The sequence below is a fragment of the Lissotriton helveticus genome, chromosome 2_1, assembly GCF_964261635.1.
Source record: "Lissotriton helveticus chromosome 2_1, aLisHel1.1, whole genome shotgun sequence".
Lineage (NCBI taxonomy): Eukaryota > Metazoa > Chordata > Amphibia > Caudata > Salamandridae > Lissotriton > Lissotriton helveticus.
The window spans coordinates 1,525,980,977-1,526,217,449 of NC_136059.1; the positions used below are offsets into that span (position 1 = coordinate 1,525,980,977).

General features: G+C 46.1%; 1 protein-coding gene across 3 annotated transcripts; it reads left to right on the forward strand.

Moving 5' to 3' along the window:
• Positions 1-53,058: 53,058 nt before the first annotated feature.
• LOC144818761 (uncharacterized) lies at positions 53,059-224,806 on the forward strand. Of its 3 annotated transcripts, none has more exons than XM_078676486.1 (8): positions 53,059-53,225; positions 92,100-92,226; positions 107,338-107,448; positions 118,370-118,480; positions 123,130-123,255; positions 174,257-174,364; positions 190,439-190,549; positions 223,952-224,806. In XM_078676486.1, exons 1-8 carry the CDS (start codon positions 53,202-53,204, stop codon positions 224,677-224,679), a joined length of 1,446 nt encoding a protein of 481 aa, XP_078532612.1. In that variant the 5' UTR covers positions 53,059-53,201; the 3' UTR covers positions 224,680-224,806. The 3 variants fall into 3 exon arrangements, with proteins under 3 accessions (XP_078532612.1, XP_078532613.1, XP_078532614.1); XM_078676487.1 differs by having other exon boundaries at positions 53,073-53,225; positions 223,955-224,806; XM_078676488.1 differs by having other exon boundaries at positions 53,073-53,225; positions 174,260-174,364.
• Positions 224,807-236,473: the final 11,667 nt, after the last annotated feature.

A 236,473-nucleotide genomic window follows, 5' to 3' on the forward strand; every position in this document is an offset into this window, starting at 1 on the left:
TCTGACCCCCTGGGAAGATTTGTTATTGTATGGGGGAGAATGGGTAGGGACTCTGTGACCATCGCAAATTGCTATGCCCCTAATGTGGACACACCAGAATTCTTTATGACAGTGTGGGGTAAAATATTGGATATAGGGTCTATGCACACTATCTGGGGTGGTGATTTTAATGTAGCAATGGTCCCTGCTCAGGATAGGGCTGATGGTGTAGCACATTATCTTAACAAATCTCACGACATGTTGAGGGGCATAGTGGAGGAAGGGGACCTAGAAGCTAGCTGGAGAAGATTGCATCCTACACGAAGGGAAGGAGCTCATTTCACATCACATACTGGCACATGGGCACGACTAGATTATTGTCTAATCTCTAGAGGGTTGAGTGTAGGCCTCTGCGCGGCTATACATTTAGCTAGGACGTACTCAGATCACTGTCCTGTTAAGGTCACATTTAATATGCCTGGATTTGATAGGCCTAGGCCGCCATGGCGCTTGCAACCGACTACTTTATTAGACACGGTTTTTAAGACTGAGCTTGGGGATGAAATTGCCGATTTTTTCTCACGCAACAAGGGGTCAGTGGATAGCGTAGAGGTAATATGGGAGGCTTTTAAGGTCACAATACGAGGATATTGTCTGTCTAAAAGCTTCGGAGTGTTGAAAGACATACAGCGTATGCTGCGGACCTTAGAGCACGATCTGAGGAGGTTGGAGGACTTAATGGTGCGGGCGGACACAGTTCAAACACACAAAGACTTCAGGGTCAAACTTTCCGAATATGAGGAAGAGGCTGCCAGGGAAGTAAAATTTCGGGGGCAATACTGGGTGGCGCGCAGATACGGAGAGGGGGAGCGGCCGGGGAAAGTCTTATCCGAAATTACGCGATGTCCACGATTTAACACCAGTGTGTTGGAGATTTGTAGGCTGGATGGGGAGACATGTCGGGACACCACAGGGATAATGGACATTTTCACATCACATTATGGTGGCTTATACACCACACAGACTAATGATGAGTTAGATCTCGAAGGATTTATGGGTGATATTGCATTATGTTGGCTTAGTGATATACACAGGGAGTTCCTTAGTGCCCCAATAGAGATAGACCAGATAAGAGGGGCTATTATGTCACTGAAGAATGGCAAGGCACCTGGCCTCAATGGCTTGCCTGCTGAGTTCTACAAATGCTATATCGACATCATGGTGCCAGTGCAGCGGAAGGTGTTAGAAGAATCCCTTGAAGTAGGGGTACTTCCACAGTCAATGCGCGAGGTGGTCATTATGTCTCTATTGAAACCTGGTAAACCCCCCACGGCCTGTGATTCTTATCGCCCGTTGTCCCTTATTAACAGCGACACAAAAATATTAGCTAAAGTATTGGGGAATCGGTTGTCCCTCCTGATGACTAAGATCATACTCCCAGATCAATCTGGTTTTGTCCCGGGTAGGGCCACTAATCACAATCTGCACACATTGTTCTCTTTAATACAGACTGTGGCGCCGGAATTCCCAGTAGCGGCAGTGTTTCTTGATGCCTCGAAGGCATTCAATTCTGTGAAATGGAACTATTTATTTGCAGTTCTACAGAGAATGGGATTTCCCAAGATATTCATTTCATGGATACAACTGTTGTACCACCAGCCTACTGCTAAGGTACTGATCAATGGACATCTGTCCTCATCCCTTTCCATATCGCGGAGTACTCGGCAGGGATGCCCGCTATCCCCGCTACTTTTTGCCATAGCGATAGAGCCATTGGCGTGTAGATTGCGGCAACTTCATAAAGACCGAGCATTCCAGTGCTTTTAGTGCCAGGTCCTAATATCTTTATATGCTGACGATGTTACGCTTTATGTTATAGACCCACAGCAGAACATAAATCCCCTGCTGCGAGAATTCTTGGTGTTTGGCAGGCTTTCGGGGGTCCATATAAATTGGAGCAAATCACAATTCTTCCAGCTTACGCCTGCGGTCCCTAACTTTCCATTGGATTTTCCTCTCGAATGGTGTCATGCTGACCTTCGGTACCTGGGGATACAGGTCTCTAGAGACAGGGAAGAAACACTTAGACTACATTACGGCACAGCAATCACGAAACTGACAGCCAACGTCACGCGCTGGATTTCACTGCCGTTATCTATGGCAGGCAGGGCCTCGCTTATAAAAATGGTAGTTCTCCCCCAATTCTTATATTTATTTCTTAATATTCCCTATTACCCCAGTACATTTTTTTTCAAAACTCTACGGACGGAACTTATTCGACTTCTGTGGGGTGGTAAGCAGCCACGATTGAAATGGTCGGTCATTACACAACCCTATGATAGGGGCGGGTTTGATGTTCCTGATTTTGAGATTTATTATATTAGCGCCCAAGCTCATTTTGCACACCACTGGATGATGCCTGTGCCTTAGACAGCAACTGATGACTGGCTGGCCCACCCCTTCCCCTAAATGGTCTTATACACGGACCTGCTGGAGTGCTGGAGACACCGCCCACTACGGTAATATGTACGGTTGATGCTTGGCAGCACATGGCGAAAGTCCTACAGGTTCCACTTTTATATTCTCCACGGCTCTCACTCACCTATCACCCGAAATTGGTCTTATTGCAGGAAAGGGGGTCTCAGGTGCTGTGCATAAGGCTTAATGTCACCACATGGGGTGATCTATTCACGGGGGGACTTTTTCGGTCCATGGACCTATTTTTTAGGGACACGCGTCCCACGCCGCTGGAGGTTTTTTTATATGTGCGGTTGAGACAGGGGATGAGGGGGTCCTGCCTGACTTCCCTCGAAAACCAGACACGCTGGCTCCACTGCAACTTATGCTAAGCTCCACAGACGGAAACCATCTGGTGTCTGGTGTATACAGCAGTATCTGGGCACATCAGTGGGGTTTGCAAGTTCGGCTCGTCTACACTGGAGCGAGGATATGGGATGAGAAATATCTGATGATCAATGGTTATACTGTTGTAGGATCACGGGACATATGTCAGCTAGTTGTAGGTTCAAAATAATTCATTTCAACTTTTACAACGGCTGTACTACACCCCGCCAAAAAGTATAGCTTTAAGTTATCAGACAATGACCGCTGCGAAAGATGTAGAAGCGCTGGGGCGGGATTCATGCACCTGGCTTGGGAGTGCACTGGTATATAGGAGTATTGGTCACAAATACATGAGGCCCTTGAGAGCATGCTAGAAATCACATTGGATAGAGACCCAATGGTTATGCTGCTGAGATACACTGCACAGATACCTAAACATTGTAGGAAGTTTTTAGATACTACTCTACTGTTAGCTAAACGCAGACTGGCCTGTCGCTGGGGTAGGGGAAGGGCTCCGAAGTTTAAGGCATGGCTACGAGATGTTCTATATTGTCAAGAGCAAAATGCTATTCACGCAGAAACACAGCCAATGGCCTCTAGACCTAGAGATATATGGGGGCCACTACAAGCATATCTTTTATGAAATGCAGACAGGGAATAGGAGACGTCCTCACAGGGGATTATTCATGTGTTGGATGCTGGGGAGGGTTCGGAGTGACATTTCTTGTTATAGACTCTCTGGAAAAGACACTGATACTGCTAGAAGGGCCCAGGGCCGAGATGCATAACTAATTGTACTGCTTTCTGATACATAATGGATTGCTAAGATATACATGTTCTGATATGAAATGCCATGTGATGTCACTGCCTGTTTATGCCTGTCACCGTGTACTGCATTATTGATTTGTATAGAGCGTACTGCTGATGATGTATACAATCGAGACGGACGAGCAATGTAACCTGCAATCGTCGTAAGGATGAAAAATGGACATAAAATTAGGGCCTAATGTTATCACTGTTATACTTAATGCACTATGAAAATAACTGTGATTCTCCATATCTCAAAAAAGTTATAAATAAAGATAAAAAAAAAAAAGTTTTCCACCTGTTGCCAAAGAGGATCCTTGTGGTTTGTTGCTTTGGTTGAGTCTCCAACAGTGTGCCTCACTCCTTTTTAGGTTGAGTATGTGAAACCTCTTGTATATACGTTTTGGGTCGAGCATTCAAGACCTCTTGTATATACTTTAGAATATACTTCTCTTGTTAATTAAATCCATCCACTTGCTTTTCATTTGTTTGTTTCAGTGTCCTTTAAAAATCCTTGCTTGCTAGCTGTCAGTCCGGCCTCTTTGTCCCTCCTTTTTTCTCTTTGTTCCTCCTACGGAGCAGGGACTAAGTACTGTATCATTACGCTATGGTTGTTTATCTGTTCTTTGAGGGACTATTTTTTTCTTGGTTTCCTGGTCCTTTTACTATTTGCCTGTGTTCAGCACGGGTCCCCTAGCTGCTTTTTTTTGATGCAGCATTTGTCCCTCCCACCTCCATCCATGGCGGTGCATGCCCCTCCCACTTCCCCATGTGCCTGGTGCCCCCGTCCATTCCGTCCCATCCCCCATCCCCCACCCCTCCCACCACGTTACTTGTTTAATTTGACGGTCCATTGGTGCTAAAGTACACCACCCCCTTTTGTACCGCTTTTGGCCGCCATAAGTGTGGCAGGGTATGCTCAGACGTGAGTTCCTTGCTCACTTTGCCACTGGATTCATGAACTGGGGTGGCAGAGTGGGCTAAAGAACGGTGATGGATTAAACCCAGATCTTTTGACTGGGCGTGAGTGTTTGATTGGTTCGGATGCTCCGTCCATCACCACCCCCTTTTGTACCGAAAGTACAACGGAAGGCATGCCTCCTGATCCTTCTTCTGAGTCTAGTTTCGATCTGACTAGACGCAGAGGAAGGATGACACTTTACGTCATCGTTGGGGGACTTCTCTGAAGTAGTGGGCTAGGCTGTGGATGGCTCCAACGTTGGATTTGAACAATGCAAGTGTGATATTACTTATGTATATTTGTGCCTGTATCTTTAATGTGCTGGAACCTCTCATGCTTGTATTCTGGAATACATGAGAGTTCCAGCTGTCAGTTTACGATCTTCTCCTGTGGCTGAGGTTTAATTAAAGTACCTCCTTAGCTCAACATATATGCTTCTGCGTATTAATTCTTTTATGAAGACACTACATTATTATGGCGACGATCGGGTGAACCCATAACTTCACCTCAACACAGGAAGGAAAAGAAAAACGACTCGTTTACTCCTCCAGCGGCAGAAAAGGCAGAGAAAGGAAGCGGTGTCTTCCCAGCGGCTGCATAAATATATAAAGAAATATACGGTGAGGAGTAAGGTGGGCGGATTGAAAAAATATAAATAAAAAGTTAAGATATGTGAGCAGGAAACATCGTGTGAGATAACGGATGCCTCTCGCGCTCTATCTCGAGAAGAGACGTGACATTCCATCTCTCGCGCTGAGGCTTGGCGTGCGCATACTTTGATAAAGACGCGCGAGCTTATGACAAGTAATTACGTACAAAGCGAATACATCCTTTGCGCAAGCCTGACATTGAACGTTCTTTAAATAACAATCAGCTGGAATAAAGGTCCGCTGAGAGTAAAAGAATGTTTTGAAGACAATCACATGGAATAGAAATACGCTAAGAGTGAAAGAACGCTTTTGAAGGAAAAGAATTCTTAGAAGTTCTCATGCTCAATCTGAAAATTCCAATTAACATCATAAAGGAAAATAAAGAAGAAATTACATCACAATAAAATCAAGGGAATAATACCTTCTACTCTACTGAATGGAATATAATTATAATCTTTATTTAACAAAACAAAAAAGGAAAAGATTTATTCTTTAAAAGAGAATTAAAAGGAAAAGTAATAAAATATTTTAAAGGAAATCAAAATAATTAAAATAAAATGCAGAATGTAACTCAGCCTGCTTTCTTTTTGAATACTCCAGGAGAACCAAACATAAAATGGAAGAAATGGAAAAAGATTTTTGCCAACTATGCAAGAGTATGCGGAACTAATTTAAGTGCCGAAAGGAAGCTTGCTCTTCTTCTTCATTGTTTAGGAGGAGAAGGACAGGATGTGCTGGAACATCTTCCTGATTTATCTCCTGGAGAGCAACGTAATCTAAATGAATACGAAATTGCAATTGCTCAACTAGACAAACATTATCTCCCAAGAGTTAGTACCATTATGGAGCGTTATCATTTTGGTTTAAGGGAACAGAAAAGAGATGAGACTGTGGAAGAATATGTGTCTTCACTAAGAAAGTTAGCATCCTCATGTAATTTTGGATTGACTCTTGATGAAAGAATTAGAGATCAGTTTGTGCTTAGGTGTGCACATGATGAAATAAGAAAGGAACTTTGGCTGAAAGACGAACCACCACTTGAAGAGGTCTTGGCTATAGCAAAACAGGTTGAACATATGACGAAGTGTGTTGGCGAATTAAAAAAAGAAAAAGAGAAAGGATCCACAATTGAAAAGAAAGATGAAACAAAAGTTGAAGAAATAGTTTGTCAAGTGAAGAAGCATGAAAAAAATGAAACACAAAGTGATTCAGGAAAAGAAAATTTGGGGTCAAACTCTATGTCTCAAAACAATTTCATGGGACAGAGTAACAAATTTGCATGTTTTAGATGTGGACAAATGGGTCATTTAGCTAAATCTCCAATTTGTCCAGCTTTAAGAATTTCATGCAATGTTTGTGGTAAGAAAGGTCATTATGGAAAATATTGTAGAACAAAAGTGTTCAGACCGGAAATGTCAAGGAAACGTTGGAGTCAGTCTCAACCACAAGTTAGAACTATTACCTTTGAAATAAAAAGTGATGTGTCTGATCATCCAAAACATGATGTAAAAGTAGGAAATGTGATAATTAACTTCAAAATTGATTCATGCTCTCGCATTACTTTAATTGATGAAGATCTTTTTGACAAACACTTTTCAGGAAAAGTAAGGATGATGAAATCAGATGTAAGACCTCTTGGGTATTCAGATAAACCGATTAAAATGGTTGGTTGTTTTATGGCTGAGATAGAACTAGGGAGCAGAAAAATTGTAGGCAAAATCTATGTCGCAAAGAAAGGGGATACACTATTAGGATGGGTACACCAGGGACAACTTGGAATAACTTTGAATCCAAATGCTAATCCCCAGGTACAGATCCAACAAATAGACACTGTTGACATGAATGAAATAGAAAACAAATTGTGTGAAGATTTAGTTAATAAGTTTCCCAAAGTATTCAGAGAAGGTTTAGGCTGCTTGAAAGGTTATAAACATCACATCAGGTTAAGGGAGTGTGCAACACCCATAGTAGCAAAAGTGAGAAGGATACCTTTGATGGAACAAGAGAAAGTGAAAGAAGAGATAGATAAGTTGTTAAAGAATGATGTGATTGAACAGGTAGAAGCTACTGAATGGTTGGCCCCAGTAGTTATAGTTAAGAAATCAACTGGAGAAATAAGACTCTGTGTTGATCTCCGAGCATTAAATAAGGAAGTGGTTGTAGACAGATTTCCTCTTCCAAATATTGATGAGATGGTAAGCACATTGGAAGGAGCAAAGTTTTTCACCACATTAGATCTCGCTTCAGCCTACCATCAGGTTGTATTAGATGATCATTCTCAAGATTTGACAGCATTTATCACCCCTATGGGCACATACAGATATAAAAGAATGCCGTTCGGTCTTGTCTCCGCAGCTTCAGTCTTCCAAAGAATTATGACAAGGATTTTAAGAGGGTTACCTGGTGTGAGATGCTATCAGGATGATTTACTTATTTATGGAAATAGTATGAATGAACATTATAATCGTGTTTGTACCGTACTTAAACGCTTGGAGGATGCAGGTATGACACTTAAGAAAAATAAGTGTCAATTTGGTGTGAAGGAAGTAAATTACTTGGGCCATAGAATAACTGATCAAGGTATTTTCCCGAAGAAGGAATTGGTGGACACCATCAACAAGGTAAAAGTGCCAGAGAATAAGGATGAACTAATTTCCTTTCTTGGCATGGTGGAGTTTTATGGTAAATTTATTTGTAGCTTTGCGGACAAAACCCAGTCTTTGAGGAAGTTAACAGCAAGAAATGTAGAGTATGTCCGGTCGGATGAATGTAAGAGAGAGTTTGATGGTATAAAATCTGAATTGAACAAGGCTCCCTCTCTCCAGGCATTCGTGTCAGGGCTACCTACTATATTGTTTACTGATGCAAGTGAGAAAGGTCTGGGTGCTGTTTTGGTACAAAAAAGAGATGGAAAAGATTATTTAATTTGTTGTTCCTCAAGGTGTCTAAGAGGTTCGGAATTGAACTATTCCGTAATAGAAAAAGAGTCTCTTGCGATCTATTGGGCCCTGAGAAAATTGAAAAATCTAATTTGGGGGACAAAATTACTTGTTCTCTCTGATCATAAACCCTTGAAAGAAGTTTTTGATAAGAAGGGGTTGGATGCGATTTCATCAAGAATTAGGAAATGGATTGTTTCTTTACAAGAGTTTGACTTCTCTGTAGATTATATTCCAGGTGTATCAAATAAATCTGCTGATTGTCTCTCGAGAATGGTAGGAAAAGAAAATTTTGATGAAGAAGATGTTTGTGGTTTTTCTGATGATTCTATAAATGTATGTGAAATAACAGAAGGTGCAATTGAAGAGAAAGAATGGAGAGATGAACTTGAGAAAGATGAAGAGATAAAAAGTGTGATGCTTTCTTTGAGTAATAACTCACGATTAGAGAAACCCTGGACATTAGTTTCTGATGAACTTTCCATAAATTCTGGATTTTTAACTCGGGGTACGAAAATGGTACCACCTCTGGGAATTAGGAAGAAACTTTTGTCCCATGCTCACTCTGGACATCTTGGTATTGTTAAGACTAAGGAAATTTTACGCAAGCAATTTTGGTGGCCAGGGATGGACTTAGAAATTGAAAGACTTGTGAGAGATTGTCCAGAGTGCTGTGCTAGTGATAAAATACTTAAGACAAAGCAGATGCCCATGGTCAAGAGATCTCTACCAAATCATCCCTGGGATGAATTAGCAATAGATATAGTTGGTCCCTTGTCAGGTGTAAGTGATACACCTTATCTTTTGGTTTTAATGGATTTGTACTCTAGGTGGATTGAGGTGAGTGCTGTGAGAGATATAACTTCAGAAGAAGTGGTTAAGTTTCTTGATGCCATTTTTAAAAAAGAGAGCTTTCCTAATAGTCTTCTTTCTGATAACGGGCCTCAATTTTGCTCAAGAATTTTTGAAGAATTCTTGAAGAAATCTGGTATTATACATAAAAAATGTTCATTGTATCATCCGGAAACTAACGGTGCAGTAGAGAGGGTTAACAAAACATTGAAGGAGGCTATACAGTTAGCAAGATCATCTGGTCTAAATTGGAAATCTGTCCTTCAAGAAAGAATAAGTGCCTATCGTTTTGCTCCTCATTCAACCACTGGGAGATCCCCATTTGTTTTGTTCAAAGGGAGGGCTCCAAACACTTGGTTGTGTCCTGGTTGGATGAATCTCAACAAGGGTCTGATTGATAATGGAGTTGGTGAGTGGCGTAAGAAGGAAGAAAGAAAACAGGATGAAAGGAAGTCTTATTTTGACAAAAGAAATTGTGTGAATGTACAAAAGATCTTGGTTGGTGATCTTGTTCGTATTAAAGCTCCAATTGGTTGCAGATCCTGGTCTAAGTACACTGATGTGAGAGCTGTAGTGAAAGTATTCAAGAATGCCATCAAAACAGAGGATGGAAGAATTTGGAATAGGAGTAGAGTGGTTGTGGTTAAGTCAAGAATTCCTGTCCGTGATTTCCCTTATGGAAGACAAGGTTTTCATCTTTCAACTTCTAATTTTGCCAATGGTTTAAATTCTTCTTCTTCTTCTCCTAAATGTCAAAGAGTACGTAGACTACCCTCTTATTTAAGAGATTATTCATTATAGATTTGTTCTCTTCATTTTTATGTATTTACAATTTTTTCCTTGTTATAACTTGTTGCTTTTACTTCTCTTTGGGAGGGAGATGTGTGATATTACTTATGTATATTTGTGCCTGTATCTTTAATGTGCTGGAACCTCTCATGCTTGTATTCTGGAATACATGAGAGTTCCAGCTGTCAGTTTACGATCTTCTCCTGTGGCTGAGGTTTAATTAAAGTACCTCCTTAGCTCAACATATATGCTTCTGCGTATTAATTCTTTTATGAAGACACTACAGCAAGCACTTGAGCCAGGACAATGATTGCACTCACACTGAAACTTTTCTCCAAAGTAAGCTGAAGGAGCCTGCTGCTGTTTGAGCGCCAGCTTCTCAGCCCTGGATTCTGCCAGCCAACAGAATCGGATGGCCACCCTCCCACCGCTTTGCTTGAAAAAAAGCATAAGCCTCTATTTTCTAGTGTTTCAGTCTGGAACACTCATTTCCACAGATTTGCAAGGAGACAAGCCCAGCTGTTAAGGCAGACGCAGGGACACATTCTTATTTTCTATTTTGAATAATATATGAGGTTCATTATTGTGGCGGGATCAACGGAAACGCAAACTCAGACGGTCTGGGTAAAGCAGGTTTTATTGTTTTTCTCAATACACGCTTTCTTTGAGGTGGATTTCTGTAATATGGAAGGGGCGGTTCTGCTCCTCGTCGTGCCGGGGAGCTCCGATCTTTCCGATGATCTCCTCCCGGTTTTCCTCCCTCCAGCTGGCTTCTGGGAGATGTAGGCGCGTCCGTGGTGTCCGCCGGTCGAGGGATGCATGTAATGAAAAGAAAACGGTCTCAGCAGGGTGTTCTGCTTTCTCTGCGTGTTCAAGGGAAGGGAGTGTGGGGAGCTACACACGTGCATACAGATTACAACGCCGTGTCGAGAGTGAAAAGGGGAGGGATTCGTGAAGGGAAACGATAGCGGGTGCTCTAAGGAGGTTTAAGACCTCTCCTCCCCGCCCAGCCCACGATACAATCCCGTACCTGGGTTAGTCACACTTCCCTTGAAGTGTGGCTGGGCGAAGCGCCTTGTCGTTGGCCTCCTGGCTCTGTACCCGCTGGGCTCTCTTCCTCCGTCTCTCCGTCCTCCGGCTCGTTCTCGTCCTCGATTCCGCTTTCTCGACCTCTCAACGCCTTGACTCCTCCGGGTGATGAACACCCCGACCGTTCTGTGTCGTCGTCTTTTGTTTCCGGTTTCTCCGCTGACCTGGGGGCGTGGTCTCTCTCCAACTCCGCCCAATTAAAGTAACAGCTCTCACCCTCGTCTCTGGAGTCGACTGCCTGCCAGGGTGTTAGTCCGGCCCCGGAGATAGGCTGCTGTAAGGATGACAAAGAGGAGTTTGAGGTAAGAGGGGCGGTGGGCGCCGCCCCCCCGTCACAATTATTTACTGGGGCAGAGCTCGACAGTGGCGGACCCATGATATCGAAGCGTGCTCTATGATGTATGAAGGCTCTCCATTAACATACATCATGTTGGCTGTGTCTGGTTTCCATTCAAGTGCCTAATTGTACAGGATTAGTTGAATACAATGTATCTGGCACATGGACAGCCTAATTAGGAAGTTCAGCAGCATTCAACTCACAGGCGTTGGCAGGAAATGTTATTGTGTGTGCAGTTCGAGACAGAGAGACTCAACCAGGTCTCTCTACATTGTTTACTTTAGACTTGAAAGTTGCTTTCCTCAGCAGCATTCTGCTATCTTTTCCACGCTTAAAATTGCCTAAAAGGCATACCTCCTTTCACAGGCCTGGATGTGTTGTGTGACTTTAGTCAGCAGACACAGCTGAGAAGAAGTAATTTGTTTCAGGGACGTTATAGTTAGTTGGACAATTCACTCGTGCAAAACCATAGAAATTCCCTAGTTATAGTTAGTTCAGCTAACTATAACGCGCGCCCCCGCAATGCGCTGCTGATGACGTCACATATTACATCATTCATGACATGGTCAGTGACATCACTGATGAGATCGCTGATTGTATTTGCCATGAGTTAGTGCCTGTGCTGGAGTGATTGCATAAGTACACACGTCACATCAGGCCCACCCCCTCCCATCACCTCTGTGCAAACGCGCCCCCTGGCGGGTTTTAAGTTGGAGGACTAATTCCCCTTGAATCCTGAGGGTCCCTGGGGGCCAACTAGCCCACCAGATACCTCCAGTAAGCGCCACAGAGCTGCGTTGCAGAGAGGTGTAAAAAGGGGCGTGGCCTCGGAGCACCTCTCTGCAACGCAGCTCCCAGGCACATTCTGGAGGTAACTGGTGGGGTAGTTGGGCCCCAGGGACCCAATCAGTATGGTCATTAGTTAAATATTACATTTTTAAATCCCATATATAAAGAACTCTGTTTCCTGGCATGCCGCGACAAGTAGGTGTCAGCGCAGTGCTTAATTTGTAAAATATTAAGTGCAGGTGCTCAAATATTTTTAGGAGGCCACAACCACTTTACTGGCTCCACCCACTTGTGCCAGAGGCTCCACCCACTTCCTTTATCGGTTCCAACCTCATCCACAAGCCTCAACACACCATAGCCACCTCCTCACATCTTGAGTTCCGCAAAAAGCTGAAGACCTGGCTCTTCACATAAGCACCTCGGGGACCTCACACCTGCCCAAGTGCCTGGAGACCCTCTTGGGTTATTTGTTTTTCTAGAACTCAAATATAACTTCACATCATGTAACCTATGGGAAGTCTATGACAACAACTTAGAATTGAACTCAAATTGGAAAATGTGTGTAAATCTCAAAATGCAGCTTCAGGAACGGTCATTACAGGACTTAGAGGTACCTTTACAAATTAAAGAGAATGTGCTTCTACAATGCTGTTTAAAAGGAAGGAAGGATGAAGGAAGGAATACATTAAAGAAGGCAGCAACAAATGCAGGCGGGAAGGGGAGTAATGGAGTGATGATATATATGAGCAATGGATGAAAGAAGGAGGGAATAAGAAAAGAATGTGAAAGGAGGAAATGAAGGAATAGAGGGAGAAAGGAAGTGAATTATGTGTGATGGATGAAAAGAAAGAAGAAAGATAAGGAGCAAGATAAGCATAAGGAATGGTTGGGAAAGGAAGAAATTAAAGAAGAGGCTAAGGAAGGAGCAGGAAAAAGAATAAGGAAAGAATGGAGGAAGAAGGATTAAATGCACACAGGGAGGAAGTATGGGGAATGAATGAGGGTGTAAGGAAGTAAGAATGGAAGAGGTTGTAAGGAAGCAAGAATGGAATAAGGTTTAAGGAAGCAAGAATGGAATGAGGGTGTTAGGAAGCAAGAGCAAGAGGGTATAGAGGGCATGGCTGGAGGTGCTGAGGAAGAAAAAAAGGGAAAAGAAAAAGATGAGACAAAGGAAAGAAAGGAGGTCAGGGGAATGAATATGAGTATGAAAGGCACTGGAGAGAGGATAATGACTGAGTAATATTGCATAGAAATTGAAATACAAAAGATTGAAATACATTTGTGTCCTTAACATACCATGTATGTTTGTAAAGCACATATTCACCAAAAAGTTCTTAACACTGAATTTAAAATGTTGTTATCCAGCTCAATGGCACACATTTTATTGACCTCAGATATATGAAAGACTGAGTTGCTGTACCAATATTTAAATTTATGACCCTGAGAACAAACACAGATTCCTAGAGTGGATATAAAGAAATGAGCAAGAAGGAAAAACATAAAAGGGAGAATGACGACAGAGGAGAGGTCTGAAGGCAAAGATAGATACGATAGACAAAGAATGTGAAGAGAAGTGAGGAAAGCAGAGATAGGGAGTGCAAAGAATGAGTGGAACATGATGAAAATGAAAAAGGAAAGAAGAAAAAGGGAAGAAGAGCAGACAGCGGGGAGTGTGTGAAAAGAAAGTGGAAGGGAAAGATGAGAAGGTGAAAAATGAATAGCAGTTAATGAGGCGAGGTGGCGATTAAGAGGAAACGTGTACGTAGGGCAGAAAGTGAAAGAAGAATGGAGAGAAGGGAAGGGGTAAGGTGTGAAGGGGAGGAAGATACTGTGGAAGAGCAAGAAAAGAGTACACCACTGCTTTATTAAATATAGAATAATTAAATATGTATAGCTGAGGGTTGACAAGGCTGAATCATTCTTGGCTTGTCTCACCAATGCACAGCTGTGCTGTCCAAGACACCCTTTCATTGTCCCCCTCAAGAACGTGTTCATACTCATCCAAAATGTGCCTGTAAAAACATATTTAGAAACCTTCCCAAAGAGTGCTGTCCTTCTATCGTCTACATCCATGTTCGCATGCACCCTGACTGAGTACTTGGGCAGTGAGATCACATCCATTGTGTTCACAATCAACTGATTAAAAACTGACTCTATAGTAATAACAGACATAGCCACAACCCAAATGAACTGAGCTTTCTTGTGTACCTGCATTCTCCATTTCATAGTGCATTAACTCCAACCGCTTTCCACATCTTCTGCGTGAAAGTGCTCAATGTGCATCTATCATGTGATACTCCCCCTTGTAGCTCACTCAGCATGACCACACCCTGCTATTAGCCTGCTGATTAACCAAATGCTTCTTCCTGCCCGTTCAGGTCCACGTGCTCGCAAGAAAAATACAACTCCCATAAACCACTACGTCCTACCCCTCTGTGAACCTAAATCACAATAAAGGAGGAGCGCGATAATACAAAACAAATCATTATGGTTAAAGTATCACATTTGTATTTATATAATCAGTTTATAATCAGTTCCAAAAACAATCTTCCAGGCGAATGTTGTATGATTAGGTTTCTTTATTCAAGCCATATGTTGTTGTCAGTCAGCTCTATGTTAGTTTTAATACAAAGTTAACAGCCAACGCGTTTCGTCCCCATCTGGGACATCATCAGGGCTGTAAACAAGGAAATCCTTTGTAGATTTATTTTGCCTTTGTGAAGTTAAGAAAGAGCGCGTAGCATGCAATTCTATCATCACTGACCTAGAACTGTCTGTAATGGTGCATTCGAAGTGCTCATGGCTCACCACTAACCATGGTGTGCAAGTCAGTTTTTGTTGGTGGATGCTAAAATGTTTTTTTTGGGTGGCTTTCAAATGTTGAAAGCTTATTTCTATGCCTTTAGGCTATGTTTATCCAAACAAAGATGATCGAAAGCACACCATTGTAATTCCTTTATTCTATGTTGTTTGAAACTAATTTGACTCTTGCGTGCAACCTGGGCTTGCGTGCTCTGCCCCTGTAACAGGCATGTATGATATCAACAAAACTGGAATGTTTGTATAGTGTAATTATAGCTGCCTCGTCGATCGTTTGCACCCAGGAAAGTTTGAGCAGAATAAACAACATGATGTTGCTTTTAAAGTGATTTGGTAACAACACTTCCACAAGCGGTAATTCACGTTTAGAGTTATGGACTAACAGACTGTCATTACAGATCATCATTGCATGTATAAAATGCTTTTTCATCCACAACTGATCAGTGCTATGTAGAACATTTACATTGAAAAAATATTATGTTGTATAACAAAAAATTTGAAAATGGTAGCTATTAGAAAGTTGTTGGAAGGGTGGGCCATAGGATTTGATGGGGCTGGCATTTTTTAATACACAAGTTCTTGAATGTGTAGTTAGAAGCCAGGGGTTAATTAGCAGGTGTAGGTAGGATCACAGAGGGCTTAACGATGTTGGGTTTACTGCTTTGTGCACTGGGGAGCTATTAAACAAAATCTCATACCATATAATTCAGGCTGGAAAGTCACGCTCAACTTCCTAGAGGGGCATCGTCAATAACCCCTGTAACTACTACATAAATCACAATAAAGGATAAGCGCGATAATACAAAACAAATTATTATGGTTCAAGTATCACATTTGTATTCATACAATAAGTTCCAAAAACAATCTTCCAGGTGAATGTTGTATGATTTATTTTCTTTATTCAAGCCATATGTTGTTGTTAGTCAGCTCTATGTTATTTTTAATACAAAGTTAACAGCCGATGCGTTTCGTCCCCATCTGGGACATCACCAGGGCTGTAAACAAGGAAAAGAACATCCGATCACCATATAGTAGTACATTGTAGTACAATCATAACTCTTCATTTGACTGAAAGCCAATGTAACATGCATTCATGTTGGTGATATTTAAAAAAATATATATATAAATAATGTGACACGGATACCACTCTGCCTATTGAACAATCTAACAAACAATATCAGGATACCACGATACATCCTTGAATACATTAATCATGATATTGCGTGGAGAAATTAGACAAATTAAAAGGACAGCCAAAAATAAACCATCAATCATACAGTAGTTCACTATCAATTGTTTCGAATCCCATGCTCCTTCGTCATCCTGTAACAATTACTGCTAAGATCCATTTAAGAAGTATTAATGACCTGCCACCTATCAAGAAGAAGGTACCAAAATCCGTAGCTCAACTTCAAAAACAACAAAATATTATCTTCCCCGTAATTCGAAATGTCAAAGCAATCCTCCAATATCCACGAGATCCTTCTCGGATGACCCAAACAGTAGATCGCCTTAATCATGTACGTACCCCAAATTCTATAAGAAAAAGGTGTAGAATTTAATAGGAGCTCCCAATTCTAAAGGTTTCCAGAAATTTACTAACGCTCAGTGGAAGTAACATATTTGTTGGGCAAAGACCATTCCCTAGCCCGTGGTGCTAGACTGATCCCCCAATAGGCATATATTTCAATAAGCTCAGTCTTCTCAAACCCTAGTTATTTGTCTAGATCTCATTCAAAAGTCAGGTGCTCTTTGAAAGTCCCTGGGTTTTCTCCCTATTTGAAAAGAAACCTGAAAAAGGATTGGCAACCTTACTCACCTATTTCAATCTACTGTTAGTAACCTTCCATAGTACAACCACAACGGTTTTCATTAATTCTCAAATTATTCCAATTCCTTTTATCCAGACAATACCCCAACTGGAAGAGAAAAATAGTGAAAACATATTTTAAAATAAAAGGGTATACCATGGTTACTATGATCCACTACAAAGGTCCCCCGATCACCAAGGCATAGTCTCTCTTACCAATAAAGATATCCATTCCAATGATTTATTTACACGTGTCTCCCTTGCGGTTGATTCCAACCTGTAACCCCCGCAGTATTCCACAATCGTTCAAAAAAGCTCCAAGTCCTTATACTCCAACAATATCTGACTGTAACAAAAAGTGAAAAAATGCTTTCAATCCCCTATTCTCAAGTCTCGCTCGATCCAAAACAGAGTATCCCCATCTGTTCTACTTCCATCTCTTACAGAATCAAAGTATTCGAAATCCACGACATGCTCCTCGCTCCCTGCCCAATAATTCCGGAATGCGAGGATGATTCATCTACCTATCCTTTTAAAGTTACTGTTCACCAATCATAAGGGTCGAGGCCTCCCTTCCGCCAATCTACACTCACGCCCGCTTCGTACACCCATCGAGCTTCCCATCTCATCCGTCACCTATACAGCATCCGGCTGGTGACGTGACTTCCTGTTTATGAACTTCAAACCACAGTTCCCTCTCTGTTCCGCACATAATGTTTGTACCATATTGGTGTACATAGCACCTCCGCAACATATTAAAGAGTTTTATTATATACTCTATGACCGCGTACAATTTATGTAAACCAAATCACGTTTGAATTGTAACCCTGCAAACCCCGTTCAGAATTGTGCCCAATCACAACGTATTTTAACACTTTGGAAACGAAAGAAGTCCATTCAACATGAACAGCCCAAAATGGGCGTTTTCTACTATGCATTCAACCTTTCATGCGCGAGTACATCGCCCACATTAAGTTTTCCTTCCCACGCAATACTTAACTAACCTCACACTTCCTCGTAATGATCTAATGCGCTCAAAAATTCTCGCAACCTGCAGTGTATTGGCCTCTCGGTCCCCAAGTTACAGTCGTGAGCGTAGAGTAGTCCCACTCCCAAGTAACGGTAAATCCCAAATCCCACCGTAATTCACTTTTTGGAACTCTCCCTAATGCTTGGTTGCTGATTCAAACGACCAACCCCCTTTTTCGGTCTCAATTGCTCCTCATTTTATACTCATTCAACTGCATTTGACACCTGAATACACACCCAATTCACATATCAGACGACCAACCAACACCAAATACAATATAATTGTTTCTTACACTCAGAGATTCAATGTAATGCACTCGTCTATGTCATACAACTACATTAGCACCTAAATACAAACCAGATCCATAAGCCTGACGACCACCCAGCACCCAACACAATCTCATTGCCTCAATCACTCATCAGAAAAATGTAAAGCACTTGTCTATGTCAATGTAACCCATCAACCATTTTAAATAAACTGTAAAAAGGAGTGAAATACTGAAATCCCTGTGTGACTATCCAAACAGAATTGATTATACCAAAAAATAATGCAATTCCGAATCAATGTTCAAGCCCTTTGTCACCGTCCTACATTTACAAATCTACCTGGCCTCTGCTTGTCTAATCCTGAGATCCCAATCTCCACCTCTGATATTTTGGTTCACCTTCTGGATACCGTGGAATCTAAACTCTTTAAGTGTACTGTGATGTGCCTCCATATGTACAAATAATGATGACCTAATGTCTTGATTGGCTACAGCTCGTCTATGCTCCTGAATCCTAGTTTTCAGGCTCCTCTTTGGGCTACCAATATATACCTTAGCACATCCACAAATAATCACATAAATGACTCCCACACTGTTACAGTTCATGAATTAATTTGGTGGTAACCAATTCAGAGTTGCTGGACTATATGGATGAACATAGTTCCTTGAAACTTTCTCTTAAATTGTCGCACTCCTTTTATAAGTCACTACTAGTTTATCGCCTACCAGCTCCAGCAAACCAGGAACCCCCTTTAGTAAACTCCAATTTTTACTTAGTGCTTTCATGATTTGATCTTTCTGGGCACAATAAGTAGTAACAAATGTTATCCTTCTGCCTGATGCTGGTCTAGTCTTTTGAACGAAAGTTGACTTTCTCTTGATTTGCAAAGCCCTCTCCCTGGCTTTCACAAGATTACCAATCCTATATCCCCTCCTGTTCAATCTATTCTGTAGGTTATCGAGTTCATCACTAAAATCACAATCACGGCTGCAGTTTCTACGTACCCGGACCATCTCACCATATGGAATTCCTGAAATCACAGCTAGGGGGTGGAAACTGTCAGGCCGTAGTATTGAATTAGTGGCCGTGCTTTTCCTAAATAGTTTACTGATGATCCTATCACCTTCAACAACTAGTTCCACATTCAAGTATTTAATTTGTTTGGCACTATAGTTAATGGTGAATCTTACATTGAAATCATTCAAATTTAGAAAATTGAAATACTCCAATAATTCTGTCACTGAGCCGCTCCAAACCATTAAAATATCATCAATAAACCTAGCCCAAAATAGGACCAGATCCGTCCAACCTGCAGCTCCCCGGCCCCAGGCATGCTCCCTCTCGAACCAACCCATAAACAGGTTGGCATAAGAGGGAGCAAACCTGGAGCCCATCGCAGTGCCCCTAACCTGGTGGTACCAATCATCAAATAGAAAGTAATTATTGGTCAAAATTAAATTACTCATATCAAGTAGCATTTTCGAGTGATGCCGCAAACTTGCACCCCGACTGCTTAAAAAGTGATTCAATGCTTCTTCACCCCTGTTGTTATTAATACAAGTACATAATCCCACCACATCTAGAGAGACCAATAACATCCCTTCTTCCCATTTGAAGTCCTGGAGTTTGTTCAAAACTTCCATAGTGTCACGGACATAAGACGGAATATTCACCACAAGTGGTTTTAAAAAGCCGTCCAAAAATTCCGACAAATGTTTACATAAATTGTACGCGGCCAAAGAGTATATAATAAAACTCTTTAATATGTTGCGGAGGTGCTATGTACACCAATATGGTACAAACATTATGTGCGGAACAGAGAGGGAACTGTGGTTTGAAGTTCATAAACAGGAAGTCACGTCACCAGCCGGATGCTGTATAGGTGACGGACGTGATGGGAAGCTCGATGGGTGTACGGAGTGGGCGTGCGTGTAGATTGGCGGAAGGGAGGCCTCGACCCTTATGATTGGTGAACGGTAACTTTAAAAGGATAGGTAGACAAATTATCCTCGCATTCCGGAATTATCGGTCCGGGAGCGAGAAGCACGTCGTGGATTTCGAATACTTTGATTTGGTAAGAGATGGAAGGAGTACAGATGGGGATACTCTGTTTTGGATCGAGCGAGACTTGAGAATATGGGATTGAAAGCATTTTTTCACTTTTTGTTACATTCAGATATTGTTGGAGTATAAGGACTAGGAGCTTTTTGGAACGGTTGTGGAATACTGCAGGGGTTACAGGTTGGAATCAACCGCAAGGGAGACGCGTGTAAAGAAATTGTTGGAATGGATATCTTTATTGGTAAGAGAGAATATGCCTGGTGATCGGGGGACCTTTGTAGTGGATCATAGTAACCATGGTATACCCTTTTATTTTAAAATATTTTTTCACTAATTGTGTCTTCCAGTTGGGGTATAGTCTGGATAAAAGGAATTGAAATAATTTGAGAATTAATGGAAACCGTTGTGGTTGTACTATGGAAGGTTACTACCAGTTGATTGAAATAGGTGAGTAAGGTTGCCAATCCTTTTTCAGGTTTCTTTTCAAATAGGGAGAAAACTCCAGGACTTTCAAAGAGCACCTGACTTTTTGAATGAGATCTAGACAAATAACTAGGGTTTGAGAAGACTGAGCTTATTGAAATATATGCCTATTGGGGGGGATCAGTCTAGCACCACGGGCTAGGGAATGGTCTTTGCCCAACAGATATGTCACTTCCACTGAGCGTTAGAACATTTCTGGAAACCTTTAGAATTGGGAGCTCATATTAAATTCTACACCTTTTTCTTATAGAATTTGGGGTACGTACATGATTAAGGTGATCTACTGTTTGGGTCATCCGAGAAGGATCTCGTGGATATTGGAGGATTGCTTTGACATTTCGAAGTACGGGGAAGATAATATTTTGTTGTTTTTGAAGGTGAGCTACGGATTTTGGTACCTTCTTCTTGATAAGTGGCAGGTCATTAATACTTCTTAAATGGATCTCAGCAGGAATTGTTACAGGATGACGACGGAGCATGGGATTCGATACAATTAATATTGAACTACTGTACGATTGACTGTTTATTTTTGACTGTCCTTTTAATTTGTCTAATTTTTCCACGCAATATCATGATTAATGTATTCAAGGATGTATCGTGGTATCCTGATATTGTTTGTTAGATTGCTCAATAGGCAGAGTGGTATCCGTGTCACATTATTTATATATTTTTTGTTTAAAATATCACCAACGTGATTGCATGTTACATTGACTTTCTGTCAAATTAAGAGTTATGATTGTACTAAAATGTACTACTATATGGTGATCGGATGTTCTTTCTACAGCCCGGATGATGTCCCAGATGGGGACGAACCGCATCGGCTGTTAACTTTGTATTAAAACTAACATAGAGCTGACTGACAACAACATATGGCTTGAATAAAGAAAACAAATCATACAACATTCGCCTGGAAGATTGTTTTTGGAACTTATTGTATAAATACAAATGTGATACTTGAACCATAATAATTTGTTTTGTATTATCGCGCTTATCCTTTATTGTGATTTATGTAGTAGTTACAGGGGTTATTGACGATGCCCCTCTAGGAAGTTGAGCGTGACGTTTCAGCCTGAATTATTTGGTATGAGATTTTGTTTAATAGCTCCCCAGTGCACAAAGCAGTAAACCCCACATCCTCAAGCCCTCTGTGAACCTACCTACACCTGCTAATTAACCCCTGGCTTCTAACTACACATTCAAGAACTTGTGTATTAAAAAATGCCAGCCCCATCAAATCCTTTGGCCCACCCTTCCAACAACTTTCTAATAGCTACCATTTCCAAATCTTTTGTTATACAACATAACATTTATTCAATGTAGATGTTCTACATAGCACTGATCAATTGTGGATGAAAAAGCATTTTATACAGGCAATGATGATCTGTAATGACAGTCTGTTAGTTTATAACTCTAAACGTGAATTATCGCTTGTGGAAGTGTTGTTACCAAATCACCTTACAAGCAACATCATGGTATTTATTCTGCTCAAACTTTCCTGGGTGCAAACGATTGACGAGGTAGCTATAATTAAACTATACAAACATTCCAGTTTTGTTGATATCATACATGCGTGTTGCAGGGGCAGAGCATGCAAGCCCAAGCTGCACGCAAGAGTCAAATTAGTTTCAAGCAACGTAGAATAAAGGAATTACAATGGTGTGCATTTGATCATCTTTGTTCGGATAAACATAGCCTAAAGGCATAAAAATAAGCTTTCAACATTTGAAAGCCACCCAAAAAAAACATTTTAGGCATCAACCAACAAAAGCTTACTTCAACTAATGAATGCAGAGCAGCAAGTGCACACCATAGTTAGTGGTGAGCCATGAGCACTTCAGATGCACCATTACAGACAGCTCTAAATCAGTGGTGATAGAATTGCATGCTACGCGCTCTTTCTTAACTTCACAAAGGCAAAATACATCTAGGATGGATTTCCTTTTCAAGGAATCCTGCTAAATGCTAGCAAATCCAAACTAAAACGAAACTCAATTAAAGCAGCCTCTGGCAACCATCGTCCGGATTTTACAAGGCCATAAATCTGAAGCGCAGGCCCTCAGTCAGCATGGTAGTCAGCCAGGAGAGTAAAAGAACGTGCCTTAATGCTGGATATTTATTTTTGGAGTGGCACTTGTCATTTTTTGAAGCAAGTAAAATCTATAAATGAAATGATACCTGTATCGATAGCAGGCCCTCATACATATTTACTGCTGTTGGACTTTGAAATAAAGTAACACGTTTATTGGCAGTCCTGCACACTTCCAGCCTGCCTTGCTGCCCCCAGCTCAGCCAACAGCCTCCCCTCAGCCACTCTCCAACGTTCGGAAATAAACCAATGTGTTCCGTGAAAATGAAATCAGGAGCGACGTGACATCACTAACGTGATGCTGACGCTCCTTCGGTATGCCTGGACAAGGGTGGGACTTCTGAGCCGAGGACATACCAGGCAGCCACTTAAGGTGAGCAGGAATTTATTATTAATAATTACCGGGCCAGGACTCAGAGAAAAATGGTAAAATAAGTGCCAGTGCTGAGCACCGGAAAGCACCGGCACAAATTAAGCACTGATTTGCACATAACCCACAGTGATACTGTGTACGCACTACAAAAGGACACCACACCAGTTTAGAAAAATATCCAGTATTTTTATATAATTAAACAAGACCAAAAACAACAAAAATCCACAATACTATATGTAAAAGAAGTCTGTAGTTATCAAAAATAAGTTTAAAACAAAGTTCCTCGATGTTGGTAGCTCCGTCCGGGGCTACCATGGCGTCATGAACAACAAATACAACAGTTCTGGCTGGTCGCGGGGTTCGCGGGCCAGCTACGGTGCTGGGAAGACCCGCAAACAGTACATGTGAGAAATGCAGGGCATTGAGGTCCTTAAAGTCACCCGCGTTGCAGGTTGAGCACCTCTCTGATGCTCAATGGCGGCATCAACAGGCGTCGTCGGTGAGACCAAGGTCGTGGTGCGGCGTTGCGGCGGTGCTCTCTGCGGTGACAAAGCTTTGGCGTGAAGTGAGGTGGTGCGGAGTGCGGTGCCCACAGGTCGCAGTGCAAGTAGTGGTGGCGGCATCAACAGGCGGCGGCGTTGAGACCAAGGTTGTGGTGCGGCATTGCGGCGTTGCCCTCTGCGGTGCCTTCAGGACACGGAGTCGGCAGCAGCATCGTAGACGTCGTTGAGCTGCTTTTCCTCTGGTACAGCACAAAACACACAGTCCCCAGTGCTGCGAGCAGAAGTGTTTGCTGTTCTTGAGACTTCGTGAACAGGGGGCAAGCTCTATCTCAAACCCTTGGAGAGACTCACAAATTAGGTTGCAGAAAGCCCAGTACAGGCTTTTCACTGCCCAAGACAGAAGCAGCCACTGCAGGTCAGCCCAGTAAAGCACACACCAAAGTGGTAGTTCCTCCTCACAGCTTCTCCAGCTCTTCTTCTTGGCAGTCTTCTTGATCCAAAAGAGTTCTAAAGTTCAGGGGTCTGGGCCCGAGTATTTGTACACAAAAAACCTTTGATCTTGCAGGCAGAAGATGTCTGTGCCGGCCAGAACCAGTTATACCTTTTCTGATTTGATTTCCTGGCAGGAGGTGGAGACGGCATTGTCAGAGGCAGACCAGGCCCTTTGAGGCGCAAGGAAATCGCCTCCCCTTCCCCCATTGCAGCCAGGTCTATTCAGCTCTTTCCTGACCTACCTAGACTATCTGGAGCCCCTCTGGCTCCCCAGGCTTCTGTCATCCAAAACCCAGACAGGCAATCCACATTCCAGCAGAGGCACACGGGATGACTGAGCAAGAAAATACCTACTTTCTAAAAGTGGCATTTTCAAACACAGAGTGTAAAAATCACCATCACTAAAAGATCCATCTTTAGATTCTGAGTTCAGGCAAACCATACTTCATTTTCCTACCTAATTTCCTGGGCCAGTTACATTTATAAGATGTTATAAACAAACCTCCCATTCTCTCCTATAGGGAACCGGTAGCCTTGCAATAGTGAAAAACGAAATTGGCAGTAATTCACTATCGGGACATGCCACAAACACCCGGGCATGTCCCCCCTTTCACTTACACTGCACCCTGCCCACAGGGGTACCTTGGGCCTACCTTAGGGGTGCATGACATGTAAGAAAAGGGAAGGTTAGGGACTGGCAAGTGTGTGCACTGGCCAAGTCGACATGGCAGTTACAAACTGCACGCAGACTGCAATGGCAGGTCTGAGGTACCTTTTCAGGGCTACTCACGTGGGTGGCACCACAATCAATGCTGCAGGCCCACGAGTAGCATCTGATTCACAGGCCCTGGTACACTCAGTGCACTTTACTAGGGACTAACAAGTAAATCAAATATCTAATCGAGGAAACACCAATCCATAACACAATTGACACAGAGAGCGCCTGCACTTTATCACTGATCAGCAGTGTGAAAAGTGAGCAGAAACGTTACGCCAGCAAAAACAGAGTCAAAACCGGGAGGTCAGAATGCAAAAACTCAGGGGAAACACGCCAAAAGATGCCAAGTCTAACAACAACTCTGTGTTAAAATTGTCATTAAAAATGTATGTTTCTGGATATACAGTTAATCAGGTTGGATCGTAATTGAAACCCACTTATGGGGTTAGGTTGATCCTAATGTTAACTACTCGATAAATAGACCATGGTAGGTCATTTCCTTTTGAAATAAATGCTGACAACCTTTCTTCCATCATATCTTACATTGCTACCATAGTTTATCTTTCCTTTTCTATCCTTTTAGTTATTTATGAAGTATGGACGATGACATGCTTTACGACCTGAATTTGATGTACCTACCTATTTATCGGAACAATAGATGCCTTAAACACAACCATGGTTACAATACATATATTCAATGTACCAAGCCTTCACTCTAATTGTTTTCTCAATGGGTATAAAGATGCTTCAACAGGACCTTAGGCACAATAAATGTTGTCAATGTATCAAGGTATCAACCGAATGGACGTCTTACTGTGTACTAAAATGCTTTCAATGTCATGGTGTCAATTACCTGTATGCATGCTATGTAGTACGCAACAAGACGCCTTAAACACAAACATAGACACAAGTTATGCGATCAATGTATCAAGGTATGAATCGACTTGATGTTTAAAAATGTATCAGGATGATGTCAAAGCCATTATGTCAAATAGCTTTTTGGGGCCTACAACGACCGGAGTATTAAGTATACCACCTCAGGTGCCTCCGACTCCCTTTACTTTAATCTTATACACCCCATTAGAAACATGTATTTGACCGGAACTATGTTTACTTTCCTTCTGTTGTAATTTTACACTTTGTTTTACTTTCTGTGTACTTTGCTGTTTATTTGTTGATATAATAATAATAATGATAATACAGAATTTTCTAGAGCGCGAACAGCTACCTCACAAGGAGGTGTCCCGGCGCTGAACAAACAGGTTTTGACCGCGAGGGCTGGGTGTTTGCGCCTAGCGCGGTTGGGTAAAAAGCCAGGTTTTTAGCATCCGCTTGAAGCAAAGCTCGGAGGGTGCCTGCTGAAGAGCTGGGGGCAAGTTGTTCCAAAGTGCCGCCACATTGGCCGAGAAAGTACGACCTCCCAACCGAGCCCTTTTTACTCGAGGTACTGCAAGCAGAACGCGACCGTTGGATCGGAGAGAGCGCGCTTGGGCGTATCTTGGCAACCGGGTTTTCAGATAGTTAGGGCAGGTGCCATACAAAGATCTGAAGGCCAGTGTGAGTGCCTTAAATTTGATTCTGCTAGCTACTGGTAACCAATGAAGTGAGAAAAGGTGCGGAGATACCGAATGCTTGAAAGGAATCCGCATTAATAGTCTTGCAGCCGCGTTTTGGACCAGTTGCAGCCGCTGTATAAGGTACTTTGGTAATCCCAGATACAGGCCGTTTGCGTAATCCAGCCTGGATATCACTGTGGCATGGATTACCGTTTTTCGGCAACTTTCTGGTAAAAGTCGCAGAATTTTACGGAGATTCCTCAACTTACACAGACAGCAGCCAACTACTTGCTGGATGTGCGGGGCAAAGGTCAAACTGTCATCCCACCGCACCCCCAGATTTTTTGCTGTATGGCTAGGCGAGGGAGCCTGTCCCATCTCCGCCGGCCACCAGAGATCAGAGGGAGGAGTGGGGCCTTTGCCAAAAAAGATCACTTCCGTCTTATTAGCGTTGAGTTTTAATTTATTTGTATTCATCCAGCATGCCACATCTTGGAGACAGCCCTTGAAGTTCGAAAAGGACGCCTCTGATACTTCAGAATACGGAAACACCAGTTGGGTGTCGGCGTATGAGATTGCCTTAACCCCCCAATTGGCAATCAGCGTGAAGAGTGGAGCCAGGTAGATATTAAACAATAATGGGCTGAGTGCCGATCCCTGAGGGACGCCGCAGCTGAGGGCCTTAGGTGTTGAGGAAACGGTCCCCAGCGCCACCTTCTGAGTTCTCTGCATCAGATACGACTGTATCCACCCCAGTGCCTGGTCCTGGATGCCTATCTCAGCCAGTCGCGACAGCAGTCTAACGTGGTCGACCGTATCAATAAAAATTATTTGAAATTAAAAAAAATGTATGTTTCTATTAATGATGAATTTTGGTAAACTTTGAGTTGCAATAGTCTACTTTATTGAGCTCTAAAATGTTTCTTCCCCAAAAACGCCTTCCTTCTGTATTTTGTTTTTTTAGGGTGGCGGTGGGTGGCTGACAGTGCTAAATACCACGTGCAAAACCATTGTACTTTTAACCAGCCCTGCTCAGGATTGCCAAAAACCTGTAAGCATGTACTTACATTCTTGTACTAAAAACCAAGCTTCTTAGATTTCCCAAAGCACCCCTATCAGGATTGTATCACGTCCTGAGACATGCAGTGTCTTCTTACAAGACATCTGAACCCTAACCTGCCTTGTGTACTGGCAGTCTAGACCTGATGCATCTGCTGATCAAATTACCTGTCTTGAAATCTAGTGCAGTTATGTTTCTGTAGGGATGCATTTCTAAAATTCCAGGAGGACTCCCCTTAAGTTTGTGTTACTATGAAGGAGTTTGTCTCGGGCAAACATTCACTCATATGCATCATGACATTATGAATCACTGTTGATAAACTGGAACTGGATAGCATAATTATTTTTTTGTTGCCAACCTTGAAGTAATACAGGGACTATATTTCTATTCTGTCTGTATGCCTCAAACATTTACGTCAAACTGCAGCAGTAACACACCACAAACCAGCTACCACTCCAATCAAAAGGTGTTATGGCTCTGTATAGACAATATACTGAACTCTGCCGCCTCTCACTTAGGTTAATATATAAATACCATGGGCCTCATTTATGAAAAGTGACGCATCGCTGCGTGAAAACAGCGATGCGTCACTTTTCACTGCGCCCTCCTTGCGAGACCAATGATGCGTCATATTTACAGTATGACGCATCATGGCGCAAGGAGTTACAGATACTTCGGTATTTCTGACGTATCTGTATGGCGCAAAAGTGACGCATTGCTGGAGTGTGTCACAAAAGTGACGCAACTCCAGCAATGTGTCCTTTCACATGGGGCAAGCCCATGTGAAAGGACCTGCGTCAGGGCAGGCGTAAGAAATTGACTCATTTGTGTCCTAGAAGTGGCGCAGTGAAATCTTATAGATTTCACTGCGTCACTTCTATGACCCTGTCTTGCATCAGAACGCCCCCCCTGCATACATTATACCTGGCGTAGGTATAATGTAGCGCAGGGACGCATCTATCTAGATGCGCCACTTTGTAAATATGGTGCAACAAGGCACATTTTTTACGCTGCTGGTGCATCCCAAAAAGTGACGCACCGGCGGCGTAAAAGTGACGCGCGGCCTCATAAATGAGGCCCCATTAACAAACACCTTCCGTACTTAATAGAGGCTAACATAAGATCCCCTCTCCTACTGAAAGAACCAAGCCTTTGTGTTCTGCGCTAAGATGGCTTCATCAAATCATGTACTGTAGCTCGCTGAACACAGGCCAAAGGGAGCTCTATGTAATCTGCAGTATTGGTTTCCAATAGCATAGAGGTAGTGCAGGGCTTTAATGTTTGATCTGGCTAGCATTGATAAAACCAATTGCAAGCCAATAGGTCTACAGTGGCAGCCAAAAGGCGCGACCTATTGGCTTTGCTAAAGCTTGTTCTGTTTGCTGTGTTTTTTATTGTGAGCGGCGCAGTTTCTTTTGTATGCATGTCCAGTGTTCCGTACAAATTGTATTTATTTAGCACTTAATACCTTACTTTGAGGAATCAAAGCACGTTTTGGGATGGATGAACGGTTTCCCTATGGGAGATTGCTTTGTTGGTCTTGTATTTAGTAAGTAAGTAAGTAAAACTTTACTGCATGATCAATAAAAACCTTTGTGCTGAAATACATGGTAAAACACGTATACAAACCGCATAAAACGACCCATTTCACAACAATAAGGTCAGGTAAAATCCATTTCAAATTGCAAGTACTTATGTTGCTTTGAGGGAGTAAAATGTAAAGTCTAAAATGCAGTACGGCCATTAATGTGCAATGAGAAACAGTGCGAGGTATCAATCTGTACAATCCATATTTCTAGAAGTTGATAGACAAATGCTAATATCAATGCGCTGGACGTAGAAGCTGTGACCACACTGGTAGAGGAGTCCAGGGTGGTCATCATGGTGCGGTTCAGAATTAAGCTACGTATGATCCCTCCCTCGAAAAGTGGGGTTTAGATATAATTGCGGGCAATTGCGAGAGTTTTAAGGATACAAATGCTCATGTGATAACTTCTCAGATAGTTCCCACCTCTCCGCTAGCGGCTAAGTCCTTACTTACAGTATTCTTTTCAATTCTCTGAAGAAATTTGATCATTGCGCAGTTCAGACTGATCTCCGTAGGATCAAAACAAGCCCGCACTGCAACCCTACATGACCTTATGCCCCGGTTTCTCCACTTCCTACACAAGAGCTCATGTCGATCCCCCATGTTGGAACGGCACAGACATGAGATGTTCTCCGGCTCTTGCATGCATAACCAACAAACGTCATCCCTGGTCTTCTTCTCCATGGGGGAAAATATTTTAATAGAGGTAATAGTCTCAGCCTATACTTCAAAAAATGCACCTTGGCCCGGTTGCTGTAGGTTTGCATAGGTAGCCCTGTGGGTTTAGGCTGGTGTCGTTTTGAAGTGTTATCCACCCATTACTGCGCTTAGACAATTTATCTTTGTGCACTAAATTTCGTTTTTTGTGCTCCCGGTGGTATAGAGATTTGTTAGGGTGAGTGAGATCAAAGCTTGGTTTAGATAGACACATGACGGGGAGCTCGGCCTGAGTTCCAGTTCCTGCCAAAGAGGAGAGCCCAAGGAACCCTCCGGTGCTGTCCTAAGCCTATGACAAGAGGACACGAAGGCCGCCATCCGAGCCAGAGACTGTTTGAATACCAAATTTCAGCCTTATTTGTGCAGGCGATGTATTCAGAGGTAGTTGGGAGACTGACCTGTATATTTTAAGAACCATTCTATCCAGGGTGGCGCAGTCCCTACCCCTGTGTGCCTAGCTCTCATATGTCAGAGTGGGGAGGATCTTAGCTTGTGCTACCTGCAAGATTGGCACGAGCATGGGGCTTTACGTTTTTTACATAGAGACCTCAAGCCAAAAGCCAAAGCCTTGCCCTTCTTCCTGGTTTCCTCCAGCAGGTCACAATATCCTCCATTCCCATTGAAATAAACTCCAAAATACTTGAAGCTTTTTACTGATTCAATTCTTTCATTTTTTTAAATATATTTTTATTGATTTTCCACTTCAAACATAGCATTCACGTTTGTCTTACATCTTTATCAATAAGCACATTTCTTGATACATGCACATTTTCCTTTTCCCGTTATCTAGACTACATTATATTCCTTGATATTCCTTGACCTGTTTCTTTGGTGCTAGCTGTTATCGGATTGCGTTGATTCAATTCTTTCATCCCACAGAAGCCAGGTATGCTTCTGTGCCTTTTTTCCTTGCACTATTAATATTTGTTTTTTTCTGTTAATGGTTAAAGGAGTAAGGTCTGCAAGGAACAAGTTGGTCTTGTGTTTAGAATTAGGCTACCTTGGAAAGCAGTGTAGTGCATGTTTACAAGTTGCAAGGAACAATTTAGTCTGGTGTTTAGAATGCGGCTAACTTGGAAAGCAGTGTAAATGTAAATGTAAATGTAAATGTACAGGAATTTATATAGCGCAAATCACCAAGCGGTTTCTAAGCGCTTGCTTAGGGAACCCGTCCTGGTATTCCCCTGTGAGATAGCAGGGTATCCACAAGGTGAAAGTCAGGCATCCCGCCGCGAGGGGCCATTGTGGAGATTAAGCAAGCTATTGCCCAGAGTCGCAGAGTGTGAACCCGTGAGTCGAGGAGGCACCAGGGCGAGAATTATCGAGTCCATGGAATTTTTAGCCCAAGACCCGCCGAGGCGGGGAATTGAACCCTGGTCCAGGACCGATCTCAGCTTCCGGGTCTGCTGCCTCTAACCCCTGAGCCACACTTCTCCACAGCTCAGTAAAATAGGTCAGAAATCGGACTGCAACGATCAGGGGAGAGTGAACTCAACCATCTCTGGGAAAGGCTAATTTTGTAGGGTAAAATACAATAAGAGTTAAAGACTTTAGCGTGAACATGCAAAGGACCATAGACCCCCACCAAATTGTGTTAAAGAAAGAATGATACAGTTTAAAATCACACTGGGCAATGCTCTCATACAAATACATCTAATGCAGTTCCTATTTCCAGTACTCCTGAAACACTGTATAGTTAGTACAACTTTTGTTACAGTCATGGTCAGTTTCTCATGAGAATCACATCACAGTCCCAAAAGGTGAGGCTTTGAGAAGCATTCACTTTGCTAACACAACAAGAAACAAAGCTTGAGAACAAAGCATTGCGCTATGCATGAGATCATTTATTTTATTTTACGCCGTACTGGAAGGTGAGGGGGCAAACAGAGCCGTCATAGTTTAATAAGGGATCGGGTGGTATTACCCCTGGCTATAAGAATGGGGCATTTGATCTAGAACTGCCTACTTACTAATATCGTCCATTAACATAGCGTATATCCATGGCAATAGACTTTGTTATCAAATTGCCGTATAGAGAAAGGAATGGGGAAAGCAATAATGATGGTCTTTATTCTTAGGACTTGGAGTCACCGGACCTTTCTGAGCAGTTGACGGGGAGTGAAGTATAGATTTACCCCAAGAGAAGGCACGTTTCGAAGCAAGCGGGGCATTTTAACTACTCACAACTACTCAAGGAGTTCTCCAACCCCAGCACCGGCACCAACGACATCACTCCGTCACAAGACCTCTGCGACTCCCTCGCCTCGTTCTTCCACCGCAAGATCGCCGACATCCACAACAGCTTTGGCGCCCCACCCACGCACCCAACCGTCGAACCAACGCCCCCCACCGCCACCCTTCGCACCTGGATCACGGTGACCACCGAAGACACAGCCCGCACGATGAACACCATCCACTCCGGATCACCGACCGACCCCTGATCACACCACGTCTTCAACAAGGCCGACTCCACCATCGCACCCCAACTCCGGAACATCATCAACGCCTCCTTCAACACCGCCACCTTCCCGGAGAGCTGGAAGCACGCCGAGATCAGCGCCCTCCTGAAGAAACCTATAGCGGACCCCACCGATCTCAAAAACTTCCGCCCCATCTCGCTCCTCCCTTTTCCTGCTAAAGTCATCGAGAAGATCGTCAACAGACAGCTGACCGCCTTCCTCGAGACGAACGGATCCCTCGACCCCTCGCAGTCCGGCTTCAGAGCCAACCACAGAACCGAGACCGCCCTCATCGCAGCCACCGACGACATCCGGACCCTGCTCGACAAGGGGGAAACAGTGGCCCTCATCCTCCTGGACCTCTCCGCTGCGATCGACACGGTCTGCCACCACACCCTAGTCCAGCGCCTCAGCAACATCGGTATCCAAGAGAAGGCACTGGAGTGGATCATCTCGTTCCTCGCCGGAAGAACACAAAGAGTCCGCCTCCCCCCGTTTCGCTCCGAGGCCACCGAAGTCATCTGCGGCGTCCCGCAAGGATCTTCACTCAGCCCCACCCTCTTCAACATCTACATGAAACCTCTCGCAGCCATCGCACGCCAGCACAACCTCAACATCATCTCTTACGCCGACGACACCCAGCTGATCCTCTCCCTCACCAGAGACCCCGACACCGCCAGAACCTGCCTACACGAAGGGATGAAAGACGTCGCCGAGTGGATGAAGGACAGCCGCCTGAAACTGAACTCGGACAAGACGGAAGTCCTCATCATGGAATCTTCGCCCTCTGCCTGGGACGACTCCTGGTGGCCCCCAGCCCTGGGCACCGCACCCAAGCCAACCGACCACGCACGCAACCTGGGCTTCATCCTGGACCCCTCCCTCTCGATGACCAGACAAGTCAACGCCGTCTCCTCATCGTGCTTCAACACCCTGCGTATGCTTCGCAGGATCTCCCGCTGGATCCCGACCAAGACCAGGAAGACTGTCACCCAGGCACTCGTCACCAGCCGACTGGACTACGGAAACGCCCTCTACGCCGGAACCACAGCCAAGCTACAGAAAAGACTCCAGCGCATCCAGAACGCCTCCGCCCGACTCATCCTGGATGTCCCCCTACGCAGCCACATCTCCAGCCACCTGAGGAACCTGCACTGGCTCCCCGTCGACAAGAGGATCACGTTCCGGCTCCTCACCCACGCACACAAGTCTCTCCACGACCTGGGCCCCAAGTACCTCAACGACCGCCTGACCTTCTACACGCCCACCCGCCAGCTACGGTCCACCAGCCTCGCCCTCGCAGCCGTACCACGCATCCGAAGAGCCACCGCCGGAGGAAGATCCTTCTCTTACCTGGCTGCCAAGACTTGGAACTCCCTCCCCATCCACCTTCGGCTGACCCAGGACCATCTCGCCTTCAGGAAACAACTCAAGACCTGGCTGTTCGAGCAGTAGCATACCCCTCCCCCCAAGCGCCTTGAGACCCTCCCGGGTGAGTAGTGCGCTATACAAATGGCATGATTGATTGATTGATTGATTGGGAGGTAAGAATCTCCATGGGGTAAGGGGCCAATTCAAAATATTTTTAAATAGCAGTATTAGAACCGATCTGGTGCCTTTCTACTTTTATTTTTAGAAAAAGTTGACAGATCGTCATTTGACTCTCCGGGAGGAGAACGGCAGGGTAGAATCTGCCTTAAAAAATGGTTTTATTAAAAAAGAAGCTCGGCCCGAACGGATTACAGAATTAGCAGTCCGAGAGGAATGGAATTATTCATCTAAGATATACAATTTCTCGTTCTTGGGAAGTAAGATCCTTTCCACCAATGAAAGGGAGGGCTATATAAAATATAAAATCAAGAATGGAGATTAAAATTAGAATTATTTTTCTTTAATTTCAAGAAATTGTTTTCCCGCAACAATCTGGCCAATTTATAAAGGCAATTCTATAATAGAGATCATTGAAAAGCCGTAAATGTTGATGAGTAACATACTACACGCAACACGGTGAGTGAGATGTGTGTGGTATTTGAAACCCAGTGAGAATGTGATGTGAATGTGACCTGTGGGCCTTTTCTTAGTAATGAATTGGGGAGGTACCAACTTACAGCAAATAGTGATGTATCGTGAAATAATTATCTATTAGTAATAAAAAATAGATTGATGTCAATGGAAGGTATGAGATCAAGATATGTAAAAAATCAGGGTGAGGAACAGGATATGGGTATAAGATTAAAAAGAGAAAAACAATTTTTAAGAAAGAATTTCTGTGTTTATATGTTTCTTTTCCTGTGTAGATAACTAAAATTTGCAATATTACTCGGACGAGGAATACATCCCTGATTTAGAGTCCTGAAGAAGGTGGTCTTTTAAACCACCGAAATGCGTCGACGCCAGTGTTTTGAATCCACTCCTAAGAATTTCTGGGAAGGAATAGAGTGTTATTCTACCAGTTCTTATATTTTTATTATTTATTTTGGATTATTGATTTTGGATTAATTTATGCAACAGCCAATGTAGGATTGTGCAAAAAGGGTCTCTTAGTGTTTTCTTTCGTATTGTATTGGGCATATTTTGACTTAGTATTTCTGTGAATTTTACATTATTGTGCATTACAGTGGTGTTCCATCGTATGCAATTAATTAATTTTATCAAGTTTTGTACAGATCTTGTATTTTATTTTAATTCCATGTTTTTAAGAATTTGTATTAAATAATAAATCCTTTATTAACGCTACATCTCGATTTGGGGTATATATTCGCCAACAACTTTAAATGGTATTGACTGTATATTTGGAGTGAGTACAAGTGTGAATGGTATGTAAATCGTTTAAATTCGGGTATTTTTGGATTAATCCAAGGGAAGCCTTACCTTACTATACATGCTTGAGATAATGACATTGTATTTCAAAGCATTATTTACAAGTTAACAATCGTGTGCTGAGTGCATGGATGAGTAAAAGGGCAGAAAAATGACTGCACAAGAGTAAGAGGGCAGCTGACTGCAAAACCCATTTCGAAATGGAGGCCTACATTATCAATGTTAAAAAAAACAAAGTTTGTCAGCAAAATATCTCAAATTCATTCTGTTAACACCATGCGTGCGGCGCATTTTCCCGCTGTGCGCTGAAGTTTTTAAAAACCCGCGGTTCAAGACGAGCTCAGCTCGTCATGAGCGTACGAGAGGTGTACCTCATGACGAGCTGAGCTCGTCATGAGCGTCGAAGGGGTTAATTACACTGTGTTCATACAAGTACGCATTTTCATTAAAACCACTCCACTAACATGTATTCATTTTCTCGATGCCAATCCTACCCTTTAAAATCTCTTCAAATTTAACTTCAGTATGTTAATTTTCTTAGTCACTAGCTCTCTGGGGCGAGGCTGCTATTCTATGACTAAAACAGTGGTAACAGTGGGTGTAACAGTAACATCAATAGATGCGCCTGAGACAACAGGAGGTACCTCTACTTCAGGTGCACTGAGTACAATGGATGCATCTGCACCCTTAATCACAATAGCTCCAGGTATTTCTGTCCCTGCCAACCGTGGTATTGATGCCACAGGAGGGGGCACCACCTGATATGGAGGAGGTTTTGAATTAAGTAAATCCTCTAGGAACCCCTCTCTTACATCATAATCCAACCCTATGTCTCTCACTCTCTTTGCTGATCTTTAACCTGACTCTCTTTCTTATCTGTCGCTCCTCATCCTCTCTCACGATGGAAGGGTAAACACGCATACCTACAGTCATACTTTCACGCCATGCTCCCTGTTTCAAATTCAATTTTGCATCCAACCAATTACTAACAGTGTCTAATCTGAGTCTTCATTTTCTTGCTTTCCTTCTCGTGTTCAACATGCTCCCATGCATTCAGTGCTTAAACTGAGCAGGTCTGGTGTTTCATATCATACATATTCCAAAACTTCCTCACATTAAAGGTATCGGTCAGAGAAAATTGCAGGTTCTTGTGATCAGAAGTGAACCTGTTCCCTTCTCTAACTACAAACTAGCATGTAAATCCTTGTTGAGTGCCATGTCATAAGCAGGTGCGCCTTAAAGAGGCAATTCTATGTCAGGACCGGAGGCTCCGATTATGCTTCTCATTTTCTTTACTGAAAATTCTCAGCAGCCAATCAGATAAAGTAAAACAAAAATACACACTACAATACCCATAAACACTACTGAGTATCACATGATAACTATAGAGTCTACCCCTATATAAGGAGCACAAGAGAATACCACATCCTCTTTCTTTGCTGCTCCGCAGCCAGTTAAGTGCATTAACTTTTCCTTGTTTCCATTTGCTAGCTTTGTGGTTACTTAAGCTTTATGTCTAGGTGTTTTGTGCACTTAATAGCTGTTATCTTGCCTGCTTTATTGTCCACAGATTCGTGTCTGTTGCCTGTTTCGGTGCACGCTGCGGCTGGTTTATTGTGCGCACTTCAGGTGCTGCCTATTTATTGAGCCTCTAGCGTGTTGTGCTGCTAGCGCGTTTCTGGTCAATTACTTTCAGCCTTTCAAGCGCTGATCACGCTGTGCTTACTTGCCGGTTCAGACTCTGCCGGCTGTCCTCCTTGTGCGCGTGGTTTTGGGAGCGCTTATTGCCTCCCAGGACCGGGCGCTGTGTGCCCATGTTTGATTGCTGTGGAACAGGAGACAAGGGGGGAGGACGTGCGCCGCTCCGACGCACAGTCCTCTTTCTGGGTTTACAGGCAGGTCGTTCCGCGCATGCGCGACGGCCATTTCTCCCGATTTTCGTCCGTTATCGGGTTGAGAGAGCACGGGAGCAGCGCAACTCTTTGCTCAATACCCACCAGCCTGTTCCAGCCCCCCAGCGACGCTCATTTCAAGTGATTTGGGCTGTATACTAAAGTATAGGCATTGCCTAGAGTGGTATTTCTAGGCAAGCCCTCCCTCCACATTCTACTATTGTTTGCACACATTGGGTCTTGCGGCCTTGTGTTGCATTGGCTTGCCTGGGGTTCACCCCTTCCCCTTATTGTATCACTGTCATTCCTTCAGGTGTTTATAGTGTTTTTATAGGGTAGACAGTGCATATTGGCTCCAACTTTCCTCTTGTGGGTGTACCTGGCACTTCTTAGTGTCGCTATGTCTGAATACTATTATGATGAGGAATATTTTGAGGAGGGCCCCTCTGGGTGGTTGGAGCAGGAGCTTGTCGAGGCTCTTGATGTGGGAGTCCAGCACTCCATTAATAAGGCCATTGTCAAGGCTATTGAACCCTTGAAACGCCATTTGTGTAATTATGCCCTGCAGCAGGGATGGCTTGTGGGCTCTAAGTCCCGTTCTACCTCTGGCGGTAAGGGTTCTAAGACTCCGCATTCTTCAGACTTTGCCAAACTAGCAAAGACTTTATCCTCTGAACATTCTTACGGTTTTTCAACCAAGGAAGCTCCTTCGAGTTCGCCTCTAAGGGATGATACCACTACCTCCTCTGATACAGCGCCTGAGCCAGAGGCTTCTCCTCAAAGAGCGTTTTGTTGATGCTCCATCCCATCCAAATTTACTTAATTTTGACCCAGCCAAAATTTTCCACCTTAACTCCTCCTCATGGCTTCCCTCTATTGAGGTTGCTGACTATGTGCAGTCACACCTGCGTCAGGCCTTTGATAAGGATGATAGAGCGCGTTTGCGCTCGGAATATTTAAGACCGGATTTAGCAGACAATTTGGCAGACACCCCGGAAGTGGATCCCTCCATACTCACCTATCTGAAGAAATACACGAAAGATCCTAAAAAAAGGAATCGATTGTGCATGGAGATCATGTCAGGATAGATTACTTGATTTGACCGGTCCCCTAACCAAAATTTTAGACTTGGGTTTCAAAGCAGATTATAAATCCTGATGATCTGATCAGATGGGCTCAGCGAGCCATCTGTCAATTGGGCAATGCCAATTGTGCCATGTCCTGTGAGCGCTGCCACTCTATTCCTTTCAGTGGCCTTGACATGGTGCAGGGTTCCTTAAAGCGGGCTTTTCGTCCGGTTTTTCTCTGGGCCGGACAACATTGGGGGTGGTCGTTCGGCCACGGTTACCAGCAAGGCGCCCAGCGGGGTTATAATTCCCAACGTGGAAAGTATCAGGACTCCAACTCCTCCGCCTCCTTCTATACAACACGTGGATCCCGCAATAACTACAAGAAAGGCTGTTATGGAGGTAACCAAGGAGGTCAACGTGATGCCGCAACTTCAGGTGAGCCTGATTCCCTTTTCAGATGTTCAATTGGGGGGCCGAATCCAGTATTTTATCAACAATTGGCAAAAGATCTCGCAAGATGCGTGGATCCTGGATTCGGTGCAAGGTTACAAAATAGAGTTTTTTCATTTCCCCTCTCAGACTCTCCCTCCTCGTCTGATGCTTTTTTCCCTTCAAGATCAAGTGTTAATTTCCAGCGAGATCGAGTCTCTGCTTCAAAAAGGGACCATAGTGCGGACGTCTCGTCATCCTCAGGGCTTTGTCGGCAACGTCTTCCTAGTTCAGAAGAAGGGGGGTGGATCCAGGCTTGTTTTAAATCTCAAGGAGTTCAATGGATGGGTTGAATATCATCACTTCAAGATGGAGGGGATCCATCTTCTTCGCGATCTTCTTCAGGAAGGGGACTGGATGGTCTGCCTAGATCTGAAAGATGCCTATCTGTCAGTGCCCATTTACAGACCTCATTGTCGTTTTCTTCAATTCCAATGGCAGGAAATCTGGTATGAGTACAAAGTCCTTCCTTTCGGCCTCTCGTCAGCACCTTGGTGCTTCACGAAACTTCTGAGGCCTGTGGTCGAACTTCTAAGAGCCCGAGGCATTCGCCTCATAATTTATCTGGATGATTTATCAGTGTTGATTCCGTCTCAGTCTGTCGAGTTCCCGGGTTTTCTAGTCAACTCCCTCACTTGTCAACTCCTCTTGCCCAACCAGAAAAACAGATCTATCAAGAGAGAGTTGAGATTGATTTTGCACAAGCAGATTGTGTCCTTGAGGTCTGTAGCCCGGATCGTCGGTTTGTTAGCTTCATCTATCCAAGCGATCTTCCCGGGTCCCCTTCATTACCGAGCACTTCAACGGCTCAAGATACGCCATCTCCAGAAAGGCCTCAAGTATTCCGATCAGATTCCTCTCACAAAGGAGGCGTGGTGGGAGATGTTGTGGTGGCTAGAGCATATGGAGTCGTGGAACGGTCGAGCCCTATTCAGCACCACTCCGGAGGTGGTGATCGAATCTGATGCAAGTCGGTGGGGTTGGGGAGCCCGTTGCGGTCAGGTGTCCACAGGCGGCCGTTGGTCCCCAGAGGAATTGAATCTCCACATCAATTGCCTGGAGCTTCTGGCGGGTTCCTTTGCGATCTGCTGCCTCTCGCCCTGTCGGATGAATTGTTGCATTCTTCTCCGCATGGACAACGTGTCAGCGGTTCGTTATGTGACAAAGTTGGGCGGGACACGGTCCCGACTTATAGTGGAGATTGCCAAAGATTTTTGGCACTTTTGCCTTCAAAACAAACTGTTTGTAGTGGCGGAGTATCTTCCGGGGTGCAGCAACCAGGTTGCCGATTGGAATTCCCAACATCTTCGGGATTTCAGCGATTGGAGGTTTCACCCTCGAGTGTTCCGGTTGTTGAACGAGACATGGAGCCCTTGTCAGATCGATCTGTTTGCCTCCCGACTCAACAAACAGATTCCAGTATTCTGCAGCTGGCGTCCAGATTCGGAGGCTCTAGTCGCGGATGCTTTTCTGCAGGTGTGGCCTCCAGCTCTATGTTATGCGTTCCCTCCATTTGTAATAATTCCCAGGGGGCCTGGCCCAGACCAAATGTTATCAGTCGGAATTGATTCTGATCACTCCTCTTTGGAGGGCTCAAGCATGGTTCCCAGTACTTCTGGAAATGTTATGTGCGGTTCCGATCCTTCTTCCCCAGTGGTGGAATCTGTTGCTAGACCCTCTCAAATCCCTGCATCCATTGATAGCATCAGGCCAACACATGCTGGTTGCTTGGCGAAATTCTGGGATCACTGGAAAATCCCAGGCCTTTCGCGATACGCTGCCAGATTTATCAGTGAGGCTTGGTCGCCCAACACACACAAGCATTATGTCGCAGCCTGGAAACAATGGTGTGATTGGTGGTTTCAACGAGAGGTGGATCCCACTACAGCGGATGTCTCCTTGGTAGTGAATTTTCTTGCTTCAATATTGCCTATCGCACTGTCAATAATTTCCGGTCAGCCATCTCCGCTGGTCATGTGGCGATTGATGGTAAACCAATTGGTGAACATCCTTTATTGTGTAAATTACTCAGAGGTATTTGGTTGGTAAAACCACCTTGTTCTAAGTAATCTGAGCTTTGGGATGTCTCCACTGTATTACATTTCTTAGACGCTTGGCCGGCTAATCAATTGCTGTCTCGTAAACAACTTTCTGCTAAGCTAGCTATGCTGCTTTGTCTTGTGTCCTGCAAGCGAGTTTCCGATATCAGAGCTCTGGATCTCGCGGGTCGTAGGTTTTTCCCAGAGGGTGTTACTTTTTTGGTCCCCAGACGCACTAAATGTAACACCTCTTCTGTCACTTATCCGGTGTTTCCTGATAATCCTAAACTATGTGTGGTACAATGTATCCGGGATTATGAGGTAAATATTGCAGGCTTTCGCTAGGATATGGGGGGTCAGTTGTTGATTGCTCTGCAGAAACCGTTTCGCCCAGTGACCCCAGCTACCTTAGCAAGATGGGTGCGTTGGCTCATGGGCGAAGCTGGTATTGATGTTTCACGATTTGGTGCTCATTCTGCTCGTGGTGCTATGGCATCCAAAGCCTTATCTGTAGATGTCAGTTTATTGGACATTATTAAAGCAGCTGACTGGTCCTCTGACTCTACATTTAAAACTTTTTATTATAAACCTATTGTAAATATTACATCTGTTGTGGTGGCGCAGCTTTAAACAAGCATAATCGGAGCCTCCAGTCCTGATAAAGAATTCAAAATTTGCGAACATAAGTGACAAGAATTTTCAATTCTATTAAGGACACGGAGGCGAGGATTATCCCACCCAAAATTCAGTATTGTGATTTCTGTTTTGCATTGTATACTGCACTGTGTGCTCATGCTGTTTTTGCTCTTCCCCTTTTGATATACGTCTCTCTTGCTGGGAATGTGGTATTACGGCTCTGTCTTTCAATTTCAGGTTCTGATCTCAAGTAAAGTTTGCTGATTCTCACCTTTGGAGGTGTTTTTAAGATCTCTCCATGAGGAAGCTGTCCTGTGGAAGTTGACTTCCAGTCTATCGTTGCTGCCCGTTGGCCTGCGGATTTCATTCCGAAGAATTGGTTCTTCGTTCGAGCTGTTTCCAGATGTCGGACTATGTTTATTCTTGGACTTAACTGTTTATTTTCACACAAAGAAAGAGGATGTGGTATTCTCTTGTGCTCCTTATATAGAGGTCTACTCTATGGTTATTGTGGGGAACAGCCTTTACGACGCGGCTGTTACACCGCGTGCCGTTACAACGCGTTTTTTTCAACGCAAGTCGTTACCACGACTTGCGCTGGAGGGCGCTGCAGGACAAGGAATTTTTCAATTTACTATCCAACACCTTCCCTACTGTACGTAGGCTGGTGTTAGAATAGTAAATTAAAAAATTCCTAAGTCCGCACCCTTCCAACGCAAGTCATGGTAACGACTTGCGTTGAAAAAAACGCGTTGTAACGACACGCGGTGTAAAAGCACGCGTTGTAAAGCCGTACGACCGTTATCATGTGATACCCAGTAGTGTTTATTATGGGTATTGTAGTGTGTATTTTTGTTTTACTTTATCTGATTGGCTGCTGAGAGTTTTCAGTAAAGAAAATGAGAAGCATAATCCTCGCCTCCGTGTCCTTAATAGAATTGAAAATTCTTGTCACGTATGTTCGCAAATTTTGAATTCCTCTCCCTTATAAATTGGAGCAACGGGTTTCTTAAACATAATTCTCATTGATCTGTACTGAACTCGCTCTGTTCAATCACATGTTACAACAGCAATCCACCAATCTCAAACAGCCCTCAGCGATAGCTAACCAATCCTAATGCTGCACTAAATGAGGTAGTCAGCCAACCACAATGCGACTCATAGTACAATCACCCAGTTGCAGCACATCCAGTTCAAAAGTTAACCAACCACAGCGCATCTTTACGGGTCACCTTACAACAACTAGCAAGTTACAGTATGGCTCGCCATGATGTAAAAATCTGAATTCAACATTACTAAAATTATTAAAATTGCCTACTTTACCTTAAGGTACGAGAAAAATCAGATCTCTTCTAAAAGAAATCACACAGACAGGGAAAGCAAGCTCTCGGCCAAGGGTAACCTACTCTTTGATTAGCATGTTTACATCTGTGCAACAAAAAATTAACAGTCCCCAATCTAGCTTAATAGGCACTCACAACTGGACCTTCAAGTAAATTCCTAACAGGGGGGTCAATTAGGATGGCGGACGGATCGCCACCGCCATGCAGGCGGTGGCGATCCGTCCGCCATACCTTGCCAGTCCGGTACCTATTTCCCCCCGCCATATTACAATGGCGGGGTGGACCGTGGCGGACGGGAAGATCGTCTGCCGCTTTTCCACCGCGGTCGCCTAGCGACCGCGCGGAAAAGCTCTAATATGGTGGCGGTGTCTATCAGACACCGCCAGCCATATTAGGATGTGCTGGGTGCTATGCCTTTCCGTGGCGGCAATGCCGCCACGAAAAGGCATACGGTCCTTGCTTTGGGGGCCCGTTGCGGGCCCCCAGGGTGAAGGAGGGTGTGGGGTGCACATGGGGGGTACATATGGTACCCCCTGCGTTTCAAAATACAACATGGCAGGCACCGCGCGGTGCCTGTCATGTTGTGCTTTGAAATGCACAACATGCATTTTTAACACTGCAGCGGGCGGTGCTTTCAGCACCGCCCGCCGTAATGTTAAAAATGCGGGATGCACCCGCCACTGTGGCGAGTGCATCCTAATTCCCCTGTGGCGGCCGGTCCCGTGCTTAGACAGAATCCGTCCGCCATCCTAATTGACCCCCTGGTGTGGATGTGGCTCCTCACAACACACACCTCACCTTTAGCAGACAAGTTCCAAAAACAAGTTTATATTTCGGCATCCTGGAGTCATGTAAAAATTCGACACCTGAACCATAAACCTTAAATAAATAAATGCTATTAGAATAAGCCCATTCATTAAATATAAAGGAACATCTACAATTCCAGAGCACATAATTAGTCCTCTTGGACTCAATTAGTGGGCACAACTCAAGACAAGACAAAATACCCAAAACCCATACTATTCCGCAAATCAAAGCTGTACAACCAAAGTGCTCAGAACCCGCATCCCTTTCTCATGGCAGTAGAAATTCAAACTACAAATCCCACAACACACTGTTCAACATTCAATACTATGTTTTCAATGACACAATCTACCACAACGCATCACCCCCACTTATGGTAATTTCTCCTTGGTTATCAGATCCACTTCAGGAACGCCAGAACACTGCCATGAATCGACGTTGGATCATTGGGATTCTTGAGTACAGAGCAAATCAGGGCAATTTAGTATCTAGACCTAATTAGCTGTAGAATCAGGATCCAGTTCAGACTCTTCAGATCCAGTCTCAAATCATGCTCTGCTACCAGATGTTAGATGGTACTAAACTTAGGTATGTCATTTGAAAGTGATATTGCCAGACGGGGGTGACGGGGCAGTTGTCAATCCCCTAAAAAATTTGCGGCTCTTCTTGCCACCAGATTAAATTCAATGTCCAATAATAATTCAGAATTAAATGTAAGGCGCATTTGTTTTACAATGAAGACTGACATGTTATACTCAAACCATAATGGTTTATTACAGAAGCAACATATATAGTCAGTTAAATAATAAATAGCATGACGCTCAGAATAAAATACAATTATCATAAAAGAATATAGTTCAGCTTAAATAAAATAAGTCAGAAATCAGAGGTCAGACAGACGTGAAGTCACCTCTTAAAGGTCAAGAGATAGTAAACCCAACACCCTCAGAAATAGACTTCTTTTAAAATGCAAAGTTAAAACATGAATACAATTCAAACAGATTAAACCAATCGGATTAAAAGAAGAACAATACAGTTTCTGAAGCCATATTTGTCAGCACTATCCCACAAATTCACATAATGCAGTTCCCATCCCTAGTACTCTTCAAGCACCTTAATAGTAGGTACAAATATTGCTACATGTTATACAAGGACAAGTTCTCATAAGAATCAAATTGTGGTCTCAATAGGTGAGGCCTTTGTAACATTCACTCTCTGTCTCTCTGAAACAAGCCAATGCAAAAGCCTGGAGTCCTTCAACTGGGCCTTGGGGGGCAGAGAGTGAGGAACAGCAGACTAACACTAATGACAGTGCCATACCCTAAGTTATTCACTGAGGAACAGAGATGGGGCACAGGCTGTGCAGGACTAGCTTACTCTGAGACCTTCACTGAGGTAGAGAGTAAGCAGCAGAAAATGAGGCCCAACACCAGTCTCAGCCCAACAACAGAACTCCATGACAGGACATAGGAACCTGTCACACAGAGCAGGGCTGTATTGCATCAGTAGCCCAGCTAATTGCCATGCATCCTGGGTTAATTTACCGCATTTCAGTGCTTGTCTCCACATGACCACATTGAAATTCAATGCCACGCTTTACAAGCTCCTCTCTTGTTCTGCATTCTTATTTCCAGTTTTTTTTTTAATATAGCAAATTCGACCGGAAGGTATTGGAGTGCTTACATGAGCACTAGTTACAGCAGACTCGAGAAGATTAAGTGATTTGCCCAGCATCACAGGAAGTTGAACAGATGCCAAGACTTGAACCTGGTTCACCGTTCCAAAGTCAGCAGCTCTGGCCTTCTTTGCTGGGAGTGCTGGATAGCATGGTAGTTTGCACAGACTGTAAACTGCCATGCTGTCTAGCATTGAATGCAGAACCCAAGAGGTGATAGAAATGCATGACATTGCATTTCAGTGCAGTCATGCGAAGACAGACAGACACTGAAATGCGGTAGACCAATCTATACATGCCAATATACAAGATTCAAGAGACTCCTGATTTTTAAACCAAAAATTGCTTTCTTTTGACTGTCTCCTGTCTGAAATAGCCTCTGTTTCAACAGAAGTCAATGGGAGAAATACAATCTCCCGATTTTTTTTTTTAATCTCACACTTTCCTCTTCTAAAATGTAGGCCTGTATGTACCCGTGAAGCATGGCACTTACAGGGTTTTGTGTCGCCATGCCTGGCCTGACTGCATCCCAAGGTCAGGCATGGTAGGAAAGGGAAGAGGAGGAGCCTGGGGGGGAGAATTCAGTTAGCTCCTGTACACAGTGTAATAAAGACGTGTGAAAAGGCAGCCGGTGTCCCGTGTGTTTTTGGGGCAGGGAACACAAATTCTGGCGACGAGGGTGGGATGCGAAGTCACCCCCCTCTACCTCCGCAGTGTAAAGGATTAACGGACAAAGCGCACGCTCCCGCGAATGAAGAGTGGAGAGTCTATGCTGCCGGAGAGAGCGCGAGTGACAGCCCAACACGCTATTGCGGCCCACGACCAGGAGACACACCTGAGAACCCAAACTGAGGGATAAAGCTGCAGCCCACACGAAGGGACATCACACGAAGCCAGGGGTAAGCCACAATAAAATTCACCTTTGAAGAGAGCATGCAGGAGTCATATCAGTGGCCATTTTGGAGTCAGGCATGCTGCATTGATTAACCCTTTGACCGCGGTGGGAATTCCACTGCGGTGCAGGTGATTTATGACTGGGCGTGGTTAGGACGGCCCCCGGCTGTCCTCAGCACACGCCCACTGTGACGTTGGACGGCCGGGTGCCGTCCGACACACGCAAAGGGTTAAGCTTGGTCCCAACGCGGCGGCTATCTTAGAGTCGGGGGACATATACAAAAATCCCTGGAGCCCGCCGAAAGCGATATCAAGACCCATAGACGTCACTGAGGCCTGCCGGAGCCACATTTCCACCCGACCATGTCAGACCCCGACTCCTCGCAACAGGCAGTGCCTGGCCCTGCACAAGGTGCCTCACAGCCCGGACCTGTACTCATGGGGTATCGTACCTGCATACTCCCGAGCCCTTAACACTGACATCTGGAAACAGTATGGGCCCCAGCTGGAAGAGCTGGCTTGAGGATTTTGAAGACTTCATGAAGGGGTCACAAGTCCATGACTCTAACCAACAACTCATACCCCTACAAAATCTAGTAGGCAAAGACGTTGGACAAATTATTAAAGAATTACCCCCAGCCAATGCTGCGTCTTATGAGGATGTGAGAGAAGCTCTAAATAAGAACTTCCTTCACAAGTGGAACTTAGATTACGGGCGTTACACATTCAACCTCGCGTCTCAGGAGCGAGATGAGCCCATGGGCGATTTTATGTCCCGTCCCAAGCTTTTAGCTCGCTAATGCGAGTTTGACAACTTCAACACAGAAGACGCACTTCGCCTACGTATTATTGAAGGGTGTCAATCCAAATCACTAGGCCGTTGACTGCTAAAGAAGCATTACTCCCTCGATGAAATAGAGAAACTCACCCGTTTCATGACCAAGCAGAAGAGCACGCAAAAAAGATGGAGGCCAGCAAAACTGAGAAAAGAGAACAAGCTCTCCGTGTACAATCTCACACAAAACCGAGGCGCCGTCCGGACCGCCACAAGTCGGAAAGATTTACAAGGCCACCTCGCACCAAGTCACCCCGCAGCGGGTCCAAGAGCAGTCACTCTCAGAGACAACCACCACAGTGTTACCGGTGTGGTCAAGATTACCCTCTCACGGGTCAGTGTCCAGCCATTGGTCAACAATGCCACCGATGTGGGAAAGACAACCATTTTGAAGCCGCCTGCCAAACCCGTCGCACGGAAATGAGACAGACCAAGCAAAGTACAGGGTCACATCATCACGTGAGGGCTGTACAAGGACAAAGAGTCCACTCAACAAGCTTGTCTATGTATAGTACTCAGTCACACAGCTCATACCGATCCCAGCGGTCAACGTCCAGAGAGTAATCCTCCCTCACTCCTATATCAAAAGACAGTGATGAATATGTGTGCATGGTGACAGACCCGGACAGACTGAAGAAGTACCCGCGGCTACACATCCGAATGGGAAGCCATTCCGACAAGTTTGTTCTAGATACAGGCGTATCACTCAACTACATTTGCACCACCGAGTACCAGAGTATTAATCGAAAACCAAAACTGGAGCCAGCCGCAGTACGAGTCTACACATGGATGTCCAATGAACCATTGCCATGTCTGGGACTATTTGGTACAACGCTGACATACAAAGACAGGAAAATACAAGCACAAATCCATGTCATTGAAGGCCCTGTAGCAGCAGACTGCCTTTTCAGTTTACCAACAGCAGAAGGCCTGAAGCTAGTCGAGATCCTGTACAAAGTGGACGACTCGCCAGACATTGGCAACAAATTCCTGAAGCTGTTCAGTGGCCTAGGGAAGCTACCTCACTTCAAGGTCAAGCTGCATATCAACGAGCAAGTGACACTAGTGGCACAGCACACAGGAAGGTGGCATTCCACTTACAGCAAGCGGTAGATGACGAACTCCAAGACCTACTAAAGGCGGACATCATAGAAAGATCAACCGGTCCCACTCCATGGGTGTTGCCTGTAGTAGTCGTGCCCAAGAGAGGTCAGGACAACAAGGTATGCCTCTGTGTGTGCATGCGAGCTCCGAACACAGCCATCGAAAGGGAGCGGCACCCAGGACCCCACATCAGCGACATGATCACTAGCCTAAATGGAGCAACGGTCTTCTTGAAATTGGACCTCAACAAGGGACACCACCAACTTGAGCTACATAAAAAATCGACATACATCACCACATTCACCACACGCCAAGGACTGTTCAGATACAAGCGCCTCAACTTCGGGATCTCGTCAGCCGCCGAGATTTTTCAGGAAGCCATCTGGCGGGTAATACAAGACATCCCTAAAGCATTCAACTACAGTGATGACATCATGGTGTTTGGAGAGACCCAGAAAGATCACGACAAAGTGCTGGACCGGGTGTGTCATGCCCTCCTCAACACCAATCTCACACTTAATCAAGACAAATGTGAGTTTCACAAGTCGACTCTCAAATTCTACAGCCACATCTTTTCAAAAGAGGGCATGAGACCTGACCCCGAGAAAGTATCAGCACTATCGGACACTCCACAGCCACATGATGTCATTGACGTCCAATCATTCTTGGGTATGGCTAGCTACTGCGCCCGTTACATTAAAGACTATGCAACCATCAGCTACGAGAACTGACTTGACAAGGGCAAAGCTTCCAGTGGTCAGCCACGTGTGAACAAGCTTTCAACAAGATCAAGACAGCTGTGAGTTCAGCCATCAATTTAGCATATTTCAACCCCAAACGGAAGACAGAAATCACGGTAGATGCCAGTCCTGTTGGGCTAGGTGCGATTCTGACGCAATACGATGACGAAGATGACCAACGCCACATCGTTGCATACGCTAGTCGCAGCCTCACTGACAAGAGAGCCTGGCGGTCGTGCGGGCATGCAAGCACTTTCACCTCTTCGTATATGGCAAGCACTTCACACTCATCACTGATCACCAAGCTCTGATAACCATCTTTGGAAACCCCCGGGCGAAGATGCCTCTGCGGATCGAATGGTGGGGAATCCGTTTGCAAGATTACACATATACCATCATCCACAAACCGGGGAAGGCGGAGAATCCGGCAGATTACATATTGCGGCATCCACAAACTCTAACGCGAGTGCGACACTGTAGCCGAATAATATCTCCATTTCGTCATTGACCAAGCCTGCTCACCTGCCGTTATTACAAGCCATCATTGAAGCTTCTGCTAAAGACGCCACACTCCAAAATATCATGCATCGTGTCCGCACCGATTTGTGGAGACACCTGGAAGAGCCATCAACATTCAGGAACTCATGGCATTTAAGCACGTCAAGGATGAACTCTCCATCAGTGCCAAAGGCTTGCTGCTAAGAGATCAGAGGATTGTCATCCCTCACCAATTGAGAGAAGTAACCGTCAACCTGGCACACGAAGGACACCGAGGAGTAGTAGCCACGAAGAAAGCGCTGCGAGAGCACGTCTGGTTCCCTTCCCTCGACCAGATGGTAGAGACCACACTCCAAGACTGCCCACACTGTCAATTGGTAGGGCGAGAAGAATCAGATGCCCCCTTGCAGATGTCGAATCTCCCAGACAGTGTATGGCAACAAGTAGCCGTCGACTTTTTTGGCCTGCTGAAATCAGGAAAGTACATCATTGTCATCATGGACGAATACTCCCGATTCTCCATTGCTCACCAAATCTCCTCTACCACAGCGACTACTGTCATAACTGTCATTGACGAAGCATTTGCTGCATGGGGAATCCCCACGGTGGTGAAGACTGATAACGGACCACCTTTTAATGGACAGGAATTTGCAGAATTTGCGAGACACTTGAATTTCAAGCACCAAAAGATTACTCCCCTGTGGCCCCAGGCCAGCAGGATGGTAGAACGGTTATGGCCACCATAAAAAAGACAATGCAACAAGCTGAACTAGTTCATCGTGACATTCAGCCAGCGCTAAATGAAGTATTATGGGCATACAGGACCACGCCACACAGCACTACGAATCAATGTCCCGCCACTCTGATGCTCGGGCAAATTCCACGCACCCGGATACCGACCGCAGACGCTGTCCCACAATCCGGAAGCAAAAATGAAAGAATATGCTGACCACTGAAGACATGCTAAGACGTCTGACATCTACGAAGGAGACTGGGTGCTGGTGAGACAAGAAAGGAAAACCAAAGCGCTCAGTCGCTACTATGCCCATCTGTCATCTGTTACAAGTAACAAGAAGGAAAGGGACCATGATAACAGCTGAGTCCGGAGTCAAGAGAACAACCAGAAACGTGTCACATTTAAAAAAGAGTGACCCGACGACATACGCTCATGCCCGAAAACCTGACTGGGACACAGACAGGTCAAGTCAAGAAGAGAGCAGCCAAGAAGAACCCAGATGAGTGTTTGAGGCCTGCGACTCGAGAGAGGGGCGCCTCTCTAGCCGACCACTAACCAGCCGGCCACAAAGAACCATTAAAAAACCCACCAGACTCATGGAAGAACTGTGAGAAAAACATTGAACGTTCAAAATACAAAAGGGGGAGATGTTGTGCTTACATGCCTGTCCTGACTGCACCCCATGGTCAGGCATGGCAGGAAAGGGAAGAGAAGGAGCCTGGGGGGAGAATTCAGTTTGTGCCTGTACAATAAAGTCTTGTGAAAAGGCAGCCGGTGTCCCATGTATTTTTGGGGCAGGAAACACAAAACAGGGGTGCTCAGTAAAAGCAGTATGTGACTGAGCCCTAGGAAAAAACATTCTATACCTGGGAAAGTGACATTGCATTTCATTGTTTATGAGGCCTTTCATGTACAAAGCAGCTGGGTTCAAGGTAAAACAGAAAGAAATGACTATGCTTAAAGACGGCTGCAAGCAGGGTTTTCTATTTTGAATAAAAGTCTACATTTACTAATATTAGCATGCGCACAGTTCTCTCAACATAAAGTTTTCAATCCAACATGCTAATAACATTATGTCAATACAGTTATGCATTCTGTTAAAAACCTGTCATCTTTGTGATGATGAGTGGACAAGCATGGCTGCCCTGAGCTTCAGCCCTGTGGAAACCCTGCGCACAACATCCTAACGCGGCCCTTCAAGCCCCACTAAATTATCTGTAAAGGCCAAATGCCAAAGTCGGACGATCTGGAGCGTCTGCCGCTGGGGCCGCCGATACTTCCAGTGGCTGCTCTGCCGTGATATCGGCAATATCCAGCGCTGGCGATAACACCTCAAGATGGCGCCCGAGGTGAAACGGAGGTAGAAGTGGGGGGGCCGCGGTGAAATGGACCCACGTTATGAGGTAACAATGCGGGGGGGCGCGACATCAGGAGCGGGCCCCCTGCTGCCCTTTCATCTTCCCAGGCGGGTGCCCGCAGCTGGTGCAGCCCGTGATCGCCGGATCTGCAGCCTCCATCCGCCTGTGTGGCCTGACCGCAGTGTATGGATGGGGGCCCATGGCCACAGCGGATGGGCGGGACAGGTTACATGACCAGGAGAGGATTTTAATTACAGTGCTCACCCCCTACATATGACGACGACGCTAACGCCCCCCTGGGAGAGCCAAGATAGACATCAGGGGGGGGCAGTAGCAGCACCCCCCCCCCACCCCTAGCGCCTTGAGACCCTCCGGGTAAGTAGAGCGCTCTATAAATGTCTATGATTGATTGATTGATCAGCTTTTTGTCGATCATGAAAGCTGGGTGGAGACCTGGGGATTTGTTTTAACACCCCTCCAGCTAATGACACGGGTGGACTGTGGTGCCAGTACAGGAGCATGGGAGCAGTTAGACCAGGGATCATGTGTGTGCAGCAGTGGTGATAGGAGGTGCAAATACTGAAGATGCTCCTCCTTTTGACTGTCTGGCTCCTTTTCCCCTCTTGTTCTTCCTCTGTTGGGTCGGCTCCCTGTTCTTCTTTGGACTTGGCCCTCGTAACTTTTGGACTGGAACTTGTGTGCGACCCGCCATTTTGGGACCCTCTTCTGTTATCGCTCTTGTCCTGTGTTGTGCCCTGAAGGTGGCACTAGGACCCTGCAAGGCAAGGGTCGGGGACAAGGGACACCGGACACCACATCCGGCCAGGGGAGGGATCAGGGGGACACTTTGGGTCAGGACCTCGAGGCGAGAGGTCGCAGGATAAGGGGCACTGTATGACCTACGATAATATCTACAAATAAAGGTACCTGTATATCACCACGACGTCTGGCGTGTGTTCTGTGGGTTTGGGAACACGACATCCTGGGTGCATCTTGCCATGTTGAGATGGTTTACATCAATGCCCACGACCCGGGTCCGGCATTTTGTTGATTCTTGTCCTTTCCTTTGGTCCCTTGGATTCCATCCTGCTGACCTTCAGACATTTCACTTACGCTGGAGTGCCTTATCTCTTTCTCCCCCTCAGATCCCCCTCTCTCCTCCCACCAATCTCAGCCTCCAACTCTTCTCCCCCACATACCGCTCTCTACCCCTTTTTATTTTTTATTTTTTTTATTTCTCTTTTCACTCTGTAAATATGTGATATATATGATATATACTTGTCCAAGCCAAATCGCTGGTAAAATGGAATCCTGAGAAAATCTACTATTTGTATATATATATGAATATAGAGATAAATCTAACCACTAATATATGTAGTAGACCTTTGTACTCACTACCATTCCTATGTGATTCTTAGAGTTTATCCATTTGTATCTCTTTCTTGAGTGACTTTACAACTTGTACATTTGCATTTTTTTCTATTTGTATCTTTTCCCTGTGTGACTTTACAATTTGTACATTTGCAATTTTTTTCCTGTTTGTATCTTTTATGTAACTCGGGTAATGGTCGCGCTATAGAAAATCGCATTAAATAAATAAATACGTGTTAGCCTTACCCTTCACAATGTGAAACTTGGCAGGGCCAGAAATGTCAAACAAGTGCATACTGAAAACTTGGTAGCGTTGAGAACATTTGCATGATCGTGAATACATTATTATTTACAATACCAACGATTAATATTGCGGTCCAATATAACAATTATGTTGTAATGGCTTTATCATATGTTAAAACACAGTTTCAAGGTTATAAGCAATTGATATGTACCCCAATTCTTTTTTTCATGATTGCATTCTTGCTATTACAATGAATTTCCAGTGCCTGTGAGGAACGATATACTTATAAAATCTTGAAAAAGGCATTTAGTCTTTTTTTCCATTTAGTCTTTCTTTTGTTTTGACAGGAAATGGGTATACGTAGCTCTCTTTCAGAGAGGCTTGTGCAGCTACGTGTACGCATGTTCAAGTGAATAGTACTCACTGTTCTGAGCAAGTTCGGTAGACCGCTCACTGCCTACAGCCCCTTTAACTACATCCTTGTTCGGTCTGATCGCAAAAACGGAAGCTCTGTGCCCACGACCTTACGTGCAACACCCACACTCCCCTGGCTTCCCACCTAGAACGTATAATATTGATAAAGCCGGTGGGGAAAATGTCCTGTCCGGCGTCCGATAAGGTCAGTAATAGTTTGTAAAACACGATATCTTAAATAGGTAGATCAGTATGTGGGCTAAATGTAGGTATGTAAATGTAACACCAACTAAGTTCAGTTTGCCCGGGCCATTTCCAGATTTGTGAGCATGCACGTTTATTTAATTTCTCATTAGTGACACTTATCGTTAGCTGTTTCGCTTGCTTATGTCTTTTTCATGCGCTGAGGCTACTCGGCAGTGTCCCTCGAGGGTTCCTGTCGCTTACCACCAGCCAAAGATCCAGGTACTAATGCATTTAGGGCCGTATGTACGAATACGTTTCCCCATAGACACAGAATGGGTAAAAGTTAGATACTTCTGGCCCTTAGTTGGATAACCAGTTTATCCCTTTTGCGTAATTGGCTCTCCGAGGACAGTTAGGTCAAGCAGTCAAAGTTGACTAATTTAGGGATTGAAGGTAAGATCTGAATACTTACTTCCGGATGGTTCAGAATCCAATTAGAGGTGTTCACGGATGGAAAAGATTAGTGCTCTGATTTTTTAAACAATATGATACCCACATGCAGGGCCAAGTCCTAATAAAATAAGTGGGTGACTAACCAAGTTAAGCAGTATGCAAGTGACATCAAGGTGCGTGACATCGCATTACAGGAAGTGACATCACAAGAAGTGACATTAGATATTAAGACCTCACACATATGTTTATCAAGAGTACTTAAGCGCACTACGAGACTTAACAAATTAGACTTTGCTTTGGGGTTGTGCCAATAAAGTGTTGCAACCCCAAGACAAATTCTGGACCTCGGGTAATAAATGTTCTTTCTAAACCCTGCCACAAAGAAATTTTAAAGCCTAGTAATAGATCTGTTCTGCTTAATTGGTTGCAAAGCCTGCATTTTAAAACTATTGTGATGTCTTGCCACAGGTATTATTATGTCAGCTGGTTCTGATGCGGAATCTTGGGGTATATGATTGCAGTTTAGCAGTTGGAAATAGGCTGCCAAGTGGCACTGTTTAGTTAGTGCCCAGATGCTGTGTCAGGGTTTCGGTGACATAAAGTATACAGCTAAAGGAAACTGATGTCATCAATTTCCTTACAAAGATGGCGACGAGGTGCATTGTCTCCCACTCTCTTGGACCTATTGCGGCGGCGGAGCTTCTTCAATTCCCGATGAAAGTACATCTACACTAAGCGGGCGGGAACCCACACCAATGAATACACTTCTAAAGCTGACAATTGAAAATCTGGCTTTTTACGGAAGCCACCTACATATTGAGAATAAAACACGCTCTCCTTTTGATGGTACCTCTACACCTTAATTGACTTGTGATTTGGACCCCACATCTCATATTCAAAATGACTGTCAGTCTCCTCTCCCTCACATTGAGTGCCCGGCTGGGCCTCGTGAGTAAACCCCACCCCTCCTACTCCCCTCATTTTACACTTTGTCCTGAACCACATAATTACTGGTGTGCACTCCCCACCCTAACAGCCAATAGCTTTCGCTTCAGGTGTCTGGGATTGATAGGTCCTGATGAGACCCCTCACCTGCTTTTGGGGTCGAAACGCCATTGATACGCAAATTAAACAAATCACTTCCCAGCCATTATTATTGTGTTAAGAGGCTGTTGATATTCTGTTTATATGTCACTGTAGTTGTTTTTTGTATAAACTGAAAACCTATTGTATTTCACCAATTTTCACTTTGCCCTTCCCCTCCTTTTTAGGTCTCGCTAGAGCCAGCGCATGCGCTGCTCTGGCAAGAAATTTAGTAGCTGGTTTAAAAGTGCTACCCAGGCCGGCCACCAGCTTGCTATTACGTGCACAAGCGCGCGCGCGACGTGCACAGCTGCCATGTGGCTTCTTTCAGCACGCGCGTGAATGCCCTTCCCTACTCCCTCCCTTCTCCCACTCCCTCCTCGGCAGCTTCATGCTAATTGCGGCACCCGCGCTTTACTTTTAACATTAAAAGCAAAGCGCAGGTGCCGCAATTATAGCAAAAGTAAAGAAATAGAAAAAAACTTCTATTTTTTTTACTTTTGCTATAATCGCGGCACCCGCGCTTTACTTTTAATGTTAAAAGTAAAGCGCTTTGCCGCGATTATAGCAAAAGTAACGAAATAGAAGTTTTTTTCTATTTCTTTACTTTTGCTATAATCACGGCACCCGTGCTTCACTTTTAATGTTAAATGTAAAGAGCGGATACTGCGATTATAGCAAAAGTAAAGAAATAGAAGTTTTTTTTCTATTTCTTTACTTTTGCTATAATCGCGGCTCTGGCACTTTACTTTTAACATTAAAAGTAAAGTGCGGGTGCCGCGATTATAGCAAAAGTAAAGAAATAGAAAATGGGGGCGTGGCCAAGCCACCGAAAATGGCGGAACGCTTTTCCTGAGGCTCCCGCTGCCGGCCCACTCCTGAGGCCTGACTCGAGAATCCCTGTACAGCCACGCAAACAATGTGACCAGTTCTAGTCATTGGAACCCCTTGGGACGGCTCAACCGCCCTCAAATCCTGGCATGCTGACTCACATCACGCCCTCCGAGCCGCGGAGCGCCCGCCGGGCATACGCGACCAAAATTGCGGGCAGACAGTGAATTCGGAGCCGCGGCAGGCCGGAGCCGCTGGGAGACCGCCTGATTCAATTATCCAGGAGCCGGGGGCCGCACCGCAACACTAGAGAGGCGCCAACGAACGACACCGCGTATTGGCGGTGAATGGGTGAGGCGCCGCTGCGTCTAGCGCGGGAGGCGAGGGGGGCCGGAACGCGATCCAGACCTGCCCGGCGAGCCCCCCCACTGGCAAGACACCCCGCGGCAAGGTCTCTGCCCACCCGTAGCGCTGCCGACACTGTGAGCGGAGGGGCCGAAGTGCGACCCTGCTCTACCCTACGAGCCTCACCTCCGGCGGGACTTCCCACAGGACTGCCGCCGGGAGGAGCGCGAACCGCCCGCTCCGGTGGAGGCCCGCATCTGACACTGCGCTCTGCGGCACGAGCGGAGGTCTCAGGTGACAATCTGCTCTAGGGCACTTGCGGAGCACATCTCACCTCCGAAACGGGAGCGGAGGCGAGCGCCCTCCATACTGCGGCGGGGGAGGTGAGGAGACCACCACCTGCCCCAGTGCCTGCTGAAGCCTGCGGAGCCTCGAGGACCCACATAGCTGGGGCAGGCCCACCCCGCCTCTGCAGCCGCAGACGCTGGGACGAATCTCCACCTGGCAGGCCCTTCATCTGTATCGTGGGGGCCTCCCCAAACCACTGTGAGGGGTACGGAGGACGTCCACATCGTGGCCCCCCCGGAGAGCTGAGAGGAAGGGGGGAGAAGCGATAGAGGACAACGTCCACCACCTAGCACTGCCCCCATACGACCACCTGCTGGGACGCCGGTACAGACTCGCCAGACCTCTGTCCCCAGATTCACTGGATACCCAAGCCGCCGGGAGGTCCTCCCCATCCGTCTCCCGAGAGATCAGGTCCGATTGCGACCGGGAACAGCCCACATCACCGGCGTAACCCACTCGGACCCGAACGCTCCACGTGCAAAACAGAGTCCCACCACCCTGGGAGAACTGGAACTATTGAAACCCCCACGCCTCCCGTGATGGGTCACCGGACAATACCACCCACACATGGCGCTGACTCCCAGAAGCCACTAACTCAAACGCAGCCACAGACTTCGCAACAGGACGCCCAGGACAAGATGGATACTACATTCAGGAAATTGGATCAAGTGTTGGCGGCAATAGAACACTCAAGAGTAATGATGGAACAGAAATTTGATTAATTAGCGACAGACCTTAATCTTCTCCGTGATGATCATAACAAATTATCGGACAAAGTGTCCCAGGAGGAACAAACCCTACAGACGCTCCAACCACAAGTCCAACAACATCATCGTGACATTGCGGACCTCCAATCTAGGCTCAAAGCCCTGGAGTACAAGGCGGACGACTTGGAGGGACGCTCCCGGAGGAGTAACATCCACGTCATGAATCTGCCGGAGGGAGCGGAGGGGGCGGACCCTGTACAATACATCACCGACTGGATTGCATCCTTCACACCATCCACGGATCTCACCCCCTTCTTCTCGGTGGAGAGGGCACACCGGATTCCAGCATGCAAGCCGAAGCCGGGCCTGCCCCCCAGACCGTTCCTCCTGAAACTCCTTCACTTCAGAGACAGAGACGCAATCCTTCGAGCGGCCAGGACACACGGACGACTGCAGGTAGAGGACAAGCAAGTCATGCTCTTCCCCGACTACTCCTGGGCGGTGCAGCAACAAAGAGCCACCTTTCAAGCGATGAAGCGGACACTCCGGCAAAAGAACATTCAATATGCCCTATTGTTCCCAGCCAAGCTCAAGGTGATGCATGAGGGCTCCACACACTTCTTCACCGACCCAAAAGACGCGGACACTTGGGCGGAACAACGCACGCCGCGCACCAAGGCGCCAGCGAGCTCGCAAAATCACCAAACTGGGCAACGACGACGTGGCCGCGGCCGCAAAATCACCCTAACTCAACTCAGTGCCCACTCCACCCAGCAGGGGAAGGGCTCCCCTGACCTCTCCCAGATCATAGCAGAACACAGAAAGGCCATCCAAGCCGCCGCCGCATTGGGCCCACTGGAAGGAACCTCGGACCTCGAAAATGGACCGCACCTGTTCAGCTCAGAAGAAGACGTTAGCGAAGTTCAAGTTCAAGTTCAGGAATTTGTATAGCGCACTACTCACCCAGAGGGTCTCAAGGCGCTTGGGGAGGGGGTGCATTATTTATCGAATAGCCAGGTTTTAAGTTCCTTTCTGAAGGAAATGTGGTTCTGTGTAAGGCGGAGGTGAGTGGGGAGAGAATTCCAGGTTTTGGCCGCCAAGTAAGAGAAGGATCTTCCTCCCATGGTGGATCTGTGGATGCGCGGAACTGCGGCGAGGGCTTGATTGGAGGATCTTAGTTGGCGGGTGGGTGTGTAGAAGGACAGTTGTGTGTTGAGACATTCAGGTCCTATTTTGTAGAGGGCTTTGTGTGCGTGGGTGAGGAGACGGAACGTTATTCTCTTGTTGACGGGAAGCCAGTGGAGGTCTTTTAGGTGACCGGTGATGTGGGCTTGGCGTGGGATGTCTAATATGAGTCTGGCTGAGGCGTTTTGGAGGCGTTGGAGTTTTTTCTGTAGTTTGGCTGTGGTTCCGGCGTAGAGGGTGTTTCCATAGTCCAGTCGGCTAGTGACCAGTGCGTGGGTGACAGTCTTTCTTGTTTCGGTGGGGATCCAGCGAAAGATTTTTTTGAGCATACGAAGTACGTTGAAGCAAGAGGAAGAGACGGCGTTGACTTGTCTGGTCATCGAGAGGGAGGAGTCTAGGATGAAGCCTAGGTTGCGTGCGTGGTCTGTGGGTATGGGTGCCGTGCCCAGGGCCGATGGCCACCATGAGTCGTCCCAGGCAGAGGGGGATGATCCCAGGATGAGGACTTCCGTTTTGTCTGAATTAAGTTTTAGGCGGCTGTTTTTCATCCATTCGGCAACTTCTTTCATGCCTTCGTGGAGATTGGTTTTGGCGGTGTTAGGGTCTTTGGTGAGGGAAAGGATCAGCTGGGTGTCGTCTGCTTAGGAGATGATGTTAAGGTTGTGTTGTCGCGCGATGGATGCGAGGGGACTCATGTAAACGTTGAAGAGGGTGGGACTGAGTGATGATCCTTGTGGAACTCCGCAGATGACTTCGGTGGTCTCTGATTTGAATGGGGGGAGTCGGACTCTCTGGGTTCTCCCGGCGAGGAACGAGATGATCCAGTCCAAGGCTTTTCCTTGTATGCCGATGTTGCTGAGGCGTTGTATGAGGGTGTTATGACAGACTGTCTCGAAGGCGGCGGAGAGGTCGAGTAGGATGAGGGCAACTGTTTCTCCGTTGTCCAGAAGTGTTCGGATGTCGTCTGTCGCTGCAATGAGGGCGGTTTCGGTGCTGTGTTTGGCTCGAAAGCCGGACTGTGAGGAGTCGAGGGAGTTGTTGTATTCAAGGAAGGCGGCAATCTGGCTATTGACGGCTTTCTCAATGACTTTGGCAAGGAATGGGAGGAGGGAGATGGGGCGGTAGTTCTTAAGTTCAGAGGGGTCTGCTGTGGGTTTCTTCAGGAGGGCGCTGAGTTCGGTGTGTTTCCAGCTTTCTGGGAAGGTAGCGGAGTTGAAGGAGCAGTTGATGACATCACGGAGATGGGGTGCGATGATGGAGTCTGCTTTGTTGAAGATGTGGTGGGGACAGGGGTCGGTTGGTGAACCTGAATGGATGGAGTTCATTAGGCGGATGGTGTCTTCAGTGGTGATTGGGTTCCAGGTGCTAAGGTTGTTCGAGGGCAGTTTAGGTTCGGAGGTGGGTGGAGTGGAGTGTTCTTTGGAAATGTTCTCAAAGCTGTTATGTATGTCGGCGATTTTGTTGTAGAAGAAAGAGGATAACGAATCGCAGAGGTCTTGGGAGGGAGTAATGTCGTTTGAGGCTGCGGTGGGGTTAGTGAATTCTTTGACGATGTTGAATAGTTCCTTGCTGTTTTGGGCATTGTTGTCGAGTCGATCCTTGAATGCTGATTTCTTGGTGGATCGGATCAATTGGTGGTGTTTGCGGATGGCTGTCTTGAAGGTGGTCAGGTTGTCAGTGGTTGGGTTTTTTCTCCAAGTTTTCTCGAGAGTACGGCATAGTTTCTTGGATTTCTTAAGGTCATCGTTGAACCAGGAGGCCTTTTTGCTGCCCTGTTTGGTTTGGTGGTTTTTCAAGGGAGCTAGTTCGTCAACGCTGTGAGTGATACATTGCTTGAGTTTGGTGGCAGCTTGGTTTGGGTCCGATGAGAGGGCGGGGGGGGTTTGTTTGAGCGATGTTAAGAGTTGGTCGGTGGTGATTTTGTTCCAGTTTCTTCGCGGAATCGGTTGTGGGGGGTTGTGGGTCGAGGAAGTTTTGTAGCTGAAGTGAACACAGCTGTGGTCCGTCCAATGGAGAGCTGTGGTGTGATCGAAGGAGATGCGCTTGCTGGAGGTGAAGATTGGGTCGAGCGTATGTCCGGCTACATGGGTGGTGGTGTTAACAAGTTGTTTGAGTCCGAGGTTGGCCAGGTTGTCCAGAAGGGTTGTGGTGTTGTTGTCGTTTTTCATTTCCAAGTGGAAGTTGAGGTCTCCCAGTAGAATGTAGTTCTCGGAGGTGAGGGCATGTGGGCTGATGAAGTCAGTGATGTCTTCGCAGAATTGTTTACGGGTTCCTGGTGGTCTGTAGATGAGGGTGCCTCTAAGTGTGGTCCTGGGGTCGGTGTGGATCTGGAAGTGGAGGTGTTCGGCGGTTGCAAGGTTATCGTCAGGGCTGGTTGTGATTTTGATGGTGTTCTTATGGACGATGGCGATGCCTCCTCCTGTTTGGTTGGTGCGGTCTTTTCGTATGATCTTGTAAGCGTCCGGGATGGCTATGGCGATGTCGGGTGTTGATGATGCGTTCATCCAGGTTTCTGTAAGGAAAGCGATGTCCGGTGAGGTAGTGTCGAGTAGGTCCCAGAGTTCAGTGGCGTGTCTGTGGACTGAGCGGGTGTTCAGCAGGATGCATTTCAGGAGGTTAGAGTCGGAGCTGTGTTTGGAGTTAGTGGATTTGGTGTGGGTCTTGAAGCAGGCGAATTTGCAGGAGTGGCAGGCGAAGGGACCGTGGGTGCGTCCTGGGGCAGCTTCGTAGCATTGTGGTGTGCGTCCGGGGTTGAGGGCTAGGAGGGTAGCGGCGTCATACGTTGTGTGGGAGGAGTGCGGTTTGTGGGGGCCAGGGGGTCTGGCGCTGGGCGCGGTCCAGGCGCGGACGGGCGTAGACGGGCTTACCTTTGGCGCACCTTCGGCGCGCATGGGGCGCGTCCGCTGCCCGTGAACGCTGCGCGTCAACTGTTCAGACATATGTGGAAAGTTGGAGGGGGCGGAGCGAGGGAGGGTCAGCTGGGAGGCGGGAGCGGGGTGGGGAGGCTGGCTGCAGGCACAACAAACAAAATGGCAGCGATAACAATACAGTAACTGGGCGAGATTGGGGGCACAGATATGGATGACGATATGGGCAGATAGTACCGGCACAATCGGTCTATTATTACAGAAGCGGAAGTTATGCAATGCGAGCGCTTTGAAAGTAAGCGTACCCAGCTGCGAGCAGTAAAATGCGATATCAGGCAAAACACAGAGATTAAGCGCTACGTCACCAGGCAAACAATGCACTAGAGCGCTATGATACCAAGCAAACAATGCACTAGAGCGCTATGATACCCAGTCCTCAAGCTTCTAGCAGGCAAGCAGTATTTGCAGAGTAGTTTAGGCAGGGAGCGTGGGGAGCGACCACTTCTCGCGGAGCAAGAGAGGTCACAGCGCTATTTCCGGCGGGGCAGCCTTTTACAGTCCGTGCGAGGGAGGGTCAGCTGGGAGGCGGGAGCGGGGTGGGGAGGCTGGCTGCAGGCACAACAAACAAAATGGCAGCGTTAACAATACAGTAACTGGGCGAGATTGGGGGCACATAAATGGATGACAATATGGGCAGATAGTATCGGCACAATCGGTCTATTATTACAGAAGCGGAAGTTATGCAATGCGAGCGCTTTGAAAGTAAGCGTACCCAGCTGCGAGCAGTAAAATGCGATATCAGGCAAAACACAGAGATTAAGCGCTACGTCATCAGGCAAACAATGCACTAGAGCGCTATGATACCAAGCAAACAATGCACTAGAGCGCTACGATACCCAGTCCTCAAGCTTCTAGCAGGCAAGCAGTATTTGCAGAGTAGTTTAGGCAGGGAGCGTGGGGAGCGACCGCTTCTCGCGGAGCAAGAGAGGTCACCCGGATCTCCCGAGAAGGATCCATCTCTCCCCCGAGAGTGACGCCCCAGACATCGGACTTGCTGATGTAAAAATGAACATGGCAGTGGGAGACATCCGACATGATCATGGAGTCACGTCACCTCGCCGCCTGGATCCCGAGTAGCCCAAAAAACTCGGCGACTATTCTCTCAACCGGCGGACGGGCCCCGGACACAGCCGGTGGGCTGACACCCCTACCCCGTACATATCTGGTGACCAACATGCCACCCAAGGGACGCATCCATGACCACACAACATTTCCCTCGGGAGTGGAGCCGGCGGCGCGGCAGCGGAAACCAGACCGCCACCCCTCAGAAACGAACTAAAGAACGTATATTTCTCACAGTTTGGACGTATTGCCCCGTGAGATGGGTCCCCCTAGTTGGGAATGTTTCCCGAAGTTACGATTCCTATACCCTGTATTTCTTTTTTTTTTTTTTTTTCTTTTTTTAAAACCTTTATTAGATAATATAAGCAGACAAATACGGGCCCACAACCCAGAGGCTGGCCTCGACAACATTGGATACATAATAACAAGTAATTGGGCGACTCAGCAGCTTAGCAAAACAAACATGATTAATCCGAGGTACACTATCAGTACGTGCGCTGCCGAGAAGGAGGATAAGTGAAGGTTTCGGTTTTAATGTTTTAAGCGTGTCCAAAGCAAGGAAAGTCAAGAAGGATCAGAGTCCAGTCAATACGTTCAGGACAGGAGTGAGCAGCGGTCTTCAGAGAAATCAGCAAACATTATGCACAAAACCAACGGCTGGAGGCGAGTAGGTCAGGATAAATGACAAATACACACCGTACAATACACCCCAGCCACTACCCACATCTCCCAATCCACCCCATGACCCAAAGAAATAAGAGAAGAAAAGAGTAGAAGAAGAAGCAAAAAATAAAGGCCCATAGGAACTAAAAAGAACAAAGAAAAACCCCCCCACACACCCCCCACCCTACACGCATGCAGAGGCTACGGCCTACCCCCCCCCCTAGCAGTGTGTCTGTCGCCCCAAAAGAGTACCCGAAATTCAGAAGAAAGAAAAAGAAGGAAGAAGGAAAAAGAAAATCACAGAAGACCGGAGGAGGGCCAGAGAAATTACCAAAACACTCAGTACTTTAACCCGCGGCCACCCAGCCCCGGACCCCGACCCAGCATCTAATTAATATTTACCTCCAACCATTGTCCATTACCGCCAGCAACACACACAGCAGGTTACAACAAAAAGGAAGAATAACCTCAGCCCTGTCCCCTACGATCCAGCATGAGAGCAGAGTCCAGGTCCAAAACAGCCAACGTGGACGAGGAAGGCAACCGCGAAATCCACCGCAGAAGACGAGGCACTTGAGATGAGCAACACCAGCTGGGAGGTCGATCACAAAAATCAGTAGAAGCCACTGCTGCTTGCCCGGAGATGGTACAGTGGAAAGCAAAACAAAGCAAAAGTCCAACCATAGCTGCAGGCAAAGGCGAGGGCATCAAATCCAAGGCGAAGCGAAGAGGCACACCATCCGAAGACAAAGGAAATGGAAAACATGGCGTCCGAAGCAGTTGCACCAGCCATCGGGAAGGATCATCATCGCCAGACCTCTTCAAGTCAACTACGGAGAGTACTGCAGCGGAAGGTGAGGCCTGACCATCTATCGCCTCCACACACTCCAGGATAGACAGTCCACCGTATACAGGTGGAGGATGTGGCATAGTGTGCAGCACAGAAAGGCAACCACTGCCCGCCGGAGAAATCTTATCAAGCAGGTCTCCCAATCCTTGGGCAGCGTCATGAAAAGCGATCAGTAGATCTTCCAAAGCAACCAACACAGCACGAGGCCCCAACGGTGCATCTGAAATGGAGGACACAGCATTGCTCCCCGCCCAGGGCGAACTGCCGCAGAGCCTGTTCGAAAGCGAGCCGCCAATTTCAATCACCGACTCACAACAGGTCCGCCGAGGATCTGCGAAATGCCGCTGGGACAGCAACATGGGGACAGCTGATCAGAAAGCAGCTCCAGCTGTGGTAATGCCGGCAAACAAGTATCCCCTGAAACGAGCAGAGGGATCCGATGGCAGGCGCTGGGTTCCCTATGCGGAAGATGGCGGCCGCTACCGGGGTAGAGTAACAAAGAAGCAAACCAGACACCTCCAAGCCAGGCCAAGATACAATGTGTGAGCGCCGGTACAATGTGGCCAGGCGCGTAGGGTCGCCGGGCGGAGGGAAGCGCTGCAGCGACAATACCAGCCAAGCAATGCGATTCGAGCCGACCGGCTCCTCCTCCACCACGGCGGCCGCTGCTGTCGCGGCCGCTTCCGGCCGTACCCACAGGCTATGGCCCGGCTGCGATCCCTCGGAGGGCCGGGAAGAGAGCAGGGACGCTTCACCACCGGTAACGCTCGGATTGCGCCGGGAAGCACCTCGACGCGGTCAGGAGCACTTCACGAGTTCACTCGTCGTATGGAGGCACAGGATATGCATCAGGATAGTGAAAAAGGACACAAGGGTCGGCGGAGCCGAGAGACTAGGCGGCCATCTCGGCTGCAGGCTAGGCTCCTCCCAATGTATACCCTGTATTTCTTAATACTCATAGTCATGCAGCAAATGATGGACACAATAGTGTGGACTCGGAGCAAAGGTGGTCGGGCTGGCGGGGGGTGGGGGCTGGAGAGGGGGGAGGAAGATGGGACGGGTGGCCCACGCGTCCCTTCCACGCAACATCCACATTATGACCCCCACAACGCCACACTCGGACCTTAAGGTCATCACACTGAATGTCAGAGGGATGCACACAGCGTCAAAAAGATACTCCATCTACGCCTACATCAAGCGACAACAAGTGCAGGTGGCCCTCCTACAGGAGACTCGCCTAACGGACCTAGAGGTCGCTCGCCTACAGCGTAAGTGGTGGGGACTCATCTGTGCCACAAAATACTCGGCCTTCGCGAGAGGGGCGCTCGTATTGGTTAGGCCCGGAGTGCCATTCAAAGAACAATCCAGACTGATAGATAGCAACGGACGGTACGCCCTTATTAGCGGCCTACTGGAAGGCCAACCTATCTTAATAGGCAGCATATTCGCCCCCAACACAGAACAAGACCGGTACTGGGAGGAACTGACGGGGGTCCTGGCCCGCTATACTACAATACCCTGGCTACTGGGTGGGGACTATAATTGCGTACTGGACTTACTCCTTGACAGATCACCCCCCCCCCCACGAAGTTCCCCACCACATAAACAAACCGAGAGTTTCTGCAACTGGGTGAGTCACTGGGCACTAATAGACACCTGGAGAGCACGACACCCAACAACCAAATTATACTCCTTCCATTCTATCCCACACAACCTCAGGGTACGCCTGGACAGATTCCTATGCTTCTCCATACTTTTACCAATAATACAACATACCGACTACCTCGGACGTACGATATCTGACCATGACGCACACGTGGTGACGCTACGATAGCGGCCCCCCCCACCCCCCGGTTCCTACGTGGCGGCTCCCCCGAGAATGCCTCACTGACCACGCCTTTTGTTACGCACCTGAAGAATTCATTAGGACACACATCCAATGCAATACGGGCACTGCTTCCTCTAGAGGCGTGGAGTGGGACGCATATAAGGTCACAGCGCGCGGACACTCCATCCAACAGATCGTGGGGATCCGACGTACACTGGAGAGGGCACTGGGCGAGGCAGAACTGACCCTGGCCGGCCTTTCTCGCGATTTGGACCAGGGCAGGGCTACCCCAGATCAGATAGGGGCGGCAAAGCTGACCTACGCGGACACGCTCCCGGACCTGCAGAAATATAACTTTCGCAAATACGCGACCCGCATGCACAAGGAAGGTAACAGGACGGAGCCCTTCTAGCGTGGATGGCCAAACAAGACACACACCAATTACGGAACTGATGGACGAAACGGGTAGACTTCACTACACTCAAGATGATATCCTTAACATCTTTCGCACATACTACGCTGAAATATACCGCAACCCCGCGCCAACACCACGCGACGCACTACAGCGCTACCTAGGCGTCCACTGACTCCCCGCGATATCCCTAGATGACCAAAAAGACTTGGATAGTAAGATCACAGCAGCGGAGATCAAACACGCCATAGGCTCACTCGCCAGAAATAAAGCGCCAGGGTTAAATGGACCCGCTAGAGTACTATAGCAAATTCAAAACACAGTTAGTGCCCCAACACACACTCACGTACGAGGAGGCCAGATCGACGGGTATCCTGCCCCCCTCGTTTCGGAAATCCGTTACAGTAACCTTCCTGAAGCCACATAGGGACCCCACACATCCCTCCTCATACAGGCCCATTACACTCCTGAACGCAGACTGTAAAATCCTGGGAAAAATATTAGCTGACCGCTATAGTCCACTCATACCCACATTAATCCACTCAGACCAATGCGGATTCGTGCCAGGGCGTAACACTTCGCACAATCTGAGGAGGCTCTTCCACGTCCAAGACAGCGTCCGCGAGAGGCTCCCCAGAGCGGCGTGCCTGATATTTGACCTTGAAAAGGCATTCAACACCCTGACATGGTCGCATCTGTTTGCGGTCCTCCAGGCACAAAATTATGGCCAGACTCTGCTAGCCTACACATGACTCCTGTATAAGGGACTCACCTCTAGAGTGCGAATTGGCAAAATGATCTCAGCCCCTTCCCGATTGAAAGGGGCACGAGATAGGGGTGTCCACTCTCGCCCCTCCTATTCGCTTTGGCGGTCGAACCAATGGCCGTACGACTGCGAGGCAAGGGAGACGGATGAGGGATACCGATAGCAGGAACAACACACTGCGTCTCTTTGTACACGGACGACCTGCTCATCTACATTCGCGATGTGACGGGAGACCTCACCCCGATCTGGGATACCCTGCAAACCTTCGGTGACATCTCAGGACTTAAGATCAACTGGGAGAAATCGACGGTCTACCCGCTCGGCCCCCATTTGGCACCACATACGGTGACACTGGGCCCCAAAACGCATTGGAACGGAGCGGCCCCCCAATACTTGGGGGTGCGACTATACCAATCCCCGGTGGACATGTACGAGGGCAACCACCGCAAGGCGCTATCTGGGCTACGGTCAGCAGTAGCCTTCTGGAAAACATTACCCCTAGCACCCATAGGCCGGGTAGCACTGGCAAAGATGTTAATGGTACCCCGGCTGCTCTATCACTTCGCCAACCTGCCGGTGATCCCACCCAAGTCATTTTTCCGGGAACTTGACACTCTGCTGACAGCACTCATATGGGGCGACAGCCGACATAGAGTAGCACTCAGTAAACTGCAGTTGCCCACCACGGAGGGCGGCCTGGGAGCCCCATCCTTCGAATCGTATTTCTTAGCGGCACAATTGCAATGGCTATCCCACTGGAGGGCAGAACGATACGTAGTATAGACTACTACTGCAACGGGTAGGATATCCCTTCCGTTCATCAGACGCCTGCTCCTACCAGGCACCAAACCATCCCGCACACACCCACTTCAACTGTCTATAGCACGCAAATGCATGATGCGTGTGCATCGACTCTCCAAGGGCGCACCACTCTACTCTCCATTGTTGCCATTAGTGGGTCTCCCCCGTGGGAATCATCATTTCACCGCCAGGAGCCTACAAATCTGGACTGACCATGGTGTGACTGAAATAGCAGAGTTGATCCAAGATGAGCAACTACACACATATGACCAAATGATGGAATGGTATGACCTTCCACGTGGCCAATTCCTCACGTATATACAACTCCTTGAACACACAAGACCACTCTGGGACCTGCGCGCTGGGGAACCACCTACGCACCCAGTGCTACACACGATACTCCGAATAGGCTCCGGTAGACATCTCATAACATGGCACTACAAAGCCATCAGAGAACTAACGAACGTCTCCCTAGACACCCTGCGGCAGACTTGGGAGGACGATGCGGGTAGAGCGTTCCACGACGCGGAATTGAAGCGTGCCTTAGAATACACCAAAAAAGTGTCCAGAAACGCGAGATTTAAAAACATACAATTCAACATCCTCCACCGTGCCTATCTTACGCCAGATAAGCTACAACCCGGACACCCAATTCCAATGCCCACGGTGTAACCTACCGGCAGCACCGTTCAAACATATATTCTGGGATTGTCCCACCCTGAGCCAATTCTGGACCAGGATACATCGGACCCTCTGCACGCTAGTCAACCTACCACAAATAGAGTCCTGGGAGGTCAGTGCGCTGGGAATATATAGCAGGAAGAAATCTGAGAAGCTGCAATGGAGGTTCACCTCCCTTGCACTCCTGTTGGCAAAAAGAGCGATTGCCATGCACTGGAGAGCTCCCTCAGGCCCTCCAGAACAAGCCTGGATAGGGGCGGTATGCAAATGGGGAGCAGTGGAAGAGGAGCTCCTACGAGAGGTGGAAGTGAAGGGAGTACGGAAAAACCCCATCTCCCTGGAATGGGCCCAGCTGCTCTTCCAATTCAAACAAGAAACAACCCCGGAGGTCATACCAGACCTGCCCCCCCCCCCGCACTCCCAGACCTCCCCGAGGCCCCCCTCGCAGGTACCAGGCCCTTGAACCCCCTGCCCCGATGGCACAAGGGTTCGGCTATACGCCTCCCCCATGACTAAGGTATTTCGCCCCCGCTGACCGACACCCCCTTCCCTTCGGACGCCCCCCCTGAGCGCCACAATTGCTGACCCGGACCACTGAGTCACACACATCTAACACTACACGATGCACTAGGAGACGTTTTCCCCGCACCCTCATGACCTACCCATTGTTTCAAACCGGCGGTTCTGAGGCCGGTACCAGTTTCCTTCTCTCTTCTCCTTACCTGGATTGATCATGAGATTACAGGCCAGAGACAATTTATGCAGTAACGATACCCAACTATGCCTCTACGGACACGCATTTCAGGGAATACGAACCTGTAGGCCCTTGTACACTACACCCGTAACTCCCCTCACCGTGTTCTTGTTCCCATTGAAGATATAGCTCAGTCACATGAGGCTACAGCTCCCTGACGCATAATAATCACTATATGTACATCTATGCTTGGTTTTTGATACCCTCTGCTTCTGTTAAAATGTGTAACGCTCTTGTGCCTTACCCCCCTTGGGGGACGTATTATGAGAAAATGTAATAAAAAATTAAAGAAATAGAAAATAACTTCTATGTCTTTACTTCTGCTATGTGTTAAGGAACCAACTACAGAACGAGCATATTTGGACTCCATGACGTAATGTCTCACCTAAGTTGTTTTGAAAAATTGTATGAAGTGCATATTTCAAAACAACAGGGAAGACAGACATTTTGTTTGGCTTTAAATTGTAAATCTATGTTAATTTGCTTTCGAGTGTGCTCCTCACCTCCATGCTCCCTGTTACTGCTTTATCTGGCAGGACCTTCTAGCGCCAGGCCTGTGTTGGACCGAGTCACGGCACTTTGCCTCAGCGAGGGACCCTCCTGTGTAAATGTTTGATCTTCCACTGAAGGATATGTGCCAGGCCTTGCTCTGGTGCGTGAATGGATCATGTGTGGGGGGGCGCAAAGATGCCAGCGCCGCAATCATGTGTGACCCCTTCAGGAGCACTTAGATTTTTGAGTTTAGCGGTAGAAGCAAAACTACAACTCCCAGAATGCAGTATGAGTTCAGTGAAAAGAAGCACTTCCTGACAGTGTCATGTCAAATGTAGGCATTTGAAAGGCGTACGTCAACTTCGCCCGGTCAAGTGCCCAGTTCTCTTTAATGCATTTCACATTATTTTCTAGAATTAATGTTGGGTGGAGGCACGGTTCGTCTATGCCTTCTGCTCAGCTTTGTAATTGTGAACATTCCTGGCTAGTGTATATTAAACTTAAACTGTGGTATGTAAGTATCTTCGTTTCCCGGCTACAAAAATAAACATACCATTTTTTGCGGTAGGTCAGTTAATAAACTCTGTCACATGCTTATCTCTGAAGGCGGGAATGAAGATACAACCCATAACTAGCCTCCAATGTGATGGACAGACCAGGATGTCAACCCCAGACAGTGCTTGGGCCACGCTGCATCCCACTGCAGCTCACTCCGTTGCATTACTGAGCACACAGTAGTTCACTTCATTGCAGTGCAGAACACTTCTTTCCGGTGCACTACAGGCCCCTTCATCACACTGCACCAAACCACAGCACTCTGCACAAAACAGCAGCCCGCATCACACTGCTGCTTAAGAACGGGCATGCATATGTTAAGGAACCAACTACAGAACAGGAATATTTGGACTCCATGACGTCTTACTTCAGATCAACTATTAAATGTAGTGAAATGACAGCCTATCCTTTTATTTGAACAAGCCCTACATTTAATGCGTACTCGACACCATGAAGTTACGATATGCTTTAAGTACAGCAAGCTTAACATTATTCATGCAGGATTATGCCTCAAACGCAGGGTTAGCATAATTGACATGACAATACCTATATTTCCACTCAAGTCTAAAAGCAGCAAATAAGTTTCACAACATATGGTAAAACTAAAGGTAAAGAGGAAATTTAATGTGAGGCATTTTGGTTAAAAAACTAGGTAAAAGTAGGTACATTTAACGAAGGTTTTGAGTCTACACTTAAGCAGAATATCAAAAGGGGTACACTTGACGATTGGCTCGAATTCAGATAATACTGGAAAATGAGTCCTTTCTTTCGAACACCAAGAACTAGAACATCAGTAACTCCTGGGAAATAATATTTCCAAGCCTGCTCTTAATGCCTTCGGAAAAACTGACCCAAGCCAACATGTACCTAGTAGATCGTGAAGTGAGGAAATTCTTGAACGGTTTATTTCAAACAAGCACTGGTAAAGTCAAAGTGGCTTTTGTGTCAGAGAAGCACGTGTTATTCAGCAGTACGTGTTGCCAAAACCTGCCCTAAAAAGATCTTACAACGAAATATCTTGGACCACAGTGCCCTAAGTAAGCTGAGAGGCAGAAGAACTCTCAAAGTAGTATTCTAAAATCGAGTCAGAAGGCAACGTTTGTACTTTAACTGGTGATCTTGAAAGGCACGCACAGCATAATATTAGTTAATACTTTGCACAAAGGGATTGTGTTTTTCTTGCTCTTAAGCCTCTGTCCTAATAGGTTAAATTTACGGCATTTGATATAACTATTGCGCTCAAAGTGAAAAAATGCATCCACGTGTGATCAATGAACAGTCTTTAGCCCAGGCTAAAACATAGAAACTGCACACACTTGCATGTTAAATCTGCAAATAAAATGTTATCTTTACTGCACTATAAATACATCAAAGAAAAGACGTTGGGTCTCATCAGCTGGGTCTTATTTACTAGCCACACTTTGACTATGCAGTAAAACTAAGGGCCTACATAATTCCCCTTCACTGAAACCCAATGAGAACAAACGGAACAAAATCACACAGGAAATCCCATGGCCTCGAATAACAGCCCATCCAAACAACGGCAACCCATGAAAACCAATGGCTACATGGGGCCGAGTTAAATAACAGTCTCCCTGTACTACGTTCTGTATTGTTTTGAAGAATCACTACTGGGTAGTCTAAACGGCTAAAGCTGCCTTGGTCACACCTAAATAGAGGAAAGGAACTTCCTAGAAGACAAGCATTGGCATAGCCAATAGATCAAATTTTGGGACCTTTTTTTTTTTTTTTTTTTTTTTTTTGTAAGACCTTTATTCACAAAGAGCAATTGACACAGCATGAGCCTACAACCCGGAGGCCGGCCCGCCATTCCACATTGTTTGTTCAAAATATATATGGTAGTCCTGAAAAAAAAAACTGTGTGTGTATGTCCAGTGTTTCTTCCACGCATGTTCTACGTAGGTCTCATAGCACGCTGTCAGTCTGAGTCTTACATTTTACATGTTATAAACAGTAAAGGACAACATTCCCCAACTTAAGACCTAACTGTACCCTCATGTACACCCTATACAGTGAGTGAGATCGTGTCTCGGTATCCCTAGTGTAGCCCACAGTCGTCTCCAACTCTCATTCCAGACAGCACCCATTCCAGCACAACCAGTGTATCCGCTAGTCTTCCTCGGTGTCCTGCAAGGAGTTCAGATAGTCTGTCAAAAATCCCCACATGTCCTTGGGTTTCGAGTTGGCTGGTAAGTCCTCCTCATATGTTTGGAGTTTATCTCGACATATGGACATATCATGCAGCCATACTTTCGTGGTTGGTACCCTGCGGCTGTGCCAACATTGCGCCACCTGTCTTTTGGCTAACAACAAGGCGACAGCACAAAATTTCCTTTTCAGCGCCCTGAATTGTGGTATAATACCTAGTAGACAAATCTGCGGAGTACACTTCACCTCATCCTCTAACATGATCGTGAGTGCGGCAGTAACCTCCGTCCAGTAATCAGCCACTTTCGCACACTGCCATGCCAGGTGTACAAAATCCGCACCTTCCCCATTACAACGCTTACATCTGTCTTCCTCTTGCAGCCCAAATTTACGCATTTTCACAGGAGTGTAGTAAGCTTGGTGCAAGAACTTGAAATGAATAATCCGCAGATTCCCATTTGGTGTCAGTATCTGCGTTAGTGCGCATGCGCTGCACCATTCTGTGTCTGTCAATGGATTATCCAAAAGCTCATCCCATCTTCCCTTAGCCTTGAGTGTGTGTCCCGCTATTTCGGTTTGTGCAGCAGTGTACAGTCGGGACACCAGGTGAGAGAGGTCTGTTGTAGTGATCAGCATTTGCAAAGGTGCTAGGGTGTCAGGCTCTGCTGGGAATGAAGGGTAGTGTTCACGTAATGCCCTCGTCAGTCTGTAGTATGTGAATCTAAACATGGGAGTCTGGTTTCGGATATAAGCCAAGTCGTTAATGTCCAAAAATTTGCCTTCTCGAAACACATCACCCATTTTGTCGATCCCAACTTTGTGCAGTAGAGACATCCCCACTTTTTCGTTAGTGACCGACAAAGCCTGATGGTTCCGTAGTGGCATGTCCGGAGCATATAATGGGGTTTTGTGAGCCAATTGCCCCAGTTTGTGCCATGCTTTGATTGTTGTGTCTACAGTGTTGATATCTTTCATGTGAAGCGGCGGTCTTTTGTGCGACAATATCTCAGATAGGGGGACAGGATGAGCATCTCCCTCCTCAATGGCCACGTGAGTGATATAGGGGACCTCATGGAACCAATAAGCTGCGTACTGTGCCTGAGCACAGAGGTAATATAGTAGAAAATCAGGCACCCCGAATCCGCCCTGTGCAATCGGGAGTGTTAGTGTCTGTAGATCAATACGAGCTTGTTTACCTGCCCATATCAGTGTTAGAACCAAGGACTTTATGCGACGGAAGATCTCTTGTGGAGGTGTAATAGGTATGTTATTAAAAAGGTACAATAACTTAGGCAGAATGTTCATTTTTACGATCGCTATTCGATCAGCTATAGATAATGGTAAGTGGATCCAGCGATGGACCCTGTCTTCCAGTTTGGAGAGGGCCACACCATAATTCGCGCGCATTACTTCGTCAGGATCCCTGTGGAACATGACCCCCAGGTAGCGGATCGGGTCTCGTTGCCACTCTAGTGGATAGTCCACTTCAAAAGAAACGGTGGCGTCAGTGAGAGGGATGAGTGAGGACTTGGACCAATTAATAGCTAATCCCGAGTGTCCCCCAAATCGGATATACTCCCGAAGCAGCGGGTTCAGATGTACCCCCGGGTCCCGTACATACAGCAGCATATCGTCTGCGTATAGCGATATATGTAGCGGCCTGGACACAAATTGCAATGCCGATTCCTTGTAATTTTGACGCACTATGCACGCTAGTGGTTCTAACGCCAAAGCGAAGAGTAGAGGTGACAGGGGGCAGCCCTGCCTCGTACCTCGTCCAATATCGAAAGGGGCCGAAACATAGCCATTGATGCGGACCCTCGCACTCGGTTCAGTATACAATAAGGTGATCCACTGGACAAATCGTTTAGGGAAACCCATCCTGTTGAGGACAAGCAGCATATAGCGCCATTCAATGGAATCGAACGCTTTTGCAGCGTCGAGCAGTACAGCCACCGCCCTAACCGAGGGCTTCAGGTAGTGTGCTAGTGCAAACAGGGATCTGGTATTGTGTGAGGTGGATCTAGTGGGAACAAATCCCGCCTGGTCTGGCAGCACCAGTCGAGTCATCAGAGGGGTTAACCTAACGGCTAGTAGTTTCGCGAGAACTTTCGAGTCAACGTTTATGAGGGATAGGGGCCTGTAGGAGTCGCAGTTTTCAGGATCTTTGGAAGGTTTGAGGAGTGCTATTATCATCGCCTCTCGCAGCGTGGGAGGGAGTAATCCATTATCTAAGGAAGTACCATACATAGCCACCAAGTATGGGGCAAGTATATCTACAAATTTTTTATAGAATTCGGATGTGTACCCGTCGGGACCTGGCGCCTTTCCGTTGGGGAGCGAGGCGATCACCTCAGTGACTTCCTCTACTGTGATTGGCCGAGCTAGATATTCCCTGTGGGCATCCGACAGCCAGCCAATTGCCACATCATGTAAATAGGCGTACGTTTCATCTGTTGTAGCTGTGGGTTGAGATTGGTACAGTGCACTGTAGGAGTCCACAAAACATTGCACTATATCTGTGGGTTGCGTACGGAGCATGTCATCCCCGGATTTGACACGGAGTATAGCCGATTGTCCCCGCCCCTCACAAATTTTACGCGCGAGCACTCTTCCTGGTTTACCCCCTTCGCCAAAAGCCCTGGCCGCATGTTTGCGATCTAGGTATTTGAGTTCTGACGCCAGGAAGTCAGCATGTTCGGTGTTTAGTTCGCGCAATTTGGGTAATATCAATACGTCCTGTGTTTTTTCGTACTGCAGTTCTAAATCCCTCATTTGGCTTTCGCAGCGGCGAATTTGGCCCCTGATGTCTTTAAGTATACCTATGGTAGTGCTGATGCAGACGCCTCTCAAAGTGGCCTTAAAGGCTTCCCATAGGAGACATGGGTCATCAGTAGTTTGTGCATTATCAGCAAAATAGTCTTTGATTGCCGTAGTCAATGCGGTAGCATATATAGGGTCTGTGAGGGCCTGGGAGTTGAAACGCCATTGAAAGGGGGGGGGTGTGTAATGAGGGATATCCAGCTGCAATAGTACCGGGTTGTGGTCTGACAATGTGCGCGGTAGTACCTGCACCTTTCTTGCCCACAGAGCAACGTCCTTAGATCCCAACCAATAGTCTAGTCTGGACCAACTATTGTGTGATGCTGTGATGTGTGTAGCGCCTGGGTCGTTCGTGTGGTGCAGTCTCCAGATATCCGCTAGCGCCAAGTCCTCTAGCATGTGACCCACCATCTGTCTCGACTGTTTGTGCTGTTCTACAGATTGTAAAGAGCGGTCCAGACCGTCCTGTAGTGTCACATTCCAGTCTCCCCCGCATAATATGTGCGTGCTCGCATGTGTCTGTAAGTGGCCCCAAACTTCACGGTAGAATTCCGGTGCATCAATATTCGGTCCGTACACATTAAGGAGTGTTATGTGTTGGCCCCTCAGTGTGCCCGTCACCAGCACATATCTGCCAGTGGGGTCCTGTAGTACGTGCTTCTCCTCAAAGGCGATCCCTTTCTTGAGCAATATTATCACCCCCCTTGAATAAGATGAGTATGAGGCTCTGTAGGATGAACCCGCCCATCTCGACCCCAATGTAGCGTGAGTGTTCGGCGCTAGATGTGACTCTTGCAGGAAAGCTATATCTATATTCCATCTAGTGAGGCTGGCAAATACCTGTCTGATTTTCTGAGGGCGTGAGAGACCCCGCACATTCCAAGTAAGAACGTTCAAACCGTTTCTGCCTGTATTACTAGAACCTGTGTTCCTCAAATGATACAATACCACTCATACCTGTACTCCCCAAGAACATACCCGGAGCCCGACCCCATCCATCAAAGTTATCGTAAGTTGCATTCACCACATCTCTCAGTGTATATCCAAATAATGTGTACATTTGTGATACTATCGGTCTTCTCAAACAGTCAAATACCCCCCCACCCCTCATCCCGCCCACTCCAGCATCCCCAACCTGCCGAAGCCATATCCCTTCAGAGCACATTCCCCTCAACCATTTAAACAACAACTTGGTGCTCATAGCAAAACTTGTGTCGGGTATTACCCTCATGGAGGACCGCCAGAGGCACAACTTTACACCCGGTGTACAGGTGCGGGCGATACTAGTAAGAATCGGGATAGTCGCAGTGTGTGTGTCCATTAAACCATTGGCCCTCCGACCCACCCACATCCCACACTCAGACGCAGGCAGTGGAGCAGTCATTTAGGAGATATAGCCGTTCTTAGCGATGAATAGATGCCCATGGATGGGATGAGACCTAGGAACGCTACAGTAATACACCCCCCCCACATCTCCACTGTCCGGCTACATATAGTACGGTAATCAGCAACTTGCAGAAGCTATGCATTTTCATTTGTCCATGCCCTGCAATGTGAAATGTTTCCCAACGGTCTAAGGTTTACCACCACCTTCGCTGTTCCATTTATCCAGAGGTGAAAGCGCGGCAACAAGGTCTAGCCATGGGTAGCAGTTATTGTTCAGTGCAGGGGTGTAGTCCAGTCCTCGACAACCCCGCCCCCCCCCCACCTGGCCGATTCCCAGTGGCAAATGGCAACGCACACATCTCACCTCTGGTGGATTCGTAGCCGGCCGCTTCTCGCAGTTCAGTAGTAGTACACAGCGGCCATCCGATTAGATGTACTCGTCGCCGTATTTTGATGCATTCCTCACGCCGTATCAATCCGAGTCTCTATTCTGATCGTTTTGGGATGCAGACCTCGCCTCCCGCTGTGCTGTCTTAACAAAGTCAAGGGCCGCTTTGGGTGTCGCCAGTACAATCGCCTGTTCCTTCCACACTACTCGAAGGCGGGCAGGGTATAACATAGAATATACAATATTCAACTCTCTCAGCTTAGCCTTCACTGTCGCGTATTCTTTACGTGCTTGCTGAACAGCAACCGTGTGGTCGGGGTAGAACTCCAGAATGTTGCCTTGGTGGGTGATTCTGCCCTTCTCCCTTGCAAGCCGGAGGATCGTGTCCCTGTCTCGATAATTGAGGATGCGCGCCACAATTGGCCTGGGTGTAGCACCGGGCGGTGGTTTGGGGCCCAGCGACCTATGGGCTCTTTCCACAATGAAGATCTGCGACAGGGCCTCCGTCCCAAAGATATCCTTGCACAACCCCTCTACGTAGTGTTCCATACGACCTGTGTTGGTCGATTCCGGCAGGCCTGCGATTCGCACGTTGTTGCGCCTTGAGCGCGCTTCCAAATCTTCCTCCTTCGCTCTTATCACCTGCAGAATCCGTTCCATTCCAGTGCATTTCGTGGTGGACGTTCGCGCCTCATCCTCTACAGCCGATATCCTAGTTTCGGCCTCATCCAGTCGTTCACCATGCTTTTCTTGTCGAGCCGCCATGCCATCCATCCTGCACGTCAAATTGTCCAATTTGCCATTGATATCCTGAAGATTTGATTGAATGGCCAAAAGTATCTTCTCCATGTTAGTGGTTTGCGGTGATTCTGAAGATCCTCCGGACTCCGCCAATTCGTCTGCAGGTTTCGACGCCCTCCTGTTGTCGAAGGTCAGTTTCTGCTGCTGCTTATCCGGCTTCCCCATGACGGTGGCCGGTGACTGTACTTTCTTCCGCGCGGGTCCAGACGCCCTCGTGACTCTGACCGTTGTCGCCGTGGTTCCTCGACAGTGAGAGCTCGCAGCAGCAAATGGGGTCAGGTTCGCGTCCGTTCTGGTCACCACCAGTTGATTTTGCGCCAGAATGTGAGGATTGTGTATGTTATGCGGTCAGTGGCAGTCCAGGAGCAGCCCAACGTCGTCCGGATAGCTTCGGCCGCATTCGTGGGGTGCCCTGCATCGCCCCCAGCCCCACAAACTTCCTACTAGCGCTTAGTGCAGTGGGAATCCACTTCCCAAGATGTGAGTGCGGGCGGGAACAGGACGTCGGTGTGGTGCCTTCCCCAGACTCACAAGCCACATGTCAGGGCGCCCTTCAGTCCTCCACCGTGCATCGCTGGTCCGGTAGCGCGGAAAGCTCAACAGTAGCCCGCCGGCGTCATTTCGAAGAGCCCGCCATTTCTGCAAGTGGCGCCGCCATATTGTCAGGCACCCGGCCGGAGATAAGCACAGCTCCGCCGGCGTTTCCAATGACAGCAGCAACTCAGATTAGCTACGCTGGACTGGGCAGTATGCGCTCACCTCCGGCCGTAAATTTTGGGCTATTCTGGCAGTCAGCCGCGAACTCCGCGCTGTAAACCCAGGTGATGTCGTTTACTGGCGGCCATTTTGTCAGGCAGTCCCGTTCCTCCGCGATTTAATCGGAATATTTCTTCACGGCGGGAGTGGACACCGCAGCGGTCCGGGTCAGTTTTGGCTCCCTACCTTCCCATCCATGTTGGTAGTCGCGTTGTGTGGGATGGTGGGTTTTCAGCGGCAATGGATCACATTGTGTGTGATCGCCCGGCGGAGCTGCATGTCAGGCAGCCATTCCGCTGTGCGCCCCCTAGCGCCCTCCCAAATTTTGGGACCTTATAAGTGTTTACCCATGCAACAGTTTATGTTGTTGCACCAAGGATATTGTACTGCATAACTAAAAACGTATAAAGTCCCGAAAGCGAGACCTATTGTCTATGCCAATGCTTGTTTTAGGTTTCAGTCACTTGGGATACAGAACACAATGCGTTTAAAAAAACAACTATTTTTCACTATACTAAATGCAAAAATAAGTAAAAATCGTAGAAACTTCATCTGTGTATGGTTTTGCTTCTCGCTCTGACAATCCGTCCCCATAAATATGTGCCATTGAGCTTTTTCATTATCAAATATATTTTTTACATAGTCCACGGGAACCACTGTTCCTTGTTGCAAACTCAATATCCTGGTTCCTAGTGAGTAGGGTGACACTTGTCCTTCTTGCATCGGGTGTATAGCTGGTAGTAAGATGAAAGAGAATATTATTTGGAGATGTAAACATTGCTGCCGTGCCCTGATTTGGTTGGAGCAGTAGGACTCATGCTGCACTTTACTAACAAGGCCCTAATGCCTAATATGGGTTGCTTGTGCTCCCTTTTGGTGGAAGCATCGCCTAGCAGTTTGAGACGGACTGTTCCCATGAGGAGCTGGTTCAGTACTAATTAGCTGAAGACAGGCTTCTGTCCAGAATGCAGAAAGGGGTGAAAATCCATGGACTCAAATGCAGCCAGTAATATTATTAATACGGGTCTGCCCAATTCACCCCCTATACCTGGGCAAGAACAAGCAAAACAACAGTAGAAGGGATAATGTGGGGGCAAATTCAAAATGGAACATCAACACTGTGAAAACTCAGATTAATCACTAGTGTGAATACCTATTCTTGACACAGTATGATTTATTTATTCACTCATAAACAAGCTGCATAACTTTCGCTCTCATCACTTGGACCTTAATCAAAATATATATTTTACCATACAAATAAACATACAACAGTATGTATATATAACAAAACAAATCTCCAATCAGGGGCATTCAATAGCCCTATTACCACATGAATACAAACAAATGCATAAAATCACAAAAAAGTATAACAGTAGGCTACTCAGTCCCGTCTTCCAAATTGTTTAGGGTAAATGTGGCTGTTTCCCTAGTTGTGTGTACAGTCCATCGTAGGAGGTAGTCTTTTATACCTTTTTCACACGGAGGACAAATTTGGCCTCTGTTTCTTTGGTGTGTGTCCCAAATGTTGTTTTCCAAAATTCGAATTCACAGAACTCCAATGGAAGGTTTCAACGCGTTTCGGCCCTTTCAATGTGGGCCTCTTCAAGACAATAGAAGAACGAAATTTCACATTAAAACAATATATACATACATCTTGTAACGTAATTTGCGGGGCATATTTGGTTAAAGTGCACCTCATTAATTAAAAAACACTCTTGGACACATGTGAGCCTGTGACATGCAGAGCCAAAAGGAATCGTAGACCGGGAATACGTTTTAGAAGAGGAACTGTGTCATGTTTTCATAAGAAAATAGTGCTATAAGTGCATGCGGACATGCAGAATTAGCCAATTTAGCGGACGTGGTTACCGATAAAAAAAAAGTTTTTTTCTGTATTTCTAAGTTGTCTCAAACCAAGCTTACACTGATTGTGTGCTCAAGTGCTTCATGCTTATAGTGAAAGATACCCATGTTGAAAAGCTAGTATATGAGGGCTGGGGCAAAGTGGCCATTGTGCAAGAACACTGAGGTGCCCAAGTAACTGTGGAACTAACAGGCACAAAGCACTTACTTATCAAAGAGGAGAGATCCAGTTCGGCATACAGCCGCCTGCTCACCAAAATGCCTGTGTTCCGATTTCTATGTATAGTAAGGGTAAGAGTTTAGAAAGTGAAGAAACAGCAGTGTGTCCACTAGGATAACACAGCTAGAAATAAATCTTACTTGGAGTACTGCTTTGGCGTTGCTCAGGGCTCGTTGGGTCACTTTTCTTCTCTGTCTGACTAATTTAAAAATGCAACAGTATTAGTCAACAAACTGGTTGATAGACGATATTCCAGGAAACTGGTCAAAGCTGCCTGGTCTATCTCTAGAGAAACACTACTTATTCCTAAAACACACCTACAGACCAACCCCTTGACATGCGTGATCATGTCCACCACAAAGGTAACCATGTCAAGAATATAATCCAGAAGAACTGCAACATCTTGAGTCCTTCTAGCAATATCTAAACCAATAATTTCATTCAGAAAGGGGAAGAATCTGATTAGAGCAGCATGCCTGATAGAGAAGAAATGAGGCCTGCGTGAAATGCTGGGTATGCCACCAGTGAATGGGCATTTCAAATGTAATAACAGTACTGCCTGCCAGTTCACGAATGACTCTAAATCCATTACTATCAATTGTAAAATACACCATCAGAAACATTTTTCTAGTTGCAACACGAAAAATGTTGTGTATTGTGTACAGTGCGCGTGTAACCTAACGTATATAGGTCAGACTACCCAACCTGTAAAAAACAGGATATTACAGCATAGATCGAGGATACGTTGCGGAGTGATAGGTGCACCCCTTGTCGAACATTATTAGAATTCAAACTGCAGAGAAAATGACATCCAGTGATCAGTGCTATTTGAGAAACCAGAGAGGAATTCACCTGGAAACCCTGTTGAACAGGACTGAAGCAAGAATGATAGAAAGATTTGGGACAGCAGAAAAGAGACTGAATGATTTAGATGAGAGGTGAAAACTGATCTAAACGATATGAATAGGGTGCGGGCGTTCTGATTATGTACACTTTTAGATCAACCCACGGTATTCCCATTACATAGTCCATTCTGCTTTTATCTCTATATGTACAATGTAGAAACATGGGTAATATCTGTTGTTACAGTCTAAAATGCCATGTTTTGCCTTCAGCTCTAGTTTATTATGTGTTTGTACTAGATGTTTGATCTGAGACTGTAATTCGATAATGGATGACTTCAAGTTTATGTATACATGCACAAATGTGTATAAGTCTGACTCTAAATGTTTTTAAGGAACAATGTGGTTGCAGCAGTATGGCATATTTGTATGCATATTTATTGTACATGTGTTTTGTTAAGATATAGTACTGGTTTAGAAGAGTGGATAATGTGTCCTGAATGCAACAGGTGACGGGTCCGTGCATGCTAACACATTCCAATATGGCCGACACCATGTCACCCGCTTTAGTGGAGCTCCAGGTCCTCATCATCATAAGTAAGCCTACTGCAGCTGGTTTTGTTTCCCCTGCTGTGACTTTGCCATATTGATTGTTGCTGAATCTTACCGGCAGCATTCTCGACAAGCTCCAGAGCAGTACTCCGAGTTTCTAGCTGTGTTTTCCTTATGGATGCACTGCTGTTTCTTCACTTTCTAATCTCTTGCCCTTACTTTATGTAGAAATCGGAACATGAGTATTTTGATGAGCAACTGGGTGTATTCTGCATTGTATCTCTCCCCTTTCAAGTCTAGTTATTTTATTACTTGTGAGTAGGTTCCCATCCTAGTATATTAATTTTGTAAGTACAACTGTGTGCTTTTTTACAAGCAGGTTGCAAGGCCCTTTGGATCCCCAGTAATTGATTTTCTATTTCTTCGGCCATCATATTGGGTCTGCAGCCATTTTTTCAGTTTTTTAGGTCTCGCCTGAGCCAGCGCATGCGCTGCAAGACATTTAGTAAGTGGGCTTTCAAAGTGCTACCACGCTCTTTTGCTGACCTCAAGTTTGCGGTTACGCGCGTGTGCGCAGCCGCCATGTGGCTTTTTGCCATGGCTCATTAAGCCTTACAGCTCGCGAACCACTTTCTCGCTTGCTCTCCCAAGGTTCTCGCTCTGCACCTCTCCCACCTCAGAGCGCGTCCCTGCGATCACTTTCGTTTTCATGGCCGCGCGACCGAGTTACTTTCATGGCCGCGGGGCCAATTCTTGTTTGTTCCCCTGCTCCCGGTCTCGCTTACCCATTCCCTCTATGTTCTCATTAGTCGCTCTTCCTTTCTGCCCGTCTCCTGCTTCTGTATTTTCCTTTGGCTCTCACTTATTCACCTTTGACATTTCCTACCGCTGCCCCCCAGACCTCTTGGCATTGCTCTCTTCTCTGTTCCCTAGTTTCTCCTCTTTCACTCTAGTCCATTTGCAGTGCTTTCTTTGCATGTCTCACTTATTCTCTCCTCTGGCATTTGTCTTCTACTTGTCTCTCCTTCCTCTGTGTTTGTCCATCTCGCCAAGTCCCTCTTCTCTTTCATCTCTCCCTTAGACACCTCCTTCATTGCTCTCGGTGTCTCTTTATCTCTGTGCTGCTCCTCTGTCCGTGCTCTCTCTATCTTTGTTTCCCTCCTTCACGTCCTCTCTTCTGCCTGTCCTTCCTGCTAGTTCTGTATATTCATCTCTCTCCTATCGTACCGATATCCACTCATCTCTCGCCATCTTTGTCTCTTCTTGCCTCTTTTATTTTGCCTGCTCCGGTGCTTCTCATCCGCGTGTCTCGCATATTTGTAAATGTAAATGTAGTATACTTGTAAAGCGCACAGCTGCCCCAGCAACGGGGCGTCCCGGCGCTGTATAACTCTGGGGAACCCGTCCTGGCTTTCACTGTGGGATGGTCCCTTGCTGGGATTCCCCAAGGTGGAGCCAGGCATCCCCGGAATTGGTGGGGCCGTTGTGGAGATTAGGCAAGCTAATGCCCAGAGTTGCCGAGTGGAACCCCTGATTAGAGTAAGCACCGAAGCGAGAATTATCAAGTCCGCTGACCAAGGTCCACGACCCTGCCGCGTCGGGAATTGAACCCTGGTCCCGGGCTGACTTCTGCTCTCAGGCCTGCTGCCTCTAACCAGTGAGCCACACTACTCCACCTGCGTTGCTCCCTCTTTCTTCTGCCTTATTCTCTGTCAATGTCTTTCCACTCTCCCCATATCGTGCTCTGCCTTGATATCTCCGTGGCTTTTCCCTCCCTCCTGTCCTTTTGCCCCTCTCTCACTCTGTCCACCGCTCTCCACAGTATCTTCCTTTCTCTCGCCCCCTCCTGCTACTTCTATATTTCCGTGTATCCCACTCTCTCCTCTGATATTGTCACTTCCTCACTCTCTCTTTGTCTCCCCTAGTACCTCTCTTCCACCTGAATCTCCTGTTCCCCCCTCTTTGCTCTCTCTTTCTAGACTATTGTCTCATCTGCTACTTCACTTCTAACACTCCCTCCCACCACTGTGCTTCGGTCACTCTATTCTTCCCACCCAGGCCTCTCCCTCTCCCTCTCCCTCTCCCTCTCTCTCTCTCTCTCTCTCTCTCTCTCTCTCTCTCTCTCTCTCTCTTTCTATCTATCTCCCTCTCTCTCTCTATCTCTCTCTCTCTCTCTCTCTCTCTCTCTCTCTCTCTCTCTCTCTCTCTCTCTCTCTTTCTCTATCTCTATCTCTTCGGATTCTGCTCTGTTGGCCTCTTCTCAGCATCCCTCCGCATTGCCACCTCTCTTGGTCTATCCCACTTGTTACTTCTCCTTCCGCTTTCTCTCCTGCACCCTCTGTATCGTTGTCTTTGTTTCTCCCACTCTGACCAGGTGCCTCTTGTCCATCTGCTGTCTCCTGTGCATTGGCCCCTCCTTCCCTGTCTCCGTCACTTCTCCCATATCTATCTGACACTCTCTCATCTGGCATCTTATTCCCTCCATCCTTCCATTGTCTCTGCATTGTCCACACTCTTTGTCTCTTCGGCTCATCTCCTTTCCCTACAATCCCTAACCCCCCCTTCTCCCTAACTCCAACCTGCCCCCACAACTCCCTCCCTCAAACCACTTAGCATCACCGGAAAATAGGTATATTTCCCATAGCATGCAGTGCTTAACTACTGTAAAACCGGGAGTGCCCGAGGTGGGTATTTGTAAAGCGCTCAGTCCTCCGTGCTTCGAGGCACAGAGTGCCCGAGGGCTTCTCCTCTTGATAAAGCAGGCCAAGGTTAGCTCCCTTGCTCAAAAACACACTCATGTCTGAAACTGGGTGATGCAGGCTTGGAAAAATCAACTAAACGTGACATTTATGGCGCAAATGCGTAAATGTGAAATGGCAATTTTAATTTTCGCCTGGAAAAAAGACACGTGGGAGGTCGCGAATGTTTGAGCTGTTTTGTGTCTAAAAGGATGAAATTATAGTTTACTTAAGTAGAGTAAACAGAGGAAATCATTAGGGATAATATGTTCCTGGCTGTTACAGAGAGCTCTGCCAGGAAAATGTTAGGCGGGGAAATTATCTAATAAACTGGGCAAGGATAATATACCTTAAAAGCTAGCACCTGCCGGAGACAGGATGTATTTCGTGTTGTGAGTTTGGCAAGGAACAGCCAATCATTGGAAGCCAAAGAGATGTGAGTAAAAAGGTTTGCATCGACGAACTGCATGAAAAAGAATGCAGAATAGGAGACAAGTTAAAACAGCCTTGAAAACGACACTTATTTATTAATAAAATTTATAGAGCGCGAACGAAGGCCCATGGGCGTCTCGGCGCTAAAATATCTGCTGAATTTAACCGATGAGGGGAAGAGTGGGTCTACTGATTAAAAAGCGAGGTCTTGAGTTGTTTGCGGAAAGACCAGAGTGAATGGCTTGATTTGATCGAGGGAGGCAGTGTATTCCAAAGTTTAGGGGCTGAAACAAGAAATCTTCTGTCTCCCCATGAGACAGATTTGCTGCGTGGAACCACGAGATCATTTAAACTGGAGGAACGTAAGGTTCTGGAGGGACAATAAGGAATCAGATTTTGGGTGAAGAAAGCAGGTCCCATGTTATGCATGGCCTTAAACACTATACAAAGAGCTTTGAATTTTATCCTGTTCCTTATCGGTAGCCAGTGTAGTTCTCTGATGGTTGCAGAAGCAGAATGGTATTTGGGAATTCTGCCCAGGAGCCTTGCTGCTGAGTTTTGGATTATTTGCATTTTATTCAAAACTTTTCCTTGTGCATTCAAGCATGAGCTTGTGAAATGAACGTTTATTTTGATGCCGTGCTTAAAAGCAAGGTTCTGTATAGCGCTATACTCTCGTTTTGAGAATATGTGCTTCCAACTTTCACATTGTGGTGCTGGTCCGAGAGAGGACGCAGGGGCAGAAATCAGGTCTCATTAGTCCTACTTCTATGTTTGTGGTAAATCCCTGTTTTTGTATTCAAGCTCTGGTCAGCTAGTCTTGTGTCTCCAGAAAATACACCTTCACATACAGTGTCATAGTGCTTCACCTGTGGGTGATCTCCTTCAGGTTCATTATGAACAACCTTTGGTTCAACATCAGCTCAGGGAATAATCTTCTTACGTAGAGTCCGGGCACGTGGCTGTAATAAGAGCTACTTATGTTCAAATAAAACATCCCGAGGTACTGATATTATTAGAGTTATAGTAGTGACGACATTAGACAGGATTATGCTAGTGCCCCCCTATGCAAGAATACAAGCATCAGACACCTCAGTGAATCAGGCAGGGTTGCCAGAAGAAATGTAAACAAGCATTGGCATAGCCAATAGGTCTCGCCTTTGGGACCTTATAAGTGTTTAGTTATCCAGCACAATATCCTTGGTGCAACAACATCTACTGTTGCATGGCTAAACACTTATAAGGAACCAAAGGCAAGACCTATTGGCTATGCCAATGCTTGTTGTAAAAATGAGCGACTCAGGTTTTGCGGACATGCGGGGAGGGGTGATGAAGAAGCCTTTAGGATGTTCTCATTGCCATGCCACAGACATCAGTAGTCCGGTGTCTTGGGTTCCATTCCCAGTCCAGCCCCCAGTAAAGTTGTGGGTTCATAGGTAGCAGCTCTTACAGTCTGCACCAGTCCTAGTTGCTACGAGGGACAAGGACCCTCAGTCAGTGGACTGGAAGCTGAATTAATTATCCATTTTTCTGCAATGGGTTTGTCATTTCCCCAGTTTTTTCCACTGTGTCTGACATAGTGCTAGATACATAAGTTTTTAATTGGGACGTCTTGCCTTTAGATGCATGACTCCCTCAAATTTGGGCTAGGGAGCCCACCCGTTCTGAAATGCTCTGGAAGGGTAGATGTGGCAACCCACAGACGCCGTGTAACTATGTGATCTGTTTTGTTTTTTTGCAACGGAGGGACATAATATTCCAATTTCGGCACCTTAAATTGCATTGGCCCTGAGAACTTTCGTGATCCCTTTGATATGTAAGTGCTTTGTGCCTGTCAGTTCCGCAGTCACTAGGGCACCTCGGTGTTCTAGCACGATGGCCACTGTGCGTCAGCCCTGATATACTGGCGTTTCACCATGGGTATCTTGCTCTATATGCATGTAGTACTTGAGCACACAGTCGGTATAAGCTTGGTGTGAGACAACATTAAAATATGTATTTTTTTTAATTGGTGACTACGTCCAATTCTATATGGGGCCGATCTATGGGGTTATAGGGACCTAACACCCTTAGTAAGAGCCCAAAACAAATTTTTGCGTAAACTGGTAGGCTTTCCCCAATTAAACCACTCTTGATTGATATGGGTTGTAAGCCAATAAATGAAATGGCACAATATCGGCTCGTAGCATTGTGGAGAAGGATCTGGACGTCACCAGATCTAACCCTCTTTGCTAACGAACTAGCGGAAGTAAGATCAATCAGGGGTTCAGGCAATATACCTTGGCTCCGGGAGGTGAAAAAACCCCTAGATAGTATGAGACTTATTCAATTGTGGGCTAATCCAGGGTCCAGTGTATTTCCCTCCAAAAAAGAATATAAACTGCTTTTTTGGGCTTCTGTTAGATCCCGTTCAGTTGTACTGTCAGATACTTCCACTCTTTCAGGTTGTTTCCTGGCTCACAAACTAGATCCCCTTTTTGAGAACTATTGGGATGTAATTAGTAAGAGCCTTGACAAAAAATTATACCACCAATTTAGAGTAGGGTCACTACCTGTGAGGTCCTTCACTAAGAACTGGGTTGGCCATACAACAGAGTACTGCTCTCGATGTAAAGACCATAAGGAGAGTGTGGGACATCCTCGCCGCGAGGAATAAATGGATTAGGCCCATATGTCGTAAATTAAAGGTTGGAGGGTGTACTGAGGCATTGTGGGCTTTAAGAACGAATACCTCCGAGACTGTGGTCATTGGCGTTGCAAAATTTTTAGGGTGGGCATGGATAATCAGAGCTAGACATCATCATGTATAAATGATTTTAATTTTAAAATATGGTCCCTTTTAATTCATCATACTGTGTCTTTATAATTCGCTGTTTAATCTTTGTTTAAATGATCTTAACGAACCTAATGAATTTGAAATGAATTGTGATGTTGTTACACTTTATTGTATATAATATTTGGTCCCTTTTATCATGTTTGTAAAGTGCCTTTTATGATGTAAAAATCGAAATAAAGACGTATGAACTGGAACTGACTACGTCCACTAAATTGGGCAATTTCTTAGAACACATGTCTGCATGCACTTATGGCACCATTTTCTTAGGAAAACGTGACACAGTTCTTCTAAAACGTATTTCCGGTCTACAGTTCCTTTTGGCTCTGCATGTCACATGCTCATGTGTATCTAAGGGTGTTTTTTGATTAATTGGGTGCACTTTAACCAAATATGCACCCGCAATGAGGTTACAACTTGTTTATATTGTTTTAATAGGAATTTAATAGGCCCACTTTGAAAGGGCCGAAATGAGTTAACATCTTCCATTGGAGGAGCCCTTTGAATACGATTTTTGGAAAATAATATTTGGGAGACACACCAAAGAAACAGACACTTAATTTGTCCTTGGTGTAAAAGGTCTCCAAATGACTACATCCTATGATAGACTATGTACACAACTAGGAAAATAGCCATATATACCATAAATAATTTGTGGACAGGGCTGGGTTATTTTACTATTATACTTTGTTTCTGACTTCATGCATTTGTTTGTAATCATGTGGTAATAGGGCTATTAAATGTCCATGTTTTGAGATTTTTTTGTTATGTATATGTACTGTTCTATGTTTATTTATATGGAAACATATACATTTTTCTTAAGATCCAAGTGATGAGAGTGAAAGTTATATTTCTTGTTTATGAGTGAATAAATAAATCATACCATGTCATGAATAGACAATCATACCAGTGATTAACTTGAGTTTTCACTGTCGAGGTTCCGTTTTGAATTTGGCCCCTCATTATAGCATCATCTTTTGTTTTGCAGAACACTAGGCAGTGGATGAAATTAATTAGGCATTCCACCCGTAACCTTGTTGTTTGTTGCGTTTGACGCATAAGTGCGAAAGGCATACCCAGATGTGGGTCCCATGCTCACTGTACAATATGACTCAAGCAGCACCCTACTGATGAGGTCCAGACACACCGAAATTGGTTTGGGTTGATTGTGTTCGCATTAATCAACCTGTTGCTGTTGCATGCATCAAGCATCAGCTTAGTAGTGAGGGCTGCCCATTGTCATATATAAGCCATGTCAAATTGTGTACTTCCCAATCTCCAAGGATCACATTTCATTTTCTTCTAATCAGAGTAGACATTACACAGTAACCTAAATTCTATATTAGGTAGAGTTGATCTGTTTAAGGATCATCATCTGCCCAATTTTCTTTTTGGAAAAGGAATCCAGTGCTGGTTGCAGTGATACATTCTACTATTCCAAGTGTATGTCATTATATCGAAGCTGATATCGACCTACAAAAAGAATGCATCCACTACATCACCCACGATGACATCATCTTGTTAAGTGTATATTTACTATACTCAACTCTTCATCTACTTCCTAGCTTATCATGCAATGTAGTGGCAGCAGTATTTTTGTCATGCAATATAACACATACAATATAGTAACTGTAATCCACAAAAATCGATGTGTATAGTATATTGACGGGGACTGCCGCAAATCCATCCACTGATACTAACCCCTTAATTAGTATGAGTTAAAGTTTCTGTACATATGCACATTGTACATGATAGTTTGGTGGGAATTTCTAACGACTGTTGTTGACCAGTGTGGTCCATCTAAATTACTAAAGCATATTGAACTCAAACCACATTTGAATACCCAGAATTCTTCACTTGACACAAACAACCCTCTCCTCCCATCCACACAGCCTTCCTTTTGCTGCAGTGTCACAGATCCCATCCTGCAGGGTAGAATGAGCTCCTTGTAGGCATTGACACTGATAATGGTACCCTAGAAAGTTCTTGTCCACCTCTTCATGAACCTAGGAGTTGCAAACACAGATCTTGTGGAAGGTAGACAGTTTTAAACAGGAGTTTCTTTTGAGGTTGGGGCTGATGATATCTCCTTTGTGGTCTTTTGTTATCTGTTGGCAAATCTCTTCCATACAGATGTATGCTATTAAAGTTTCTGATGCGCAAGTTAGTTTCACAACATGGTTAAGTGGAACATGTCTTATATTTCAGAACATCTTATATAGTCTGGAGACTCCCTGTTGTTTCACCAAAGAAATTACATTCATTTAGCTTCCTCAGGCTCCTTATTTTTTATTTTTTTAAATAAATTTCCCTTGTGTATTCCCTAATACTAACGTATGATTTTCTGTAGTTATAACTGTAACTAGAAGAGGTTCCAAAAGAATAATCTAAATCAGAAGGTAAGGTTCGTACAGAAGCAGCTATCTAGGGAGGCTGGTTGTCAGAAATAACATGTACTAAATATGGTATAAAATGCAGCTTGTCCAGCCTTCGATTTGCCACTTGATTAGAATTCTAAATAATGCACCATGCAGCACATTGGCTCAGCTGAGAATGTCTATGTTGTTGCTAGAAAATGGTGTCTCAAGTACAATATGGCAAGCTTTTTATGTTAAAAAGGGCTTACTTGCAGTATTTAGAGACAAGGTATCAGATAATAGATGTGAATGCAGAAGTTAGAGAATGAAGTGAAAGATAGCAGCTAGTCCAGTAAGCATTATTGTTAATTCTAAAGTGGTCTTGTATAGTTTAAGATATAGGCCTGCAACACAAATTCTTACTTAACAACAGAATCGGAGTGAAAGCAAATCAGGTAAGAAGTATTCAGACGTTCAATAAAAAGGAAGGTGCACACCAAACGGAGTCAATCCGTCAGGCCAAGTTAATCCAAAAGATGCTTCTTTTGTTAAGTAAATCATAAAAACGGGCACACAGCCAACACGTTTCGTTCCCGATTGCCACAGGGAACTTTGTCAGGGCTCTGTATGTTACAACATCGGATTCAATATATAAGAACTATTACTTATTACGATAATTCTTATATATTGAATCAGATGTCTGGCAATTGGGAACAAAATGCGTTGGCTGTGTGCCAGTTTTTATGATATACTTAATGAAAGAAGCAACTTTTGGATTAACTTGGCCAAAATGATTGCCTCCGTTTGGTGTGCACCTTCCTTTTTCTTGAACATTTGGTTATTTTTCTGCATCCCTGGATGGCAGATGCTGGGAGCGATTGCACTACCCTTAAATAGACTGTGAACATGGATTTGCAGTGCTTAACCTTGGCCAGCCGTTTGTTCTTTCGTTACTAAGAAGAATTTAGACAACTGTGATGAATGAAGCAGCAGATAACGTTCCCAGGCTACTGGTATCCATAAGGTGCTTGAGTTGCTACCAGCCAAACCACTGGTATCCACATTTTGTCTATCGTCTGTCTCCACATGCACCCACGACTATTTGAGCAGTAGCTGTTTCCTCGTGTGTTGTCAGAGATGCCACAAACATTACCAGTGAAGACTGTACTCCAATACTGCAGATAGTTAAATGATCAAAGACTCAGCGGTTGTTGTGTCACTTTCTTGCAGAGATTGCTCCTAATCAGTAAGTGCATGATTCTCCACTTGTTGGCTAAGTGATATTGTTAGTGGAACTGGTGTAAGATACTTACTGTGTCTCCTGTTTACAATGTACTCAGGCAGTGTTTGCCTCTGTATTCCAGACAGCAGTAGCAGACGTCTTTCTCCTCCTATCTGTCAGCACATTTGATTTAGGACATCTCTTTCAATAGCCTGCTCCTGCAAAATGTGTGTGCTTGTACTTAAGGCGAATGCATGCCCCAGACGCTTGGAGAAGCTCCATTCCATACAGTTTATATTAGGCTGCCACTGGTTAAACTTCTGCATCTCCATTTAATTGAATGTTCACAATTAACGCCTCTGGCTTGGCTCCAAGAAAACGTGGCTGTCTCTATGGAGGTATGGTTCCATTCATTTTGCATGTGTTTATCAAGATAGTGATAGGATTCTCTGCGCAGAATTCATATTAATTAAACTCCTTCAGCCCAATTGCTCAAGCATGCAGCAATTTGGTAAATTTGCAAGCATAGCACAATTGCATAAACCAACAGAACCTTCCTTCATTTTACAATAATTATTAAAGTGTGTGTAAGAAGCGAAGAGCAGATTTTGTATTGGATAAACAAAGATTCAGGCAAACTCAGCATGGAAGCAGCAATTTTATTTGAGGTCCTCGTGCACGTCCCAGAATGATCCTATCTAAAGTTAATCGTTCCTCATAATGCATAACCCCTAGTGAGTTTCTAAACATGTCTTGTCCGTTTTCTAGGGATCAGTTACATTTTGCGATGTTGCTGCTTATTTCTCGGAAGAGGACTGGAAGCTTTTACACGAATGGCAGAAGCAGCTGTACACAAATGTGATGAATGAAATTCACCAAGCTTTGATCTCGCTTGGTAAGTGTAAACTATATATATTTATTAAAAGGCAGAATTTGGTATAGATTTAAGAATTGGATACTGGGAAGGTCCTACACTAAATGGTGACCCAGAAGAAAGGATCTATGTTTTTGTTAAGGCTTTTGAATGTAGGTATGTTTTATTACACTTTGGGTCTTTCAACCCAAACATGCTCTGCTATGAGGCTGTTGCCAGTTAATGTATCCTTAAATTTGGTAAAAATATTGGGGGAAATGTTAAACAGTGTACAGCATTTGTCACCAACTTTATTGCATGAGACTATTAAAAACTGTTGAAGAAGGGTTTCTGGTGTGCAATTTTCTTCAAAGAATTTTGTTCAAACAGAATAGTTTTGTTAGTTTAAAAGCAGGCATGACCCAAATTATTGGTAAAAGCAGAGTTTGGATGCATAGCCTTTCCACACTAATTTGGTTCGTCATCTATGGGCATAGAGGACTAAAGGGGCGTCCTCCAGGAGATACTTTTACTCTCCTGGCACAGAGAGAATTCAAAGGGACCGAATCCAGCACTCGCCTGGGGACCTTATGCATGCAATAATCAGGTGTCGCAAGTACTCCTTCAGTAATTTACCCTGTGCCAATTGAAGGTCCTTGCCATGCTGTTTGGTGTATCACAGGAACTCCCAAATAATGAAGTAGCGTTCTGATAGCCGGTTCTGGAGGCTCAGTGGACTGATGCATCCGCTGTAGAGGCCGGTTCGACCTCATGGTCACAGGTTCAAATCTGGCGGGTCCACTCAGCCTTTCATTAATCTTAGGTCGATTAAATGAGTACCATTGGGTAACAATAAACATCTGTTATTCAGCGCAAAGATACCCCGTTAGGGGTGAACTTGCGTTTACAAAGTCTTATGTTATGTCATAACAATACGGTAGGCGTGTGATTTGTGACATAACTGTGCCACATGCTTTAAATTGCGATATTTTGACAGTGTTCTTTGTCAGTCAAGTGCTATGCGGCCAATATTGTTATCCAGAGTGCTACCACATCCTCAAAAAATAGCAATAGCAGGACAGGAACTACACCTGTCCGCAAAACACCTCAGTAGTTTTCTTTAAATAGTTTCACAGCTTGATTGGCAAAGGAAAAGCAAGTTCTTGGCCAAAACAAGCTCAGTGGCCTCTCTTTGTATTTTAACTTCCCAGCATGTTTTGTGCACAGAACAAATAAGTTATCCTTGCTCAAATTTCAGAGCACAGCTGTCTGATATTTCTTATTAATATTAAAGATGCCATTACAGCACAGCATATTTATTATGACAAGAGACTGATTTGCAGTACAGCGACCCTCATTGAGTGACACACTAATGTGGCCGTTTATTCCGAGGAATATTTTGCAGCTGCTAAGACACTACGAGTTGTAGGAAAGGACCACTTTTTATGATAAACCCCCCCAAGTTTTGGGAATGATGTTGCTGACTTTTCAATTCTGTAGCACACTGGACCCTACTGTCCTGGGCCTATTGCATGTGTTCTGACCCAAAAGTATGTGAACAATTGGCTAATACCTGATTGGCTCATTTAACTTACTTATAAGTCCCTAGTTTATGGTTCAAGAGGTATCCGGGGCTAGTGAGTGAAATGTCGCTGTGACCAGGTGAAAACGTGAGTGTAGGCCTGCCACCGCAGCCAAGTCAGCCAGCCTTAAGCCTGCCATCTCGACAAGATAAACCCTTTTGGCAAGTCAAAACCTTCCTTTTTAATATTAATGAGCCACCCCTAGGGAAGGCCTAGATGGCTCACCAAGCAAGGTGCATAATGTTAAAAAGAAAGGCATGTTCCTTTTGTGTGTAAAATGCTTGTTCAGTGCAAACACAAAATTGCCGTTTTCACTGTAGGAAGGCCTGCGATCCCATTGGCTAACATGGACTTTCACTAGCGACTCCGCTAAGTGCTAAATTCCATTTGTGACCACCAAAGATATTACTCAAAGGTATCTAGTTAATTGTTTTTAAGTTTTATTAAGTCGTACACAACAATAAAATCAACAAGCAGGGGTTAACATCATGGGTTCTACTTTGTTCAACAGTGAACTGCCTCAGTGTCCCCTTCACAGGAAGCGAAGGAGTCATAATGGCCATGAAACATGCACAACACAGGCCATATAGTAAACCGTCTTATAAGAAATCTACATGTGGTGGATGTCTAGACAGGTACGTTAGGTCTGGCATCTTTAATTATCTTCAATATTGTCCGTTTTTGAAGTCAGATAGAGTCTAAGGCATTATCAGCTATCTTGTGGGCGGGCTTGTGGGTATAGTAACTTTGTATAGTCCTTCGGCTCTCTCCCTTGTAAGGGCCGCATCTGTGGGTGGAGGGCCTCTCATCCAACGACATGCCAGCTGCTGCTTGGCCAACAGAAGCAATACCACCACCAGTCATCTAGTTGATTTCAGTACATGTTTGGTGTATCCCAAAAGGGCCAGCAGTAGGGTGCATTCTATCATTGTTTCTGATATCTCGGTTATTGTGTTAAAGATGTCTTACCAGCAATGACAGATTGGTGGGCATTCCCACGTGAGATGAAAAAAGCTTGAAGGATGGTGGTGGCATCTGGTACATTGCGCCAAACTCTCTCAATCTATTCTGTGTAGGTGTTGTGGTGTGCAATACAGCCTGTTAAGGAGCTTAAAGTGGAGTAGCTTGTGTCTGTTATTGATAGATAAGAGTTTAGTTTGGGAGCAGCAGTATTTCCATGTTCGAGGCATGTGGGCTGCTAAATTCATATCTATTGCATTATTTCCATATATCAGCGCCCATATCTTGTGCGACATTTACCCTCCACTTCTCTAGGGTTCTGTTATCAGTGCTTGTGCATATGTTTGTGTATGTGTATAAGGAAGAATTATAACAGGAGCATGGGAGGGTTTATTTAGAGAAGAGAGGCTGTGTGACCTTTGCAGGAACCAGGTTCAAGATTTAAACCATGTGTTGTCTATCCCCTATTACATCCTTTACGACGTTGATTGTTAAGACCTGTGTTCTTAAAGTATAATATTTCCTCGGCAGTGGAGGTCTGGAACTGTCTTTTGGCCTTACCCTCTGAATCAGTGTGTTCAACAAATTGATTCCTTTTTAAACAATTTTTAAACTTTTTAGATAGGAGTATTTTATTTTATTCAGCCTTGCTTATGTTGAATATGGTATTTCAGGGTAATAGTATTTGCACAGTATAAGTAGGTTTTTAGGATATTAAAACTTGTATAGTCGAAGTTGGTTATAGTATTTGCATCACCTAAAGCTGATTGCACTGAATTATATTGATGTACTGTAACAGAGTTGTAGAGTTGTCCCTAATGCATTTTGTATGTTGGTCAGGTTCTGCATCTCTCTCTAATACTTTAGCTCACTTGTACTTTACAAATCTAAGTACTTCCATAGACGTGGAGTATATTGTTATCCTGATTGTTGCTGCTATGTATTCTACTTTGCATATAATCAATTGTGAGATCTCTATATTCTCTGTTTCTGGAATGTATTTTACCTTGTCTATTATTAATTGTGAGATCTGTTGTTTGTAGTTTTTTGTGTATTTTTTATGTGGAACTCTTGAGTTTTGATCCTAACAAAAAAAATGTGAAAGTAAATAAAAGTGTAAGGAGGAAACTTTACTAGTTCAGTGTGGGTTTTGGATAAGATAGGTAAGCGGGGGTAGTCAGATGATTCAGTGGGGAAAGTGGGCCAAGGAGCCTTGGCTGCATTTTGTAAGTGCTTATAGTTGAAGATATCTAATGGGGTCTTGTCTCTGTCTACGCAAAATTGATTCAAGGCGAGAAATATGCTGTCTCTGAATAAGTGTCCTACCTATAGTATGTCCGCCCCTCTCAGGCTATGTGTAACTACTTTATCTAGCGTTGGGATGGGTTGTTAATGAGACGCAGATGTGATTAATACATTTTGCCATACACAGACCCTAGCCACCATGTGCTCTTTTGACCATGTGGAGCATGGAACCGTCTGTATAGACTGAGTTGGGCTCACCTCTTTGGTGGCAATGATGACATTTATTGTTACATTAAACTTGACTCCTTGCTGAGATTGGATTTACGGTAACTTTAAATAGAAAGGTGGCTTTAGAAAGTCAACACTTTGGTTTGGTTTTGGCTCGGTGGGTTGTCCCCTGTTCAGCACAAGGGACACAAAAACTGAAGGAAGCCTGCACTTTGAGTGCTAAGTACAGTAACACCTCCCGGCTGCAGGATGCCAAAGTACCTGTTGGAAGACTGAGTTCTGACCTTCCAGAGGTGTCCCCAAACCCTTGGGACCTGTGACTAACGTCGAAGTCGACACTAGCGGCCCACCTAGAAAAAGAAACCTACCTACAAGCAACCGCTGAAGATCCCTGGAACAGGGAGACAAGTGGCGACTGGACCTGCACTGGACCCCCCACCCCACCTGCACTGTCGGAGACCGAGATAAGAGTACAGGCATGACCCGCGATGAATGCTTGTGGAAACCAGGGTGGCCACAGGAACACTCACCGAATCTCTGAATGCATCTCCTGCATCTTCAGTATCTTCCGTAACTCAGCATCCTCAGCATCCAGCAGCCCTAGCCCCAGCACCAGGACCACACTTCTTGCCTCGACTGTATTAAAGGAGAAAAGTGCATTGAGGACCCTACGACTGCTAAAAGCGACAGAAATTGCCCCCCTGAGTAGTCCCTGTGACTGGCTCTCAACTGGTTGTGGCTAGTCCAAGAGAGTTCTAACAGACCTTTTAAAAAGCCCATTGGCTTACGAAGCTTTTGCACCGATTTATTGCCTCTACAGACTAAATTAAAGTAATTTCATTTACATTTGAAAAATCCTATCTCTGGTTCCCCTCAATAGATTATTGTTGTTTTGATGTCTACTTGAAGTTAAAAATGCACTCTATTTTTAGAAATTGGTTTTGGATTTTTATTGTGTCGCGATTCTTACTTGCCTGTTCTTTTGTTACCCCTAAATACTTTACACTTGTTTGTTTGGTTAAGTTTGACGGCTCAGTGCCACAGCTACTCAGGACTAAGCGAAGGGTTTTAAGAAATCTAACTGGACATGATTAGATTGTGACATTATTACATCCACACCACATAATAATCCGCTTTCCTACACAAGACAAATCAAATTTGTGCCAGGATATGGGTGGTATTTGAAACCCAATTGACGTCTTTGTGTGGAAAAAAATGCACAATAACTTGTGCAAATAGTATTTGTGGCCGTGTTTGGTGCATTAATATCCTTCATGAGTTTTCCGAAGGGTCTAGTTTTGACAACATGGTGTGCTCTGTGTTAAAGGACAAGATGAAAGAAGGTAAGAAATGGAAAGCACCAGAGGACATCCTACATCATGTAAAAGGGAAGGTTGGTGTAGGTGTGTGTTGAAACACTGTAGAATCGCACAGCTGGTACCAAATATAATACTGCCTTATTTTAGGACTGCAGCAAATCTGTCTGTCAAACCTGGCAACCGTTGCATGGTTTTCCCCACATATTTTACCTTCACTCCTCCTGTTTATGCTGAATTTGTTTTTGTTGGCACACTTAATTTACTTATAAGTCCCTAATTAAGGGGTACTGCCTGAACCCATGGCCTGTAAATTAAATGCTACTAGTGGGCCTGCAGTACTTATTGTTCCACCCTCTTAAATAGCCTTTTTAAACATGTCTCAGGTCTGCCTTTGCAGCCTGTATGCAGTTTTAAAGTGCCTTTTCGACTTGGCAAAATAAACCTTTTCGCCATACCTAAAACCTTCCTTTTTAGGTCTCGCCTGAGCCAGCGCATGCGCTGCTCTGAGAGACATTTTGTAAGCGGGTTTTCACAGTGCTACCACAGGCTTTTGGTGGCCTCAAGCTTGCATGCACGGACTCGTGCACTCGTGCAGCCACCATCTGTCTTTCCTCGTGGCCGCCATGCTCGCGATCACTTTCACGCGCACCATTTGCTTGTTCTTTACTTTTGCTACAATCGCTGCACCGGCGCTTTACCTTTAAGTAAAGCGCCGGTGCCGCGATTGTAGCAAAAGTAAAGAAATAGATTTTTTTTCTATTTCTTTACTTTTGCTCTAATCGCGGCATCCGCGCTTTACTTTTAACATTAAAAGTAAAGCAAGGGTGCCGCAATTATAGCAAAAGTAAAGAAAAAGAAAAAAACATCTATTTCTTTACTTTTGCTATAATCGCGGCACCCGCGCTTCACATGTAATTTTAAAAGTAAAGTGTGGGTGCCACGAATATAGCAAAAGGAAAGAAATAGATTTTTTTTTTATTTCTTTACTTTTGCTATAACTGCGGCACCCGCGCTTTAAATGTAAAGCGCGGTTGCCGCGATTCTAGCAAAAGTAAAGACATAGAAAAAAAACTCTATTTCTTTACTTTTGCTATAATCGCGGCACCCGCGCATTACTTTTAACTTTAAAAGTGAAGCGCGGGTGCCACGATTAGAGCAAAAGTTAAGAAATAGTTATTTTTTTTATGTCTTTACTTTTGCTACAATCGCGGCACCCCCGCTTTACTTTTAACATTAAAAGTAAAGCGTGGGTGCCGCGACAATTGTTGCTTATTTATTTTATGCAACTAACAACCATTGACAAAGCTAATAGTCCTCGCTTGTTGTAGGTATAATGTTACTCGTGTTATCATATATCTGTATGCAATTATAGAAATAGCAAAATACCAGTTGGGCAGCACACTATGCTAAACACATATTTTTAGCTTATGTGTTTTAAGCCACGCCCTTAATTACACCGGCCACACCCCTTTGAAACACCACTAGTTTTTTCATCCCACTTATAGCCCCCTGTACCTAGGCTCTGGCAAATGTCAGAACGCTGTACCACGAAGGTACGAGTTCAAGAGGTTTTGTGACCTTTTGAACAATAGCTGGATGAAGGGGAGGGTATGAGTCGATGGCTGCTTTGATACATTGTCATTTCACTAAGCAGCGGCGTGCAGCAGCTAGCTTCTGTGCACTGTACTCTCTGAAAGGGAACAGAAGGGTGGCGTCGCAGCATGGTAGTTTACAATAGTGTGTGCAGCCGACCATTTCAAAGGCAGTACTAAAATGTGTACCTCTGCATCTCCACAGAACAGCACTTTAGTATGCAGATTCCTTCTTATTAGCGCCAAGAAACTACATGGCTCTGACCACTACTCTTTACACCACTTCCCTAAAAACCAATAGTTGTTCTTCCCCAGCACTGCTGGTTTGGTAGATGGGAAGTGTGAAGGTAGGGGCTGTAGTTTCTATAGCTCAGTTGAAGAAGTTTTTAGACAGGGCTTTTCCTTTTGTGTGTCAGACTATGGCTGCTTTCGGATATTTCTTTTTGACGTATTAAGTCAGGCTTAAACTCCCCACTCCCTCTCAAAACATCTTTATAGTCATTGCGAGTCCCAATTTTTAGGTGTGGCTAGTGTAAGCTTTAGATATTTGCCAATAGGTCTGGCAAAACACTTATAAAGTCCCAAAGGCGAAATCTATTGGCTATGCCAATGCTTGTTAGTACATGTATGTCACCTCTAGGGTAGCCCTAAACAGCCCATAGGGCAGAGTAAAATATATTTAAAAAGTTGGATATGTACTTTAAGTTTTACATGTCCTGGTAGTGAAACCTTTTTATTAGTTTTTCACTACTGCAAGGCCTACCTCTCCCATAGGACTACCTTATTACATTTATGTAGTGATAACTTTTGTTTGGGAACAGGTAGAAATTTCATGTTTGGTGTCTAAGGAATTGTAATTTAAACCCCCCCATAATAGTAAGTTGGATTTTAAGTCACAGTTCTGAAAATGCCACTTTTAGAAAACCTTCCTTAATGGTGAAGTTAGATTTAAGTCCCATTTCTGAAAATGCCACTTTTAGAAAGTAAAAGATACACAATTGATGGACGGAATGCAGAACAAATTAAAACATTCACTCCAGTCAAGAGATATGGGTTAAATCCATCATTCTTTTGCTCACCATGCCACCTCAGATTAGACATTGTTCTTTTTGCATTTGTCAACCCGAGTGGGTTGGGTATGCCCAGACGTGGGTCCCTTGCTCTCCATGCTACTGGAGTCAAGCTATCCTGGCTGATGAGGGCTGAAAGCCCAAACCCAGGCCTAGGATGCTTGTTTCCAGTCTAGGGAGGACCTGGCCTGGCAGTTCGGTCTGGACTGTTCCCATTGGGCACAGGGTCAAGATTGATTTGCATATGGCTGGGTCCAAACTGGAATGGCATGGTGAGCAAAAAAAACAATGGATTTAGGCCCAGATCTCTGCACTGGGGTGAATGTATGACATTGTTCTGCATTCAGTCCATCAATTGTTCTTTTTACTTTTAGAAAGTTGGCATTTTCTTGTCCTAACCATTTCGTGCCTGCAGCCTGTATCCTTGATCAGATGACTAGGTGTAGTCAGCTGTTGGTCTTTGTGTATTCCTCCCAGACAGGAGGAATGGGTATTGGCAGGATGGGCCATCCTGACCTGATGGGAGGGTTGGAGCCGTCACCTACCACACTTGCACTTCAAAGGAGCCCAACACACACACACCCACCAGATGTGAGGCAAAGCCTAGAAGTTTTCCTCACTACAAAGCTGGCGCCAGGTATAAATATTGCACTTTCAGACCAACTCTTCAGTACACTCCTAGACCGGTGGATACTACAGAAAAAGGCTGCATGAGGCCTGCCCTCCTAAATGAGAAGGATGAATGGACTTGCTCCCTTCCTCCCAGGCAGAGTCACTCTAGGGGTCAGCTGACTGACCTCCTGTTTAAAACTACTGGGGCAGAACAAGTTCAGGAGGCTTCCCTGCCACTTCTCAGCGGACCTGCTGCACTGGGCCTGCCTGGACCTGCAACTGGGTGTCCCTAAGCCCTGTCAGCCTCGGCCAAAGTGAGTTTCCTGATCCCAAAGACGTGCCTCCCAGTTCTTGAAATCTTGGTTGCATGAGTGTCGATTAACTAATATGTCAGGGGTAGCAGAAGTGACATCACACACCTTACCTTAATGACATCACAGGAAGTGACGTCATATGACATTTGGCCCTGATTTCTTCCAGGAAGTCATATTATATGACCTTAAACCTGACAACATCACAATATTTGACAATGATGAAACTCAATTATAACTGCATAATTAATATAACTACACACACAAAGGTCTCTTGCAGATACTGTCTATATCATTCTACTGACTTTATCTTTCAAAGCCATTTGCTCTGAATTGTACTGCACAAGTTAAATGAGAAGGCCAGGCCATTACTAAGGGGCTTTTCCCCTCTGAGAAAGTTTTGAAAAGAATGTTGGCAAATAGTGCATTTTGCCAAAAAATACCTCGAGTATGCCATTATCTGTATTTTACCATTGATGTCCATTATGTTAAGAATTACCTCGAGTGTGCTAGAAATTTGTCACAGGTGTCTGTTACGCTAAGAAATGTCTCAAGGATGTCAGCATCGGTATTTTACCATGGGTGTCACAATAAGACAAGAATTACCTTCAGTAGGCCAGGAGCAACGACATACTTGCCATTATAACACCATATTGTCACTCACATTCACTCATTATCTCGCACACTCTAACACTTCCTTGCACTGATTTTTGTTCATACTCACTCACTTGCGGTCACTCATTATGACACACTCATACTTACTGACACTCAATGTCACTCTTCTGACTCACTACCTGCCACTGAATCTCACACACACACATACACACACGTTTACACATATATTCACACTAGCTGAGACAAATACACACCTTCTCACATAAACACATGACACCCGACCTGCTCTTCGCGCTACAGCCACAATAATGTGCAACGCTCTTCCTGGTCCTTGTGGCCTACTGCAGTCAAACTGGATTCTTTGTGCCAGACATTAAAAAGGTATGTATTTCAGCAAAACTAACCTGGTCCCTGTATCTGGCCCATGCTCCATCGTGGTCGCTATTAAGCTTTGACTTCACCCGGTCTCACTCAATCAGATAACCGGGAGTGGCACTTTGTGCTTTTAGGCGCTTTACTTACCTTAAAGCTTTGAAATTGCACAATTCTGGTTCTACTGATTGGATCTTTTTCTTTTTGGTGTCAATTTATTACATTTGACTCTATTCTTTTAAATTTGTGTGGAAGTTTTCTTGTGTTGTGTTTTCACATTATTAATGTTAATGCCGCATAAATATTTTACACATTGCCTCTAAATTAAGCCTGACCTCTTTTGTGCCAAGCTGTCAGAGGGTTAAGTACATATTCATTTAGTGACTTTTGTGGTGCATCCTGACAAGGACTGTGCTGCAATTTCTCACAGTGGCAGTCTTCAGGAGAGAAGGGTTAACACTGTGTCCACTGTACTGTAGGATGAAAAAGAGAATCTGGATAACTTGATCTGAGTGATGGAACATGTGCATTATGAAAAAGTGTCTTGTGAACTCATCAGGAAATGTGGGTGTTTTGCAGGATAATGGCTTTAATCACTGTTATATATTACCATACGGAAAAATACTGCCCGTTATTGTCCAATCAGTCCTCCTATCGATCAAAGAAATCTAGCAGATTGGAGCTGGCTTCCATCCGTCTAGGGCCCTAGTGATAGTCTCCTACCCTAACAACTATTTAAGACCTACAACATCCTATTTAACCTCGGTTCCCAATTTGCTCACAATTATCTCCTGAAACGTCGCTGGCCTGTATAGACTGCTCCAGAAAACAGACAGTCTTGCATTTATATCACAATGGTATATTATTTGCCATCAATTAACTTGGAGTCTACAACCAATTCATTTAATATTTTTCCAAGAATTGTCTAAACTGGCTATCTCAAGCAGTGCACACGGGAGGCCGTCGGGAGGTTTAGCAATATATGTATCAGCTACTATCAAGGTCAGGACAACACAGTTGAACATCGCCAGCAGATCCTTTCAAGTAGTAATCCTTAATAACTTTAGTATCAACAACATAATAATCAAAATTATTTTAATACATGTTTATTTAAATATTCATAACAAGGATTACAAAGCAGTAGTTAGAGAATAATGAGCTAGAAAGATACATTTTCTCATTATCAGATCTCAAACTCATGATCACAGGAAATTTTAACATGATCCTATTGGACAATAACCAAAAAATTCCTCGTATCATTTTGCCTGTCGTTAAGATGAACCTTCAAACAATAAAACAAGAGCCTCTAGGAAAATTAATCGATAACTTTTTTAATAGCATTCAGCTACTCCCTCATACAAGATGCAATAAATATAATACAGCAGGAAACATAAACCATCCCTCGCATGGAAAGATGAGTAATCTTTGATGGCATTTGTTTCACGTTTCTTTTTTGCACATGCTCTGATTTTTCGTTCACTGATAGATTTGACAGTGATCATTGCCCAATACAAAAATAACAATTGATGGACAGAATGCAGAACAATGTCATACATTCACCCCAGTACAGAGATCTGGGCCTAAATCCATCGTTCTTTTGCTCACCTTACCATTCCAGTTTGCACCCAGGCATATTCAAATCAGTCTTGACCCTGTACCCAATGGGAACAGTCCAGCCCGAACTGCCAGGCCAGGTCCTCCCTGGACTGGAAACAAGCATCCTAGGACCGGTTTCGGGCCTTCAGCCCTCATCAGCCAGGATAGCTTGACTCCAGTGGCATGGAAAGCACAGGACTCACGTCGGGGCATACCCGTCCCACTCGGGGTGACAAATGCAAAAAGAACAATTGATGGACAGAATGCAGAACAATGTCATACATTCAGGAAATTTTAACTTGATCCTATTGGACAATAACCAACATATTCCTCGTATCATTTTGCCTGTTGTTAAGACGAACCTTCAAACAATAAAACAAGAGTCACTAGGAAAATGAATTGATAATTTTTTAAATAGAATTCAGCTACTCCCTCTTACATGATGCAATAAATATAACACAGCAGGAACATAAACCATCCCTCGCATGGAAGGACGGGTAATCTTTGATTGCTTTTATGTTTCACGTTTCTTTTTTTCACATGCTCTGATTTTTCGATCACTGATAGATTTGACAGTGATCATTGCCCGCAATTATCTCTGATTGCTTCAAGAGCACTCACTGACTGTCTGCAACTAAACAGGGACAATGAACGCTTGACGAGATTAAAGGGAATTATATAGAAGGCAGCAAACATGGGAAGGCTAAAACAGTGGCAAACACTTAGGAGTGCCGGAAACCAAACGTACTGTTTCTTAATATAACAGGCTTCACCTACTATTATCATGGCCAGCAGCAATAAAATATCTGCAGAATAAAGTGATTCCTGGCAATAGTAAACCAGGTGTCATGAAATACACCAAAGCAAATCATAAGAGATGGTTCATCCTGGAACTTAGACCCAGAAATTGGCAAACCAAAGCCCTAACTTAACCAAATCAGTCATTCACACAGCAAATAGAAATCCTACAAACCGAATACAGGAAGATAATCAGGGAAGTGAAAAGGAAATACCCAGAATCACAGTGGTACGTTCTATTTAAAATAGCTAAATTAAAAGATCAGAATAAACTATAGAACTTTATCAGTAAATTGGATAATTTTCACTATACTGAAATCGAAAATTGGGTCAGTGCTATGGTATGGAAACACTATATACTACAATTGTACTCTGACAAGGACCAAAATATGCTGCTACATTTTTCCACACAAACATAGCACCAACTACAAGGGAGAAATGATCAACAAGCAAAGTACAAGTTTCGCTTTAAAGCAAAGCAGACCAAGTGGCGCCCCGGACCCAACAGAGTACCCAATTCACTGTTTAAAGGTTTAATTCGATTTTTGGGTATCATGGTTAACTCATTTATATAAAAATCATTTCATTTGTACATAGTCACTGATTCCTGAGGTGGATCCATCTTCTGTCTCCTTTTTAAAAAAGGCAGTCGGTCGGGTCCAACTTGCTGTCACCTTATGACATGACACAGAAGCTAAAGCATATTAAATAATTTTACTAAAAGAATTAGAAGCTTGGTTGGAGAAAGATCGAATAGTTCTTTTTGATCAGACAGGATTTAGGTCAGGATGTTGCACTGCACATAACATAGTGACAGTGTTGTTTTTGGCACTGCAGGCAATTGCGAAGAAACGTGGTCCTCTTTTTGCCTGCTTCATAGACTATTAAGCAGCCTTTGATAAGGTGAATAGACATATATCATGGAATTCCAACAGCTTTATTGAGGACTATAATATCCCCGATAGTCAAACATTTGGGTACAGATAAAAATTGGTAAAGGACATGGGGTTTCAAAGAGAATACCCTCAAATAGAGGCTTAAAGCAGGGATGTGACTTGGCTCTAGTTCTTTTCAATCTTTATACAGCTGATATCGGTGATGTATTAGGCAAGCAAGATAATTTCTGCCTACAATACTGAACCATTGGGTTCAACTTCTGGAGTAAGCTGAAGACATTGTGTTATTGGACCAAACATACATCCTCATACAAAGAACTTTAAACAAACTACATGAGTACAATTCGAATTATAAGCTTATACTTAACCTACATAAATCAAAGGTAACGATCTTTGGGAAGTACTCAGAGCCAGCAATTTTGCATTACATTTCTGCCTACAATTACCTTGGCTTGGAGAGAAAAATGGTCCCCAAGACTTCACTTACCAAATTTAAGACATAGAGGGACCAGCCTCACTTTTGGCTTATGCCGACTTTATGCCAAATTATGCAGCTCTACAGCCTCTGCAATCTTCACTGTAACTAAAGCAAAACGTGATCTTATCCAATGTAATACCTATAGAAAATTATTTTTTTAACAATACTTAAATCTAGCTATCAACTCAAAAATCGGCAGTTTGACATAAATCGTCAGTTAATTTGTATAAGGAGAAACAACAACAGCAATCCATGGTCCAGCTATTTGTTGGAAGCCCTTGAAATCGACCATAAATGGGAAAACAAATCGAGTAGACACTTAAATCTGCACTTAAATCACAAACAATGTTGATACGTCCAGCAGTTCGCCAATAATAGATTCTTATGGCTAATCATGGAATCTCACAATTCATTAAATACTCAGTAGTGTGTCATAGGCCATCTGCACAAATCAGCACAGCAGAAAGTCCTAACAATAAGATTCTTGTTATTTCCAATAAAAAGTGTTTAGATCAACAGTGCCTCGGAAACGCCCCTTACTTTAAGATTCAGGTTTTGTGAGTATTAATAGGAGTTGTTTATTCATCTCCTTTGCTGTTGTCAAACGATCAGTTGAAGAGCGGAACATTTTCATAAAACAGATAAGCTCATTAATAATTTGACAAGCTGCAATAAAACAGCAAGACATTGCCTGAACACAAAATTATATCTGAACTATGTCATTATAGAAAATATTTACAATTAAAAAAAAAAAAATCCTGAACCTTTTATAAACTAGTCCATTCAGGTTTTAATCTCTTTTGTATGTTTTTAGAATAATTTAATCAATGCCTTATGGAAAAGTTGTATTATTTGTAGTAAATAGTTCCTTATTTTCTATGTAATGATTTTAAATAATTTAATACAGTAAAATGTTAATTACTATTATATCTACATCATAATTTTGATTGGCGAAGATAGTTAATCTGGTGTAAGGGGCTAGACATCCAAGGACATTACACAATATTAAGATTGTGCTTGAAGGTTATTTGGCGGGTGAACCATTAATGTTTAGGCCGATGTAGAAGAAGCAGAGTGTATTGTAAGGATTTTGACATAGAAGTGTGGAGGTACAGAAGAAGCTAAAGAGAAAGTTGTTGCTTTTCAGGTTGTGCTGAAAGCTATACAAAAGTGTTCTGGGCACATCCGAGAAACCTAAGGATTCTCAGCACTGTATTAAATTGAAGCATAGTACAGTACTGATGATGTACCATGTTCTCAATATTCCCTTATCAGTTAGAAGGAGGTATCAAAGTAATTGGCTCACTAGTGCGGATTTGGCCACTTCGGTAAAGGAATGTTATTCCTGGTTATTAACAAATGAACCTAAATTCATAATTCAGTTGTGTGTGTTTTTTTACGTAATGCTGACACCTTAGGTGGTGCTGCACAATGTGCAAGTGGTACCTTCAGTTGTTAATACGTGTTTGCGTCAACAGGCCCACTTATTGCCAGCTCTGTTGCTTCCTTGAGGACAAAACAAAAAGAGGCGCAGTCTCACTTAGACCTTGAAGACACTGAAAGAAGACAACATAAGAATCGGTCCCCAGGTGAGTAAGATGTACTGCATGCATATCTCACTGAGATCTGCGAACAAGTGTGTGTCCTTTTCACCACTAGTCACATGCATAAATACTTTGCACTGCCATGTCTAAAAACACACATGTGTGCATACTTCGAAAACAGGAGTGTAAAAGCTATGGTGCAGAGTACCTCCTGTAGTCGTATATCCACAATTTTCTCCAGTCTAGGCAAGAATAACTGTGGGGAGATGGTGAGGCAGATGCAAGACCATGCATAATGCTACCTTAAGGAACTAATGAGAAAGGGGCAGTGGAAAGAAATGCTGCCATGTTTCCATAATTCTCCTGTACTGTCTTGGAGGTACATAGAGTTATTGAACATTAGCACCAATTAAAAAAAAAAACGATGACGTGATAAGTAAACAGGAAATGCAAGTGAAATATTTTGTAGAGTTATAGTCCATTCTTATTACCTAAGCATTTACTTTATAAAAAATCCTTTTTTAACCTCCCACGTTGACAAGTAAAAAAAGAAAATTACCCATGGCAAGATATCAATCCCTTAAAGTGCAAGCTGTGCAGAATCGTACTACATGACAAACAAATATACAAAAATATATATAGTTTATTAAATATAAACATATCATTAAAACAAATCATACACACATCATCATGCACAACAGAAATAGAAAACACAACTGAAACTCCAAATCAACACATCAGGTTAGAGTAAATAAATGCATATTGCCATTTTCTACCACACATCATCAGATATTGGATTCATACATGTTTATGAAAATTTCTAAAACCCAATGTGGCGAGAAATACGCTTCTTTTGCTCGTAGACACAGTGGATAAAATCATAGAAACCGCCTTCTACAGGACAATTAATATGTAAATATGTTTCTTGATTAAGATTCTAGAATAAATATTTCAGCAAGTTATACAAACACAAATCTGCCTTCAAACAAAACAACAAACCCATATTACACAACATCAGTTATATACGCATGACAAACCATAACACGGATACATCGTTTTTGCACAGAAAACACATAATTAGTCTAAAAATACCTCCCCCATAAAATTAAATAGTAATTTCAATATATTATTGTGTAAATGTGTATTTTAATTAAACATACGGGTATATGCAAACAAAATTACTTCCTTTCAAAGCAACAGCACAAGGGGTTGCACATCATACATATTAATCTCTATGTTTTTAGGTCTCGTCCTATTAATCGCGCAAGCGAAAATAGGACGAGAGTATTGAGGACAAACCAAGCTCTGAAACCACCAGGCGGATTACGTCGAGTGCATGTGCTCGTGCACGCGCTTACCATTTGCTCCCCGAGCCGCTTGCCTCCGAGAGCTTCACTTCAAAGGGATCCTCTCCCCCGCCCCCGCTTCACACTTTTCACGGCCGCCAGGCCGTGTCTCCCATTTCTCCTCCCCACAGCAATGCCAAGAGCTTGTTTGTTCTTGCCTTTCATCTCCTACCCGTCTTATCCCATTGTTAACATTTCCGCACCTTTGTCCGTCTATTAGTCATACCTGTCTGTTCGTCTCTGCTTTTTAGTATGTGCCCATTTCCCTCTTTCAGTATTTTGTAAATGAACTTGCTAACTGTCCTGTGCTGTTCTTCATAGTGCCTCTTACGCACACATTTTAATGACCGGCGGTTCAGCGCCTCACGGGCACATTTATTAAGCAGTACCTGCAATGTAACGTACGCTCTCCTTTAGTGTTTCTTCCTCCTTCATTTATCAGGCCCACAATCACGCTCTAATTTTATTTAATATTTCTCCTCGCTTTCTCCTATATCTTTCCTCTTTTTACTGTCCTCTGCCCTCCATTTCTTTACCATCTGCATCGCCCCTGATGGATCATGTATGCCACTTGTCCGCTGCTTCCCTTCTGTCTCAATCCCTTGTTTCTCTTCCTCCACCTTGTTTCCCGGCGCCCCTGTGTTTCCCTTTTTCTTTTAGCTTCTGGCTATGTTTCATCCCGCCCTTCTTCTTTAGCTATTTCGTTCCAAGTTTTACTCCCCGGTTTTGCCTTTCATCCTGCCACTCTCTCCGTCTACCCCCTCTCTTCTCACGCCATCTCTCCCTCGTTATCTCTTCTTTACTTCCCCTCTCCTCTTTAAGTCTTTCAATCGCTCCCTTTCTGACTAATTTTCGTGTTCATTCTTCCCCCTTCCGTCGACCCTCTCGTTTGTCTTTTCGGCGCTCTTCTCCCTCACCCACACTTTCGAGATTTCTCATCTTTCCATATTTAACACATGCGTTTTATCGGCCTTCCGTTAGCCCTCTCCTGCCTTCACTTCTGGTTCATTCTGTGCACATATCCATCCTTCTCATATCAGGCATATCTATATATGTCGGATATCATTCTGCCTCTGTCTTTCACTCCCCTTACTTATTTCTATGTTTACACTCCTTGCTTTATTCTCTCTGGTTCCTTCTGTGCATGTCCTCACATTAGCGCCCATTTACCCTCTCTCCCCTCCACTTTTCCAAGTTCACCATCCCCAGCTTTCCCAATCTACCCCGTCTTCTACTCTTTCTAAATCCATTTCTGTTCCAGCCCCCCAACGCCAATCCCTCTCTCTCGCTACATCCACTCTCTTGCAGACCCATCCCTTCTCACCACTATCTGCCCTTTGTTTTACACATTCCCCTTTTCTCTCAATTTTTACTTTTCTTCCCGCAACCCTCCGTTTCCTCCTTTCCCCCTGTAATTCTTTTCTCCAGTTGCCTTGTTTTCTTCTCGCGCGCCTCTCCCCCTTTCACTCTATTCCCTCACTCAACTCCTCTCCTCATTCATTTTCTCTAGCTCATTGTCCTTCGCCGCCTCCCCCGACCCTACCCTCATTCCGTTCCCCCCTCAGCCCGATGCTCTTCTCTCATCCCCTCTCTCCCGTGCTTCTCCCACAGGCACAGGAGAGGAAGCGCGCGGCGCGAGCTCCTGCATCCTCTTAAAGAGACAGGCGCTTGTGCTTTTACTCGGGGGAAAAGAGCAAGACTTGAGGAGTCGGGAGGAAAGAGAACAACCTCACACGTCTTGGGAGAGGGAGTGGTTATCATGTAATCCTCTTTTCGGGGAGGTGTCGCACTGCGCATTTCCATTCTTTTAGTAAGGGAGTACTGCCATGAGTACTGGAGATAGCGTGCAACAACGTGCTGTCTTATAGCCTTGCTATTAAAGGCGGCCATTTCAGACGGGGCTCCTTACCTGGCCAGTCCTCACTGATTCTGACCAGAGAAGGAGCCTTGGGTGAAAGGGGTTCAGAAGCACGAGTACCACAGCGCATTGCCGAAGCTGGGCTTGCTCGCGTTGTGAGGGTTCAGACTAGGGCACTATTTGGGTGGTTCTAGACCAGTGTCTTTACAGTTCTCGTCTTTGTTCTGCCTTTTCTCACCTGTCCCTCACTCCGCCACTGCTGATAGGTGAGTGCAGCAGGTTTCCCGCCTCCTCCCCTGTGGGGATGGGGCTCTGTGCGCATTACCGAGCATCTGCTGATGGCGTTTATTCATCCGGCGCATGGGAATTAAACACAACACAACCTCCCCGTCTCACTATCCCCACTGCCCTCCCCTCCCCACATCCCTTCTCACCAGGACTGCTTCAGCGTCCTCGCTCTCCTTCTTGTCTGCTTTCCGCATGCTTCATCTTTGCTTCCCTGACGCTTCTTCTTGTTGTGCCCCTCTGCCCGACTCGTTTTTCCCTTGTTTTTCTGCCCTTCTGCCCTCTGTTAGACTCGTTTTTTGTGCCTTTCTGCCCTCTGCATCACCACATCATCACTCAGCACTACCCCAGCATCACTCAGCACCACCACATTATCGCTGAGTACCACCACAGCACCACCCAGCACCACCACAGCACCACCACATCACTCAGCAGCACCACTCAGCACCACCACATTATCACTCAGCACCACCACAGCATCATTCAGCACCACCACAGCACCACTCAGCACCACCACAGCATCACTCAGCACCACCACATTATCACTCAGCACCACCACATTATCACTCAGCACCACCACATTATCACTCAGCACCACCACAGCACCACTCAGCACCACCCCAGCACCGCTCAGCACCACCACAGCACCACCACAGCAACACTCAGCACCACCACAGCACCACTCAGCACCACTCAGCACCACCACAGCACCACTCAGCACCACCACAGCACCACTCAGAACCACCACAGCACCACTCAGCGCAACCACTGCATCACTCAGCGCAACCACAGCATCACTCAGCGCAACCACAGCATCACTCAGCGCAACCACAGCATCACTCAGCGCAACCACAGCATCACTCAGCGCAACCACAGCATCACTCAGCGCAACCACAGCATCACTCAGCGCAACCACAGCATCACTCAGTGCAACCACAGCATCACTCAGTGCAACCACAGCATCACTCAGCACCACCACAGCATCACTGGTTCAAATATGTTCTCTCAATGTTTCAAGCTTTATTACAAATGTCACAAAAAGATGTTAATATTTCACTCCTGTTCTTGGATTTTCGTCACAATAAAATAAACTGAACATAATCTTCACAAAAGTTATTTACAAAAGTTTAAGCTATTGCCATTATATATTACAATCACTTTAATTTAAGTATTCATTATTTAAAAAAATTAAAAGGCTTTGCTATTTGTAATATCAATACATCTAAGTCACGTAAATATAAAACATGTTGCATTACAAATGCTATAGGTGTCACATTTGCGTAAGTTATAACTATTGGCATTGTAAATTACAAAGCTATTAATTTAGCTATTTTCAAAAACAACACTTAAATAAAAAAATTGTCATTTACAAGACCAATAGCTCAAACTTTCCTAATGCGAGACCTATTGCATTGCAAATGCTTGTTTTCTCATATAGCATCCTTTCAATCATTTGGATAACATCTATGCCATTATATACTCTATTCCTGTCCAAAATGCACAGTGCAGCTTTACCTGCTAAATTAGATATTTGATCACTTATTTGGACAAAGCCTTCTCACACCAAATACATACAGAAACGAACATGCACCGCCCTCAAATTGAATAACTATCAGCGGTGTATAAGAGTACACAAGGTTTCCTATAAATGAATACATGCCCCATTAGTAATATTACAGTGCGGTGGATGGAATGTATCTCGTGAGCATATCTTACTCACTCACAGGTATAACTGCAGTAATAATGATCACCCGTGGTCAGCCCTATAAAACAAAAACAAAAACAACAGGTGATGGACAGAATGCAGAACAATGTCATACATTCACCCCAGTACAGAGATCTGGGCCTAAATCCATCGTTTTTTTGCTCACCATGCCTTTCCAGTTTGAACCCAGCTATATGCAAATCAGCCTTGACCCTGTGCCCCATGGGAACCGTCCAGCCCGAACTGCCAAGCCAGGTCCTCCCTGGACTGGAAACAAGCATCCAATGACCGGTTTCGGGCTTTCAGCCCTCATCAGCCTGGATAGCTTGATTCCAGTTTCATGGAGAGCACGGGACTCACGTCTGAGCATACCCATTCCACTCGGGGTGACAAAAGCAAAAACAACAGGTGATGGACAGAATGCAGAACAATGTCATACATTCACCCCAGTACAGAGATCTGGGCCTAAGTCCATCGTTTTTTTGCTCACCATGCCTTTCCAGTTTGAACCCAGCTATATGCAAATCAGCCTTGACCCTGTGCCCCATGGGAACAGTCCAGCCCGAACTGCCAAGCCAGGTCCTCCCTGGACTGGAAACAAGCATCCAAGGACCGGTTTCGGGCTTTCAGCCCTCATCAGCCTGGATAGCTTGATTCCAGTGGCATGGAGAGCACGGGACTCACGTCTGAGCATACCCGTCCCACTCGGCTGACAAAAGCAAAAACAACAGGTGATGGACAGAATGCAGAACAATGTCATACATTCACCCCAGTACAGAGATCTGGGCCTAAATCCATCGTTTTTTTGCTCACCATGCCTTTCCAGTTTGAACCCAGCTATATGCAAATCAGCCTTGTCACTGTGCCCCATGGGAACAGTCCAGCCCGAACTGCCAAGCCAGGTCCTCCCTGGACTGGAAACAAGCATCCAAGGACCAGTTTCGGGCTTTCAGCCCTCATCAGCCTGGATAGCTTGATTCCAGTGGCATGGAGAGCACGGGACTCACGTCTGAGCATACCCGTCCCACTCGGGGTGACAAAAGCAAAAACTTGGCCATTGGATTTAAGATAGCCTGGCTGATGAGGATTATGAATCCGAAACCGGTCCCAGGATGCTTGTTTCCGGTCCATGGAAGACATGGCTAGGCAGTTCGGGCTGGACTGTTCCCATGAGGCTGATTTGCATATAGCCATGTCTGAAATGGGGTGGCTGAGTGGGCTAAAGAATGGTGATGGATTAAACCCAGATCAGTTGACTGGGGGTGAGTGTTTGATATGCTCAAACGCTCCGTCCATCAGCCCCTTTTGTATCGCTTTGTTCGCCCTAAGTGTGGCAGGGTATGCTCAGACGTGAGTCCCTTGCTCACTTGGCCGCTGGATTCAAGATAGCCTGGCTGATGAGGATTATGAATCCGAAACCGGTCCCAGGATGCTTGTTTCCGGTCCATGGAAGACATGGCTAGGCAGTTCGGGCTGGACTGTTCCCATGAGGCACAGGGTCAGACTGATTTGCATATAGCCATGTCTGAAATGGGGTGGCTGAGTGGGCTAAAGAATGGTGATGGATTAAACCCAGATCAGTTGACTGGGGGTGAGTGTTTGATTTGCTCAAACGCTCCGTCCATCATCCCCTTTTGTATCGCTTTGTTCGCCCTAAGTGTGGCAGGGTATGCTCAGACGTGAGTCCCTTGCTCACTTGGCCACTGGATTCAAGATAGCCTGGCTGGTGAGGATTATGAATCCGAAACCGGTCCCAGGATGCTTGTTTCCGGTCCATGGAAGACATGGCTAGGCAGTTCGGGCTGGACTGTTCCCATGAGGCACAGGGTCAGACTGATTTGCATATAGCCATGTCTGAAATGGGGTGGCTGAGTGGGCTAAAGAATGGTGATGGATTAAACCCAGATCAGTTGACTGGGGGTGAGTGTTTGATTTGCTCAAACGCTCCGTCCATCATCCCCTTTTGTATCGCTTTGTTCGCCCTAAGTGTGGCAGGGTATGCTCAGACGTGAGTCCCTTGCTCACTTGGCCGCTGGATTCAAGATAGCCTGGCTGATGAGGATTATGAATCCGAAACCGGTCCCAGGATGCTTGTTTCCGGTCCATGGAAGACATGGCTAGGCAGTTCGGGCTGGACTGTTCCCATGAGGCACAGGGTCAGACTGATTTGCATATAGCCATGTCTGAAATGGGGTGGCTGAGTGGGCTAAAGAATGGTGATGGATTAAACCCAGATCAGTTGACTGGGGGTGAGTGTTTGATTTGCTCAAACGCTCCGTCCATCATCCCCTTTTGTATTGCTTTGTTCGCCCTAAGTGTGGCAGGGTATGCTCAGACGTGAGTCCCTTGCTCACTTGGCCGCTGGATTCAAGATAGCCTGGCTGATGAGGATTATGAATCCGAAACCGGTCCCAGGATGCTTGTTTCCGGTCCATGGAAGACATGGCTAGGCAGTTCGGGCTGGACTGTTCCCATGAGGCACAGGGTCAGACTGATTTGCATATAGCCATGTCTGAAATGGGGTGGCTGAGTGGGCTAAAGAATGGTGATGGATTAAACCCAGATCAGTTGACTGGGGGTGAGTGTTTGATTTGCTCAAACGCTCCGTCCATCATCCCCTTTTGTATCGCTTTGTTCGCCCTAAGTGTGGCAGGGTATGCTCAGACTTGAGTCCCTTGCTCACTTGGCCACTGGATTCAAGATAGCCTGGCTGATGAGGATTATGAATCCGAAACCGGTCCCAGGATGCTTGTTTCCGGTCCATGGAAGACATGGCTTGGCAGTTCGGGCTGGACTGTTCCCATGAGGCACAGGGTCAGACTGATTTGCATATAGCCATGTCTGAAATGGGGTGGCTGAGTGGGCTAAAGAATGGTGATGGATTAAACCCAGATCAGTTGACTGGGGGTGAGTGTTTGATTTGCTCAAACGCTCCGTCCATCATCCCCTTTTGTATCGCTTTGTTCGCCCTAAGTGTGGCAGGGTATGCTCAGACGTGAGTTCCTTGCTCACTTGGCCACTGGATTCAAGATAGCCTGGCTGATGAGGATTATGAATCCGAAACCGGTCCCAGGATGCTTGTTTCCGGTCCATGGAATACATGGCTAGGCAGTTCGGGCTGGACTGTTCCCATGAGGCACAGGGTCAGACTGATTTGCATATAGCCATGTCTGAAATGGGTGGCTGAGTGGGCTAAAGAATGGTGATGGATTAAACCCAGATCAGTTGACTGGGGGTGAGTGTTTGATTTGCTCAAACGCTCCGTCCATCATCCCCTTTTGTATCAGCCCTATAAAACAACCAGCTTCTCCCACTTCACAGCCAAAAACTGCTCAACAATTCCCTAAAGTCCATAAACAATACATTATTAGGCAAACCAAAAATTTCCCTGGGCAACGTTAATCATGGTCCCGTAAAATAACGAAACACCCTCAATACCTTAGCCAAGGCAAACTCGATCATGCAGCAAATCTAACTCCCATGTGTTTGTCATGCAATAAAGTCCATGACTTTTATACGATTAATGGCATTTAAAGAAATTAACAGGATAATCAATTCATTAAGGTCATGGCACTGCAAAAGAAAAACAAGAATCATCCTAAATGCCCAAATGTAGAATAACAAGTAGAAAGCAAGATGGGCAACAGAGGCAAAATAGGATTACACACCACTTATGTTTTATCATGGTAATCAAAAACACATTTACCACCTAGAGTGCTCACCAGAAGAGTATTTGTTGCCTGCTGTTGTCAGGTTCCTGCAATCTAAAATGTACATGGAAAAAAATGTTAATCTGAAATAGGTTGCACACCGTTCAGGTTAGTATATGTATCCTTTAAATGTACGCATTCATTTTTTTCATTAAAAGGACAACAAACAAAATTACTTTGTTCAATTATATTTCTTCATCTGTTAAGTACAATTCCTCTTCAGGATATTTTTGCATTAGTGACTTTTCTGACCACCATGTATCCGCTATCAGCCCTGATGTAAAGTAAATTTTTTTGTTATCTTGTTTGTTTGAAATCATGTTGGTGTACACCGACAATTTGCGCGGCAAGTGAGTCAGTTGTTAGCATATGATACAGAAGGTTAGTGTGATGTGGCTAGGGCACAACATTACTCATTGCCATTAAAGACCAGCATACTCTTTCTTGATTACTCAATCAATGCACATCTGTCACCATGCTTCTGAATGTAAACCGATCAACAGCAACAATTATGGGTGGTCATCAAGTGACTGCTGAATCTGACAAGAAGTCAGAAGAGAAAATATATAGTTTTACTGGCAATATATATAAAACCCACAGTAGTTGTGGACTCAGAGGAGCTCTTCTTTCTCACCAAACTGGCTTAGCACTCTCAAGTGAATTGTCTCTGTTGTCAGCAAAGACTCACAGTTCTTCTTGAAAGTAATCAGATCGGACACAAACAAGGTCAGCCGGCGTGAGACTTTTCCAGGTTGCCAATCCCTTTCAAACTAGCATAGAACACCCTTTCCCCATTACTTGTACCCTATACACAGTCATTTTATGTTATTTTTATAAGTCGTGCTTCAGTGTACTTCCAATTTTAACCTGTAAAAATCCTATTGGGATAAAATGAAGGTAGGAGAGTCTGATTGTATATTTATAAGTGGAAGCATCTAATGGAAATCTAAACTATCATTCTCAGTGGTGGTCCATTTAGAAAATATTTTATCAGACTTCAAGGGAAAATCCAGAAATGTGTATTATCACAACTGGAGACTTTAAAGTCAGGTATTTAAAAGTGAAAATTGATAATCCTTCTGAAGAGACCTTAAATGCATATTTAGCAACTCTGGGTCCAACAGTTCCAGTCATCACTATGTATACTTCAAAAGCTTCGTCAACAAGAATGTAATTAAAATCTACTGAACGGCTGTGCCCATATAGGCATTTCTGCTGACTCTACCTGGTGTTCAGAGACAGAGTTTCTCCATTACACTTGTGTTTCAGAACATATGTTTTCACTATAATACATTTTAAGAATAGCTTTAAAAAAAGTAGGAGGTCGTGTTTACTTATTAAGTAAGTTGGGTTTCCTAGTCATCTTGGGGGCTATACATTAACCACCGCCACTGATACAACTTTAGAATGGTCGGATGCAAATATTCCCTGAGGGGTGAAAAATGTAAGTAACAAAACTGAACAATAACGAATTTGCTATGGTAATATTAAGATTTTTGAGAAAATCATTTTGACAAAGCTATGATTTTGTTTTCGGAACCAAACACCAAAAATCTGAATTGTTAGAGAGATTGCAGTATTCTAAATTTGTGATTTTCACAAAAACTTGACTCAAAAAAGATCAAGGTTGTGGCGCATACCCACAGCATGGCTGCGGTGGGCAATCTAGAATGGCTACATGACTAGCAAAAGTAACACACCATAAAAAAAACAAAATTCACTTGAAAAACACAGTTACTGTTGATATTCTTAAACATTTAAAAAAGGTTTCAATTGTGAATATTTTATATGCTTAGATCTGCCTCTTCTTTTCTACAATAAATGAGTTCCTTAACTTTATAGACATGGTACTTCACAGTGACTTGCAAGATCCTTATAATGTCCGACAGGAAGTACTTTATCCCATATGTACCAAGGTTGATAATATTAGCATATACAAATATTTTGCGCATCCACTGCATCACCTGCCACCACTTAGTCTACCTTTAATTTCCCTTCTCCATAAATAACACTGTTGAACATTATTTTTTGGTCACGTACTTACATTTCTGTTTAATAACAGGACATGTGGTTCCCGGATCTGTTGTTTCATTTGGCATAAAAGAAGAGAGGCGGACCTATTCAGTGGATATTCAAGATACTTTGAGAAACGAAAATAATAATAGTTCAGTAGGTGAGTATACAACGTTTACAAGCTTTCATCAAGGAAACAGGAAGTCTAAATGACCCATTCATCTTATCCTTTCCTGTGTCTTTATATATATTGCCACGGTGAGCACCATCTGATATTATATACCACGGCTCTTAAGAATCAAGGTTCCGTCCCCAAAATACATTCTGCTGTCTTCTGGATTGACCGTCATGTGGCCTTAAGATTATCACAAGCTAAATCTTCATGCAGGGTGTCTACAAAATATCTCTGATGATGATTACAGTGGCAAGGGCCTTTTTTGGATCACACCCTAATTGCTGAAGCTTCACTCATTGCAATTTGTGGCCTTCTTGAAATTACATTGTGTTCTTAACCTTTTCCTCTCAGTTTATTGACCCATTTAATAGAGTGGATGGAACTAAAGCATAGAGTTAATCTGTACCCACTCACTCAAGGTTAGGGCAGTGTCAGTGAATGGATATAGGGACTGATTCAGTGCCTCTTTTGCTAAAGTAACAGTGACTGCTTCAGATGTTACATTTCTCTCCTGATGGTGTATTATGAGTTCACAGCTGTGCAGAAGCATGGGTGAGCACAGAACGACTCCATGATGAAACAAAATTTCCAGCACTGGTAAATTCGCCCTGGCTTTCATAGTGAGTGCAAGCTCGGTGGTGGCTTCTATTCCTTGACCGTCAGATGTTCTTATCTTCTGAGACAATAGCCAAATTTTTTTAGTCCTAGGCTGATGCGTAATCAGTCTTTCAATAACGAACCCTCCTGTGAAAATCTGAGGTACAATCTGTATTTCTGGAAGGCAGTTATTTTTGGTATTTTTTAAAACTTGTCATTTTATGCAGTTCTTTAGCCCTACATTCCATTTGCTGCTATGAATATTGTATGAACTTTAGACCACAAATCTTGCAGTGGCAAATAAACATACTGAAGTTTGTATATAGTAAGTAGAGATTGATGCTCAAAACATCTGATATTCCATCAGAGAAATAATCACTTTCTTTATATAATGCTTCATACCATTTTTACGCACTAAAAATAACTTAATTTAAGTGTACTCGAACTACCGACCTTGGCGGGATGGAAGTAAGAAGTCTGCCTTGCCGGGATTTGAACATGTGACCTTCCTAATACTGCAATTCTCAGAGGCTATAGTTGACTGACTGTGCAATACTGTTCTCATAGAGCATGAGGCCTTGGTCAAATATGTGGTTAAAGCTAATAACTAGTTGTGTGAGTAGTTTCTTCTTCCACAAATCTGCCTAACTTTGTTTGCCAAGATATTAACACAGAATCAGCCCCTGCTCAGGCACCAACATCTACAGAGCTACATCAGAATGTTTGCAAAATAGTTAGCAATAGCAATTGCATTTTTACTTTAAAAAGTGACCATAATGATGAACATGACAGGGGCAAATAACACCCTACTTAAAAGTTGGCCAGAGCGCTGCGACTCTTTGAGGACGCCATACTCCCGTCAAACCCAAGCAGACTCCTCACATAATTAGATCATTCGTCCCCGCCACTCTCCTCAGCAAGCACCAGGATCTATATCCATCATATCTGCCAATATCACACGCCACATTGTGTCGGCCCATTTACTTACCTGCACAGCTTAACTCTCTTCTCCTGACTCTCACCTTTTCTTTTTCTGATCTTTACCTATACCTCTATCACTACTCGCATTATATGGGCCTCTAGCCCGCGTTATGCATGTTACAAAAGGTCCTGGGAATCCCCACAACAAGCTCATATAACTACATGTAATAGATCACGCGGCAAGGGTTGTAGGCGGCACGCTGTGTCTCTACTTGCCTGAATACTGCATCTCTCTACACTGGGAGGCACTTGACAATAACGCAGCCGACCCTAAATGGGTTGTAGGCTTAACGCTGTGTTCATGTGGACCTATGTTCCTTTTCTTTTTTTTTTGCTTTAAAAAATAAAACAGACTTTGATAAACAAAAACAAAAAAGTTGGCCAGATGCACAGAAAGTGACTAAAATCTCCCGCAAACAAGGCCAAACTGGCATGTGGCACAAACATGGTAAGGTGGAGGCTGTAGTATGTTAGGTCTGTTCCACAGTCTTCTCCACATTGAACATGACAGAGAGATAGGGGCCACCACGTAGCAGGATATTAAGAAAGAGGCCATATATGTTGCTACTTTGTGCACACTAGGGACACATCATCACAATGTTCATATGTGACTTGGATACTACTGACAGATCAAACAATGAACCCGCTCTCCAGATTGCTCTGTGAATGACCAGAGAAAAAACACATTCAAGTGCAGAGAATGTGGGAGACGTTTTTCATCCATCTGCATTAAGATGGCATTAGCCCGTTCATACCAGAGATAAACACATTTATGCTTTGAGTCACCACACCTATGTCACTATTAGGAAAACAGTCACGATTAAGACCATACACGTGCAGCAAATTTGACAGCCAACTGAGGCCCTGAGATTGGCTGAGGTGGTGACAGCAGTGCTAAAAAGTACCTTCAGATTGATAATATCCTTGGAGTGGTGTCAGAGCCAGAGATAATGGTCCAACCATGCACCAGCCAGAATTCTTGAAAATGTGTGCTAGACAAAGGATGGGCAACATACTTTACCAATATGTTATTAGGCATAACATTAGCCTTGCATGCCTGGACATAAGAATTAAACTCATGCCCATCATTCAGTGTAGGCCGAATAGAAATTCAAGTTGGAGACACTAATCCAGCAGACAAAAGTTCTAATGTTGTGATTGTAGAAAGGGCTACAGTCAGTTTTCCTCCTTAAGAACGCCATACAAAAGCACACAGATGCATGTTCTCAACCTTAGGGTGCCATCAACAAACACACACAAAACGTCTACACAGTAAACCATTGGCAAATGCACACATAATAAAAGCAATTGATGCTGTGATTGTAGATAAAGCTTCAAAAGGTTAGCACGTCTCAGTTAGCAGATATGGGGTTAAACCAAATAGGTGCAGTAGATTTTAATACAGTATCAATGTTAAAGACCAGTCAGTTTATGCACAGAAAAAGAAAACAGAAGTGCCCTTTTCTGTGGGACAAGCTAAATTCAATCCTGAAATTTATGGACCGTTCAGCTAACACACACCGGATTCGAAAATGTTGTCTTTTGTGGTGGTATGTACAGACACAATGAGATCAGTAGCCACGGGCCGTATCCACGAAGATAAATACACGTATATATTTACTCCTACATGTAGGTGTAACTTTCTATGATGCAGAAGATGGTGGTCTAGGTGATAGTGATCAGAGCCATGTTATGTATGCGAATGTTGAAGCAAAGATGCATGGAATCAACACACTATGCACTTATAGGCATTTATCAAATGCTGTGGAATACTGTCTTGGCTGCAGTAATGTACATGAGGGTTCTCACCAAGTTTAATTCTCTTCTTGATCTTCCCTAAAGTCTAACGTCAATGACATGCTTCAACCGTTGACTGGAACCAGCTCAAATGATGACCTGTCCCTACTGGATTATCCATGGTGTCCGTGTTTGCCACCTGCACCTACAATCTTGTCATATAATGCCACGGTCTTTATAGACCCTATTTTGCCAAGGGGTTTCTGCTCCCACTTTTGCCTTATGAGTAATGATGCACATCGATCAGATTTTATTGTGGAGCTTGTCTTGTGTACCAGCCTTTCCTAACATGTTGTGCTTTTTATTGAGCAACATATTTACAACATATTAAGCTGAGTAACTGGGAAGGCCATTCACTGCCTACTCCCTGCCATGTTTGCAGTTGCTAGGAAGAGGCCTACTGGTAGTAGCACTGATGCACCATTGTCTTTCATGCAATTTCTGCTACCACTGTGCGCTTTTGCCTTTTTTCTGAATTAGCAATCACTGATAGTTGTGCAGGGTTTGCTGCCGCGTTTGCAAGTTGTGATTTTTAGGGTCACCTTCAACAGAAGATTCTAGCAATTGTCATATACTTAACACGTTCCTCTAGATGGCTCTCTGAGCCTCCTTAGTTTTTACACAACTCAAAGGGGCTCATTTACAGCGCGGTGCTGGGGTAACAGAGGTCCTGCTGGTGCTGATGCGACCCACTTGCCGCATTTACAGATCCCCCTTGTAGGAGAAAGGATAATTCAGTGAAAGCGCTTCTGTTGACATGTTGGGTATACGTTTGGTGAAGCTAATGAATGCCTGTCAGCCCACATACCATGGGGTTTTAGCAGACCGTCCGGCAAGTGTAACAGACATACTTTATATTAAAAAAGTTGGCTTAGAAAACAAAATCAGTGGCCATCACACATTTAGAGTTTTCATCTTTGCATACAGGGCTACCTTTACCCTGCTGTGGACTGTCATTCCTTGGTAGGAATGAATGGCAGCAGAAGCCCTTCTGCAGCAGCTGGACTGCTGTGAAGGTACTTCAGATGGTGGAACAGGCTGAGGCACACGCGTTCATTCCTCCACCTCTTAACAGAAAAGGGTTTTAGGCAGATGCTCCATTTCTGCCCACCTCTAAATGAAGCCCAAAGTTACTTGTACGGTTTGAGGCATAAACCCAAAATATAAAAGAGGGAACTACATATATACTTGTAACACAAAAGCCAGAGTGCAATAAGTGATTGTAAGCTTTATAATCTGTATTTGTTGTTTTTGTCTAGGAGGCAATACAGATAATACCCCAGATGAATGTTTGGATATAAGCGGACAGGGAATTCAACATCAATCACATCATCAAGATTCAGAGAGAAGAGCAAGAAAGCATTGCCTCAAAACAGATGAAGGAGGTATGGGAAATATGTGTTGCTCTGCCTCATAACACATTACATTCTTCCATTGTTCTCCCACAGAAAATCCTGAAATAGCATCACTTCATGGGACAGGTATGGTAATCCGAAACAAAACTTCTAAAGTAAGTGAAACCCTGAAATCCAACTGAAAGTTTATGTATAACGAGGCATGTATTTCAATGGGTTCAGTGGTTTGTAATTTCTAAACCAAAGCAAAAGATCTTTAACCTATACCGCCCTCTACAAAAAAAATGGTTTCTAAATAATCTAGGGTTGAACCTACCCTTGATGTATGTGGTCAGTGAGTCCTGCAAATGATTGCATTTTTTTTATCCCTGCAGAGGGGGACAATCAGAAGGTTTTAAAACCTATTTCACATAATATGAACTAGGGAAGTGCAACATTGACACTGACTGATTTGCGAATAAGATTGTAATTTGTGATGCAACCTATGTTCAAATAGGTCGTGTCACAAATTGTACATTTACAGGAAGTCGAAAACGAATTAACCTAATGAATATAAATTATGTAGGTAGCAGTGTACGAACACCTGTCATTGGCTACAAATGCATTGATGAAGTCCTGGAAGGTACAGCAGATCTTCATCGCTGCATTTGCATTCCTAGATGGGGAAACATTTTTAAAAAGCAGCTGTATCAAGTTTCAAGTTTTATTTATTTATGTTTACGGAACTCACATGAGATCCACATAAAAAGACATAGTAATACAATCCATTAAAATCATGAAAAGATAATATTACAAAAACATAAAATTGGGGAAAAAAAATACAGAGTAAACTGGACGCAGAAACTCCCAACTAATACAATGGCAAGAAACATTTGAAGAAGTTATATAATTTAAAACAGAACATTTCATTAGGGGGGTTGTTCATGGCCGCAATAAAATCTATAGCAGAGAGAATATTTAATTTGAGACAAATGGGTCTTAGCCACTTTCGCCTGTACGACATTAGAGCTGGACAAATAAAGATGACATGGAGCGAATTCTGGTTATTCATATTACAAAGATCACATAAGGCTGATGAGCCATACCATTTAGATAGAAGAGAATTCAGGGGAAGTAAGTCCTGCCTTACTAGAAACAATAGACGCCTGACTCCATGGGGAATGTTCCAAGAAACATAGGGTTGCGCCTTCCCCACCAGACAGGAATCAGTAACTGGAGTAGTATCTTTTTTTAGAGTACAATTCTCTCTATCCAGTTTAAACCCTAATTCCCAAGATGCGGACTTAAGGAGGGTTTTCAGCTGGTATGCAGATAACGAAAACAAAACAGCTTCGTCTAGATGTAATTGGCTCACGGCAAATCTAAAAAAAATTAGAATTAAAGAGTAATCATTAAAATTTCCCAGCAGCTCCGTTTTTATAAGATGTCTTAATGAGCCAGGCTCACCCTTTGCCAGGCTAAAAACCCAACGCACACTCCCCGCTAAACCTTGGACCCAGCTACTTCGTAATCCAAATTCCTGTCTAAGAGCAGCTGTAGAGCTAGCCGTGTTGACAGATAAGAGGTTACGAAGGATTTTACCTTCAGAGGAGTTAAAAAAACTCCAGCATTTCATATCGATTAACTCCATTCCATAGAGTAAGGAGGCAGGAATTTTTGCTTGATACACCTCCAGCAGTATCGAGAAATGCCTTCTGCCTGTAGCCTTATATAGTGAAATCAAACTCCTTCCCTGGACAATAGCTTTCCGGGTGTTATTAGCTATATGAGCTTTTTCACTTAAATTGCTCATAACAATTTTGCCAAGGAAAGTGTGAGATTGCACTACTTCCAACTTTTGGCCCCCCACAGTCCAATGAAAGTTCACATATTTCGACTTCTTCCTACCCGAGAAGCACATCACTTTACTTTTTGCGATATTTATCAGCAAATGATGCTTTCCAGCATAAGTGTACAATGCATGCAGGCGATTATTCAACCCATAAGGCGTTAAGTCAAGAATCAAAATATCATCAGCATACATAAGACATACAATTGGGGAGCCCCCCAGGCTAGGAGCAATACCTGTACTTGCAGAAAGAACCTGGGGTAGATCGGCTATATATAGAGAAAACAGCAAAGGAGCCAGTAGGCAACCTTGCTTTAACCCATTAGCTGTGCGAATAGTTCCAGACAGTCCTCTTTCCCCTCCCAACAGCACTCTGCACCAGGTATCTGAGTGCAAGGCGCGTACTAATCTAAGAAGAGTGGATGGCATCCCTGAGGCGGATAACTTTCCCCACAGCGTTGTTCTATCTACTTTGTCAAAGGCTGTGGAGAAGTCGATAAAGGCCCCATAAACTCGCCCTCCACGAACCTTGACATATTTCTCCGTTATAACCTGAAGTGCCGTCAGATTATCAAGGGTACCGTGCTTTTGTCTAAAGCCGGTTTGTTGATAGGGTAAAATTTTGGCCGTAGACACCCAATCGTTAATTAAATTAAGAAGACATTTAGCAAAGACCTTGCCGATAGCATCTAATAGGGCGATTTGGCGGTAGTTTTGAGGGAGGACTCTTGCCCTTTTTTTAAAAAGAGGGACTAGAATGCTCCCTTTCCAAGAAGGGGGAACGGTGCCACTAATAAAACAAAATTTAAACACAGGGTAAAGGATTTTGCTCCATAGTTCGCTCTGATCTTTTAGAACAGAAATAGGAACCTCATCGGGACCCATAGCGCCAGAGGAGCGCATGCCCTTAATAGCTAATTCTATGTCCTTTTCAGACGGGGAATCATGAGGAAGAATGTCCTCGTAAAGGGAATCATGATCCCGTGACGTGCCATTACTGCTATATAAATGCTTAATGTATTGCTCCCAAGTCTGCTCCTCAATACATATTGGTGTGGGTGTGGATCTAGAACCACAACCCTCGCCAATTAATGACCAGAATGTCCTGGCTTGACCCTTATGAGAGGATTCCCGGAGTTTAATCCATAGAGAGTCATCTTTATCTCTTTTCAGTCTGGCCTTCAACCTTGTTCTCCTTCTTTTTAGCAGGATAATTTTATGGAACCTTTCCTGGTTAAATGATAAACATTGATCCCTTATTAATTTATTTATTTCAATATTTAATTGCCGAAGGGGTATAGGGAATACTGTAGGTTTTTTAACAGGAAGGGCTTTCTTTGCTGTTAGGGTTACTAATTTCCAAAAATCGAAAAAACCTAGGAATTCCCTCCCATCCCAGTGGGACAAATTTTCCACAGTAGGTACCAAAATACTCAGCAGGCTCTTGATTGCTCGAAGATTCCAGTAACATTTCCCCGACTTAGCTCCAAAATTCTCCAAATCAGTATCAATGTGCCAGGAATCCGACAAGAGCGGCTCAAGACCAACAGAGACAGTCAGCACCTTGTGGTCACTTAGATCCGAATTAACAACCAAAATATCCTTCAAAAAAGGGAAGAAGGCCCTTTACCCTTTTTGTTGCTAATGATTTGTGTTGGGAATCCGGATACTATTTTGTTGTTGCTGAGCCTGTCATACGCCCTATCGTTATAATATAAAAATAACCTCATATTGCTCCTGATTGCTGGCCGTTTAAATCCTCATATTCCCCCCCTCCCCTTTTTCTACGGCTATATTGAATGTGCTTCTTTACGTCTGATTCTGTGTCTTTTACTTTGGACTTTTTAACTGTTTTATCATATCGTGGCCGGCCAGATCGGTTGTAGGCCCAGCTTTGTATATCCTTTCTGTACGAATAAAGGTTTAATAAAAAAAAAAAAAAGGGAAGAAGGAGCTGTCTGCTACTACATAATCAATGATTGATTCTCCATTTTGTGATTTATGTGTAAAAGCTGCAGGGGTATCAGAGGGGAATCTGCCATTTAATACTAGGCAGTCCGCCTTAGATAGACCTTCCAAAAACAATTTCCCTCTATTGTTGGACTTAATATTCGCAGGGAACTGAGCTTGCGGAATATGGAGAGATTCTTCCTTAAGCTTATTCCTAAAAAGATCAAGGCCACAATTAGAAAGTTTACAGTTGAAGTCCCCTAATAACAATATATGTGGAGGTAAAGCAGCGTCCATTAGTTTAAGTATGAAGGAGAAAAGTGACTTTAGGCCAACATTAAAACAAATATATGGGGGAATGTAAGAGTTTATCAGGACAAGCGATTTAGTAGGGTCATCCTTAATCAAATTTTTCAGAGTTACTGCCTGAAATAATTTATTTGGCTCCAAATAATGGGAGGCATTCCAATTAATCTTATTGGAAAGTAGACAGGCTAATCCCCCCTTCGCATGGCCTCTCCTAGAGGGGAGTGCTCTACCATCTAGAACATAATACTCTTTTTCCAGCATTAGTTTACCCTCCACCCAAGTCTCCTGAAGGCAAATAACATCAGCTTCTAGGGAATGCAAAAATGCAATTTTTTCTGGATTACTCTTAAAACCCGCAATATTCCAAGAGATAATTTTTAAATCAATGTTAAAATTGTAAATGCGGTTTAAGGGAAGATGTGGATTTGCTTGAAAACACGCCAGGCAACCAACTCCATTTAGATATATCATCCATTAAGACTGGGTTTAAAGGAACAGGGTTTTTATAAATTACTTGTCGTTCATTTTTTAATATACATATTTTAAGATCCTCAGTTTTAGCTGAGGACCAGTTTATAGAGACCGGTTTTACTCCATGAATTGTAGACAAGTTAGTGAATAATTTGTTACCCTGTTCCTCAAAGAAAGGAGCAACATCTATCCCTCTTATTTGTAATTCCTCTGCCCAGTGAAGGATATGATTTAATACCAATTTAGAGTGAAATTTTACCCTGGCTATTTTCCCTGTAGAGGAGTTCAGAAACGATACCAGATCTAGATCCGAAGTTTGTATTAATTTTAAACTTCCGATCTCTCGGAAACATTTAAGGAGTACCGATCTATTTAAGATAAGATCGGTATCAAAGAGAGGAGTAAAATCCAAAAAGATGGTATCTACAATGTCTCTCTCCTGAACAGGGAAAATGGGGACATGCTCACTTATAGGTAAATCCTGAAATGACTTAGCCAGAGGATTGAGGGTTGGGAGTAGAACATTTTTATTGGGAATCGAATCAATAGTTCTAGAATAGCTTGAGGGTCCTGCAGATTCAGAAGTAATATTCACATGATTCCCTTTAGATGCACTAGTTGTGTCAGATAAGTTGGGTGACAACTCTTCAAGGCAGGATTTTTCTGGCGAGGCCTCTAGATTACTTTCAAAATTAATTTTTCTCTGTCTTTTTTATAGAATCTTTGAATAGGTTTCCTTTTTTTACCTCTATTCTTTTTTTGCATTGGAGGTATTGCCGTTTTATCCTTAATTGGGAGATCGGTACATGCCTCTATTTCTTTTTTAATAAGAGGGATAAATATGGGAAATAGAGGAGGCATTTCCGTATTTTGCTTATCAACCGAGTCAAACAAGGGTTCTATCTTTTCATCAATAATAGCGATACAGTTGCCTCCAGCTGAAACTGCATTATCGACTGAGAGACTCGCCGGAATAGCCGCTATCTTATTTCCAATCAGACCGTTGGAAACAAGATTCAGGTCCGATTGAACTAGGTCTAGAGTTTCCATCTCCATTGTTGATCTCTTGTCTTTACTCGAATTCACAATTAAGTTGGGGGGATCACGATGCGACCCAGGATCGGTCCCACCTTTATTGTGTAATAACACCCTAAGGATTTGGGTTACCGTATCAAGGACGCAATCTGAGCCTCCAACAAATTTTTCCAGTAAAAGAAGAATAGAGGATAATAAGTGTTCTAAAGAAGACAGGGATTTGGAAATTAAATTATCATTGCCAATAGGGGAACTATGGAGAATATTATTCATATTAATACCAGAGCTAGAAATGAGGTTTAACTGTGATAATGAGAAATCTAATTTAGAAGGAGTACTGCTATAAAGATGAAGCCTAGGGGTTAAAGGGGCTTCATGAACAGGAAGTTCCGAATACCGCTTATGGGACTCTAGATCAATATCAGGTAATGTAAAATCACCCTCCGTGACTAAGGGGGTATGAGGTGAGCCAGGACCCCCCACCGATTCAGAGGAAAGTTTCCCAGGGGGAGGCGTTGAAGAGGCCTCAATCTGAGTGATAATATCCTTAACAGGGAAAAAAACTGTCTCTGGCTTATTGCCCTTTAAATCATCAGAATTTTGGTTATCGGACACAACTTTATCCTTTCCCCTTTCCCATAAACTATACAGTTGGCATTGACCTTTCAATTGCAGAGTAGAATTAATTTTATTCCGCAGGGGGTTCGATTTCGTTTTAGAACATGACCTCCCAACTAATACTCGGCCAGAGCGAAGTTTTTTTTTGCCGTCATAATAGAGAACAGGGGAGCACAACAGAAAAAAAACAAACATAATAATATAACACTCTTGACCAGTGCCAAGCGGAGAAATGGAGCAAGTCAGTCAGTATGACAGATGGATGGGACAAGCCAAAGGGACGGGGCCCAGCCCAGTCTACTTCAGCCTCTGACGGCCACAGACGTTATAAAGAGGGGTGGGAGGGCGGGGGCGTGCCAGCAGGGAGAGCGGGCCAGGTGTAGATGGTTTTGACCTGCAGGGACTCCTGGGATTCCGAGTCCCTGACTCACCGCTCGCAGCCCTGCAGCTTTCACAGCCTCCTAGTCTCTGCCTCAAGCCCGGTGCACAAGAGACTCTCCCCCAAACAACGAAGCGGGACCCGCGTAGCGGGTCAGGCGAGCAGTGGCAGCAATAGCAGACAAGTGCAAACAGGGAGTACCTCGTAGCGAAAAGCAGCGATTCCTCTTAGCGTCCCACGAAGTGCAGATGTAGAGGGAACTAAGTACACCTCGGGCGGGGGGCGTGGCAGGAGGGAGAGCGGGCCCGGTGTAGATGGTTTTGACCCGCAGGGACTCCTGGGATTCCGAGTCCCTGACTCACCGCTCGCAGCCCTGCAGCTTTCACAGCCTCCTAGTCTCTGCCTCAAGCCCGGTGCACAAGAGACTCTCCTCCAAACAACGAAGGGGGACCCGCGTAGCGGGTCCCGCGAGCAGTGGCAGCAATAGCAGGCAAGTGCAAACAGGGAGTTCCTTGTAGCGAAAAGCAGTGATTCCTCTTAGCAGCTGTATCCATTAAAGGGTCCAGTGTTGCAAAAAAACCATAAGTTCCCAGTTTGAGGAGAAATCAAGAGTAGGGTATGCTTGCCCCAAGGCTGCCATCACGTTTTCCAAAAGGAAAGATGACCCGCTTTGACAGCTTCTCCTTTGTCAATCAAATACCAATCCCATTGAGGTATCAGTATCTGATCAATTGCTTGAGACCGGAATTACGGTCAAAAGCCATTGATACATTTTTCTCTGAATAATTGTATTGTATTGCAGCATTTACATAGCACTTACTTCCTCTATGTGGGGGCACTACAGTGCGTGCCTACATGCGTACCGTGCTACACCATGTAGGTTGTGTGGTTGGAAGGATGTTTTTGTTTTAATCCTATGTGGGAAGTGTTCAATGTCATGCGTGATGGCCAACAAGGTGCAGCTATTGTGTTATGGAACACAGCACATAGCAGTATGTTTGATGATGAAGTGTAAGAGGCAGACATGCAGTTTTATGGTGTTCAGCATACTGTTAGTTGTGAACTGCTCTGCAGGTCCCTTTGTGTGTTTCATATGATATAGTGTACTTATTTGCTTACTGCACTGGGTTGTCCAGTCTGAGATTTTGTGCATCGCCATGATCCTGAGCTGGCATGGTTTGAGGGAGAGAGAAGTGGAGAGATCTCCGGTGTAATTGAAATTCCAACCAGGCGCAGTCAGGATAGGTCAGAATCCATGGTTACTGTTCGGTTTCTAACTTCTCTTTGATGTTGTTGAAGGGTATTCAAGTTCAGGAGGCCATATGGCGGTAGGCTAGTAGTTTTGTCATTGCCTGCTTGTCATAATCTCTGTCTTTGAGGTAAGGAGCTTTAGATAGTTATTCATCATCAATGTGTTTATGGCATGAAAGCTATCGTTCGTCAAGTAGAGGTCTTTGGGGCTATCCATTTTTTAGGTTTAGCCTGGGCAGCGCATGTGCTCTGCGAGGCATGCTGTAATAGAGTATGGAAATGGAGCCCCGCCCACTCTCCGCCCATATTTTTTATTGGCTTGTGTCATTGTCCTTTGTAAATGCTGGCTTCTCATTCGTTAATAGGCTTGTTAGTCCCCCCTTAACACCGCCTTGTCTTCATTTGTAACCTCCCATGAGGACTGGCCCTTTTACTTCTGTTGTTACACAGTATGTTTGTTTTAGTATTTAAGAACTATTTTCTTTAATACGTTTCTGGTCCTGCAGGCACTACTTGCAGCACGCCATGCGTGCCTTCACTTTCAAAGCATGTAAATGTTTATACCCTATGTTTGCACAGGCTTGTGCATACAAGTATATAGGCATTTATTAAATAGCTGGTCCTTGTCTATCTGCTAGAGATCGCTAGTATTTGTTTAGCCGAGGAGGCAAAGGCTTTTTAGCTTCCCCCGAGGGAACCCTTTTGTATGTTAAACAGTCTTATCAACACTGCTAGCTGTTTCACAATGTGAAAAACAGCAGTGAGAGTAGGCAACACTTACGGGTACCTCTTTTTGTATGGGGAAGGATGAAGACAGCACACAGGTGTCCCTGCCTTGGGCCCATTGTTCGGTGTATAATATTTCAATCAGATGGAGAAAACAGGGGCCAAATTGCACCTTATGCAGAACTGCCAATATAAAATGCTAATGTAATGTATCAAAGGCATGTTCTAGATCCACCAGCAGGAGGACACTGTCCTTCATTAAGTTGCCTGCGAGAGCCACACAAAGGCGGCATAGACATTGCCTGGTACTTCTATTAGGCATAACACCATTCTGGACTTCGTGGACCAGCAGGTGCACAACTCTTGCTAAGTGAGGGCCTAAAAGTTTTGTGGGAATTTTCAGTTCAATATTCATTAATGATATGGGACGATAAGAAGCACACTCCTCAGAGTTTACCTGGTGTAAGCATGACTGTAATAGTTGCCCTTCTTAGGTCGTAGAGCAGTGACTTTTGGTTATAAGTGGTGCCTTACAGTAGCTTTAAGTGGTGGGCTAGGAGGGAAGAATGCTTCTTTAAAAAAACTAATGGAAAGTCTTGAGGGCTATGGGTTCCACCAGATAACACTGAAGCTAAAGCTTGCCAAGTCATCATGTGACTCTACTCTTAGAGCATGCATTAGTAGATCACGTACAAGAGGGTTATTCTGTTCCTCCATGGGCAACAGGTGGAATGCCTACAGTGCACACTACTGGACTGCAAATGCAGCCGCTATACGAGGTGCTTATCTAAGTGCCACTCCATTTATCGAATGAATGGATAGGACAACTCTATTTTGCAGCCTTATGCCCCATTTCATTCACTCTCCCTTGGGTGTAGAGCCAGCCCATGTGGGCTGTGTCGAGGAGTTTTTACTTTACAGTAGCCTGGGTGTGATGGAGGCTATGCTGAGTGAGTCCCAGCCGCGGGACTAGTGCAATCAGTGTGGTCTAAGTGTGAAATTTCCCTTTCCAGTCCCAGCAGTTCAGCTCCACGATCTTTCATTTTCCCATTAATAAAGAATAAAGCATTACTCCTGATGACTGTCTTAAATGCTTCCCAAAGCATGACCAGAGAAAGTATTGTACCTTTGTTAAGTGTAAAATGCTCAGTAATGCTATCGAGGATATAATCACCAAAAGAATTGTCTGACAACCACCTAGCATTCAGACGGGGGGTCCTCTCACTTTGCATCCCACTTTATGTATGGTTAGGGCAATAGGGGAGTAATCGAAATACCCCTTGGGAGTATGCATGTGTGAATGATATCGCTAACTTCTGTGGAGGGGGCAAAGAGTTAGACGATACATGAGGAAGTGTCATGTGGGGGTGAATAATGCTTGTACTGCTCAAGCTCCCGGTGTCCCAAGCCACAAGATCGAGCATCTCCACCCACATGTGTAGCCGCAATGACTGGACTATCACTGAATGTGAGTCTGTGTCCATATGAGTACTCATTATAGCATTCAAGTTCCCCTGACAAGCGTTTAACTCTGCAGAGACTCTGCTAACATCGGTGAAATGGCCTCCAGCATTGAGTCTAGTAAGAGTGGGAGCATGTACACACTAATTAAAGTCCAAGGCCTACCACCCATGAGCTCCACAGTCATCACATATCTACCGAAGGGATCAGTGGGCACCCTATGTATTGTAAGTTGAAAGGTTTTATTTAGGATAGCCTCCCCCCCCCCGCCCCTTCCCCCCTCGGAGCCAAAGCATGGACGTCGATTCATCAAAATGCCAGGGGTAGCGGAAGTGACATCACCTGCCATGTGACCCCCGCCTAATGTCACAGGAAATTACATTACACAAACCGTTACCTGGTGACATCACAGGAAGGGACATTGTGAGGCATTTAACCTGATGACATTACAAAAAGTGACATCATTTGACCTTTGGACCCCAGGAAACCAAAGAAAGCAACATTGCATGACCTTTGGCTTGGTGCTATCACAGGAAGTGATCCATCTAACATTTGGTTACTTCCATCACACATACACAGGTTGGAAAATCTCTACAGATACAAAAGAAGTACCCTATAAAAAGACATACTTCAAATGCTATTGAAAATGCAGCTATATACATTGTTCCCAGTCGTATCTATAGATATACGATTAAGATAATGTAGCATTGTTTAAGAACCTATCAAATAGTGTACAACAATGGAAAATGTGCTAGTGAAGTTCAAATCAGTCATTATCAATATCAAAGAAATTATAAAACGGTAAGGTTGATGGGCCTGTAATGTTCAAAACAAGTTCACTTTTTCCTTTGTTTTTGAAACTAAGAGTTCCATGTAATTAAATACCAGGCTTGGAACATAGATAACTTTGCTATTTAATGCAGGTCAAGTTCTCCAAGCAACCTTCCTTTCCATGACATGGCATACATCTTTCTAAACCTGTGAGGCCATTTAACCTTTCCTGGTTTACTATCATTAATTTCTTCTACAGAAAACATGCACATCACTGGTACAGTACTTGTGTTGATCAATAATATGCTTGTTCTGTATTAGCATACCTTACCGGCAACAAACACCTTATCTAACAGTCAGAATGCCCAAAGGCATGAATGCTTGTTTTACAAATGCAGATGTTACGGTCCACATTTAAAAATGCCTTCATTAATCACTGCCCCCCAAAGAAAACTTTCCAAATTTTCAAAATCCATCACACACACATACAGAGACAATGAATCATATGTGTGAAAATCAGTGTGCAGAAAATGTTACATAAGGCAAAGGAGACTACAAGGTCTAGGATTCACATGTCATCAATACTGGTAGGAACTTTTTAAGAGTGCTTGGTCTTTAGAAGCACAAACTCAGGATTCAGAACATGACACAGTGGTTAGAATTAATAGTAAGAATTTACTTCTACCCAAGGAAACCTTTTTTAGAAACATCAGGAAAGAAAGACTGGGAAAAAATACAACTATCTAACCTGTACCGTGCAGCTTGCATGTAGCTCACTGTGCTAGATCAGGAGTGTAACTTATGAACTGCACAGTAACAACAGAATCTCTGTGACAAAAGGAGTAACCCACTGAGCTATTCGCATAAAATATTGCTCTTTGATATGCATGGTACATGTTCTTTGCAGCATGCATATTAACCTTCTGTGCTACCTTGGATATATGAAAACTGCCACTAGACAAAACTCACATCTTTCTCCAGCAGGTACATTAATAAATCACTAGAGTTAACTTGACAGTTTTATTGTTAATGGAAAACTGCTGAATATACAAGGAACTTCGTAGTGCTTTTAAAACTGCTGCACTGCTAAAAGAACAAGCATTGAAAATCCAACAGGTCTCGCCTTTGGTTAAGTTAAAGCCATTTGCTTTGCTAATGGTATTGTATAGCAAAGCAAATGGCATTAACTTAATAAAATGCGAGACCATTTGCATTTTTAATGCTTCTTTTGAAGAGAGTTTATATAGTGCAAACTAGACCCGAGACATCGGGTATTCGAGCGCTTTACATGAGCACCAGTTTAGTTACAGAAGGACACATTCATTTTTGTTAGGCACGGGGAGATTAAGTGATTTGCCTAGAATCACAGAATGTTCAGCGTTGTTGCCGAGACTTGAATCCGGGTCCCCAGCTTCAAGGTCGACCACTCTAGCCGTTAGGCTACATCCTCTCCCCAGCTTTGCCCAGGTTTACTCCTAAACCTGCTCTGCCCAGTCTGAGAGCAAAAAGCTCTGCCCGGATGAAAGGCTGCACCTGAAAAGTAACAGCTCTGCCTATATATTCTGCCCAGATGAGAGCCAATAGCTGTGCCCAGGAATGCTGCCGAGCCTGCTCTGCCCAGGTATGCTGCCGAGCCTGCTCTGCCCAGGTACGCTGCAGAGCCTGCTCTGCCCAGGTACGCTGCCGAGCCTGCTCTGCCCAGGTACACTGCCGAGCCCAGGTACACTGCCGAGCCTGCTCTGCCCAGGTACGCTGCGGAGCATTCTCTGCCCAGGTACGCTGCCAAGCCTTCTCTACCCAGGCATGCCGCTGAGCCTTCTCTGCCCAGGTACGCTGCCGAGCCTGCTCTGCCCAGGTACGTAAAACCTGTGCCCTCGGGGAAAGCATCAGGTTAGAACATTGAGACGACGTGAACCGGAAGTCAAAGAGGAAGAGTGAAGGTGCAGAAGCCTCACCGAACCATTAACGCTCCTGTCCCCGCCCAACACAGCGGAGCTCCCTCAAAACACACACACAGCCTCTCCCTAACATGCGCATACACAGCTCTCCCCAAACATGCAGCTCCCCCTGAAAAGACACGCACACCTCCCACCGGGGTACCCTCCATCTGGCTCAAGGCCACCTTCTGCCAGATCGCCTGAGTGTCACCTCCACGGGGGGAGGGGTTTGATACAGTGATGTGTTTTCAGGGTGAGGTGCGGTGTTCTCTGCGGCTGGTAAGGAGAAGCCTCTTACAGCATTAATGCTCACAGAGCCTCCGTCACTGAGAAGAAATACCTAGCGCCCAGAGGCGGCACCAGGCCGTGCACGGCTGCGATTTTATTTATTTATTTTATTTATTTTTAAGCTTGTATCGCGCACAGCTACCCACAATGGGTTTCCCGGCGCCAGTGATAGACTGTAGAAGAAGAAGGAAAGTATCACCTTGGCTTAAGGCCACAGCCGACTATTGGTCACGCTTAGTGAAGAGCAGAGTCTTCAGAGCCTTACGAAAGCGGAGTAGGTTGGTCTCTGATTTTAATGCCAAAGGGAGGGAGTTCCAATATTTGGGACCCAGAGTGGAAAAGGAACGGCCTCCCATTTTTGTCAGCTTCCATCTTGGCATTGTAAAGTTACCAGTGTCCGATGACCTTAGAGAGCGCAGGGGTCTGTAGGGGCTTACCAGCCCTTGAATATATGCTGGGGCGCTGCCCTGCTTGGCCTTGAACATGTAACAGAGTGCCTTGAATTTAACACGTTCAGGGATGCTCAGCCAATGAAGGTCGCGTAAGGCGGCAGTGGCTGAAGTGCGTCTAGGGACGTTCTTTAGTAGGCGCGCAGCCGCATTTTGCACAACTTGCAGCACATGTATGGTGGCTTTGTCTGCGCCCAAGTAGAGAATGTTGCCATAGTCTAGGCGAGATGTTACGAGTGCCTGGACTACGGTTCTACGGGAGGAGAGGGGGAGCATCCACAGAATCTTATTAAGCCACCGCAGTGTTGAGAAACAGATGGCTGCGACCTTGGTTGCTTGTTGCCTCATAGTTAGCCTGTCGTCAATGATGACACCCAGGTTATGAACTGCAGCAGATGGAGTAGGCGCATTTCCCAGTTCGGTGGGCCAGTGGTGGGGGCCCCATAGATGTTTGTTCCCTCCCAGAATGACCACCTCGGTCTTCTCCCCATTCAGCTTGAGACAGTTTCTCCGCATCCAATCGGCCACAAGAGTGAGGCCCGACTTGAGTGCGGAGACACCGTTCTCGTCTTTCCCTGATAAGGAGAACACAATCTGGGTGTCATCTGCGTAGGAAAACAGGGTTAACCCCGCCTGTTCAACTATGGTTGCCAAGGGTTTAACATAAATGTTAAATAATAAAGGGCTAAGAATTGAGCCCTGGGGGACGCCGCGGGTAGATGGACAGATGGCGGAAACTGCTTTGGAAGAAAACACTTGAAAGCTTCGGTTGTTAAGGAAAGACACCAGCCAGGCCAAGGCCTGGCCTGCCACACCTAGAGATTTCAGAGAGTCAATGAGGATGGAATGCGACACGGTGTCGAAGGCTGCGCTCAAATCCAGCAGGATGAGCGCCATGGTGTTTCCCTGATGGACACCGTGCCTGAGACTCTGTCACCCCCAGGAGGGCTGTCTCAGTTGAGTGCCTAGGCCGAAAGCCCGACTGAGACGGATGGAGAAAAGCAGTGTTTTCGACCAGTTTAGAAAGCTGGGAGTTTATGTGTCTCTCCAGTATCTTCGAGAAGATTGGCAACAAAGATATAGGGCGAAAATTGGCAGAGTTGGAAGGATCTGCACCCAGTTTTTTCAATAAAGGTACAACCATGGCGTGTTTCCAAGGTTGGGGGACATGGGCCTCACTTAAAGAAGCATTGAGTAATTTGATAATAATGGGGTGAGTGAGGGGATCAAGTTGTTTAAGAATTTTGACCGGGAGAGCATCCTGTGGGGATCCTGATCGCACACTATTTAGACAGGAGACAAAGGAAGTGGCATCTAGAGGCTGCCAGGTAGTAATGACTGCGTCAGTGATGGTATTTTCCGATTCCTGGACCGTGTCAAGGGCAATGGAAGTAGTGCCTGGTAGTGTAGTAAAATGATCGTAAATAAGATCAACTTTATTTATAAAGTAATCTGCTAAGGATTGACACTGGGTGGCATCAAGTGCCTGAGGAGGAGGGGTAGAGTTAGCTCCAGTCAATTTTTTGACGACGGAGAATAGCACCTTTGGGCAGTTTTGTGCATCAGTCACTGTTTTTTTTGTATAGTCTGCTTTAGCAGTTTTACAACTGTTGTGGTATTTTTTCAAGGCTTCTTTGTATATGACTTTGCGTGAAGGAGAATAGCCTTGTCTCCATTTACGCTCTAAGGTCTTACATTGTGAACGGAAGCTTTTGAGTTGTTCCGAGTACCATGGAGCCGGGGGGTGGTGTGAGGGTGCGGACTTTGATGTCATCGGTAGTGCTAGGTTAACCGCGTTGGTTAGCCAGAGTTCAGTGGCACAATTGAGTGCAGCCACTGATAATTCAGCGCACGGGAGTGTTTTGATCAATAGCTTATTGAATTCTGGCATATTGATCTTCCCCCAGTTCCGAACTGGTCTCGTGATCTCCACTTCAGGTCTTATTGCTGTTACAACCATATCTAAGGAAAAGGGGACAGCTAAGTGGTCGGACCAAGCAATTTGTAGAGCTTCACGAGAACAGTCTAAAGGCAGGTTGGACAGAATCGGGTCCAATAAGTGACCCGCACTATGTGTGGGACCTGCGTTTAGCAGTTGAAGATTGAAAGCTTCCAGGATGGAAAGAAGCTGATTCCTATTAGGGCACTCGAGGTCATCTAAATGTATATTTAGGTCCCCTAAGATCGTGAAATTCGACGCTTTAACCCCTTCGGTGCTAATGACAAGGGTAACTCGTCATGGAGTTGCCATTCATTTCAATGGAAATTACATGCATATCGCTGGACATGCCTTAGCATCCAAGTGGTTAAGCATTACTGGGGCTAGAAGATCCGGTAATGATGTTATCCATGGACTCGCTGTCCCAGGGGGGCGGTATACCAATAGTCCTGACAGCGTGAATTGGGAGGTAATGGACTATTTAAATAGGGCTGATTCGCAATCGTTTTGAGTGGTATCTACCAACTTGCAAGTATATGCATTCTTGTAAATTATTGCAATTCCACCACCCCTGCCAGAAACTCTATCCTGACGAAGGATGGCGTAATTGGAGGGAATGGCGTCTGCAATATCCGGGCCTGAGCAGTCTCTAAGCCACGTCTCGGTCAGGAATATCGCATCAGGTAGATTTTCGGCAAGAAAGTCATGGATATTATATCTATGTTGTGGCAAAGATCTGCAGTTTATGCTCCAAAATCTTAGAGGGGGGTGAGTGGGAGCTGTCCTAGAGCATACCTGTCTTTTTCGTCTACCTTGACGTTGAAGGGATCTGCATAAGGAGGGAGTTTTTAGTGAGAAACTGCAGCGAGGACAGCTAAACTTGTGTGGCGGGAAAGGATAAGTGGAGCAGTTATTATTAGGAGCACCACGTAGCGCAAGTAACTCTTCAGACGAGTATGAGAGAGTCATGATGAATATAGTGGCTTTACTCACCAAAAGGAGAGTATACCAGAGCCCAAAGCCCGACCTAGCGCGGACGAGCGCAGACGGGCAGGACTCTGGCGCGACTGTGGCGCGCCCCCTGTACGCGTTCGCTGCGCGAAGCAATGGCCGTCTGTTTTTATACACAACCCTATCCAAGATGGCCGCCGCCGTCTGATCGAGCGTGGCCCCGATGAGTCAGCCCTGAATCGGCTGTTCACCCAGGGGAGGAGGCAAATGAGCGAAAATGCAGCGCTCACTCCAGTAACTTTTCTCAAGATTATTAAAAAACGCCTGAAGCGGTAATATCTCCACCCTTGTTCGGTGGGGTCAAGCAGCGCGATAAATCCGCGTTAGCATACAGGGGGGGTAGGACACAAAGGGTAATCACGAAAGCAGGTAAAAACTAATTTAAGAGCGTTTAAAATAGTAACAGCCCGGCTCAAGCCTCAGGCAATACTGAAGGTGAATATCCTCGCGAGCAAGTCCTACAACTGTTTTTATACACAACCCTATCCAAGATGGCCGCCGCCGTCTGATCGAGCGTGGCCCCGATGAGTCAGCCCTGAATCGGCTGTTCACCCAGGGGAGGAGGCAAATGAGCGAAAATGCAGCGCTCACTCCAGTAACTTTTCTCAAGATTATTAAAAAACGCCTGAAGCGGTAATATCTCCACCCTTGTTCGGTGGGGTCAAGCAGCACGATAAATCCGCGTTAGCATACAGGGGGGGTAGGACACAAAGGGTAATCACGAAAGCAGGTAAAAACAAATTTTTGAAACAGCCCTTTCAAATTATTCTCACTTTGAGCTGGCTAATGTCCGTGATCGCTTAGAAGCGGAGAGTCCAGCTTTAGCCAGCGCTGACAATAATTCGCATTATTCTAATATTTCGCATTTAGCCTGATACATGGGTTGTTTAATAGTCCCATTTGGTAGTCTGCAAAATTATCTACAGTCGAACCTCAGACACTCACTTTTATAGAGCATCATGTCAGGGCAGTAGTTTCTAAGTGCTGTCATTCACAGGTGTCAAAGTTTCCAACTTTAATTGTATTCAATGCATCAATATCTCGAGAATGACAAAGGGAGTGGACTTTACCGGACTCCTGACCACTCATCACCGGAGACGTCGCCGGCGAGCATTTAACCCACTGAGTTCCCTCGCTGGGTAATTAGACGATCATACATAATTATTAGTCCGGACTTCTCCACCTCTTGTGCGGGTCCTGCGGCAGTAAAAGCAGCGCACTCCGAGCTCTAACACTAGTAACAGTGGTACACACTCAGACTTTAGCTGTGACTGCGTAGCACCAGTGAGCCCAGAAGTGCTGCTGAAGCGAGGGTGTAAAGCACCAAGCCCGGTGTCCGCGTATGAACCGCTCTATCTTTGACAACCACCTGCAGGCTGTTGGTTGCTTTAGTCATGTGACTGACCCTGCCTGAGGCCAACAAACAACGCCTGTAGGGAAAACGCTAAACTTTGTGACAAGCTTATTTATCTGTCTGCTAGGTGTGCAGACTTCCGGGTCCTCGATCCAACACCAATCAAGGCTGTCTTCAGCACTGACTTGATTTTTATCAGAATACTTTAAAACAGCCTATGATTAAAGCACCAGATTAAATATACTGGATGCACATTATATGGTAGGGATTATTTGTAGCGCACATATTTACCAATATTGGCTTCTTAGTGCTAGAATTCATGATAACTTTTACCCAAAGTTAAAGCACAACGTCAAAGTCAGTAATAAATAATGCAGCAATCACACACGCTATTGATTCGCCAATGGGTGATCCCTTTACTAGAATTCCCTGGGCATTGCTAAATTTTACACACATTCAATTAATTTATACAAAATAAAATGTATAGGTCCAAATGTTAGCTATATTTCCGAAAAGAAACCTAGAGTCCCTCTATGTGTAGTCAACATCAAACTGACAACGTGCGCATGTTTAAGGATACAATAATCGCCAGCTCCCTTATGCGGAAGCCCTGCACCGTAAATGTGTGGCACATGCAGCGCCCGCAGCGGCAGCACATCACAGGTCCAGGGATGCTGAGTCTTACAGTGGCACCGCCGGTCACAGGTACCAGCTGGACTAATCCGTTCACCCCAAAGAGACGCAGACCTCCTGCCCCGGCAGCAACAAAAGGGCGGCTGCAGAACAGCAATGTCAATTATCAAGACATGGTACCTTAAAAAAGCCAAGAAACGCACCAGTTTTATTGGTCGCGTTTTGCAGTCATGTCGGTCACAGACGTAAATACTGTTGCGCTTTACCAGTCAACCAACTGGAAATTTAAACACACAAAACAAAAGTTGTGGTCATGAGCGTCCGCAAGGGGGCAAGGAGGGGCGCTCCAGGGGGGGCAAGCGCCCCTCATTGCCCCTTGCGGATGCCCATGACCATATACCACTACATAATGTCAATCTGTATAACTCGCTTGTGACCCATATAGTACCACCGTTTCTGTGAGGTGAAGTGCTTAGAATGTCTTCAATAACACTGCATTGTATACCCCGCTTGCTAACATTCCTGTCCGCAGTTGTCTGTGGTAAAAGCACAAAGACATACGCCATACAGGGAAAAGCATTCCCGTTGCTAGGATACCAAAATGCCGTTGGACTGTCCACAGTCCCTACGGACACGCGCATGCTGTCTGCTATGGACAAATGGCAAGAGCAGCCATGTTTGTCCATGCAGACGCGTGCACTCAAGCCCTCGGCAGAATAGATTCCAAAAGGTACTCGCAATAGCGAGGGCAGTGCATGCGCTGCTTTCGCTAGGCGAGACCTAAAAACGACCCCCACTAAAAAAGAATGCCCCCTTCCCCACCATTCCAGCCTCCCAGGAAAATGCCTGCCTGTCACCCGATACATTCATTCCGCCTTTGTGGTGTTCAAAACAGAAAATTTCTTATTGGCCAGTCCACCAGCACTGACCGGCGTGCGCATTCTGGGGCTACACGGACGCATTGTTGGGTATAATAAAATGGCAATTAATATGTTATTCAAATTATCAAAACAATGGCTAGACTGCTAGAAGGGTTGAACCTGAAGTATGTACTCTTTAACAATCATTTTTTTTTTTTTTTTTTTTTTTAAAACCTTTATTGAAAGACAGGTATAAGTACAAGCGCTGGCCCACAACCGCAGGGGCCGGCCGCAAAGTCAGGAGAGTCGAAAAAATAAAGCAATGTATACGACAGGATGAATACAGGATGGAAGCAAAAAAGTCATGACATCGCCAGCGCCAGGATAAAGAGGTTTCATTTTACATTTTACATTAATAAAGGAGGCAGCAACCATATCTACCAGCGCGTCATGCAACATACACCAAAAAGAAAAATGGGGGGGGGGCGGGAGGGAACAACCCCCCACGCAGGCAGATGACCACAGTAGAGCAGAGCCCAAAGACCTCACACGCCCATAACAGGCGCGAAATAGACAAAGAATACCAACAAACGAATAAAATGGACGCCATACGTACAGCCCACCCACCCCGAAAAAGGAGAAAGTGCAGACGCTTACGAAACAAAGGAATAAACACCAAGGGACACAGCCCACCCCCTGAAAAAAGGCAAAAAGGGACCATAGAATAAAACAAACTAAAACAACAAACACCCCCCCCACCCTACATCACTGTAATGGCTACGGTCTACCCCACTAAACAGCGTGCCTGTCGCCCAGAGTCACCCGAAATATAGAAAGAAAAAAGGGAATAATAACAAGGAAAGAGAAGGGACAAGAAAGAAGGGAAGAAAGAGAGAAAGAAAGAGAGGAGGGGAGCCAGCGAACGAGACATAAAACACCACCCCCCCGCAACAATAATGCAAAAAACAGGATGTAGATAAACACTGCAGCGTAAAAACAGGAGGAGGATCAATTCCAGGCAACCCGGTTCCCACCAGTCACTAATACACCTTCCACCCCTGGTTCAGGACAAGCAGCAAACAGTAAGGCAAATACAGGAGTGAAGCATTAATCAACAGCGGTCAAATAATCTGGACGCAAGAAACAATCCCAAACCCCGGTCCATCAGCCCAGCAGCCAACAACAGGAGAAGCACCCTAGCCCTGACCCGAACGTGGATATACCCCCAGATGCGCTTCCCAAGAGAGGCCCGCCCACCGCAGAACAAAGGAGCAAAATGGCGAGAGGAAAGACGACAACAATATGGGAGCACAAAATGGCCACGATGAGTCACCAGGGAGTCCGTCAAGTATAGCAGAATGGTCCATAATAACACCAGGAGCACACGACGTTGTAGGCAGTGTAGGCAAGAGGCACAGTGCAGGAGGAGAAGGCAGCCGCAGCACCACAGACAGTTCTCGAGGCACACACGATAAAGAGTCCGGCCACAATGTTGCACTCTTCACTGAAAGGGGAAACAAAGTATCTCGGGCTGAGTCGTCAAGCTGGTGATCTTGGGCGGCAGCAAAATCGACAGCGAGCTCAGATGTATAGCAGGCAGGAAAAAGCGCTGTCGCCCCATCCATCGAAGGTGGTGGCAGGCGGCAACTTTGCAAACCCGGATCATTAGCGCCCCACCTCTGCGTAGACGCCATGTCGTCCAGCTTGTCCCCCAAGTCCCGGTAGCAATGGCGCACATTTGCACGGAGGATGCACAGGGCTGCCAGGACAGTGCCAAGGGTAATCTGAGGCTGTAGTCCCAGGACCTCATGTCCCCGGGGAATCTCTCGAGTTTCGGGCTCTCCTGTAGACAGGGCAACACTGGTCGCTGGCGTGGACGGGCGCATCACCTCACAAAACATGGCGGTGTACAGAGCCATTGTGACCACCTCCACGACGTTCACCGGGCCAAGGAGAGAACCAGCGCACCCCCTTTTAGCCGCCGGCGGAGCATCCTGCGCCGTGCCCAAGAGACATTCCGTGCAGTTCAAGCGCCCCTCGGCAATCCCGGGCAGCGAGGCGTGGGGTCAATAAGCTACATGCGACCCAAAATGGCCGGACAGTCCTCTCCCCGTACCCTCCGCCTCGAACAAAGGCTCTGTTCCGATGGGGATCTGCAGCTCCGTGCGCGCTGCCCTCTCTCCGTCCGCCTCGCGTCTGAATAGGTGGCTGGGCTCGGGCAGCGCCTCGCAAGGGTCTCGTCGGTGTCTCAGCAGCCAGCGCCAACGGAGCTCTCTGGCCGGCAGCGGTCTCAGGGGCACGGCAGGAGGAGCCCACGTAAGCGGGGTCCGGGGCCGCGAGCTAGGAGGCAAATATCTTCGGCTGCCGGGCAGGCCGAGGGTCCGGGAAAGCGCCGCCGGGATCAGCGCCGCTTCGCACACAATCTACCATCGATTGCGCCAGGATTAAAATCAGGATGCCAGCGCGGCAAGAAAAGACTGGCGGAGCCGGGAGCCTACAGGTCCGCTCCGGTCGCCATCTTGGCTCCTCCCCCAACAATCATTTCTGAAGTTTTGCAGCAGGACATTTGAAAATGTTGTGTCAACTCCAAAAACAGATAATCTTATCTTACTTTACTTGTTGCTTCTGTTAGAGGTTTGCCCAGGACCAGCAGCTCACAGAAGTTACAATGACCGGCACCTCCACAAGGGGCCGATAGTCGAGATTCTAGTTGTCGATGTGACAACTCAGTCAGTCTCACTCTCACACTACATGCCCTATTGCCTGCCAGAGGTCCGACCATCTGACTCAGTCAGAGAGTGACAATTAAGTGAAGCAACTCACTCACAGCCCAGTCGGGACTGGCAGTCTGTTACGGAACATGCCTTGAAGTCAGTCACTCACTCTAGATACTAGTAACACCCCGCACCCACTCCACGCAGCAGGCACGAGTCCGACTACAAGGCCGCACCACGTGTCACACGTTCTTTGCAGCCAGTGCCTGCTCTAGGGTGGTGCGACCAGTGCCACCAGACTGGGTGCTGACTTCAGGGGGTGCCGAGTTTGCAAGTATATTTTCCTTTTAAAAGCACCTGCTGCCGCATTCCTTGCCTCTAGCAATTTCCAGACAACAACAATAAAAATGTTATGATAACTCTGGTGATTAATGTTTTTCCATGAGTTTTGTCAAGATGAGGTTTTGACTGATCATATAAAAAGCACATAGGGTTAATATGCCTGCTGCAATGACTGTGTACCATGCACAGCACAAAGTGCACCTAATGTAAGTAGGTCAGTGGGCTACTGTTTTTCTGAGAGACATCCTTTTGTTACCTGCAGTTTCCCTAAGTTAAAACCCTAATATAGAACAGTGAATTTTTAACTGTCATCAAGGAACTGCATGTAGACTGTAAAGTATAGATTAGAGAATAGATTAATGTTGTAAAAAGTGTTTATTTGGGTAGAAATCGATTCTTATTATTACAGATACCTCCCAACTATGGTGTTCTGTTTTCAATTCTGAATTTATGTTTTTCCAGACCAAGCACTCTTAACTATACTGCCTACCAGTATGGAGGGTATGTCACACCTCCATCTTGTAGTACTCTGCCTTAAGTAACATTCCATATACACTGATTTACACCCGTATGATTGATTGTCTCACTGTAATGTGGGTATGATGCAAAGTCCTCTGACACAAGACTCTGGTATGAGTGGCGCTATATAACTAATTAAATGCATTGAAAAAGAGTGATTATGGATACTTGAGTGACACTCTTAAAAGGTGGGGATGAGGTAATCTGTGCACCACTGATGGGGCGCCAACAAACATTGTTGCACCGGGTGCCACCAGCACTAAAGCCGGCCCAGTTTGCAGGAGACATATTTACCCTCTATGCTACCTTAGATAAATGAAAACAGCCACCAGGCAAAACTCCTCTCTCTCTCCAGCAGGTACATTAATAAATCACCAGAATTCACTTAACGCTTTTGTTATTGGCCAAAAACTGTTGAATATACAAGGAACTTTATAGTGCTTTTAAAACTACTGCACTGCTTCAAAACCGTCCCCACTAACAAAACCTGCCCCCCACCCTTCCAGCCTCCCAGGGAAACACCCAACTGTCGCCAATGCCTGGTATGGCCGTTCCATCCTTGATGGTCATCAAAACAGACAATGTCTTGTTGGCCTGTCCACCAAAACTCACTGACCTGCATGCGCATGGTGTGTTCAACATAAAACAATGCCAATGTTATTCACATTAACTAAACAATGGCTAGACCGCTAGAAGGGTTGAACCTGAAATGTGTGATCTTTTTTTTTTTTTTTATCTGTTTATTGACAGTATTGAAAGTACATGTGAGAGCATACTTTACATTCAGGAGTATCGTATCGTGGCATGCACACATATACACAGTGTCTTGGTAAATCAGTAAACATTTTCGATTTTTATATTTCTGTAAAGAACACCCATAAAAACATCCCGCCTCCCCAACCTCCCACCCCCAGCACTCATAAGCTATCATGATCCTAGTTCTTGGTACGAGGCTATACCCATTACATGCAATACCTGTGTTAGTTGCTACTTCAGTCTTATAGGGGCCGTACAAAGAATAACTAAATACGCTGTTCAGTTGCTGCACCTAGAAATGTAATCTTCCCTATCTACCTGGGGTAATTCCGGCAATGATGCCTCAGCTCAGTCGGCAGTCGATGATTGGTCAGATCCACTGGCCCCTCCCGTCTAGAATGACCCCAGAGTAGTATACCAGTCTAGGTAAATCGGGGTTTTCCTGAGTCCCTTGCGTTCTTCATGTTGGAGTGCCTCACCCTCTGCCTTACCCCATCGCATCACCTCCGCCGTCCATGCATCCGGGTCAGGTGGTCTGGCCGATTTCCACCGCATTGTTATTGCGCGTTTTGCAAGCAATAGGGCCATATCCGTGAAGCGAGCGGCCACGCTTCTCTTACGCTCCCTCGGCCCTAGCCCTAGTATAGCGTAGTCTATGGTGTTTGTCGGCCTGGAGGTGGCCGCGTCAGACAGCGCCACATGTATCGTGGTCCAGTAGTATCCTAACTTTGGGCACTCCCACAGCATATGCAGCAGACGTGCGTCATCTGTTCCGCATCGGGGGCAAGTGTCAGTCGTGTTAGGAAACATGGCGTGTATGCAGTGAGGTGTAAGATATGCCCTGTGTAGGACCATCAGTTGTATGAACTTGAACTTCGGGTTCCTAGCCACTTTTTTGGGGAATTTCAGGGTGCGTTCCCACTCCTTGTCCCCTAGAGGCCTCCCAATATCACCCTCCCATTTCTCTCTGTGAGGTTGTAGTGACGTCGCTTTGCCTGCCCTAATACCAGTTGTGATCCTTTTAGTGAGATGGCTGCCCATTCCCATAAGATATTGCATCGTTATCAGTGGGTTTGTAGGTGGTTCGACCCCATTTTGCGCCCACGTCCCTATTATGTAGCGTCTCACGCCTGCGTGCATGAGAAATGATCCTCCTGAAGTATGATGCGCGGCACGGAAGTCCTCGAAGGACATCCAGTGGCCACCTGCAAATAGGTCCCCAATTCGTGTTACACCTGTGTCGTGCCACGCATTTAGTGCTTGGTTTGATAGCAGTCCTGTCCCCAGGGGGACACCTAACAGAGGGATCGTAGGGGCGTATGAGGTCGTCGGTGTTGTGTACTTCACCGCCTTCCTCCAATAGTTTATTGCAAGTCGGAGTAGCGGGGATGCCGCCGTCGGGATCTCCGAACGAGGTAATAGCAGTGTATGGAGTTTCCCCCTAGACAGGTCCTCTGCTGATATGTCAATTTCGTGCAGGTTCCGACCCGCTAGCCAGTAGGCAAGCCATTGTAGTTGGCAGGCAAAGTTATACGCCCCGAAGTCCGGTACTCCCATGCCGCCAGCCTCCGAGGTGAGCTGGAGCTTGGCAAGGCTTATACGCCTCCGTCCCGAACCCCATATGAGTTCCGTTAGGGTCGTGTCCAGTGCCCGGAACAAAGTAGCCGGGATGAGAAACGGTAGGCTAGTGAAGTAGTAAAGTAAGCGGGGAAGTACAACCATCTTAGGGATAGCCACCCTGCCCGCTACAGACAGTGGTAGTGTTGACCAGAATTGTACTTGCGACTTCAGTGCTAACAATGACCTACCCAGATTGCCGTCTATCATGTCCCCCGCTCCTCTATATATCTGTATCCCCAATTAACGGAAGGTCGTTTCCGCCATTTGAAAATTATGCGGTGCAAAGGGCAGTGGGGCGGACGTGCCAGTGGCGGCAAAACAGTATCCATATGATTTAGGTTCACTAATGGAGAGGCCCGACAACTTGCGGAATTCTTCAAATATCTGAGGTATGGGGTCTAAGTCAACTCTCAGGTCCTGCAGGTATAGGATGATATCATCTGCGTATGCAGAAACCACGTGGACCGCCCGTCTCTCATTAATCAATCAATCAATCAATCAAAGCATTTGTATAGCGCACTACTCACCCGGAGGGTCTCAAGGCGCTAGGGGGGGGGGGGGGGGGGTCTGCTACTGCTCGAACAGCCAGGTCTTGAGCTGCTTCCTGAAGGCGAGGTGGTCCTGGGTCAGGCGGAGGTGGGTCGGGAGGGAGTTTCAAGTCTTGGCGGCGAGGTAGGAGAAGGACCTTCCCCCTGTGGTGGCTCTTCGGATGCGGGGGACGGCGGCGAGGGCGTGGCCGGTCGATCGAAGCTGGCGTTTGGGAGCGTAGAAGTTGAGGCGGCTGTTGAGGTATCCTGGGCCTTGGTTGTGCAGGGCTTTGTGTGCGTGGGTGAGGAGACGGAAGGTGATTCTCTTGTTGACCGGGAGCCAGTGCAGGTCTCTCAGGTGTCCGGAGATGTGGTTGCGACGGGGGATGTCCAGTATGAGTCGTGCCGAGGCGTTCTGGATCCGCTGGAGTCTTTTCTGGAGTTTGGCGGTGGTTCCGGCATAGAGGGCGTTGCCGTAGTCCAGTCGGCTGGTGACCGTCTTCCTGGTCTCGGTGGGGATCCACCGGAAGATCTTGCGTAGGATGTTGAAGCACCACGAGGAGACGGCGTTGACTTGTCTGGTCATGGAGAGGGAGGAGTCCAGGATGAAGCCCAGGTTGCGTGCGTGGTCTGTTGGTTTGGGTGCGCTGTCTAGGGCGGGGGGCCACCAGGAGTCGTCCCAGGCGGAGGGTGAGGAACCCAGGATGAGGACTTCCGTCTTGTCCGAGTTCAGTTTCAGGCGGCTGTTCTTCATCCATTTGGCTACCTCTTTCATCCCTTCGTGTAGGTTGGCTCTGGCGGTGGCGGGGTCGTTGGTGAGGGAGAGGATCAGCTGGGTGTCGTCGGCGTAGGAAATGATGTTGTGGTTGTGCTGGCGTGCGATGGCTGCGAGGGGACTCATGTAGACGTTGAAGAGGGTTGGGCTGAGCGAGGAGCCTTGAGGTACGCCGCAGATGACTTCGGTGGCTTCTGATCTGAACGGGGGAGGCGGACTTTCTGTGTCCTTCCGGCGAGGAAGGAGGTGATCCACTCCAGTGCCTTCTCCTGTATTCCGACGTTGCTGAGGCGCTGTACTAGGGTACGGTGGCAGACAGTGTCGAAGGCCGCGGAGAGGTCTAGGAGGATGAGGGCCGCTGTTTCTCCGTTGTCGAGCAGGGCTCGGATGTCATCGGTTGCTGCGATCAGGGCGGTCTCGGTGCTGTGGTTGGCCCGGAAGCCGGATTGCGAGAGGTCGAGGGATCCGTTCGTCTCGAGGAAGGCGGCCAGCTGCTTATTGACGGTCTTCTCGATGACTTTTGCGGGAAACGGGAGCAGTGAGATGGGTCGGTAGTTCTTGAGGTCGGTGGGGTCGGCTGATGGCTTCTTTAGTAGGGCGCTGAGTTCGGCGTGCTTCCAGCTCTCCGGGAAGGTAGCGGTGTTGAAGGAGGTGTTGATGGTGTCCCGCAGGTGTGGTGCGATGACAGCGTCGGCCTTGTTGAAGACGTGGTGAGGGCAAGGGTCGGTCGGAGATCCGGAGTGGATGGAGTTCATCGTGCGGATGGTGTCTTCGGTGCTGATCGGGGTCCAGACGCGGAGGGTGGTGGTGGGGGGCGGTGGTTCGGTCGTGGCGTGCGTCGGTTGAGTGCTGAAGCTGTTGTGTATGTCCGCGATCTTGTTGTGGAAGTAGGAGGCGAGGGAGTTGCAGAGGTCTTGCGAAGGGGTGATGTCGTTGTTTCCGGCGTTGGGGTTGGAGAGCTCTTTAACGATGTTGAAGAGTTCCTTGCTGTTGTGTGCGTTGTTGTCCAGTCGTTCTTTGAATGCAGTTTTCTTGGTGGTGTGGATCAGTTGGTGGTGTTTTCGGGTGGCGAGCTTGAGGGCAGTCATGTTGTCCGGTGTTGGGTCTCTGCGCCAGGCTTTCTCAAGGGCTCTGCAGTCCTTCTTGGAGCTCTTGAGTTCGTCGGTGAACCATGGGGCTTTCTTGCTGCCGGGTCTGCTAGATGGGGTCCTCAGAGGGGCGAGGTCGTCTGCGCAGTCGCTGATCCACTTCGTGAGGTTGGTGGCCGCTTGGCTGGGGTTCGTTGCGCTGGTGGGTGGGTTCTTGCTCAGGGAAGTCGCGAGCTGGTCGGCTGTGATCTTGTTCCAGTTTCTGCGTGCAACCTGTTGGTGTTGGTGGTGGATCGTGGTCCATTTGAAGCTGAAGTGGACGCAGCTGTGGTCCGTCCAGTGGAGTCCGGTGGCGTGGCTGAAGGCGATGTCCTTGCTGGATGAGAAGACGGGGTCGAGTGTGTGTCCGGCGTAGTGGGTGGGGGTGGTCACCAGTTGCTTGAGTCCGAGGTTAGCGAGGTTGTCCAGAAGGGTGGTGGTGTTGCGGTCGTTGTTGTTCTCCAGGTGGAAGTTGAGGTCCCCGAGGAGGATGTAGTCAGCGGAGGGGAGGGCATGCGGGCTGACGAAGTCGGCGATGTCCTCGCTGAATTGTGTGCGTGGTCCCGGGGGTCTGTAGATGAGGGTGCCTCTGAGGGTGGTCTTGGGGTTGATGTGGATCTGGAAGTGCAGGTGCTCCGCGGGTGCGAGGGTGTCGTCGGTGTTGGTCGTGATGCGGATGGAGTTCCTGTGGATGATGGCGATGCCTCCTCCTGTCTGGTTGACGCGGTCCCTCCGGATGATCTTGAAGCCGTCCGGGATGGCGATGGCGATGTCGGGTGCTGAGGAGGCGTTCATCCAGGTTTCCGTGAGGAAGCCGACGTCCGGGGCTGTGGTGTCGAGCAGGTTCCAGAGCTCGACGGCGTGTCTGTGGACGGAGCGGGTGTTGAGCAGGATGCACTTCAGGTGGCTGCTGCTGTTGCTCGTCGAGGTCTTGGGCACTGCTGGAGTGGTGCAGGTCCGGGTGCAGGTGAACTTGCAGGAGTTGCAGCAGAAGGGTCCGTTGGTGAGTCTCAGGGTGGCTCGGTAGCAACCCGGGAGTCGGTCGGCGATGAGTGCGTTGAGTTCGGTGGCGGCGTAGGTCCGGCGGGAGGGCTGGTGACTGCGGGAGACCGGGGTCCGGGCGCTGGGCGCGGGCCAGGCGCGGACGGGCGCAGACGGGCTTACCTTTGGCGCACCTTCGCCGCTCATTCGGTGGTCCCGCTGCGCGGTCGCTCTGGGGGCGTCATAAGTAAGGAGCCGGTAGGGCGGGTCAGCTGGGTGGCGGGAGCGTGGGCGGCCAATGGGCAGTAGGGGGGCGGAGTCGGCGTAGGTCAGTGGCAGGAAGGGGGACTGAGGACGGCTCGGCGGCGGCTGGGGCGTCCGGCGGGCGGGAGCAGTCTCAAAGGAAGGGGGAGGGCAGCAGAAGGGGGGGAAAACGGGAGGCAGCAGAAAAGACAAGCAGCGGGCCAAGGGTTACCCAAGAAGGGAAGAGACAAAGGCGGCAGCAGGAGCGGAGGCGAGGGCAACCACGAGGCAGCAGAGTGGGCAGGTAGCAGGAGGTAGCAGCGAGGCAGCAGGACAGCTTGTCAGGGCAGCTCAGGTGGTCAGCGGGCAGGAGCAGCGGAGTGGGGGCGACCTCGCCTGGAACAGGCTCAGCATTATACCCCTGTGGGCCGCTAGCGTTCGGAGCTTACAGAGCAGCGGCTCAAGTGCTAAAATAAATAAGAGCGGAGAGAGTGGGCAGCCCTGTCTGGTGCCTCTTGCAATGTTCAAGGTCTCCGATATGCACCTGTTCATACGTACCCGCGCTGTTGGGCGGGTGTACAGTAATCTCACCCAGGCAATGTATTGGGGCGGTACCCCAAATTTCACTAGTGTCGCAAACATAAAGTCCCATCTGAGGGAGTCGAAAGCCTGTTTCAGATCTAAGGAGACACAGCCCTCCGTTCCTCCCCCTGCCTGGTCGTGCAGCATTAGCTGGGCCAATCTCTGCAGGTTCATAGCCATGCTTCTGCCGGGTACAAACCCACATTGGTCAGAGTGAATCAATTGTGGGATGTATTGGGTATCGTCTCTAGTATTTTACTCAGGATTTTAGAATCAGTGTTTAGGAGAGATAAAGGCCTGTAATTAGCCAGTTGCATTCCGTCTTTGCCTGGTTTCAGGAGAGAAACTATCAGAGCCTGCAGGGACGACTGCGGTAGTAATTGAGTTTGCAGCGCCTCTTGGTAGATAACCTGCAGCCGCGGGGCAAGCAGGTCGACATAAGCCACGTAGAACTCTGCTGGGAGGCCGTCTGTCCCGGGGGCTTTGTTCCTCGGGAGAGCATGAATGGCTTGTCGGATTTCCGCAATCGTAATAGGGTGTTTCAGGTCATCCCGTTGTCTGTCCATAAGTTGGGGGAGGTCTAGGCCTTTCATGAATCCCTCATACGTCGCGTGTGATAGTTGGTGGTGCGGGCCGTATAACGTGGCATAGTAGTCCCTAAAAGCAGTGTTAACATCTACTTGCGTCGAGGTTACAACTCCCCTCTGGTCCATTACTTCTAATATGGGCGAGTGTGGCGGGGCATCACGGATAATGCGGGCTAGGAGGGGTACTGATCTGTCAGCTTGTGTATGTTGCCTGTTGGTGTACTCCCTGTAGGCTAGCAGTCGTAGCTCCTCTAGTAATTCAGCGTGACGTATGTGTGCCTCCTGTAACGGTGTGAAGGGCAGGTTTGTACCCGCAGCCTCACTTTCCAATATCGCTAGTCGACCCTCTACCTCTCTAAGGCCGTCGGTCACCTCACGTCTCATGCCTACTCGAACGGCCACGGCTTCCCCTCTAATTAATACCTTAAAGGCGTCCCATTCCACTTGCCTGGAGCTAGCGGTGTCTGTGGTTACGGTGAAGTAGGTGACAATGGCGTCTGCCAGCGTTGTCTTATAGACAGGATCATCCAGCAGGGCCGCATTTAAACGCCATGTTGGTATCGGTGTTGGGACCCTGCCCATTGAAGTGTTATTTCCACTGGGTTGTGGTCGGAGAGCGTCTTACCCATATGTTCTGCTGTGAGAACAGCCCCTAACAAGGGCCTGGAGCAAAAAACCCGGTCTATTCTGGTGTGTAATTTGTGGGGCGGGGAGTAAAAAGTGTATTCCCTGTTGAATGAGTGTTTGCAGCGCCATGCGTCCACCAGATCCCAGCCCCCTGCCCACCGCGCCAGCGCACCTGCCTGCTTCCTACTCTCGGTGGCGTGTAAGGGCGGATGTGATCTGTCAAGTAGGGTGTCCAAAACCGCATTAAAGTCCCCGCCTATGATCCACTCGTATTCCGCCCAATCAGCCAATACCCCACTTATGCTGGCTAAAAAATCTGACGGACCTGAGTTCGGTGCATACACACTACCAAGCACAACAGGGGAGCCATCTAGCAGACCACGCACAAATACAAATCTACCTTCCTTGTCTATCTTCTGTTCTACTACCTTGAAGGGGACTGAGTTCCTAAGCCAAATGGCTGCTCCCCTCGAGAAAACAAAGTAAGAGGTAGCGAACAGTCGACCCTTCCATTTCTGCAGTAGTTTCGTGCTCTCCGCAGTGTTTAAATGGGTCTCCTGGAGGCAAGCCATCATGACGCCTCTCCGGTTGAGCTGTGCCAGTATCCTGTGTCTCTTGTGAATAGACCCCATTCCCCGCACATTCCAGGTGCATAGTTTGTAGGTATTAAGGGACCCATGACTGACCGAAATGCGTGTGTCTATCAAATCTGTGGGCCAAGCGTACCTTATGTGAGAAGTCGAGTGCCATGCGAACTTGTAACTCCCTAACATAAAGGTCCCCAAGCAAAAAGACCTGGGGTCCAAACCAAGTCGCCCAACATGGGCAAGTGTCAAACCAGAACATGTCTATACGGTGGGGGGAGCAGTCTACGTGCACCTGTCTGGCGCCTGTCGATGGTGTTATAGCGAGCCCGTAACTGGTATGTCCCCGCTTCCATCCACCCTTTCACTTGTCTGTGTGTTATGTATATACGTTACCATCCGAAGTTGGCCATGGCGCAATCAGAGGTCTTCTGCCATTTGTGCCGTGATTTTGGGAAAAAGCTGCAAGCTATCAGCCGAGCCGGACACCTCCGTGTGGGTGCCAGAAGCGCTGACCAAGCCAGGTGCGCTCCCTGCATCATGTGCGGCCAGTGCTGCTTCCGTTAGTTGGACTACGGTCTCTCGTTTCCCAGAGCGGCCCCTAGACGACTTTCCACTTGCTGTTGAACGTGCCGGGAGCCCTGCACCCGCGTTGGATCGAGAATGATGGTGGTTCGTCTGGCGTGAGGGTCCGTCACTCCTGTCATCTGCAAACGGATCCTGAGTGGTCAGCGGTGTCAGTGTCACTTCCATCCATTCCTCTGCTTCTTCAGTAGTGTCAAAGAAGTGCGATTTATTCTCGTGTAGGATTTTGAGGCGAGCAGGGAATAGTAGGGCATATTTCAAATTCCTGTCCCTCAGTTTACGTTTCACCCAAGAATGTGGACCTGGTACGTTGCACCGCCGGGGTAAAGTCTGGATACACAGATATAGTCTTATCTTCGTACCTCAGCGGTGCTTTATCTCGCGCCACACGTAGTACCGAGTCGCGGTCCTTAAAGTGCAGGAGACGTGCTATCAATGGGCGCGGTGGCGCCCCTGGTTTCGGCGGTTTCGCAGGCATTCTGTGCGCACGTTCTACACTATACATCGGGGTCAGGTCTTGCGGGCCAACAACCGTCTTAAGCCAGTCTTCCACGAACTGCGTGGGATTTCTCCCCTCACTGCACTCCGGAATTCCCAAGATTCTGACGTTGTTGCGGCGGGCCCGCCCTTCCGCGTCATCCATCTTGTCCCACAGCAATTTAATCTGTTTTTCCATGCCTTCTATCTTCGTAGAGTGATCCGTTTGCTGTGGTATCAGGTCGTCCAGCGCAAGTTTCTGTTCCGAGACCTTCTCAGCCAGTTTGTTGTGGTCTGCCCACAGCAGGGACAGGCCCGTGGCCATATTGTCCATCCACAGCTCTAGCGCTTCTCTCGTGGCCCTTATTTCAGTCAGTATGAGGTCTAGTTTGGCATCTTTTGCGCCCATTCCCGTCGGTGGTATGACATCCGCGTTGGAGGAGGCGAGCGGATCTTCCGATCTAGTAGACTGTCTGTCCGCGTGTGCGCTCTGTTCTTGGGCCTTGAATCTGTTCCTTCTCATGATGTTCGCCTGCAGGTTGACGGCGTAGCGGCACCAGCAGCTCCGCTCGTGTTCTGGCGGGCACTGTGTGTCCGTGACTCTCCCCCCACTCTGCTTGGGTGGTGTCTGTATCAACTCCTCTGGCAGAGTAGGGCTGTAAGGAGTGCTATCGTAGTTGAGGCCGGAGGATCCCACCAGCGTCGCAGGACTCACGCCGGCGCAGAATAGCGGAAGTCGGACCCCCCACTACAATCACTGCAGGGCCCTCGGTGATATGGGCATCAGCCGTCCACTGCACTCCCCGGGGCAGCGTCGGGTCCAGACAGGGGCCCCCACTCCCACGCGCTATCTCGCCGGCAGCTCACTGTGTGAAAACTCCGCGTGTGTCCAGCAGTCGTGTGCCTCCCTTTGTAGGACGTGGCGTATGGTGCGCAGCCATCGTGCTGGGGCTGGTGTGACAGGCGTGCAACTGCTGTGTTGTGCACTGTGGGCAGTGGCGGGGTGTACCTGCCTCGATGTCTTCTCGACGTCACTGCTCAGCCCGGTCGGTGAGGTGGGATCAGTATGGCGCCTCACTCCGCTGCCCAGAGGTGTGTCTAAGGAGGTCGTTCGGGGCGGCCGCAGCTCACCTCAGGGCGTCCCGCGGCTCCTCCGGTCTCAGGGCCAGGCTCGTCCTCCGCGGTGTTGACAGGCTTCCAGGGTCCGTGTGCAGATGTGGCCGCCCGGTCTGCAGTCCAGGGGGAGCGTGTGTCTCTGTACGCCCAGAGCTCGTCGTGGGAGGGCAGGATAAGGGGGCGCCGCACTCTGGATGCTGCGTCGGGCCTCAGCAGCGCCGCACACCTCGATGATTTCCGCTGCACCGCCAGTCGGGCACAGGCTTTCTGGGCTGTGTTCAAAATTTGGGCCGCGGCTCCACCCAGGGGCGTAGGCTGCGGCAGCCCTGGCAGGTCCACACGGTTTCAGCTAGCGTTGCAGAGTGCGCTGATGCCGGCTCCAAATCGCACACACCTACGGCGGTTTTAGGGGCTCGACTTAGGTGGATGAGGCCGCAGGGAAGCAGGATATTTAGCTGGTTTGTAGGGCTATCGACGGAGCTCAGTCGCTACACGTCCGCCATGATCGGCTCGTAGCCACGCCCCCCTGAAATGTGTGATCTTTAACAATAATCTCTGAAGTTTTGCAGGGCATTTGAAAATCTTGTGTCAACTCCAAAAACAGATAATCCTATTTTACATTACGTCTTGCTTGTGTTAAAGGTTTACCCAGGGCCTGCAGCTCACAGGAGTCACAACGACCGGTACCAACGCAAGGGGAGTCGAAGAGTCGAGACTAGTCAAGTCGATGTGACGACTCAAGTCAGTCTCACTCGCACACAACCTCGCCTGCATCGCAGCCCGCTCGAGGTTCGACCATCCGACTCAATCAGAGAGTGACAATTAAGTGAAGCAAGTCACTCACATCCGGGTCCCGAACTTGCGCTGATTCTAGTCAGTCACCCTCTAGAAACTTGACACCCAGCACCCACAAAGCAGGCATGAGTCGTACTCAACTTCTAAGCCACTTTGTGTCAGCGTGGCTTTTACTGCAGTGCGGTAGGGCTGGCCAATAATGTTTGTCAGGGCCGTCATCATTGGTAGCGCTTTCGTGCGCTACTAGCTTGACAGCCCTGGGACTCGGTTGGCGGTCCGAAACACAGTAGTACACATACTGCACCAGGCACCTCATCATCAGCTAGGGTTGGGTGCAGCATGTGTGCATTTGCACGTACATGTGCTGTTACCTGCAGTACATGTAGTTAGTCACTGTCCAATCATGCCTAGCCATGCTGCATGCGCTTCGTGCTCATTCGCTCAGCTTCCTGGCCCAGGCTCTCAGCAGATACATACAATGTATCAAATAAAGAACTGCGCCAGCTTGCCCAGCCAGGGATTGACATAGCAAGGAGTGAGACAAGTTCTTTGACCCACCCAGGCCCAGTTTGCAGGCCATCAATATGACTCTGCAGGTAAAGCGCCAGCCCAGCCGTGCAATCAAGCTCTGTTCACACTGCAACTGATTTTATGCAACCAAGTGCTTGTCAAGGCTGACAAACAGCCAGGGGCCGCAGACAAGGTGGCAGGGTCCGCAACGAGTGGCTTAGGAGGTCGCAGTGGCGACCCCTGGGGGTCCCTAATTGATTTACTTCCATGGCCAAAGGTGTAACCAGCATTGGTACACTGTAGTGTAGTTTTGTCTAGGAAGGAGCAGTTTGTGTCCAACAGATGAGACTCCTGAAGCATCAATACAAATGGATGAAATCTCTTAATCAACGCCCCTCTCTAAAGCTTATCATTAAGACTATTACCATTCCAGGATATTATGTAGTAGTCCCCTGAGGGTTCAGAGGCTAACGTGGCAGCCATGATCCTGATCCCTGGATTTCAGGGAGGGAGCTCTACAGAGCCATGTCCAGCATCATGCTCGTCCATGCCATTTTCTCTCGGATCCAGGTTTTAAAGATATTCTGCTTAGTTATTCTCTGAGGCTGTTTACAATTCAGATAATTTTCAGTCTCTTCTGTTTAAGACTGGACTACTGTGATCCTTTTTTTTTCTTCAAATTTTCTTATACATCTCTTAAATACAAAGAATTCAGAGTGGTACATTTTCAAAGATCAAATCACATAGCAATCGTCACATACATAGAGTCTCATATAATGTAACTCAATCACTTGGTAACCTAAACGTTCATAATAACAAATGTGGAGCGTATAAGACCCATTAGTCCTCCCAGTCTCTTCCTCCAAGCTGCAAGGGCCATCCATACCCAGACCTCATCTAAACAAAGGAAAAATGAAGGTAAAAAAAAAGGGGGATGAAAAATACCTTACACTTATATAGGGTTCTCCATCAGTGCACATAAAGAAAAATTTTGAAACATTACAGGCAGTGACATAGCAACATACTCAACCCACCCCCTCTGGCACTATTCCACTTTCAACCTGAGAGGCAGCTTTATGGCGCTCACGTTCAATGTATGCCTTGTATGGGCCCCATATGTCCTTTGGGTGCGACGAGCTTGGCATTAGGGAAGAATACAGATCTCAGTTAACATTACAATAGGACAAGCTAAGTAACCATCGCTGATGGGTAGGTACAGTACGTTTGCCCCACAGCAGTGCTATTTCCCGTTTAGCCAGTAATAGCCCAAGAGCAGCAAATTGCCTGACCTTTTTGGGGAAATTAACTGTGTAGCAGGAGTGCAATTTCCGGTGTTGGACTAAGTGTCAGTCCTATCATGCTTCCTACTGTGTCCTGTATGCGTTCCCAATATGTCTGCAGTTTGGGGTATGTCCATGTAAGGTGGGCAAAGTTTGCGTGCGGAGCGGAACATTTCAAGCAATGATGGGGTCTGGAAGGAACAATTTTGTGTGCCATGGCAGGCGTGTGATATAAGCGAAGGGGGAATTTGAAGTGAATAAGTTTGTATCCGCTGTTTAGGGAGACTTCCCTGGTTACCGTACAATATTTTTCACATTGATCGTCTGTAATAGGACGACCTTGGTCTTGCTATCATGCAGTGCGTATTTTAACATCAGTCACCGGACGTAGACTAGAACATGATCGGTAGACTACTGTGATCCTTCTTCTTTAGCACTAGGCATTGTCTGGACTGTCCATTTTGGATCTTCTGGAATTTTTGACTGTCTTTAGTGTCTCGACATAGACAATGTTGCCGTGTTGTGACTGAGGTTGAATTAGGCTCTAAAGAGTTTGATCCATCTAACAGAGCAAGAGAAATCTTTTTAGCAACATAAACAAAAATGTTCTCTTGGTAACCACTGTAAGCTGACATAAGATGTCAATATTAAATAGAGCCAATGATTTTTCTTTTTCGGTGTGGAGTTAATGTTGCACCCAATTCCTGAGACTTTGGGAAAATAGTGCAACAAAAACAAAGTGATGGATAAAATGCTTGAATTACTCTCAGCCCCTGGCAATCGCTCGGCCACATCACAATCCATCGTTTTTTGCCTACTATGACACTTCGGTTTGTATCCAGCCATATGCAAATCAGTCTTGACCCTGCTCCAATGGGTACAGTCCAGTCCGGACTGCCAGGCCAGGTCCTTCCTGAACCGGAGCACAAGCAACCAGGGACCAGTTTCGTCCTTATTAGGGCACATCATCAGGTGTAGCTTGGTTCTAGGGGCACAGTGAGCAACATTACACTGGGGATTACCTTATCCTCCATGATCTTGCTTGGGAAAAATAGTTATATTATAGAGCGTAGAGATATTTTGGGTTAGCTCTATTTTTTCATTAGGAGGATTATTTTTACATGCCTTCGACTTAAAGAGTAAAGTTCTAAATCAACCACTAACTTTAGTTTCCTTTGATTGATGACCTGCACTTTGTAGTGTGTAAGTCATCATCTCTGGGTTACTGTAGAATGATGTAGTCCGTTCTAGCTTTATTCTGGCTTAATATCCATGTTTTATGCTGTTGTACTTAAAATTCGACAGCTTTGGCGGGGCACTAGAGGGCTCACAGCAAAATGGCCGCACTGCGGTGAGGCTCTGCCAGACCGAGCTATCATCCGTCCATTATCTGCTGCATCAGAAGCCCCTGCTGACTGCTGGAACCCAGTGTGGGCAGTTGGAGACCTGCTGACCTGCAGGGGACGATTTTCGCAGTTCGCCGAGTCCTGGTTGTGGCTGAATTGCGTGGCACCTTTCCTGCCTCATTGTCGGGCCTAGCATCGTGATAGCCAGCTGTATAATCAACTGCCCTGCCGTCCCTTCATTTGTGGCGGGACGCTGTTATTTAGGAGCAGCTCCCGATCCCTCTCCGTAAAGCTGCTGACGGAGAATTGCCCGAACTGACTTCCTCCTGGCGCTGCTGTGCTCTGTGGCGTTTGCGGTGAGCAGTGGAGGTGCTGGAGGAGCTGGGAGCCCGTAGCAGTGGAGGAGTGTCATCCGGATTGCTGGTGCCGGTGCCTGTCGGCGCCAGGGGCGGTGAGTGGGGTCGGCTTGGACTGCGGCTCGATCTGCGGAGGCGGGTGGGGCCTAGGTTGGGGCCGTGCTCGGCTTGCTGCGCTTGGCACGGGGCTTCTGTCGCTGGTGCTGGTGCGGCCTGCTCTTCATGTGGCCCGCGGTGCTGGGATCCTCGCCGCGGGCGTCTTATGTTGAATGGAGCTGGGGCGCAGGAGCTGTCAGCAGTTAGGAGGAGGCCTGCCGAGTAAGGGACAGCGGATGTCGAGGGCCTAGGTCTGGCCAATTGTATAATAACTACTTGGCCTGGTGATCTGCCTTGGTGTGCACCCACCCTCCCCGGGTGGTTCCGAACTTGGGCAACATTTATCTTGGAGGGCTGCAGGTGGGGGGCCCCTCGTGTGCTGCGATCACTCCATCTGCTTTGTGCCTGCTGTGCCCGAACTGTTGGGAGCTCATGCTGCATGTGTAGGGACATTTCTGCGGCTCTTGTTTACTCATTTGGGCTCTGGCGGATTGTGACCTGCTGTGCATCACCTGCTGTGTGCACGCGGGGCCTTGTGAGCTGACGGGATTGCTGGAACTCCTATCACTCTGTGCACCCTAATTTTGGGGGACTGTCCTGCCTGTGCTTTGGACAGACCTTGCGCCACTTCTACACACCTTCTGGGTCTGTGTGAGGTGCTGTGTGAACCCAGCTTGTCTTGGGGTGTGGAACACTGCCCTGTGTGGGCCCTGAGCGCTGGATTTTTTCTGCTTCCTTGCTGTTTCACGCTCTAGTTTTTGCAGTGAGGTCCACGGCCATGGGGCGAACAGATAAAAACCAAACTAGGCTCACTTTTGAGTCGGGGAAGACCCCTAAAGCTTCGCCGAAGGCTGCGTCGGATGCGGCGGCGGACGCCCAGTCGGACGGGCCTCCCACATTGGAGTCCACTTTGGGGGGCATGCAGCTAACCCTACAATCTATCGAAGGGGCAATGGCCGCTGTTAATCACAGACTTGACCACATGTCGTCCCAACTATAAAAACAGAGCCCACGAATACGGGAGGTGGAACAGAGAGTTTCCGCTGCAGAGGCTGGTCTCTCCACGGTCTCCGAAAAGACCCTGAACATGGAAAAAGTCCTCTCCCTCATCCAAGCAAAGACCGAGGACTTAGAGGCGCGGTCCCGGCGCAATAATATACGCATCATGGGGCTGCCCGAGTCGAGGAATGTGGGCAGGATGGAGACCTATATTGAACGTAATAAAATGAAGGAGGACCCCGCTCAGACTTATAGGGGACTGGGGGGGAAAAAACGTTCTTTTAAAGAGAAACAAAGGCGTCCCCACAGGGAATGGACCGATATTCAATGTCCAATTGCAAGAGTCATCACTCAAGTGGAAACTAATTATCTACAACACAGCATGCCATCAATTGGGCGGAAAAGGTAAAGGTACAATGATATATCCTAAGTTTCTTGTGGAAGTTCAGAGTTATGCTAGGTACCCAGGAACAAATTCACATTGCTTGCAATAGTATAATACAAATTTCCAGATTAAACTTCAAATTATTAGAATTCAAATTTCTAAAAAACTAGAGAAAAACATTTTATATCAGAAAAACATGCATAAATTCAAGAGAGAGAGATGTATTTTCCACACTATGTCTTGTAAAAACAGTTATTTCACAATTTTACAATAATATTAAAATCACATGATCACACATTTAAAAAAAATTTTAAAAACAAAGAATCAAAACAGTCGACGCGGCGTTTCGGTATTTTTGATGGTGGACCTTCCTCAGGACTGATTCTAAATGAATTTAAAAACATAGTGTTACCATACTTTTTTGGTACAGGGTAAACATACATCTCTCTTATCATTAAATAGTGTCATACCTATGTTTACATCATATTTTTTACTATACTTCTGTCTTCTATCATTTGTTCTCTACTGTTACCAACAGGGTACTGTACACTCTATGGCAAAATTTATCTTAGTATTTTCTCATGAAGTTATCTAAAACAATTCAACATTCTACAACCATATTCATACTCCTGTTACAAAACTAACAGAGTTTACCTTTTCCTCGGACATCATGTCCACTGCTGTTAACACTTTACTGACCCATAGTATGTGTGTAAAGTTCTTATATTCTTAAATACCTTATTTATTGAAGATGTTATTCCTTCAATAAATGGTCATATTGCCTTCCCATATATAAATTGTGGGTTTCGGGATCATAGACCGCACTACACCTGGTAAGGTTATGCTGTTCCTGTGTAGGATAAACAATATCTTGATTTAATTGTTTGTATATAGTTCTCTAACTTTATAGAATTATTGCCTTTACATTCTATGATACAAAAAGTCTACCTTGATAATAGGGGAGATATACTCAAACTTCCATATAGTAGTTGGATTTAACCTCCATTCTTCCACTCAGCACGTGTCTTTCTGTTGAGTAGGACATAAAAAAATATATATAGACTAAACTCATTTTTCTGCCTATTAATTCGCTTATAGTTTAATAGTTCACATCTTTAGTCTCTTGATGTACCTGGTTATATTGTTAAGTTTGCCGTATATTTGACTACCAGGAGGAGCCACCGTTTTGCGATTACTGGTTGCCGTCTCTTTCCCCTTTATGATTTGGGTGTTGAGTATGGGTTTAGTATCAATGAAAGGATCCGTTTTAAATTCGGTCCGTTTTCATGTTCTAAACAAATAGAAAGCAGATGAACACCAATGAACTTTTTTATACAAATATTTGTTCATTACCATCATGATGTAGTTTCTCCCTTCTCTTAATATTACCCATACAAACAAGGTTCTCGGGGTTTGTCTGTTACCTCCCCCCTTTTTTTTAAAAAACATTTCTTGCTTTTTTTCTTTCTTGTTATTAGGAAGTGGCACCCGATCAGCTCAAAGCTCGGGGTGCCGCTCTTCGTAATATTGCATGGCCTGGCTTGGTCGTATCACTCACCCAGAGTCTTTGAATCGGCCTCCCCGCTCCTTTTTCTCCTGGTAGTCCGTCCGTATGATGTACAGTCAGTTTATCCTGAACAGAAAAGACGCCGGCTTTCTGTTTCCTTGCCATTTTATACAAGCCCCTATCTCATTGGCTCATCGTGTTCTAGTCCCTCATTGGTTGAAAAGTAGCCAATTACCCTGCTGTTGCTATAGTGATTGAACGCGTTTTGGTTCAGTACCGCGTTGTTTTTCTATTCGCTATTACGTTCTCATGGAATGTTTCTTATTGGTGCCTCACTAATGCGCGTTGTCTTGGTGATTATTGTTGACCTTGGGGCCGATGGATTACCCCGCCCAAGAGTCACGGGGCTCATTCGGGAGCTCCGTGTTTACTGCGGATTACACCTGCCACAATATCTACCTATATTATACAATCTAAACTTATTTCGATATTTGTGGGCTGTACTTACTCATCCGCGGATATATGAAAAGAGCGAACGCATCAATTATGCAAATGTGAAATGCTACCCTCGGTAATTCGAACAACATTACTACGTTGCTGGACTGTAATATGGCAACAACCGCCATATAGTTATATATCCTCTGCTCATCTATTCCTTCGTAGAGTGGACGGGAATACTCCTCTATGCTCTTGTATTACTTGCCTGTGGCCATAAAGTCCCCATCAGTTTACATTTTTTTGGAAGATTATCCCATGGCTAGTCCCAAATATGACCTAGAATGTTTCTCATCTGATGATCTTTTCCCAATCTTCTCTCGAGTTTAAGCCACACCTCACACTATTCAGAGTGGACATAAAAAATTGTTCCCTACGCTTCCTTTTGTTGTCCTGGTTGCCACCTCTAATGCTACTCGTTATTTTCTCCAGACCACACCATTTCAGATCATTAATTGTATGGTTAGCCGCCCTCCAATGTTCAGTGAGGGGTGCACCTACTTTGTTTGTTCTTAGGGCTGAACGGTGTTCATTAAGGCGAAGCCTAAATTCTCTGGATGTTTCCCCTACATAGCATTTTTTGCATGGACATTGGATAAGGTAAATTGCGTTCTTTGTTCTGCAATTCATGAAGCTTTTGATGTTAACGGTTTTACCATTGGCTGTAATTTTATCGCCCCTGATTATACTGGCACAGTTAGCACATCCCACGCACGGATGGGTTCCCGTTGGTAAGGGGTTGCCATCAATAGTTGTCTGTGAGTTTTTACTGGTGTCTTGATATGTGTGCACTAAAGAGTTTCTTATTGTTCTATTCCTCCTAAATGAGAACATAGGTTTTGGAATTGGAACTAGGGTTTTGTCAGCAATTAAATTCCAGTTTCTATTTATGATGTTTTTTAGTTTATAGCTTACTTGGGAATAGTTTGTTACAAACATGATTGGCTGGGAATTGTTCTGATTACGATTCTCTGGGTTAAAAATGCTGTCTCTATTAAAATATTTGGCCCGTTTGTAGGCGTGTCTAATCATCCTTTTTGGATATCCTCTTTCACCAAATTTAGTTTTTAAATTAGTAGCATGTGTTTCATAATCCTGCATTGATGTGCAGTTTCTTCGGAGTCGAAGAAATTGCCCGAAAGGGATGTTATTTTTCTGTGAGGCTGGGTGGTTACTTTCATAGTGAAGCAAACTATTTCTGTCAGATGGTTTAGTAAATAGTTCTACTGATAGACAGCCGTCTATATGCTTGATGAGGATATCCAAAAATTCTACTGAATATTTGCTAGTGTGTGATGTGAATTTTAAATTCACATCTCCAAGGTTGAGCCAGAGAAGAAAATCATTCAGAGTCTCTAGTTCACCTGTCCAGATAAAGAAAATATCATCTATATAACGACCCCATTCCGAGATGTTTTCATGGAATGGGGCCGCTACATTGTAGATGTGTCTATCCTCGAATCTGGCCACATAGAGGCAAGCCAGACTTGGGGCACAGGTAGCCCCCATGCTGGTCCCCTTGATCTGTCTGAAGAGGTTATCACCATACAAAAAGATGTTATTTTTGAGGATAATCGTTATACAGTCTATGAGGAAAGTTTGTTGGTCTGTTAGGTCTAATTCATTCTCTCTTAAAATCTCTTCCATGATTTCGATGGTGTTATCCTGGGGAATATTAGTGTACAAAGCTTCTATATCCAGAGTCACTAGTACCTGTGTCTCTGGATTGAAGCTTAGACCCTTTATTTTTTTTAATCATAGACGTAGTGTCCTTCACATATGCTCTTTGTTGTTGTACCAATGGCTGTAAAAAGACCTCCACATATTTACTTAATGGTTCGGTCAGGGACCCTATACAGGAAACTATGGGCCTCATAGGGGGGTCAGAGATGTTTTTATGCACTTTTGGCAAACCATAGAGTGCTGGAATTAAGGGTTCTGTGTTCCACATAAAATCAAATTCTTCATCACATATGATGTCCTCGTCCTTTGCTAATCTTAACATCCTCTCTATCTCGTTTTTTAGAGAATGCCATTCATCCCTGCTCGACTTTTTATAATGGTCAGTGTTATTCAAGAGTTTTAGCATCCTATCGTTATAATCTTGGCTGTCCATTAAAACTACACTCCCACCCTTATCTGCGGGTTTTACTATCAGAGTGTTATCCTTTTCCAATAGTTCCAATGCTTTTTCTCTTCTTTCGTTAAATTAAAAGGTGTCCAATTTTTTTGTTTTAAAAGGTTATCTACACTTTTATCGACCGCTCTTTCAAAGGCTTCTACATCCTTATGTACCATATTCAAGGGGGGGACCCATGTTGATTTGTTTTTTAGACCTGATTTATTCTGTCTCTTGTGGTTCTCTTTCCCATCAAAAAATATTTGAAGCCTCACTTTTCTAAAAACAATTTGCAGGTCTCTCTCTAGGGAATACCGATCTACCGGGGAACATATTGCATATCCTAACCCCTTATCAAAAAGTTTTATCTCAATTGGATTTAATTGGTGGCTTGAGAGATTAATCACTGCTGCTTTCTTAGCTGTAATTAGTCCCACTGTTTTTGGCTCCTGGTGCGAGGACGTTGAGGGTTTTGGGCTTGTGTGTACTGTGTCTGAAAATACATCTCTCTCTCTTGAATTTATGCATGTTTTTCTGATATAAAATGTTTTTCTCTAGTTTTTTAGAAATTTGAATTCTAATAATTTGAAGTTTAATCTGGAAATTTGTATTATACTATTGCAAGCAATGTGAATTTGTTCCTGGGTACCTAGCATAACTCTGAACTTCCCACAAGAAACTTAGGATATATCATTGTACCTTTACCTTTTCCGCCCAATTGATGGCATGCTGTGTTGTAGATAATTAGTTTCCACTTGAGTGATGACTCTTGCAATTGGACATTGAATATCGGTCCATTCCCTGTGGGGACGCCTTTGTTTCTCTTTAAAAGACCTATATTGAACGCCTTCTCATGGACATATTTGGCACTGAACATCTCTCTAACAAGTTTATTGTGGAGCGGGCCCACCGGTCCCTGGGGGCCCGACCTGTCCCGGGGCTCCCACCCGCCCTGTAATAGCTAGGATTTTAAACTACAGGGACCGGGACACAATCCTGCGCTTGGCCAGGGAGAAGGGGACTGTGGTGCATCAGGGAAATACTTTATCCTTCTTCCCGGATTTCACTGTGGCCGTTCAAGCTGCGAGAAGGGAGTTTGGCGCGGTGAAGCAATTCCTGCGGAAGGAGGGGGTCCCGTACGCCATGTTATATCCCGCCCGACTTCGTATTGGCGCTGCGGCTGATAATACGATCTTCTCCTCCCCGAAGGCTGCGATGGAACATGCCAAAAAACTGATACGCAGGAAGCAGGACTCTACTGAGGCACAGGACGAGGAGTAGTAGCAGTACACTGAGGCCGCCTATAGCTCCATTCGGGTCGGTATTGTAGTTGATTTCTGTGTCTCTCTTGTTCAAGATTAGGTCTTTATGTGGTTTCATGCTGTAATTCTTGTTTGCTGTATGCTCTAACGCTGCATTTCTTATGTGGGCCATTAATTCTGCATACTCTTAGGGGTGGTCCTCTTTTTTGTGGCCCTGGAATGGGATGAGGGGGTTAGACTGCCCTGGCCTCCTGGGTTAATGTGATGCTTTGGCTTTTGCGTGGTCATCACAGTCCATTTTTGGCTAAATTATATGTGCTGGCCTAGCTGTATTTAGGGCTAGTGACTTTTCATGGTTTAAGTGACCCACTCCTACTTTTTTGAATTTTCACTAACTGTCAATCTGGGCTGTTGATGTCTTATTATTGATTGCTCGGTCGGCTCCTCCACTGTGGGAGGATTGTGCATCTGTGCCCCCCACACAATGGAGTACCCCGTATATTGTTCTATATTGTTGGAGGGGGGTTGGGCTGGGATGGGTGTTGGGATGGCTTTATCATAGTTGGGGTGCTGAAGTGGGTGGGGGGTTGGAGGGAATGGGTCTGGGGTTTGGGGGATGTTCTTTGTTATTTCCTAGGAGCCCAGGAGGGATAGAGCGCAACGACTGCAGTTAACTGCTTATCTGCCCTGAATTTGCCACTCGGTCTACATTTCTTGCAACCGTGTAATGGGTAGTAGCCTCAAGTTTATTACATGAAACATACGTGGCCTCAATATGCCACGGAAAATCAGGATGGTGTTTGCGGGTCTAGATCGTTTGGGCGTGAGTGTGGCTTTCCTTCAGGAAACACATCTGACTGTTACTTCTGCATCACACGTAGGTGTGTGTTGGGCCAGCGTGAGAGCGTCTTCCTCATATTCCTCATATGCGAGGGGAGTACTGACCTTAATGAAGAAGGGGGTTCCTTTTGTGGAAATTACAATGGAGATGGATGACGATGGTCGGCTTGTGATTGTGCATGCTATGCTGTGTGGAAAAAGTGTGCTGGTAGTGAATATCTATGGGCCTATTGTGGATGATCCTGCGTTTTTCTCGGATGTGTGGCGTAGGATACTATTGTTTCCCCCTGCTGAAATCATCTGGGGACGGGATTTCAATTTATATCTAGACGCTGTCAAAGACAGATATGGGACTGGCGCGGCTAGGCCAAAAAGAGCGTCGGATGTGTTGTGGGGGCTTATAGACGCGGGGCATGTGCACGACATCTGGCGTCTTTCGGAGGCTTGCGAGAGTACTTCCGCGTCTTCAGTACATGGCTCGTGGTCTCGTATTGATTTTTGGTTGCTGTCGGCAGAGGCGTGTCATTGAGTCAAGCATGTTTCCCACGATGCCCGATCTCTCTCTCTGACCACTCCCCGGTGGTCTTGGAGATGTTCTTCCCAGATTATCAAGCGCCACAATTTGCATGGAGGCTTCAGCCGTCGGAGCTTAAAGACCCGGTGTTTAAGCAAACAATAGCGGAGGCGATTGAGAATTATTTTAAAGAAAATGAGGGTTCAGTGGATAGTGCGGGGTCCTTTGGGAGGCCTTCAAGGTCACCATCCGGGGGGCCTGCATAGGGGTGCAATCTGGTGTCCTACGTGATATCCGCCGTCGGATACGGAAATTGGCGGCTGACATCCCCTCCTGGAGCGTGCCTTTGATGCCGACCTTACTGCCGATAAACTTGCACGGATTGGGGTACTGGTCACGGAGCATAATGAAACTGTCGACCAGGAGTTATGGCACTGTTCACGTCGCCGAGTGGCTCGGTATTATGGGGAAGGTGGGCGGCCTAGTCGTTCTATAGCCCAAAAATTGGAGGAGCCTCGTAGTCAGGAGCCCATTAACGAGCTCATGGATGCCACGGGTACGTCTTGCCATTCGTCGGAGGCTATTTGTGACATTGTACTGCAGTTCTATAAGGATCTTTATGCTGCTAGGGAGTCCCCTTCATCTGGGGAGACGCATGACTATATGGATGATGTGGCGTTGGGGTGGATGTTCAATGCTCATCGTGAGTATTTGGTGCAGCCCTTCGATGAGGAGGATGGGAAGGAGGCTATAATGGCCTTACCGACCTGCAAGGCTGCCGGGCCTGATGGTCTGCCATGTGAATTTTACAAGGCATGCACGTCGGTCTTGGCTCCGCGGTTACTGGAGGTCTATGCTGAGGCCTATGATAATGGAATGTTGCCGCCTTGGCTCCGTGAGGCCTTGTTAGTTACTCTGTTGAAGCCAGATAAGCCCCCTAATCAGTGTGGTTCTTATAGACCATTATCCATCATTGACACGAAGATATTGGCCAAAATGATAGCCACTAGACTCCAGCCCTTAATTTCTTTATTGGTGTTACCGGATCAGTCCGGCTCCGTTATGGAGCGCACCACTACGCATAATATGCACACACTGTTTTCCACGCTGCACTATTTCGAACCCGATTTCCAGGCGGTTGCTGTGCTGCTCGATGCAGCAAAAGCATTCGATTCTGTACATTGGTCATACATGTTCACGGTCCTGAGCAGATTGGGGTTTCCTCCCTTCTTCGTGCAGTGGCTCAGAGTTCTTTAAAATGGGCCGGTTGCCAGGGTGCGAGTTAATGGCAGGGTCTCGTCTTTATTTCCTATAGAGAGAGGCACGCTGCAGGGTTGCCCCCTGTCGCCCATGCTGTTTTCTCTGGTACTAGAGTCTCTGGCGTGTAAACTTCGTCAGAATCATTCTGCTGCTGCGTTACGGTTCCGACAGCGCCCACTAATTGTTTCGCTTTATGCAGAGGATATGCTGCTCTATGTCCGGGAGCTGACTACATACTTATCGCCGCTGCCAAGGGAATATGTCCAATTGGAAAGATTCTCGGGACTTGGCATAAATTGGTTCAAGTCAGTGGTATTCCTGTTAACTGTGAACACGAGGGAAATTGACCTTGACTTCCCATTGGTTTGGACCTCTGAGCCTGTGAATTTCCTGGGGATGTGGATCCACAGGGATCCAGAGGTAGTGATAGCAGAGAATTATGGCCGTTCTATCACTCGCATCACGGAGCAGGCAGAGAGATGGTCGTGTCTCCCGTTATCTTTAGCGGATAGAATCGCGGTGGTAAAAATGGCATTTCTGCCTAAGATGCTGTACTTTTTTTATGAACATACCCATTAAACTGAATATAGTACTATTCCGCACTCTGCAGCTGGCGCTGCTGTCCTTCGTTTGGGGAGGGAAACAACCCCGATGTCGATGGAACCTATTGGTACAACCCTTCGATAGGTGGGACTTTGAGGCACCTGACCTTCGTCTTTGCTACCTTTATGCGCAGGCACATTTTGCCCATTATTGGCACTTCCCACAACGCTTTCAGCCACATGTGGCCATTGAGGCTGACGCTGTCCTTCCCGTTCCGGTGCAGGCGACGGTCCTTTCGAGGGGTTCAGGTGAGCCCAGAACAGAGCTCAATCCTCCGTTGTGCAAGTCCTGGGCTTGGCGGGTGCTAGCCGCTAGGGCGCAGCTGTCATATTTGTATGCTCTTCTTCTGCCCATCGCATCTCACCCGGTAGTGTTGGTGGCATGTGAGCCCACTGCTTTGAAGGAGCTTGCGACAGCGGGCATTGTCAGAGTGGGGATTCTGTACAAGGAGGGCCGCTTCAAAAACATTGGCAAAGTTCAAAATGGGGTGGAGTGTGGTTTTATGTTCAGCTTCAGGTATGTTCGGATCCGTCAGGCCATTCGGGATGTGTATCCAGAATTTCCTGCAGAGCCCGCGACTCTGCGAGCACTGCAGGCGGTGTTTACGGGGGAGAGTCGTAAAGGGCTTATCACTAAGCTCTATAACGCTTCCCAGCGGGAACGTGAGTTAGAAGACCACCCATCATGCCAGCGCTGGCAGGCCGCAATCGGTTATCCAATCTCAATGAAGGTCTGGACGGCCTGCTGTCAGCTCACGGGCCGGCTTACGGCCAACTGCAACCTCAGAATCATCCATTTTAAATACCTGCATCAGGTATATTACTCGCCATTGAGGCTCCAAAAGTATGGCTTGCGAGAGACTGCGAACTGTGTGCGTTGTGGTGCAGCGAATGCTGATTTTTACCATGTTGCATGGCTGTGTGGGCCTGTGCTGGCTTTTTGGACTGATGTGACTCACATTCTGTCGGAGGTGGTGTTGGAACGGGTGGACTCTCTGGCTGAAATATGCCTGCTTGGTTACATGAAGCGCTTAAGGTCAGCTAATAGACGCATTGTTGCGATCTCCACTTTGTTTGCCAAGAGAGCGGTGGCGCAGAGGTGGGGATCGAAGTCCGGCCCTACTATCAAGCAGTGGCTCAGGGACCTGGTTTACTGTAGGGACCAGTTGCAAGCATTTGAGGAGGAGTTGCCGGAGACATCCCGACCCAAAGATTTTTGGAGCCCCCTTACTGCATATTTGTTGACTCATCCCGATTTATTTTGAACGGTTCTGTTGTACGTGCTGAACTTGCTGTATTGACTTTGCTATACCCTTAATAGACAAGATTTAGACTACTACCAAACTTGTCTCTAACATGTCCGTTTATGTGGACTGGACTTCACTGGTTGTACTTTCTCTAATGTGTAGTGATTGCAGTCATGACGTCACTGTAGATTGGTTTTAGTGCATTCCGCATAATCGAGAGCATTCTGCCGACCCGCCTCCACTTGCTAGGACGCTGCGCGCCTCAGGACTGGTTTGCAAATCCATTTATTTTTCCAGTCGAATTCGGCCAGACCGTATCTGCATGACTCAATTAATCATTACAAGTAATTATCCAAATCCCGATATTGTGAACTTAGAACACTCGTCTGGCACAGAACCCAGCTTAAAGAAATAATCGCGCTATTATTAGCACTATTTTACCACAAGCTGAATTGCAGACTATTTTGTCCAGTTGTCAGGTGGAGGCGTAAATACTATCAAGTACTAATTCAGGACGAATTGCTGCCCTGATTGTTTTTATCGAATTTAGTTTTGAGCGTGATTTCCTTCGATCGCTATCAAGGTCCGCGGACACGCCCTTTTATACAAGCTTCTTTCATCAAATCATTTTATTAAGAAGCTCACCCTTTTTATCTCAAAAGTAGACTTACCTGAAGTGATATAACAGTGTTACAACTCAGACATCCAATGAGAGTGACATTTACAGAACTTTGTAGCTTGGAAGTATTTTGAGTTACTGTCTTGAAGAAGGCGCTGGTCGCCGAAACGCGCGTCGACAAAATACTCGACAAAATACTCATTATATGTTGTTTATAGAGAGTCTATATGTGTTTTTTATGAATTATTGTTGTTTTATGTATTTTATTTCATAAAGTAATTTGTTTCACAATTGTCTTAATTTTTGCCCCCTTTGCATGGTTACATGCTATTTTACTCGATAACTGTAATTATGTTTTGTTGCCTTATGTTTAATAAAAATTGCCTTTAACTGGAAGTGAGTTGTTCATGTCCTACCATTATTACGTGGGCAAGTTTCTTTCTACTGCCTAGGTTGATACTTTCACTGTGTCACTGTAGACTGTTGCATGTATATATATGTTGGCCTCCTGGGATGGGGTTGAGGGTGGGATGGGAGGGGGGGAGTTCTTGTGCTCTACGCCTTTCATTTGGTTTGTAATGCTTACCAGTCTTGAATGTGTCCTTTCTTTTTTGGCTATGTACTTGACAAAATTGATAAATTAAGTTTAAAAATAAAATAAAAAAAGAAACAGCTTTCCCCTCATTTTGTTGTGCAAATCGGTTTCCTTACCACCATGTAATCTTGTGTATTCCCACGCCACGTACAACTGCTTCATGATCTCAGACTACATGCTTATCTGTTCTCTTAGTCCTATTTCCCTCTTTCTTCATGTCATCTAAACAGCCACTCTGTGCCTTTCTGAATTGTCTATGATTGCCCCCAAATCAGGAACTCAAATTGCCTGTTTTTCTTCCTCATTTTCGCTTTGAAAAAACGTAAGTGCATTGCTGCTGATTTTATTGTATTATTATTGTACTCAGCCTCTATGCCGAATTTGTGATTGTTTCATTTTCGAACAGTACGTTCACTACTTTGTGCGGTGTTAATAGAATTAATAAATGTATAGAATAAAAAAAATATTCACAATGTGTTTCCTAATTATTTTATCTATGGTTTTCCAGGGTTCTTGGTGAATTTGTACGGGGGGGGGGGGAGGGTGAGAGCAGGTACAGCAAAGAAGAGTTGTTTGAAGTAAACAAGCTGAGTTTGAAAATATTAAACTATTCTTGCTCTTTGGAATTATACTTTTGTTTCCTTGAAAATGCTGTAAATATCCACCATCGCTTAAAAATAATATTATTTTCTCTTTACATCAGATACTAGTTACACCTAGAAGTCACATTTTGTTTTACTTTCTGATATGTTGTTTTGCTTATCCTGTGCAGCAGGAAATCCATTTGTCAATGTTGACCTGTGTTTGAGGAGGGAGAAGGAGCCCAAGACCAGTCGGATTTGCACAGGAGGCGTGGAAAGCAGCACTGGGCCAAGCTCAGGTACTGAGACCTCACTTTTGTGGAGGTTCGACATTAGGTGTAGTCATCACTTTTGTTACACGCATTCTTTTTTTATAGCCTTTCCGAGAATCACAGACAAGAATCTGAGGAATTCTACATCAGCACACTGTAACGAGTAAGATACACAACTGGTAGCTTATTTATTACGCATACTCCAGGTTACAAGCAGGTAGGTGTGCAACATCCTCACCAGGAGCAGTGTTTCAAGGGTCAGGCATGATTGCCAAGCAACATCTACGCAAAGTGCAGCCGGGGCAACTTAAGGGATGGAGGACATCAGATCATTTATGAAGACAGTCATACTGTGAAAGCAAAGACAGAGCTGAAGACCAAATAGAGTCTATAGCCTCTTAAGCACCCACCGACAATAACACAGTAAGAGCCTTGTAGATCTTACATGGCAGATGCCATCAAATTCATCACAGTGGAGTAAAGACAGTTTCAGAGCAAAGAACAGAGGGCTCATGTCACAAAACCTTGAGATGTAAAACCCACAGAAATAGTGGGGAGCAGGCAGTTTATGGAAGACCAAATAGAGCACAAATGTGTAAGAGGATACATCTTTGAGAGCCATAGCAATGTGTGCACTCTTGTAGACTTCTGGAGCCAGTTTTCCAAAATATAAATGTTTTCATGCAAATTGTTTTGATTTTTTAATGTACAAGTTGATTGGTGTTTGATAGGTATTGTTGACATTAATGTTACACCATTGACATATAATAACAGAGTGGGGAGAATATGCCAACTTCCAGTGCAATGTCATCCATCTTGCCATATCTGCCCATTTGGCATTTATGTTTCCGCTTTAAGCAAAAGAGCAGTTATGCGCACACATATTATTACATGTCCAGTTCTCTCTCCAACCCCCAAATCCTGCTTGTTTGTTTCGCCCGAATCCATGGTATTGCACCCAGTTCCCCCATGCTGTGAAGTCTTTTATGCAACATCTTCTAGACTTATAAATGGGGATCTTAAGGATCATACAGTGGACAGACCCCATGCCTACCACTCTAGATCTGCTGCCTCTCTGTTTCTCCATCTCCTGGCAATATATTTTTTGCAGTTACGACGCCGGTAGGCAGAAGCACCAATTTAGATCTATTTGTATTGAGGTTGGAGTAGATCTGTAGAAGAGCAAGTTTGGGATCATTTTCCAGTCTTCATCCGATCATATCTCCCAAGGTGCCCCAGATTCTTTCCCTGAAAGGTCTAATTTTTCGGCAGAGCCAAGTGGTGTTCAGAATGTCTCTGGGTTGGTCATGCGTCGCTGGCAGTCAGGGAAATGGGTCCACCCACAGTGACTCTTTTAGGGATCTAAGCTGGATCACCCGAAATTGAGTGGCCATTACCACTTCTCATGGTGCCATCTGCACCCCAGACATTCCTTTTCTGTGAGCGTCCCTACATCTCGTTCCCAAGCAAATTGTTTTGAATTTGTTCAGACTAGTGAGGACGAGTATGTGAAGTTCTTACAACAAAGGAGTTACATAGGTTCCTTTACTGGCATGGCTTAATTTTGAACTATTTGCTGTGTTGGTTTTTGGGAATCCCAAGTGGCAGAGAATCACATCTTTGGAACTATGATACTGCGAATGCCTGTTGCTTGTTATGATTTCAACAACGCGCAGAGGGTGTGAGAGTTCTTTGCTGAAAATGGACGCCTATAATTTTGACTATTGGAACTCTTCACAGACAGGGAGAGGTCATAGAAAGAACTCCTGAAGGTTAGCCAAACAACGGGAAGAGATTTGGTTCTGTTGGGACACAAAAGTACTCTACATCATAAGGGACATGTACTCTTGCCCTCAGTGCCAAACTGTACAGTTGTGTGGATCCCTAATGCTGATTTTTTGCCTCTGGCGGAAACAGATCATGCTTGTGTACCATGACATAAGTGTGCCTGTAGTGTTACAATATAGAGGACCCTGGGTTCCATTTTGGGAAGGCAAGACCTGCCTGGTGAAGACATGAGGAGAGAGGAATCCCCATAGACAGAGTTGTGTGTTGTTGCATTCCAGTGAGCTGGGTAGGACATAGACTGGAGGAAAAAGGAAGAAACTCCCTTTATACTTCAAGAGACTGTTCTCTGATTCAGTGATAGATCATAAGGAAGGGGCGTAGACACATCTCAGGAAGGGAGATGGGGATGCTCGGGGAATCATAATGAGTAGGGGCTAGGGGGTCTGCAATTAACCTTTTGATGCACATATCACTGTGGCTGACATCCACGTGTGAACTCTGGTCACTCCCATAAATTGTGCTGGGTACAATCAGCTTCCGAATTTTGCTTGCTGTGACAGACATCATTCATGAGGAAAGAAGAAGATAGAGAAGTGTCCACTTCTTCAAAAGAAGCAGAACCCCAACATAAAACTTTAAAGACTCAGACCCATAAACACATTTGGTGTCTGGAAAAGGACTATAAAAAAGGGAGGTTGAATCCCCCAAAGTTTGTCATTGCCTAGCAGCCAGACTGGGCAGGACAGAGGGCCAAGGCCTTCTAGTCTTCCTACTGGGTGAGGGGACATCACCTAAGTCACCAAGATCACCTGCCAAGACAAGTCCGGGAGCTCTCAATAGAGGGTTATCGAGGGACCTTAGAGCATGGCGAAGTAGTGTGTTTCTTTATGCCTGGACCGGGCGGCTCGAGTGGAGAGTGTTTGCAGGTGGCTGGCTCTTGTGCACTAAGGCGCTCTCATGGGATAGGCCAAGATCAGCATGGGGGACAAAAAGAAGACAGCTGGGCTCCTCTCGGTGCTGGCCTTTGCAGTGCTGACGTCCCTCGTCGGTTGGTCGTTGTTGCTGTCGTTGGAGTTCGGACCAGACTTTCAACAAGCTTTGGTCAAGGCAAGGGTCCGGTACCCCAGGTATTGGTGCAGGAGGGCTCATGGAAGCTTCAGGCCTGGAGGAAGACTGATCTGACGTCCTTGAGTGCGCTGACCTTTTCCTGGGCAGCTAGTGCTTGGTGGACCTTGTGGACAGCAGCTTCTTTAAACCGGATGTTGCAGATGGTGCCTTCAGGCTGCAGTTAAGTAGCTCCTCTACTCCTAGGGAGATGCTGGCTGCTGGGCGAAGTGCTGGAAACCCTCCAGGACTTGTGGAGGATGCACAGCTGCAGGATGAGTCGGGTCTTTGCAATTGTCAAGTTTCTGTGCGGCAGGCAGGGTTGGCCGCCGGAACTCCACAGCAGTTTTGAGTTTTTGCGGGTTTGGCTCTTATTTTTAGTCAGCGGACTCTGAAGTTCTGGATTCAGGGAGCACCATAAACACTACATTTAGGGGTGTTAGGGGAGTGGTGAGTAGTAGCCAATGGGCTACCTACCCTTGGGGTCACTATTCCCCCTATATGACCAGTTCCTGTGGGAAGTGGGCATAAGCCTGTCCCAGTTTCCTACATTCTGCCATCACCAAAAAAGGCAGAATTTTCCTAGAGTGGGCGCATCAGGCAGGTCACCTTAGAGGTATGACTGACCTGCCTGTTCTCCACGCCTGGGCATCTCCCAGGTCTGGGGAATGCCGGGGTCGCATATCAAAGGCAGCATGACTTTGAAGCCTCTGGCCTTAATGCGGTGATTGCTAGCCATCCTGTTTGGAGGCGGTGTAAACACCTTCTGCCACGGCAGGCATTGTTTCTGACCTCTGAGAGCGGGGCTCTCCCCTTGTTAGGGTGTCAGAAACTCGTCTGTGGTGGCAGGCTGGACTGGACCAGTCAGCCAGCACACTAGTGGACCGGTAGATTTCTGGGGGATTTCTAAGGTACTCTCTGGGTGCATATATTAATATATCCATCACTGAAATCAGTGTGGGTTTATTACTATGAGATGTTTGAAACCAAACATCTTTGGTTTCAGTGAAGCCATCATGTAGCTGGGGAACTCGTAATCACTGGTGCCCTGTACATATACTCAAGATGGCTTCCTTGGTCTCTGGTAATGTCCAAGAATTGGCATGGACATAACATGGGCATATCTACTCATGCAGATATGACCTCACATGTAATATAAAGCACCCTGCTTTAGGCTGTAAGACCTACTGTAGGGGGTGACTTACATATATTGCTTGCAGTGTCTGCAGGCATGGCACACAGGAGGTGTGACATGTCGTGTCTTCACTTTTGCCTGTACCATGTCACGAAGCCGGCAATGGCAGTTTGCATGAGTGTGGTGAGGGGGTCCTTAGGGTGACACAATATGTGCTGCAGCCCTTAGGTACCCTCTTTAGTACCCATGCCCTAGGTACCAGTGGTACCATTTACTAGGGACTAACAGAGGTGCTAAAGATATTGCCAATTGGGGGAACAATTGTTTATGTTTACGTAATTTGTATAGCGCGACAAATACCCTAGGGTGTCTTAGCGCTTTTGATCTTTGAGGGACAGGACCAGCGGATGGGATCATTGATCGAATAACCAGGTCTTCAAGGCTCTTCGGAAGGAGATAAGCGTGGGACTGATTTTGATCGACAGGGGTAGGGAGTTCCAGAGTTTGGGGGTCGCCACCAGAAAACGTCTGTCTCCCCAAGTTGAAGTTCTGGTGCGGGGAACGGGTAGCAGGAAAGTAGAGGCTGATTGTAGCGGTCTTTTTGGGGCATAGATCTGAAATGCATTCCTCAAGAAACGAGGCCCAGTCTCATGTATGGGTTTATAGGCGATACAGAGTGCCTTAAATTTGATCCTGTTCCTGACTCGTAACCAATGGAGATGGCGTATTGCCAAAGAAGTAGAGTGATGTTTGGGTATGCCGAGCAAAACTCTGGCTGCCGTGTTTTGAATGGACTACAGCTTGTTTAGGACTTGTTCTTGCGTATTAAGAAATAGCGCATTACTGTAGTCCATTTTTGAAAAAACCAAGGTGGTGATCAGAGTTTTTCCAGCTGAAGCTGGCAGGTATGGGAGTAGTTTTTTTATTTTCTTCAGTATGAAAAAAGAGGAAGAGACTACTGAATTGACATGATGTTTAAATGACAACCTATCGTCGAAAATGACTCCCAGGTGTCTGACCTGGTCACCGGGATCGGTGGAGGCCCCATTTGCTTAGGCCACCAGGTGGGGGACCAATCCGGTGAAAGGGTGCCAAAGGTCATAACCTCGGTTTTGTCCGAGTTAAGTTTCAAGCAGTTCCTCGACATCCAGGAGCAGATGGCTAGCATCCCCTCCTGGAATCTCGAGGCAACTGCCGGTCCGTCCCTGTGTACCGCCAACACCAGCTGTGTGTCATCGGCGTAGGTGGTTAAGGATAGTCCGTGCGCTTTTATAACTCTCGCCAAGTCCGCTACATATATATTAAATAATGTAGGGCTTAACGATGAGCCTTGGGGTACCCCGCAGGGTAAGGTGAAGAAGGGAGAGTAAAACTCCCCCAACCTCACCGCCTGCGTACGGTTGGCCAAAAAAGAGGTGAGCAAGTCCTTGGCCAAATGGTTGACCCCCAAGGCTGCGACACGGCTGATCAAGATGTTGTAATCAACTGTGTCGAAGGCGGCGAATAGATCTAAAAGTATAAGGACCGCCGCCCCACCGTGGTCTAAGATGTTCCTAATTTCATCAGAGGCCTTTATCAGGGCGGTTTCTGTTCCGTGGCCCTTCCTGAAACCAAACTGCGTGTCATCAAGAAGCTGATGCGTGTCAATAAATTCTGACAGCTGTTGGTTCATCACAGCTTCAAAGATTTTAGCAGGGAACGGGAGACAGGCAATAGGTCTGTAATTGACAGACTCACTAGGGTCAAGGGACGGTTTTTTAAGCAAAGGTTTGATAATTGCCTTTTTCCATATTTCTGGGTAGACTCCAGTTTGGAAAATGGAATTGCAAATATCTGTCAAAGGGGGGGGGGTGATAACTTCCACAATAGAGTTAGATATGAAGGGTGGGCAAGGGTCTAGGGGGGATCCTGACTTTATGGATGTAATGAGTTTACTAATTTGTTGAGATGTGACCGGATGAAAAACAGAGAAAGTAGGTCTGGGGACAGGGGGCTGAAGGTAGGACCGAGCAATTTCCAAAGAGTTAGGGGTAGTGAAAGTGGAGTATATATTGGCGACCTTGGTTGAGAAGAATGTAGCTACAGAATTGCAGAGGTCTTGAGATGCCTCCATTAGGGGGCCTGTTGGGGGATTAGCGAGGAAGTCGACAACTTGGAACAGCTTCCTAGCTGAATTCTGAGCCAAGTCGATCTGGGATGAAAAGTAGTCTCTTTTAGTTTTCAGGATAGCTCTTTTGTATATTGCTAAAGCATTTTTATAAATTAGTTTCTCTTCGGTGCTGTAATGTCTGCGCCAGTGTCTTTCGAGGTTCCTACAGTGCTGTCGGTGGAGTCTAAGGTCCTCGGTAAACCATGGCGCAGATGGAACAGCACGGTTAGGAAAAACGCACTTAGTCGGGACTAATTGGTCAACAGCCTCCTGAATCCAATCCTGGTACTTATTAGAGGCCCGGATTGGGTCTAGGGAAGCCTCAAATGGGGAGTTTATAAGTGTAACAGAGAGAAGTGGGATGTCGAGATTTTTCCAGACTCTGGTGCTTTTGGGTGTAAGGGCTCTGGTCTGTGGAGGGTTGGGGTTGTGGGCTGATAATATAAAGATAACTGCGCGGTGATCTGACCATGCTAGAGGGAGAATGGTGGTAAGCGAAATGTGGCGGTTGTTAGTGAATACGCCATCCAGCATATGCCCTGCTTGGTGGGTAGAGCCCGTGACTAATTGTTGTAATCCCACTGACTGCAAGTCAGAGATTAACTGAATGGTGTCCTTGTCCCCCGTAACTTCTAGATGGAAAATAAAATCTCCTAAAAGGGTGTAGTCGAGAGATTCTAGTGAGAGTTCTTTAAGTTGGTCTAAAGCAGACAGAAAACGTGCGCGGGAGCCCGGGGGACGATATAGCAAGATGCCTTTAACCGCTTCCGTGCGGCGCGAATTCCCTGCCCATGCTGACTCCGCCTTGCGCGGGCGGAGTCATGACGGAACTGTTCCGTCATGAGCACAGCTCAACCGACGCTCATGACGGAACCGTTCCGTCATGAGCATGGAAGGGGTTAAAGGCTTGGTTATGATTAAGGAAGATGGAATAAGCCAAAGCCTCACATTCTAATCCATGTATGGGTTCTGTTTTTACAGGATGGATGGCTCTATGGATGATGGCTAAGCCACCCCCTTACCCATGGTTCTGTCTAGTCTAGCCACACAGTATCCATCAGGAATGGCGGCACGGAAATCGGGGCCAGAGCCCGCATCCCCCCACGATTCTGTGACGAAAAGAATGTCGAGTTCCTGATCAATGATACTCTCATTGATTTCTAAATGGTGTTTAGGAAGGGAGCGGACGTTGGCCAGTGCCATGCGATATGCGGGTCCGGAGTCCCGATTTTTGGTCCTGGGGCACGTTGTTATCGGGGAAGCGGGAATTTCAAAATTACAACCCGGGCAAGTTTCCGGAGCTGTAGCACTGTTGGTGAATAGTGGCAGGGTCTGGCAACACGGGCTAATCTTACTGGAATTAAGATCCCATAGCTGTTTTGAAGAATATCGCAGAGGGGCGCCAGTGAGATGAATGATCTCAGAACCAGGGGGTATGGCCCTAGGCCCGGGACAGGCGCGGACGGGCGCATACGGGCTTGCCTAAGGCGCGCCCGCTGCGCACGTCCGGGGGGGCATCTGGTTTTTATGCCGGTGGTGGTGAGCAGCTAGACTGCTAACCTCGGCGCTAACCGGAAGTGAAGTTTCACTCTTCCTGGTGGGCGATCTATCCCTCCACACAACCTGAATGCTCAGTGGTGGACCGGGGAACACGCCAAGTAGTACACAAAGTAAGTTATCAATCAAAATACATTTGTGACAAAGCTGAATAAATGTGACTATTTAAAAAACGCTAGGAGCACTTCTGCAATGTGTTACCGTCGGCGATTTAAAAACAGTTTAAAACGAGTATTAAACAAATTTTGATAATAATAGTGAGCTGGGCATTGGTAGTCAATGCTCCGTTCGGCGTGGTAATGTCCAGAAAGAATCAGTGTTAGGGGTAATCTGGCACAGGGGGCCTAGATAGCAGGAACCCAGTGCACTTCAGTCAAAATTGCATCAATTACCAGGAAAAAGTGGGGGTGACCATGTTCAAAAAGGGGCACTTTCCTACACCAGCAGGCCGAGCCAGCACAGAAGTTTCTGAGGTTCACCCAGATGTTGTCAAGGATGTCGCACCCTCATTGGAGCTCTGGTCAGGAGCTGGAGGATCACACCAGCACCTTACCCCTCCTGATAGGGGGAAGAGCAACTTACCTGTGTCTACCGAGCGGGAGCCACTCCGAGCAATGGAACTCCGAGCAATGGAACAGACCTGCAGCACTGCTTGACAGAGAGACTGTGCTGCTGGGTACTGCCTCATCCAGCTCAAACTGCCCAAATTGGCTATTCAGGATTCAGGCTTGTGAGTGTTCGAGGAGAGGGCTCTTGTGACACTGCTGAACACTGCCGTACCGCTGAAGAAGATAAGATTGGAACTGGGCGTTTCGGGCCCTGGGATTCTGTTTTGAACACTGTTGCAGCACCATAGACACTTTTGACTAATTCCTAGAGTCAAAAGGAGAACTTGTATGGCCTAATAGTTTGCATCCTTTGGATGCAGGCACCAGTGAATAGAGATTAACCCTGAACACGTTACACAAAGGAGGGTGGGACAGGGATTTGCTTGATAACTACTAGAGCCCCTACCCCATGGGACATTGTGCTATTGCTTCTGAATATCGTATACCTTTGCATGTGTAGAGTTCGTTTTTTTCATAAAAGGGAGTATTGGACTGGACATTGATTTATTGCATGCATTGTTTGCATTTTGAGTTATGAGCCGTGTGTGCTGACCTGTATCTACATTCCTCTCGAGGGAGCCTTGACTACTCGACCACAGCTACCGCTGAGAGTGAAGTGCAGAGGGGGTGCTTGGTCCATTTGCACAGGACCCATAGCAGGTCGGGGCCCAGGACACCAGGAGTGAAAGGCCTCAACCACCGCTCTTTGGCTATGTAGCCCCTGCGTGCCCATTTGAAAGGAGTTCTGACAGGTTCCCTCCTTACTAGGTTCTCAAATAGAAACATGGCAGTTTTCTGAATCTTTCTTTACCCCAAGCTGTCAGGTAGGTGACGTCAACTATACAGTGAAGGCAATCCAAAGAAGATTTGCTATGAAGGAATAGAGGTTGAATTTGGAGGTGACTCAGTGAAGCTGGTTGGTGATGTAGCAGTGTGTGTTTGTGACTCAGGAATCTAGGGTAGAGAAAGATTTGGCACATGGTTGGGGGAACAGATTTGAAATTTAGTATGAAAACTTTACACTGGGTGGGGTGCTAGCGAACCTGCCTTGTGTCTGAAGGAAGGCATTGGTGTGGATCTAAGGATGATACATAGAATATAGGGGCAAAGTTCAACCCTTTAAGCAGGAGTAAGACAGAGGGACAAGGAAAGGATGGGTTCCTAATGACTTACCAAATACAACATATCTTCATATGTGACCTATGTACCAATCCAATTTCTCATATGCATATGAAGCTGTAATAATTGTGAACAGGAGTAAGGACCTTGCTCTCTTGTTCATTGAAGGACGTCTACCGTTGCCCTTTAGATACACACACATAACTAACTGCATCTTGATGTGCAAATGAATATCGGGTTTTGAAAATAAGAAATTAAACTTTGCATCCTGTAATATCACCCACATATACTGTTCCGCTCCCTCAGGTACACCTAGGAGTTTAATGTGGAATAGACCGAGAAATTACCACACAACCCTGCATTACGTACATACTGTAGTTACGCGATTCAGGGGCCACACCATAAGATTGGGTGTATAGTATTTTATTTCTTTGATTAACTAGAACTATGTTCACAAGAGTTATTGTTTTATTGCTTGAAGAATATCATTACAAAGCATATTGGTTAGTTCCCAACTTGAATTTCTTATCCGTAGAAAACAGCATCAAAGTATATTAGTGTCTTACTCCGCAGTCTTCGACAGCACTCTGTAAACACCACAGAGACTTTTGACCTACGACTATCTGGCCCGCAAATAACAGTTTACTTGAGAGAGGAAAGAACCACTTTATTGTGAAGAGACAAGTGAAGGATGACTGTCATTTCAAACCATAGATGTGTTTCTACCTACAGATCACACACATGTGGGTACCCTAGGTGCCACTCTGCAGCAAGCGCTTTGAAATGAAGACACAAATATGTGAACCACAATTCTAAGTCAGTCCTTGGGATCAAATGTATTAGTGCTAAATATATATATATTTTTTTTATCCCACACTGATGCAAGAATATCACACTTCTTATTGCTGGTTTAGATTCCCAAAGGAAACACATTTTTCATCATGCAAAATCCTTAACGGGAGGAAGAAAATACCTTGCCTAAAGTCAGTTTTTCCAAGTCCATTTATATTTCTTAAATTGATCACTTTTAGTGAATAGTTCCTTGAATAAATGTAGATGAGTTATGGGCATGATTCAAACCCGTACAACTTGAATTTCTGTCGTTATGCTTATCTGTGCAGGCATAACCTCTCCAGAGCACTGCCCACGACCTCGCAAGTGAAATCACAGTGGCATCATTAGAGGACATAAATTACATCATCAGTGGCATCACTGTCGGTCCTCGGGGGCCATGCACCCCAAAGTCCACTGGATGCAACCATTCCCCAAACCCTTCAGGCACTGAACACAGGGACTGGTCAGGCCCAGTGTTTAGTGGAATGGCTTTCAGAGTCCAGAGCCCACTTCATCCATACCAAAACGCTGTATGCACTGAGGTCGGGTTTTGCCTAGTTCTTGTGCCAAACAGGAAAATGTGCTGAACCCAGCACCCACATTATCAGTGGCCCAGTGGGCAGGACTTATCTGTTTGTTATCCCTTCACCGAAATACCACAGGGCACTGGAACAGATCCTGGCCTCTGGCTAGACCTAGCACCAACGGGGCATGCCCTCAGGCCCTGAGCCCAGCACTCCTTCTTTCGGGTCCTGCTAGCCACTTTAAAATTATGCCCAGTGTGTTGTCGGTGCTGGGCCAGACCTTCCACAAGGCCATGTACACAGCACCTCCCTCTGCCACGTGCCCACATTATTTTTGCACGTTTTATTATGATTGAGCCTTATTCACAATGGTAAACTTACATTTTTGGTTTAAGTTGACATTTATTTTTGCTATTTGCAAACTAAGAGTGTAGTTTTATGTGTAGTATCTTTATGACTGCAGAGACTTTTTTAGGTGCAGAGTTCTCTTCAGTCGTAAAAATACTGTACGTAAAACTACACTTGTAGTTTGCGAATAGTGAAAACATAGTAAACATACACCAAAAGTTTAGGCTTACCTTTGTGAATAAGGCCATTATTTCTAAATGTCATTATTGTTCGTAGGGTCACCATTTGTTTCAGTGTATTTTGTTCTTCTTAGTTTGGAATTTACATATGAACTTTTTGTGTCAAACAAGCTGGCTGCATGTTGAACATACATTTTTTTCCCCTTGGATGTGATTCGACTGAACGAAGGCATTCTGCTGATGGACCCAAGAGTCTGTGCTGAACATCATTAACAATTATTTGCAATTTCCACGTTTAAAACAGAAGGATAGTGAAAACACATGCTTTTGTGAAATTCCCATTTGATTTTCAATGGAAAGTCTGTGGAAATGTATTTTTTTATATTTTTGTGTAATTCCTCCTGTAAAATTTGTGTAGCTTTCTTGTTGCAAGAGCCACTTTCTACTTAAATTCATCTTTATCTGTTACCCAGGACTTATTGTGTATACTAAATCAATTCAGAAAGTGGCCATTTGTTCATCTCATTGCTTATTATTGGTTGGCAGTATTGGCAATCTCATGTATTGGTTTTTATGCAATGGCTCATCTTCTTCTTCTGTTTGTCCCTTCTCTGGAGATCAGCTTCTTTACCATCCTTTTGATGGAATGGCTTGTATCCTTCCTTGGCTCATACCAGGGAACTACTTTCTTTTTTTCTTTGAGCATTCTACAGAATGCATGTGTTCTCTTTCCCCTATAATATTCCCCCGCACTTTCCCACCCTGCACGTTCTCCGTGTTCCTCCCCACCTTTCTCAGCTTGTTCATAAAAGTACAGCAACACGTAAGGACAGCAGTTCCACTATTGATTACATCTTTATGACGCCCCATTTAATAGATTGTGTAGTCAAATCTAGAGTGATGGAGACATCGTTTGGGGATCACAACCCATAATTGGTAACTCTAGATTTAGCCCCTAGTTCTGTTTACTCAAACCTAAATGGCGCAAGGGATATTACACCCTCGGCTGATGGTTTGAGATTAAAATGGAGGGGGGTTGATAGTGGGGCAATCTTGAATACTGTACAAATCAAACATCCCCATCTGATTAACTCCTGCTTATATATGGACGGTAATTACCATAGGATAATTGCCGACTTTGGCAAATTGTGTTTATCCATAAAAACTCTCTTGTCAGTTCCTTTACCAAGGGTAGAGAAAGAACCAAGATGGTTCGACTCGGCCTGCTCACTGGCAACAGGGACTTACGAAGGGCACTTTCCACTAACCCCAGGTGCACAACGGCTGTCCAAACAGCCAGGAAACAGTATAAACTTACAATAACTGGTAGAAAGGCCGCACTACTCTCAGAACAGTGGGACTCGCTGGTCGCCAGCGCTAATCTGGGGGGCAGTGGGCCGTTCTGGTCTGCAGTTAGGAAAACAAGAGAAATGGGTAAAAAGCTAACACCAATTAGCTGTAATATAACTGGTAGTGTTTGGGAGGCCCACTTTTCAAAAATCTATGCTGTCCCACCTGAGGAGTCGATGACTTACAGCCCAGGACAGCTGTGTGGCCTACAGATTAATGCCCATGAAGTAGAAACTGCTATAAAAGAGAGCCTTGGAAACAAGGCTCCCATCCCAGACGGCTTGCCCATTGATATTATTAAGTATAGTCCAGATTTATGGGCACCAATTCTTGTCAATGTTTTTAACAGTCTGCCAACAGTGCCCATGCCTACCACCTGGGCAACTAGCACCATCGTCCCAATTTTTAAAAAGGGAGATAGGTCGGATCCAGTCAATTACCGTCCAATCTCCCTTCTGGATAACACCTTAAAAATTTTGGGACGAGTAATCTGTAACAGGGTGCTTGAATGGACTGAAAACACAGAATTATTAGATCCGTGTCAGATGGGATTCAGGAGCGGGGTGGGGACAGTAGAGCAATGATTGAATTTAAAATTGTTAATTGATAAGTATAACATTGCTCGATCATCTCCTATTTACCTTGCTTTTATGGATCTCTCTTCCGCTTTCGATCTAGTGAACAGATCCAAACTCTGGACCATCTTATTGAATTATGGGCTAGATGAGACCCCGAATAATTTCCTGGCTTACCTACACACTGATCTAAAAGCACAGGTCCGGATTGGGATAGGTGGAGAGGTCTCTGGAGCCATTGATATCGGTAGGGGGGTGAGACAGGGGTGCGTTTTAGCACCCCTGTTGTTTATCATCTACATTAATGGCCTATCTGGAACTCCCAAACAAGTCACCAGCGATGTACCGACAATCTTGGGGAAACCTCTTTCAGTTTTATTATACGCAGATGACGCGGTGCTCATGGCCCGCACACCAAATGCCCTCCGCTTACTTGTTCAAAGATTTGTCCAACATATGGAGGGATTGGATCTGCGTGTAAATTTAAAAAAGTCTTTTATCATGTCATGTGGCCCTGGGAAACGGAAGCTCAATACTATACACATAGGGACAGATAAACTCGAATCTGTCCCTACGTTCCCTTATTTAGGGTTGGTTTTCGCTGCGAACGACTCGTGGAGTGGGCATTTGGCCCACACCACGAGCAAGTTCTTGAAAGCCACCAATTCTATTTTGAGCTTGCCTCGCCCGAAGAAAATAGGTGCCACAAGAGCCATTTTAAAAATATTTAGATTACAGTGCTCACCAGTAGCTTCATACGGAGCAGAGGTTTGGGGGTTGGGAGATAGCGCATGCATTCAGCGGGAAGAAAGCCGCTTTTGCAGAAAAATACTGGGCGCCCCAATCTCATCTTCTGATTTTATTTGTCATAATGAACTAAACCTCCCCTACCTATGTGATTTTATTAGAGCCAGACCAGCTCTATTTTGGTTTAAGGTTTGGAGGAACAATTCAGCCACTCTCACACAAAATATTATAAAAGATTGCCTGAATTGTGACCGTGGCATGGAGATCCCATGGCTCTCAGGAGTATCCAAAACACTAAGTGCCGTGGACAAAGGTGATCTTTTCTCCGACCCCACCAAGATTGAGCTCAAGGACAAAATCGAGGTTAAACATGCACTGTATGCACTTTTTGAATCTGAAAGGATGGGAAAAGAATCAACAAAATCAACTGTTGCAAAATATATGGGAAATGAACTGTGCAGGTAGCCACTCCCGCCCTACCTTACTCTACCTATGACCAACTGGGAGAGATCACTTTTGTTTCGTTTAAGAGCGGGCTCAGTGACATTTTTGTTGTCTTTCCCTTTGGGCTATCGACATAGCACTAACTTTAACCCATGCCTGTGTGATGGTGTCAGTATACAGAACGATTTGCACTTTCTATTCTTCTGTAAATTTTATTTAAGATATATCAAATGGTTTTTAACCCCATAGTTTAGGAACTACAGACCCCTTTCGCTGGAGAAGTCTTATTTGATGTTGGTTTCCCTGGATTCAGATGAACTAATTTTTCGCACTAGCACTTTACTGAGACTGATAACGCGAGTGCGTAAAATGATGGAAAATCCTTGAAATTAGCCTCATTAGAACTGTTATTGTACTGTATTATATATATTTTTTAATATTGACATGTTCGTAATAATGTGTTATGCAAATGAACTGTTTTTATGTGGTACTTTTATGAATTTTATGAAATTCGAATAAAGGTCTTTTGAACTTGAACTTGAACTACAGCAACACGTATTTTCTTTCCATGGTTTGGCTAAAGAACAGCATTTGTCTACTGTTTTTGGTTTCTGTCATGCAATCCACGGATTTCAAATAAGCCCTGGCCATGGCACAAAGATGCATCATTTGTGACACTGGAGGAGGGGCAGGCTGCAGCCCACATTAAGCTGGCATTTAAGGCAAAAGTTGTACTTGGCATGACAGAAAGAAGTCTCTTTTCCATATAAATCTGCTTCCTGGGCTGTGGTCATTGTCTTCGAATGTGAGTTGGACATCTTTGAGCATAGTCTCAAGGTGTCTGACAGTTTACACATTGTGAGACTTAACACTTTGGAGCATAATATCACTTGATGTTCCACACTGCACTGATCTTAACTCTGATGTGGATCCATTGAATGCAGCATGATGTGAATTGCTGCATTATGATATGGTTCCTGTGATTTAATTTAGGTAATGTAATCATTATGATAATTGGTGGCACTGAAACCTGAAGAACTCTACTTCTTTCTTAGTCAAGGAATTTTGGGAAGTAGGAAATCAATGGGTGAGGGCAGTAGAAAGCATCTCAGTGGAATGAACATAGAGAAACTGGCATAATTAAACAAATAAGTTTCAAGTTTGTTTCCTCAAATTGAGGTATTGATAATTGCCTCGCAGAGCTACAGGTAGGTAGTTCCACAATTTTAAAGCCAAGAATGAGAACCCTCAAACACTCCTTCTCTTTTAGCGGAATCTTGGCACATCCAGCAAGGTGGGTTTTACAGGCTCTTTCTCTTGCATCCATATACAGGAAATCTAGGACCAGGACAGTGCTTTAGTCAATACATGGTTCGAAACCATAGCTTTTAATATGTTTTAGAATATGTTTAATATATTATTAAACACTTAATTTCCTTTTTTACTCACTCCACAGATGCATATGTCACATTGCCAACTTCCCGTTATTTCACTAGGGACAAAGGCATTTCCTATCAAATTTATCCCTTGGTCATTTGATAAATTTGTGTCTTTTTATACCTGTGTGTATACTCAATATTTTGTACTTTCTTATTGTGTCTTCTAATAGCATGTGTGTGTTCTTTTATTTTAAATTACAGAAAATATACCTTTTTCAGTAGGAGTTGAATTTAATATAAAAGAAGAGCAAGAAGCCTATTCCATGAACAACCAACCTGATCAAAGAGTAAAAAACATTAATAGTATAGTAGGTAAGTAACATGCTGTGGAGGGAGACTCAACAACTTAAGTTTTGACATAATAAAGCATGTTAACGTATAACATATAAGCCTGATTCAAAGGAAAAATTGTAAACCTGTTCCTGTAGATTAACACCTGTGTTTGAAGTAATTTAATGATTTTTAGAATGTTGTTAAAAATTGAGGATTGCTTTAAATTACCATTTACAAATGAATACACATATTTTGGGTACATTTACATCTGTTTAAATGCTTAGCAAAAGTGGATTTCCATTGGATAAGTGTTTTTTTTTCTTCAAGAAAATATATGTTTGACATGTATAGCTATAGATATACATGCCCTGCATACTCCTGCCATCTAGTGTTGTGCTCAGATGTGTACAACTCAGATGTGTACAACTTGGGGCGTGGCTAGATCGCCAACGAGAATGGACGCCTGAGCCGTGAGCTCCGGGCCGATCTCTCCTTTATCCTGCTGATAGGACTCCTCCGGGGGTGGCCCCGACCCTGTGTGGGCGCCCTGCTCCAGAGCATCACCGAGCTCTCTTCCTGGGGCCGGCGGACGGCTTGGGCGGCTGCAAGACGGGAAGAGAGAGAGGCTCTGCCTGGGGACCCCGGCCATCTTGATGGGGCCTGCAGCCAGCGGTGAATCCCCGACCTCGAGTGCACCTGTGGCCGACGGGCGCAGCCTGAACCCAGAGGGCGCCTGGAGGTACCGCTGCTTCGAACAACTGGACGGAGGAGGCTCTGGCGGCTGGTGGAACATTGTACAGTGGGCGATGAGGAGTGCCTGGGGGGGCCGCGTGAGCCTGCGGAGACCCCCCCCTCCCTTGTGAAAGACGTAAAGCGGAGCCCACCCGCTATCGCCATAAACTGTACATCAAGCAGCGCCAGCGGAGCCCACCCGCGGCCTGGCTGCAACCATTGCCCCGCCGTGCAGCGTGTGAGGGCCCTGACCGTCCCTGCGCTATCTGGGGATTGACTGCGGCTTCCCCCGGACTGGAGTGGTGTAGCGGCCTTGGGCGGGAGCTGACGCCCGGACCCTGACCTGGTGCGGTGCCTCTTGTGACGCGGGTGCCCCACGCATCCGGCGGACGTGTTGCCGGGGGCTGGGGAGGCGCGGCAGCCAGCCTCTGCCACGAGTGGACCCCTGCAGATTCTCCTGTCTAGCACCGCAGGAGACACCTTCGTGTTAGCGGCGGCCCTGGGGGTGGCTGGCCAGGCGGAGGGGCACTGGCGGAGCAACATGGCGCTCTGAGAGCTGGCGATGGTTGGAGCCTTGTGGAGGACTGGACTAGAATAAGCAGTGCTCAGTGGTGGGGACCTGGTGGGCCCGGTGGCGCAGCCGTGCCGGAACCTGAGAGGTGGGTGCTTTGAGCGGACGTTCCACAGCACAAGGCGCTCCTGTGGCTTAGATTGGGCCGCCTGCCGCAGAGAAGGTCCTGCACTTGCGGAGGGTGGGCATCAACCGCTGCACATACCCGCTGCGGTCTGGAGCTGGGATCTGGAACCCGGACTTGCAAAAGCGGGAAGAGAGGCCCAAGGGAAGTGGATAGGCCCGCCTGCGCAGCGGCGACGAGAGATTCTTGCACCTGGCGGACCGGCGAGGGGGGACTGGACCCGGCCCGGAGCTGCCGCGGGGCTCTGCTGTGTTGGCTCCTGCATATCAGGCGTGGACTACCCTGGGAGGGGGCGGACCGTACGGGTAGAGTTCCCCCACTGGTAGCGGTCAAAGACTCTGGAGGCCCGCCGCGATGGGAGGTTGCCACCTCCGGGGCCACTCCGCATAGGAGGCCGGCGGGGTGATCTTCCTGCTTGCTCGCCCTACAAAGACACCGGGGGTGACGGGCGCGCAGTTCCTGCTTAAACGTGGGACGCCTGAAGGTGCTGAGGCGTTGGTATTGGCGCCGGCGGTCGGCCCTAGTGCTGAAGAATGGGGAAACCGCGCAAGGTACCGGGGACCGCGCCGACCGACCAGGCGGAGGATTCCCAGGGGGCTCAGGAACTGGGCTTACCTGAAAGCCAAAATGCAGGGCTACAACAGCAGCAGATGGACCAGATCCTTAAAGCCATATCTGATACGCGGACCGCGCTCCATCAGGACATAGCGCAGGTGTCGACCAGCCTAGGATTGTTGAAGGCGGATCACGACAAACTATCCGATCGGGTCAAAAGCGCCGAGCTGGTGTTGGACCGGCTGGAACCGGCTCAGAAGGCAACGGATGCTGCAATGGACGACCTACTGGGCAGAGTGCAGCAGCTGGAGAGGAGGGCTGAGGACGCGGAAGGGCGCAATAGGCGCAACAACATTTGGGTGGTAGGTCTGCCAGAAAAAGTCGAGGGGAGTGACATGGTCGCCTATCTGGAAGCGTGGTTGAGGGATGTGGTCGCGCCTGAAGGCCTCACACACTTTTATACCCTGGAACGGGCGCATCGAGTTCCGGCCCGGCCGCCGGCGCCGGGCCGCCCCCTTGCCCCGTGGTTGCGCGACTGCTGCACTTTAGAGATCGGGATATCATCTTGCGGCAGGCCCGGGCGTCCGGCCCATACAAGGTGGACAATGCGTCAGTCTCCCTCTACCCTGACTATTCCCAGGAGGTTCAGCGGAGCCGCTTCTCCTTCCTGACAGTCAAGAGGGCCCTCCGAGAGGAGGGAGTACAGTACTCACTTCTGTTCCCGGCACGCCTGAAGGTGATGGTGGACGAGGTGGCGACTTTGTGACACGCCAGAGGATGGTTGGCAATGGTTGGAGAGGTACCGCGTGGGCACGATGGCACTGGCAAATGGGAGGAGACAGCTGATCCGCGCCCGAAACCCCGCAGGAGCCGGCGCACCCGGAAACACACGTTTGCCAAACGATCCCCGCCTGCATCACAAACAGAGTTAGAGCGATTGGCAGCCCTGCAGGCGGTCTCTGCCATATCCGGGGCGGTTGAAGCGCCCTCACGGCCGGATTCCGGTTCACAGAGGGGATCAGAGGAGGGGGACTCCGGGGGCACGGATGAAGCTTCTGGTGGCTTGCCTCAGGTCACACCCCGGACTGCTGATGGCCTACTAGACGAGTGACTGTCTGTGGTGCCACGTACTGTACGGTGGGGGGGCGGGATGGCCCTGTGGCAGGGAGGCGCCTGTAACGAATGTGGGGATGTTTGTGGGACTTGGTGGGGGGATTGCTCTTCTCCTTGGATGGGGGGGGCTGGATGGAGTGGGGGGGGCGCCTGGGGGGGCGTGCATGGAGTGAGGAGGTTGACGATTCGAGATTGGTCTGTGGCATTGGGATACACTGTTTGTTACCTAGCTAGGTTGGCACGAGGTCACCCCCTCTACCTAACATACTATGCGAGCCTCTGGCCGTTACCGGAGTACCTCTGCTAGCGGGGGTTTGGGGTTTGGATGGGTAACAGCGGTTTGGCACCTGTTCTGGGGGAGGGTGGGCTGAGGGTTTGTTGGGGTTGTTCTGTGTTGGGGGGGTCTATTGCAATGGCCACTTGGTTAGGTGGGGATGGGTTGAACTGGGAATTCAGGGTCAATGTCAGTGCGCCGGGGATTTTCGCAAAGGTTAGTGATGTATATGTATTTTTGAATGGGGACCCAACCTGAACTGAAATGTGTGACTTGGAATGTACGGGGACTGAATTCCATGCTGAAACGACATAAAGTGCATTCCTATCTTGTTCGCAGGGGGATCCAAGTGGCTTTCCTGCAGGAAACGCATATTGACCAATCCGAGGGGCGGGCTTTGCAGCGCAGATGGCGGGCCAATTGTTTTATACTACTTATTCGGCCTTTGCGAGGGGAGTGTTAATATGGTTGAGGGCGGTGGTCCCATTCCAGCCTCTGGTGTCGTTAATAGACCCTGATGGGAGGTACGCGGCTGTGCAGGGTAGGCTTGACGGGAGGGATTTGACGTTGTGCAGTGTCTATGCTCCGAATGTGGGACAGGCGCCTTTTTTTGCGCGACTTTCAGGGAAATTGGCGACGGTCTTGACTGGCGCGGTCCTTCTTGGAGGGGATTTCAATTCAGTAGTGGATGTAGAGCTGGACAGGTCACACCCACCGCTTGCGCAATCAGCTGTCCATAGACTGGCTAAGGGGAGGGGTGAGTGGCAAACTATGTGGGGATTGGTTGATGCCTGGCGGACGCAACACCCCGCTGAGAGGGATTATTCCTTCTATTCCTCCCAGCACGCTCTGCACGTCCGGCTTGATAATATCCTCTGCTCGACGGATGTGCAGGGATTGGTCCGCCACAGTGAGTATCTGGCGAGGACAATCTCGGACCATAACCCTTGCCTAGTAGTGATCCGGTGGACCCGGCTGCGCCAGGCAATCCCCACGTGGCGGTTGAACCCCCTGGCGTTGGAAGACTCGCCATTTAAGGCCTCGGTGCGCGACAGTGTGGAGGGCTACTTTGCCGTGAATGCCAGCAGGGCCCTTGAATGGGACGCCTTCAAGGCAGTGATCAGAGGCGCTTGTATCTCAGCAACGGCCGGGGCTCGCAAGACCCTCCTCCAAGACCTCGCGTGTAGTGAGGATCGATTGCGTTCTGCGGAACGGGCCACCCACGGAGATCCCGAAGCTCATGAGGCGGCTTCAGCCGCTCGTGAAGAGGTCGCGGTGCAGATGGAAAGACTCCGCTGCTTCGATCATAAAGAATATCTTGTTAGGGCGCACGCTGAGCGCGATAAAGTGGGCTCCCTGCCGGCTTGGTTGGCCAAACCTGCAGCCCGTGGCACCCCGATTTTGGCCTTAACTGTCGCGGGGGGACGCTTGGTGTACACCCAGAATGACATCAATGCTCACTTCTGTGATTATTATGCGCGTCTGTACCAGAGCACGATGCCTCACGCGCCTGCAGAACTGGACGATTTCCTGACCGCCGCGCAGCTGCCGCATCTCGACCCGGAACAAGGGGACAGTCTTGGCAGTGAGATCTCTGTGGGGGAAATACGTGCGGCCATCAAACACATGGCTCGCCACAAGACCCCTGGCGAGGATGGCTTGCCAATAGACTTTTATGCGGCTTTTATTGATGTTTTGGCCCCGCGGCTGCACGCCGTCTATCGGGAGGCCTGGGATACTGGTACTCTCCCAGCCACATCCCGGGAGGCCATCATAATACCCCTATTGAAACGGGGGGATGCTGGCTCTTGCTCTTCCTATCGCCCCCTATCTATGCTCACGACTGATTATAAAATCCTGAGCAGGGTCCTCGCAACGCGACTTCTTGCCCATATGCGCTCGCTAGTTCATCCGGACCAGGCGGGCTTTATGCCCCAACGCACCACGGCCACCTGTGTGCGCCGTTTGCTGCGGCTCATGGGAGGCGACTTCGAAGGGCTTCCGGAGGCTGCAGTGCTTTCGATTGATATCGAGAAGGCCTTCGATAACGTGGAGTGGCCATACATGTTCCGGGTCTTAGAGGCGTTTGGGTTAGGAGAACGATTTGTGAAATGGGCGGCCCTGTTGTACAATGCGGCTACGGGTAGAGTGAGGACGGGAGCCACGATCTCCGCAGCGTACTCGGTTGGTCGAGGCACGCATCAGGGCTGTTCCCTGTCCCCCTTGCTGTTCTCGTTGGCCATTGAGCCGCTGGCGGCGCACGCTCTGATGGGGCAGGCCTATTTGGGCCTAGCGCTGAGGGGCGTATCTCATTACATCTCTCTGTATGCAGACGATCTGTTGCTGTTTCTGGCTGATACCGGTGGTTCCCTACGTGGGGCCAAGCGCCTTCTTCGTCGCTTTGGCGACTTCTCGGGGCTGCGGGTCAACTGGGGGAAGTCCTGCCTTTTCCCGGTGGCTCCAAGGGACTGTGAACCCTGCTGGGAACATCGTTGCCTCCCTTACCTGGGCACTCAGATTTATCACACCCAATTGGACTTGTTGGAAGGCAACATCCACAGAGCACTCAGGAACCTGCAGGGATCCATGGGGTTCTGGCGAGCCCTGCCTATCTCGGCGGCGGGCCGGGTGGCGTTGCTGAAGATGATTGTTCTTCCTCGCCTACTATACTTGTTTCGTACCCTGCCAGTGTGGGTGCCAGCGTCGTTCTTTCCAAACCTAGATCCCTAACTACGGGGTTTATTTGGGGAGCGGGCAGGCGTCGTGTCGCTCTGGTAACACTGATGCGTCCCAGGGCTGATGGGGGATTAGCGGTCCCGGATTTTGAGTGTTACTACCTGGCAGCGCAGCTTCAATGGCTCACCCAGGCGGTGGCATGTGAGTTTCGCAGGGTGAAGGGACCGCAGAATAGGCTGATCCCAAGGCATGTCCTCTCTTTTATAGTTATGGGCCAGAAGTTGGAGCTCGGCCACCTCACTCTCGAAGAACCCACCCTCCGTTTGTGTTGGCTCCGGAGCCACAGGCGCACGGGCTCCCCCCGCCCCTATGCCTCAGAGATTCCCCTAGGGATGAGTACGGCCCTCCCACACGGAGGGGATTGGTCGGCGTTGGCAGCCTGGGAGGATCTTTGGCTGCACATGCTTGGAGACCTCTATCGCGATGGGGCGTTGCTGACCTTTCAGGAGTTGCAGGACGCTTACGGTCTCCCGCGGGGGGACTATCTGCTGCACGCTGCCCTGGTGACCAGTATCCAGAAACACTGGGGCGGAGGGCTTGCCGAACCGGCGACCTCCTTGGGGTGGCAATATGTGGTCATGGCGGCTGGCACTTTTAAGGCCGTCACTTGTCTCTACCAGAGACTATCGACGGAGACCATGGTACCCTTGGATGGGTTGCGTGTCAAATGGGAAACAGAGCTTGGGAGGCCCATCCCCGAGACGACGTGGCCTCAGCTGGTGCGGCGCGCATGGAAGGGCACGCGGAACGCTCGGTTCCAAATGGTCCAATTTTTCACACTTCATAGAGTGTACTTGACCCCTGTTAAGATTTTGCACTATTTTGGGGGCACCACCTCCCCCTGCCCACGGTGCGGCACGAAGGGAGCTGACTTTGCCCACATGTTTTGGTCTTGCGCAATACGGACAGCTTATTGGACTGCGGTGGTTGATTGTCTGAATGCTGTCACGGACCGGCAGATAGAAGTTGACATGGGCGTTTGTCTGTTGCTCTGGTTCACGCACACCCCCCGCACGAAAGTCACTAGTAAGTTCTACGACCTGAGATTAATCCTAGCCAAACAGGAGCTTACCATGCACTGGAAGTCGTGCACCGGTCCTAGCTATGAGCGGTGGAAGGCGTGCCTCCTGCGTTGGGCGCAAGCTGAGAGTTCCCTCTGGCTGCAGCAGGCGAGACGACAAGATAACGACAGAGCATTGGAAGTGGCTAGAGCGTGGGAGGCACTGGTCACAGAACTGCAGCGCCCGGTGGATAGCTCGAGTGACGAAGAGGAAGGTGTGCTATAGGACTGGAGGCTGGCTGGGAGACCCGACTTTGCAGCGGTTAGGTCTTAGCGCATGGTTGGAAAGTGCATGTAGAAGTTGTCCCCCCTTGTACCGATTGATATGACAACACACACGGCTGGAAGGAGGGTATTCCTGTTTATTGCTCTAATATAGGTTGAACGAGGCGCACTGACAGGGGTGGGGAGGGTTGTTGGGGGAGGGTGAAGGGGGGTTCAGGTCATAAAAGGCATGAATAACACAGATTGCGTTGTATTTCGGAATATCAGAGTGTTACTATCAAGTGATACGAGGTGTTCCCACTTTGATAAGACTGCCAATAAAAATTATATTTACAAAAAAAAACCTCAGATGTGTACAACTTGTCTTTCTTCGAAGAAGTCTTTCGAGTTACAAGTTATTGTGACTCCTCCTATGGCTGATATTGCGCATGATCATCAGTTCCATTGTTAGATTGTTTTCTTCTGTCATCGGATTCAGACGTGTGTCACTGAAGCTCCAAATCGATGTCGACTGGTATCAGTTGTCGGGGCCATCCGGTGCTTCCACTCCGTTAGGCACAGAACAATCATGTTTGCAGTTTGTTCGTCTCTGTCCTGTCTGGTCCATTTCTGGATATTCATTGACACTTTGTCGGGGTTTCAGCCCCCTTGAACTTTCTCTTCGACCACCTGCCTTGAGATGCACGAAAAGAGAAACAGGGCAATGCAGCACTCTCAAGGCTTGTTGTGTCGAATCTATCAGTATAGACTGTTCTAAATTAATCTTGTAGATTTATCAATCAAGGAGACATGTATTCTAGATTAGTTCCCACTCATTAATATAAAAAGTTCAATTGTTAGCAGCAAACTCCAAATTATGGATCCAGACCCGATATTGTACTTCCAATTCTTTATTTTCATAAACATATAAAATATTCCAGCTCACACCGCTGACACGTGTTTCGTCTCTTGGAGACTTTTTCAAGGCTGGAAGCATAAAATAAAACTACAATCAATATTCTAGAGTATATACTGTATATTTACATCTCCTATCTATATACAATTAAAAATTTAATATAATACACCTATATACAAATATATTAACTGTTTCTTGAAAAACCACAAAAGAAAAAGCATCATATTCATCAAAGAGTATCACATGGACAGATACAATAAGTCACAAAGAAAAATGTTTCATGATCATCATTTGATTCCAGTATTTATGAAATAACACAGGTGTGTCCACAGTAACTGATATTATATACAATTCTTGAGCATTCTATAGATAGCTATATCAGTCATTCCGCCATCATCATGGTTATAACTCAGTTTGCAGTTAGGGAGTGGAATAAGATTGAAATTAGGACGCCAATTCCCCACCTATCGTACCCTGAAATTAAACAAGACCTACCACGAATATTCTAAATGGAGACCCGATCTAAGGTATTCTGGTTAGACGACTCGTGTCTGTCAACGGTAAGATAGATAGTTCCGGTGGTCACATGAACCGTCCTGGCATATTTCCTACAAAGTAAGGAAACAGATTTCCGTCATATACTACATAGACAAAATCAACAGGTGGGGAACTCCATTGCTATATAGCATATAGCCTTATCCACGAAGAAGTTACTAACTAATTGTACTTAACTATTTCTGCTTAATACACTAGGGTTATACCTAGGACACCAACTTTACCATATTTCATGACCTGTTTTAAAGAAGTTGTTGATATTAGAGGACATACCAAGAATATTTGCTGTGGAGACACGATCTTAGGAATTCTGGTCAGACAACCCGTGTCTCTCTACGGTAAGTGAATTAGTTCCCGGCAGTCACATACATTTCCTAGGTGGATTTCCTATAATGTGAGGCAAAACATAATTTACCATCATTTAGTACACTGAATGGTTCCAAAGATTGAAAGCTACATTGCAAAATTACATACGCAATGTAAAGAAAATCTACATCAAATAACATTCTGTGTATGGCCTCTACAATATTTAAGGAGGCATAGATGAGTCCTGTACAGACTATCACGCACGAAGAGTTAATTGAATATCGACGGTGTCCACCACATATTATGTAACTTTATTAGATATCTATACCTCTTAGTTAGAGTGAATTGGTTCCGATGGTCATATTAATCTCCTAGGTGGATTTCCTATAAAATGAGGCAAAGCAAAAATTGTTCATCTCATACTGCAATGAATAGTTCCAAAAGTTGAAAACTACACTGCAATATTATATACGCAATGTAAAGAAACCTGTGAAGCATGATCTTCTGTATATGGTATCAGCAACAATTTATGAGGGAGGTATTAGTAAGTCCATTAAAGACTATCACGCATAAAAGGTTGATGAAGTTTCACAGATAGCCACCACATAGTGTGTAACTTTAATAGATATTAGCACCTCTTAATTACGAAAGGGTAGATTATATTGTTAGAGGAGAGTGACTAAGTATATCCTAACTGGTCATAGCGCAATAGCATGGAAAAGAAAATATAAACATAAGAAATAACAACTCACTTGATAAGTGAAACGGTATTACTGCGTGGAGGTAATTCTTCTGCTCTACTTCAAAATTCAAAGACCCTGATAAGTCTCTAGAAGGATAACGTGCAGTAGTTGTAAGTAACCCGGTGACATCCCTAAAATAATAAAATAATGTCCAGAACGCATAGTGAAGTTCTGGCTTGAAAGTGCAACGATCACTGGGACGTTCCTAAACAACCCCGTATATCGCCACTCATTTAGAATACGTCTTACCTCCTGAGAAGCCGACTGTCACGGACCTCCACTGCTGGTAGCCACCAGAATGCTACTACCGCGTTACCATTTAAAGTGAAGAGGGGCGTTACGTACTAACCTTACGTCATGACGCCGGGCACGTTCGTTTACAAGCAAGTTGTAAAATTAAAACATAGCGTAGTGGCCATCTTGTAATGGTAGTCGTAACGAAGGAAACGATCACTGAACTATTCTGTAATGAGCAATTTCAATAATATACTCATATAGGGACGTTTAATGTGGTAGATCTTGTTACATAAGTTGGCAGGGTATGCTCAGACATGAGTCCCTTGCTCACTTTGCCACTGGATTCAAGCAAGCCTGGCTGAAGACGGCTGTAATGCCAGAAACCGGTCCTAGGAAGCTTGAATCTGGTCCAGGGAAGGCATGGCTTAGCAGTAAGGGCTGGACTGTTCCCATGAGGCACAGGGTCAGACTGATTTGCATTTGGCCATGTCTGAACTGGGGTGGCAGAGTGGGCTAAAGAACGGTGATGGATTAAACCCAGATCTGTTGACTGGGTGTGAGTGTTTCATTTATTTATTTATTGGCATTTATAAAGCGCAACATATACCCTGGGGTGTCTTGGCGCTTCATTGGTTCAGATGCTCCGTCCATCACCACCCCCTTTTGTACTGCGTGATTATTATAGGGGCATTTGCATACAAATCTAGATCATATTCAAGTAAGCATTCAGCTAATAGATGACTGTCTTACTCTTAATGGGGAAATTCTCCTGTTCATGTTGGCTTCTGCATGCTATCAGCTGCTGTATCTAAAAATAACTGGGCACCTAAAGGATTGCAGTGGAACCACTTACAAATTGGAGGAAGATTTGGTCACTTAATGGCCGGTAACATGACCGTGAGATAAAATACTCCACTGGGTTGGCACAAGATATGACAGACACTGTCCTAAAGCAGTTGCTGAAGGGGGCTGGTCCGAACCAACCAGTGGCTGAAAGGGTGCGACTCAAAGCCCACTATTTATGCAAATTTCCTAACTAAAGGTGTAAAGGTCTTTGCTACTCTAGACCTAAACTGGATTGAACGAGCTACTCACACATGAGTAGGAGACACGTTCGAGGCATGTGGGCTGCTAAATTCATATCTTAGCATTAGATCGCCGCCTAGTGTTGGGCTCGGATGATTGCACATTGTTGTCCTGGAAGAGTCTTCGAAGTATCCTGAGATAGGTGGCTCCTCCCCTGGACTACAGTGCGCATGGGCATCGGCTCCATCCCCAGATTGTTTTTTTCCGCCATTGGGTTCGGATGTGGTCTCGACGTCTTACTGTCGGAACCAAGTAAAACTACCTTTTAGCGGCCAAAAGGCCTCGATTTTCTTGCGTCGGTATTGTCTGCGCACGGTCTCGAGTCTTCCGTCTCTTGGAGCCGGAATAAGCGGAGTTTTCTTCGCTCTCTGAACTTTGAGGCCTTCTCATCGCGACACGACTGCAAGCCTTTACGGACATGGAGCGGAGCCCTTTAAGTACTGCCCGCTCTGTGGGTCCAAGTACCCACACATCGATCTACACCCCGTGTGTAACAAGTGCCTTTCGCCGGACCACGACGACGGCAAGTGCAAGGCCTGTGCACAGTTCCGCTCCAAGAAAACTCTCAAGCTTCGGCGCGCGGTGCGCTTGGAAGCTAGGCAAGCGGCCCCGGATCCGGAGAACATCTTCGGCGACCAGGAAGAAGAGGTCCAGGGTCACCATCTACAAATCTCCCCATCACAGACGGAGGTCGAGGCGGATCCGGGAGACGACGACGGAGTCGCGGGTCAAGTCCTCGAATACGTCGAAGAGGTAGGAGACGACGATGAGATTTATGGGGCCGCGGCAGACAGCTCGGGGGACGAGCTCTGCCCTGAAGGTTACGAAGATACCGACCGGGACACGGGATCGCCTGTCGGCCTTACCCAGGACCCGTTGCCGCAAGCCACAGCCCCGCCTTCAGGCCCGGCTACGGACTCACTTGCTGGGCACGCTGTTTCGAAACCGAAACTGAAACCATCGGGGTCGTCAACACCTAAAATGGCCGACCCGAAATCGAAACTGAAACCTAAGGACTCGAGTGTCCCTAAGATGGCTGCCGTGCCAGTGAAGAAATCGGTGCCCGTCGCCCCATCGGCTCCGTCGACCTCCGGTCCGCAGAAGCCGAGGAAGTCTGTCGATTCCGATGCTCCAAAATCGAAACCGACGCCCGAGGAAGGGGCCTCCAAGAAAGATGGTCGGCACGGATCAGCGGCTACGGCGCCGTCCAAGCCCGCCAAGGTCGGCTCCAAAGAGGCTACGCACAAGAAGTCTGCGCCCCGGCCTCAGGAATCGGAGGTGCCGAAGACGGTTTCCGCGCCCAAAACGCACAAGGCCCACGAAGAAGTCGGATCCGAGGGACCGCTCAAACCATCCTTGTCGGCGACGAAACCCACTGGCAGTGTACCGTCCCCCATTGCGGAGTCACTGCAGTGGATCAGGGAGAAAGCCTTTGCTCCATCGGCTCCGATGCCATCACCGCAGCCGCCAAAGGACACTCCGGCAAAGCCTTCTGGAAAACTCCTCTTTCTCTTGCCACCTAAGGAGGCGCCGAAAGCGTTTTCGACGAAATCGGCTCCGAAACAGGGTTCCTCGCTGGCTGACCCTCTTCCACGTCGTGTACTCGAATCGGAAGACGATTCAGAGCGTTTCATCGATGCTGCCACCGGCAAGCTGACACTCTATAAAAGGAAGATCACTTCTGAGCCGGTGGACTCCTACATCATCCCACTGAAGAAAAAGAGGGTGCCCCTTGACGCCTCAGGCCTCACGGAACCGATCCAGCCTCCTCCAAGACGGAGCCCCACTCCCTCCCCAGAACACTCTGTGGGTGAGGGGTATGATGAGGATGAGCAGTACAATTTCCCTATCGATGAACCTGATGTACAACCGGATTCATACGATGACACTGGTGACCCGAACACCCAAGGTGTGGGCCAAGACCCGCAGACCTTTAATGCACGTGCATCCCCGACTGAGGACTCAGCAGGATTTCATGCACTAATTGAAAGGGCGGCGGCCAATCATGATGTGGACATGCATGCCGACCCGGTTGAGGAAGACTTCCTTTTCGACACCTTTGCAATATCTGAAAGGACAGTAAAAACACTCCCTATGCTGAAAGGTGTCCTCAAACATGCTGGGGACATTTTTAAGGAGCCTACGAGGGCGAGAGTGGTCAACCCTCGCATTGAAAAGAAGTACAGGCCTGCACCTGCGGACCCCGCCTACATCCGGGGACAATTGCCACTGGACTCTCTTGTGGTTGCCAATGCCAGGAAACGTGCCAACTCCCAGACAACGGGTGAAGCTCCTCCCCCGGATAAGGAGTCCAAAGTGCTAGAGGCAGGAGGCAAAAGAGTGGCTGCACAGGCAGCAAACTTTTGGCGCATCGCCAATACACAGGCGCTCCTGGCGCGTTACGATAGGGCGCACTACGACACCCTAGACCAGGTTATACAACACCTGCCCCCACAGTTCCAAGAAGGCACCAAAATGCTTATTGAGGAAGGAAAGCTAATATCAAACGCAGCCATCAAGTGTGCACTTGACGCTGCGGACACAGCTGCTAGGGCTATCAACACTAGCGTTATGCTGAGAAGACAAGCGTGGCTCCGCATCTCAGGGTTTAAGCAGGATATTCAGACAACAATTCTTAATCAGCCAGTCAATCCTGATAGTCTGTTTGGTCCAGATGTTGACACCACCCTAGAGAAAATAAAGAAAGACACGGAAACTGCTAAGTCTATGGGGGCCCTACAGTCCCAACAGTTTCGTGGCAGCAATTTTCGTCGCTCAGGTGCACGTGGCGTCACCAGGGGACAGATGGGTCAACAATCCCAGTTCTCCAAAGGTGGGGCGCAATCCTCGTTCACTAAACAGAACAAGGGAGGTTACAGGAATAACAGCAACAGAGGTCGCGGCAGAGGAAACAACAGCTCCCGCACCTCTACTCCAAACAAACAGTGACTCTCTGTCACTGCCCCCCGACCACCTAACACCTGTCGGGGGGAGACTGCAGCAGTTCCTGCCCGTCTGGAGAAACATCACCACAGACAGGTGGGTGCGACAACTAGTCCAGTATGGTTATTGCCTAGAGTTGAAATCCACTCCACCCAACATCCCACCAAGGCAAAGGCCTATGTCCGCAGAGCACTTGCACTTATTGCAGCAGGAAGTGGTGGCGATGCTGCAAAAAGGCGCAATCGAGCTCGTGCCGGTGGGGGAGGAGGGCACAGGGGTATATTCCCTGTACTTCCTTATTCCAAAGAAGGACGGTTCTCTCAGGCCCATTCTCGATCTACGTCCCCTCAACCTGTACATACTATCGGAACATTTCCACATGCTCACACTGCAGCAGATTCTTCCCTTGCTCAACCAGGGAGACTTCTTAGCAACCTTAGATCTCAAGGATGCTTATTTCCACATTCCACTACACCCGTCACACAGGAAATACCTCAGGTTCACTATTCAAGGCAGGCACTACCAGTTCAAAGTCCTACCCTTCGGAGTCACAACAGCCCCGAGGGTGTTCACCAAGTGTCTAGCAACAGTGGCGGCGCACCTCAGGAGGCAGAATATCCATGTCTACCCCTACCTAGACGACTGGCTCGTACAAGCCAAGTCAGAGCAACAGTGCGCCGCAGACATGTCGACTACAATTCGCCTGCTTCACGATCTGGGTTTCTCCCTGAACTACCCAAAATCGCATCTTCAGCCGGCACATGTCCGGCAGTTCCTGGGTGCTACGATCAACACCCTGACAGCCATGGCTCAGCCAAACCAAGTCAGAATCGACAGCATTCAGTCGCTGATCCAACGATTCAGGCCACGACACTCCCTGCCAGCGAGAGTGTTCATGCAGTTGATAGGCATGATGGCCTCCTGCATCTTCATAGTCCCTCACGCACGGTTGCATATGCGCCCGCTCCAGGAGTGCTTAGCGAATCAGTGGACACAGGCTCGTGGGCAATTGACAGACCTAGTGTTGGTTACCAGTCGGGCATACGACTCTCTGCATTGGTGGACTCCACACAACCTTTGCAAGGGCCGACTGTTCCAAGAGCCTGTGCCGCAGATTATCCTGACAACGGACGCATCTCTCCAGGGATGGGGAGCTCATGTGCTCACTTACACAGTGCAGGGACTATGGACGACGCAGCAACAGAAGATGCACATCAACTATCTGGAACTGATGGCAATCTTCATGGCGCTCAAGTCCTTCATTGTACATCTGAGCTACAAGGTCGTGCTAGTCCGGACGGACAACATGACCGCGATGTACTACATTCAAAAGCAGGGAGGCACCCACTCGCCACAGCTGTCTCATCTGGCTCAGAGCATGTGGAAGTGGGCCATTCAGAGGAACATTTTCCTCATGGCAGAACACCTCCCAGGAAAGGACAATCAGATGGCGGATCTGCTCAGCAGATACAGCCATCAGATGCACGAGTGGGAGATACACCCTTCTGTTCTCCACCCGTACTTCCAGCAGTGGGGTCATCCGGAGATAGACCTGTTTGCCACAAAGGAGAACGCAAAATGCCGACTCTTTGCCGCCAGGTTCCCTCACCCACAGTCGCAGGGGAATGCGATATGGATGAACTGGTCAGGCAAATTTGCGTACGCTTTTCCGCCAGCCCCTCTAATACCGCTGGTCGCAAGAAAGCTAAGGCAGCACTCCATGACTCTCATCCTGGTTGCTCCAACGTGGGCACGCCAAACTTGGTACACCACGTTCCTCGAACTCTCAGTGGTGCCGCATCAAAGACTGCGCCTCACGCCCAGTCTTTTGACGCAGAACCATGGAGACATTCAGCATCCAGATCCACAACGGCTCAACCTGGCGATCTGGCTCCTGAAGTCCTAGAGTTTGGATACCTTAACCTACCTCCAGAATGCATGAGTATCATCAAGGAGGCGAGGAAACCAACTACTAGAGCATGCTATGCTGCTAAGTGGAAGCGTTTTGTCATCTACTGTACGTCCAATGACATCAACCCACTAGATGCATCTATCCCCAACATCATCTGCTATCTGCTACATCTCTACAAGTGCAATCTGGCGTACACTTCCATTAGGATACATCTATCAGCCATAGCGGCTTATCTTCAGAACAGGCAGCACCTCTCTGTCTTCAGAGTGCCCGCCATTAAAGCCTTCCTTGAAGGTCTGAAGAGAGTCATTCCCCCAAGGACACCACCAGCTCCGGTGTGGAACCTCAACGTCGTTCTCACCAGACTGATGGGACCACCATTTGAGCCACTGCACTCGTGTGAGCTCCAATTCCTTACGTGGAAAGTGGCCTTTCTTATAGCTATTACGTCTCTGAGGCGTGTCAGTGAGTTGCAAGCGCTCACAATACAAGAGCCATTCATTCAAATTCACCCAAATAGGGTAGTGCTACGCACTAACCCTAAATTCCTTCCTAAGGTGGTGTCACAGTTTCATCTAAATCAGACCATTGACTTACCAGCATTCTTTCAAAACCCGCAAACGGTGGCGGAAAGGATGCTCCATACCTTAGATGTACGAAGGGCGTTGATGTACTACATAGACAGGACACAACACTTTCGAAAGACAAAGCAACTCTTTGTTGCCTTCGCACCACAACACAAAGGCAACCCAATTTCCAAAGCAGGGATAGCCAGGTAGATTGTTAAGTGCATCCAGATATGTTATCAGAAAGCGAAGCGCACTTTAACAATACCCCCCAGGGCGCACTCCACGCGCAAACTGGGGGCATCCATGGCTTTCCTGGGGAACATTCCTTTGGAGGACATTTGCAGAGCAGCCACGTGGGTCACACCACACACCCTCACGAAACACTACTGTGTTGATGTGCATTCCAAACAGCAAGCTGCTGTAGGACAGGCTGTTCTCAAAACACTTTTTCAGGTTTCTGCAGCTGGCACGGGCAACCGCCGCTGATGGAGGGACTGCTATGTATTCTATGCTAAGATATGAATTTAGCAGCCCACATGCCTCGAACTGAATATGCTACTTACCAGTATGCATCTGTTCTTGGCATGTAGGGCTGCTAACATTCATATCGCCCGCCCTCCTCCCCGGTGCCTGTCGCAGCTGCAGATATACTATTGTATTTATTCATTAGCATGGACATCCTTTACACTTTCACTCCATCTTCTGCCACAATGGCGAAAAACAATCTGGGGATGGAGCCGATGCCCATGCGCACTGTAGTCCAGGGGAGGAGCCACCTATCTCAGGATACTTCGAAGACTCTTCCAGGACAACAATGTGCAATCATCCGAGCCCAACACTAGGCGGCGATCTAATGCTAAGATATGAATGTTAGCAGCCCTACATGCCAAGAACAGATGCATACTGGTAAGTAGCATATTCATTTAGATTTCTGATTCTCCTTCAAGCCCTCACATTCAAATAAACTCTAATTGGCTACTGCAGGGTGCACATTTTCCTATATTTGTTTATTTCAGTATAAACCAGGGAAACTGTCAATCAAAAGCAATGGCTTTGGCCACCACTACCGGGCGAAACCTTTTTCATACAGCTGTGTGGCACTGAAAACAGGTTAAATATCCTATCTGTATAGTAATGGTTATGTGAAAGCCAGGCAGCATGTATCATAGGAAGTAAGGCTTAACATTTCCTAAACAAAAATCTATACTAACATGACCATATAGTTATATCAGGGGGGTGGCCCAAGAATTTTCCCGGACTCTGCCAGCCAATGATGTGGGAAATTGAAGACAGCCCTTGTCTTCTAAACACCAGAATGTTCTTGGATTACATTATATCTTACATCCCTAAGCACCAAATACTGTTGCACAATATTAGCTTTTTCTCTTTGATTCAATACCTATATTGTTTTTTTGTGAGCTTTAATTTCACCAGAGGCACTATATCAGCCTACATTTCGCCCGGTAATGAAATATACTTAGATTACTCTTAAAGAGTGGGCCTGAGGCTGCTTGATATGCAAGCCCTTCCTCCGTTTTGCTGGAACTTCTAAACGCGAGACAATCTGTTCGAGGCATGTGGGCTGCTGAAATCATATCTTAGCATAGATCGCCGCCTAGTGTTGGGTCCGGATGTTTGCACCTTGTTGTCTTGGAAGAGTCTTCGAAGTATCACGAGATAGGTGACTCCTCCCCTGGACTACAGTGCGCATGGGCATCTTCTCCATCTTCAGATTGTTTTTCTCCGACATTGGGTTCGGATGCACTTCGACAACTCCAACTTCGGGACCGACGTTTTGCTAAATTCAAAGGCCGAAAACCTTCAACTTTCGACGGTATTGTTTCCGCTCGATATCAATCGACTCAACAACTCTTTCCATCTACATCTGGTCGTCGACGCGGGCCATTGGGCCTTATCGACGCCACGTGGGCCTCCTTCCGATGGAAAGGACCCCGTTCAAAAGATGCCCACAATGTCGATCCAAGTTTCCACATAGCGACAAGCATACAGTATGCAACAGGTGCCTATCTCCGGAGCACAACGAAGAAAACTGCCCAGCTTGTGCTCAGTTCCGGTCGAAGAAGACTATCTGGAACCGAAGAGCTGCCCGACTAGAGATGCAGCGGCAGGCACCAGAACCAGAAAACATTTTCGAGGACGAACATGAACTTCCAGAGGCAGAGGACCCGTCTTAAAACTAGTCACCGTAGAAGACCAGTCGGACTCCGATGACGAGATCCCACCGGGGCAAACCGTGAGTACCAAAGCCCCTACCCTGCCTCCACCTCCATCCAAGGCTCCGGTCAAAGCATCGCCCAAAAGCCTTAGCCGAGACCGAAACATAGCTTCAGAAGCCCCGCCTTCCGGCTCAGCTACGAAGACTACACCTAAGCCTTCAGTTACACCGGTACCAAGTAAAACACTTCCCAAAAAGACTGTAGATTCAAAAAAGGCTACAGAGCCGAGAACGGGCTCTGACACCAAAAAAGTTGTCGACCCGAAGAAGAGCGCCGACACGAAAAAGGTCGTCGACCCAAAAAAGTCAATCGACCCGAAAATCCTCGATCCAAGAAGACTGTCGACCCGAAAAAGGTCGTCGATTCAAAAAAGAGCGTCGACCCAAAAAAGGTCATTGACCCGAAGAAAGATATCGACCCGAAGAAAGGCCTCGAACCGAGGAATACCGCCGAGCCGGAGAAGGCCATCGAACCGAAAAATGCACTCAACTCGAAAAAAGTTGTCGAACCGAAAAGTCACATCGAGCCTAAAAAGACAGTAGCGCCGAAAAAGACCGTCGAGTCAAACAAGAACGTCGACCCGAAAACAGCTGTCGAGCCGACAAAAGACGTCAAGCCGGATACAGCTCCACGGAAACATAAGGACAAGAAAGCGACCGATCCAAAAATCTCGGCGCCAAAGCCACGGACAGTAGAAGAAGAACGTTTTCATCCTGATCCAGTGAGCCCAGGCCAAAATAGACTGTATATAGAACCTGAAACAGGATATATATCAGTTTACAGTAAAAACAAGAGAAGACTGGACACTGAAGCTCCTTCTCCTGTTCCTCCTAAGAAAAAAGCCTTTGGAACATCCCCTTCAAGACCTTTTACACCTCCTCCTTTCACTCCAGACATGCCTTATGTTCCATATTCTCCTACACCTCCACATTATGATGAGGGAGAAGACATGGGTGAAGATCCTCAACAGGATTTTATAGACCCTGACGATCAAGGAAACCAAGATACCACATGGGACGATCAAAACGACCCTGATGACCCATATGATACACAACCCATTCCCGATCCCTCCACATACCCCACAAAGCCATCTCCTACTGACGACACTGTCGCTTTAAACCGGCTAGTAGACAGGGCATCTCAGTATCATGGTGTAGACATGCACACTGACCCTATAGAGAAGGATTTCCTATTTAACAACTTCCCAACATCAGAGAAGACTGTACGTACACTACCTATGTTAAAGGGAGTACTAAAGCATGCATCAGACATCTTTAAAGACCCAGCTAGAGCGCACATACTCAATCCTAGGATTGAAAAGAAATATAAACCAGCCCCTACAGACCCCTCCTATATCAAGACTCGGCTACCACTTGACTCTTTAGTTGTTTCTAACGCTAGGAAAAGAGCGAATCCGCAAACAGTTGATGCCCCCCCTCCAGACAAGGAGTCAAAGATTTTAGAAGCCTCAGGCAAAAGAGTAGCTTCTCAAGCGGCTAATACATGGAGAATTGCCAATACACAAGCTCTCCTAGCACGCAATGACAGAGCACACTATGGTGAACTAGAAGAGTTATTACAACACCTAGCAGAACCCTATAAAGCAAAAGCAAATGCATTAATGCAGGAAGGGAAGTTCATCACCAATGCATCCATTAAATGCGCCCTTGATGTAGCGGATACATCCGCTAGATCTGTCAACACTAGCGTGTTACTACTTCGGCATGCCTGGCTCCGCATTTCTGGATTTAAGAATGAAGTGCAGTCTACCATACTTAATCAACCCATTAATCAGGATTTCTTGTTTGGACCTGCAGTGGATACCATCTTAGAAAAGATGAAAAAAGATACTGACACCGCTAAGTCCATGGGTGCACTTCAATTTCAACAGTCTCGAAGCTCCTTTCGTCGCTCCTCTTTTCGAGGCTAAGGCAGAGGCAACACATCCCAGGCCTCTACCTCATTTAAAAGTACTACACAAAGCACCTTTAATAGAGGCTCCAATAGAGGAGGTTATAGAGGGAACAATAACAAGGGCAGAGGACGTGGTGGTAACAACACCAGAGCCTCCACCACCACCAAACAGTGACTTGTTCACACTCCCTCCAGACCATTTAACATCAGTCGGAGGGCGAATAACACAATTCCTACCAGTCTGGAACGCCATCACTACAGACAGGTGGGTGAGACAGATTATCCAGTGTGGTTACTGCCTGGAACTCATTTCTACTCCACCCAACATACCGCCCAAACACCGTCCAATGTCCAAAGAACACATCACGCTGTTACAACAAGAGGTACTCACCATGCTACAAAAAAGTGCCATAGAGCCAGTCCCATTTCAACATCAAGGGACAGGAGTATATTCTCTATACTTCCTCATCCCCAAAAAAGACGGATCACTCAGACCAATATTGGACCTAAGACTTCTGAACCAATACATACAAACAGAGCATTTCCATATGTTCACTTTACAACAAGTGCTCCCACTGCTCCAGCAAGACGATTTCCTGGCTACATGAGACCTCAAGGATGCATACTTTCACATCCCTATACATCCAGTTCACAGGAGATACCTCAGGTTCACAATCGAAGGTCAACACTACCAATTCAAAGTTCTCCCCTTCAGGGTAACTACAGCACCAAGGGTGTTTACAAAATGCCTAGCAGTAGTAGCAGCACACCTCAGATGACAACACATCCATGTGTTCCCCTACCTCGACGATTGGCTCTTAAAAGCCAACTCATACGCTCAGTGTGCCAGCCATACCTCACAGACAATCCAGCTACTGCACAGTCTAGGGTTTTCCATAAATTACCCAAAATCACCTCTGCAACCCTCCCACATACAACAATATCTCGGAGCTACAGTAAATACCTCAGTGGGAAAGGCATATCCAAATCCAGCCAGGATAGACAACATACAGTCTCTCATTCAAAAATTTCAGATACAACACTCTCTACCAGCTCGAGTGTTCATGCAGCTTATAGGCATGATGGCCTCCTGCATATTCATCGGCCCTCATTCTCGCCTTCGTATGCGTCCCTTACAAGAATGTCTAGCACGGCAGTGGAACCAGGCTCAAGGACAATTAAAAGACCTATTGTTGGTAGATAGTTGCACTTACAACTCTCTGCAATGGTGGAACCCACAAAACCTTTCCAAGGGGCGACTGTTCCAAGAGCCAGTTCCACAAGTAGTTTTAACAGCGGACGCATTACTGACAGGTTGGGGAGCCCATCTCCTTCAATACACAGTCCAAGGTTTCTGGACAGTCAAACAGAAGACACTACATATAAACCACTTAGAGTTACTAGCAGTATTTCTAGCAATGAAAGCCTTTCAGAAATACTTGTGCAACAAGGCTGTGTTAATCCAGACGGACAACATGACAGCCATGTACTACATCCAGAAACAGGGAAGGACACACTTTCTACAGCTGTCTCACCTAGCACAACGCATATGGAAGTGGGCGATTCCACAAAACATTTATCTCCTGGCAGAAAATATCCCAGGAATAGACAATCAGATAGCAGATCTACTGAGCCGACACAGTCAACAAGTACACGAATGGGAGATTCACCCTCAAGTTCTTCAACCATTCTTCCAAAAGTGGGGACATCCAGAAATAGATCTGTTTGCCACAAACGAAACCTCAAAATGCCCGTTCTTTGCCGCCAGGTTCCCACACCCGTTGTCACAAGGCAATGCGATATGGATGAACTGGTCAGGCAGATTTGCGTACGCTTTTCCACCAACCCCACTGATTCCATTGGTGGCACGCAAACTAAGGCAACAGTCACTCACAATGATCCTAGTTGCTCCCACATGGGCAAGACAACCATGGTACACGACACTCCTGGAACTCTCTTTAGTCCCCCACCAAAGGCTGCGCCTTTCGCCACAATTGCTAACACAGAAGCATGGAGAAATCAGGCACCCAGATCCCAATCAGATGAACCTAGCGATCTGGCTCCTGAGGTCTTAGAGTTCGGATATCTTAACTTGCCTCCCGACTGCATGAACATTATCAAGGAAGCAAGACGTCCCACTACCAGAGCATGCTACGCAGCTAAATGGAAAAAAAATTGTAATCTATTGTAATAATAATCAAATCAATCCATTGGATGCCTCCATCCAAAACCTAATTTGTTACCTGCTACATCTTCAAAGATGTAACCTAGCATACTCATCAATAAGGCTACACCTTGCTGCTATAGCAGCATATCTTCAAAACAGACAACATGTCTCCCTGTTTAGAATACCACCTATCAAAGCTTTTATGGAAGGACTTAAAAGAATTATCCCTCCAAAGTATCCACCTTCTCCAGTCTGGAACCTAAACATAGTACTTACCAGACTCATGAGACCTTACTTCGAACCACTTCTTTCATGTGAACTACAATTCTTAACATGGAAGGTGGATTTTTTAATTGCCATCAGCTCCCTTAGGCGAGTAAGTGAACTACAGGCACTAACCATTCAGGAACCTTTCATGCAAATACACCACAATAAGGTAGTACTCCGTACAAACCCTAAATTTATGTCAAAAGTCATCTCCACTTTTCACATCAATCAGTCCAGTTTTCTTTCCAAACCCGCAATCAGTAGCTGAAAGAGCTCTACACACACTAGACGTTAAGAGAGCTCTGCTATATTATGTTGACAGAACAAAATCATTCAGAAAGACAAAACAACTATTTGTTGCCTTTTCACCACAACATAAGTGTGATCCCATTTCCAAGACGGGAATGGCAAGATGGATCGTTAAATGCATTCAAATATGCTATCAAAAAGCAAAGCGCACTTTAACAGTTCCCCCAAGAGCACACTCAACGTGCAAAATGGGGGCATCCATGGCTTTCCTAGGAAATATTCCCTTAGAAGACACATGTAGGGCAGCTACATGGTCTACCATACACACTTTCACTAAACACTACTGTATTGACGTGCAAGCTAAGCAACAAGCTGCTGTGGGCCAGGCTGTCCTTAAAACTCTTTTTCAAACCACTGCAGCTGGTAGAGGTAACCATCGCTAGAGGAGAAACTGCTATACAGTCTATGCTAAGATATGAATTCAGCAGCCCACATGCCTCGAACGGAAAATGCTACTTACCAGTATGCATCTGTTCTTGGCATGTAGGGCTGCGGACATTCATATCGCCCACCCTCCTCCCCGGTGCCTGTCACAGCTGCAGGGTTACCTTCTTAACATACAGTTACATGGTCATCTCCTACTGTTCTATACTCCATCTTTGCCACAATGGCGAAAAACAATCTGAAGATGGAGAAGATGCCCATGCGCACTGTAGTCCAGGGGAGGAGTCACCTATCTCGTGATACTTCGAAGACTCTTCCAAGACAACAAGGTGCAAACATCCAGACCCAACACTAGGTGGCGATCTATGCTAAGATATGAATGTCAGCAACCCTACATGCCAAGAACAGATGCATACTGGTAAGTAGCATTTTCCTTTCTGTCATTGAAGAATACTAAATATGTTTGTCCCTAATCTGTGAGAAATCATTTACCAATAGAAATGTATCTTGAAAATGTGAAAAATGCATTAAACGATTGCAGGAAGCCTATTAGTCAGCCTGCGAGGATACTCAAGTGGTATGTAGAGAACCTCTACACCCTGGGGAGTCAGCTGCAAAAAAAAAAGACACATGTAGCAATCAGTGGTCACTTCCTTCTTGAAATAATATTTTATGTTTTTTGAAGACTACATAATTTAAAATCGAAACAAAAATATGATCAGTTAGGCAAATGTGGTGACCAACATGAAATGTATGTTCTGTAGAAAAACAGAAATTGACTACACCCAATTAAGTAGATCGTCCCTAACTTGGCTGTCATATTGCACAGTACTAAAGGCAAATGAAGCAGGCTCCTCTGTGAAGGCAGGCAGGAAGAATCACGCCAGGCAGGAGAAGGTAAAACTCAGAAAGAGTGATGTTTATTCTTTAAGTAAAGGACCCACGAGTGAAACATCCATCCAAGCCAGGCGATCCGCAGCAACTACCAACCAACCCTAGGAACCATCATACTAGAACCACACCACATATCATGCATAGAATCTCACTGAAGATATCAGAAACAAGCAAATTGATAAAAGCAAATAGCAATACACGTTACGGTCATCATATATTACATCATTTCTCCCTTTCAATAAAAACATATTTTTTAACAAATAAAAGAGACACAAAAGTGAACTAAAATAATTGAACTGGAAATAAAATCAATTTAATACATAATCCAGTATCTTCTTAGGTGGTTTTCGTACACAGAAGAACTAGCCATCCAATCACTCTGAAATATTCCACCAGGCAGGGTTCTGCACTCACATCATAAGTCTGGGAATTGAAAATATTACCTCCAGAACCACCCTCATTTCCCCCACCACCTTGCTTGGAATGCTTCTTTCAATTATCCTGTTCATGTTCTCTAAAATTCTGTTACGACCTTTGGTCATCCCTACCAACATGGCATCTGTTGTTAACATCGATTCAGAAAGGTCAGATTCATTATAGGTTTGTAAAAATATTTGCGCGTGTTCTTCCAGAATGGGAACCACACTACTCTTGTTCCACCAGCCCTTATTAGAGAGCAGAACAGAGGCTTGGCTGGTCTTCACCACTTTAATTGGTTTTGAAAACGTAGATTGCCCTTTCACTAGTCTATAAGGTTTGTTGATTAAAACCCAAATCCCTTCTGCTATAGTCCGTTATTTAGTATTTTTTTTACATCAAAATCCCTTTTTCGATGAATCTGTTTACGCAAAACTCTTTCTTTCATTTTGATCAGCTCATCACAGTTCTCCAAATTATCTATATGGCATTTCTCTCTAAACCAAACAGGTAAAAGTTTAATCCTTGCGTCTCTACCCCTTAACAACTTAAAAGAAGAGACCCCCCACCCCACCACTGCATGAGGTGTAGTTAATTAAACCCATGCTTTTTGTTTGAGATAATCATTCACGTTCAAACCTGCCGATTCAGCAGTTTTGGCGCCATCATTTATAAAGCGATTGGCCCTTTCCACCAGGCCATTCCCAGCTGGACTGTGCAAGTGACCAATGTCACACATTTTTATGAAGTCATTCGTTTCCTTGAACACAAAATGTGTGCCATTGTCTGTGACTGTTAATTTGGGTGGTCCTTCCAACAGAAAAATTTCCTCTAAAAACTTGATAACTTTTCTAGTACTGGGGGGTGCGTCCAGAAAGGAAAAATAAAATCATTTAGAAAAATAGTCAAAACAATTAGATATTTTGATCTCCTGGAATGAGATGGAAAGGACCTCAAAATCCAATGTTACTTTTCCCAAGGTCAATCAGGAAGAGGAACAGGAAAAAGAGGCTTGTTTACAGTTTTCCAGTGTTTATTAGACACAATGCACTGTGAATACCTATCAATAAAACTGGAAACATGTTTATCCATATTTTGCCACCAATAAGCCAGGCGTAACTTTCTTTATGTTGCAGTAATACCTAAGTGTCCCTCATTGGCACAGCCAACAATGTTCTCACACCTCTTCAGGGGGAACAAATAGTCGATTCGTCTCATAAAATGTACCTTCAGATGTGAGCTCTGAAGATACCTGCCCAAAGCCCTTAAGCTCTTTATCCACATTTTTAAAATGTGGCTACCCCTCCTTTACATTTTTAAATACTTTCGTGCAACACAAGATCTCGAGAAGCTGCACTGTTCAATTCTGCTTGTGTACTGTGCAGATTACATTCAGTAATACCACCAATCACAGATACCACACAATCACATTCATCATTGTCCTCACATAATTCTTTTTTTTCTAAAAGATCTTTTTATTAGAAACATGGCAAGTAGACAAATAGTTTGTGTATCATCGTACATCGACACGGTAAAGAAAAGACAAATAGCACATAGCTAAACAGTACCCATGTTATATCCTTTCCACCCTTCTGCATCACAGGCTGTGGCAAGTGGATTGGAGTGATTAGAAAGCAAGACACCCGAGCCAGCTAAAATGAGGGGAATGGAGAGACCCCTCTGTAGTCATTCCATTTCCCCCAGATTTTCATCCATTTTCGGGGACAGCCTCAGCTTTAATATATCACCCTCTCGGCCAACAGTCACCCATGTCACACTTCCAGTCCCTCAATTGTGGTACTTGCGCCACACCCCATATTAGAGCAATATTGCATTTGCCTATTGCCAGTCTGAGGGTCATCCAGGTTCGCGCGATACGGTTTAGGTCAGTTGCATCCCAAAAGTTTAACAAGCACAATTTAGCAGAAGATTCCATATTACTCCCACATAGGTCGTTCATGCATGCAACCACTAGTTCCCAGAAGTGTTGTATCACAGGACAGCTCCAAATGATGTGAAAGAAAGTGCCCTGTTGACTGCACTGCTTTGGCAGCTTGCGTCAGTTGCCCTCCCCACTTTTAAATGGTGGTACATGCAAAGAAAGACCTGTGGAGAATTTTCAGTTGCACCAGGCGGAACCCAGACTATATAGCTACCTCCCTCTGGGATGCTAAGGCTTAAGACCATTCGTCATCCTCAATACCCTCCAGGTTCTTGCTCCTGTTGTTCCCACAAGTGCTGGCGAGTGTCCGGTGAGGTACTGATTATTTTTTGGGATGTGAGGGAAGTCGCTTTTTGGGGCATAGTGTCATCTAGCATCTTATTCTCCAGGAGTGAGGACCCAGGGATTTCCTCTCCCCTGTGTAGTGCAGCCTGGAGTGTATGCTGCAACTGCAGGTAGCAAAAGGTCTCACTTGAGGCTAACTGGCAGTCTCGTAGCAAGTCCACAAAAGGAATTACTTCTCCCTGTGTCCAGAGATCCCCTACACAGGATAGTCCGATAAAGTCCCATTCATCAAATCCTGGATGCATCCCTAGAGAACCCAATGACTGCGAGTCCCACAATGGAGCGGTCTGAGTGATCCTGTCCCTCCAACCAAGCGCACAAAGTGCTGTGTGCCAGATGTTAACCGTGACTGCCACCGAGCCTTTGAGATTGATATGGTATGGGCTGGCATATAGAGTCCTAAGATATCCCTGTGGTTGCATGATTTGTCTATCCATTCGAAACGTGGGTTCATCCACTGTTATATATGCCAGTGATTAATGATAGTAAGTTATGCTGCCCAGTAGTATTTTGGATGTCGGGCGGGCAATTTCCCCATCATACCACCCCCTTGTTAGTTTATTGATGGCGTTTCTTGCCAGACTCCCATCCCAAAGTAGTGTTCTGTCATTGCTCTCTATTGCTTTAAAGTAAGTCGCAGGGACCGGATAGGGTGTATTGCGTGAAGCGTAAAGGAAGCAGAGAGGGCCTTTATTTTCAAAAGTGCAGCTCTGCCCAGGAGTGATAGTGGCAAGGACCTGCAATGCTGAACATCACTCTTTAAGCGTGCCAGCTGTGGCTTCAAGTTTTTGGCATAGAACAGGTCTGGGTCTGGGTCAGGGGTGGCATGAATTCCAATGTATCGAAACTCATCTTTGGTGATTCTGACCTTACACCCCAGAGGCAGTCAAGACACCTGTCCGCTCATGGTGTAGATGAGGGATTTTGTCCAATTAATGGTATAGCCCTAGTATCGACGAAACTGGATAAGAATTTGCAGTATTCTGTCAAGTGTGAAGGCAGGGTCTGCAATACAGAGCAGAATGTCGTCTGCGAAGAGCGATATTCTGTCCTATCAGTGTCCGGCCATCGCAGTCCCTGGAACAGCGGATCTCTCCTTATCCAGGTGGCCAGAGGTTCTAAAATGAGTGCAAAGATTAGAGGTGAGAGTGGGCACCTCTACTGAGTACCCTGTTGGAGTCTAATACGTGGGTAATTCCCCCATTAACTAAGACACGCGCCAAGAATTCGGTGTAGAGGAGGTATATCCACGCCATATAGTGGGGGCAGAAACCCATCCAGAACTTCAAAGAGGAATGGCCAATCGATCTTGTAGAATGCCATTCGGGCCTTTAGGGAGAGGACTAAAGTGTCTACTTGGAGCCTGTTGGCTTGGCCCAGCATGCCATGGAGGCGCTGAAGATTACGGGCAGTACTTCGCCCCAGCATAAAGTCATACTGATCCAGGTGACCCAATGCAGAAATGACCGGTATGCGGCGGGAGGCCAGTGTTTTTGGTAATATTTTAATTTCTGTGTTAAGGAATGCAATAGGCCAATAAGATGCACAGCTCTCTGGTGGTTTACCCTCTTTGTGTATAACAACAATGGAGGCCAGCCATTGGTCCCTATGGTGAGTGCCCTTTTTCCAGCTCTCCTTGTACATCAGCAATAGGTGAGGGGCTCGTTTGGGAGCAGCTAGCTTGTAGAGTTCAATTGGTGTGCCATAAGGGCTCACCACTTTTTCCGAATTTAAATCTCGAATCGCCCTTATAATTTAATCTTCAGTGCGATCTGCTTCTAAAAGCGCTCTGTCCTCACATTTGAGGCTAAGGTGCTGTTTATCAGCCAGGAGTACATGGGATTCTGCCGGCATAGCGGTCTCAGCTGAGGACTATAAATGGGTGTAGTGTGCCACAAAGGTGTCTGCCACCCCCTGTCTTTTCCTCTCTTGTTTACCGTCATCAGTCTGAATTTCCAGCGCCCAACGGTTCACCCGCTCCAATCTGTCAAGGCATGCAATGAGTTTGCCAGCTTTATTTCCTACCTCATAAATGAGATGTTGTGTTGCTATATGCCATGCCCTGGCGACCTCCAGTGCTGCGTCCTTATATTCTTTTTGCTAGAGGACTATGGTATGTCTAACGACCCCTTGGTCTTAGTCAGTGAAGGTAGTCTGTAATTCATGGAGATCCGCTTAATCGCCTCCAACCTAGCTCTGTTGTCCTATTTGTACCCCACTTTTTAGGAGAGGCCCTGTCCTTTAATGACCACTTTGTGTACTTTCCATAGGCTCAGCGCAGAGTCCACTAAGGACTTATTTTCCCTGAAGTACCATTCTGTGGCCTCCAGGAGGCCTTCTCTAATTCTTTGAATTTTAAACTACCAAGGATTAAGTCTGATTTCACTGTGTTCATGGCTGTTGCAAAGATCATAGAGAGTGCACAGCGGGAAGTGGTAAGTAATGCCCCTGGCCTAGTGGCAGACCTCTCAGAATCTAGGTAGCTGACCTGCCAGAGTAAGGATATAGTTGATGCGCGAAAGACTGCCATGAGCCGCTGAGTGAAATGTATAGTGCTGTGTTGTAGGATTGAGGGCACACCATGCGTCTATTAGGCCCAAGGCTGACTGGAAGTCAGCAAGCAGCTGATATGCGGATGTCGCTTGCCTCAAGGGCCAGCAGTCCTTCTCGTCACAGAGTGTCATGTTAAAGTTCCCGCCCATCAGTAGTTCCCGTCTGGTAGGCTGTGCAAGACAGCACTCTGGTCTGGTAGCAGGGTGTCATGGAGCCGCGCCAGGACATAGGTGGAGATGGTATTGATAGTGGTACCCTCACCAGATCCTGTTAAGACCACGTATCTTCCGTGTGCATCAGGCTAGGTGTGGTGGATGGTAAGTGGTAACGTCTTTTTGATCTGGATTCCCACTCCCCCTGGAGTTGGTAGTGTATCCCGCATGGGCAACCATTTTGTATTCTCACCTGTCCAAAGCCTGGCAGCCATTGCCCCTAGATGCGTCTCCTGGAGGAGGACGACGTCTGGGGAATGTCATTTTATGTACTGCAATACCATCCCTCTTTTTAGTTTGTCCCCCAAGACCGTTAACATTCCAGGACATAAGGCAGATGTGAGCATTGCTTTTCGTGGTGGCCATATGTGCATGTAGGTTTCAGGTGCTTCTCCTGTCCCTATCTCGTTAGTATGGTCAGAGGTCGGGTAGGGAATCTATGCTGGCTCCATGAGCCTGTGTCTGTGACCGTGTGCTGTGAAGTGCTTGCTGTAAAGGACCGAAAACAAAGAGACAAACTAGACCTCTAAACAAACCCTCCACCCTGCGTAGCGCACTTTGAACTGCCTGCCCCACCCCAACATTGCAGAGTGCTTGTTGCCCCAAAAGCAGAGATGCCATGCCCTCCATCCGCCTCCCCATTTGCACAGGATAAATTGTTACCAAAGTCTTCCATCTTCATTCAAGGGTTAGCCGCCCACAATTGCCATGGTTATTAGGCACGGGCATCGAGAGCAAGCGGTCACTTGCTGCAGGTGTTTGTATTGTTCAGCACCAACTGTTATACCACCACCCTCATCCCTCCCATTCCAACCAGTCCCTGGGGGGCTCCGGTTGACTCGCTCCATCGTCTTTGCTTTGTGACGAGTTGTGCTGCTGACGCGGACCATCCGGTTCATGCTGGTGAGTCTGGGCACCGTTGTCGTGTCGCTTTTGTCGGGAATGATCTCTAAGCTTCATCCCACACTCCGGTCTCCAGCCATCCAGCCAGTCCTGAGCCGCATATGGGGACGTAAAGTGCCAAGTGTGTCTGTTCACTACCACTCTCTATTGTGCCAGAAACAGGAATGTTTAAGTTCTTGCTCCCTCAGGACCTTTTTAACGTCAAAGACACTTCTATGTAATTTTTGGACTCTGAGCATAATGTCAGGGAAGAAGATAACATAAAAACATTATAGAGCTGAGCACAACAGAGGGCTCCTTATCTCGACTCCGTAGAGGCCCAAGAGAAGAAGGGAACCAGCTACGGACAACAATTGCACAAGTGGACTAAGAGGTAAGTGTGCAGTTAAGCCTCTGCATCAGGGGCATCGTCACCCCCACCCAAGTCCTCCTCCCTGCTTTAGCCGCTACAGAGGGAGTGGGGTTCTTGGTGGGGCTCTTCTGTCTGCAGCTTGGCAGAAAAAGGCTCATAATGAACTTGGGAGGGTGAGTGAGTGAAAGGAAGGAAGGATGGGTGGAGAGATGGATGGAAAGGTGGATGGATAGGTGCATGGCTCCCAGTACAAAAGAGGATACATTTCAAGGTTCTATGTATGGCCCATCGAGCGATGCAATGAAAAGGCCCCCTTCTGATTCAAAGACTACTCTGCCCTTACACACCTAAGAGATCATTACGTTCTGGGAACTCCTTTCTGTTGACCGTCCCTAAGGTCAAGAAGGCTAGATGTGGCTGCCGTGCCTTTGCCTTTGTGACTGCTACATTGTGGCACACCCTTCCTACCAATTTGAGACTGGCCTAGCCAGAAATCTCTTTTAGGAAACTCCTAAAGACTTGTCTATTCTCATTCTGGCATGGGTTGCCAAGGCCTTGCAGGTGTGCCTGTCTCAGCGCCAGGAGGTCTTTCGAGGTAGCTGTGCACTATACAAGACATCTTGAATAGAATGGATGAATGAGTGAAAGAATGAATTGAAGAATGGAAGAGTGAAAGGGAGAGAGGGTGTATGGGTGAAAGGGTGGATGGATGAATGGACGGTTGGATAGATAAAAGGGTGAATGGATGGATAGGTGAAAGGGTAAATGGATGGAGGAGTGAAAGAATGGATCAATGGATGATGAGAGAAAGGATAGATGGATGGGAAAATGAGTGAAACGATGGCTGGTTGAGTGGAAGTGTAAAAGGATGGATAGATGAATGATTGAAATGATGGATGAAAGGGGGTGGATAAGTGAAAGGATGGATGATTGAGTGGATAGAATGGTTTGATGGATGGGTATCCCTGGACCAGTGGCAGCTGGTCCAGGGATACCAGTGGCAGCTCTTCTTTATGGGAACCACAGCTACACTACAACCTCCTTATTTTGTGGTCCATTTTTATTGTATCAAGAGTTAATAATTCTTCACTCTTGGTACAATAGAAATAAAATACAGACCCGCTTCGAGTCCAGCAACAAACTGCGGCAGCTAGTGACATTGCTTGATTGCTGACAAAGGTGCATGAAGGTGCCTGCACCAATCCAGCACTGTGAGCATGTCTGTAAGACTATGTATGTGAGTTAAAGTGATAAAGAGTTAGTGAAGGAGTAAGTCAGAGTGAATGAGAATGAGTGACAGTAAGGACGAGTATGTGTGAGAATGAATGTGAGTGAGGGAGAATGACAGTGAGTGTAACTGAGTGTTATTATGTGTGAGACACAGTAAGACTGCCTATTTCAGAATAAGTGGGATTGAGTGAGACAGAGTGGGTCAGATACAATGAGTGAGACCTGTAAGTGAAGGCATGGTAAAATTACAGCCTTTATGTATGCACTGGCGTTCCATGAGTATGAACACAGAAGCTTTGTGCAATATTGTGCATGGTTAATTTGTTACTCCTTTTCTATTCACTTTGAAGAACCAAAACACAGATTTAACTCCCAACAAAAAGGGTACACATCATTGGCTTGAAGTGAAAGGTATATAGAAACATTGACAAGAATTAGGAATAGCTTTTTGCTAAATTCCTGAAAAAGTATAACAGCTTTCGAATACTATATTAGCCGGTTCTTCAAAACGGTACATTTGTAAATACCCCCTGTCTTCTTCCTTGACTCACAACACTATCTACTCTTTACCATTCTTTCTACCCACATTTTATTTAAAATGCTACTTTTGGAATGCAGTTCTATATATGTGGACATGTTTCTACAGAAACTGACTGACAAAACTTGTATTTGAACCCAGCAGGTGATGGAAACCTAAAAGGACAAAGTCAAAATATAGATTCACTCAAATCTATTGAAGTGACTCAAACTTGCAGAACTTCATCAAGAAGATCAGATGGAAACGTGCTCCAGAGTCCTGACTTGCTAACTCATTTTAGAAGCCACCTTTGGACACAATATAATCAAGGACTGGAAGTTAATGAAACAACTTGGAGTGAAAGTAGTTTAAGTAATCCCCCTCATCTCAATTTGCAACAGGCTTCCGTCAAAAAGGGGATATTGTATAAAGATGACAATTGTGAAAGTAATCTGTCTAATACAGAGCTTATTACATGCCTGCGAGATACACAGCAAAATGAGGAACCATACATGTGTGTCAACTATGACAAGGGTTTCAGTCACAGTGGACAATTTACAAGCTCTGAGAGACTATCTTTAGAAGTGGGTCTACCAGAGAGACCATACACATGCCCAGATTGTGAGAAAAGTTTCATTCTAAAGTGTGACCTCAACCGACACTTGAGAACACATACAGGTGAAAAACCGTATGCATGTACTGACTGTCATAAAAGCTTCAGCCTAAAAGGTGATCTCAATCGGCACCAAAGAATACACACAGGAGAAAAACCATACACTTGTACAGACTGCCAGAAAAGTTTCAGTCGGAAATATATCCTCAGCGTACACAAAAGAACACATATTGAAAGAGGAGCATGCCAAAGTAACATGTCTGGAGGTTTTTACTGACCTCAAAGCTATTGTGAAATGGGAGACTGAAGTTTAAGAATAACTCTGAAGTTACTAATAATGCAAAACATTACCCTAACATATTCTGCAATGTTATATGTCATCTTCAATAAAAACATACAATACATGGTGAAGCTGCTGCCTGCCTTGGTCGTATGTTGTGCAGCAGTGGCTATTTACACTATGCATTAGTACAACAAAATTACGTTCCCGTGGAAAAAATATCCAATAAACTGGCACATTTTAAGCAGTGAGAACAGCCTATATTGAAGGATAACTTGTGGGTGTGATTTTTGTGTGAGGACATATGCTTTGTGTACTATGTGGATTTGAACTTACAAAAGGGCTTTGGGCAGTGGCTGAGTAAGAATCAAGATTCTTGCAGGTGCGGGGTTTACATTATCTATGTATGCCGTCAGGTATTTGGGACATATCTGAAGACACAGGTGTCTGGCATTATCAGGGATGTGAACTAGAGGAAGAGAGGTAAAAAATAAGCAAAGGGTAGTCATTGTTGAAAGTCAGAGTTGTATGTTGTTGAAAGTAGTTGTACTTTGATTGAGTTGTTAGGTTCCAGGTTGTCAGATATTGTAATGGAGGGTATTTTGTGCTTTAAGATATGCGGTACATTGGGTTGGTACTGAGTTGTGGTATGTGGTCAGCGATATGAATAAGAGAATGGTCTTGGGGGATCATACTAGAGCTGGCTGAGTTAGTGAGGTAGAGATGAGAATGAGATTAAAAGGTTTGCCGTGTGAGTGAGTAAGAAGCACATTAGTGTTTGGCAGTGAGGCCGATGCTGACAGAAATGGTATAACTTTGTTGCTTCTGGAGGTCAATTGACCACAAACCAGGAAGGGGATGTCAGATGTGCCTGGTTGTAGGATGGGCTCATGGTTTACAAAGAATCAGTCAGTGATGACAGGCCTCTGTCAGAGTGCTACTCTGTGGAGTTTAAAAGGTTCAATGAGAGATATCCTCCATGTGCAGACAGCTACGGTCGGGGTGAGAAAATTAGGAGAAAGAAGGAAGGTAGTGTAGTTAGTGTGCCTGATGTAGCAGTATTGTTTTGGTTACTTAGGTGTTCAGAAATGGCAATAAATTGGAGGGGAGTGGGTGTCAGAAGTAGCCTATGATGAAGTTGGTTTCATCACATGTATATCTAGCCCTCTACAGGCAATTTTACAGTGATGTAGCAGAGGTTTTATCTTTAGATATGTGAAGTCTTCCTTGCGCATTGAGTTGTGGGGTGTGATGAGATATGGGAAATTTGCTGTGGCATTAATAGGAGATTAAGTGAGGACCTGCATGGCATAGGAGTAATTTTATGGTTTGTGTTTGCCTTTCCTTCCCTAGCAACGCTAGGGAGAGACTGGAAAAAGAGGAGCATAGTGGTTGTCATGTGTGAGAGAATTTGGTCCGTTGCTTAAGTGTTTTTTTGTCCATAGAGAATATGAGAAAATGAGTGAGTACGTGTTGTTGGGAAAGCAAAGACACAGTGGCAGATGATGTAAAAACATCACATCAGGACCAAATCAGTGTAACACCATGAACTCATCCCTGAGAGAAAAGCAGCCATTCTAGCTCAGCATTGCTTCATGGTGTAGGATCTATATGTTCCCGTAGATTATCTCCACATGCCCAGTTTGTCATTTTCAATGCATACCTCTGAACTAGGCTTCAGACTAGATACCCTACCACGTTGGAGGAAAGACCTGAGGCCACCATCTTTAATTGGGCTCATTCACCACAGCAACAAATGTGATTGGCTGCCATCTTTATTTGAGTATGACTTCCTGCTAAAGGATTTTTACGGAATTACTTTGGATTGGGGGTCATTTGTGCATTGCACAGAAGGTATAAAGTGTTTCCTTTATACGTATCACAATTCAAGTATGTAATTATGTTGCATTGCTGTCTGCATCAAGAGTGTGATCGATCTGTTTATGCTATTTTGCTCTGAGGAGTATTGCTTCGTATATTGGATGACAATGCTATTGATTTGGCAGTGCTTTGCCTATAACATGACTTTGGCGTTGTATTGGGCACATTGAGTGTATGGGTATGGTGTAGCTTATACTGTCTTGAGTATAATTATTTGTTGGTATGTCTAGGACCATAGTGATGGTGTTATTGTTGAGTTGTGAGTGCTGTTGGATAACCAATAAACGCCAGAATATGAGGAGTGTTTGGTGCATGTGGTAAGGAAGGTCTATAATGTTTTCTAGGGAAGGGTGCTTAGTATGCCTTTGGTTTGGGCATTGTGGCAATTCTAGAACTAGCTATTCTCTAAATCAGTGTAGTTTTCCACGCATGTGGAGTGCTAAGCAGGGCTTCCAAAAATGATGAGTAGTCAGCTCTATAGGAAAGAAGCCATGTAGCGATGAAAGATAAAACAAACGCATCCATGCTCTCTCAACATCGCATAAAAAGAAAAGGTAAAGCAACTGATGAGAGTCATCAGGACTTCGAAATTACTTTGACCATACATATTGCCTATACTGTAAATTTTGCAAACAGTACATTCAAGAGGAATGGTAACAGCTCAGTCTTTGAGGATGTTTTGGGTTGATGGTACGTTTTTCTTAGTAATAGTTGAGGAGAGGAGCATTATGTTGTAATAAATCCTGTAGTTTGCTTTCTCGTGGTTGTTATAGTAGAGTTTCTCTAAGCATTGGTGGCTTAAAATTGTGTCTGTTTGGAAATGGTAGATATGATTTTTAGTGGATGAAGACATATAGTTGAAGAGTGGGGGAATGGAATGTGAGACTGAACAAAATGCAGTCTTCGGTATGCAGGGCATCAATAGAGGCAGGCACAGTTGGGTGTAACAGCAGGTTGTGAAAGCTTTAATGTTGGACTATTATCAATGGTTATCTATCCTACCAGTTACTCTACAGTGTATCTGTTATTATTTCTTTTTTTGAGGTATGTTTGGTTCAAGAGGTGAACTAACGTATCTACTTGCGAACTCTGACTGACCTCTCAACATTGTTCTCTACACTCTAAATCGCTAAGCAATTCGTATTGATTAGGTGCATAACATTGGACTTCCACAAGCTTTCAATTTCAAGGGGAATATGGTAGATATGAGCTTATAGAGAAAAGGGTATGTCTGTTGTTATAAAATCTTACCTTTGTCACTTAAGTGTTTTGGGAAAAAAAGTGTTATTCGTGCCTAGAAGAATGTAGACAAAACACTAGGCAACAATATGAAAAAGTTGTTGTTATAAATATGCTTTTAGGTCAAATAGTATGTGTGTAGTACAGTAAATGGATATTACCTGCCCTGCTAGGCAGCATGAGGTCGGAGGATTGTGTAATATGTAATTCTGTAAAAGCTTAAATTTGGCATGTAAGTGTTTTGGGAAAATGTTGTATTCTTCCCTAGAATAATTTAGACAATACAATAGGCAGCAATATGAAAAGGTTGTTGTTCAAGATGTGCTTTTATGTCAGATATCACGTGTGTAGTAAGGCAAATGGATATTATCTGCCCTGCTAGGCAGCTTGAGGTCGGAGGATTGTGTAATACATAATTCCTGTTTTAAAGCAAATTTTCTTTCAGAATTATCCTGCAGAGAATGACTTCTGTAATGACTTGTGAAGCATTTATGGAGATTTCAAAATAGAGTTTTGATTGCTCTATTGAATATATTAATAGTCTCCATTGAGAGGCTTAGGTCTTTGAAGGTAAAATATGTGAATAGTGATGATGGTAAATTCTTGCTCGAAGGGGATTCCAGGGCTGTTAAACCAAAGAGTGGATCTAGTAGCAGTGTTTTAAAGTGGAATCATAATATTGACATATATTAGAATTTCTTTGGGATAAATTGATTTATGTTGAGAATCATTCTATGCCTTTTGGAACTATGAACAGAATATCTTTTTAAGCATATCTGAATGAGTGGGCATATAAGCAGGGGTGCTGAAATAGAGTTGTGCTATTGATTTCATTGTGGATGGTGTGCCCAAAAGGTATTGCAGAGAAGAGGCAGATTTGGAGTGTTTTGCAGATGGCAAGGTGCTTCTCTGTGTGGAAGTGTTCTCTCTGTGTTATTGAAGTGTCTATACTTGAGCTATCGTGACTGAAAAGGATCTCCCACATATTTAAGGGAATGGATGGAGAGGAGCAATCATTAGTTTGAGCTTCCATGGCCCTTAGGTTTGCTCATTGCCATTTTGGATACATGGCATTTGGGGTCAGGTTTACATATGACTGTGTCGGCAATGCCTAGGGAACCAAATCTGATTCAGTGGGAAGCTGGTAGTCAATGAAGGACTTTAAGGGCTAGTGTAATGGGTTGGAAGAGTTTCATGTGAAGTAAAAGCCTTACCGATGCATTTTGGATCCTTCAGGTAATGGATTTGACCTCAATTTAGAAACCGACATGAATGACCTGTCAGGAGGGACTGGAAAACTGGCCTGCAGCGCAAGGAGCTGGCAGCCCACCCCAGAGAACATGATTACTTCTAAGGGGCAGAACGAGCCTAAACGTTGCTTGATTGGGGCAGACCCGAGGAAGTGAGGAGAAGGGAGGGTCAGTGAGTGCATTGGGAGACCAGCAGCATATGAGGTCCTTAAAGGGTCTGATGCTGATAACAGTGCACTGAGAGGCTGCAGAGAGGGAAGTGGAGTCCCTGAGTGAGTGTGGCACCCTATTTCTTTGTTTAGCAGATAGATTTGTTACCCTCCATATTTTATGCTCTTTTTGCTGACCTTAGAAGGATGAACTACTGAGCCAGGCCAGCGTTGCCAGGATGTAAGCGTAACCCGCAGGCTATGGGCAGATTACTGCAGCTAGCACATCCAGCGCAGAGCCTCCAGCATTTTCACAAAATAATTGCAACATTAATTAAGGAGTGCAAAAAAAAAGAAAAATAGTCTTGCAGCAGTGAAAGCAAAATGTTTCACGCTGTCAGAGAGCTTTGTTTACTTGCGTTGCTTAATGGCTCTTGAATAGTACCTGCTTCCTTTTGCAGAGCAGTTGACTGGATCGCAAAGCCAGAAGCATGACAAAAGTTCTAATAACAAGCAGATGATTTGATAGCTCACCCTCGGGACATAAAAGAAACATTGACAAAGCCAGCAGGTCGTAAAAAACCTAGGAGTCAAACTAGACCAGGAACTCTCTTTAAAGCAGCATAGCAACTACATTGTGGGTTCATGCTTCCACGTAATTGGACTCCTACGGAAAGTATTCCCACTGCTCCCCGATTCAGTCAGAAAAACACTGGTGCAGGCTCTTGTCTTAAGTCGCATAGACTACTGCAACGGCCTGTTTCTGTCCACTAATGAAGGAGTTCTGGCAAAACTCCAAGTGGTTCAGAACACTGCAGCGCGACTAGTCCTCAACGCCCCTCCCCAAACCCCTTCTAAACCACTGTTGGCAAAACTTCATTGGCTGCCCATAAAACAGAGAACCAATTTTAAAACTTGCTGCATTATTCATAAATGCCTTAATGGTTCGGGACCTGAATATTTAACAAACAAATTCACCCCCTATATTCCTGCACGTCCCCTCAGGTCCAGTGACCAAGGTTTATTATGTGTCCCTCGGACTAAGAAGGCTAGACACGTCGGTAAAGCACTGTCTGTGGCTGGACCTTCTTTATGGAACAGTCTTCCTAGAGCTCTCAGACAATGCTCAGAACACCTACCATTTAGGAAACAACTTAAAACCTCTCTGTTTCAACTTTAACATCTATTCTAGCTAACGTACCTATACATCTTGCTGTTGTGGCTGCCTAAGCGCAGAGATACTCCTCCGGGAGTTGAATCAAGCGCTATACAAACCCGCAAATAAAATAAATAAATAGGCTTCACCTATGCAAGCTGTATTGGCTTTGGCAATGTGTTTTAGCCATGTTGTATAGCAGCGTGGCTGCTGTTCAGCATGGCTAAGAGTGGGATGGGGTGGAGTGGGTACACTGGAGTAGATTGGAGTGAGGTAGATTGGGCTACATTGGAGTGGGTAGATTGGGATAGAGTGAAGTGGGGTAGACTGGGATAGAGTGGAGTGGGATCGATTTGGGTAGAGTGGGGTAAACTGGTGTAGGGTGGGGTAGATTAAGGTGGAATGGAGTGAGGTAGATTAGAGTGGGGTAGATCGGGGTACATTGGAGTGGGGTAGATTGGAATAGAGTGAAGTGGGGTAGATTTTGGTAGAGTGGGGTAAACGGGTAGGGTGGGTTAGATTGAGGTGGAATGGAGTGAGGTAGATTAGAGTGGAGTAGATTGGGATAGAGTGAAGTGAGGTAGACTGAGGTGGATTGGAGTGGGTTAGATTGGAGTGGAGTGTGTCGTTTGAACTGGAGGGAGTGGACTTGGGCAGAATGGAGTGGACTGGGGTGGATTGTAGTAGAGTGGAGTAGGCTGGGGTAGATTGGAGTGCAGTGGGGTGGATTACGGTAGATTGGACTGCGGTGGACTTGGGTAGAGTGGAGTGGAGTGGGATAGACTAGAGTGAAGTGGGGTCAATTGAGTGGGGTAATTAATAAACTAAGAGGCAAGACATTTCTCTGTGAACCCTGTACGTGGCCCAGATTCTTGTAGAAAGGGCAACATTACAGTATATCAAATCAAGCGCAATAGGTTTTTGTGCAGCTGATATTCTGAAGTCATGTATTTGATGGATATTTGATAAGCAATAGTGAAGAAATAAGAGGATCAGCAAAATAAAATACTTGTCTAAGATCAGACAATTTGGTTAAGAGGGTAAGCCGTGATTATTCCAGGTTTTTTGGTTTTACCTTGTACAAAGCTGCTACTACATGTCTCTCCTTTTTATCTCAAATGTGAATTTTCTGCGTTTACCCCTTAGTGCATTAAGGTATTGCGAGTGTGCCAGGCAGAAGACATGAAAACTCTGCTTGTCATGGGCTCGAGGTTCGATTTGGAACTTGATTCGAGCCAGGCTTCAGATTGGAGCCTCGCTCAAGCTTTGTGGCTCACTGTAGGTGCCTGGCTTAGTATATGGTTCTCAGTTATGTAAGTGTGCAAAAACAACAGTTGATGGACAGAATGCAGAACAATGTCATACATTCACCCCAGTACAGAGATCTGGGCCTAAATCCATTGTTTTTTTTGCTCACCATGCCATTCCAGTTTGAACCCAGCCAAATGCAAATCAGTCTTGACCCTGTGCCCCATGGGAACAGTCCAACCCGAACTGCCAAGCCAGGTCCTCCTTGGACTGGAAAGAAGCATCCTAGGACCATTTTCGGGCTTTCAGCCTGGATAGCTTGATTCCAGTGGCATGGAGAGCACGGGAGTCACGTCTGAGCATACCCGTCCCACTCGGTGTGACAAATGCAAAAACAACGGTTGATGGACAGAATGCAGAACAATGTCATACATTCACGCCAGTACAGAGATCTTGGCCTAAATCCATCGTTTTTTTGCTCACCATGCCATTCCAGTTTGAACCCAGCCATATGCAAATCACTCTTGACCCTGTGCCCCATGGGAACAGTCCAGCCCGAACTGCCAAGCCAAGTCCTCCCTGGACTGGAAACAAGCATCCTAGGACCCGTTTTGGGCTTTCAGCCCTCATCAGCCAGGATAGCTTGATTCCAGTGGCATGGAGAGCAGGGGACTCATGTCTGAGCATACCTGTCCCAGTCGGGGTGACAATTGCAAAAACAACAGTTGAGGGACAGAATGCAGAACAATTTCATACATTCACCCCAGTACAGAGATCTTGGCCTAAATCTATCGTTTTTTTGCTCACCATGCCATTCCAGTTTGAACCCATCCATGGCATGGAGAGCAGGGGACTCATGTCTGAGCATACCTGTCCCAGTCGGGGTGACAATTGCAAAAACAACAGTTGAGGGACAGAATGCAGAACAATTTCATACATTCACCCCAGTACAGAGATCTGGGCCTAAATCCATCGTTTTTTTGCTCACCATGCCATTCCAGTTTGAACCCATCCATGGCATGGAGAGCAGGGGACTCATGTCTGAGCATACCTGTCCCAGTCGGGGTGACAATTGCAAAAACAACAGTTGAGGGACAGAATGCAGAACAATTTCATACATTCACCCCAGTACAGAGATCTTGGCCTAAATCCATCGTTTTTTTGCTCACCATGCCATTCCAGTTTGAACCCATCCATGGCATGGAGAGCAGGGGACTCATGTCTGAGCATACCTGTCCCAGTCGGGGTGACAATTGCAAAAACAACAGTTGAGGGACAGAATGCAGAACAATTTCATACATTCACCCCAGTACAGAGATCTTGGCCTAAATCCATCGTTTTTTTGCTCACCATGCCATTCCAGTTTGAACCCATCCATGGCATGGAGAGCAGGGGACTCATGTCTGAGCATACCTGTCCCAGTCGGGGTGACAATTGCAAAAACAACAGTTGAGGGACAGAATGCAGAACAATTTCATACATTCACCCCAGTACAGAGATCTGGGCCTAAATCCATAGTTTTTCTGCTCACCGTGCCCTTCCAGTTTGAACCCAGCCATATGCAAATCAGTCTTGACCCTGTGCCCCATGGGAACAGTCCAGCCCGAACTGCCAAGCCAGGTCCTCCCTGGACTGGAAACAAGCATCCTAGGACCGGTTTCAGCCCACATCCGCCAGGATAGCTTGATTCCAGTGGCATGGAGAGCAGGGGACTCATGTCTGAGCATACCTGTCCCAGTCGGGGTGACAATTGCAAAAACAACAGTTGAGGGACAGAATGCAGAACAATTTCATACATTCACCCCAGTACAGAGATCTTGGCCTAAATCCATCGTTTTTTTGCTCACCATGCCATTCCAGTTTGAACCCAGCCATATGCAAATCAGTCTTGACCCTGTGCCCCATGGGAACAGTCCAGCTCGAACTGCCAAGCCATGTCCTTTCTGGACTGGAAACAAGCATCCTAGGACTGGTTTCGGGCTTTCAGCCCTCATCAGCCAGGATAGCTTGATTCCAGTGGCATGGAAAGTACGGGACTCGCTTGAGCATACCCGTCCCACTCGGGGTGACAATTGCCGTTGGGGCTGGACTGTTCCCATGAGGCACAGGGTCAGACTGATTTGCATATGGCCATGTCTGAACTGGGGTGGTGGAGTGAGCTAAAGAATGATGATGGATTAAACCCTGATCACTTGACTGGGGGTGAGGGTTTGATTTGTTCCAGTGCTCCGTCCATCATCCCCTTTGGTATCGCTTTGTTCGCCCTAAGTTGGCAAGGTATGCCCAGAAGTGGGTCCCTTGCTCACTTTGCCACTGGGTTCAAGCTAGCCTGGCTGATAAGCCAGAAACCGGTCCCAGGATGCTTGTTTCCGGTCCAAGGAAGAAATGGCTTGGCAGTTCGGGCTGGACTCCTTCCCATGAGGCACAGGGTCAGACTGATTTGCATATGGCCATGTCTGAACTGGGGTGGTGGAGTGAGCTAAAGAATGATGATGGATTAAACCCAGATCAGTTGACTGGGAGTGAGTGTTTGATTTGCTACAGCGCTCCGTCCATCATCCCCTTTGGTACAGTTATGTAAGTCTAGCACCCTGCACTAATCCATACAACCCTTATGGTGATTTTAGTGGTCTTAGACAACCTTAGAAAGCTCTCGAAGTGGTAGTCGTGGAGAGCAGCCTTCAGGTTTAGTACAGAAGGAGACTAAAGCAGCTTGTTTTACCAGTACTAATCATATAGTGTAGTTTAAGTGAAAAATAACCACACAGTTTAGTTATAAAAATATGCATTTATTATACACACTCACTATCACATTGCAATACCTCCTACTCGGAGATATAATCACAATACACAGAATACTTTAGTAATAGAACATGTAAGTAGCACAAATACACAGTGGTCTCCAGGGGAGATCAAACCATATACTAATAAAGTGGAATGCAAACCAGGACCGAAGTCAAGACTGGACGTAGAAGAGCCAGGGACCCAAGGAACCCCCCAAGGCAAGTACCCAGGAACCCCACGGAGGCCCTGTGCAGAGTGGGAACATGACCGCATGCTCAATATGGTTGTAGGACAGTACCATGCGTGGTTTTTCCATGCACTTCTTTACATCACATTTTTAACAATGCGTACCATAACCAGGCTTGTACATCCATTCACATTAAAAGTACGCCTATCACGCAAACAACTAGCACGCACAGTTTCACCACGCATACTATTATTTTGGATTTCTTTTATTTTTATTTTTTATGCGTTATTTTGACTTTGTAATGTTTAGAGATTAATTTTTGTAAACGCTTTATGTAAAATTAAACGGTACATGTTAAATGTTTTTTTAAACATTTTCTCAAAAAATGCCACCACCAAGATGGCGGATCTCGTACACAATGTAGTTTACATAGTACCCTATGCACCACGTCGGAAGTGTGAAAACAGAGTCAGGCTATCTGGGACCTGAAGCCTTGCCCGCAGACTACATGTGACGTCAGCGGAGCGAGTTTGGGACTACAACAGATGTTGCTTGGGCTGTAGGAGCAGGGACCTCGCTGCAGCCCTTTTCGCAGACGCTCTGGTCTCTGGCAAGTAAGGGCTGCTATTCCCTTTCTGGCTCAGAAGGACAGTTGAAGGGCCTGTTCTCTCAAACACACTGCATGAATACGAATGATCCGTTGTAAAGACTTGCGTGGTAATAACTCACGCTGTAACTGTTTTCTGGTGTAAAAAATGCGTGGTCATTGTAGGTCGAAGTAAAAACTTTGTTGTGAATGCTGTTTCCCACTCAATACAAGTCAATGGGTAAGTCACGGTTTTAATTTTTAAGGAGGAGGACCCTTCCCAGAGGGCCCAGAAGAAACCTCATGGAAGATGGAAGGTTGGAGAGTCACCCCACCCGTGGATACCTTGGAAACCAGGATACCTCCAGCAGGAAAGCTGGGTGCATAGTTGCAAAGTGATGGCGGAAACAGACGTAGACCACAATGGAGGACTTCAGTGAAGATGTCGCTGGCGAAGAAGGTGAAAGAGTCCAGTGGAACCCAAAGGTGGATTCAGGAAGAGAGGTACCTGCAAGCAGAGGGGACGGAGTATATGCCACTCGGGAGTGACCAGGAGGCACAGAAGACGAATGCCCACCGAAGTTGGAAGATGCAGGAGAGTTGATGGTGACCTTGGTGCTGCCGCTTTGTGGACCAGGCGATGCTGTGGAAGACCAGGAGCTGTTCACGAGCTGACCCACGTTTTATGTTAAGAACCAGTGGTTCGGTGTCTGCCAGGAGTACCAACAAGCCTTGGCAACGGCAACAAACGTAGTAGACGAAAAAGGTGCAGTGTTGGGACCAGCAAGATCCAAATGACTCACCACGAGCAGGTAAGTCAGAGCAGGCCCGAACAAGCAGGGGAACCCACTGGAACCAAAGAAGACCTTCAAGAGGACCCACATGCGGAAGGCACAGTGAGTACGAAGATATTGGTAGCAAGAGATGCTGGAGGCTGGAACTTCTTGGATCCCGAAGATCTCTGGAGGAGAGAGTCAACCAGCGGTGGCAACGGCAAGTTGACGTGGTGCACAGGGCTACTGCTCCAGCGGTTCCGATGAGGAATACTGGCTTCAAACTTGCTGTGAAGACAGTGCAGGCCTCGAGGGAGTTGCAGAACCACCACCTGTGTTGATGATCAATCCGGAGTCTGTGGGAGTTCAGGAACAGCAGACCGATCAGCTTCTTTGCGGTGTCTGCAGGTGCAGGGGAGTGACTCATTCACTCCAAGGGAGATTCCTTCAGGTGTCTTGGATGTCCACAGGCCTGCAGAAGAACCTGTATGGAGCACAGGCACAGATGACGCAGAAGACTGGCAGGACGACGAGACCA

Coding starts and splice junctions, on each gene's coding strand:
- LOC144818761 (XM_078676486.1), top strand. CDS start 53,202: ATGTCCTGTCCGGCGTCCGATAAG. Junction 53,226..92,099: donor CCTGTCCGGCGTCCGATAAG/GTCAGTAATAGT, acceptor TCCGTTTTCTAG/GGATCAGTTACATTTTGCGA. Junction 174,365..190,438: donor CAGCACTGGGCCAAGCTCAG/GTACTGAGACCT, acceptor TTTAAATTACAG/AAAATATACCTTTTTCAGTA.